The sequence below is a fragment of the Hoplias malabaricus genome, chromosome 2, assembly GCF_029633855.1.
Source record: "Hoplias malabaricus isolate fHopMal1 chromosome 2, fHopMal1.hap1, whole genome shotgun sequence".
NCBI classification, from domain to species: Eukaryota; Metazoa; Chordata; class Actinopteri; order Characiformes; family Erythrinidae; genus Hoplias; species Hoplias malabaricus.
The window spans coordinates 24,416,341-24,672,588 of NC_089801.1; the positions used below are offsets into that span (position 1 = coordinate 24,416,341).

Below are 256,248 nucleotides of genomic sequence, written 5' to 3' on the forward strand. Positions count from 1 at the left end.
CATTTTGGCATTCTGAAGCTGTAATAAACAGTTGGAACAGTTTAGTGCACGTTAGCTCGCTGTATGATCGAATGTGTTAAAGGGGATTTAAAGTGAGCTTGAGTCGTACCACCTTCGGTGAAGTCGCATGAAATAATGCACTGCACCTGATAGTAGAGCTGTTTAGTAAAGTGTTAGTAAAAGTTACAAAGTTACACAGAAGTCAAGCTCATGCCACACAACATACAAAGAACATACAAGTGCATAGTGAACATTAAGGGGACACCCACGTTATTATGAGCACACACAGAGTTGGAGTGAGCAAACTCGTCAACATTGTACACATTTATGCATGGGAATACCTGCTTTGTGTTTATATCATCAGTAACGTACACTGTGAAAGAGATGTTGAACTGACCTGGTTAGTGTAAGCAACACATCTACAAGAATAAAATAGATTACATCAATACAGTTATTGCCAAATGCAAGTCAACAGACAACAGTGTATTTTACACATGGAGATGGACACCTTTGAATTAAGTGAACTGAAGACATGACTTCGCTCACGGCATGTGGGACTTTATGAGCCTTAATGCAACAAAATAGAAATGGTCCCTCATTTGAAAATGATTTCAATTATACAAAAAAGTGACAATGCATTTAGCTTGTTTTCTTGCTTGTGTCTTTAACAAATCAGTGCAATCAAGGCATGTATCCCCAACCACTAATATTCAACATTCAAGAGAGAAAGAAAGAGAGAAAGAGAGAGAGATTCAGTTTAGAGCCACTAGGAAAATTCAACATCAGGAAGCCATTCATTCGTTCATTGTCTGTAACCATTTATCCAGTTGCAGTGGGTCCAGAGCCTACACGCAATCACTGGGCTTAAGGTGAGAACACACCCTGGAGGGGGCGCCAGTCCATCGCAGGATGACACACACTCACACCTATGGACACTCTTGAGTACACCTACCAATGTATGTTTTTGGAGTGTGGGAATAAACCCACTCAGACAGCTGAAAAATAGCCATTCCAAATATACACTCTCAGCTCTAAACCAGCAGTCAACCCAGACCTCGACTGAGTGTGTATATAATGAAATGGTGAAAGAGCAGGAGTTGTGAAACATCAACTTCAATTTTGTTGTCTCAGATATTGCCCTCTACCATTAATGGACTCGAAGTTTTCAAATCTGTAAAGTCAAAAATCAAAAATTAGTCTGACGAAAGCATTCATGCTGTTTAATTCAAATTAAAAACAATGTCTGAGACCCTTGATTCACAGAGATCGACATCTGCTTCCTATCACCAGCACTGTGAAGAATTCAGACTTGGTAAGTTTGTCTAGAACAAAACATTTCAGGTTAATAACTTTGCAATCCCTGGTTACGAAGCTCTGCATTAGAACATGTTCTACTTTACAGAAGGAAATGTCAAAGTGAGACTGTGTAGGCTGTATGTGACCACAGGGAGAGATAACGATTTCTATTAGAATGTTATACTTTCTCACACACACACACACACACAAAGGCCAATTTGATGTGTAAATTAGCAGCTATTGTGATCTGGCCCATCCCACTGATGTTCACTTCATCCAAAACAGCATGGCTGCTTCCGGAGCAGACGAAATCCGATTTAGACAAGTGCCGATTTGAGGCCCTCGAAATTACAGCCTGATTAGTCTGCGGTGGCCATTATAGTCCAGAAAACACTGGCGCTAAGGCCAGATAAGGGCTTGCCTGAAGGGAGGGGCCAGGGGGAAAGAGAGAGAAAGTGTGGAATCGGAGCGCTGTAATCCAGAACTTGCCAGACTGTATTGAATTTGAATGTCACAGTGTCTTGCGCTGATACTAATCACTGTATTCAGGCTGTCGGAGAGCAAGCGGAAACTATTCCTTCTGTTTCTGCACCAACACACGCTCATTCACTTGTGTGTTTGTGTATATGTGTGAGTAAGGGAGGGAGGGAGAGAGAGAAACAATGTCAGCACTGCTAGCTGACAAATTAGTCGCTCTGAATGTAGAGACTTTGTAAATAATGACAGATTTCTGCTGAGACAATAGCACACTGTGACACAAAACAGTATCTGTGCTTCCCGTTCACTCGGAACAGAGCATCTTTGACATTCACCATGAATGAGGAAAATCCTGGGTGGTAGTGGATTGTGTGTGTGTGTGGTGTGTGTACATATACACATACACATATATATATATATATATATATATATATATATATATATATATATATATATAAACGCACACGTCTGTGCGTTAAATTCCTTAAACAGCGGATTAGTTCAGTTACTAATTTAAAGACAGTAAACCATCCTTTAGAGCAACATCTGTAAAACTAATTTGGAAGCTGTTGTTAGTCATTAGAGTATAAAGCAGTTATTCCCTGAGCCACCAGGGAGCCGCTAATGTGTATTATGTATGCATGAGACCACACTTCATTTATTAAAATTCCATCAAAATGGCTCTGATGTACAGGGAGCATTAGGGAGAAAAAAAAAAAAAGAAAACATTTTTTTTCCATTCCGGAGCCATGCATTCAGTTTTTGTGGGAAATATACATGGATAGTTTTCCAGTTTTCAAACGTATGTTGCATTTTCTGCTTCTCATGATCCACGTAACACACTGACACTTATTCATCAAAGTTGTTTATGGTCAAATCATGAGCGCGCAAACGTTAACTCTTCTGATATTCATTAAATTCATCTTTGGTTCATTGCCACGTCTCATTCGATCGCATGTAAATTTGAGCACAACACTTTACAGGAACACTATGTAATATTTTGACTTTAAATTTGCAGCTTCAATGCTTCACTGATTTGTAAATGGAAATGTAATGCCTAAGTTGTTGGTAATTTGGGCTCAGCAGTGCTACAGAAACTAGACTATGTATCTATTGGAGGAGGGTAGGAAACCACGCCCTCCCTCCCTCCCCAATTATTTCAGTACATTCACATACACACTCCCACATATGGACACTTTTGAGCCACCAATCCACCTACCAATGTGTGTTTTTGGGTCGTGGGAGGACAGTCACCTGGATGCAAGGCTCAAACCCACAACCTGAGGACCCTGGAGCTGTGTGACTGTGACTCTACCTGCTGCACCACCGTAAACATGAATTAAACTAGGGCCAGCCCTGGGAGCTTCTCATTCTGTCAGACACATTGTGCTAAGCTGATTTATCAAATGTCTTCAAATTAAATAACTGGAGGGTGGTCTCTGGTCTCTGAATGAGTGTAATATTTCACCCTAATTAACAAGAATGAGGCATTCATTATTTTCCTATTGTTGTTGTTTATAAAGAATCGGTGCCCTCTGCTGTTGCTCTGCTGTTAGTGTTAATCTGAGGAGCCCTCAAACACTTTGCATGTTATTGTTAGTGTATAAGCCCTATTCCATAGCATTGTGTTTGTGTGAAGCACACAAATTAAGAGCCCTATTGTAAAGTATGTGTGTGTGTGTGTGTGTGTGTGTGTGTAAATGCAGATATGTTCTGTAAGTTACAACTTGTTTGAATGTACCATGTTCAGAATAAATATTACCAAATGCAGAGCATTTCAAAGCTGGATGTCAACATTATATTCCACACACGTACAAAAAGAAAAAAGGCTCTACTGTGCTGAACGGAGCCATTCTGTCCCTGCTTCTACCTGCAGAGGGTGCTAGAACGGTGTTCTGGTTCTAGATTTGAGAAGCTGAAGCAATGTTCAAAGAACTGTTTATAAAGCTTAGTCCATTTTCAAGCAAAGTCTCACTCCAAAAAGGTCCATTGTCTTCACGAAAGTTAAATCAGTCACGTGTCCTTGCAGCTTGAGCACAAACAATCGAAGAGCGTTTTTCCCGAAGATGTCAAATATACAGTACATGTTCCGTGAAATTCCAAGCTTCCGTCCAGCCGTTCCCCTGTTGGAAAAAAAGCCGGGGATGTGATCATGGAGAGAAAAGCTGATGGAAATGCAGATACAGGAGTCCAGAATAAAATAAAACAGGTCTCAGAACTCAGGTTGCTCAAAGGTCTCAAAGGGTTTCAAGTCGTGGAACTTCTGTTCAAACCAATGTGATTTTAAATAAGAAATAAATAACCAGAAAAGTTTCTTGTTAAACATGAAGCCACAGTTTCTTGATGCACACAATGCACTATGTAAAAAGCAGGAGGCAACTTGAGAGTTTTCCTGTGTTATCTGTTCAAATCTTTTTTTTTTCTTTGCACAACTAAGGATTTAAAAATGAAGAACCCGAGAATTAATTATTTTAAATTTCAGTCTTTACACGTCTGTCTATGAAGCAAGATTCATAGTTATTTTTCTTTTTCTAATATCTGAATATCCTTAAAAAAAAAACAAACAAACAAAAAAAAAAACACGAGGCTCCCGAGTGGCAGAGGTCTAGGCATTGGTGATATCATCACAAGTTACATCCTCTGTAGTGCCCTAGGCATCTGTGTTATGGCACTTTTCCACTGCCATGTACCTGCTCTGCTCGACTCTACTTGAATATATTCCCTTGGTCCCTGGTGGGTTTCCACTTTAAAGCCCCCCCAGCCCCGAACTGTAGCAGCAAGCGTGGGCTTTGGAAACCACAACAGCAGCAGCGGTTATGTAAAGCGTTTACTCATCATGTATTAGCATGTTGTTGTTGTTGTTTGGGACTGAACACAGCTCTGCACCCCAATTCAGACAGATCAGTAGAGTTTATCTATAGCTTGCTGCTCTGTCCGGCCCTGTCCTTACTGGAGTTATTCATCTGCCACCAATCCAAGGAGCATTTGAACATCTTTAAAACGACACGGAGCACTTTATGAGCTGCCGTTGTAAGACCGATAAAAATAAATGTGATCTCTGCTGTAGCTTGGAGATTTTACAAGCCTCTAGTTTGTGCTGGGGCTCTGCATTTCGACACGTAGACCAGTCTCTCTGGCCAATCAGCGTGCCGCAATGTTTACACGTCCAGTGTAATCCCTGCTCGGCTTGCTTGGAATCAGGGACGGACAGAGACTAATAAAGTACCCGTTTTGCAGATGCAGAGCCGAGCCAAGCTGGGTAGGTACAGTGCAGTGGAACACTACTGGCCTTGCTCTCTCTGTTCCCATTACTCTGTCCCATAACAACATGGACATTAATTGCTCTCCTCTAAGCGTGTTGAGCTGTGCAGTGACTGTTAAAGGAAATAACAGTTAGGAATGAATAGGTGACTGGCTACACATTGCTCAGAGGAGGCATGCATTAGCCTGCACTTCCTCAGCATGGTGCCACTGTGTGATCAGGGGATTCCTAGCTAATGGGTGTAATTGGCAATGATTAAGATTGGGTAAAATATTAAGGGGAAGAAAGGATATGGTTTTAATGAAGATATCCAGACTGCTTTGAAATAAAAAATATTGTTGGAGGATTCGGGGGGTAAAAGTGCAAGCAAAAACAGAACTTCAGTCCCGTTCTGAGGGTATTTATGAAGTCCAGTGTAGCAGTGAGGTCTGTACAGGAGGAGTTAATAAAGGGTAGGGCCTAAACGACCAGCACATACAGTTATCAGCTTAAGAAGTTAAGAGGGTGGCTCATCCTCGTGAAGGTCCTCCAGCTCCACCTCTCTGCCAGCTTCTCCACTGCTACCTTTTCTGTAAAGGAAAGAGACAGAGACAGGTATTATTGTGTTAAATACAACATTTTAAACACATATTTAACACTAGTGTCACCAAAAACCTGATTTACACAATGTGCCACTTTCCCTTCAGTGTAATGCATTAGCCAAGACATATTTAACTTCTAGTTTTGCACAGGAGCTTCAAGCCTAATATACAGTGTTCACAAGGTTTTTAAACATCTTTCAGTGAATTTACTAACAACTCCTTAGTAAAGCATTTCCATTGGAATGAGGTTCTAGAACAACTACAAATAAGCGTAAGAGCAAATAAACTACAAATAAGGGTAAGGGCCCCATGCTTTCTGGGATAAATTGGTTCCTGTGGTTGATTTGAATCAAATATTCTATTAATTCATTCATTTTCTATAACTGCTCCATTCTCTCAGGGTTGTGGTGGGTCACTGGGATCAAGGCAAGGATACAACAGGGCACCAGAACATCACACAGACACACACACTCTCAACTTTGGGCAATTTCACAGTGCCAAACCATCTACTAACATGAGTTTATCGACTGTGGGAAACCCGAAGCAACCGGAAGAAACCCACACAGACGGGGATTCAACCCCCAGGAGAGTAGAGGCTAACACATTTAACACTGTGATTAACACTGTGTTAAAAGAATTTCACGTAATTTTCCATTGTCTAATTTATCTATTGTTCGTGAGCAACATTAGACGTACAGCTGTACTTTTTTAATTAAAAAAAGTTACAATTAGATTCCAAACATGTCTTTGCTAATCAACTGTGGGAAGTGGGAAACTGAGTACATTTAATAAAGAAACTTTTTTGTAACACCTTTAAAGAAACTTTTAACAAGTAGGTGTTTACAAAATGTTTTTGGTGTTGGTAAAAATGACAGTAATGTTAATGATACTGATAATAATGAGGAGAATCACCATGTCAGGAACCATGTAAACAAGTCTATTTGAGATCATTTACGCATGCAGTTCGCACAATGCTAATCAGCTGCCTTTACTCATCAGCTAAATTAACATCCGTTCAGAATAAAATACTGAAGCTAAAGTCTAGAAACATTGTGATAGAGATAATGGTGGGTTAAACAGCATATCTAATGTAGAGTGAAACATAGTCAATGCAGAGGGAAAAAGTGAAGAAGCAAGCGTCAAACACCAAATATATTTGGATAAAAATGTTAATATTTCATTTTTAAAAAATCATTCTATTCCTATTTTAATGGGGATTATAAAAAAGAAATAACCAAGTCTCAGTCTTAGCCAGTGGTTGAATAGCTTACCGTGTCTAATGATAAGTGTGTTCTGACAAAGCTAACAAACAACAACTGATCTGAGGTCAGCAGACAGCAGGGGGATGGACACACAACACAGCAAACATGACCAAACCTTGGTTTGTCCATCCAACAGAGAGGAGTAGAGTGGTGACAGGGGGGTTATGGCTGTTACAAAAAGAAAGGACGGACAATGCCCTCACACTCAAGAATCACAAACTGTGGACACACACACACACACACACACACACACACACACATCACTGAGGAGGATGAGGGATTGGACAAAAGGTTTGACATGACGACCACACAGATCGTCACACAGCACACAGTTACCTTAAAGAAGGGTGGAGTTTTAGAGAGGGACGGAACGGCCACGAATCCCTGCACCGAAGAGACAGAGAGAGATTGAGCTAAAGAGGTTCAGGGGAGGGGTCAATATGTGTGTGTATGTGTTGGGGGGGGGGTACTCTTACAAATCAAATGTTGATGCTAAAAGATGTATTCAGTGACTGGGTTACTAATGTCTTTTCTATCCACTAAGATAAAAATAATCTTTTTTTTCCCCCAAAAAACTGTCCTTTCTGTCCTTCTACTTGAAAACATCAATTTCAGTGAATGTCTATTTTCATTAGGTTTGTTAACTATTCATTCATTTAGTCCGGAAATATAACAAATTATGGAAATGTGAAACAAATAATACTTTCTGCAACTTTGCTAAATTTTCCAACTTTAACATTTCAAACAACTGTGTTAAAATGTGTCATGTTTTTGACTTTTGGTCCAACTGTTTCTAGAAACTCTCCTTTTCAGTGACTGTGCTAAAAAAGTGTTCCAGTTCCTATTCCTTTGGTGTGGACCAAACAATTAAATGATACATTGTTACATGTTATTGGCTTAGTGTTCACACTGAAAATGTATGACTATGAGGCCCACAATAGGTCCCTACAAAAAGTCATCAGAACAATGAACCACACGTGATTAATTTTGGTAAATTTGAAAAAGGAAAATACACTGCTGTTTTCAATGCACTCTGTTCTGTCACAGCGTGTTTAGCGCCACATCTCGTGACTTCACATCGTGTGTTTGGTTCATATTGTAATCACACTTGAAACAAAATGTACCAGAAATTGTTTAGAACCTGGTGGAAACCCACCTTCTCCAGCGGTCTCAGTCCACTTGTTCGGTGCGCCAGAGGGTCAAACTGTTGACTGTTGTTTTTTGGTGAATGTGTTAATAGCTTTCCTTTTCAATAAACTAACTGCTAACTGTGCTTTGCTAACTCTAACACTGTAAACAGTGCTAGGAAGTGTTCTTTCAGCAACTATACCTCAAACTGTCCTTTTCAGTGTCTGTGTTAACAACTGTTTATAGGTATTTTTTGCCAGTACACCTAGCCCCAGAACAAACACCATTATAAACAGCTATTTAATGCTAGCAATGTGAAATATGATGGTCAGTCAATGGTCTTCCAGGACACATTCACTTTAAATGAAGCAGCCTCACTATTCTGTGTAATAAAACACAGGGGAGCTCCATGCTTTAGGTTTGAAAAGTTAATGAGAGAGACAGGGAGAACATAATTAAAGTTGCATTATTAATAAGATGCAAACGCAGTACACAGAGGGAGAGAGGTTTAATTTGAAAGCAATCAGCCAACAGTGTGAGTGATGTGTGAACAGAAATTTCTCACCACCAGGGGGAGCTGGGGCTTTTTCCTTTTTTATAAAGATACAGGAGCAAGGTCATTCTACCAGTGCAGCAGTAAAGAGATTAGGAATCTTGATACACTATGTCCCCAAGTTTACAGACACCTTATGATAAGTGAGTTAAACTTACACAAGTGTTTCATAATCTCCACAGAGGAGTATATAACGAAATGAGATGCTCCGGAGCTGAGACTAAGATCATTTTTCTCAACTGAGTTGTCAGCAGGATCAGCAGGATGGCTACAAAGCCCTCCCCCCGCACTGGGCTGTGGAACAGTGGAGCTGCACTCTCTGAAATGATGAAGCACTTTTCAATATTCGCTGAGATGAGCTGTTTCAGCGCTTATGATTTGGAACAAATCACTCATCATCAGTACCAGACATCGCTGATGCCCCCGCGGCTGAATGCCATCAAATACTTACAACTATGTTGCAAGTATTGGTTGTTAGTGGACTATCTACCTATGGATAATGTTGATTTTAATTGTTTAGATGTGTAATACGTGAGTGTGAAAAACTTTTAGGTTTTATAGTGTAGCCTAAGCCTTTGGACTTCTGGTTCAGTGAGAAACTGTCCCAAACACAGTCTGCAAAACAGAATTGGAAAGATGTGTCTCAAGGCAAAAAGAAATGCAACGCTGCTGCTTTGCTCTGGCAGGTGGAAGGTATAGTCTGAATCTTGTTAGGTACAACACTTTTTCTTTATGAGGGGTAAGAAAGTGCTTGTTACAGAAAGAGAGAGAGAGAGAGGCATCAAGGCCACTAAGAGAAAGAGAGAGACAGAGCAGCATCAAGGCTACGGGTAGAGAGAGAGAATGATGGAGTGGCATCAAGGCTACAGAGAGAAGTAGATAATGAGTTAGCGAGAGAAAGAGAAAAATCAGCATGAGAAAGGAGAGAGAAGGTAGAGAAAAGGAGTTGTGAGAGACTGAGAAAGTAAGGAATGAGAGGAATAGAGTGAGAGTAAAGAATGAGAGAGAGAGAGAGAGAGAGAGAGAGAGAGAGAGAGAAAAGTGTGAAAGGTGTTAATAATGAAGGAAGGTTATTGGGAAGTTTTGACTGACGCTGAGCTGAACTGAATTTGACCAGTCACCCTTCCCCAGTCCTGTTCCTCCAGGATGTACTGAATCATTAATAAAGTGGGAGTCTGAAGATTCTGCCTCATCATAGAGTCCAGGAGCACAGTCTCTACTCTCCTGTTTACACAGCACTCTGCATTTCCAGCACAGAGTCCAGGAGCACAGTCTCTACACTTCTGTTTACACAATACAGAAAAAGAACAGAGCACAGGGAAATGTCATTGACTCATGCTGCTATGGAAACACGATGCTGGCAGAGGAGAAGGTAATGGCTTCTTATTAGCGTGTCACTTTTGTTCACCTGTACAAACAGCATCACTCGCCACTCCAAATGGCATGCTCTGACCCTGCTCATGCGGTCATCTCATGACAGAGAAGAGGGACAGGATGTGAAAAGGAAAGGCCATTCGGCTGAAATGAATGACCCTGGGCCAGGGAAGGGAACATGTACTTGGTCGACTCTGGACGTAGTCAGTGGAGTCTGGTTAGTTCTTAAAAGCTGCAGTTATTATACTGGGTTTTTAAATACATTATTATGCAGCCACAATAATAATCTATATTCACATCACCGCCATTTTTCCAATAAACCGCAAACAAACACACTGAGACGTGACTGGAACCAGGTTCTATGCACAGATAAGACTGAAAAAGAGGGCAACACTCAAGGAGGTACTGCCATATACAAAAGAATGGTCACACAGAAGAGAATCACATCCCTCAAAGTTAAGAATGGTGGTGGATCTGCGATGTTTTGGTAACACAAACTCCTTAAAGGGGCAAGGATTTAAAAACGTACCAATGTACAAGAAACACACATATAAATCCAGACAACAACGGTGCAATGACCACAGAATCAAGACTCTGACATGGCTATCCCTGCCCCCTCACCTCAATCTCACTGAAAACCTGTGGATGAACGAAAGAGGGGAGTAACAAAGAGTAGATAGGAACCCATCGGTCAGGAAAGAATCTGGACTGAGGAGTGGTCTCATTTATTTTGATATGTATTTCTTAATCTCACACTCTTAAAAATGTTCCACAAAATGTTCTTTGTGTGATGCCATAGTAGAACCACATTTAGTTCCATCAAAAACAATTTTTGCTACTAGGTTTAAATGGGTAAAGAACCTTAAAGTTTACACTCTCACATTAAAAAAAAAACATGGTTCTTTATGGAAGCAAAAGTGGTTCTTCTATGGCATCGCTCCAAGAACCCTATCTAGCACCTTTATTTTTAAGACTGCATCACTCGTGATTGGACAAAGTTCTTGCTGTAATACTGGTAAATCTACTGAGAGGAAGTGCTGTCGTTTAGTTTTATTACACAAAATGTGGATTAAATTTTATATTTTCTGTGCGAGACTGAAACAGAGGCATTTTTATGACCTTTTTATACCCAGCTTTACCAGCAGTGTTAATAATAATGACTGTAAATCAGAAGCAAATTCATTCATAATTCACTACGCAGCTATGTAACTAATTAGGTGATTATATAATTGCATTTAACATTTATAAAACGCAGCAAAACAAAAACACTTACAATTACAGCTGTATCTTTTGCTGGTTAATGACATTTCTGTGGCTTGTCTGGCAGTTGGGTCAGCCAGTAGGAAAGCAGAGGCAAATAAGTTTGAATGTTTGGAGCACTCACATGAGCAGGCTTCCTGGGGCTGACATGGATCTCTCCTCTCTCCTGCTGGGACACTCAAAAGGGTTCCCAAAAGAGCGCTTCCGCAACATGGCCTTCACCAAGATCTACAATGGGGGGAAAAAGGGTGATTAATGTGATTTATTTACATTTATATTAAAATCACTGCTGTCATGAAAAACATATCTTGAAAACAAGTCTATTGCTTCATTCCTAATGGCTCTGTAAGACACAGTAAAGGGCTTGTTTATGAAAATGAGAAAAATGATCCCACACACAACCACTTACCACAGCAGAGAGGCTAGGGACAAATTTGATAGAGTTTTGAATCTCTTCTTCTGTGACCTCCACCACTGTGCAGTGCTCTTCTTCTAAAGGCAATGGGTCAGCCCCATCCTGAGTGACCCAGGGGTCCAGCTACACACACACACACACACACACACACATAAATGAGCAGCTGAAGATAATTAAATATAGGGAACGTAAAGGTCAAATCTAAGTTATGAAGAGGGAGCAGGAGGGGGTCAGTGATTCTTCCGAGAGTAAAAACTGGTGCAATGTCCATTTGGGACAAAATAATTCCTTGTATGAACTGTGTGGCTGAAGTCAAAAAAGCTTATATTTAGTTGAAAACTCATTGAGAGTGTTAACACATATTAACCCATTAGAGACCAGACTCAGTTCACCATAAAGCCAAATTATGACAAATATGTAACAGACCAAAGAAACAATAAGGAACACATTATTTTTTGTAATGTATTCAGTATTATTTTTGGGCTAAACTCTCAATTTAACATAAACATCATAACTTTTTTAAGTAATTAGTATTTTAAAATGTTCTTGAAATGTAATGTAACACATCATACATAACACAGGACAGGTCACTAAAACGGAACACGCATTTAGGAAACAAACGTGCTTATATAATAAGCATTTCTATTGTGTCTATGTACACACCAAGCACACCATCATTCTGTAAATGAGGTCACACCTACACAAACTCACACACTGGCATGTGACTGCATCCCGGATGTTCAGTAAATGTCACGTAGGGACATTATGGTTTAAAGTGAAGAGTGAGTGAGTGATTAAAAGATAAAAATAAAAAGGTTTGAAGGGGACATACAGGTTCCATACTAAAGCCCCTAACTCTTCTGGCAATCCAGTGGAGATCTCCTATGAACCGGTCAAATCCAAGTCCCTGAAAAGAACCAAACTCATAGTGGTTCATCTAAGATCTGTTTCTGTCAGAAGCTTTGCCATAGATAACAGAGTAACCTGATTTCAAATCACCACTCTACAGGACATGAAGTTTATTCATTCATTCATTCATTCATTATCTGTAACAGCTTATCCAATTCAGGGTCGCGGTGGGTCCAGAGCCTACCTGGAATCATTGGGCGCAAGGCGGGAATACACCCTGGAGGGGGCGCCAAACCTTCACAGGGCAACTCAGACACACACACACATTCACTCACACACTCACACCTACGGACACTTTTGAGTCGCCAATCCACCTATCAACGTGTGTTTTTGGACTGTGGGAGGAAACCGGAGCACCCGGAGGAAACCCACGCGGACACGAGAACACACCAACTCCTCACAGACAGTCACCCGGAGCAGGAATCGAACCCACAACCTCCAGGCCCCTGGAGCTGTGTGACTGCGACACTACCTGCTGCGCCACCGTGCCGCCCCACATGAAGTTTATTGTTTTTTAAAACTGGTCATGTGTTTTTATTTAAGACACTCCTCAGGCTAACCTCCAACTAAAGTTATAATGAAGTGTTTCTTGAAATATTGAAAGGTTGATTCAGACTGGACCTTTACTTGTTTTGGAGTTCACATAGGTTCCATTTTAAGGCTCCTCCCTTTTTCCTTGCATTCATGGAATTCTCACATGAAGTTGCCCCAACCTCTTTTTCTCTCGCATGAAGTCACTTAGTTCTCAAATCCTGCCACACACTGGACCCTTAAGCTCACCTTTATCTCAGGGATGGTGATCCTGGAGTCTGGGTTCTTGTCCAGCATTCTCAGGATAAGGCTCTTCAGGCCTTCACTAAAAGTCAGCCTGAAAGAAATACAATTTATTACATCATCGACTTCTTTATTTTATCAGCCCTGATTATCTAAATAAGACAGTGATACTTCTGATGTTCCCTCCGGATGAATCTATTTCTTCACCCAGTCAAAGAAACTATTCAAAATTCTCCACAAAAACCCATTTAAAGCCTTGAGCTGAAAATACAGCTGTGACTGTGACAACCAGTTGTTACAGGAAATCCCAAATGCAGTCACAAAAAAAAATCCACAAGCAGACAACAAGCTGGCAGAGCTATCATTACATCCGCTGTCAGACAATCATTTTGTAAAAGCTAAGAAGCAGACAGATGGAATTTAACGGAGAGTGGTAGAGAAGCTGGGTGGCAATCAAATCGAAGGCAGCACACATCCAAAGCTGAAAGAAACACTGACAGCAATGTGGGCTACCACTGCAGTGTATTGCATACCAACTGCACAACAGAACTGTTAGATTTCCAGAAATAACAAGCAAATTATTTGTACGAATACTACAGTTCTGACAGTTATCTGATTACTCAATAGATCATGTAGACAATATAAACTGCATGGCCACTGGGTTAGGAACAGCTGTACACTGGATTTTGAGACATTTCTGTAAGAACCTGACTGCATTCAGCCTCAAACACTAGTGAGATCAGATAGTGAGGTCAGATAATTGATTCTGGATCAGAGCACCAGCACTGGGCTGTGGAGCAGTGACACTGCATCCTCTGGAGTCACTCCATCAGTTTTTGTTTCCTTGTCTCCTCCCCACTCTGGTGCACATATACAGTGTTTATGAGCAGATCTTTAAAAACACTATAGTGTAATGTTTTGGAATACCAACTCAGAAGTTGTATGAGATCTTCAAACTGCGTGTGTGTGTGTGTGCGTGTGTGAGAGTGTGAGTGAGAGAGAGAGAGAGAGAGAGAGAGAGAGACCATGATCATGTGTGGGTTTGAGATGCTCTCAAGAAAACGCTTTCATTAGCTGATGACAACCTGTCCAACCACACACTCCAGCTGCCAATCTCCCCAACATACCTCACCACTCTCTTCTGAGGCAACACGTGTGCACGCACACACACGCACACACACACACACACACCTCTCAAGAGCTGAAAAGACTTTTACATTTTATTGACATTTTATCTCCATATTCAGAGAGCTGTGGAACTTCAAAGACAGCGATGATCTCTCTCTTTCTCTCTCTCTCTCTCAGCAGAGGTTCTATGCCTTTGCTGACACTTTTCCAAGGACAAATCCTTTCGTGATTTATTCATATCTTCTCAACCGTGCACCCTCAGGCTGTATTAACATTCCAGCTTTAAAGCAATAGTTCTTTGGGAAAAAAAAATCTATATTTTTTCCCCATTTATGTCAAACCGCTTAGTCCGTTTGGTTCTGCAGGTTAATGTAGTAATAGCAATGTAGTAATTCTGTAACGTTAATATAGACAACTAGACATAGAAGCTGTCCTGCCTTCAAGGAAAACTAGGTATTTTTACTAGTAACTAGTATTTTTACCTTCAAATTACAGCTTCAATATATTGAGATGCTTCACTGATCTGTAATAGTGAGAACAGAGCCTATGTTGGGCTCAGACCTGCAGAAACTGTGGGGGTAGCCAAGAAGCAAATATATCTCTCTATTTTACTGCAAAAAACTATGCAGTTCATTTTGAGGAACAACATAAACAAGTCTATTCCCATTGTGAACTAGGAGCACCTATAAACAAAGCTAACTGGTGAATATATGACTGTAATGCATTCAGTAAATCTGAGTCCAAGTGTGGAAAAAACCCAGTCATTTTTGGAAGGAAACCCAGCTAGAGGCTACATCTGAGTTTATGGAACCTTTGTACATTCTCAAGATCAGAACTGGAAAATGACTGGGGGAGTGTAAATATTCAGAAACCCCTGCTGTAGGTGACGACCATGACTTAATGTAATCCAAGCATTATTTACATAAATATTGATTTGTCAGAGAACACTCAAATTAATTTTGCAGTTAACAGCTTTGTAACACCTTTATGCTGTGAACTGATAGGGGGAGGGAAGGGTTGCCAGCTCAGTGTAAACGCAGTCTTAGAGTGCTGTGCATTTGCTGGTTGTACATCTCTGAGACTCTCTGATGGATCACACACAAATGGAGATAAAAAAGAGGAACTCACGTCTCAGGGAACTCCACGGGCTTGCTCCTGATCTTGTTATGCAGAGCTAGTATGTACTCATCAATAAAAGGGCACTGAGGGGGAGAGGGGGGGTGGTGGGAGAGAGAGAGAGAGAAGCAGAAATCTGTAATTGAGAGTTCTAAAGAAGTCTAACACAACAAGAAGTTTTAAATGTGGTGTTTGAGTGGAGCTCGTAATTCACACATCCTCCTTCCCCCCTTCCTCCTCATAACACTGATGTCTTCACAGCAATAAACACAAGCTGTGGATAACAAAGGGCTTTTTTCATTTCAGAGAGAGAGAGAAAAAGAGGGAATGGGGTCGAAGGTGTGGTGGTGGTGGTGGGGGGGGGTTGTTGGGGGTTCTATTAAAGTAAACATAACAGAGCTGTTCTACTGTACATTAAACACAAAACACATCCCCCAATTTCTGCTGATATCTCTTTGGGATTTGCAACATTATGTTAGAAGCAAACTAATAATGTTGTGTTTAGGAATGCACCGATCTCACTTTTTCAATTTCAACACCGATACCAATACGTACACTTTGCCCATTGGTAGATACCCAACACTGATCCGATACCATTGTTGAATTAATAAACTGCATACTTCACCATGTGGGAGAGACTTAAGGCATCAGGACAGATGTAAAACATTATTACTAACACTGTAACACTAAATATAACAATTTAACACAGATAACTAACTGTAACTGTACTAAATTGCTATTTATTTGTCGTTATTTATATTTGTCGTTATTTTTATTTGTCGTTATTTTTATATTTGTCAGAATAAAAAATTCACTTCAAAAATATATTAAAATCAATAAAATATATGAGCTGAAACTTTGTGAAACAAACAGTAATCAATATCATATATTTAGTATAAACAGAAATTTAAAACAAAATCTAACAGCTGAACCTGAGAATAAACAAGCATCTTGGTCACACTGGAAAAGCTTGTGTGTGTGTGTGTGTGTGTGTGTGTGTGTAGAAACACTGACAGTCGGTCCAGTAACTGTAGCGCTGTAGCCCCTGTAGTTGGGCATCCACTTCCTGTATCCATCTTTTCACATTCAAAAACACTGTTTTGATCTATAACTATCCAATACAAAATCCAGCTCCTTTTGTTAACATCGGGACAAATACCAGTTCCTAGCATGGAATCGGTGTAGTTCTAGTTGTAGTGGGTACGGGAATGGAACTGAAAGGCATATATATCCATAATAATCAAAAAAAAAAAAACTAGGAGTAATCAAACACACAAAATACCGCTCGTTTCTACTCATCCTCAGAAAGGCAGTAAACCAGCGTACTCCTATTATCTTACCTTTCCAAATACAAAGCAGTACAGCGTCACCCCCATTGCCCACACATCAAGAGCCTGGAACAAGAGAGACACTGTCATTAAACACAGGGTAATTAACTGGCAAGGCTGAATCACTAAAACACATATAAGCTGTGGACTGTGCATTGTGTTAACCTTCTCTTATCAGCAACAGGAGCTAGAGCTCCTCTACACTTGGGGGAAGAAAAAGCAGTGACCTATCAGTTACTTAAAAACAAAAGCACTCAATAAGGATCTGTATTATTCATGGCACACTCGAATGTTACAAGAGATTGCGACACATCAAAGGAAGTGTAGAGACGGATGTGGATTGAGTATACAGTTGATTAATCGTGTCGCACCATACAAGGAGAATCCATTTGTTTCACAGAGAAAAAAAATTGTGACAAGTGCTTGGGTCTGTGTTGGGTTCTGTTTTGGTTCCTGGTCATGTGAGTAGTAGAAAGTGGAGCACTCAGAGGAAACCCATGCAGAAAAGGGGAGAACACACCAAACTCCTCACAAACAGTCACCAGAAGCAGGGCTTGAACCCACAACTCTGTGTGACAGCGACAGTACGTGTTGTGCAACTGTGCGCCCTGATGTAATTACACTTGTCAGGTGTCCACTATTTGCTCAGTCTGTCTGTTCTTCTTGGCCTCACTTTCTGGTTTGTCTCTGATCTCTGTCTGCTTGTGTTAAGTCTCAGTGTTTATCCTCTGTGTTTAACCTCTTTGTTTCACCCAAGTGATCAGCCTGTGTTGAGCTCTTTCTGTCTCTAGTTCTCTGTAGCTCTGTTTCCAGTCATTATTGTATTGTTCAGCATTTAGTTACTGCTCTTTGTCAGTTTGGCCACTTGATTACCAATGTGCCTTTTTGTATTTTCCATTGTGTCCTGGCTCTTTTCCACGAGGCAAATATGGTACGTGGTCACTAGAAACGGGCATTTTTTTTAAAGTCCTTGCTCACACAAGATTCCAAATGAGCTGAGTAGGGACTAAACGTGACGTGTAAACTTTGCTGATCACTGATTTGCCTGAGACTTGCCTACACAGCGAAATACAGACCTCCAGCCAAACTAGCCTTTTGTAAAATCTTCAAATTCCAGTTCTGACCTCATTTGCTTTTATCCGACTCGCAATGGAAGCTCGTAAGATTGCGCAGTAGGTTTTTTGAGTATGTTCAAATGCTTCTTGGATTAGTGGCAAAGAGAAGAGAGACACCAGCGAGAGCTGGACAGAGCAACAAGGGACAACAACAACAACACACGGATACAAGATGATTAAACATGACTACTGTTATTGTTGTTTTCAAAGACTGCTGTTCCCATTAGAGACAGGGTCCTGCCACACCTCAGTTACATTTCAATGTGAGGGGGGCTTTATACTGGAAAACCAACCAGGGATCAAGCGAATATAGCCATGTAGGGTCGAGCATGTAGTGGAAAACAGTGTACTAAATTTTGACTAGGTTTTGCTTGATGCAAGCTGCAAAATAACTTCACCACCGTGGCTGATGCCACACATCTGTTGGGTTATGGTGCCTCTCATGATAACATTTCTCATTCTTTAGCCAGCAGCCAGAAAGACTGCCTGAATGGGCTGGCAGGATCTGGACACTGTTGACCTCAAAGTACACAGGCCTGTATGAATCAGTGACTGTCTGGCTGAGCCTCTGTGTTGACAGCAGGCCTAAATCAATCAGACCGGTCACACATGCCTGTGGAGTAACACCATTTAGTTAGTGTGTGTGTGTGTGTGTGTGTGTGAGTGTGTGTGTGAGAGTACAAATGCATTAAATGTGTGCTGTGACTGCGAGTCTCCTACTCATCCACTGGTCTATATGTTGTGATATAGGGGGCAGTGACACACACATATACATGCACAGCTACAACTCATCACCGTGTGGCTAAACACACTTCCATAAGCTGATAATCTGTGCAGAGCATGGGTCACAGAGCCTAACACTGTGGACAAGCTGTCATTTCTGACCCTGTCAGAGTTTTATATAAACACTGGCTGCTATTTAAGTCCTAGGAGTAGTTCATGCATTCATTGTTTTTTGTACCACCAGGTCTCCCTGGAATCATTCAGAGAAAGACAGGAACACAACCCAGGAAAGGGCACCACACACTCAACCAGTCACTCACACTTATGGAGACTTTTCAGAGTCAATCCACTTACCAATATGTTTTTGTACTGTGGGAGGTAACAGAGCACCGGGAGGTAATCAGGTTTGTTTGCTATTATTTATCTATTTATCATTTATTTTGATGTGTTTCTTCAAAAGGGAAATACTTGTTAATTTTATTTTAATATGTGTTTAAAACTTGTGTATGGGTTCTATGCGCTTTATTAGTGATTTATCAGGAACGGTGCTTTCTTGGTCCATGGAAATGTATGATATAGGGGATCCGGAGACAATGCATGTTTACAACCTTGTGAAATGACTCCAGGGTATGTTTGAATTTTTCCTTGAGTGCGAAGCTACCTGTTGCACAATTTGTCAATATCAATTTGTCAAATGGGTCATATCAGGGAAAACCCATGCAGTGTGTAAAGTTACTAATCTAATACATGCTCACACTGTCGAAAAACTGAAATTATGTCTGATTTGAGTGAACTGTTTTTGTGATGTCACAAAAAGCAATTAATTTTATATATACAGTGCCCGAGAAAAAATGCACAGATATGGCACACTTGTTTTAACAGTCATACTTCATACCCATAAAACAAATAAGAAATATCAAAACCCTTGTCCAAATATAACTTTTAAATTTTTTAACTACTAAAACTGTCTAAAACTAGATGAATGAAGTGGATATTTAGTACCTGAGGAAAATGATCAGACTGAATCAGATCAAAGCATCTCCAGCTGTTTTGATTTCATCATTGTTACATCACTCACATTTAAATACATATGGTTTTAAAAGCACAGTAACAAAAAAAATGTTTTATTACTATTATTATTATACTTTAAAAATGGTCATGTAAAAAACACAAAGAGAAAATGTCTAAGCTTCAGCACTTTTCTTAGACAGAAAACACCAACACAAACAGAGTGTTTACCTTTCCACTGAAGCTCTTGCGGTTGTCAGAAAGGGTCTCAGGAGCCATAAAAGCGGGAGTCCCAGCGGTGCTAGAGAGCAAAGCATCGTTCCCCTCGAACTGGTTACTGACGCCAAAATCAGCTATCTTCACATGGCCATCGTCTCCCAGCAACAGGTTTGACGGCTTTATGTCCCTGTGGACGATCTTCTGATAGTGCACTAAGAGGAGCACAAGAAAATCATAACAACATCCATTATGCAAAATCTTCATCATTTTTTTCACAACCTCATTATTATAGTTACATTGATTACATTACCATTGCTGAACGAAAACCAGTCAAATTGTAAACTCAGAACACAAACTGAAAGAACCCATTTATTTAAAGTATTCCTCCACCACACCATGTAGTCTGTTAACGGCGAGATTGTTGCTAAGCAACGAGGGCGATACATAGCCACTCCATTGAACTAAATATGTTCACATATATTCAGGGTTTTTAGATGTGTAGAAATACTTAAACTTCTGTCGTCTTTCTGAAGGGACTTTTACTCTAGGAGGAGAGGCTGCAAAGTATAGGGCTAGGCTTGGGCTGTTTTTTTAGCCTTTAGCTCAAGAAACTGCTCTGTAATTAATCAAGCACTGTATTTTCTCCTCATTTCACGCTGTTCATGGATAATTGAATAAAACCGTGACAAATCAGTAATTCACATATGAGAGTAGGATTCACCAATGTAAACTCTGGTAGCTACGCAGTCTAACATGAATAATTACACACTAAATGGAATACCCACTTAATAATTAGGACTGTTGTTTATATTAATCTGGAATTTTATTTATATTATATTAATCTGAACAATCTCTTCACGCGTATATCATTTTTTTACAATGGCTTCCAACGAGCCCTTGTGTGTGAATGATTATTAAAGTATTAAGAGGGACAAACACAACCTCACACAACCAATCAGTGCTGCAGGAGTTTTTAAACAACCTATTTAAATTTTCCATCCAAATAACTCTGTGGTGGTCCTGTGGTGGTACTGTATATGTCAGAATATGTCCTGAATGTATTCTGGATTTGTACATGTGTACCCACATTTCCGAACATTTATTATAAAATACTGCAATAACAACACACAATGACAATGAAATTCATTCCTGGAAAAAAGAAATACAAATCCTATGAAAGTATCAGTAGGGTTCTAGGTAAAAGAAAAAAACAAAACAAAACACAATGTACCATTGGAAAAATAATGAGTTTGGGATTTATTGCCCCCCTGGAGGTGTTTATTCTACCACCTTTAAACTTTAAACCTTTTTCGTTGAAAAGTGATCCCCCCTCTCTCACACGCACTCACACACACAGAGAGAGAGATGAAGATAGTAAATGTAAAAATAACAATGGTGAATCCCAGCATTGTCATTCCTCTGTGAAAATCACAGGTCATTCCTAACACACACACACACACACGCACGCACACAGATGAAGATAGTAAATGTAAAAATAACAATGGTGAATCCCAGCAATGTCATTCCTCTGTAAAAATCCCAGGTCATTCCTAACATACACACACACGCAAGCACGCACGCACACACACACATTTAATGACACTATTGATTTACTGAACGCTCCCCTTGTTCCCTGGGGCGTCTCATGCAGAGTTAATGAAAACTGAGAACACAGATCATCAGACACAAGCAAACACACAGAGATCAGACGTGGGAGGGATCAGGACCTGTAATAAATATTGATCTTTTTTTTAGTTTAATGTCTTATTAATGCTTCATTAATGCATTAATAATGAGTTACTGTACTCTCTTGGTGCATTTGTAACACATTAAGGTCATAAATTACTAACAGTGCTAACATTTCTTTCCCATTTTAAAGCTTCAGAGCATGTGAAATTCTACAATGATGACATTAGCTTTTTAGGCGTATGTACAGAATGCAACTGTTGTATATTTGTGGCCTTGGTCACCAGGGAGGCCAGAGTGGATTTACGGTTGTTGAGAGTGCAGACAGCTGGCATGGCACTGAACATGCACTAACGGTGCCAGTGGGGCTTGTTATGGCCTTAGTTACTAGGGACTTTTGGTGACTTTTGCTGTCACTGTGGTGGTACCCTGTTGTTCTTGTATTTTGTTGTGATTCTACTGGAACAGCATTTGTTGGGGTTTATTGTCTATATTTTTTGGGCTATGTTCTTGGGGAGAAGAGGCAGGGCAGATGTTTGTATTTTCTTTTCTGCAGGTTTAGTTAGTGAGTTGGTTTTGTTTTTTTGTAGAGAAATTATTGTGCTTTTGGCTTGCGGTCACTCTGAAGCCCTACCATCCTGTTTTCTAGCAAGCTTTTAAAGCTGGTATTACTGCGATACTGAGCTCTACCACAAATCAATTATTGCCTTAATTATTTGTGTTTTGGGTTACTTAATTATTTTAAGAGTACTGTTTTGGTCTCAGGCGTGTGTGGTCAGTCTGCAAAAAAATTATTATGTCTAACCACTAGAGGATGTACTAGAGAGAAATTAATAAATAAATTCTCATGAATTTTAATCATTTCATTCCACTCATATTCAGAGCTGTAAACTTTAACAATAAACAACAGTGCTCTGTACTGATGCATTGAATGGAATATTTCTGATCAAATATCCATCAAACAAGAGGGTATTCATATGGAATATCACCTCAGTCTTCTCTTCTGTAATGGCTTTACGCTAGTTGAACATTGCTGATTTACTATCGGATGGTGCTTCACAGCCCAATACTGGGAGGCTTTATATCTCTTTATCCAACACCTGCCATTGAGCATGGTCTCCTTAAGCTCATGTGCAGCTGCTCCAGAGCTTTCCATTTAAATTCATGCTTTTCTATGGAGATTTTATCAGCTGTATGTGTAAATGCCAAGTGTATCAACAAACAAGAAGTTTTTACTGGTCAACTATGACGACTAGACCATTTCAACCAACTGTCCACAGAACCAGCCTTAAATTGACAGATAGCAGACATGAGTAGCTGCTGTCAGAGCCTGAACACAGATCTAACAGAGGAAACCATCTGCCAAGGCTCAGTAATTGAGTCACGCAGATGGCCTGTGCTCGTCTGTCTGGTCGTCATGGTCCTGTTGTGCTGAGGAAAGCTCAGGCAGCTCATGTTAATGACCAAGGGGAGGCCCAGCACGCTGAATTCTGGAATGGAGTGATCCCTCTTTACCATCTACAGCACAGGCATTAGCTCTTCTGTCTTAGACACAGAAGCACTGCTTTAAGTTTTAGGGCTGGATGATATGGCCATCATTTATATCAGGATATATTTCTTAATGTCAGCTGATACTGATATGAGCAATAAATAACCACAGAAAAACTGCCAAGAAAAAAAGAAACATTGTCAAACATAAACCTCTCGGATTTGTCAATATTAATATTTTTAAACTGACAGAAAATTGAGTTCAAGGAACTGACAGCAGATGTGTAATGTATAGCGTCGCTTTGAGTCCTGCTCTGGGTGACCGCCTGTGAGTGTTCTCCCCGTGACATCCTCCGGGTGCTCCAGTTTCCTCCCACGCTCCAAAAACACACGCTGGTAGGTGGATTATCTACTCAAAAGTGTCCGTAGATTTAAGTGTGTGAGTGAATGTGTATGGTTGTGTCACCCTGAAAAGGACTAGCGCCACCTTCAGGGTGTGTTCCCGCCTTGCAATATTCACCTCTCCTTCTGAAGATGACAATGAAGGTAGATGAGATTGAAGGTATATTTACACTGCTTGTACATTAATGTACTTCTACTATACATTTTTTCTGAGAGTGTACCGCCACTGCTCGACTCAGCTCTACTCGTGTTTTTGGTTCCTGGTACGTTTTCCTCTAACACAGCTCTACCTTGAAATACAGCTGGTGATGTTTCAAAACACAGTCTCTAAAGGGAACAGCAAGCTTTAAGCACAACAAGCCGTAACATTAAGCCTTTTTTTTAACTCATTGTGTATTCGTGTGTTGTTGTTTTTGTTTGAGACAGAACACAGCTCCATGCACCAATTCAGAGTCTTTCATCAGCCACCAATCCAAGGAGTGTTTGAACCTCTTCAAAAGACCATGATGTAATTTTAGGAGCTGCAACTGTGAGTCAAAAAAAACTAATCTGATCCCTAACAGAAAAAAGGAATGATAGAAGTACATTATTGGTCACTAAAGGAACAAACAGTGTAAATGTACCTTTAAAATGTACAGCAGGGGTGTTAAAGTTAATGTAAATAAAGGTATATTACATTATCTTCTTCAGAAGGAGAGGTGAATATTTTTAATAATTACCGTGTTTCCCCGAAAGTAAGACAGTGTCTTACATTCTTTTTACCCCCGAAAGTCCCACTATGTCTTACTTTCGGGGTATGTCTTATATTGGTAAAAAATGTCGATTTTTGTTTTAACCATAAAATTAACATTTATTAACAACCTGAACAGTATGGTATTCACCATAAAACAGTTTTATAAAAGCAAGTGCCAAGAATGTCTTGTTACAACTGTATCATGACGGTATTTCCATGTATAACATGTAAAACAATGAAAAACGGTAAGAACGAACAGTTTGAATATGTTATACTGGAAGATAAAACAGATTTATTCCATGGCCATGCCAATCAGAGCGGCCACCAGCGGCTGCACGAGGGCACTGAGGCTGGGTGTTGGACCACGGAAAACATTACTGCTGCTCCCGCGGCCTCCACATCCCTCCGCTCATTCCGCTCCAGATCATTCCGCATCCCGCAGTTAATGCAGCAAAAGGTACCGGTACTATGGCTTATATTTTTCCAACGTACAGTTTACTATGTCTTACTTTCGGGGTACGTCTTACATTAGCCGACCCCCCTAAAACCCACACTGCGTCTTACTATCGGGGGTGTCTTACTATCGGGGAAACACGGTAGTTGTAGAACTCATTCATTCATTCATTGTCTGTAAGCACTTATCCAGTTCAGGGTCGTTGTGCATCCAGACCCTGGAGGGGGCAAAAGTCCTCACACATTCACTCACATACTCACATCTATAGACACATTTGAGTCACTAATCCACCTACCAGCATGTGTTTTTGGACCGTGGGAGGAAACCGGAGCACCCAGAGGAAACCCACGCGGACACAGGGAGAACACATTATCCTACAACACTACTGCTATAATGATACTGCTTTATGATACTAAACTGTGTAATGATCATTCAGGAAAGATAGCAGCCGCCTGGTGTTTAAAGCCCCTTTATCTCTGAAAGTGACTGAATGCTCACAGTACTCGATGCCCAGAACGATATCTCTCAAGTAGAGGCGCGCCTGCTCTTCACTTAAGGGGCTATCTGTAGGAACCTCCATCACAGGCCTGAGAGAGAGAGAGAGAGATTATCTGTAATTGAGGGTTCAGTAAAGGTCTAAAACTAGAACAGTCTCATTACAAACTAACATTTAAACTCAGCACTGAAACCAAAAGCTGTATGAACCTAGTGAAAGAGAGAGAGAGAGAGAGAGAGAGAGAGAGAGGAGAGTGAGTGAGAGAGGAGACAGAGAGAGAGGGGAGTGAGTTAGTGAGTGAGAGAGAGAGAGAGAGAGAGAGAAAAAGCAGGGATCTGTAACTGAGAGTTGAGTAGAAGTTTTAAGTGTGGTGTTAGTCTATTAAACACATCCTCCTTCCTCCTCAAAACACTGATCTCTTCACAGCAATAAACACAAGCTGTGGATAATAGAGTGTTTTTTCATTAGACACACTGATCATTTACACTATTATTATATAGATTATATAATAGTATATGGAGCATAAATATACACATTTATAAACAGGTATATATTATATATTTATACTCCATATATTAAATATATCTTTGACTATATTCACATATTCACTGCACTTTGTCACTTACTGAACTAATACTGCACAACTCTACTATTTACTCTTCTGGCAGGTGCTAACTGCATTTTGTTTTCCCTGTACTTGTGCTAAACAACAAAATAAAGTTGAATCTATCTAACGATAAAGGAACTATCTCAGAAATGCCACCAATCTTTACAGATGCAAAGAAACGATCAGGAAGCTTTACTTCACATTCCACAGCATTATCTCACAGGCAAAGTAAAATAGAATAGAAATCTTAGAATAGAAAGATTTCTTAAAATAGAAATCTACTAGAAATAATAGAAAACTGAGCTTGTAAACATGAAGATGTGTGTGTCTCTGATGGTGGAGTCAGTGAGTCAGTAGCTTGTTGTCATTGGTGGATTGTGAAGTTGCACAGTGTGTCTAATGGTGAGAATATGCAATATGTGGGTGGAGCTATAGCTAAAATATCTATAGAAGGAAGGTGAAATTGGGTCAGTGCTGCTGGGATGATATGGTTCTCAGTCTTTGATGAACACTGGTGGTTTTACTGTGATTTTATTCCCTTAGAAGTACAGTAAGCTTACTGTAAACTTTACAGGATGATTTTAGAGTAATCACACAGCGCAGATCCTCACTTCACCACAAAGCAGAGCCCATTCACAAAGCAGAGCCCATTGCTGAACATGGTCCACATTCAATTACAACAAAATGTCACATTTAAACAAGAACAGACTTGCGTGACAAAGTGGGATACTGCCTGACCTTTTAATAGAGGGGGGGGCACAGATGAAATAACAGAAGAAAACAAGGAAAGAGAAAAGAAACAGAGAGAGGGTTTAAAAGAACAGAGTGTGCATGCTCATTAGTCAGATGAGTTTAATCTGAAAGTTAATAATTAATATAAATTAATTGGTAACTACTATTAATTATTAATATGAACGTTATGTAATTAGGAGAGCAGCACTTGTGTGTGAATCCACATGCTGACTCCTAGGAGGTTGTTATCTGTTCTAATGGAGGTAGCTGTTAGTGTTCTCCATGCGGTTAAGAGTTGGGGGAAAAGTTGGGTTTAGAAAGAATGGGTTAATTTACTTTGGATGCACAGGTAAAAGGGAGAAAAATAAATATAATTAAAAGGTGCAGCTAAATGATGGAAAGCGAAGTACAGCCAGTGGAGAAAAAAAATAACGGTAATAACCATCAAGTGGAAACATAAGCACATAATTAGTCCCTCGAGAAGGAGGGAGCAGAAGGGGCAAACAGAGGCGGAAAGACAGAGCTAAGTGAAAAAAGAACTAAAGAGGGCAGGCATGAATGCAGGGATAGAAAGAAGCAGAGAGAGAGAGAGAGAGAGATAGAGAGAGAGAGAGAGAAAGATTTCAAATAAAGGCAAAGATTTGACACAAAATACCCACCCTTTCTGCATTAACTCAAACACTGCAGAGAGAGAGAGAGAGATTACAGTTAAATACAGTAACATTACAAAGACTTTTCTTCACTTAATACATCCACCATTAACCACTCAGTTCCTACCCTCCTCCAAAAGTTACATAGCGTGATTTCTGCAGTGCTGAGCCTAGAGTAGCATTGACAGAAACTCTATTCTCCCTATTACAGGTCAGTGGCACATCACATTCATTTTTAAGCTGTAATTTTAAGATAAAAATACTACATAGTTTTACTTTAAAACCTACTATTTACTACAAATTCTTATATTTTTGTAGGAGGGGAAAAAGCAAGAACATAGTATATATAAGAGCGGGGAGTTTACGGAACCACTCCCTGATTTCAGAACAGTGCAAATATAGGAAGAGCCTAGGATCTAAAACAGTAAATCTTACCTAGTGCTCCTTTAAAAGGAAATTACACAAAAGTCATCAAAAGCAATTGTTACGTCCACTGTTCACTTACAGTCCTCACTGAAATGACATGCATCTCTAAGAGTAGAACTTTAGGCTTCATCCACACTGATCTGTTTATTTTAAAAACTGAGATTTCCTCTCTATGTTTCTGAAAATATCCCCATCTGGATGATTATGAAAACGGCTGTATTCTCATGCCAGTCCAGTAGGGGGCCATAGTATCTCTTTAAGAGAGACATCAAAACACCACGACGCATGGGAGAAACACAGTGGTTTACTCCCAAATCACTCCATACTCCCCATGTAGTGCACTATGCAAGTAATGAAACGACTGAATCTAGATCTTAGTAGTGCATTATATATTTATTCATTTGTGAGAATCTGAACTGTAGTGATATCTGAATGTGTACATTTTAGTTTTATGACTGATGTAATTTACTCTACAGGGAGTGAGGAGCTCTGTTCAATTTCAGCCAGAGACAGACACACACTCTGATGCCAACTTCCATTTTCTTCGGTTACCACACGTTTTCAAAAAATTCCACCTTGGAGAGCGTTTTCAAAAATCTCCTTTTTCAGTGACTTAAACCACACTTTTTGTGCTGAAACTCAGACAAAATCCTCATTTTTAACAAATAAATGAATCCGTGTGGACAGGTTCAGATTTGTTGAAAAAAATATCTTTAAAAATCATAATCAATCTCCGGAAAATGAAACAAAAATAGCCCTTCAGATTAATCTCTCGAGTAACAGATATTACATTTAGCTGCTGAGGCTTCTATGTCATGTTTCTGCTTATTTCCTGACTTTGAAAAAGGAATAAAATGGTATTCAGTGGTGTCTTTGACTGAAAACTATATAACGAATGGTCTCTGCAATATTCTGAAAACGGATGTTGGCTGGGGATCTACACACACCTCAAAGGCATGGAGAGCTGTTCAGTATCACACTTAAAAATGATTGTAACAACCCTGACACTGTAACAGCAGAGGAACCTTTTCTGGTGCTGTACAGTAGCCTTTTCTGAAAGGTGATACAACTCTTTAATCATGCTAAGGGCCCATTAAGTGCTCAGGGTTCTATATAGAACCATTTTCTTTAATGAAGAACCCATGAAGAGGCCTCATTTTAGCTGAGGATTTGCCTTAGACGGCTGAGTCTTAATGTCAGTCTTGTCAGTGCTGTGTGTGTTTTGATGTATTTCCAAAAGGCCAGAGAAGGGAACAGTTTTGCTTGGAGCAAGAAATTCTTTTTCATTTGTTCCGCTTGTCTCCTGGAGCAGAAGGAGGAGATGAGTTTCGTCCACAATCTCCAGCTCCACTAGAGAGCACTTGTCTGCAAAATTTACTAAAAAGAGTTCCTTCCCTCTATCTGTGGGCACTGGGTTTTTTGGATGCTCGCTGATTGCAGAAGAAATAAGTTGTGTGAAAGGTGTTGTAGGCTGTGCTCATTATATGTTTGGGGTATGCATTGATTAACCATTACATTATGACCACCTCATTGTGTCCATTCTCTCAGCTCCACTGACCTCCCCAGAGCACTTTGCAATTCTACAGTTTACAGAATGTAATCCCTCTGTTGTTCACCCTTATACCCTATGCTTCAAGGGTCAGGAGCCCCACAGGACTACAAGAGAGCTGGTATTATTTGGAAGGTTGATCAGTCTCAGTGCTACAGTGACACTCAAAATGCGCTGGTACAAGCCGATCAGACACAGCAGTGCTCCTAGAGTTTTTATACCCTTCTGTATCGCTGCTAGGCTACAAATTGTCCACCAACAAAAAGAGTCCTGTGTGCAGCATCCTAGAGGAACATTAAAACAAACTGTACAGCAACAAATGAGCTACCGTCACTGATTTTACATCTACAAGGTGGACCAATGTGGAAAGCGTGTCTAACAGAGTGGACACAGTGTTTGAAACTCCAGGAGCACTGCTGTGTCTGATCCACTCATACCAAAACACCTCCACCACATATGTGTCACTGAACAGCAGAGAATGGTCCACCACTCATAGATACCTGCTACGTGGTGGTCCGGACAATTGAAGAACAGGGTGAAAGGGGCAAACAAAGTATGCAGAGCAACAGGTCTGCGCCTGTCTGGTCAATGGAATTGAGAGAATGGACAGTGATAATGTTGTGGCTGATCTGTGTAAATAGGGAGTTTCTTCAGGACCGGCTTCTACTCTCAGATGAAGGCTTTAGACTAGATGCTGGAACATTTCTGTGAGGATTTGATGGCATTTAGCCATGACACATTTGAGGACTGACAGCGGTAGGTTAGTTCTGGTTCAAAAAAGCCACTCCAGAGGCTCAATGTGTTCCATCAATCCAGAGAACAAAGCTCTGATGCGCTAGAGTCCAGTAACAGGAGACTTTATATTCATCTAGATCTTGGACAGGCGTCTGACCAATCTATCACTGTTTTTTGTGGAGATTATACAAGCTGTATGAGCACCACTGAACATCAGTCTCAGCAGTGGGTGCACTATAAAGCAACACTAAGGAGGATAAAGTATTTCTGCTCCTGGGAATAGTTTACAATCTGTTTTTTAATGGTTATTAATTGGGAAGTAAACACATTAATATTCATTAATGATAATTTATAACACCTAGCTAGAAAGGGTTACAGTGACCTGTTATTTGCCAAATAGTGAACCAGCATCCATTCATATTCTTGCAAAATACTGGCCTGTGTTCTATATCAGCCCACATCAAGCCTGTCAGCTTCATTACATATTTGTTAGTAAATTTAACCATTAACACCCAACTTTAATCAAGTAACCACGGACAGAATGTATTTTCACACATCACTGATAATGTGGTGTGTACCTTAACATATGACATGATTAATTTCACCTTCTCAAATCTTGACTTATACTCTACCTTGATATTTTCACTCAGTTCTCTGACTCTTTCAGTGTTAGACAGAAAAGAGGTCACTGTTTCATTTCTACCTCTGTGTTAAAAATGATTATTAATTACCTTTAAGGTGTTTACAATCTAATTATTATCCATGTATAAACAAAAACAGATGTTTATAAATACTTACACATGTAGCCTTATTTTAAATGGTAAACTGCACTGTCCAGAAATCAATAATGAATGGAAAGGAGGGGGGAGCAACTAGATTTGAACCAGGAGGATAAACAACAGAAGCTCTGTTCTCCCTATTACAAGTCAGTGAAATATCACAATGATTTTAAAGCAGACATTTTAAGGTAAAAATGCTAACTAGTGTTGCTCTAAGGCTGATTTATGCTTCTCCGCTGATTCACTACAGAGCCTACGCCATAGCCTGCGCAAGTGCCCTTCACCTTTAAGTGTTTATCCTCATGTGTTGGTGTATCTGCATCACTTCACAATTACACTTCCGAAACACTAGGGTTGAATCACAATTATCTTGTGATATGTAGTACACAATGAAGTGGTATAGTAGTATTAGCTTAGCACTATTTAGGGAGTAGGGCACTATTAAGAACACACGGTAGGGAGTGAAACAAATACAAAACCAGCGCTTATTCTCAGCCTGGGTCCATTCTCAGGCCGAAGTGTTTTGCCCCCCACCCCTTCATTTTCAGAATTTATTAAAGAAAATGAATGAATGAATACTATTCTGTATATGCAATGCCCTTACCCATATGAAGATTGTCCTCAGCTGGGTCATCCAGCACCTGAAACAGAAATATTATGTGGATCAAAAGCTCCCACAGGCTTTTTCTGTGCAGCAGTGGCATTCAGATCAGTGTGGAAAAGGAGTTGAGCATGACCCAGAATCCTGCAAAACTGGATTACGCAACATACAAGTCACTCTCCATAACACATGAAGAAACAGGGACAGCAGCTAAAACGAGAACAAAAAGAGAGAAGATGTCCCCTGTGGAGCATGTTTATTATCTCTCAGCTCTGCTCCTACTACGACTGGAGAAGCTTTTGAAGCTCCAGAGTCAGGGAGACGACTATTGAACTCCAGCTCTGAACACTACATGGCTTATTACACACAGATACGCCAGAAAACGTAGGGAATGTTTAAATAACTTTGTATAACCTGCAAAAATGAAGTCAGGTCGGGCAAATATTGGCAGGAACTGAATGACTAAAGGATTTAAAGCCTATAAAAGCTATTAGATTAACTACGCTACCTGCTGCTTAAGGGTTGCTATAGATTAGAGATGAGCTGAGCTTTTGGCTTATTATGACACAGAGGTCTATGTATATTTATGGATAAACAAACATGGTTGTTATAGCATAGTGGAAATCCCTGCTGATTCCTATAATGGGACTTCAGAGAGAATTCAATGCCCCACCTGGGTAGGCACATCATACTACACTAATTAAAGTCCTTAGGCAAGATTCCTAACACTGCACTTGCCTACATCTCATAATTTAAACTTATCGGTACGTCCATCAAAAGCTATAAATGTAAATGTAAAACAGCCTCCAATAAAAATGTTACAGACATTTTATTGTCTCCTCTCTACAAAATAGTGGTGTGGTGAACATACAAAGTGAATGTGAGTTGAGATGACCTCCTAATTCTCAAAAAAATTTACAGTGCTTTAGTTGTCTACATAAATTAGTGCTGGATGATATGACCAAACTTTGTATGATGATATACTGACAGCACAGGACACCTCCAAGAACATACACAATGAATGTTTGTACCAACAAACATCTGAAAATAATTTTGCCAAATCTTATAAAACTCTATAATATTACATAAACAAAGCCACCACTTTTCTAATGTCTTGGTTAAGTATTTCTTTTCAAAGAGAGAGAACATGGTGCAATGTATATTTCTTATTTGTCTTTATATTTTGTACACAAACACACACACACTCATCTCCATATTGGTTCAGCAGGTTCACACAAGAAGAGTGCTGTTACTATAGCAGCAGTGATTAAAATGAGTTTTCAGAGAAGAGTTTTGTTAGCTCTACATTTACTAAGACTCTTACTTGTGTATTTTGTAATCCACAGGAAAGTGTTGAATAATAATATAATCCACTTTTGTTACTGCAGCAGTCAGCACTTCCTCCATGTTGTCTCAGACAGGTCAGAGAGGGTACAGTGTTCACTAGAGGTCACAAAGACCAAGCAGCGGCGCTATTGGTTGGAGATTCAAATTTGTGGGTCAAAGTTCACCAAAGTTGAGATATTTATTCACCTGTATAAAAAAAATGAGCCTGAAAAAAGTACTAGGGGTAACACTTAACTAATGGCAGTGTGCTGTAATGAACATCACCCAGTTACAGAAATCGAAATATCAGAATTCGGTTTAAAAATCATATTAAAGTTATTGAACATTTGCTATTGCAATCTGTGGTGGATTTAGGCATAAGCCACATGTGCAATCACCCTGACATGGCAGCAGGTGTCGCGGCTGCGTTTTCACAAAAAGGAATGGTGACATTTGCACATCACATCAAAAAATGTACATAATTAACTATTGTGGCTCAATAGTGGCTACCTTGTTTTTGCTGCAGGTCCCCTTGTGGTCTGTTTTCCTGTCAGTTCCTTCATGTGCTTCTGTTTACATTTTGGTTGTGTTTGTGTGCGTGCGTGTGTGTGTCCCAAGGGTCTCACAAGCTAGAACTGCCACAGATGATAATATATACATATATTGAATTACTTCCCAGCCCCAGTGCAAGTGCTATTTATTTGTAACAGCCATTCATTTATTCTAACTTACTGAAACCCACCCCCTCTCTCTTTCGTTTTAAGCCATGCCCATCCCTTCTTCCCTTTCTTCCATTTTCTGACATCCTCTAAAAGAGTCTGTGACTGAATGGTACTCTACCAGAGTCCTGCTGGGAGCTCAGAAGTACCAGCTTTTGTCTTCTCCAATTTTCCACCCCAGCTTTTCCCTTGGTCTCTTCTCCAATCAATACTTCACTTTTTTGTCTCATCTTAAAAGGCACAGAAGATTCCTAGGTTCAATAACATGGGCTAATTTCTGAAAAAGGGGCCGTTAGCGTTGTCCCCTGCTGGACGAGCGGTTGTGTGACTCATTTTTTTTTTCCCTGAGTTGTGATTGCACTGAGTCACTTTCTTTTTAATCTTCAATGCAACTCTCAGGGTGCTTCTCTCCCTCTCTCTCTTTATAGAACCGCATCAGTCACTTAGGGCTGACTCATTTAAGCCTTGGGCACCGCTCGGAAAAGTACAGCTCAAACAAACTTTTCTTAAAAGCCCAAGAGCTGGGCTTCGATCTCAGCAGCAGCTCACATCAAAGGCTTCCCCGCCCTTACCTCCACCAGCTTGACGATGTTGAGGTGGTCCAGCTTTTTGAGGATGGCAATCTCTTGATACACCCTCTCCAGGGGTCCGAGCACTTTTGGCTGCTCGCCAAGCGCTGCCTTTGGTCCTCGCGGAGGAGGGCGGCCTGCACAGAGAGCGTAAGCAGCACTCAAAATAGGAATAGGAACAGGAATCAAGGTTTTACAGAGGAGTGGATATAAACCCTGGACCTGGAGAATCTCTAGTGTTTTCCCCTGTTCTAACACACCCACCTCAGCTCAAGAAGTATGAGGTGGGTTGGGATCAAGGGGTAAGTCCAAAACAGGGATCCTCAGCGCTCCTGCGAGGCTGTGTAAGTGCAGGCCCTTTCTTGGGGAGATTTACAAGTTTGATCGTTGGTGCCCCATGAACCTGGAGTCCATAAAAGCATAAATGACCTCGTTCTTTCTGGGTCAGGAAGTATACCCTCACCAATCGGTTACCTCAACAGTACAATTAACGGTCACTGATGACTAAATCAGGCATGGACACTAGATTCAAGGTCCTGATATGAAGCCATACGCTCTAAACCAGAGGTCTTTAAATCCAGACCTTGGATCCAGGTTCTAGGCCGGGATTTTAAAATGGCCTGTTATGACACTGTAGATGCAACTGCTTATGAGCCAGACTGGCCAGGTACAGTGTCATACTGTCTGGCCATTGTTAAATACCGGCCTGGAACATGGATTGAAACCTCTGCTCTAAACTGTGTGGAGCAGGGGGAAGTTTAAAAACTGGCCAAAGGGCACGCAGCCAAAGTGACGTTTGAACCATTTTTCTAAGGGATATGCTATAAAAAGCTTGACAAGAATTCATGACGTGCACTAAAAACAATCACAAATATATGATGATGACAGAAAATCCTTTCGGTTTTTTCCTTGACAATGTGAGCAGGGACATTATTATATAAACATATTTGTTATATGAGTGCATATTGATATGTTTTACAGTGTGTGTGTGATCTACAGTGTTTACACTGGGGCTTTTCTTTGCTTCTCATTTCTACTGCACAGGCAAGAGTAGCAGCAGCTCTACAGTGCCACCCCCAGCTCAGGAGTAGAAGTACACAGTCATCAGGAACAGTGATGCGAGAACTATGAACATGAAGCCATGTGGACAGAGTTATGTATGAACCAGTCTTAAGACAAGGGTTGAGAACCAATGCTAAAGAATAAATACATTTGAGGTTAAAGATAACACTAATTCCAGCACATCCATGTGGACAGCTTTGCGTGTTTATTTCAGTGGGGCAAGTGGCGAATCAGGTAGCATCACTGTCTCACAGCTCCAGAGTCCTTGGTTTGTGGGTTGGAGTCTCACATGGGGTCACTGTCTCACAGTCCAGAAACACGTTGGTAGGTGGACTGGCTGTGAAAAAGTGCCCAAATGTGTGAGTGTGTGGTGCCCTGTGATGGACTGGCATCCTATCCAGTGTGTGCTCCTGCTTTGTGCACAGGGATTCCAGGTGGGTTCTGGGACCACTGCGACTCTGTGCTAGATAATTGGTTACAGACAATGAGTCTTCTTGTCCTTCTTTTTTTGGCTGCTCCCTCCCATTAGAGGTCACCCACAGCGGATCAACCGCAATCCACACCATTGATTCAGCACAGTTTTTACACCTGACGCAACCCTCCCTATTTATCCAGGCTTTGGGAAGGGCACTACAACACAATGCATTTGGTTAAAAACAATGAGTGAATGGATTCGTTTACAGTGAAGAAGAGCTCTTCCACAATAAGTTTAGACAACATTGAATATTTAGTAAAAATGCTTAAATTAGTTAATAGTACTGAGTACCAAATGCATATTTTGGGTATCAAGCATTAGACACTTAAAATATATGTCTATGCATACTTCTGACATTTTTGTGTTTATGAATTTCAAGATGTTAGGACAAAGTATTGCCTTAACTTTTTGGTTCTTTTAACTTAGTCAGGTTGACAGTGTAAAGAGTAATTAGAAGAAACATACGTGGGAATCCATACTGCTTCATCAGCTTCTTCTTAGACACCACTTTCATTGCCTAGAAAGAGAGAGAGAGAGAGAGAGAGAGAGAGAGAGAGAGAGAGAGAGAGAGAGAGAGAGTGTTTAGACAATGACTCCTTGGGCAAATGGTAGAGTTCCTGATCAAACTTTATTTTTCACTCTCTTTCTGGGCAGAGGTGGTTGTCAGGCACTTTGCGAAGGTGCAGTAACTGACTGACTTTTTGCATTTCCATATTAATCAAACAAAGAGCTTTTATACTGTGGTGTGGTGGTGCCTTCTCTGTCCCCCCTGGCCTTTAATGGAGCACTCCAGCTTTACCTCCCAGCAGTGGCTCTGACTAAGTGATTGCAAAAGTGATTATGGAAATCCACAGGCGAATATGGAAATTTGCCAATGAATAATTGAGTGGCAGATACTCGAGAGTAATCAGCTCTGTGAGGGCCGCTCACCAGCCAGCAGGTTCAGGACGTGGGAAAGAAATGCATCAGGAAAAAAATAAATAAATTACTGAAAGGAAGAATAAACCTACAGGGTCATGACCAGGGGTTAAAATACCGAGACGTAGCACTTTGGGTTCATGTGAATGGAGTTACAGAACAAAGTTCCACAAACGTAATTTAAAACAAAAATTATTTAATACTCCGATCCAACCATAATCTGTTTCTGATAAAAGCACACTTTATTTCCACAATAAATGCATCAGAATCACTTTATTGGCCACCGTACTTGCACAGATTATTTTTCTCTGCATTTAACCCAATCCGTGCAGTGAAACACACATTTACACATACACTAGTTAACACTAGGGGGCAGTGAGCACACATGCCCGGAGCAGTGGGCAGCCCTAGCCACGGCACCCAGGGAGCAGTTGGATGTTAGGTGCCTTGCTCAAGGACACTTCAGTCATGACCTGCCGGCTCTGGGGGTAGAACCAGCAACCTTCAGGTTACAAGCCCAGTTCCCTGACCTTCAAGCCACAGTTGCCCTGGTGAGCATTTTGCCTTTTACCCTGCAGACAACCACAAATAATTTTCTACTTCTACTACTACTGTATGTGTACATACCCCATTTCCAAAAAAGTTGGGACATATAGCAAAATGCAACAAAAACAAGAACCTGAAACACATTCCAAAAACGTTGGGACTGAGGCATCACCTTTCCTTTTAATTACACTATTTAATTCTTTGAGAACTGAGGACACTAATGGTTAAACGTTTGCACGTACAAAATGAGGCCTGGCATTGTCTTGCTGAAATAACCATGGACTTCCCATCTGTTACCCATTCACCTGCTTAGTATAGAATCATTTAAAAGAACACTTGCTTCTGGGGCTCCTCCTTGTGTAAGACATTATTACAGCACTGTACTGAAATCAATGGGGAGGGGAAGGGAGATGAGGTGGTTTCCTACCCTTCTCAAAAAGTTACATAGTGCACTTTCTGCAGTGCTGAACCCAGAGTAGTAATGACTGAGGATCTATTCTGGCTGTTACAGGTCAGTGAAGCATCACAATGATTTTGAAGCTGTAATTTTAGGGTAAAAATATGACATAGTGTTCCTTTAATACATGGCTTCCTCTTCACATAATATATTTTCAGGTTTTATTTCTTGATGCAGCATGAATTGTGTTTAAGTGACAATGTTTTTTTCCAAAGTGCTCCTGAGGCCAGTGACTATGTCCATGATTGTTTCTCATAGAGTACACCCTTTGAGCTGGATGGTCACCCATATTCAGCAGCGGTTTTTACCCACTTTCTTTGGCTTTTACTCGTAGAGATTTCTCCTGATTTCCTGAATCGTATTGTGATATTATGAACTGTTGGCAGTAAAAGACCTAGGAACATTGTCTTTGAACTGACTATCAATCCTCTCAAGAAGTCTGGAACTAAATGATGAAGCACCACCCATCCTAGCTTGCAAAGACAGGGCCTTTGGTGGTTGCTCCTCTAATACTGAATCTGTTTTTATGTCCTGAACTGTTACCAGATAAGCGGCTAACTGTGGAACTTTCCAGAACAGTGATTCTATGAGTGTGTTGCAGACATCATATTCTACTTTTATTTTATATTTACAAAATACAGTTAGGTTTGTGCGTAAAATACTGAAAATGACTTTTAAAAAACATTTCCCAGTCAAATAAAGTGAAATTGATTAAACAAATGAAAGTTTTTAGCCCCCCCCCCCCTCCACTTTTAGAAAGGTGTCCCAACTTGTCTGGGAATGGGGTTTGTCTCTTGGACTGAACACAAGTTTCCATGACTAAGTGATTATGTATGTGAGCGAGTTATAATCAAGTTTTAAGGAAGTGCCTCTCATTTAAACACAATGTGAGTGAACCATTAGTGAATAATATCTTTCCACTTTGACAGCACTAACTATAAATGAGATCAGATTCTCCTAATTGCAAATACAGCTGTTGTTTGGGAACACCTGGACATTTAAATCACGGATTTATCAAAACTTAGGCATTGCAGTGGAAATGGTTACAATATTTTTTAGAGTCCCAGATCCAAGTAAAGCTGTACAACCTTGAGATGTGATGTTGTATCACTGTGTTGGATTTAATCAAACGCTAACAATTACAGCATCCTTCTACAAGGCATAGAACACCAGAACAAATGCACACAACTGCGCTTCCTCGTATTTCTACAATGACTGATTAGCATCACATCCCTGTGAAACAGATTGATTAAAAAAGATAAGTGCACCTGGGTCTATTCTGCACCGCTGAAAGCAGAGGGAGCAGTGTATTGTGGCAATGCTGCGAGTCATGTCTTATGTAACTGAAGAAGCGCTTTGAAACAGTTCTGTTTATTATAGGCAGATACCAGCCACCAATCCATCACACCTGCAGAAGAGAAATTCTGTAATTCTAGTAAAAGAGAGCAGTGCTTAGCAGCCAGGGCATGCAGGAACAACACTTTCCCTTCCTTCAGCATCTACAGTTGAAGTGCCTTTAAAGCCCAACTCTTCCCTGGGTGCTGGGATGTATGTGTGTGTGTGTGTGTGTGTATACACACGTCTGGGTGTGCTCACTGACCCTAGTGCATTTTTGTGTGTACGTTCATTGCCATCATTGTGAAGGCGCTATTTAGTTGTACATTGTGTAGTGGAAATACATGCAGGTTTTCCTTTTTTTTAACTTAGTATTATAATTTTAAACATTAGTCATGTTTAATTTAATTTAATTACTAAAATGTAATTACTATAAGAAAATTCAAAGTTTTATGAAATTTTCCTTGGTGTTAAATAAAGGCGTATTTCAAATTTGACGCCTCATACGAATTCTTAAAAAGATGCCACAGGTGTTTTTACCAGGCACCTTCCCCATGGTGTTACACCTCAGCGCTGAATTATTGTTTGAGTGAAAACTCTAAAATGGATCCAGTTTTGCAATCCTTTGTTTCCTCAAGGCCTCACACAACTGAGCAAAACTGAGCAGAAAATTATTTTCAAGTTTTCATAGTTTGCCAGTAGACCTTCACATAAAGAGATATTCCAAGATATCCTCAAAAACTTGTGACCAATTAATGCATTTCAACTCCCAGATTTATCACATGTAACACATGTATGTTTAACACATGTATGTGTGTGTGTGTGTGTGTGTATACACACGTCTGGGTGTGCTCACTGACCCTAGTGCATTTTTGTGTGTACGTTCATTGCCATCATTGTGAAGGCGCTATTTAGTTGTACATTGTGTAGTGGAAATACATGCAGGTTTTCCTTTTTTTTAACTTAGTATTATAATTTTAAACATTAGTCATGTTTAATTTAATTTAATTACTAAAATGTAATTACTATAAGAAAATTCAAAGTTTTATGAAATTTTCCTTGGTGTTAAATAAAGGCGTATTTCAAATTTGACGCCTCATACGAATTCTTAAAAAGATGCCACAGGTGTTTTTACCAGGCACCTTCCCCATGGTGTTACACCTCAGCGCTGAATTATTGTTTGAGTGAAAACTCTAAAATGGATCCAGTTTTGCAATCCTTTGTTTCCTCAAGGCCTCACACAACTGAGCAAAACTGAGCAGAAAATTATTTTCAAGTTTTCATAGTTTGCCAGTAGACCTTCACATAAAGAGATATTCCAAGATATCCTCAAAAACTTGTGACCAATTAATGCATTTCAACTCCCAGATTTATCACATGGATGATTTTCAAAAAAAAAAAAAAAAAAAAAATTATATATATATATATATATATATATATATATATATATATATATATATATATATATATTTCTGAGCTCCCTACTCTGACACACACACGAATTTGTTTTAAACTCTGTAATTGATAAAAAACTGAAATGTTTTAGAACAAAACAAAATAGAGACAAATCACCTTTACACTGAAATTATTACAAGGGACACATCTTATATTTGTATTTATTTGCCTTGCTGCCCCCTTAGGGAAACACTGCATAAATTAATAAGTTATAATTGGAAACAAATCTCCAGGACAGATGCGGGGCTGCATTTTCATTGAAAAAAAGAACCCAGTCAGAAATGCCTAAAGCTTGGTTTATGCTTGACGGATTGAACATGGCGTCAGGGTGCGCGTTCAAAAAGTGATGCAATCTGCGACTCTGCCTCTGCGCTGAGCTTCTAAGTACTCCATCCATTTCCACTGGTTATTTAGTGTACTGCCACCTGTCCTTTTGGAGAATACTGCACCAACGTTAGCGTCAAGTATAAATGCCCACACCGCTTGCTCAGGTTCGTGCTCCATCAGCGGAGTCCTGTGCGACTCTAAAGTGCGACTATAACTGAGCCTTAAGCACTGTACTGGAAGAGGACACGCTGTAGGAGAGCAGCATAACATGCACTGCTTGGGAATTTAAAGATTCAGCAGAGTGAAACATTCATACACATTCCATTCATTAAAGATGAGGCAGAAGTGTAACCACTCTGTTCCTTTTCAGCAAGAAACATCAGATTTACTGTAAATTTTCCCTTGTAGGCACTCAGCCAAGACACTTCCTATTAAGCTACTGTAGCTAAAACTAATGAAGCCTTACAACCCTTGAATTGGCTTACTAAAAACTCCAAGTCTAAATAATCACACGCTTGTTCCGAGCCACGTTGAGCTGTTAATTCATCCAGGACTTCCATTAGTACTGTTTGAATAGACCATTTCAGTCATTTTTCCTGAGCGTGTGCTTTAGATTCTGCTAAAGTAGTTCAAGGATTACTCAGAAGAGTGAAACTACTGGCAGATATTGGTAAGTTTTGTATACAGCTTACAGATGTGTTAAGAAAATGTCAGATAAAAAACTGAAAGAAGTCACTGAGGGCTGGATTGGTCAGGGTTTTGTCAGTGGGCTGTTCTCTAAGAACTGATCCACACTGAACAACCTGCACACAACCATTCCACTACCAGCGAATACAGCCCCTCCCATATCTGTTATTTACCCCACGATATCTTGTCCAGTGCGACTCCACCATAAATATCACAGATGTTCTTTTGTAGAATTACATTATCCCAGTTCCCCACATAAAATGAACCCCGTCCAAACAGGGCTATTGAAGTTGTTTGCACTTCAAGACACGTTTACCAACTTGCGGCCTTAGAGCTCTTTCACCTCGTCCACAGTGGCGCTCTGGGGCCAGTCAGTGCATTGTTGTCTATTTCCTTTTCTCAGTAACAGCTTCTTCACAGCTCTGCAGGCTTTCACACCCAACATGTTTAACTGTCTTCTCACAGTGGAAGGATGGACAGAAACACAATCAAAATGTTTCAGATCTAAAGAGTACAGACTGACATTCCCAGAGGAAAAATTTCAAAGAGGAAAACTAATGTTTTAAACTATTCTTTACTGGGGACAGTTTTAGTGGTGGAACAAGTCCTATTTCCTTTATAGCTTTTAAAAATCATGTTAAAATACATTTTATTTGCTTACTTTGCTAAAGTCAAAGATCCTTAACATTATATAAATAATGAATTAAGTTATACATTTGTATTTTGAATAATTTAAAAGCACTGTTATCATTTTATCTCGGAGAAAAGGGAAAACTAAAAAATAAGAAAAAATAAAACTGACAATTGTGTGTGTGAGGGAAGTTAGACTCACATTATTACACCAATGTCCCCAACAATGTCAAGAAAAAAAATCTATGCCCTTGGTTACAGATATTGCATAGCTACAGAAAGTGCATAGCTAATGCAAAGCTAATGTTCCATTAAGCTTTTTTTGTCATCCACATTGGCTAGTATTGTGCTCAGTGATGGGAGAGATGTATTACATTATTGTAAAACTATTTATTTATTGAATTTGTAAATTTTTATTTATTTGTCTTTAATAGAATTTGGCCAAGAATATGTGAATTAGACAATAATAATGGACAATAACAATTTTTTCAAGTCACACATCCATTGATTACGTTATGGAAGTTGTTATTTATTTAAATAAAAGTGTGCTACATTGTTCAAATAAGTCGAGCTATTTTTAATGTGAAACTATGGAAAGTTCTGTGAAGAAGTTTAGGTAATAACTTCTTATGCTACACCATTTAACATGGAACAGACAATTCTATAATGAACCTTACTACAACTTTGTTACAAAATGTAATCTACCCCCTTGGATATGGGCTACAGTATGTTTAATTGGAACTCCATTCCACCTTAAAATGTTTTTCACTTTATAATACACTTCAATGAATCATTTGAACAATGTAGTGCACTTTTGTCAATGAGTAAATTACAATAACTTCCATAACAGACGTCATCAATGAATGTATGACTCAGTCAACAAAATTGCTGCTTCTGAACATAAGGGCATAAATAGTGGGTTGAATGTCTAGTGGGGATTGTCCAGACCTCTGGTGCTGACCCTACCCCACTGACCATCTGGAGTGGTAACGACTGAGAAAGAAGTTCTGTCTTTTTTCACACAGCTCAACTGATGAAGGTGAAAGGAGGACAGTAAAGAGAAAGGAAGTGAGTTAGCTGTGAACAAATGTGTTCGCTATGGCAACTCAGCGTTTCGTAAGAAAATTATATAATGAATCCATAACCGAACACTGTATAACTGCTGCTGTGTCCAGGCTGAGGCCAGAAATACAGTGTTGTTCTGTTCAGTATCTTTCATTTCTCCATGTACACACTGTCAATAGTGTGATGTGGTTAAATCTTGAAGAATACAGCTGTTTTCTATCTGGAGAAAATGAATATTGATGTGCTCTGATGCTTGCAGCTGTTTTACCCGCACCTTGGCATCAGACCCATTCATTATCTGTGAACATGATGCATATGTGTAGACGTGTGGATATGCATGAATTCTGATCAATAGAGAAAGCAGTCACATCTGAATTAACAGCTTTGCACATTTAAAACATCCCACCCTCCTCCACTTCCTCCGTGTTCAGACCATTTTCTCTCCAATTCTCCACATACCCCTCCCCCACATTTTCAACCCTGCCTTATTTATTACAGATGCTCTCAAAGATAAAGTAACTGTAAATTAACAACGTATTTCAGCGTTATTTTTGCGTTCCACTTTAAATGATACAGAGTTAACGTTATAGGCCCTAAACATTGTTCTGAAAATGGGGCAGAAGGCCAAACCTTCTGTGTAAAGGCCAAAACCTACCTACAATCACACAAGGAAGGCACACAGCCTGGACAGGGTGCCAGTTCATCACATTCTAGGCCCTGAATTATTATTTTTTTTTTAAGTTCTGTTCCACATTAAACAGTACAATGGTAAAAATCTAGTTTCATGGCAATTTTCCACCTTAACAGTACAGCTATAGTATTCTAGTGTCTTAATATCTATAAACAATTTTCCAATCCACCTTAAAATGGTGCAGAAGTAACATTCTAGGGATTCTAGGAAATCCTTAAAAATAATTCTCTATTCCACCTTAAACAGTGCAGTCTGTAAATTCCTAGAAAAGTTTATATTCCACCTTAAAATGGCACAGAAGTAACATTCTAGGGCCTAAATGTCTAAAAAAATTTCCATTCCACCTTAAACAATGCAGCAGTAAGATTCTAGTACCTCATTGTCTAAAAAGAATGTTCCATTCCACCTTAAAATGTGGCAGATAGAACATGCTAGGGCCTTAATTTGATAGAATTTTCCGCTCAGCCGTAAATGTGGCAGCAGTTATATCTTATTGCCTAAAGGTCTTGTAAGAATTTTCAGTTCCACCATAAATGATGTGGCAGTTTTATTCTGGTGCGATTCTTATTTAAATGGATGGTATTAAAATGGACACAGAGCCAGATTTGAATTAAGAGCTCTTTTATTTTGTACATCTCCTAGCCTCCTTCAGCTCAAGTTTCAATCCATTTTCTCTCCATCCTCCTCATTCCTCTCTTCATAACCCTCTCTCTCCTTTCAGCTCAGCTTTATTACAGATGCACTCAGGTGGTATTTCTGGGCTTGATAACCAATAATCAACTTCTTATTTCTGCCAATACCATTATCATAAAGAAATAACTTACATTCTTCCACTTTTTCCACAAGTGAACACAATTCTGGGGTCAGAGGGAAAGTTTTGGGACATGCTTTTTCAAAATCCCACAGGGATCAAATATCACAGCAGCCCTCACCCTGGGTCTAAACAGCCCTGTTCTGAACAACCAATTTCAGGACTTGTTTCTTTAAATGAGAACAAGCCACAGCTCATTTCAGCGCGAGAACCCCAAAGCGAGGAGCAGAAGCTTTGGGTTTTAGCCATTTTCGCTTGAGTTTTAGCTAATTTCTCAGCATTTGTTGTGTTTGTTTTGCTCTGTTTAACCCTGTCTTTGCACTCTCACATAAACACGAGTCCAGCGCTGTGATTGGACAGAGTCAGATAAGGAGGTGGGTCAACTCTATGTAAGATGCAGCACAAAATCAGACTTGTTTTATCCCTTGTTCTCAGACAGATAAGACGACCACATAAAACTGACTAGGTGGTCTTTTTTTTTTTTTTTTTAGCAGTTTGCATGTGAGTATGAGCTCCAGATCCCCCAAATGAATGTGCACAGGCACTGAACAAGTTTTTCCCCCCTTTTATTTAAATGATTATTTTAATTTTCATGTTGTTCAGATATTTTACATTTTTTTAAATACCCTATTACATCTGTCAAATCACATTAGCCAATGTCCCTTATAAAATGGCCCTTTTTAGATCTATTTCTGGATGGTCCCTCATGGCTCAAACCCAGAGTTTTATAATATAGTCTTTTCTCTCTGTGCTCATCTTGCCAATGACCCCTGGCAGTTAGCTCTACTCATACCAGACTGACCCCCTCCTGTAAAGTTACTATTTTGGGAAATACATACTTTTAATTGGACAATGACTATATATAAATATGTATGTGGCTGAATGGAATTAAATCCACCAAAATGTTCCACCATCTAGTGTCTTTCCAAAAGAGTAGAAACTGATACTATAGCAAACACAGGACTGGATTTAATGCTGGGGATTTTTTTGGGGGCTAAGTCTATGTGCAGCTGGTGTAGAAGATCCCTGGAGTCCAGAAAAAGGAACTGAAGTCTGTCCCATTTTAAAAGCCATTTGTGCCCAGTGTAGATTACCCAGCAAAAACGCACAAGCCTTGTTTTACCTAGAGTGTGCCATTTAGCAGTAGCCACCTTTACACATGCCTCATATACGGTCATTACTCCACTCACAGTGTCTCTCTGACAACAGAAGATTTTAATGAACACTCCAGTTACTCCTGGACCAACAGGAGCTCTAATATAGAGCAGCTCCCATAAGATGTAGAATCAGACTGCAATCAGGTTGCAGCCAGACACCTCCATGCCACTAGGTATCCGTGTAACTAGAAGATGAGGAAACGACTGATTTTTCCTTTATAGGAATAATCAAATCTAATCAGAAATAACCAAAAACTCTTGCTCAGCCAAGACTTGCTTTCATCTTAGCTTTACACTGGAGCTACGAGCCTAATGTAGCCATCAAGTCAATTAATATAGAGCAAAACACATGCTTAAATCATCATATATTGCCTAGTTAAGAATTCACAAATAGACTTGCTTACGTGGGTTCTAATATCTTAGAGCAGCAGGGAACCCGCAGGGCCTTCCAAGGTCTAAGCATTGCTGGGATCTGAAAAAAAAAGTCTAATCTAAGACGCCTCAGAGACTGAGGAAGCATGTCTGTGCCCTTATAGGGGTCATATTCTGTGGGGAAAAAAACAAAACATTTCTGTGCATTAGTACTTTCACTAGGGAATCTGGGTTCCTCCAACTCACACTCCGATTATTATTTTAATCTACCGAAGTCTGAGAACATGGGATATAACGAGTCGTTCTGAATTTGTACTGTGTCTTACGCAGAGTTCAGCCACTTCCCAGTTGTCGCACCTCCTCAGTCACAGCACTGAGTTCAAAAAGGTTACAAAGAGCAATTGAATGGACAAGCACTGAAAGAGGCCGATGGGAAGAGCACAAAATTGAGGTTAAACTGGGGAAAATGCACAGAATTGATGTGGATAAATAAAAGTAATTATTAAAAATATAGAGGAAACATAAACAGGGAAGAAAGAGAACAGAGCACAAATGACTAAAATCACGTCTTTCTGCTCCTCACTCTCACTCCTGGGCAACTTGTGTTGTGTTGAAACCAGTTGTTTTGAATAAAGCTGTTTAATCGTAGTGGTGTTCTGATCAATGTGTGTCACAGATGTTTCATTAAGACCCCGGAACTGTGTTCACTTGTGACACATTAACTCATATGCTCACAAAGTTTGGAGACAGCTTTTATGTTTTTAAATGAAAAAATAAAATTATTCAGTAGAAACTCATGCTTACATTTAATATAATCATCATGTACAGTTGTACACTACAAAAAAAACAGGTAACACCCTTGTTCCATTGTTTTGATTGGAAACAAGCAACAACAGACAGAAGGTTGTGAGGTTGAGGATAAAAAATGTAGAAAACAACTCACATAATATTTGTCATCATCCTCGTTGTAGGCCAGTTTGACCACTCCATAAGAGCCCTAAAGCAACAAGCAGAAAAGCGGTGGTGTAAACACATTAATCCTTCCAGGTAGTGCCAAAAAAAACAGCTACTCCTGCCTTTCAGCCTCAGTGTCAACCTGAAGTGAACATGAACCTTTTTATACATCGTTATTTGGCTTGTGATGATGTCCAATTATTAGTGTTTACTGGACTGGTCATGTTTGATCGTAATAAATAATTGGCTTTAGATTTATTAAAACGTTAAAAGAATAGTTTATGCACTGCCATTTCAGGTGCATTTTCATTTAACAAAAAATATATTAGTGTCTGAGCTCAGCGGGGTAACACCATCAGGGTGTCTCCTTTAGATCTGTGACTTATATAAAATCCTTATTTAGATGTATGTTATAAAAAGTAAATTAGTCAGGATATCTCTGTTAGGTACATGTTGTAGCAGGTGAAATTTGTCCAAGTCAGAGCTCATGGAGAAATAAAGACAGCTTCTTTTATACAGCGATTGAAAACACAGCAGTAGCCAGAAGGCAGATTTTAATAAGCTCAAAGGGACATTATTAGAACCCAAATAAGACCAAGTGCTCACCTTTCCAATTTCACTCTTGAGTTTGTACTGGTTAAGTTGGATGCAGTCCTGAGAGAGAGAGAGAGAGAGAGAGAGAGAGAGAGACATTAAATTAAGTTGACACATTTCTCAGGCTAGTGGGCGATCATGTGATTGCTCAGTGAGGAAGAATGTTGTGTTTATTATGGAAGACAACAGTGGAACCTCACGTCCACTTCCATACAGGCCTTATTATAGCAACAATAATGGCAATAACAGACCCAGATATATCACTATGGCTCAAACCGATGATGCCTCAATACCATAGCAACATGTCTTTATAGAGAGAGAGAGAGAGAGAGAGAGAGAGAGAGAGAGAGAGAGAGAGAGAGAGAGAGAGAGAGAGAGAGAGAGAGAGAGAGAGAGAGAAACAGAGCAAGAGAACACACCTCTCTTATTTATTTAGCGAGTGTTAGTTCTATCCATTGCTAACATGGGCCTACAATCAAACACACAGCTTGTGTAATTTCCACAGACAAACATTAGCAGGAGAAAGGATCATTATTCACCACCTGACAGCCTTGAAGGACGACTCTGGCTTTGGTGGCTGCCAGATGAACACTACAGGCACAAATGGGTAATGCTGACTATAAAGTTTGGCTGAGGAGGATTAATGGTCTGGCAGCTTTTCATGACTTGGCCTGGGGCCATTAGTTACAGTGAAGAGAATTCTCAATGCCACATCATGAAGTGTCCTACTAGAGACCTGGGAGCTTTCAACTTCATGGCAGGAGCTAGGGAAGGCCTTGTCCCACCTCAGGCTGACAGAATCACTAAGTGTCTGTGTGGAAAAAAAAACAAAAAATATTTTTTTTGTCCTCTATTTTGATAAACAAGAGCCCGTCCACTTTTGAAAGCATCGACCCCAACCTGCGTCCTGATGAGGAACTGGAATGTCAATGGTGAGCCGGTCCTCACAACCTAAGGCAAACCCTATGGCCAAAGGTTTATGGACAAATGCTTATCCTACATTTCTCCCGTGATGAAGGGTTTTTTCTTCTTTCATATTTTCAGAGAAGGGTTTAGAGCTGATGTTGGAGCTTTTCAGTGATGTAAGAAAGGGCACTGAGGCTGGACCATCACTCACCAGCCCTGTACTATCAATTTCACTATGAATGTTATGCGTCCTTTTCACTGGTATGGAAACAATTGGTTACAGTTACAATTCAATACAGTCATTTGAAAATGTCTGTGTGTGCGTTAAATGAAAGGAGTGAATGAGAGAGAGAGAGAGAGAGAGAGAGAGAGAGAGAGAGAGAGAATAGCACTTTAATAATATATAATCCTGTGAGCTAGCAGGGCAGACATATAGTCAGGCTGCAAATGATCTGGAGCGCAGCAGAGGTATTTCACATTCACCCGCTGGTCATCTCTCTCTCTCTCTCTCTCTCACACACACACACACACACACACACACACACACACACACACACACACACACACACACAAAATGCAGCACTGCAGTACACAAACACTTGGCAATAAAGCAGAGGCTCCCTGTCACACTGATGGAGGAAAAGCTGGCAATTAATTTTTTCCTGTCTCCTATTTCGCTGATCAATGAAAACCTTATTTCAGAACCACTCGCTCCCTCCTGAGTCCATACAGTCCATATACAGAAACTAAGATTCAGAAACACCCTGTTATGAATGGAAAGACTTCGTGATATCTAAAATCTCACCCCCTCCACCTGCTCAGTTTACAGAGGCTTAGCCCCACCCATTCACACTGAAGTTATAAGGAGTGCTTCATTCAGAACTAACTACTAACTAAATACACACACACACACACACACACACACACACAAAAATGACACTGCTGACATACTAAAGATTCAGTCTTGGCTGATGGGGACAGGGACTTCTGACAGCTGAATTGTGCAGGAAATAATAATAATAATAAAAATAACTGTAAAAAGAATGATAATAAGAGGGGAGTGAACAGTAGAAATGGAACACAACCTCAACTCAACAAAGACAGAGAGAGAAAGTAAGCTATTGTGTGTCAGTCAGTGGAAAGAAAGCTGTATCCATATCCAGAGGAGAATAAGAGACACATAATCACATTAAAGGTCAATTACTTTGACCCCAACCTGCCACTCAACGTCAACATAAATGGAGAGTGTGACTGACAGGCTCCTGAGTCAAAATAAAGGATAGAAAGGGACACAGTGACAAGCAGCTGACATGTCTGGTCCTTAAATAAATAAAATAAAATACACTGTCAATAGGACAAACTCACTGCAAAGTCGAATGAATACAACAGAAATAGAAAAAGGAATTTCATTCAGAATAAATCTGATTAATTTGCAGTGTCTGCAATCAGAGGTTAATTTGACTGACACGCTAACATCACTAAAGTTCACAAAAGCAAAGAGAACTTCCTTAAAACAGACAGCATTCTCTTCACTAATCTGTGGCTTTATGAGCTTTGCATAATTTATGGAAAGTGGACGCGATAGCATCAGAAAATCCTGCTATTCGCCTCTAAAACTCCTAAAAGAGTTCACAATGAAACTCGCCGGGAAACGACTAACATCTGAGCTCAACTTCAAGTTTAACAGAACACTAAGTAGGCCAAAGTTTACATAATGAAACATTCTCCTTAATGATAAGACTGAAATACACAGTATTTTTGGTGTACTGGAGTTGTGGGTTTGAGCCTCACTCTTGGTAACTGACTATGGTGTGTTCTCCCTTTGTCTGCATGGGTTTCCACTGTGTAGGTGGATTGACTATTCAAAAGTGTCCATAGGTTTGAGTGTGTGTCTGGAATGTGTTCCCGCCTGGTGCCCAGTGAATCTTGGTAGGCACCGGATCCACCACGACCCACAAGCTACAGGTTGTGTTGATGACCTGGTGTTTAATACGTAGCAGGGACAATATTGCTGATAATATGCTAATAATTAAAAACAAACTTTATGATCCTGTGTTTACAACTGCTTATCCAGTTCAGGGTCGCTGTGGGTCCGGAATCACTGGGCACAAGACAGGAACACATCCTGGAGGGGGTGCCAGCCCTTCAAAGGGCAACACACACACACACACACACTCTCACACCTGGACACGAGTCGCCAATCCACCTACCAAAATATGTTTTTCGGCAGTGGGAGGAGACTGGAGCACCCGGTGGAAACCCACACGGACACAGGGAGAACACACCAAACACCTCATAGATAGTCACCTGGAGTGGGACTTGAACCCACAACCTCCAGGACCCTGGAGCTGTAACTGCAACACTACCTGCTGCGCCACTGTGCTGCTGTGTTCATAATATGACACCTCTAAATTCTGCTCTGGTGTCTTCATCTTTCAGCAGTGTAGACAATAGTTTGAGCAGGGGTCCATTTGCCCAATAAACACATCCTCACAGGAAGACGGCCAGCACAGTGGATCCCTGAAAGCACTTACTGTGCATTTCCTCCTCTCGTCTACTTCATCGTGGGAAACAAATGAATAGAAAAAGGAAAGCATTTGCTCTTGGGTTGCTGTTTAAAACCTGTCATAATGAACTGTAATGAAGAGGAAGAGATTGAGAGTATAGTAACCACAGCAACAAATAAACATTTCCCACTGTCCCTGACCAGAGGCATTCTGATTTTATCAGCTCCACTGACCAAACAGGAGCATTGTGTAGTTCTAGAATTACAGACTGTAGTTTCTGTTTGTTTCTCTGCATACTTCCTTATCACCATTTCACCCTGCCCTGGTCAGGTTCACAGCAGAGCAGGTATGATTTAGGTGGTGGAGCATTCTCGCTGCAGTGAAACTGACAGTGGCGGTGTGTTAGTGCGTGTTGTTCTCGTACGAGTGGATCAGACACAGAAGGGCTGTTAGAGCTTTTAGTGTTTCCACATCTACAAAGTGGACCAACGAGGTAGGCGTGTCTAACAGAGTGGACAGACACCTACCAGTCTGGACTGATTAAGCACCCAGAATCTTTTACCAAAGAGGTGTGCTGTTGTAAAAGAATGGGCATTGCTCTAGTCGTAATGAAATATGCAGGGCCTTCCCTCATCCTGATGTCCAAAAATGTATTAAAAAATCTGATTCGTCTGACCACGGGGCACATTTCCACTTTGCCTCTGTCCATCTTAAATGCCCAGAGGAGGCGACTGTTTCTGGATCCGATTTATATTTGGATTCTTCTTCATTTTCCAGCAACAAACTGTGATCACATGCAATGATTTTGGAATTGTTTCTGAGCCCATGCAGATTTCTACTACAGAAACATGTCGCTTTTGTTAATGTAATGCCACCTGAGGGACAGAAAATTTTAACCAATAGTGGTTCTGGATTTTGTCCTTTGCATTTTAGAATTTACTTTACTTGTGAAAGACCCTGAGATGTTCTAATCATGTCACTGAACTCTTTCCAATTATTCTTTTTTAATAGATATTACAGAAATTTGCCACACACTTTGACATTTTCTAACAGTTTTCAAAATTTACCTTTTGTCTTGCATTGTTTTGTATTGTTTTCTTCAAATATAGGGTTTAAATGATTTGCAATCTGTTTTTATTTGCATTTTGCTAAACTTTTCTTGAAATGGGTTTTATATGTGATACAATGTTACATGTGGTTTGATTACAGGAAGTGAGCTTTAACACCCACACAAACACACCGACGGTACTCTTCTCACTAATGTAGCTCATGGTAGAGGACTGTTTTCAAAATTAACTGCACAGCACAATGTATATGCTTTAAACAATAGAAATTGATCAAAGTGGAGTCAAGATTTACTTTTCAAACACATTTACTTTCTGTTTATTGCTGCGAGAGCTTTAGTGAGGTCAGCTACTGATGCTGGAGGAAGTTAGACATCTGTCTAATTTCATAAAAACCAATATCTGTAGATACCTATTCGATTCTAACAATATCCTGCATCCAGTGTGATTTTAAACATATCCTGAACTGTTCCAAAAAAGCCAATGGAAATCACATTTTAAAAATCTAGTCAGATTTTTTCCGTTTTCTGTATCTGCACATGGGTGGAAACAGAACCAGACAGACAAATCAAAATGGACATACTGTAAAGAATTCTAGTGCCTTAAAGATTTGCCCCAGTTTGTAGGTGGAAGATTTTAACCACTGCTCAGCTCCAATGGGGAAGATGCCACCAGAAAACCAGGGGTGAAATGGAATTCACTCTTTGACCAGCAAACGATGCTGTTGTGTTTGATCCTTGTGGTATTGTGATCAAAGCATCTCAAAGACCCAAGAACTGTGTTAACTTGTGGAACCGCTGCATACTTAATGCCATTTAATCAGACAGCCGAGCCTGACAGGAAATGATTGCTGTACTGTGGTAGATTTATTGGCAAGATGCCAAGCAAATCCTCACCTGCGCGTCGGAGGAGGAGATGGACACGCGTTTGGACTCGACAGTGGGCCGGCGGGCAGCCCGTGGGGAGATGTGGTGGAACTTCTCTCCGCCGCCCCCTGCAGACAGATATGTCCCCCTCTCCTGCAGAGACATCTTCCTGCCGGACAGGTGGGGCCGCTGGGGTGGGGCTTTCCTCAACCCCGCCCCGTTCCTCAGCCCGTTGCTAGAAGGGTCTGTGATGGTGATGGCGGACATCTTGTCGGCTAGCTCTGTTTGAGGAGAAAGGTCAGGGTCAGGCTCCGCCCCCATGCAGCCAGGGTCACTGCTCATTGCCATGACGACTGGGTTACAGGAGGTGGAGCTTGGAGGCAGAGAGGGGGTCTGTGGAGTGTTGTCATCAAATGCTCTCCCCTAGCCCACTCGGGTCTGCAGTCCGAGCAACCTCTGGGGGGAGAGAGAAAGTAAGACAGAGAGAGAGAGAGAGAGAGAGAGAGAGAGGAATATATACATTTTAATCAATTTAGCAATCTATATTTATTATAAAGTTTGGGAATATAAGTAATATTCTACATTTGTTTCTAGTACTTATATATTTTTCTCCAAAATTCCTCTTCTAATTATGTCTTCTATTTCTCTTATGTTTCTCTATTTGCCATTTTGAATAAAATAAACCAGGATTTTTCAATTAATATTCAGTGAAGTTGAGCTGCTAAAATTCTCTCCCTGCAAAGGTCCAAACCTCAAGATTTGTGATTCCTCTCACAGTAGCGCTTCACATCGCTGCTTGTGATTAATGGCAAGTTTTTGGAACATGTAAGACACACTGGTTTAGAACTGTCTTCAGGAAGAATGACAAACTGTTCTGTCCATTCATCTTTAAAAGTTCAGTTCTCACATCAACTTTCCTTATTGTTTCATTCATTCATTGTCTGTAACTGCTTATACAGTCCAGGGTCATGGTGGGTCCAGAGCATACCCAGCGCAGCAGGTTAGTGTCGCAGTCACAAAGCTCCAGGGGCCTGGAGGTTGTGGGTTCACGTCCCGCTCCGGGTGACTGTCTGTGAGGAGTTGGTGTGTTCTCCCCGTGTCTGCGTGGGTTTCCTCCGGGTGCTTCGGTTTCCTCCCATGGTCCAAAAACACACTTGTTGTAGGTGGACTGGCGACTCAAAAGTGTCCATATATGTGTGTGTGTGTGTTGTCCTGTGAAAGACTGGCGCCCCCTCCAGCCCTGTATTCCTGTCTTGCACCCAGTGATTCCGTGTAGGCTCCGGACCCACCGTGACCCTGAATTGGATAAGTGGTTACAGATAATGAATGAATGAATGAATGAATATTAATACTGACAAAGCAGAGAGGTTGTTGTTTGATGGTGATGTTGTGTTTCTTTCTGTTCTTGGCAGTCTGTAGCTTTTTTTATGTTCATACCAATATCAGAATAATATCGTATCGACAGCAATTAAGAAATGTATCATGATAGAAATTTTGCCCGTATCGTCCAGCTCTACCTACCTCCCAAAGACGGTGTTGAATTTCAGAGTGCAGTTTTGAATTAAGTAATTTCTTGGCCATCTTTGTGCATGGCCAATTTCCATGGTCAATGCACTGACAGGACACTGGGCTTGACCACAGAAGAACAATATCTCTGTCTCTGGGCGCAGAGTGTGGAGAGAATAAATAAATGGTAAATAAGTGTGGAGAGTCCTAAATAAATGCTATTATAATATTACATTACTTGTGGCTGGAAGATAAATGAAAGCTTGTTGTGTAAGCGAGAGATATTCTATGAGAGAAATTCTCAGTCATTACTGTCATTACGCAGACGATAAATCCCCTTCCACAGCCAGACACAGACGTCCACACTTGATGGGCTAATTGGAAAAAAAAGATGTGCCTGTGAGAACTTTGCCTGAAGAGGTGAGATAATTAAGATTAAGTGCTGCGATCAGACTGTGTGTAGGGCTGTGTGCGCTGTATTAATCTCCTCCAAAATTCATACATAATTACTCGCTCTACGGACTAAGTCAGATTATTTGAAGAAGCAGGAAAAAAATAGTATTCAAATAATTATTTATCTCTGTAAGTTTATACGTAAAGCATAACTCTGCTCCAACACAGGACAGGAAAGAGCCATCGTCTTTTGCTAGGTCACTGAAAAATATATCTTAAAGGGGATAATATTTTTCCTCCTTTCTACAAGTGAACAAATACCACAAGGATCAAACATCACAGCAGTGTCTAAACAGCCCTGTTCAGAATGGCTTGTTTCAGGAGGCGGGGGGAGGCAGTCCTAAAGTCTGCACCCTCTCTAAGATGCAGCACACAATTAGAAGTTGATAATGGGAAAACATTTCTAAATTGCAAACAATACGTTTTATTCTTGTACTATTTTGCCTCACAATGACCTGTATGTACACACACTAATGTAAAAATGTCCTCTGTGGTTTTAAGAGTCGTTAAACTCTTCAGATGTCTGGTTTCAACCACTACCACTGAACAACTCTAACTCTGACTCAGACTTGAATAGAGCCCTTTATATTAAACAACACTGAATGACCTGCTTTACATCTCAGCTATAAAGCATGCAAATATATGTATATATGTAAATAAGCTTTTGTGACATCATATATTGTTATGATTTGGGTGGTGGAACATCCCCAGCATTGCAGATTACAGAGACATTGATGTGGTAGAGGTGTGTTAGTGTGTGTTGTGCTGATATGAGACAGTGAGTATATAATATATATAATCTATCCGCACACACATGCGCATATATCCATGCGCACACACACTTATTTTCCAACTGCTACAGCATCTTGAAGGCAGCCTGTCTGCTTTCTGCTTTCACTCTACTCAACCTTTGACAGCAATGAGCAAACTTCAAGCACTTCGCCACAAACACTGAGCTCTGCTACTGAGCGACCAATTATCTCTGTGCTGACCATCTGCCATGTCCACCTTCCCCTTTCTCTCTCCCTCATTCTCGCATCTGTACTGATCACACACATCATTCAGTTCACTGCAGGAGAATCAAAGCCACTGCTCCACCACTGCTCCACAGATAAAACAGCACAACAATCTCTCTTCAAACAGTGAAAGACACAGAGGAACAGAGACAGACAAATAGAGAGCGAGACTGGATAAAAAGACAATTAAAGAGAGGGTGCAAACAGAAAGAGAATGAAAGTGAATTCCTAAAATATGATTGAGAAATAAAAAGATCAAACTACATTAATAAAGTTTGATTCTTGAGAAAGAGCAGATAGTGTGTGTGTGTGTGTGAGGGGGGGGGTGATTGAGAGGGAGATAGTGGGAAGAAGAGAAGAAAAAACCAAAGCAAAAAAGTCAAAGAGAAAGTTACAGCAAAAGAAACAAAGAGAAAGAGAGAGAGAGATAGAGAGAGAGAGAGAGAGAGAGAGATAAAGAAAGAAAGAGAGAGATGGTGGATTATGTAAACTCATTACCCCACGTTCGAGCCTCTTGAGCCACTTGTCATCAGGAATGATTACTAATCAGTTGGAACTGTGCTTTATTCTCAGATCCAAATTACAGCCATAGCAGAGGACACAAACTAGCCCCGACCACGCAGCAGTCTGCCCAACAAGGTGAACGCAATGACGCAAATAGAGAGAAAAGAAAAGGGAAAAGATCCGTCTATCACAGCAGACCTGCTCCCAGACGCCTACAGACGGGGCAAAGAAAAAGAGCAGATGGCCTGAGTGACTAAGCAGAGAGGGCAGTTTCAAAAACACAACGTTCAAACTTTCAACACAAGTAGCAGGGGACCTACTCTCAATTAGACACATCTAGGACACGGCAAGTATGTCCTCCGTCTCCTTTTCTATGTGTTCTCTCTGTGTGTTTCTCTCTCAAGGTTACCCAAAACACACAGGGCATTTACAGCGCCCCTCGTTTCCTTTCTTTCCCCACATTCCCCTGAGTGTTTCCGGTTCCCAGATGAGTCCACGGAACCTCAGATCTCGCAGTAGGTCAGCTGCCCTCCATATTTCATCATTCCGGTCACAGAAAACTGCTTTTCCATCTCCTCCTAATATCAGAGGTCATTTTGGGTGAGGCAATGCATTCTCACAACAAAAACATCCACACTGGACTTGTTGAATATGCTGATACAATATAAACCTCTATGCTATCGAACTGAAGCCAAGACTCCCTCCAGAGCTTTATACCCAAGGGTGGTACCATGCCTCCAAAAGTGGTGGGGCAAAATTTATGCTACTGAAATCTTGAACCATGTCCCTATGACATGAGTAGTTAGAATTCATGTTGAAATTGAAACACAGGACACAGTTGGTTTGGCTGTGTTTATGCTGAGGACATGATGACCCCAGGTTCCTATCACCACCACTGTAAAGAGATCTGAGCCTCTACGGTGAACCATTTTACACCAAACCACTCTGAATGACCCCAGCTGTTTACTCAGTGACTGAATTCTGTAGAAATCATTGGAAATGAACAAATCAGTGGAAATTCCCTTAAAATTGTATCAGCCATTCGGAGTTCAACCTGTGAACAGCAGCAGTGAGAAATGTTGCAGATCAAACATTTAGCAAAAATACCGTATCCTACATAAATCGTGACCATTACACCATAGTGCTTTATATTCAGATGATTACATTAGTGGGAGCAGCCCGCCATTGTAAAATTCTGGATTTTTAGACCTCTGTTTTAGGCCCGTCCACAAGGATCAGGTATTTTGTGTAAATGCCCTCCAAGGTGAAGGGAGAACTCTGTTGTAAGTGGTGTCACTTTAATAGGCAAAACTGAGCTTTTAAAGAGTGTAGACACCACAGAGCATGTTTAACCCTGGCTGAAATTCAAATAGCTCCTCACTCCCTATATAGAGAATTATCTAAGTCATAAACCTACAATAGCGCTAGATTCAGAAGACTTTATTAGCTGTATTAGATACATGTAATTCACTTTTAAGATCTAGATTCAGTAATTTCATGAATTGCGTATTGCTCTACAAAGCCAGTATGGAGTGATTTGGGATTAAGCCTCTGTGTTTCTCTTATGCCTTATGGTGTTTTGATGTCTCTCTTTCAGAGGTACTTTGCCCTCTACTGGACATGACTGAGAATACAACTGTTTCCCCTTAGGGAAATTGCTTCTCTGCATTTGACCCATCAGTGGTAATGAACACACAAACACGCACTAATGAGCAATTCTTCACATACATTAGGGGCAGTGAACACACACACACACACACACACACACACACCCGGTGCAGGGGCCTGCCAACCACCTTGGGGCATGGGGAGCACTTCGGGGGTTAGGTTCCTTGCTCAAGGGCACTTCTGTCATGAATACATTTTTTTTTTTTCGGGAATTGAACTGGCGACCCTCCGTCCTCAAGGCCACGGTTGCCCCCTATTCATCTGGCTGCAGATATTTTCAAAAACTGAGGGAGGAATATCTTTGTTTTTAAATATATTCTGATCCATTTGGATGGGGCCTAACAAATATATTTAATTTGTAAATATAGGGGTGGTTTCCCAAACAGGGATTAAGCCCAATCCTGGAATATATCCTCCTTCCGATGGAAAATTATAATTCAAAATGCTGTGTAGACCAGGACTAGGCCTAATCCTTGTCTGGGAAACCAAAACCCCATAGACAGGCATTTAAGAATCAATCACCCTCACTAGTAAGTAACTGACCATCTCCCCCAGACCTGATACATCACTCAGGTGACATTACTCTTCTCTAGAATAGGAAAATGGAAAAGTATATATTAATAATCATTTTCCATACTCTGTATGACGCAACGGCAGGTTGTATAACATGAACGTCTTTGGTGATGATGGCTCAGAGAGAATGCTGTGACCCTCCAACCGCACTTCATCCGCAGCAGGTGGCCGTTCCGTTGCCCCTGACAACCAGCTGAGCCGAGCCAAGCCAAGCCTGATGTACGCACAAATTACAGGCTGTGCTTTCACCTGAGCTCATTTCCTGCCTCATTCACATTCAAACCTATTAGACCCAACTCAAACAGTAATTAAAATGCAACAGAGGCAAGAAATATCCATAGGCCTTGGGTCTAAATGAAGGTGTGTGCCTTTTAAGGACTTGAGCTACAGTAAGGGAAGATCTTTCACAAGAAATATGCTTATGTATACCATGGTAGCCTCAGTAAGCCAATTAGCTAGCTACATACAGCTGCAAGAAAAAGTATGTGAATCTTTGGAATCACTATTAATGATCATTAATAAAATATGGCCAGACTGTTATCTAAGTCACAATTGCATGCAACAACTTTTATCAGCTAAATTACATTCACTTCAATTAAACAAAGCACTTCTATGAAGCTTTAAAAGCTCAGTGTGTACTAACAGCACCCCCTTGTGGAGTAACTTCACACTGCTAAATATGAGTGAGTTAATGAGATATTATATCATACAGTGAAGACATTGGGCATGAAGCATCATTACACTTGGTATAAGTAACTAAATAAAACTTTTGCTCTTGTGAAAACAAAAATAAAAAAAGATTTAAACTTTCAGTAAAGTAATGCCAATAGTCTTCTAAAAAGTTCTGCTGCTGAAGCATCTTACAGTAGGTTAGGGCTACTGCAAGTTAATGTGAATTTAAAATCTTAACACTTACTCAGTCAAATTATGTCAGGAAGGGACTCTGAGCAAGCTGAATAATGGTAGTGTTGATGGGGAAGTGAGACTATGCACATCAATAGTTCATTTTAATTTGGCCCTCCTGCTGTAGCAAAGTAATGTCTTTCTTTGTGCAATCATCTTTAACCGAAAGGCCTTCTTCTGTTGCTTCTTTTAGTTCAATCTTTTTCCCCTAGGTATTTCATTTACATTAGTTCCACTTTGCACTTCCAGTAGAACTAGGACTTATGACTTAAAAAAAAATAAATAAAAACGCCAGCTTCCCTTTACATTCTGTGAAAATACCATGAAGACTGGGCCAATAGAAATGAACATTTAAAATATTTAAATTAATTTTAATATTTATTGAGGACTCCAACTCTCTGAGGGAAGAGAACCCTATAATTCATTGTGTAGTGCTGGCATACACTATCACATACTGTGATTATTAAATCAAGTAATAATGAATTTAAAATCTAGTCAACTGAATATGTTTGGGATGTCAGGGGTAAAAGACCATTAATATTTCCACCGAGACCTGGGGGAACATGTGGAAACACAAATTACAACTACAAGTTTTAGAATGTGGCATGGATTTTGCTGGAAAAACCTAATTCGATGTTTTAATAACACCTAATGTCAAATCAGTATAATCCAGCCTGGCTGGAGTCATCGTGGCCATTAATATTGAACAGACTCCAATATTTTGGGATTGCACCAAAATCTCATATTATTGGGAACAGGTTGGGTCTTAGATTAGCAGTGTTCTGCAATATGACATTCCTAAATTACCTGTTTGGTTTTGTACTTGGGAAGCACCAGAAAATATAGCAGGTGGAGATAGATATTTATTACAGGAGTTGCTTACATCCAGTAAGAAGGTTGTTACACGTAAATGGCTCCAACCGCATCTCACTCCTAAAGAGTGAAAAAAGATCAGAGAGAAATGACTAATATATAACACTATGCAAGTTCAGAGATTAATATAGTTGTGTGCTATTAGGTCATTAACTCAAAGCCAGTTACATTAGTACTGTTATGTTTATATTTTATTTTATCCATTATTTTACTTTGGCAACCTTGGAGAAATATAAAAGTAAATTGTTTTGTTTTATAGAGATTGTATGACAATAAACACACACAGACACATACTATCGCCAAAAGGATTTGTGTGATATCCCATTCTTAATCCATAGGGTTTAATATGATGTTGCCCTACCCTTTACAGCAATATCAGCCTCAGCTCTTCTGGGAAGGCTTTCCAAAAGTGTGTTTATGGGAATTTGTGAGCAATTTTCCCAAAGTGCATTAGTGAGGTCAGAGGCTAATGTTAGAAGAGGGCCTGGCTCACAGTCTCCACTCTCATTCATCCCAAAGGTGTTCTATCGGGTTGGGCCACTCAGACTCCGGTTTCCACGGTACAAAAAAAAAGCTGGTGGGTGGATTGGTGACTCAATAGTGTGTGTGTGTGTGTGTCACCCTGTGTAGGACTGTGCTCCTTCCTTGCGCAGTGTTTCCGGGTTGGATCCGGACCCACCGTGAGCGGTTACAGACAATGAATGAATATAGAAGTCCACCCAACAGCAAGAAAAACGCCCTGAAGTCTTATATTATGTGAGATAATATGAAGTGTTCTTAATCCTCAGTTATTCAATGGCTTTCTCACAGATGAATTCAGAAAGAATACTTTACAGTCTGAGACATTAGATCAGAGAGGGGCGGGGGTGGGGGGCATGCAGAAAAAGCTGTTCACATAATGATGACTCATGAGGAAAAAGACACAGGCGCGTAAATTAAAATGCAGGCAAGTGCACACAGCCTGGAGCATGAGATCACTTTCAATAATTCATCTGTACTCGCTTTGACAAAGACTAATGCCACAGAAACGGCAGTCTTTCTTAGTGACCCATAGAATAAGTGTATTTTGTCTGTCTTTTACTAAAACATAACATAAGTATATGGCATCACACTCAACATCTTACAAATGCTGTCCCCATACTCACTTCTGTTCCAGTTATTCTCTGTACTTCTGTCAGAAAGCACTCAAAGATAGAAGATGGTGCCATATAAATGCTACTGAAGTCAGCTTCTAATGTTGAATGATTAGTTCTGGATCACAAAATCCACTCATCAAAATCATCACTGTGCTCCATCACTTCAGACAACGCAGTTCCACTGCTAACGCAGAGCTGAGGATATTAATTTGTGCTGGATATCTGCATTGCAGTGTATTGAGTGACAATTCTCTCTGGCCAATCAGAGCTCTGCAAGGTTTGGAACCATAAGTAAAGTGAGCACCAAACTTTACCAAACTTTACCAAAATGGAAAAGCAAAAATAAAAATCAAGTAGAGTTGAGTAGGTACCATGCAGTGGAAAAGCACCATATGTTATTTGCCTCATCACAGGGCAACATCAGAGTCATAATGACAATTTATGCAAATGCCCTTTCAATGTGGTATTTTGTCCATATCATTCACCCCTGATACAGCATTTCATACTGGATGACCTAGAAAGACTAGCCCCCTTGGGCAGCACACTTCCCAGCATCCTCTGCTTCCAGTCTCTCTTTCAAAGGCTCTAAATCCAATAACCTGGGCTTAGTGTCTCATAGTGCAGGATCACCTGCAGGGAACAGCAGCACATATACAAACACAACATCCATCACAAACTACTTCCAGTCACAGTGCCTTTACCCACTCTGTCTGCATTCTACATAGCAAGCAGAAAGTAGTGCTCTACAAACACAAGATTATAAAAAAGATACTTGGAACAAAGTCTTGTATTGCCAAAGCTGTAACATCACAGAAAAGTAGAAGTTATCTTTATTTTATTTAAAGGTTTTTTTTTGTTGGTCCACTTTATAGAAGAAACAAAAGCAAAAACGACATAAATATAAATGCATACATTGATGAACATTTTCATATATATATATATATATATATATATAATATAATACCACTGTCTGCCTGTGGACGTGCCTGGCTCTATCTCAGTGGTTGGCATGTGTCTTGTCTGTCTACCCCCAGGTCAGACCATCTTCTACGACCTGTGTCTGTGTTTAAGCCTCTGCGATTTGAAGTGCAAATAAATCTAGCAGATCCCATTGTGGAGATCCTAATTGCTAATTGTGGCTAATTGCTAGCACTACTTTGGAAACCACATAAAATTTGGAACAGAGTACAATTTTGGTACACACATGGTACGCAGGACAAGGCAACTACCAACAGTCAGGGTCTTACAGATTGTGCGTGTGCGTGCGTGTGAGAGAGAGAGAGAGAGAGAGAGAGAGAGTGAAGATCAGCACAGAGGATGCCCTTGTGCTCCCCAAGAAAGGCTTTGATATAAACTGAGAGAGGAACCTGCCAGCTCAGCGTGATCACGTATACTACAGCCAAACAACTCCGCTACAACACGGCAGGGGTGTAAACATATATCCTCACAACAGTTTCATTCAATTATGATTTCTCCAAAGCCGAAAACATCCAGTCAATCTAATAGTTTGGCCTGATTCAACTATAGTATTTTTTCAGAGCCTCTGACAGGATGTTGCAGTGTTCTTTTAAGATGTGGTGAGCCCCGGCTGATATTAGGTGGCACCAGATATTATTTAGTGTACTATATATTCCCAAGATTTTTCCAAATGTTATGTAATCAGTTTAGACTTCACATATGAATTTACATTTCTTTATAAAGTATTTTATCGTTTTTTTATGTTTTTTGTTTTCCTTGTGTTATATCTCATTTATATACTGTTACTTTTATTCATATCACAGTTTTGTTTATCCAGTACAGCATATTATATATAAATGGTTGGAGTGTAAACATTGGCCCTGTGACCAGAAGATCCCAGGGCTGAGTCCAGGTGATGCCTCAGCCATCCAAAGCTGGGTTTCCTAAAGAGTACAATAGGCCTCGCTACCTGGGTGGATGGGGCAGCCTACTCTCCCCAACACTGCTATGTAGCACTTTAAAATATGTATTAAATATCATAGCTCTCACTCTTACCCTTCATCCATCTCCATCCCCCTCCCTCTCCCTCTGTTTGGTCTCTTGTTTTGAGCTGGAAGTTGCACTGTAGCGTTCATATTCCATTAAAGCTTCGGTGTCCGAGGCTAAAGCGCTCCCTGAAAATTCTACTCAGCAAAGAGATTCTAGTTCAAAAATCATCAAAACCACACTGAAATATTAGAATAAAATAGAAAAGAACGGTTTCGTTAAGCCAGTTTGTTATACATATCACACTACCTTTATTTCCCTTCCAAAAATACACTGAAGTTGTAGCATTTTAAATTTATTTTTGAGATTGTATTTTTAATACAGTACATCAGTAGACACTACTAATATAAATAGAATTCTTTTTGTTGATCTTACATTGATTCTTTATTTTACACATAAATGCTTAGACTCAAAAAGGGTGAATTGTGATCTAACATCAGGTCTAATTATAAAATACATAACCAGAGTCTAATTACAGTTCTACGCCTGGAGCTCACGCTCCATGATAATACCCTGATGTGGTAATTCACACCAAAGGATCTAAACAAGACACTTTAAATCCTACACGGGCAATAACCCACAAAGCTACTTCCAGCAAAGTGTGCGCATACCTAGTGTCCAATTCAAAAGGCTCTTAAGAGCTGGACAGTGTTCTAGTGCACAGTGCTGCCCCTCCCTACAGACCCATGGCTCCTCCAAGAGTCTCTTAATTGGGTAGTGAGGGGGAGAGATGGAGCTTTGATGAGATAGACACTGACAAGTTTAGAACATGGCGAGTGGAAAGTGCTGGAGAAATTGGTCAGAGTGGATTCAAACAAATGCAAATGGGAGTTGCAGACAATGAGGGAATTAAGGAAATAAGTGCGGATCAAATTGAATACAGTTGAGCAAACAGTGCTGTTACGTGTCTGTGGACTTTACCCACATTTCTTTGTCACGTAGTCACTGGCATCACACACTGCTGCCAAGCTTGGAGGGTGAGAACACAGGAGGCCACTGCTGCTTCTTTTCAAATCACTGCTAACACCACGTCACTGGAGCTTAACCTGCCCTGAGGAGAACATGAACTGCCCAACTCTGTTATATCAGTTAACAGATGCCTGCCTTGGTTAGCATCACACTGAGTGGCTGGGGAGAGGGAGGGCCAACCACCCACCCAGAGAGAGCAAGGACAGTCATGCCCTCTTGGACCCACGGATGGTGAGGAATAACTGGGGACGCAACTTGTGTTTAGTTTGAGTTTGAAAATGCTATTTTTTGACTCTTGGCTATAAATATTCATGTTTTTCTCCAGGTACACAGAAATCTTTGATGAAACTGATTGAAAATCCAAGAAAATACATGATTCTTATGGTAATACATGAGAAAATGTAGTTTACTGCAAATGTCAGCCAACTGAAACTTTTCCCCATCTCTCCTGGAAGTTCCAGGAGTCTACCGTGTTTTAACTGGGGTTGAGTATCATCAAGATCCTGGCGATACGACACACATAAAAATACAGGGGTACGATTCAATACATTGCGATACATTGCAATAATGTAAGCAAGGCGAAATATAAGGCGATTATAAATAAACCACTTTAAGAATAAAATCTATGTGGATCTAAACTCCCAGCGGCACCTTTAATAAAATTACACTGTTCTGAACATTGTTTTCTCAGCGACAATAAAAAGCTATTCTATTCTATTCTAAAAGAGTACACTTTACTTTCTCAATCTCAAGTAGTTAATAATAAAAAATGCATAAATCCTATAACAGCCAACAAAACTCTACTTAATACTACTAAGAATTAACTTAAAATGTAATCAAACATTTTTATCTCAAAAATGAAAGCTATTACAAGATTCCTAAAAAAATCTACAAACCAAATAAACAAAAACCCCAAATACAAGTGTGTAGCTTGTATTGCTTTCCTTGTTGTGAACTAATTAAAAAAAATTAGCCCACACTTCAGCTCTGTACACTGTGGGAGCCATTCTAGGTCTTTCAGTTTCAGTCATACTTGGGCAATGCCATCGGAAAGGTGTTCTATTTCTAACGTTAGCAGTGCGTCCTAAAGTTTACAATGGGGTAGTCACAGATGCGCCACCCACAAGTTGATGGAGAGTCTGATACTTTCAGTGCGTTAAGCTTGCCTCATTGTCACTGATTGGCTGTCTGCCTCCTTCTACACGTCATGCCAAAAAAGAAGACTTAGGAGTGGTCCTTTTGTGCTTCAGTCAATAATCATGTGTCTAATAATGAGGTGGAAGAATCTAATCCATGGGTGTCAGACCACATCCACGGTCAAACACCTCCTTCCACCTGACTTTCCGGAGTGTGGGGCTTCTGCTTGGTTGGAAGGAAAACATTCACCCACTCTGGGCCTTTGTGACAAGGAAAATCCTGATTGGTCTTTCATGTGCTTATTAACCCCAACAACTATAACCTGTGTGGGCAGGGCCATCAGGGTCATGTGTTAAAACCCAAGAGTGGTTTTAACTTATTGCCTCTAAACATGGTGTTTTGCTTTATAATGTTATTCTTGAGTAAAGTATATAGGTGGTGTAGGTCTGTACTAAACAGATACATAGTAAAATTGTGCAGCCTGCTACAGATAATCCGACTGAACACCAAACACCACGCTACCCACACCATCCAAAATCAGATCAGCCATTCATCCCACACTGCACATATTCCTTTTTCTTTTGTGTGAACTATTATATCATACTGAAACCTACTGTTATATAACAACAAACTGTAGAAAACTGGAATGCTGGACATGTTTACATGTGAAACAGAGAATGACAGAGTGTCTGTGTAGTAATACAATGAGAAAGGAGAATATCTGAGGAGACTCACCTCAAACCAAAGGCATCTGGCTCTACCTCCACTGTCTGTAACAGACGAACACCTGCAATGAGAAAACACCACAGGCTACAGGCGCTGAACAGTGGAGCAAGCTGTTTAAAGCTTGACGGAGGACATGCAGCTGGGCCGTATTTAAAAAAAAAAAAAAAAGTCACTGCATATAGACATCCTGATTCCTGCTTTTTACTTCCCTCTGAAGTGTGAGTATTATTACGGTCAGAAACATGATCAGGAACATGCACTCACTCAGTCACAATTACTATTAGCTTCTACCTGCTCGCTTCTCACTGCAGTGCATTCAGGTTGGGGTGGACAGTGGCGCAGGATTATTTAAAGAAACAGGCGCTGAAACTGCTCAATCCAAACAGTGCTGTTAGGACTTGTTGAGAATGGGTCTATTGTGCTTAAACCTTGAGTTATTTTGAACATATAACAGAAAATTGAGATTTGGCAATAGCTGCTCAACCGCTAAAGAAACAATGAAAGGCTAGCAACTATAGACAGATGTCACTGAAGACAGGGCATGGCACTTCGAGTTATAAAATCGTAAGTAGCAGCCTCAACAACCTTCCATATTTGCAAAAAGTTTCCATAATCGGGTCTCAACACCAGAGCAACATTGTAAACAGTAGTTTACAGAAGCATCAGTGGCTTTAGTTTGTCACAAAGAGATGAATATCTCCTCTTAAATCCAGGCCTATCTCTGTCAGCTGACATGCTGCTAAATCAGAGACAGTGACATCAAAGATTTGACACAAGAGTCAGTCTGAAAAAAAGGATCTGGCAGACATCCCACAGCAAGAGTCTGTCTTCATACAGGCTCCTCCCAGTCTCAGTGGGAGTCGGAGTTCTCCTCTGAGATCACAGAAAGATCCTTTATGTCTCTCTTTTCGGTGTGGTGGCTAAAGCATGTCTCAGGAATCATTCAGTAGCATCTCTAAGAGTGTTCGCTTGACCCAAGGACAAGTCCAAGTCTTTGTTTATGGCTCTTTATTGTTGTGTATTATTTATTTGTAATAATGACATATTTATTTATAAGCTTAGTTACATGTCAAATTGCTTTTCAACGAGTAAGACATATTTATACATACTCACATGTTTTTAGCATCTCTGGGATTATTATGGTTATTATGTAACCTATAACTGTAATTCAAATTTCCAACTTCCTCCTACTCTATGGTGACTGTTGTGTAATTTTTATTTAAAAAATAAAACTAAAAATTTAAGTAGTTTGAAAAGGGTAAGGGAGAATTATTTATTCATCGCTGCAATCATTATGAATTCCATCAAGATAAAAGCACCCAAATGCATGTGCATCAATTTGTTCCTTTCTCGGGGATAATACTGTATTTAAAAGTATGAGAGGTTTGGTTTAGATGATTTAAAGATGCTGATTTTGAAGTTTGTGATTGTGGACATGGCTGCACTGTCCTACTTTTATAACAAGAGCTTAAGCCAAATTTTGTTGCTCCCTGGAAAATCTACTTCTACCAACGATATTCACTGCCATATTTAACTGTAATTACCCCAGTTAAACATTATCAAATCAGCATTAAATATACTCTATTCTACATAAAATACTAAGAGTACTATTAACTGAGAGTTTAGAATCTGTGTTTTGTTTGATTCCATGAGCTTTTTATCAAAATGACACAGTCTACCCCTTTTCCACAAGTGAACACAGTTCTGTGGTCTTCATGAAACATCTGTGACATACTTTGGTCAAAATCCCACAAGGATCAAACACCACAACTGCGTTCTCTCCCACTGTCTAAACAGCCCTATTCAGAATGAGCCAGAGCTCAGCTTTGAGCGAGAGCCCAGGAGTGAGGAGTGAGGGGCAGATGCTCAGTTCTCTTTCTTCTCCATATTTAATCATTACTCATTTGTCATTTTTTTTGCTCTGTTTAACCTTGTCTTTGACCTGGCTCTGACATAAACAGCACTGTAATTTGACAGGACATAGTTTAGAAGGATGTACAATTCTGGAGAGTGTGCACTCTACGCAAGAAGAAGAACAAAGTGAGAGCAGCTAATTTTACCCCTTGTTTTGTGACTAAAAAGCTTGTGTAATAGCTTGTGTCGTGATATGTCCTAATTCACTGAAAAAACAGGTGATTTTTTCCCCCCCAATATATTTCCCCTCTATCTCCAAGTTTTTCCCTGCTGTCCTAAACTAAACTCAGAAACTGACTAAATGTGATGTAGGCATTTTGTTTTGAAGTAAAGACGGCTGAAATCAAGGCCCATCCAACCGGGCTCGGTTCCAGGCTCCTGAACAGATGCCAAACTTTGGATTTCTTAATTTGTTGAATGTCATAGCACAAAGTGCTCTGGCTACTGCCTGCAGTCTTCAGACTTAAGCCTGGAAATGTCATCATTCAGTCTCTATTCAAAACAGTTTGGAAGAAGAAGAGACAGAAACGTAAAGAAGTGTCAGGCGGATTACTGCAAAGCCTCTCGCACAACGGCAATCCCCCAACCATTTTCTCTGAAGACCGTGGCAGGCCAGTCTGCTGGGGGTTTCGTTTTTTTCTTCTCGCTTAGTTCTTCTCAGGGAAGCAGATGGAAGCTGACAGTGAAGAAGTTCATTTGTGAATAGTAAATTGATGAAAGAGAGGAGGATGAAAGTGGCAGCTGCAGGTATTCCTCTCTCGTCCCTCAGCTGTTTAAAGGAGATGTAATGGAACTCTGTGTTGTGGCTTGTCCTGGAGATAAGCCAGCGCTGTGGACATGCTACATTTGGCCGTTTCTGTCTGTCACTTTCTATTCCAGCCAGAGAGAGGAAGTGACACAGCTGCTGGACAGGAGGGAACCACGGAGGGATGAAATTGAAAAGATATTTCCCACTTCCATGGAAAGAAGGCAGTGTAAAAAACAGGTCCCAATCCTATCTGAAAGAGTGGAATCACTGGAGCCAGTCTTAAAGATATTAATCTTTACATAGAGATACAGTACCTGGGCTTCACCCTTTCAAACTGGAGAAGACGCAGAATCACGGAACAGCTCGACACATGCTTGGAGGAGAAAATTAATTACAGCTAACAGATGACCTTATTCAGAAGGATCAAGACCAGTGTCCGATCTACTGTGATCCTGACAGTAAATGGCACATATCCAACCACAGGGCTAGTCAATGCTATTTGGAAGATCTAGAGTTAAATAACAGCAGCTGTGATAAATGACTAAAGCACATCATTAAAAAAAAAAAAAGGGGGGGGGGGGGTTGATCCTGGAGAAATGCCGTTTTGTCTCATTGTATACCCTGTATATAGTTTAAATTAGTGCTGGGCGACATGAGCACAAATCAATATTACGATTAATTGTACATTTTACCACAATTACGATTAATTAACGATTATTATGTTTTGTATTTTTGACCCTCATACTTCAGTGACGAGGCTTTTACTGTAAATATCCAGGATTAAAGCTGGGATATTTTTTCTAATGTTGCTGGGAGCTTGTTCCTCTCTTGTTTCTCAAGTCGCTTGGTTGGCCTCTGTGTTTAGGTTGCTTCCACATGGCAGATTGGGGCAGAATCACGTGACTACAGCTTGGTAGCGTGGTTTTAAAGGGACAGTAAATAAAAATAATCAATATTCTAGAAAAAGACAAGATTATGTCGATTAGAACTTCTGAATGTCGATTTCAATTAATTGCCCAGCCCTAGTTGAATGACAATAAAGCCTCATGAATCTTGAATATAAGAACAATTTGAAATAGAGATGACTATAATTAATGAATAAAATATAATGAGTACAGATTATTTCTGACAATCACTTCAAACATTGCTTTTCCACTGCACGGGTCGGCTCCACACGACTCGGCTCGGCTGGGCTTGGCACTTTTCCACTGCCACAGCTCCCCTGTGAAATGGAGTCAGAGATGTTGAAATACCCCCATCTCTAACAGGAATCGCTGACTTTGAAAACCACAATGGCGGCAGTAAAGTTAGGGCCTGTTTACTCATCGTGTATTCGCCTGTTGTTTTTGTTTTTTGGCCTGAACATGGCTCCGCATCCCCGTTCTAACAGATCAGTTTTACTTGCCGCATGTTCAGCTTTCAATGGTAATTTTCATCGCCCATCGGCCCAAGGAGCATATTAACCTCTTCAAAACAACTCAAAGTGAAGTTACGAGCTGCCATTGTGAGTCAGATCAAAATAAATGAGAAAGCTGCTGCAACTTCAGAGATTTTACAAGCGGCAAGTTGTGCTGGATTTGAATGAGCTCTGCATTTCGTGGTGATTGACATGGCTCTGACCAATCAGCGCTCTGCAGGGTTTACATGTCACCATTTAGTAGCTACTTTGCACGGTTAGATCCTGGAGCGAGCTGGGACTGAAAACTTACACAGAGTTGGCCTGTGGAAAAGCAAAAGAGCCGAGCCGAGCCGTGTAGGAAAAGCGCCAAAAGTGCAATACAAATATGATCTTAAACTTTTATAAACTTTTACAGAGAAACAAAATTACTGTAAATTAAATTCATTACTTTTATAAAGGTTATCAGCATCGAACCGATGCTTTGATTTTTCTGATATTTCAAACCAATAATTGCTGACATGACACATTTATTTTATGCCACTGGGTGACAAAAATAAACTGATGAACAGGTGGAAAAAAGATTCTCCCCCTCTGACTGTGTGGAGAAACACAATGGCAGTGCTGACGCTCTTATTTGTGTACATTATATATACTATGATTATATCAGTACACGTGAACATATCAGACCTATGTGATGTATAGGGTCCTTTTATATTTGTCAGTAATAGGGAGATTAACCAGAGGAGGATAGGTCCCCTGTGAGAGCCTTGGTTCCTCCCAAGGTTTCTTCCTCAGCTCTGAGGGAGTTTTCCTTGCTGCTGTCGCCCCTGGCCTCATTCACCTGGGGGATTTTCTTTTTCTTCTTTCATGTTAAAACTTTGTCTTTACTGGAATTCTGTGAAGCTGCTTTGTGACATCATCAGTTGTAAAAAGCTCTATACGAATAAATTTGATTTGATGATGATTTGATCTTTACTGTACTGTAGAATAGTTAAAAAACAACTAAAAATAAGTATTAATATGTCACTTTTTGGTTAGTTTTGGAAATGAAACGGGGCGTATTAAATCAACACAAAAATAAATACATTAATTAATACAGACGGTGCTACAATTATGTTCCCTATCCAAAAGTACTGAACATGTACCACCAGAGAGACAGAGAAAGATACCACAGTGACAGTATTTCTGAGAGTGTCCTTTTGTGTTTTGAATCAACAGGCTTTGGATTCTTTCAGACAGAGAGACATTACTGTCCAGACGCTACAGAGAGAGACGGGAAACGCTGTATTCTTTAGGGGAATCTTTAAAATGAAAGCTTCACACAATACACTGAACTCTGCAGAGAGGCTAGCTGGAAAACAGTGAGCAAAGAACAAAGCCATAGAAACTTAGAATAAAGAAAATGGAAATCAGAAAAAAAAAATATGAATGGTTCAGTGCAGTTGTCTAACAAGCAAAAACACACTGAAGCAATTAAATAATTAAGGATCCATTAAACCATCCATATCTATTAAAAGATGCACTGCTGTTTTATATCGAACACACACAGTCCAACTGTGCACACACGGCTTATATAACCTCCAACTAAGTGCACTGTCAATACGATGTGATGCTCTGGAGCAGGTTCAGGTGGTCATGTGCACAGCAGCTTAAACGTTATGTTACATTTAAAAAAGGTTAAATCTCCAAAATTATAGAATAAACATTATCACTTGTTTCTTCAAATACAGTTTGCATTTATTTAACATTAACCTTGTAATTTCAACTCTGCAAACCAAGACCGAGTCGACTCCAAAAGTTGCAACTCTATAAAACATTAGTTCACGGATAGGAGCAACTTCATATGATGCTCGAAGAATCGATTCTTTGAGAGTCGACTCCTCTTCACCGCTGTTGTTGCTTCGGCAAACAGACGATGTTTATAATGTCTGGCGATTTTGTGTTTTCGAATCTGAAATAACGAGTAATTTATCAGTTTTTCACATTTTCGTTTAGTCTTTATTCGTTAACGGGAAGTTCAAAGTTATCCGTTTATCCATATTTATCGTCTTAAAATTATTAGTGGTGTTTAGCTTGCGTCTAGTTTTCGTAGAGAAATATAGGTCGTCAACGAATATTTTTCATCACCGTAATTAACACTAAACTCAGTAATATCTGTGGCTGAATACAGTCAAATCCTCACAGGCAGCCATCTTCCAACATCTAGTCTAAAGCCTTCCTACAAGAGCAGAGGCAGTTACTGCAGACATTGTTATAATACAATGTCTCTCTCTCTCTCTCTCTCTCTCTCTCTCTCTCTCTCTCTCTCTCTCTCTCTCTCTCCCTCCCTCCCTCTCAGCATCTGCAATGAGGCAAGGCAAGCATAATAAGGTTATTTAGTGTGGACAGTAAGCAGTAAGACAGAATTCAGTAATAACACACACACACACACACACACACTGCAGTGGCTGGAGGCTCAGACAGTGTCGATGTCTGAAGCAGAGGAAACCCATGGAGAGTGGATTAGCACAGTTAATGACTACACCAGCGACAGAGTGTACATCAGGACACACACACACACTGTAACATTAAAGCATCATGAAGCACTGATCGCAAACTGCTGATGACATCAATTTTGGAAAAGGGGTTTGTTTGTGATTTAAGGTTTTACACACCTGCTCATCCCACATTAATTTTTAAAGGAACAAAAGGTAAGATGTGATATTTTTACACCTGGGATCCCCCTTCAGTTGCAGAGTGTATTTCATTGTTACATCACTGTTCTAAAATAAAAGGGGTGGTGGTTGTTCCATACCCTCCTCCAAAAGTTACATTGTGCAGTTTCTGCAGTGCTGAGTCTGCAGTAGCAACTACAGAGGCCCTACTCTCCCAGTTACATGTCGGAGAAGCATCTCAATGATTTTGAAGCTGTAATTTTAAGTTAAAAATATCACCTATTGTTGCTTTAAGGCTATGTTAATGGTGTGTGGTGTATAGATTAAAGTGCTTTTACCATCTTTTCCAACGAGACCCAGTGCTAGCACCCACTTTAACTAATGGTTAGCAGATTTACAGCAATTATGCTTTAATATGTGACAGAGGGGCATGAAATTATAGACCCATGAATGGCACAAATTGGACCAAAGGTCGTATTGGATTACTCTGTGAGGGCCAAGGGCATGGCTTCCTCGCTCTTGGTTCTGTTAGCATTAGGGGTTCAGAAAGAGGCTAATCAATCCAATCAGCACAGCTCCCTTCGCTAGCGGATGCAGTTAGAGTTAAAATTCTGCTCCATTTAAAATGATTACAGCGCTCTCTGCTAAACCCAGAGAAACCCTAGAGATAGCGCAGAGGATAATGAGGACGAAATGATCCATGCTAGAATTAAAAAAAAAAAAAAACCCTTACTTCCTCCTTATTTTAGCAACAGAAGCGCACATTTTCGGCTAGGTTCTAATAGCATGTGGGGAGGCATTATGAAGCCAGTCTTCCTCCCTCCTCTCTCTCTCTCTCTCTCTCTCTCTCTCTCTCTCTCTCCAGCAGTTAATCCTCAGGTCTCTTTAATTGATTCACTGAGATTATCTCTCCTTATCGGAAACAGGGCCAGCAGCCTGGGCAGCTAGATCCCAATCAATACTAGCCATTACAAGCGGTCAGAACCAAAACACAAATGCAGGAATAACATACCAGCAGAGCATACAAAATACATTTGAAAGCCAGTCCAGGACAGACCATGACTGAAATAGGCAAATGGGGGCGATCAAGGCCAAATCCCTGGCTAACCTTCCTGCAGCTCTCCCACCACGGGTCAGTGACCGAGGAATTAGTGGAGAGTCTCTCTCGCTCTCTCCCTCTCTCTCTCTACATGCATATTTTACTGAAATGTTTCAGTGCACCGAGAAATCCAACAAATCTCAAGTCCCAAAAAAGCTGTGCTATAGATGGTTCTATATAGCACTTTTAAATAAGGATTGTATATGGCACCAAAAAGCGTTCTCCTATTGTTACAATGTCAAGCTTGTTACAATAGAAGGCCTCTTTTATTAAAAGGTGCCATACCTCTCTCTCCTCTCTATTTTCCTCAACCTCTTCCATGCTCTGCCTTCCCCTTTTTCTATCTCTCCCTTTCTCCTGTTCTACTGCTTTTACTTTTTCCCCTCTCTCCATCTTATTCCTCATCATTTGCCTATTCCTAACTCTCCCACATGTCCTCCTGCTTCTTTACTGTCTGCTTTGCAGGGATTTGACATCATATATTTATAGGTTGGGCTATCCCTGAGTGACAGGGAGAGACACACACACACACACACACAACAGTGAGCTCTTGGGGGACACCCCTTTCCCTAACATTCTATTATAAACACACACAGCTTTAAATAGCCTGGGGTAATAATGATTCATAAATGAAGAATGGTGGAAAATCAGGGTGGTCCTGGGAAGGTCTGGACCTTGTTCAACAGCACTGAGCTAAAAATCCAGGAGTCCAGTCACTGCTGCGGTCAGTATCATTAAACCCCTCCTCTGCTTTCACATCCTCATCTTCAAAGCAGCTGCCTTAGATCCTGCAGTCCTTTTGATTACTGCAGTCTTTTACCCGAGTGCTCAGCACCAGTGCAGTGATGCAGGTATAAGCCGTTTATTCACTTCTCAGGAGACAGATTTACTATTTACTGCATGCCCACCGAAATCACAGAGCGATACATCTGATACATTTTGGGCCTGAATATTTGAGTCCATTATAAATGTTAAAACATCAACAGCTAGTGATAAGCCACCAATGGCAGAAGGCGCTGCAGCTGTGTTTATTCCAAAAATATAATTGAAGATATTGCTCAGCAGTTGTCTTGTGTAGTAAATAATACACATATTACAGTCGAAACATGATCTAAAAACAATCCCCTCAAAATTGTACTTCCCTATTCTAGGGAATTGCTGTCCTCTCTGGTTTGTTTTTGTTTAGATGCTCCATGCCTTTTTAGGGTGGAACTGTGTGTTTGAGGAAAAAAAACATTCTTGTGTGTATGTGGCTGAAGGTTAACTTGTTTCACTGTTTGAATTACCACAGAAGCTCATTTGTAACTGGTGTTGTTTAATTTTGTAGCACTTTCCGTCCGTGTTTACCTTACTGCAAATAATTATTGGAAGCGCATAGGTCACCAGGACTGGGCTTTGAGGAGATCCGTCCACTGTCCTGGGAACACCAATAGCTTCTTAAGTAACTGCCTATTCACTTCTGTCCTCTCGGGCTCCCAGGCAGAGATGGCCTCAGTGGGGACGGATATCCTGATCTCTCCATGTTGGGGATGATATCCGACTATCCAAAATATTGGCCTCAGGTACAGGCCTTTACTGTGGTCTCACTAGCGCAATGGTTACTGCAAATATCACACAAGTAAAACATGTACGGTGACAAACCTCTGACATGAAAGAACTGGTCAAAAAAGGTTCTGTAGAATACTCACAGTCAGCAACATTTTTAGCTTCACAATATTCTCAGATCCCAAATGGCCCAAAGCCTCTTTCCTACCATCCCATTAATCCAGTCCAATTTCCACCCAAACACTTTCTCCATGTATATACAGTGGCTGTAATTGGTTAATCCATCTCTGGCCAGTCTGCTTGGACATTTTTAAAGTCCCTCTGGTCTACACCCAAGCCTGGGCAGTACAGGTGCCGAATGGAAAGGAGATTTTAATGAGCTCAGCTGCCCTCTGCTCAGAGACAGGCCCAGGATCACAGAGGATTTAGGCGTCTGTCTAACTGCCTGACGGTGTGAACGAGGACCTGAGGGATCAAACCTGCCTTTGGATGAGGGAAAGTTCTTTTCAATTACGGGAAGGAACTGGTGAAATCCACTGATGGGAACTACAAAAGACGGCATCTTCTAACGAGGACCGGCCATCAAGCCTGAATCTGAATCTTCTCAAACTCTCAAGTCATTAGTTGCAATTTGCATAATGGCAAAGGATGATAGAAACATTCATTACTGTGCTTTGTTTGTCTCGTATATGAGGCATTAGGGCTGCATGATGATGACATGATGCTTCAAGCTGATTACATATTTATTGTAGCCTGGAAGAGCAGAATTCCCATTTTCCATAAGTTCTGCTCACAGTTGTGGTGTCTTAATGAAATGTCTAAGACATGATTTTGTTAAAATACCACAAGGATCAAACATCACATCAGCGTTCACCCCCTGTCTAAACAGCCCTGTTTAGAACAACAGATTTTAGCACCTGTTTATTTAAATGAGAATGAGCCACAGTTCAGTTCAGTGTGAGAGCCCAGGAGTGAAAAGCGAGGAGCAGAAACTCTGGATTTTAGTCGTTTTTGCGTTTTCTTTCTTCTTCATTTTTATATTCTACAAATTTAATCTGTACTCTGATTTCGGTTTGCTCATATTGGTTTTGGACTGTTTAACCTCATCTTTGTGTTCTCATTCAAACATGGGTCTAACACTGTGATTGGAGAGACTCAGACAAGGAGGTGGGACAAATGTAAAACTAACAGATAGGCAGCTGTTTTCAGGTGTGATATCTGCCTGCAGTACAAAGCAGGTTCAACCAATGCAGCTCAACAGTCATTTTTGTACAACAATGTCTGAAATCTATTACTAAGGTCTCAGGGTGTGAAAACACGCACATTATAACATACAGGTAGCTTCTTGTCCAGGCAAGATTTCGACTTGCTTCAAGAGCAGGTTCAACCAGCTTATTTGTAAATGTGAAATTAAATGTGGCATTAAACACAATGTTCACCATTTTAATCCAATAAATGTTTTATAAAATACAGAGAATGCTTCTCTATGAATTTGCTAACTCTCTAGTCTGTTTGTGTGCTGGAAAAAGGTCCAGCCCTGGCTCTGTAAATAGGAAACAAGCGAATGCCTCTTTTCCACTTCAATGGTTTTTAAGATTGCTCCATACCATTCCGTTGGTGACCCGTTGGCCATGTTACCATTTCTTTTTCCATTGCTAAATCAGGGAGTATATGATGTCTCATAATAAATGTAAATTAGCATGCTAAATATGTGGTAAATATGAGTATTTTGGATTGTTTTTTGTACTTCTTTTTTTTGTATGCAACCCAACACAGACTAAGGTTATATGTCCATGAATACCGAACAAAGGCAGTAAAAAAGGGGCATACCTGCAGTATTAATAGTACTAATAACATGTCATATTTAAAACACACATTTATATTAAAAATAAATAAATAAATAAATAAAAAATAAAAAATTATATATATGGAGAGGTTATAGTTTTTATTCAACTGTAGAAAGTTGTGCTGAAGAATGTCGTGTTTGAGTAGCAAATGTTGTAAAGGACCCATCAGTGGATCTCTATGTCTTTTAAGCCCTCTAACAGAATAGTTTTGTGGCCCCGAGTATAGTTATATGACCTTGATGATAAAACCGTGTTCAGCACACTTTGTAAGCATTCCATGATGAACTGTGTCCGTGTGAAAAAGCCACCAGAGTGGTTACCATCCATGCTCAGAACTGTTCAGCCTTGCAGTGGAAAAGTGGCCTAAGTGTCTCTGTCAGAACTGGCTCAGGAGCTCTCTCGCTGCATTGCCAGGGGTTTGGACTGTGGAGAGACCTCAAAACACTGAAAAGCATGAAAAGAGATGAGAATGTTGCTCTATTCCTTCTCCACAGGTGGTAATACTTGTGCATTGCTTAAGGTGGAACTGAACCCAAATCAGAGAAACCGCTAACTGCATGAAAGTAACCGCTGACCAAAAGTGCTACAAAATAAAACAGCTCAAGTTACAACTGAGGTTCTATTGCAATTTAAAAAGTGATTGAAATCTCATAGACAAAAACTTCACTGGTGTCACGGTGGTGCAGCTCCAGGGACCTGGAGGTTGTGGGTTCAAGTCCTGCTCCGGGTGACTGTCTCTGAGCAATTTGGTGTGTTCTCCCAGTGTCCGCGTGGGTTTCCTCTGGGTGCTCTGGTTTCCTCCCATGGTCAAAAAACACACGTTGGTAGGTGGAGTGGTGACTCAAAAGTGTCTGTAGGTCTGAGTGTGTGAGTGAATAAATATATGAGTGTGTGTTGCCCTGTGAAGGACTGGTGGCAGGGTGTGTTCCCTCCTTGAGCCCATTGATTCGGGTAGGCTCCGGACCCACTGCAAACCTGAACTGGATAAGCAGTTACAGACAATGAATGAATGAATGAATGAAGTTAAACTTCAACCTCAGACAAGCTATATTTCGCTTCTTTCTCAAACATACCATACCACCTTCAAAGATGTGGAGCCTCTGAATTGACAAATGCGAAGGGCCAGTTCATTGGTGCTGTGAGAACAGTAGATTTCTAAAATCACCCATGTTGCCTTTAAGGCAGGATATTACAACACTCACCACGTCTAAAATTTCAGTTATGTTAAACTGTGTGAACACAAGTGTCCTGATATGATTTACAATAAATACATAAGTAAATAGCAGTTAATAGTCTGTAAATGAGCTTTTACCATCACAGGGGCCTTTTAACACAGTAACTCAGTTAACAGCCAGCAGGGCTACTTGTAATTAAAAACTGCTTCAGTTCTCCACTAATGTTTAAATGTACTCAGGTCAGAGAGAGGGGGATTCCATCTGTGTAATGGGAAATGGATTATTTTCACAGAGGTAATGGCAACCCTGCTTTTATGGTTGGTGTAAACAAAGAAAGTGAGATTAAATTAATCAAGATAAAGGCATGAATGATGCTGGACAAACCCACAGTGTTGGTAAGCATACGTTTGTGCGTGTGTTTTGTTATTTTGCTGGGTGTCCAAATTCCCCATGGTCTGTGTAACTGCGTCACCCTCCATCCAGGCAAATCCAATTAAGAGAAAGGTGGCATGTAAAGAGCAGTGACGGGAAATCAAATCAGCCCCAAGCAGCAGCATGAAATTGTGTGTGTGTGTGAGAGAGAGAGTGTGTGTGCGTGTTAGTCTGTGTTTTGAATCTAAATAGACAGACTTAAAAACATAGCATTAGGATCTGGTTTCTATTGCTGAGTTAAAAAGGCTTGGACTGCAGTGGCAAAACCTACAGAATATTTAGTAACCAACTTTGATCCAGTCTCTCTTAAACCCACTGAAAAAATAAAGGAATAAAACATCTGAGGGATCCTAATTAAGTTAAGACTGTCTGCGCAGAATCTCACAAGGTAGGACCTCTGAGCTGCATCAAATGCTAATACACAAACTACTGAGTGAATCAGGACCCAGTTTCAGATTAAAATGTCACTAGAACAGGCTCATTAGTCTCTGTTAAGCACTGTTTAATGCAATACAGAACACCATTTAGTGACTGGCCCTGATAGCCACAGGGCTTCCTGGCACAAAGCCATGTGTCATGTCTACATGGCAACACGGCACACACACAATCCCATGGAAATCTGGAGTGGTTCAGGACTCGCCCGTAATTAGCTTCCATTTTCGTTCCAGTAAGTTGGGACTGAAGCTGGCTTTTCAAGAAGAACCTCCAGTGACTAACTTATTTATTTCTGTGACTGTAGTGACTTTAGAAAATAGAGCGTTGGCTTAATAACCAGTTTCTATAAGCCATTTAGATTATTTTTTGGGGGGAGATTAGGGGGCTAGTATTTCAATAAGTTGACCAGGGGAAGGACAGACAGACCCATGGCGAGACTACGATGACAGGTTTAATTTTGTTAACAAAAAATATGAGAAAAGTATTTTTTGACAACAACTGACAAATATTTTTTAACAATTTGACAAAAAATTCTGCTTTGAAAACAGAAGATCAAAAATAGAAACAGGAAAATGATCAGAATGTTTGCTGTTGTCATGGCAATGGCACAAAGGAATCAATCTTGCGCTCGGTCTTTGATCTATTCACTGTATAGTGCACATTTTTAAGATTCCACCATTTTGTTTTAGTGTCAGGAAATATTATGGACAATTTTCAGTGCACTCAAACAATCCCACAATGCACTGCAAAAGTAGCGCCCACTATTAGATGGCAGATTACCTATAACCCTTTGCTTTGTTTGGTAAAAACATACACAACCCTCCTTAATTCAGCTCCATATAACAGTACCCTAAATAGTGAATAATATACGCAATAGTGATTAGGGAGATTATTTCCATAAATTCTTCAATATATTCCATAAATTGAGGTTAACATTTTTAAATGTTGCCTAAGTTTTAAACTACTGTTTTTATTTAATGTAAAACTACACAAAAATGTTTTTAGGTTTTGTTGACTAAAATTAGACTAAAACTACCAATAATTAAATGACTGAAATGAGATTAAAATTAATACACATTTTAGTCAAAAGATTAAGACTAAAATAAAATCCAAATCAGCTGCCAGAATTGACATGAAATGGAAATGTTTTTTTTTTTTTTTGCTTCATGGAGTGTGATAGTGATTCTATCCCAGCACACCTGTAAAACGCTCCTGTTTTTTGATTTGTTGTCTTCCCACTATCACTGCAAAAACGTTATTGCATTTTTTCGTGTTTCAAAAAAGATATTACACTGCTTCTTACATAGAATTCAGAACTGTCCCACATCCTTGTCTGATTCTGTCCAATCACAGCGCTGTGAAAGTTTAAACAGAGAAAACCAGACACGACTAGCACAGGGAAATAAGAGCACTGTTTAAACATAGAGAAAACCAGAATGGAAAAGATAGAGCAGTACTGTGGTGTTTAATGCTTGGGGTACTTTGGCAAAAGCATTTCACAAATGTTTAATTAAAACTCCTTTTAAACAATAGTAATGAGAAGAAATTACATTTTCCAAAAAAGGAAAACACTGTGATGTGATAAAAATCACACAGTCTATATTTCAAAAGAAGACTAATATCTTTCTAAATCTTAGATGAGCAGCTTAGATTCTTTTCTGTTGTATTTCCAGTGAGTATTACATCCTCCTGTGAGCACTCATGTTTCTGTAGCACTGAGCACTGAACAGGAACACATTAACAAAATGAAACCTAAATAAACAACACACCTCCACAGAAATTAATGTGTTCTTCCAATCTCTTTCCTCTAGCATACTGAGATGAGAGAGTACTCTGAAACACAATGAGGGATAACTTAGCTCAAAACTTTTTAAGTGTGAGTTCCAACACTTTCCTCTGACAGCACTGATCTGTGAAATAAGTACTGTGGCAACAGCATGGTCAAAAAATGTTATAATTAGGGTTGAAGGCATATGAAAAATGTCTGATAATGATACCATTTACCTAAATTATTAGGATTTTTATGACTAGCATGGTCATATACTGGAAATATCAAAAAAAGATAATGAAGAATATTTAGATCTAATTTTGATGATAAGAGTTTGGCAGAAATACGCATTCAGCTGTTTATCAGAATTACAGATTTATTAAATAAAACTTAAACTTACACCACAAAGATCAGCACCAACCCCAACAAAACCATACTACTATCAACAAGAGTGTGATGTGGTGAACCAGTACCTCATCAAAAGCTTTAGACATTAAGTAAATTGTGATTGTTAAACTTGAGTATAAATATAACTTACCTGTATTCCTTAATAGGAACGTTTCCTTTTGGATAGTCCAGCAAATACAGATGCTCCTCTTATCGGTCAGGATCCACCAACGGTGAGGAGGGTTCACTCTGCACCCAAATCTGTAAAGGAAGAGAATAAAGAGAAATTAATGATCATGGGCATTTGAATATGTAAATACTTACTGGAAGATGTAAATGTTATGTTGCAACTGTGTATGATGCGGTACAGATGATGTTCGGGATGCACAGTATTGTTTAATGTTCCCTCCTGATGCGGGAATGGTATATTTGGGGGCAAGGCCTAAGGTACTAGAGCTCCGGTTCCATCAGTGGGCAGTTGTGTCTGTGTATGGAGTTTCAGCCTTGCGACTGATTCTCATTATGGAGGTAGTTTTCTTTTCTTTGTGTTGTTCAGTGTATTCTTTTGTTGCACTAATAAACATCGCCCTTCATCTGTGACAACCCACCCACTCTGACCTTGTCCACACTTTCCTCTGTACATGTTGCTCTGTCTAAATGACCCACGTAATGAAGGTACACCATGTTGTGCGTAACTGCATGATGACGTTACGTAAACAAGTCAGAATATCACTATTATCATGATATTGTTTCTTTTCATCATTTAAAAAATTATATCAATATTATTGCAAACAATACAGTATGGTAGAGCCCTAAGACCAAGACTACAAACATTAAACAGTAACACAAACATCACAGTAAATAAAAACAGCACCCAATTTTTAACCAAGAAGCTTATATCAAAGCACCACCACCAAACAACAACACCACCACCAAAGGCATTATTATCAGTGACTCTAATGGCACTTTTCCACTGCACAGTATCTACTTAACTTAGCTCAGCACGGTTGAACGCACTTTTCCCTGGTCGCTTTTTTCACTACCACACTAATTACTCATTGTTTTTGTTTTTTTGTTTTGCTGTAACACGGACATTTTACAGATGGCTAATTTGTGCTGGATGTCTGCATTTTTTTGTGATTGTCAAGTGTCTCTGGCCAATCAGGTTTAGTACCTACTCGGCTCACTTGTAACCAGAAGCGAACAGTGACTAAAGAATTACCTGGGTCCATGAATCATGTACCAGATTTGCCTAGAGGACAAGCAAAAAAGCCCCGCTGAGCTGAGTTGGAACTTTGGAACCAATAACAGCAGGAAAGCGGTCTAAGATCAATACAGCAACCAAGACCACCAACAACAAAAATAACACCACCACTAAAAACAACATGAAATCTGTTAAAGCTAATCTAGGAACAGTACAAAGTCTGGCTAAAATTTCACAGTTAACCTCCTTTTAACTTTTGTGGGCCTTTCAGAAAAGATCACGTTAAAGAGCAGGTGCATGCAGTAAACAGGCAGTAGAATACTATCTCTGCTCTGAGTCCTGTTTTGCCTGTGGCTAAAGGTCATTGTGCAACAGGATACTACAGCGTGCAGATAAAGACATAACAACATCGGCATATTACTCAGAGGAGTGAGAGTGGGCCTTCACCTCAGAGGAACTAGGCTGAAAATAAGGGTTTGAGGTAAGGATAAACATGGGATGAAACAAATGTGCAGGGCAGAGGGAGCTTGCTGGGGAGCGTCCATAAGGAAACTTTGAAATAGGATTTTAGTCTATTTCACAGGCCCAAATTCATTTATTTATTTATTTGTCATTGCACAGCAGTACAACAAAATTGGGCCTCTGTTTACCTCATGTGTGGCAGTGAAAAAACACACACACATGCACCAACAACAGTGGACTTTACACAGTGAGCACACACACTTGTTCAAGGGCACTTCAGCCATTAATGTTAAGGGAGGAGACAGCTCTGTTCCTTTACTGCTCCCACCCCTAATCTCCAGCAGGTCAGGTGTTGAAATTGGCTGTTCTGAACAGGGCTGTTTGGACAGGGGGAGAATGCTGCTGTGGTGTTTGATCCTTGTGGGATAATGACCAAATCATGTCACAGCTGTTTCATTAAGATACCAGAACTGTGTTCACTTGTGGAAAAGGAGGGGAAGCTTTAACCCCTTTGAATGTTACATTACATCAAATAATCTTTAAAGTGCTAAAATAAACATAGCATACGCTAGAGGAATACATCTGATGTTAAATTAAGCTTCATTGTAATCAAACTGAAAACATTATTTGCAATGAACACTAACACGTTGAAAATGATGAGGGAGCAGATGACTACAAATCTTCAAAGTGATCTTACATCAGTAAAGTCGATCTCAATAACACTGTAGAAATGTTTTAACTGAGCCCAGACACAGTCTATAAACAACTCCTGCAGTCCATCCTTAATTTAAAAAGGGACAAATTCAAAGGGACTCAAAAATAAATTGCTATTGATTTATGAGACCTCCAGCTTAGTCACAGGGCAATATTGTCAGTGAATTATCAAAACAACACACACACAAAACCGTATACTAGGGGCAGACATTACTACGCTCTAAAACTAAAGCTAGATAGCTGCAATATATTTGTATTTAAAATATTAAAGGCTTATTAGAGATGCACCAGTACAGGAAACTGTGCACTGTGTGTGATACCCAGTATTTTACACGTTCATTTCTAACTGTGAGATAAGGCTGAAATTTGTTGCTGCTAAACCCTCAGATTCAGGAAGACCACATCAGATTCTGTTGACTTTTTATTTCTTCTATTATCTTTTACATCTTTAATACTTTCCAATTTTTTTTGGTTTGTTTTGCTGCTTCAATGTTTCTGCAGTCTGCTGTTTCTGTAAAACGATTCAGATAGGATTTGTAAACACAGTTTCAATATTCCAATGCACAACTAATTAACAGCATCCGTCACCGGCTGACATTCCTTCCAGGGCGCTGCATCAGTTCATTGCACTCAATTTTAAAGTTAGTTTAAAATTAATATTGACAAAACCAAGAGCTTTGAATGTGATGTTGTGCTTCATTCAGTTTTTCTGTGACTTTTATATTGTTCATATCGCTACCGGAATTATATCATATCAACTGAAATTAAGTAATATATTGTGATATAAAGTTATCGTCCAGCCCCACTTACCTGCACTTGAAACTTTCCACTCTGAGAGACAAGAGAAAACCTAGTCCCACTCTAGGTTCTGATCTGAAAAATTCCACAGGAGTTTCTGACAACCTCTCCACTAAGAGAAGGATAAGGGTGAATCTTGATTCATATATTAACCCCTAGTCCTTGTTTTCAGGTGTCATTTTGATCTTTGGAATAGAATTAAAGTGTATTGTTTAAAACCTTCCCCTCTACAAAATGGGGCAACTATTCAAGAACCTGATACAGCATCAGAACACACACACACACACCCACACCCATACACACAGACAGAAAAGAGGGCTACATTACCAGAAGATAGCTAATACTGAACAAGTATGTTTTTTCCATTATGAATGTATCCATAATTAAAATGGCATTATTTTTTGCTGTCGAAATTAACGCATTAACCCACGTAAACACACATGGGAATTTAACACATTTTTTAATACAAATTAATCATTACCCAAATATGGCCACAGCTTCTGCATATAATTCACTCTTATTCCAGAGCTTTGTGAGTTATTAGAGGTTTTATATAGCAATGTAAACACAGCTTTCCTACTGTTTAGATCAGAAGGTAGATTACATTTCATTTATGCTGAAATGCTTCGCCCTGCATTCATTCTCTCTCTCTCTCTCTCTCTCTGACACAGAGCTCCTGTCTCATCTCCTTTTTTGAGCCAGGAGCAAACACTGTAGCATTAATTTCCTTCTTGCTAAAAACTTTTACTCAGCAAATTCAAAAATCATCAAAACTACACCAAGATATAAAAAGGATATTGTAAAAAAAGAATGTTTTCCTCTCTCCAGTTTGTCATCTTATCACACTACACAAAAAAGTGAGGGAATACTAGCATTTTAACTGCATTTTTGTAAATTACATTTTTAAATACATAACACTATACTATACTAATAAATATAAGTATAATCCCATTGTGTTGATCTTTTATTAATTCATTCTTTATTTCATATTTAAATATCCATAAATAAAAGCTTCAGTCTTAAGGGACAATGCCATTAATCACAAATAATCACAGCACATTTTGCCATTAACTTGTTGATTACCTTTTAACCCTTTGACAGCCAGACATTATTTCCATTTTGGTTTCTGTCCCACTATCACCATTGAGGATAGGTGTTGCTAAGATGCAAACATGCTGATCTCATCAGTAAGAACGACGAGTCAGCATACAGAGAGGAGGTGCAGCGGCTAACTGACTGGTGTGAAGTCAACAACCTGTCTCTGAACGTGGACAAAACCAAAGAGATGGTTGTAGACTTCAGAAAAACAAGGGCTGAGCACTCGCCGCTGAACATCGACAACTCTGCTGTGGAGATTGTCAGGAATACCAAATTCCTTGGTGTTCACCTAGCGGATGATCTCACCTGGTCCACTAACACCAGTAACATCAAAAAGAAAGCCCAGCAACGCCTCTACTTCCTGCGAAGGCTGAAGAAGGCTCATCTCCCCCCTCCAATTCTCACCACTTTCTACAGAGGAGTCATCGAGAGCATCATGACCAGCTGCATGTCTGTCTGGTTTGGAAACTGCACTGGGGCAGATCGCAAGTCCCTCCAGCGGATCGTGAGGACAGCTGAGAAGATTATCAGTGTGTCTCTTCCCTCCATCACAGACATCTACACCACTCGCTGCACCCGCAAAGCACTCAGCATTGTGGGAGATCACACACACCCTTCACACACACTCTTCAACCTACTGCCGTCTGGAAAAAGGTATCGAAGCATTCGAGCCCTCACATCCAGACTCCGTAACAGCTTCTTCCCACATGCTATCAGACTCCTGAACATCTAGAGACTGAGACTGGACTGAAGAAGCACACACACACACACACACACACACACACACACACACACACACACACACACTTCACACAAACACTGGTCTGTTGGACTGTAAATGAGTGTACTGTTTTCACATATCCGGTTTACATCCAGTTACCGTTTACAGCACAAATACACTTTAAATTGCAGTGTCTCTCTCCCTCACCCCCTCCGTACTTATGGTTTTTGCCTTGTCTTGTATTGTATTACATTGTATTGTATTGTACTGTAGGGACATTGTTTTGTATTTTTCTTAGCCATATCTTTTGCACTTTAATGTGTATGCACTGTTTTATGTTGCACTAGATTTGTACTAGTCGTACTTTAATGTTGTGTATTGTTTTGTGTTCTATGTCCTTTGCACTTTAATGCGTGTGCACTGTTTCATGTTGCACTAGGTTTACACTAGTTGCACTTTAATGTTGTGTATTGTCTTATGTAGCACCTTGGTCCTGGAGGAACGCTATTTCGTTTCACTGTGTACTGTAAACACTGTATATTGCTGAAATGACAATAAACTTCTTGAACTTGAACAAATGATCACAAATGCCTTACTGTAATTTCGCATAAGTTTTCACTCAAGGCTTTAGAGGCTCAGGCCTGCAAAACGTGACATTCCCAGACACCAGTTTGACTTTCCCTCAACAGCCATTTCACAGCTTAGCCAAGCTCTAAAAGCTGATCGGTCTGGCGTCTCTGTAGACACACTTCATGGCTCAGAGGTCTCTAAACATCCAAACATCGGCCAGTGACATGCAAGAAAAATCTGTTTATTATTTACCCACAGACTTCTTCTGCTCTCCTAAACAGTCGTTCTCCCTCCAAAGACAACTGCCAGCCTTCTGTCCACAAACCAAAAAAAAAAACAGAGTCTTCCAACCACAGAAAAACAACACCATCTGCGACCCTGAGTCCTCACAGTGGACAGCAGGCCTCCACATCTGCAGAGTTCAGTGCAGTGGGCAGCGGAAGTAATGTCTGTGAGCTTCCCTCAAGGAGAATGTTCAGTGTGTCCTGTTAAATGTGTTTGCGGGGGGGGGGGGGGGACGCCATCTGCTGAGAGGCAAATTACGATCCAGATTGAGGCCTTCAAGGTTGTTTATTTCCAAACCCCACACTCGCCTCAGATTGCCTTAATTATGAGTCAAAAAAAAAAAAAAACTGCCTGGCAGTCTTCAAAAATGTCCTCCTCTCTCTCTCTGCGTCTTGGGCAGATGAGGCCATTTTCAAAGGGGTCCATTACTATGAGTTCACAATCAACAGCTTAATATGAAAGTCAATGAATGTGAATTACCTCACAAATGAGAATACGCCTGTATAAAGCCTGCTAAACTAATACAGATTCATATTTGAATGCGTTGGATAAAGGGATCCCGTTGAGTTTCTAAATCAAAACATGAGAGACACACCACAGCGTGGTTCAGCACACCCCAGGTCATAGGACAAGAGAAAAGTAGTACACATTCTCTATAGGGAGCGATATTTATTATGGATGTTATATGCAGGGCAGCATGATGGTGTTGCAGGTTGTGCTTTTGAACCCAGCCTTGGGTCAACAGCTGGGTTTCCATCCAAAATGTTCACAAATATTTTGCCCAATAAAGAAATATCAATAGAAAAACGCAAAATTAGTTTCCATCCACTACACTTTTAAGAATGAACTTTAGATCATGTGGGCCCCTGTGATCAGGGACGGCATCGAAACCACGGAGATGAAGAGATCTGAGTGAGTAGTTTATATCAAAATCACACTTTATATCAAAAGCTTGAATTTACTTTTACTTGTTGGTGCATCTGTGTTGTTTCTGTTGTGTGGAGCTTGTTCTTAATATTTTGAAAGGAAAGTAAAATGCTGGGGGGGGGGGGGGGGTCTCTGTATATTTCTACAATACTCCACAAACACTAATGTAAGAAGCTTGGGTGATGGTGTGAAAACGCATGGTAAAGTGGAGAGGACAGAAGAGAAAGGAGAGTCAGGAAGAGTCCATTAAAAGACTGTGGTCATGGGATCAATCCGGGGCTCCGGGGCGCTGTGTGCAGTATGTAAACCAGCTGAAACTTCATTTTTTATTCCAAAAATATTTTTCCAAAGCTTTAGTGCATTTGCACTTTAGCGATATTCTAACTTTTCCACCTCCTCTCTTTTTGCGATATTTGGGTGTTTTTTTTTCACAATTTTGGAATAAGGATAAGAAACTGAAAAAGAATCTCCTGAGTCATCCATTTAATATCTAAGAGGAAGTGGAGGAAAAGCTGACAGCTTCTTCACCTCCAAAAATAGTGGAACTGGCTTTGCTCTCAGTCTCTGTCTAAGTAGCCAGGGCTTTGAGGCTGAGCGACCAAATTGGAAGGACACACTCACAAGAGTGAACTAGAAGCAAAAACTCAAGCTTGTCAAGCGGTCTCCATTTTGGCCGTGGCCCTCTTCTGCGACAGTTCTGCAGTCTGGGCAGACTGAGCTGAGCCTCATGCAAGTGCCATCTGCCACTTAGTTCTCCTCTAATGCTGCAGAACATAACAAAACAACAACAAACCCAAAACAACAGTGGCGGGTAAGCTCTAAATCGCAGTACATCTCCAAATAATTCCAAAGCACATAAGTCTGTTGGGGTACATGCCTTTCAAGGCATCAGTATCCAAAGTTTCCAATGTGATGAGGGATTGAACGCAGGCTAAATCAAGGGAAACCTTGCCAAAACATTTGCCTGTAATTCTGCAGCACTACAGTGAGATCAAGCATGATGACACACGGCAGGTTACAGGAAATCGAAGCCAGTTAGTATCGCTGCCAAAGTCATGTCAGTTGCCAGGCATCTAAGCCAACAAACTCCCCACCTTCATCATCCATCCATCCATTATCTGTAACCGCTTATGCAATTTAGGGTCGCGGGGGGTCCAGAGCCTACCTGGAATCATCGGGCGCAAGGCGGGAATACACCCTGGAGGGGACGCCAGTCCTTCACAGGGCAACACAGACACACACACATTCACTCACACCTACAGACACTTTCAAGTCGCCAATCCACCTGCAACGTGTGTTTTTGGACTGTGGGAGGAAACCGGAGCACCCGGAGGAAACCCACGCGGACACGGGGAGAACACACCAACTCCTCACAGACAGTCACCCGGAGCGGGAATCGAACCCACAACCTCCTGTGTGACTGCGACACTACCTGCTGCGCCACCGTGCCGCCCTCACCTTCATCATGTCATCCTCAAAAAGTCACAGTTCTACAGTTTGGAGTAATAAGTACTGTATCTTTAAGCCTCTCACAAATTTCACCATATCACCATTTTTTGTTGATACATTGTCCTAGAATTAACTGTGATAAACAATATAGCTGCAATTTTCAGACAATTTCATTGTCCCTTATATAATGACAATCTCCTAAACAAACAGACCAGGAAACACCACAGGCGATTTTGAGGTCTGAAAAAATTATTGAGGTAATGTTCACATATTGTATTTCAATAATGTAAATAAATAGTGTGATGGGACTAGGTATATTGCAAAGTAGACCCTAGACCAGAAAGACAGAAAATCTTAGAAAATGTTTATTTCTAAGAAAGCAGCATAGAAAGACTTCTGCAGCTGGCTGAAGTCTACCAAAGTCCCTGGGAACCTAAATCAGAGTTTTATTTCTGGTTAAGTAAATCTGGTCCTCAGTGTATATGTTCTTATGAATATCTTCTCAAAGTCTAATAAATGTCTGTGGCTTTTCACCAGTACTGCTCTCCTCTAAATGTAGAATGAGCGGTCCTAAAATGGGTCAGCTTTACCCAGACCAAATGCTACACTAACGTGGCTTGTAGTGCAATCTTGAGCTTGAACCCAGTTATTCTGAGCACACCAAGTAAACCCGGCGCTCTTTCAGAGCCTCACACCGAGTAAACCCAGCACTCGTTCAGAGCCTCACACACAGTTAATCTGGCACTCATTACGAGCCTCACACAAAGTAAACCCAGCACTCGTTCCGAGCCTCACACAAAGTAAACCCAGCACTCGTTCCGAGCCTCACACAAAGTAAACCCAGCACTCGTTCCGAGCCTCACACAAAGTAAACCCAGCACTCGTTGCGAGCCTCACACAAAGTAAACCCAGCACTCGTTCCGAGCCTCACACAAAGTAAACCCAGCACTCGTTCTGAGCCTCACACAAAGTAAACCCAGCACTCGTTCCGAGCCTCACACAAAGTAAACCCAGCACTCGTTCCGAGCCTCACACAAAGTAAACCCAGCACTCGTTCCGAGCCTCACACAAAGTAAACCCAGCACTCGTTCCCAGCCTCATACAAAGTAAACCCAGCACTCGTTCCGAGCCTCACACAAAGTAAACCCAGCACTCATACCCAGCCTCACACAAAGTAAACCCAGCACTCGTTCCGAGCCTCACACAAAGTAAACCCAGCACTCATACCCAGCCTCACACAAAGTAAACCCAGCACTCATACCCAGCCTCACACTGAGTAAATCTGCCAATTGTTCAGAAGTGGGACACAGTCGGTACACTTAATTTTATCCAGTGTTTTCTGAATTCAGACCACAAACAATTGATGTCGTTTAATAAAACTTAATATAAATTCATTTTATGTCCCCTTTCATATTTTTAATATTCTAGTTTTTTAACCAATTCTAATATCTGATTGAAGACACATGGCGCATCCTTCCTAATATATATTTCAAAATCAGCATGAAGCAGCAAACCTACCCACTTTTAGAGATAACAGTATTTCATACTGTGTCAGAAACAACAGAAACAAAATTTTGAGATTGTTTAACTCACTGCTGAGGCAAATATGATTAAGGCATGTAGCTAATAGATAAGCTTAAGATGCAACATCTTCAAACACCTAATATGCCTTAGTCCACACACTCAGTGTGGGCCTAAAGGAACCGTTTATAAATTCGATTTTTCACCAAAATGCTTTTTTAATCTTTTCCTCCAGAAGATGGGTTCGGTAGGGACTGCAGGAGAAATTGCTGCCCGATATGCTAAGCTGCCCTCAGGAAGCGTTTTCCTGCTGGCTGTGAAAACCTTTACAGCACCTCTTGAGTACATCACTTTTTGAAACCAAAGCCCTTCAGGGACCTTGGAATGTCCTTCTTGAGAGTGTTTGTGTTTCACCGCTCAGTGCCTAATGCACGAGACGGACGCCAAACGCCTCCTCTGTGTCTGGATTGGAAGGCTCCAGTGAATGCATTGAAACAGAATAAACAAATTACACTGTACAATTCAGTTCTATTCAGAAGCTATCAGGGTCTATATGTAATTACAACAGAAAAGCTGGAGATGGATCTGGAGCAGCTGCACATGAGCCTGAGCTCATCGTGCTAAACCTATATGGTGCTAAAGCCCACTGGCACTGAGCTGAGAAGCAGTGGAACAGCATTATCTATAGTAATGTAGTTGAGGTGGCATTTCTTATCCAGAACTAGTCACACACACACACAAAAAAATAATAATAATAAATTAATTAACAAAAAAAAAAAAAAAAAAAAAAAAAAAATCTGGCTGAATGCCATCAAATCCCCACAAGAACTGTTCCAACAGTTTACCCTCCTATAGTTTCCTAACTGGTTTTACATTCTGCTGAGGTTTCTGACACTACACAAATAAAATATAGTCTTCCCTCTAGGGTCCAATTTCAAGCCTTGACCTTGCTTTTCATTTTCAGAGCTATTTATTCCAGTACAGCCTGAACAGCCAATAAACCAATCCTCCCACATACTGTCACTTCTATAAGTGAATGAGAACAAGACATTCAATCTATGACAGATCCAACCCAAAGCTATGGGCCTTTACAGCATCTCTAGTCTGGCATTTCTGAGCTGACATGCCCACAGTAATCAGGTCTTAATTAATAAACGCCTCAACATTTTGATCTTAAAAAAAAGAAACATGTTCTGTTCTAGCTGAGAGTGAAACAGCAACAACATTTTGTAGGTGGTGTTGCAGTCAAAAGCTCCAGGGATCTGGAGGTCGTGGGTTCAAGTCCCGCTCCGAGTGACTGTCTGTAAGGAGTGTGATGTGTTCTCCCCGTGTCTGCGTGGGTTTCCTCCGGGTGCTCTGGTCTCCTCCCACGGTCCAAAAACTGTATCTGTAAGAGCTTATCCAGTTCAGGGTCGTGGTGGGTCCAGAGCCTACCTGGAATCATTGGGCGCAAGGCAAGGACACAGCCTGGAGGGGGTGCCAGTCCTTCACAAGGCAACACACACACACACACACACACACACACACACACACACACACACACACACACCTATGGACATGTTTGAGTCGTCAATCCACCTACCAATGTGTGTTTTTGGACCGTGGAGGAAACTGGAGCACCTGGAGTTAAACCCACGTGGACATGAGGAGAACACACCAAACTCCTCACAGACAGTCACCCGGAGCGGGACTTGAACCCACAACTTCCAGGTCCCTGGAGCTTTTGACTGCAACACAACCTACAAAATGTTATTGCTGTTTCACTCTCCGCTACCCCATAATAGGTTGTGACAGTGACCTGCACAAAGCCCACTAGGAGGTTGGCACAAAGGAAAGAACCTCACCACTGAGTAAAAAAAAGTTCACAGCACTCCACAATTCAAAAACAAGAATGCGTGAAGGTGGCTGGGGAGCGCATGAGGAGCAGAAATGATTCAGCCATTTTCTATCACTGATTATAATTACAACGTCTATTAGAGAACTCTATTAGTGAATTAACCTGCAGCAAAAAGGTTGTCTTATGCATAAGGATCTGGATTTAATCAAAATATGAAGCGTCGCGGCCATTAAAAAGAGCCAAGGACAGCGATTCCACAAGAGCAAAAGTTTGTGGACACATTTTTGGTGTTAGTGCACAAACTGTGGACACAGAGGTTCAATATTAGTAACTGCAGCTGTTTACCAACATAGCAAAGAATGTTTGGTCCAAATGTAGCATTTCTGCAGTTATCTTATGGCTCACATTTGGCCTGGAATGACAGAGAAGATGCCACAATTTGGCCCACAAAACCTGTACCCTAACCCAGGCCAAGCCCAGCTCATAATATTTGGCCCATTTCTGGCCACACAATACTCCCTGTGCTGTAACTGAGCCAGAAGCATCAAAAGTGACACGGATTTCTGAGAACCAAAAAACAGAATCCTTAACAAATAAATGACATTTTGTAATTGAGAGAACTCTCATTAATATTTAGAGTTATAAAAACAGGTTTGTAAACAGAATGTGTCTGTATATAATCATCTATTTTGAGTTTAATATTCTTGAAAAATCCGCTTTCATTTTCATTCCACATTTTCTTAGTCTTGCTTTCGCCTCCAGAAGTTTCTAGCTTTTGACTGTCGGGATCTAGACAGTCATTGGCTGCTAAAGTTAAGCCCCGCCCACCTAGCAGATTCTGCACACCCTAACCCTGATTGGAAAATGACTCTAGGCCTCTATGAGGAACTGTGCATTACTAAAAGACATAATCGTTAATAAATATTTCACATGGCTTACTTGTGTTTGCCGGTCTGTCTTTTTCCAATCAGGGTAAGTTTGCTGCGCTCTCACTGATGTAGCTGGGTGTGCAGAATCTGCTGAGTGGGCGGGGCTTAACTTAAGCAGCCAATGACTGTCTAAATCCCGACCCCCGTCAAAATTCAAAAGCGAAAAGAAAGAAATTTCTGGTGGCGAAAGCGAGACAGAAGCGTAACTGAGAATAGTAGTAGAATGAATACCAAGATGTATTCTTCAAGAATATTAAACTCAAAATAGATGATTATATACAGAAATATTCAGTTTACAAACATGTTTTTATAACTCTCAATATTAATGAGTTTTCTCAATTACAATATGACATTTATTGGTTATGGATTCTGTTTTTTTTTTTTGTTTTGTTTCTCAGAAATTTGGCCCAAAATGTAGCTGGTGGTAAACTGGGCAGTTTTGTAGCACTTTTGGTGTGTGTTTACTTCTTATGCAGGTAATGGTCTCTTGGTCGATTAAACTTTAACAGCAATTCTCATGCTTTTCAACATTCTGCAGGCTCTCTGCCATCCACACGCCTCCAGATTCAGTTGCTCATGGCTCAGCCAGTGATACACACAGAGCCACAAGCCATTTCAGAGCACAAGCCATTTGAGACCCTTTGTTTTTTCCCCCATTTACAGAGCCAGGGCTGCGTACAAACAATAGAAATTTTTCCAGAAGGCAAACAGAGTGCAGAGCTAACGCAAACACACGCCACGTTTGATAGCCTTGATTTCAGGTGATTTTCAGAAATGTTGCACCAGCAGATGTTCACAACCTTTCGGACGTATATTGCACACAGTATGTCTGATTACTATTCTACGTCTGTACAATTCCCTTTCCTTATCTGCCCTTATCCACAGCAGAATTCCCAATCCTCTTGTGTTTTTCCTCCCCACCTCTTTTCCTCTCTTTGTGCAGCCTTATTTTTCACAGCTCTCATGAATAATAATGCAGCACATGAAGGGGGTTCCTCATGCCCAAGGGCCAGTCGCACTACGTATTAATGATGTATACACTCCTGAGTGATTCCACTGACCTCTTCCAGATTCAGAACACACACTCAGAGCAGAACTGTGACCCGGGACCACAGCGGGAAGCTGATAATTCCACACACACACACACAAACACACAAACACACACACTGCTAACATTAAAAGGACAGGGCAAAGAGGCAAGCCGGTTTTGAATAGGCAAATTTAGAACAAGCTGAAAGTGAAGCGTATCGACTTAAACCATGGACCATGTGCAACTGAGAGAGAGAGAGAGAGAGAGAGAGAGAGAGAGAGAGAGAGAGAGAGACTAGAAAACATGAGCCCACAGAGCTTTAAAAAAAAAAAAAAAAGAGTGGTAGGCAGAAAGAGAATTCAGTTGTCAGAGGCATAGAATCAGAATCTGAGAGAGAGGGGAGTGAGAGAGAGAATATTATAAAGTTAGAGGATTCAACAGTCAGGGTGGCAGAGTTACAGAAAGAGGGGGAGAAGTGTTGACAGAAAAAGTGAGCCTAGAACGCAAAGAGAGAGCTATAAAGAGAAAGTGTCAGAAAATCAGATAGAGATAGAGAGACACAGAGAGAGAGAGAGAAAGACAGTGAGATTGAGAGAGAGACTGAGTGAGAGGGAATGATTCTGCTTTCTGACACAGAGAATTATTTATGGGCAGAGAGCAGTGGATGCCGGTAAGCAAGAGTCTCAGCGGGGGGAGGAGGAAGAGTGCTTTGGAACAGCGCAGCATTTTGAGAAGCCAGCACACGGCAGATGAGCCGAAATGCTGACCACTGACCTCCAGTCTAGCGCAGTCCATAGGGGAACATAGGGCCTGCAGAATATACCACACACTAATCATGAAGCCTGCAGCATAGTGAGAGAACCATACAAAAACTCCCAGTAAAGATTCTGGGGGTGTTCTGACCAGGCAAAGTGTCCACACGGTCAGACCAGCGTATATATTTAGGACTGTTAGTCTGATTTCTGTGTGCTCAGCACACATTATGACAGCCCAATAAAGAACAATAGCCGTCATTTCAGTGAGAAAGCTATCAAGTCACATGACCTGAGCAGTGGGCAGGTGTGTGACTCAAGTTCTGTTCTGAACTAGCCAAGAAACACCCGCGGTCCAGGTTTGTTGTTTATAAAAGCCACCTAGCAGCTTCATTCTTTCATTTTCTTTAGTGGCTTCATCCTGTTCAGGGTCATGGTGAGTCAAGTGTGGATAGAATCCACAACCCCAGGATCTTGGAGGTGTTGGGCAGAAACACTACCAGCCACAGGGCTGTTCATTTACCAAATACACAAGGTGCAAAATGGAGTTCTAATTAACCCTTTGAACTCTGTCGCTGCCCCGATGTGTGCGACCTGCCCGATTTTGCATGCTTCGCCTAGCCTCTCGATGTTGTACATAGACCTTTACACATGAAGTTATAGCAGCCTTCAAGAGTGAGTAACTTTAAACACACTACATGGGTTAGTTTTCCTCACTGTCCTTTACAGATTTAAACAACTGGAGCACCTACAAAGTGTGCTTATTTACAGCTGAAGATATCCATATAGATATGTAGAGGCATTCTTCTGTTTAAACAAAATTTGACGAATAATGACGTGAGACACACATTCTGTTCAACCAAAAGGAGCTCTGTCTATCTACAATTATTAATAAAGGAATTAAGCATGCTCTTCTTTGCATGTGCAGTCCAAATCCGGCTTCTGCCCAAATCTGGTAGCGACAGATCCTCTGAAAACTTCAAAATCAGTTTTAAGCGGCGGCCCCTGTTGTAGTGTTATGGTATCTGTTAATCCTACAGAGCCTGTTTCTTAAAGCGTAGAAGCACAGGTCGGTCACAGGATGGCACTGTAGCGAATTGGTCAGCTCTAAATGTTTCTCCTCTCCAAAAGGTGGGATGACACTGCTTTTAAAAATTCTGTTTTAGTGTGAAGACAAATGTGCCTCATGGCTCTTACGTGTGATGCTGAAATGTGTGGTGGCGTAGTTTGACGTTCATTCATTCATTGAATGTATCCAGTTCCCTGGATCCCGCGTGACAACACACACTCACACATTCACACACATTTATGGACACTTTACAGTAGCCAATTCACCTACCAACGTGCGTTTTTTGACCGTGGGAGGAAACAGAAGCACATGGAGGAAACCTATGCAGACACAGGGAGAACACACTAAATTCCACTGAGACAGACACCCGGAGCAGGGCTTGAACCCACAACCCATACAAGTAAAACAAAATGACCCCCCCCCCCCATTACAAGAGGGTATTTCACACACTCTCAAATACCTAGACGTCTGGACAACTGACCACACATATGAACATGATTACAGCAGGCAGACCAGGTTGAACAAGACTCCATGCGCCGATATCTCACGCAGATTCAAGTCCAATGTCTGCCAGAAGAAAAAACCCTGCTTCCATGGGGTTCATTGTGTTGCTGTGGCTACACCGCTGTCAGTCTCTGCGCAGTCTGAAACACCCACACAGATCTAATCAGCCGGAGACGTCAAGTTCTTCCAGCTTTTTTCAAGTAGTTCCAAACCTAATATTTTGTCCTGCGTACGGTTTTTCCACTGAGAGTCAATGGATTCACATCAGAAGGATGTTTAACAATTGAAATATGAATTGTGCTATAATCTTGCAGGTTTGTGTTGGATTAATTTGAACATGATGTTTGTTCTGTGCGCAGCAGGGTGTCAAATGGTTTTAGCTTCTGAACATTTGTCTTTACATCAGGGCTTGACGTTTTTAAAACTCCCATTCATTCCCATTTTCCCGTTCTAAAATCTAGCTTTGAATATGGACATAATGCCAAATATATAATATTCAAATTCTATTTTCAAAATCACCATTTTAAATCGTCTAAACCAAATCTCTGAGATACTTTTGTATACAATATCATACCCAAAAACAGCAAATTGATGCACATGCTTTTACAGCACCTTTTCCTTGATGTCATTTTTAATACCATGCAACTGTCATCATAAAACAACAGAAGAGCAGAAAAAAGAGCAGAAGAATATTTGAATTTTCAATTACAATTATATGTTACAAAAACAACAATACCTCTAATACATGTGACCATATTTAGGGAATGTTTTATTTATTTACTTATTTTATATATTGCCTAATGAAAAAAAAAAATAATCCAAACATTGTGCTGATATATACATTTATTTTCATTTATACATTTTAAGACACTACAAAACATGTAACTTCAACTACTTTAACGTGGACATCCACAATAATGTGCACATCTTCCAAGAAAAGAACTGGTTATAGAATTAGCTTCTCATGAGCCTTAGGTTGTCTCCCCCATGCCAAGCCTTAGCTAGAACTGCAGAACTGTGTTTTCTGGAGTCCTGGAGCTCAGCACAATAGTTTTTTCGGAGGGGTTGGTAAGTTGCAGTGAAGTTAAGAAAGAATCCAGAGCTAATCCTTCCACATACGTTCCTCACCTTATTAATACTGTTGTGAAAGAATGCAATCAAATCTTCACAGAAATATTCTAATGTCTTTTCTAAAGCCTGCCCAGTAGAGTGTATATTGTTGTACAGGAAAGAAGCGAGGGGTATGAGGTTGTGTGTAAGAGGCACATTAAACACATGATGTATTTCTGATTAAGCTGCCGGACTCAAAGGGGTAATCGAATGAAAAGAGGAAAGAACACACAGAGCACAGCTGACAAGACCAACAAGGTTGGCTGGATTAATTATCCACATTTGTGTGTGTAGAGGAAGAAAAGGCAAGAGAGAGAGAGAGAGAGAGAGAGAGAGAGAGAGAGAGAGAAGCAAACAGACGCACAGCTTCTGCATAAACAGAAAAGGTCTTTCCCAGAATCTCTGTAAATCCCAGGAACTGAGCTGAGTGTGTATGCAGAATTACACTTTCAGTGAAATCCACCTGAAAGAGGCCATTGACCACAAAAATAAAAGCCAACGCCAACTACTATTTTTCATATTCCATGTCACTGATGATGATGTATGCAGGGGACATTCCAGAATGAAAGAAAAATCAAGACTCAAGTGTAGGGATGAAAGCTTCAGCCACGTCAGTGACTGGGATTGAGGGGTCATATCGTTGCATTCACATCACCAGGCTGAAGTGATTGAAATCTCATGTGTGACCTACACTGTGCACTACACGAGGTGGATGGAGCCATTTGGGATTCAGCCAATCCCTGTGGTGAAGCAGTAAAAGCTGCACATTGCAGACAGACACAGGACTTACACTCATGAATGTGACCGGGATTCAGGATGTGAACTGAATTGATTAATGATATGTCTAAGTGTCCTTGGTCTCTCAGGGTGGGACTGATTGGCCTTCCTCTTACTGTTAGCTGCAGCCACAGCCTCTACTCTTCTAGGAGGGCTTTAGATTAGATGTTGGAACATTTCTGTGAGGACTGGCATTTTTATATGGGAACCGGCAAAGTCAAATACTGATGTTGGATGATTAGTTCAGGATCATGAAAGCTACTCCCAAAGCTACTCTGGAGAACACTTGGAGTTAGTGAATTCAGCTTCTGGGCATTAGGCTGTGAAGCAGTGGAAGGAGGTGGAAGGAGGTCATATCTGAGAACCAGAACATCAAATGTGTCCAGGGCTGATCTACTATGAATTGGGTACGTTATTTGAAAACCATCACATTAAACATGGACATCAGGCCAGTTTCCAATACTGCAGTCACAGTTTGTTTCACATTTTTACACAGAAATGTATCTAAAATCAACATGTTTAAGACTGTGGGGCTCTTCTTAGTAGCACCACACTAAGCAGTTACAATAGCAGTTTTTTATGTGGTCAATATTGTCCCAGAAATAATTGTGGTAAACTCTATTATAGTCATTTTAAGACCAGTTAATGCCACTGATATAATGAAAGAGCAATGAAATTAGAGCAAATAAATTGTTATAAGGATATTGAACTTTGGAATTGAAAACATAAAAATATAAAACATAAATATAATAAAACCGCAGTTTTCAAACAAGTCCACATAACGGCTCCAGACTTGAAAAATCCAGGGGAAAGAACAGCGCTACTGGCTTAAATATTAGGGACATTTATTCTTCTGTAAACAAATGAACCAGTTAACACAATGGCCAATACTGAGGTCAGAAATATTATTGAGGACATATCTATATATTGTACAATAAGTCGATAATGTGATTATGGTGACAGACGTAACAACTCAAGTCTGACATTATATCACGGAAAATTAGAGATGCAGCAGCAACTGAGAATAAGAAACAAAACACAATCAAAATAATGATGTATTGAGTCATGTTCAACAAACATTCAAAATAAAAAAACAAAAGCTTTTCTCCTTCATATTCCTTCAGTCCAACACCTACACACACACACACACACACACACACACACACACACACACACACACACACACACACACCACTTGCTTACAAAGACGTAGCGTGGCACTGATAATAATACGCTTGTTCCTGCTCGGCACCTATTCTACCCTGTAATTAGTGTAACACTTTACATAGTCTGATAAAGACACAGCGTGGATCTAAACATCAAAGCCTTGAATCAAATAACTGTGCATTCAGACTGTGGAGCGAGGAGGAGTTAATCTAGGAATGTTACTCACATACAGATCCTTTAAAGGTGCACCCATAGTGGACAGAGATGCCCCTTCAGTGAAGCATCACAATGTTTTTGAAGCTGCAATTGTAAGGTAAAATGCTACTTAGTACTAGTTTAAAGTCAGTTTCATATGACTAACCACCAGGGTCTAAATACTTCCATGCATTGTATACATTGGCATGGGTGTAAAGAAACACACACAGCCAGGCAGTGGCCGGCAGTCATCCCAGCACCCGGGGAGCAGCTGGGTGTTAGGAGCCTTCCTCAAGAGCATGTCAGTCATGGAGGTTGAGGGAGGAGACAGTGCTGTTCCTTCACTCCCCCTCCCCAAATTTTCCTGCCTTGACAGTCATATAAATGAACCAGGACATGATAAGAAGCGTCACCAAGACCACTTCATCAGATAGGGAGATTACTGTAGAACTGCAGTGAATAAACCTCCATTACAAATACCACTGGATAGCTGACTGTGCAGAAAATTATATATACACACACACATATGTTCACACATCCCCTGGAGCGTCTCCATGGTGGTGGGTATCCATATGCTCCTATGGATGGGTTGCTTATAAAACGCCTTTGACAATTTCCTTTGTAGCATGGGTGTTCTTGACAGTGCAAAGCAGCCTTTCTGTCTACCTCCAGTCGACTACCTCCTCCCCTCATTCTGTTCTCCTTCTTCTCTCATCCCTTGTTCATACATTCGTGTTGACATGGGAACCCCCACACTTCTTTCATCTGTGACTCCTTCTCTACACTACCACCCTCCAAACACACACATACACACACCTCTCTGTCTGACAGCAGTAGTGTGATTCTACTCCGACACAGGGAACGCTAAGGAGAGGATGGTAGTGCCACTCTCCAAAAGAGAAAAGTGCTAGGGAGACACACTGGTGTGTTTACGTGTAAATTGGAGGACTAATTACTAGAGAAGCCTCCAGCGAGCATACTTGCTGAGTCAGAGGGAAAGTGGAAGCAGAAGTGACGGTGCCAAAGCCATTGTGCTACACCAGAATGTTCCGGAACAAACTTGACGAGACCTCAAACACAAACCTGCAACAGGATATGTGGAAACAAGGAGCAGGATATCAAATTAAACATTACTGTCAATGTTGTGCTAGCAGCGGCTGACTGAGATGCATACAGGACTGCTGGTGAAACAGGGACCAGTGAAATCCAAGCCAAAGCAAAGGCAGATCACATTACACATGGATCAATATTAGGTCTGCAACAAGCTATTATTTCGAAATCAACTATTATTTGATTAATCCACAAAGTGAACCACATTGATTATTGCTGTTTCTGGGATCTGTATTTTTGTGGTTGATTTGGGCTGGACGATATGGCTAAAATTTATATCACGATATATTTTTTAAATTTCGGTCGATACCATATAATTCCGATATCAATATTAACAAATTAAATGCCACAGAGATGCCAAGATCATACGAGAAACATGATATCACCGTCAGACATAAACCATTTGACTCAATATTAATATTTTTGCAATGTGAAATGAACTGATAACAGTGCCTTGTAATGAATGTCAGTCAGTGATAGATGCTGTAAATAATGTACATTGTTATTGGAACATTTTGTATTGCTATATATATATTGATATTGAATTATTGCCCAGCCCTAGGTTCATCTATGGTTCCATAACTTGTGATAAACAGTATTATTTTATGCAAATGATATACTGGTATAATTGCATAATAATGCAATTACATCCCTTTTAAAGAGCACAGTGGCGCAGCAGGTAGTGTCGCAATCACACAGCTCCAGGGGCCTGGAGGTTGTGGGTTCGATTCCTGCTCCGGGTGACTGTCTGTGAGGAGTTGGTGTGTTCTCCCTTTGTCCGCGTGGGTTTCCTCTAGGTGCTCCGGTTTCCTCCCACAGTCCAAAAACACACGTTGGTAGGTGGATTGGCGACTCAAAAGTGTCCGTAGGTGTGAATGTGAGTGTGTGTGTTGCCCTGTGAAGGACTGGCGCCCCCTCCAGGGTGTATTCCCGCCTTGTGCCCAATGATTCCAGGTAGGCTCTGGACCCACCGCGACCCTGAACTGGATAAGCGCTTACAGATAATGTATGTAAATGTTTAAATATCTTAAATAAATAAAACATAAAATAAAACCACTGTTTACAAACAACGCCAGACTGCCATTGTAAATGAAAAGCTGTTCTTACTGACTTGCCTGCTTAAAAAAATGTAAATAATCAACTGTCTAAAAAATCTTCAGCGCATGAAAATTTTATTATTAAACCAGAAAGCATTTTTCAAAACACTGCTAACAGCAGCATTAAATATCTTCTTCAATTTAATTTTTGCAAATGGTCCTTTTAGGCAGTAAAACAACGAGCCTGAATCTTTGCTAAACCTGATTCCCATTTCAGGATGTTTTCTATGGGAATAGAGGCTATGACTCCAGAGGTGGAGGGTAAGGAGCGAGAGGCTGGAGCAAAAGGCTGTTGGTCTCACTAGAAGCACAGAGCACTGGTCATTTGACCTCAGTTCTAGAACATATAAGTTATAACTTATGATCCCTAAATTCTTGAAATCATTCATGAGATGAAACATTTCAATAACTTAAAATTTAAATTTTCATTCTGTTCTGCCAACAGGTGTGGTCTCATTCTAATCCTGTCAGACACACGACTGCGATATCAAGCACACATCACAACACACAGCACTTCAACAGCCGTAAATTGCGTGACTGAACGTGTTAATTGCTAGCCGTGATGTAAATCAATAGCAGCAGAAGAGAACTATAATATGTGTACAACATGATATGTTATGATAATGTCATACACTTATAATTTGATGCATCAATTCAGCATCAGTACACCCTTCAGCCAGAGGTTCTCACCCATGGAAACCTCATTCAGCAATCTATGTCACAGTGAAGGGGGCAGGAAGAGGGAGGGGAATAGCTTTACGTTGTTCATTCTATAAATCAAGGCATATATCAGGTATTTGGTACAGGCTGTAATTACCAAAGCTTATTTTGTTGGTGGCCACACCAATCTAGGCAAGTCCAAACTGTGCTGTAAATAATTAATGGCAACTTGAAAATGTGCATACCCCTAGCAAATGAGCCCATCTATCATAATGGCAGGCTGCATTATACACTATAATGTGGCTTCTGTGTTTTTCTACAGCAGTTGTCCGCCTTTTAAAATAGTTTAAAATGAACCCACTTTCTTGCATCGATTCTACCTGTGGTCTCAGAATAAGCCTCTTTCATATTCCCAGTCTCTTTTTCGCTCTCTCTCTCCCTCAATGACCGGCCAACAGCATGCAGCAGAATTCTGTTCTGACTAATAGAGTCTTTTCATTGACCAGCCGGAAAAGGCCACAGTGGCCACACACACACACACACACATACACATACACATACACACACACATACACACACACATACACACACACACACACAGGAAGCCTTCAGCACATTCATTCACACCCACCAGGAGTGGGCGAAGGCTGCCTGTGGTCTCGCCAAGAGCCTCTAATGCTGCTGAATTATGGTAGAGTGCAGAGTGGATTGAATGGAACCTACGCCTGCACAGCCAAGCAAAGCAAAGCATCCCCGCTGCAGTGAATAAGCAAAGTTTCAGCCGCTAGATTAGTTACACAAGGTGCAGTACTTTGGCATTTATGAAATAAAGTAAGTGAACCTAGAGGTGAGCAATGTGACAAAATGCCATCAGTAGTTGGTGCAACATATTTCTCTGAATTTATTGTTGGTAACATGAAAAGAGAGATTTTGCCCAATCATAGGTGGCCTATAGGATGTTTTGGTCACATGATTATGACAACGTGCAAAGTCCAGATGGAGGGCAGGAGGTGAAAACAAAAAAAAAGAAGAGATTGAGGTGAGGAGCTTGTATTGTGCTACTTTATAAGATATCACCAGAGAAAATCAGAACCTATGTTGGAAATGATATTAATGTAATGGAGAGTGATTTATAATTTAACTGTAAAATTAGCTGCTATCGAAGCAGAATAAGAACTGTCTCCATCTCCTGATGTCCTTTACCTCAAGGACACTAACGAAAGATTACAAAAGTATTCAGAAATACATCTTGTTTTTAGCTGTTGGGTTGACCTCAGAATAAAGGTACACAACAATGACTGATTTGTTCCCCTGTGGATTATCCGAGCAACAAAATCGTTCAGTGCTGCAGTGCCCCTTGACTTTAATGCTACAGTTGTTTGCTTACGGTAACGTTCAGTTTTAAGTCCATCACCAGTGGACACCCACATCACACACAGAATTCAGCAAAATACAATACTCGCTCCTCATAGACCACACAATCAAATCAGCTTTCACTTTCCACCTTAAATGGTGAAGAAGGTACATGGAATGGGACACTGGTGAATAAAAGGCTGACTTTTATTGTGTTTTGCACATTTCTGCGGATGCAGTGGCCATGCACTGGTGATAGATTTAAAACAACATTTACAAGAAACACGACTAGAACCAGAATCTTCGAAACATCTCATCCAATCTCATCCTGACCTCAGGAGGTGGCTGACAAGCTGTTTTCGCCAGCGCTGGACAGTAATGCCGTAAATGTAATTCATTACTGTACTTAAGTAGTTTCAAAGTCAAATATCTTACTTATTACTCCACTACATTATGAGAACTCTGTGATTAAGTTTGTCTCATGGGTACATTTAAAATAAATAAATAATTACACCAATCAGGGTACAGCTCGCACTTTGTTAAAAGTGGATTGGCCTAGACAGAGCAGCAGCCCTATCTGACGTTTAACCTGTAAAACATAATTAAATGTTTCTATTTGATGATGTATATCATTTATACCAAAACCTGCAGTGTGTTCCAAGGGAAGAAATGGTGACACACTGTACATTACACTGCAAACATCAAATGGTTCGTTGCCCACAACGTAATATATAACATTGGCAAAAGGTAAAAGCCAGGGAAGGAGAGAGATTTTGGTTTTGAAATAAATGTTTTCCTCTCAGTCATTTCTCCTCGTTTCCATTCTGCGTCTGTCCTGTCAGGCGGCATGATACAGAGGCATCCTTCAAGCCCTGCACAATCAATACACAGACGATAAATTCAGTGAGCCCAGCCAGTAATCAGAGTCGAGTATAGGTCACATACCCCAATATTGCTGTAACTAATCCCACCATAATACCAGAGACTGTAATAGCTTACATTTAACCCAAGACTGCAATCCTTTAATGCTGTGAACGACAGATTTTCAGAAGACTTGCCTCAAAGTCTCCCGTCATACAAAAGAGTGTCAGCAAATATTTAACGGCTAAGGGATTTGCCCCAGTACTGGACAGAAATGAGGTTTAGCCCAATAGAAGACACGAGGAGTTTCATCACTCATCTGAGGTTTTGGTACATTTCCCCAACATTAAACAGGAATACATTTATAATTAACTAATGAACCTGTAAAATAATGAAGTAAAAAAGATGAAAGAGAGTTTTTTTTCATAGAATACATTTCACATTCATATTTAAAGACACATTTACTGCTGAACAAGCATGACACTTGTAGAAAAAGAGAAACAGAGAAAGGGACAGAGGTGTTCACCGTTCTGGAAATATATCACTGACAGTTTTGTACAGAGTTTAGGGACAGGGGACTGGAAATGGCCAGTTAGGAAGTGTAGCATTAGGACAACAGGAAATTTACCTCACAGTATGTCATATAAAGTTAATGTATATCACTTTTAACAACAGGGGAAGTTTTTATATATTTCTCATTAGATTTACACTGGTGTGACAAGTGCTCCATCTTTATATTTGCCCCAGTCAAAGCCAAAACATCTCTCTTTGATATTTGCCCAAGTATAAGACAAAATGGGGTGTGAACGCATTGGGGTGAGTTCCATAGACTGAGAACATTCCATAGACTTCCATTCATTTGTGGAGACTTCCGACTGGCCCACCTTATTCCTAAATACACCTACCCTAAACTTTACACCCTAACCTTAACATGTCTTTACCTTAAAATGTAATAACTACATTGTGGGGACCAGCGTTTAGTCTCCATATGGAGGAAAAGTCCCCACAATGTGAGTGTGTAAACAGGTTTGGACCCACAATGTGAGGTATTACTGACACACACACACACACAGTATGTGATTATCAACGGTCTACACACCGCTCACAGGCCACCGCTCAGAGCAGAAATATTCCAAAACTGAAAGTTGTACTCACCGTTTTCTCGCTCGCGTTTATTCGAGTCTGCGGCGGGAAGCACGTTTGGCTTCGCTGAACCGACTCGGTCCTGTTTTTGGACACTCGGCTTTATCACACGGACGTAAACACAAATGAATCCGACTCGAGCTTCTGCTTTCATTTCGACGAGAACCGCCCCCTCGGCTCGGTTTTTGGTCGCTTCTTGTGCTCCGGTCTGAGGGCAGAGACAAGTCCCATCCCTCCCCTTCTCTCACTCTCTCTCTCTCTCTCTCGCTCTGCGTCTATGAGACTCGCTCAGTTTTCGGGGTTCCGTTGAGAAGCACCTCTCAGAGCCGCGGTGAACGGACCGTTGGTTATGAAACGTCCTGGTGAATGGTGGAGCTCGCGGATAACCGGGTCCGGTGAGGAACTTCCATGCTTCATTAAAACATTTTCCTCTCTCGCTCTTAAGGTTTGGTCCTAAAGCCCGCCCGTTTCTTCATTCCCGAGCCGAGGAGGAGGAGGGGGGCTCAGTAACAGCACAGGTTTAGTAGCCTGCACCATTTTATTAAAAACACAATAAGTCGAGCAGTTGAACACGAGGTGTAACATATTTGTGGTTCAAATTGGTAATGTGGGAAAACTGAACCGCTGCTGCCCTGTGATAAACAAGCCAGCCTCTGAATGATGGTGTTATTAAAGGGGCACTTTTGTGATAAATCTACTTTACATTGATTAATTCATAGTCTGTAGCCGCTTGTCCAGTTCAGGGTTGTGGTGGGTCCATAGCGCAAGGTGAGAAAACACCCTTGGACCCAAGACAGGGCGTCATCACACACTCACAGCTAAGGACACCTTTGAGTCGCCAATCCACCTACCAATGTGTGTTATTGGATGTAGCACCTGGAGGAAACCCATATGGACACAGGGAGAACACACCCAACTCCACACAGACAGTCACCCGGAGTGAGTTAGTCAGCCAAGCCCCCTGACAGGCACTAGTGATGTGTCATTCTTGAAAGATCCAGTTCCAAGCCAAATTTCAAATCCATATTCTTTATGGTTGTGCCCAAATTTGACTGTCTCTCACCAGAAAAAGATCCCAGCAAACATACAACACTGTCAAAAGGTGGAACAGTTACAGAAAGTCATTATTAAACAACACTGCCGTATTGTGACTGTGTCTACTTACTGGCAACTTTCCACAGAGTTCTATGCTAAACATAATCATTTTCTTCAGGCAGAGGTCACTTTGTGTTGGGAAAAGGGGCTTTAGATGCTTTTACACGCTGTAACATTAGAAATGATTCATTTCAACTGAGGTAAATAAGCTTGACCCCACACTGAAGTTTGAGCCTGTGTACTATCTGTACTCCAGTGTCTCTCTGACTGTTTGGATCCCACTTTGTGAATGGGGCATAATGATGTGACTATGTGATGCAAACACTCAGGTATTGTATTCACTCATCCCCCTGGATGGGAGAGTTTTATTACTGAAGAGATGGGTAAAATGGGCTTTCCCAAATAAATGAATCCACTGTGAACAGGACTAAAGTGTAAATGAGAGGAGCTGATAAAACATAAATAAAGCCACTGGTTTCAGACCTAACAGCCCAGAATAGAGAGACCAGAGGAGAAAGGAACAGAGTAAAAGGCTAAAATATTAATGTACTATTAGATAATGTAATCACTGTTACAGGACCAGTTAGGGAAGAAAAAAGCAAACATGGTAAAGAAAAGTGTGAGCACAACTGTTTCACAAACACATTTGACAGGTCTAAATGGCTAAAACACTGACTTAATTATTGAATACGGAATTACATAAATTAAATGAATATTAATGTTTAATGTAAAAATACTATAATTAATAATGAGGAATTGTGAAGCTGGTTCTCTCGGAGTTGGCCTGTGTGCTCTGTGAGGCCAGAGAAAGCTCATCAGTGACATGAAGAAGCCCATTGTAGTTCAAATAGTGCAACTGTGAGAAAGGACCAGCTCAAGGTCCTGAAGCCTGAGATTGTTATTTGGTAAAACTTGGCCGGAAAATAATGAAACCATTGTTAATGATCTGACAAATAATGACCATTCAGCAAATGAAAAAACAATCACATCATTTGGAAATAATAATTAAGGGGTGGGATGTATTTGGGAGAAGCCAGGTGTTAGTCAAGAGATTGTTAAAGAGTGTGACGATGTGAAAAACAGAAACATAATTAATGAGAAGTAAAAGGAGTGTGGGGCCTTGAGTAGAGATAAGAAACTTTTCTAAAAAGCACACAAACTTTTTTTTTAACCTAATAGCGTCCAGTAAACAATGTCTGGAGTGCTAACTGGAAGTGTAAGTGCTTTTTTGTAAGTCTTCCTAGATCTACCCAGGTTTATGTGTCTATACCTGAGATCTGTGTCTGAAATCTTTTAAAGGCGTTTTATTGTTTTATTGTTTTTTTTTAAATTAGACAGACAACTAAGTCACACAGCTCCAGGGATCTGGGTGACTGTCTGTGAGGAGTTTTGTCTGTTCTCCCAGTGTCCACGTGGGTTTCCTCCGGGTGACTGTCTGTGAGGAGTTTTGTCTGTTCTCCCAGTGTCCGCATGGGTTTCCTCCGAGTGACTGTCTGTGAGGAGTTTTGTGTGTTCTCCCAGTGTCCGCATGGGTTTCCTCCGAGTGACTGTCTGCGAGGAGTTTTGTGTGTTCTCCCAGTGTCCACGTGGGTTTCCTCCGGGTGACTCTCTGTGAGGAGTGTGGTGTGTTCTCCCAGTGTCCACGTGGGTTTCCTCCGAGTGACTGTCTGCGAGGCGTTTTGTGTGTTCTCCCAGTGTCCGCGTGGGTTTCCTCCGGGTGACTCTCTGTGAGGAGTTTTGTCTGTTCTCCCAGTGTCTGCATGGGTTTTCTCCGAGTGACTGTCTGAGGAGTTTTGTGTGTTCTCCCAGTGTCCGCATGGGTTTCCTCCGGGTGACTGTCTGTGAGGAGTTTTGTGTGTTCTCCCAGTATCCGCGTGGGTTTCCTCCGAGTGACTGTCTGTGAGGAGTTTTGTGTGTTCTCCCAGTGTCCGCGTGGGTTTCCTCCGAGTGACTGTGAGGAGTTGGTGTGTTCTCCCCGTGTCCGTGTGGGTTTCCTCCGGGTGCTCCGTTTTCCTCCCACAGTCCAAAAACACACGTTGGTAGGTGGCTTGGCGACTCAAAAAGTGTCCGTAGGTGTGAGTGAATGTGTGAGTGTGTGTGTTGCCCTGTGAAGGACTGGCGCCCCCTCCAGGGTGTGTTCCCGCCTTGCGCCCAATGATTCCAGGTAGGCTCTGGACCCACCGCGACCCTGAACTGGATAAGGGTTACAGATAATGAATGAATGAAAAGATAAGTCGTTTAAGGCAGACCCAACTCATTCTATCCAGATGTTTGTAGACATCCCTTTCTAACACCGCTTTTATAATCTTAATATAAGTGCATTGGACACACCGGGAATTAAAGTCACGTTATTTAATGCCAAGTGTCAGCTAGAGGAGTATAAGGCCCCATTGGGCTGTGGAGTGAAGGAACTGTGCCCTCTTTTGATGTAGCTCAATTTAGTATCTTTGGAATGAGTTGTATTGGTATTTGAGATCCAAAAGTAATAATCCTGATGTTTCTAATAAACGTGTGTGGCCGAATGCCATCAAAACCTCATAACAAAGCCTTCCCAGAAGAGTAGTGGCTGGTACAGCAGGGGCAGGAGAACTTTATAAGGGCTTAAGCACTGTAGTAAAGGACAAAGGGAGATGCTGATGTTCTTACAGATCATCATCAGCTTCAAAGTGCCATATCCTCTGGGACAGAGGTTTAATCCAGGATCATCTACTGTAGTTGCTTGGCCCCTGTCCACCCTGTACTCATTCGTTCACAGAGCACATTTGTTGCTTTCTTCCCCTCTGTGTCCTTGCAGGCTTCTTTCACGCTGTCTCTCCAGGTTTACTTTGGCATGACTCATGCGAATAATTTACACCACGGCTTTTAATACGCAGTCCACATAACCGTAGTTATAGCAGAGACGGCGGGAGAGGGAGAGCCTCTGAAAAAGCTGTCAGAACTATCAAAAGTTGATGCCCAGCCCTGTGCTTTTTTTCTTTCTCTTTGAGGGAAAGCAAAGACTCAGAGGCTTGCCGCTACGGTGAGGTTATTATTATGCTTCATATCAGGGCAGACTGACCGCAAAAAGCCAAGGCAAGAATTCATAAAATGCTGCCTCCCAACAGTCATCTGCAATGCAGAGAGTGGGCCAGAGGAAGACTATTAGCATACTGAAAATGAGTTATGTTTACTGGCGGCCTATTGCAGCCTCTTCAGAATGAACAGCCTTAGCATACCTCCCAGGGATCATCTACTGTACTGTATTCCAAACATATAAGCTCTGCCTGACAATGTATGAAGCGAGATTTGGATTACGGATGAGAGGGGTCAAGCACAAGGTCAAGCTTAGGAAAAGGACTTTAGGAAAGCAGATGGATTTAGTATGTGGAATGGAAGGCCGGGACAAGGTCAGTTGTAGGCTTTGTTTCTGAGTTGGGGGCAGCAAAGACTGATAAAAAAAAAAACAGCAGGGAGAGCTGTCTGTGTATTATAGTACGCAACATCAACGATGGATAATGTTACGATAAAAGGATTACCAGAGCACAGTGCTTCTACAATAACCCACACCGTACTGTAAGGTGGCCAACTGTTGTAGACAACTGCTCCATCCAAAATTAGTTTTTGAGTCTGAAATGAAGGGTATTAAAGTAGCACTAGGTAGGATTTTAACCTTCAAATTGCAGCTTCAAAATCATTGTGATGCTTCACTGACATGTAATAACAAGAATAAAGCATGTGTTGTTGCTACTTCGGGCTCAGCACCACAGAAACTAACTTATGGAGGTAGGAAAAGAAAAGGTTGATAATTCCTCATCATTAGGCCTAATTCTGGATCACAGATGCCACTCCAGCATATTCCTCTAGTGCAGAATGATTCTCTTATACTCCATACGCAAGGAGGAGATTTCTACCCTACTAGCCAACACTTGATCTTGGGTATGGGAGTCTTACCATCAGGCCACCTTTTTTTTAATGTAAATACAGAGGTGAGATAGGTGAAGGGTTATGTAGATAGATGGCTGGAAAAATGAATAGATCAGGAGAAAGAGAGAGAGAGCAAAAGAAGAGGTGAGGAGAGAAAAAGCCCCAGGGCACCAGTGCCGAGTCTCAAGCGTTCCACCTCTGATTGGATCTCCTGAGGACAGTAAGACAGGTTTAGCCTCTGTGTAGTCCCGGAGTGAGAGGAAAAGCACAGAGAGCGGAACTAATGACTCCCCGCCGGCTCTAACTAAGAACCTGCCTTCCGCTCTCTTCCCCACAGGACCGCGCCCCAGCAGGCCCAGGAGCCCAGGAGCCCACAGCACTGCAGGGGCCCAGAACACATGAGCACGACAGGAAGACCCGTGATGCTACTGATTCTGCATTCAGTATTGTGTCCAGACAGACGTAGACACACTTATTATTAATTAAATACATCTCAGTGCATTCATTGTGGATACAAGCTTACACTTGCGCACATACGTGACCTGGGACGCTCTGGGCACCTTGCTTGATGGAAAGGTCAACTAGAAGGGTGGGATATCAGTGGGATATCCAGCCCCCCAAACTGGAAGGTGTGTGTGAAACTATAGCTGAACCTATAGTGACGAACTCAGTGCTCAATATGTATACACCAATCAGCCACAACCTTTAACAACACCTCCTTGTTTCTACCTACACTGACCACTCTATCAGCTCCACTGATCGTGCAGGAGCACTCTGTAGTTCTACAATTATAGCCTGTTGTCAATCTGTTGCTCTGCATAATTTCTTTGCCCTTTTCACCCTGTTCTTTAGTGGTCAGGACCTCCCACCCCCAGTGGGTCATTCTTAGCACTGCAGTGACACTCACAAGTTCTGGTATAAGTGGATCAGACACAGCAGTGCTCCTGGAGTTTTTTATCTCCTCTGTCGATGCCAGACAGAATTGTCCAGCAACAAAAGGCAGTGTCCTAGATGACGATCATCCCAAACTGTGCAGCAATACATGAGCTTCTCTCGTTGACGTTATATCTACAAGTTGGACCAAAGAGGTAGGTGTGTCTAACAGAATGGACAGTGAGTGGACATCTGACCAGCATACACTGACACACCACCACCAAGTCAGTGTCACTGCAGCACTGAGAATGATTCACCACCCAAATCGTACCTGCTCTGTGGGGGTCCAGACCTTTGAAGAACCGAGTAAAAAGGGGGAAAACAAAGTATACACAGCAACAGGTGGGCTATAGTCAGTAATTGTTGAAGAAGTGAATGGACAGTGAGTGTAGGAACAGGGAGGTGGTGTTCATGTTATGGCTGATTGGTGTATGCTCTGCTGCAGGGTAATGCTAGTCAATATTTTAAATGCCTTGAAGTCCCAGATTTCCATCTCATATTTACCTGAGAGTTACTTTGCCCCAAATGCACTCACTGTTTGCAAAAGTCTACTGCTAATTCTAACATAACAGGACTGAGGGAGTGGTTTCCTACCCTCCTCCAAAAGTTACAGAGTGCAGCTTGTGAAGTGCTGAGCCCGATTAGCAATGGCAGAGACTCTAATCTCTTTTTCACAGGTCAGTAAAAAATCACAATGACATTGAAGCTGTAATCTGAAGGTAAAAGTACTACTGAGTGTTCCTTTAAGAACAGACTTTTAGGCCTTATTTTTGGCCTGTGTGTCCAACATAGATATATTTCTAATGAGCATATGAGAGTCAGATTCAAGTCTTGAGACTAGTGGATAATTTTAGCTTAGTTTCATTATTTTCTGAAGGCAGTGCACAGTAAGGAAAAACCCCCACCTAAAACCTGTCATCTCCCGCAGCAAAAGGTTCTACATGACTTCAAATAATGAGTCTTTCCGGACATAAACACCTGAAAATAGTCTGAAGGCCAGAGCTGGAGTGCTCCATAAAGTAAATGTAGCATTTAAAATAAATTGTCAACTTGAAGTAGACTGTAATTTGAATATTATGCTAGTTAGTTAGCAAAGCAGCTACCGTTGTTGCAGTTGTATTGATTTTAAAATAAATGAGATATTCTCTATAAAAGGGGACATATTATGAAAACTTCAGTTGTTCAGATCTGGAGCTCCCACCAGATCACAACCTGTGAACCAAGACCACTTAGTCTCCACCAGATTCTTATCAGTGGTATCGGTTATATTTGCTAATGCTAGAGTTGCTCTGGTAACCTGACAGTCCCTCCCCATTTAGATTATAAACAACTGCCCAGTGGTGGCCACAGTGTGAGACTTTTATTATAAGGACTAAGGATGCATTAATGATGGTGTATTTATTTTGCAGCATTAGTAAATGTTCATAAACTGAGGTTTCTGTGCAGCTGTATATAGTTTTATGTCCTCTAAGTGTGTGCTTGGTTCAGAGGCGCAGGCCGCACTATTGCAAACTTTCCGACAGCTATTTCTGAAATCTTGTGCTTGGCTGTCCAGTATTATTCAGGTTCTGCCAGGAAGATAAATCATGGGTTGCCATGGGAAGAAAATATCTCACTCAGACATCAAACTGTAATTAATTGGCAGTGAGATTTCCAGCACACATTCGCCTGGAATGAAAAAGATGAGTGGATAAATATATTAATATACAAAATATGGAAATTGGGCAGGGTTTCAAACAAAAGCATAGCCCCAGAGGAGGCTCTATATTAGGGGATAGTGATTCAATGTTCAGCAAACACCCACTTTCACCTCCGCACAGCCTTAATGGAGGGATGAGGGTGCCGAGTCAGGCCTGGAAGGTAGGTCAAGCGAAGCCAATTAGCCACATTTCCCCTCATCATCAGCCAAAATGCTCCTTTCAGCTTGTTCAAGCAGTAGCTAAGGTACCGCCTGCGATGACAGATACTTAGTGATGAGGTGTCACTAGCCTCCGGGAAGAAATGTGCAGTGTGGTGGGGATAATACGCTACATTTGAGCTCATAAAGAAGCGAGCAGAGTTTTAAAAAGTGTGGCCTACATTTAGGTTGCCTAGAACGTAATTTCTTTAAACGTATAACGGCAGGTTGTGATAAATCAGGCTTCTCTAAGTCTTCCTTCATCAGACACGGTTCTGTCATCTCTGATGTTATTAGCTGTTACTTTATTCACATTAACTCACTCGTTCCATTGTTCTGTACAAGTTAAACAATAAGAGACCCTCATTGTTTAACAAGCATGTTCGATGGATTGGGTGGATTTACACGCATTTAACAGTCTCTTCTTAATTTGATTTCTGCAGTTATCTGATTATTCATGTAGTCTTGTAAACAGTATAATCACATCTCTGAGAGTGGTGTAAGGTCTAGAAATTAAGTGAGCTGTGCATGTGTACCCATCTCCTGATTTCTTAGTTTGCGCATGCAGTAACCGAACAGAGTGTAGGGCCGTGTCCGACACACACTCTGAAGCTCGCTCATAATTCTTTATTTAAGAATGTCACATTCATTCCCACCAATCCTTACCGTGAACACACAACCAGCAGCTTGGGTCTCTGTCTGTAACAGAGGGACATATTCATTCATTCATGCATTCATTGTCTGTAACCGCCCGTTCAGGGTCGCAGTGGGTCCACATGCTGCGCCACCGGGCCGCACCAGAGGGACACGTGCTACATTTAAAAGAGGTTCATTTAAAAAAGCTTGTCGCCAACTCAGCAGCAGTGTACAGAAAGCTGTGAAAAGGGCAGGACTGTGTAATAACACAAATCATAAAAAAGAAGATATATATTTGCAGGTAAAATAGGTCCATGTTTTAAAAGTCTCTGTAGGAAATTTGTTCAGGTAACTGCTTATTAACTGCATGTAAATACACTTATTGTTTGAAAGATTACTGCTAATTCTAACATAACAGGAGTGAGGGGGTGGTTTCCTATGCTCTTCCAAAATGACATAGTGCAGTTTCTGCAGTGCTGAGCCTGGAGTAGAAAAGGAGTGGCTCTATTCTTGATATTACAGGTCAATTGATGCAACACAATGATTTGGAAGCTGACATTTTAAGGTAAAACTACTGCATAGTTTTGCTTTTATACCTTCTGAGCACAGTTATATATAGTATAACTGGAGTATAACTGGTTTTCCAGTTGTGTAATAGCTTCATGGAATCATGTGATTATGAGCTGTACATTAACGCTGCAGGTTCAGTTTGATTTAAAACAAATGCAGTCTCCTGCTTGAATCTCAGCCTTATGTTTAGTATCTATTTAGTTTACTATCTCTCAGTGATCCATTGTACTATAGGAACATCTGTATGCATTTCATTTTCGAGCCTCTCCATCTACCACCCAAATGACTGCAGTCTGTACTAAGTCGTGTCAGCTGAGATCAATGAAAGCTGAGACATTATTTTCTGCTTGCGAGTACGTGTGGGGCTGTAATGAAGCTTTAGAAGTCCAATTGCACCATCTGCTGGTCTATACTCCCCATTAAAACTGGAATAAGACCTGCATAGTTGCTGCAAGTTCAAGTTCACATCAGTCTTCACTGTCGTCATACTCTGGCTGACCATCACTGGACAGAACACAGAAACATTAAATAAATAACAAGATAAATAATCTTTATTTCCATGTCTTTTTCATATATATAAAATTATGTATCCACAATTAATATTACCAAGGCAATGCAGATATTCCATTCTCAGTAGCGGATACAAGGCTCCAGATGCCTTTTGATAGAAACTGTGCAAAAGGTTTGCCAGGTCCATAAAATACAAAACTGTTCTGGATGAGTTCTTTCCCTGATTCCCAGGTGATGTCAACAGAAGGACCCTGTCACTGCCTAGAGCAAACAAATCTGATAAATTAATAATCAGCATCAACTGACTGAATGGCTAAAATATTAATAAATAGATTAAGACAATAAACACACACACTGATGCACAATAACAATCGTGTGCCTCTGGAGCCACTGTACTCACCCCAAGACCTTCAAAAAATGTACACACATGAAAAAAAAACAAAAAAAAAAAAACTTCATTTCCCAGCATTCATCACTGGACCTTGCTCTGTGTAAACCACAATCCAATCCCGAATCAGCCCCTACTCCCTTCCCCCTGCCACTTCTGGCTTGAAAAACAAAATGTACTGAGCAACATTTAGTATCACACCTTATTTAAGGGTTAGATGTGGTTCTTTCGTTAAAATCAGGTATGAGGCATTAGCTTATGTTTTTGAGATATTGTACCATATTAAAACAAAATGTCTGTATTATTAACGTTCCTGTGATATACAGTTCAGGGGAAGTGAATAGGGGCTAAAATCATCTGGGGGAGAGAAAAAAACAAAAACAAAAAAAACACCCTAAATCCTCATATAGATCATCATCTTAAACCAAATTACAATTACTGCTGTTAAAAAAAAATCCTCATGTATTATTAGCAAGATTTTTACCTTTATTTTACAAAGTGTCAACCCCAAAACTTAAAACACACAAAATAAACTCCAACAACTTTTTAAAAACAAACAGCAACAATTGATAAGAACCCTCTGCTATTTCCACAAACCGAACAAAATCCTCAAATGCTATGTCCTTGGGCAGAAAAAAAAATAAATAAAAAATTGGACTCATTTGTTTAGCTGTTGGTAAATAAGTTTCATTTTAAGTGAGTTATTGTTTGTTTTCTTAAAAAAAACTAAATATTATATACTGTATAGGTTATTACTTACAGTAACAAGGTTCCATGCAATCTTATTTTGTTTCCTGTACAGATTCTCAAGAAGATCAGTAGTAATTAGCAAGGCTGTACAAGCCCACGTTTTCTGTTGCTTGGAGTGCCAGTGGTTTCTGTAGCCGTTGTGAAGGAAGGAGGCCTTATTGCCTTATGTCAGTATGTTGGACTTAGAGTTATATGGTCATTTCATTAGTAAAAACTGATGTCATCATCGCACAATTCAAATGAACAACTCTGTGGATGAGGCTTGATGATCGTCGTAAAGTCCTGCTTCATCCTGAAGAGTATTTATGAGCACTCAAATCAAGCCAGAGCACACTGTTCATTGACCAATGGTAGTGCACACAGTAAGCTGAAATCACTGACCGCAATTGACATAAAAATGGCCGCCAACACACCGTAGGTTACACATCTCACATCTCAAAAAAAAATAAAAATAATAATAAACATCTGCCACAAAGATGCTTCAGAACTGGACAGAGACTGAACAGATATTAGACAACATCTCCCAATGTTAGCAAGAGGTCAACAGTGGCACAAAGGCATTGGAATTAGCGTGTATGCTAGTTTTCCACATGCACTGGCCCATATCAACAGACAGTGAGGGTGTACCATACCCTTCTTGACAGCAAAACGGACAACCTAAACCACCTGGGTTAGTTCAGTCAAATACATTATTATTACTACTATCACTTTTTTTCTTTTTTTTTTTCTTTTTTTATTTGGTAAAAATAAACAATGAGTAGCCAAGTTCATCAAGATTGCCAAAGCACTGGTGGTGACACAAGCTCCTTAACATTTAAAGTGGGGTCATAGGAAGGCCCGCCTAAATGTTTTGCTGCTTTTTCAAGTCCTAGAGAACACGTTCAGCAACTATGAAATGATAGCTGAGTGAAATCTGAGATTGAAATAATAGTGAATGAAAAAAGAAAGAGTATATAATTTTATATGGTTAAAAAATATAAACAAACAAACAAACAAACAAAAAAGGTTTGGCTTGAGCAGTCTAGCTATGGGCTTGAGTGTGCGAAGAGGAGCAACATTCACAAAGAGTTAAAGCCAGAGAAGAACGTGAAGATACATTCATGTGAGACTCCTTGCTGGGAGATTACAATGTGTGTGAAAAAGGTATGTGCTTGTGCAGCATATCCTAGCACAGAAGGCTGCAGGTAACATTTACATCAAGACTCTTATAATGGTAGCTTCCTAAGTACACCTTATGTAGAGCTGGTTCACTTGGGGCTCTAATTCCTTCACAGACTTTTTCCTCTTCCTTTCACTTATTCAGCCATTAGTCATCTGTAAAACTGCTCCTTTAATATTTAAGTAAATTAATTCTAAAACTGCTGTGTTGGAAATACTATCAGCTAGCAGCTCCTGTTGACTAGTGTTCCTGTGAAATCAACACAAATGTGAGGGGGAGCGAGAGAGAAAGAATGAGAGAAAGCGTGAGTGAGGAATTGTGTTAGAAGTCTATTGGACTGTACATTTTCAGAGAATTGTTTCAGAGTAAATTCAGAAGCAGTCAAGCACGGCAGAGCAATTCACATTTGTCTCCTATAGGACAATGCTAGTGCTAGTAAATGCGCATACTAAATTAGCTAAAACATGTTTACCCATTATATTAAAACAACAGTGGGTGAAAATGTTTCTAACAAGGACTGAAAACCAGCCACAATTTAACGTCACGCAGATGTATGCTAACTGGTAGTTACTGGTTTCAATTCCGTAGTCATGTTAGCATATTTGGTTAGGCCACTCATGAGCCAACTTTGGATTAACAGGAATGAAATGGAAAGAAAAAAAAGTCCCCCCTGAATTAACTTTATCAGCCTACATTAGCCGAACTTGCATATTTAAATTGAACTAAACAATCTAAAGTGGTGTCGCGGGTTGTTGCCGACCCCCCCCCCCCTCTATAGTATTAAACCTAATTTGGGCATCAAGATCCAAGTGGCTTACAGAGAACTGACTCATCCAAGCTCATTATTTGTAGCAACTTTACAAAGGTAAGTGAACACTGATTCAATAATTCCTTTAACCGAATGAGAATTTGTCAAACAAATGCCAATCAATCAACACTTAAAAGTGAATTTTAATGTATAATTATATTCATTTTTACAGCTGTAGATTAAACTGTATAGGGTGTAGATTTTGTTATTTAATCAAGGTTTTTAAGGATAAACAACTGACAGATTGTCTAAGCAGAATATTAATAAGTTTCCGTTTTAATTTTTTTTGGCTAACTAAGTTCACATTCTAGACGATAGCACCAGCTAGTGTAAAATGGCCACAATTATTAAAGTGCGGTGAACATTTTCTTCACTGTACTTGACTATACTAATATAGAACAAATGAACAGTGTGATTTATTGCCTTGGGTTAAATCGATATAGTCAATCTACATTGCCACAGTGTTGGGAGTAAGACAATTAGAGACAGACATAGAAACAAATATGATCGAAAAACTTGCAAAAGTTTCAGATTTTCACCAACTGTTAGATATTTCACAGATTCTCATTAACTGAAGAGGATTTTTTAATAATGTTATGTAATTCTTTCCCAATCTCACAACCATTGCTACAAATTAACAGCTTGGACAGGTCAGTTCTGTGGATGAAGGAATCTGAGATCACACGGGAAGAAGGAGCAAGAGAGAGTGAGTGGGAGAAAGTAAAGAACGAACAAGTGAGACCACAAGTGCCTCCCAAGTCAGACTGGCCTTTGTCGTCTATGCTCACACTCACAGAGACAAATAGACAAACACATTCACACGCCACACCGGGAGTTGCCCAGATGGTGTCTCCATCCTCTTCCTCCATTTCCCATGGCTCTTCAGGAACAGAATAGAATGAACTGTCCATCTGTGGCCTGAATATCCTCCAAGTCCTGGATTCCCAACATCATGACCTGTAACCTTTGACTATGGCCTATCATCTTTGCTCCCAAGCTCCAGTTATTGCACTAGTATCTACAGCACGAGTGGAAGCCAAGAAGCTGTATAAAAAAGAAGCAACCAGAATCTCTAAATAACTTTAAGCTGCTTGTCACGCATAGTTGCATGACAGGGTCCGTGCTTGTGCTGACAAACACCCTCACACACACACATATACACACGCACATCCATACACGCCAACAAGCCCTGCTTGCTTCTAGTGGTAGCTGGACATGCAGGTAAGTCATTCTGGAGAAGCAAAGAGAAGTTTGCATGGTTCCTGAAAAGCTCAAAGTAAAAGAGACGGAGGGGAGGAGCTTGTGTGAGAGTATGTGTGTTTTAATGTGTGGATCCGTGGGTGTACATGCATGTGCTGAAGCAGGAATTGTCCTAGAATTTCAGCTGCCGACTCTTCATATACCTCTCCTCCTCTTCGCCTACAAAAAAAAAGAAAATAAATAAATTAATTAAATGAAGAAAAATAGACAAGGTATTTGAAGATCAATGTTTACAAAAATACACAGTGAGAGAGGAACAGAGAAATAGAGAGAGAGGTGTGTGAGCAAAGCAAGAAAGTACCTTTTCACAGAGACGAGAGGAGAGTGTTAGGCTGCAGCAGAGTAAAAAAAAGGAAAAAAAGTAAACGGAAAAACAGCTGAGTGGATAAAAGAAGCAGCAAATAAGTTATTACAAGGGCTGCAAACATTAGTCAACAAAGTCCACTGACCTCTCTATGCTTTGCCCACAACAGTATTTTTCTATAGTAAAGCTACTGTAGTAAAGGTTTCAAAAATTAAGCCTAATATATTGGAATAGTGAAAATTACATGATCTTTAAGCCTTTACAGAATCCCATTTAGATTCACAGCTACATTTTACGTTTACTTTGCTACACAACTCTAACTGAAAACAGAGAAGCTTACCAACTACGAGTACTAGCTTGATGACATGTCAAAGAAAACTCACAAAAAGCCTGTGCAACATCCTTTGCATCACTGCTGCCTTTCATGTACATAAAAATAAATATCATTTGAATTAATTAAGTACTTAAGAAAAAATGAAGCTAAGGATATGCTGCTAATGCTACAAAACACCTCCCCTACTAACTGGCAGCTAACAGCATACAAACTGCACCCTTTTCTGCTTATTAATTTTAATTCTTTGGATATTTAAAAGGTTCAGTCACACTACACAAATCCCATTGCAGACAAAAACACAGGCAGTTTCTCACAGCATCGCTAAAGGTCTATTGTGACTATGTAAGAGTAAATAACTGTAGCTTGGTACTTCAATTTGTTCAGTAATTAAATGTGTTATAACAGCATCACTTCCTCAAAAGGAGTCCTTGGTAAGTGCTCCCCCAAATTTAAACTTTTTTTTTGTGCTACATTTTGTCATTAAAGGGGTTCTTTATTCAATATAATGTTTTTCTGACCTCACTAAAACAGAAGTGACTGAGCCAAGCATGGAAAAGTCGAAGTAAATAATTGCAGATAATGGAGAGTTGGATGCAGTGGCAAGGGAGAGGTTATTCTTTGCATGGGCTGTACCTTCTAAATGATGCCGAGAGATGTATTTGAGTGCTTCATCCAAGAGGATGACTGGAATGGAGATTTTGAGGACAACTATCCACTGGGACCAGCGCAGAGGGGTCACTTGAAAGATTAACTGGAAAAAAAAATAGGACAAAACCAACATGAGGGAGAGTGCAGGGATAAGGGAAAAAAGAAGGGGGAAAATGAGCAAATAATCACCAGAATACACCTTAACCACTATCACATGGTCAGTTGTTTGTGCTTTTAAAATGTTGCTAGTGAGAGGTATGTCCTCATTCTCGAATTACTGGTGTTCTGAAGCTAATACTTTCTAGGAGATTTTGGAGCTTAAATTCTAACCTGTATCTTAGAAATTAAGTTATTTTATACTTTAGGTACATGATTGTCATTACAAATAATAAGTCAAAAAAGTTTCTCTGTTATCTGTTTATATTTTTATTATGTCTTAAGATACAATTTCAAACCAGTAAAGTTTATGTGGGTTGCACTGGTTGTGATACAAATAGGCCCTGCAGACCTAATAATTATGTTAAGCAATTCTATACAGAATGTGTAGGATACAGTCATACCAAGAATATATGTGTAACAGAGAAGGAGAATAAATGTGTGTGTTTTTCTTTGTGGATTGGTACTTACTGGTAGGGGCTCCACATAAAGTATGAGGAAGTGTAGAGACAGTGAAAGAATAATGGCCCCCAAAAGCCAAATATTAACCCAGGGAGGCATCCTCAACAGAGACTGGTTCTCTGAGAGACTAAGAGAAAACAGGACAGTAATTAACAGGTGAGCATACACACATACACGGGTGTTTTGGTCCTGATACTAACTCTTGCACGCCAATGACTGCATTAAAATATATATATATATATTTCTGTATTATTGCAGAACCACTCTTGTATGAGGACTGAACAGGAGCTCTGTCTGTGTGTGTGAGTGAGAGAGTGCAAGAGAGAGAAGCCAGTGAGTCATTGAATAGATATTTCAGCATAAACAAAAAAAAATTAATTTACATGGTGTAAGAAACTTGCCACTTCACATATTTTCCTGTGATAAAATCGCAGTAAAACACACCATCCCAAGGCTTAACATTAATAAAAAATAAATAAAAACTAATTCAAACTGTTCATCCACTGAGTCAGCACAGTCTCCACAGAAACACTGCCCACCTGTTAAGTGCATTGAACATCTCTATGGTGACGAGCACAGAGAGGGCCATGGTGGTGGGGTAACGTGACTCAAACACCTCACAGTCAATGCCCTGGAACATGGGGTTATCCTCTGTACACTGCATGAAGTGCCTCTGCACAGAAACAAAGACCAATGATTTGTGAGACCAGCTTACATCTGCTATACACAGCACTCTGTGTCCACCACAATTTGGGAAATGTCCTGCTTAAGTACAACTTATTCAACTAATGTTGTACTTGCCAGGTTTGAGTAGAAGAATGGACACTTACCCTTACTGCATTACACTAAAGAACATGACCTCAAAATTATGTATAGTTGTGTGACAGAGTTTGCATGTTTTGTGGATTTTGTAAGAAAAGCAATGATTCTACATCCTCTACAGGGAGAGCGATAGAAATCAATGATATAATATGTAGTAAAATCAATCCTTTTATTATGGTAGGTCTAAATACAGCCTAAGCAAAAATAACCTAATAAGTGATGATGTACTTTTGACTCACCAGCTGGTAGAAAGACACCTGGGGACCCTGGTCATCAAACAGGTACCACCAGGTGGCAGCACCCACAGTGCCTAATCCCACATAACCTGAGGAATATGGAGAAAACAGCAACCGTGAGAATTTTGGGCCAGTAAATGTCCTTTCACTTATCAGACATGGCATGTGGCGTTATAATAAGTATCTTTCATATTAATATGACATGTATGGTGGTGAAATTAATTGCTGTAACAGTAAATATTGTTTGATTCCATTAGTAGCATTATCATATACTCAATAAAACCTCAAATTCATTTTTGACCAATATCTAAATGTATGCTCTTTGTACCCAATGTGTGAATGTGAAACATATTCAGTTCCATTAGATAGATACCACATTTACATTTTACATCATGCAACATGCATGCAGCTAGTTAAAGGACTTGTATGTGGACATCTGTTCCAACATTTCTTCTCACATTCATGGTCTTAATAGCTAGATAGCATTACTTTTTCTCTGAATGTGAACACCTATGTTAGCGATGGATGTTAAATATATAAATCCTCTACAAAGATAAGATAAAGTCTATAAATATCTGGACAAATAATGAACAACAGGACATGATTCACACATGTCAGGCCTTGCTCACCTCCGATGGCGAGGTATCTGAAGAAGAGCCAGCCAGAGATGAGAGGCTCTTTGGGGTTGCGGGGGGGCTTGTCCATGATGTCCAGGTCTGGAGGGTTGAATCCCAGTGCAGTGGCAGGGAGACCATCTGTCACCAGATTTACCCACAGCAGCTGAACTGGGATCAGAGCTTCAGGAAGCCCCAGAATCGCAGTCAGGAAGATGCTGCAAGGGGCAAAAAGCAAACAGAGACATATGTTACTAGAACTGAGGCACATTAACAGATAATAAAAAAATATAATAAATAAATAAAAAATAATAAACAGCACTTAATGCATTTATAAATTACATATATTTACATCTTTCTACTTAATACTTTACACATGAAAGTGCATAGGAAGATTGATTTAAATATAAATAACATATTTGGCACAAATAACTCAGCACTTGTTCATTACAATTAAAAAAAAAGTGTGTTCCCAGTACAAGGTGTGTTAACTTATATTTCATTTAGGAAATTGGTAAGATTTTGTAATTATATTTTGACTAGGTGTATTATAATATTTACATAACACTGTATATAACCGTTTCCATACCACTTTTGAACATTAATGTAGGCAACAATAGATTTGTTAGATGTAATAAATGGAAACCAATCGGAGTTTGGTCTGAATTTTGATTGAATTAAACTTTCAATTACGTTCAAGCTCAACACAAATCATGTTAAACTGGACTCTGGGTGCCCCTGGATGGTCAGATGTGGGTCTGTGTGACGCACCAGACAACTTCTCCCACGTTGGAAGAGATGAGGTAGCGGATGAACTGCTTCATGTTGTTGTAGATGGCTCTGCCCTCCTCCACCGCAGCCACGATGGTGGAAAAGTTATCATCTGACAGCACCATCTCTGACGCAGACTTAGCCACAGCCGTCCCAGAGCCCATTGCAATTCCAATCTCAGCTTTCTTAAGAGCAGGAGCATCATTCACACCATCACCAGTCTGAGAGAGAGAGAGAGAGAGGTATAAGGTATAACTATTTAACAGACAGCACAGAAATGCAACACTCCAGAGAAAACTTGTTTAAAGCAGAGGGGCCACTTGTCTCTTTTGAGGAACAGAGCAAACTGGCTTTTCACACTTTTGTAAACACAGCATTTAGATTAAATCCCTGTTCAAATACAAGACAGGACAAAGAGAAGTAGATGGCTGAGAGAAATAAAGCCTATTATTATAGCACAGAAATAAACACACTTTTGTGATCAAAATGATCCAACCCCCGTTGCAAATTAGGTGTATTAGCAAAATTTGCAAACTTTTAGTTGTTAGCATTAAAACAGTCAAACAAGAACATTTAAATAGCTCAACACAGCTAATATAACAAGTGGTTTCTCCAAATTTTTTCTCCAAAAAACACAAAATGCAGTTGAGCTCTTTAAATGCTTCTGCTTTGACTGCAGCAAACAGGTGAAAGTTTGTCATAAACATAATTTGCCATAGAGAAATGATATTAAATATTATTGATTGAAACTGTATACTTATGGACACATAAACAGGATTGGAAACTGCTTAAAATCACACATTCAGTGACAATGGCATTTGTGGGTTAGTGAAGTACGTAGATAAAACACCACAGTAACTGTTACTCATGTGACTGACCGTGAATACAGTGATCGGCTGTGGTCGATAACAAATCAAGAAGGATATTATAGTATGGTCAAAGTGTATTAACCCCACAATATAAAGACACATGGAGCTTTGAGAATGGGTTAAAAAAACAGATATATGTAAAATATGATAGAGTGGTCTCTTCCAAAAGGGCACAGAATGGTCTGATAAGTATGACATAAACACTTCTCCTCATATCCTCTTGTGATATTAGTATTCTCATGTTCTTCTAAAATTAAGAATCCACTAAGCGTGTTAGACAGAAAATCCTGCCAAACACAGTCTGGTGCAGGGGTACACACACACACACAACAATGACATGGTCTGATAGCTGTTGTAAGTGAACAGCAGCACTGAAGGCACTACTGACTGTCTATGTGAAAGCAAAGCCTGCTGGGAACTGTAGAAACAGAGCCATGCTGGGAAGAGAATTCAATGGGCCATGCTGTGATTTTAGCCTCAGAGACCTGCTAGAGCTGCTGTTCCAATACATCTTATAAAAACCAAAGACAGCAGTGTTCAGTAAGAACAAACTCCAGTTTTCCAGCTAATTATGAACCTTTATTACTTTAAAATTTCCAGGGCTATAACTGTTTCAGACTGAACAGACATTTGTGAAGGTGAACGTGTGAGGAAGAAAGTGTGTTATAAAAACACACACAATTATATATTAAAGTGGGTTTTTAGCATATCACCAATTTTTGTACTTAGATTTTCACAAATTCTTGTCGTATGATCGAAGCTTCATGAATGCAGCTATCACTGCTCTCCACCAAAGATACTAAGCCTTATACCTCCAGTGCTAAACTAAAATAGTCAACATGTCTTATACGATCGGCTGCACTTAGGTTTTATTTGCTCTTTTTATTTGCCAAACTGTAGTTCTGTGTGAATTTCTCTCACCATGGCTGTGATCTCATCAAAAGACTGCAGGTAGCCCACGATCTTGGACTTGTGGGCGGGTTCAACACGGGCGAAACACCGTGCCCGTTTCACAGCCTCCCTCTGGGCCTCAGAGGACAAGTCATCAAACTCTCGGCCTGTGTAGGCCTTCCCATCCACATCCTCGTCCTCGCCGAAGATGCCAATGCGTCTGCAGATGGCCACAGCTGTACCTTTGTTGTCACCAGTGATCATGATGACCCGTATGCCTGCCTCACTGCAGAGCTTCACAGAGCCTATCACCTCCTTCCTCGGTGGGTCCAACATGCCCACGCAGCCCACAAACGTCAGGTCAGACTACACACACACACACACACACACACAAATATACACAATTATACACAATTCATTGTAATAATTGCAATTTTTTCTAGTGTTATATAGTGCTCTTACTGGTAAAAACACATTTACTGCCATAAACTGTCATGCCAAAACATGAAGATTATTCATTCATTCATTCATTTTCTGTAACCCTTATCCAGTTCAGGGTCGCGGTGGGTACAGAGCCTACCTGGAATGACTGGGCGCAAGGCAGGAACACTCCCTGGAGGAGGCGCCAGTCCTTTACAGGGCGACACACACTCACACACTCACAGCTACAGACACTTTTCTCATCTTACTTATTCTGTAAAATCAGATCTGTCTTTTTTTTGTAATCAAGATTTACATATTTAACTGAAATATTATTTTCTACATATTTATCCAATCTCTAATTATCCACTCATTCACCTCATATTCAGAGAACTTGGTAGCGTTCTCCAGGTCCATGTCCTGTTTCTGAGGGGGTACGTCTCTCGTGGCCAGTGCCAGGCAGCGCAGTGTGTCTTTCCCTGTGCCCCAATCTCTGATCGTCCCCATCAGCTCTTCCTTCACAGCTCTGCTCAGTTCCACCTTATCTGAGCCCACCCGCACATGTGAGCAACGTTCAATCACACTCTCTGGAGCCCCCTGTCAGAGAGAGAGAGAGAGTGAGAGAGAGAGAATGAAGATCAGTACAGACAAAAGAGTGGAATATAATAAGATATTCTGATAGCCTGAATATAAACTTCAGAACATCATACGTCATTATTCATAAGGTTAGATGACCCGTATATTACACTACAACACCTAAAGCATTTAATGACAGCTGTCATAGACCCACATTAATATTTATAAATTCATATTCTATCTGAATTACCCTGTATATTTCATACTGTGCATATGTAACATTTTAAATAATCACTTTTGAACTTTCTGGCATCTCTGTCCAACTCTTTTCTATACATAATTAAACACACAGACACACAAGCACACACACACACACACACACACATATACATACATACATATACACATATATATATATATATATATATATACATATATATATATATATATATATATATATATATATATATATATATATATATATATATATATATATATATATATATATATATATATATATATTACCTCCAAAGCCCGCTCTCCACTGCACAAATTGTAAGATGCAGTATTACCATGACAGATATTTGAAAATAATACTGTATTCTAGATCTGGTTAGAGGCTAACTGCATTTCACTAGCTTCTACTAATGAAATTTCACTAGTTCAATACAATCAAAATGTATGTGAGCTGTTATGAAAGGCTTATGTAGACGCAATGTGGCTTTTCAAACACACCAAATGCCAAATGCTGGTATAAAACAAAGCAATGTTCTGTGCAGTTGTGTAACTGCATTCTCCGGAGTGGTGGAGCAGCATGTAATACCTGGAGGGACATTTCTGATTCAGAACTAATCACCCACCATCAGCACCTGACGTCACTAATGCTCTTGTTACTGAAAACATGCAACATCTGAATAAAGAAGTTCAATCTCCTTATTAATGCTCTTGATTTAAGAACAAATGCTGGATGAGGAAGTGTCTTTTATGAACATATAATGACAACATTTTCACATAGTAAACATTATACATGTATAATAATGCTAAATGGGTAAAACTGAAAGGGCTTGCTTTAACCATCAGTGGAGGATAGAGGATTGTACCTTGACAAACATCTTGCTCTTGGCGCCTGTTTTAGTGGGTGTGCAGTACACAGACATAGATTTTCGGTCTCGAGAAAACTCCAGAGTGAACTCCTTCTTCATCAGCTGCCTGATAACCTAAGAAAAGGAGAGGGAGAACGAGACATAGAGAGGACAGAACAGAGAGTTGAAAGAATATTGTGCCAGTGGGTTGTGTGTGTCACTCTCAGCTGTCCTCTAAGGTGAGCTGCAGACAGACTTGTTTGTATCCCACTTGTCAAGCTCAGGTGGTGAGCTCTTGGCACAAACACAAACACAAGCACACACCCAAAGTCCATGGTTTAAGGGGACATTACATTGATTTCCATTGATTTTGCTGCCACATACCCTTACCTTAACTATAACTTCTACCCTAACCCTAACCTTAACACATCCTCTCTTTAAAATGGAATGATTTACGCTCATGGGGAATTGATTTATGTCCCCATAAGAACAAAGTCCCCACACTGTGAATGAGTAAACAGATCTTGGTCCCCACAACATAATAAATATTTACACAACACACACACACACACACAGATGAATAAGCTGGCACTGACAGACTGTATTCCATGCTGCAGCAGTTCCCTCAACCCTGTTTGGCTTTAATACGCCACCAGACTCTGTCAAGACCAGAAGTCATGGAAATATTGCAGTTAAATATACTGGAAATCCCGGGTGCATTTTCTTAATTTAGCCTAGATGCTCAAGCAGGACCTTTTATTTTGCTTAAAGGAACACTTCAGCATTTTCCTAACCTACTTTCTATCTGCTGCTTCTCTGGCATATGCCTGATCAACGTCGGTTTCCCGTTTGTGCTACTTGCAACATTTCTAGTACCACTGAATACAGGCGAATAAAAATGTATTTACGGCCCTGTTTCTAGCACCTGTTAGAAAAGCTGAAAGTAGGACAATGTTTATTTACATCCCTTTTTAAACATTACAAACACAGAAAGTTGCAACAAACACAAATAAAATATTGTAGCAACATTGTTGAGAGAAATGTTAATCATAATTCATATTAAAACCTTAAGCAGAAAACTAGCACATATTTTTCTGTGAGCAATGGGATGTCTATGAATCACCACTGTTTCTTTTCGAACTGCTGCTAACTCAACACCACTGCATGGGCTAAACACGCTTGTAGAAGAACACCAACTTCCCAGTACTCTTCTGTCAGCTAAAGGACATGGATTGGCAAGCATCATGGTCATGGTAAGTTACAGTGGGAGAGACAGAGGACCTTACCCTCCCAGAGAGAGTGAGGCCAGTTATCCTGTATATGTATGTTTGTTAACAAAACCTGTCATTTTACTCAGCGGTACCAAAATTTTACTTATAATTTAAATAAGGGAATATACAATATGCAAATCATGGTTGTTTTTTAGTACTTAAAACACTTTGAAAAGTTTGGAAGTTGCTTCAGCATCTAAATAAGTAAGTCTAAACCTAGATAAGTAAAAGTGACTGAGCTGTGGTTTCAGCGTTCTCTTTCCCTGCCACTAGGTGGCAGGATAACTAAGACTTCAGCACTGATCATATTGACCAACTTCTGATGAAAGCACATCACACTCTTGCTCAGAAAAAGCACTTGACTGATTTCCAGATAATAGTCCTAATGCAAATAAAAACAAAAGGATCTTTTTTCCCTAAACACCACCGGAGCACTATAAAGCTGTCTGTGTCCAAACTAATTTTGGCTTGCCTTTGACGTCAGCACGCGTTACATGTGTGTTTATACTGTCCTGCTCTGTCTATACAGTGAGAAAGATCCTCATCAAATCAGCGCAAAAAGGAGAGAGCACTTCTATCCTTTTCTGTCTCCTTGCTGGAGAGCTGAGTGCAGAGTTTAGCTGAGTTCAGCTAACCTCTTCATAAACTCGCTCGCTTGTCTAAATATTATGCTTTGCCTCAGGGAGTTTGTGTCACTGAAGGTTTTTTCCTGCCATTCGTTGTTCCTTTTTTTTGAGAGGAAAGGGATTTGCATGCCCTTCATTTGGAGGGGTCAGTGGAAAAACGACAGAGCCGCTGGTCATTCACTCTTTCTCAGGAACATGCTCCCTCGCATCCTCAGGGAAATGTATGAAGAGTGGAATGGAGGGGAGTCCACAAGGGGACCAGTGTCCCAGAAAAAATCTATGTTTCTCGCCATCTCTGTAGTTAGAGTAAGCTAGGCCCCATGTATAAAAAAAATTAGGGCTCACATGATAATATAAATAGAAATTGAAACCTCCTGGTCTGCTGTGGTCTTTGATCTTTGTGATATATTGACAAATGCATGTCACAAGCATTTTATTGAGACTCGTGGAAAGATTCGTGGAAATGGGGAAGAATATGACACTTTTAGCATTAACTTCAGAACAGACACTAAGTGAAAATTAATCATATCATTTAAGGTATTACAGCTACAGATTTAACAACGTAAACTGATTTTTATGATAACAACTTCACAAAACGTCTGCATATGCTTTAAAAGGTACTGTAGTTCTTCACAAACACCAATGTAATATCATTTCCTCTGGTTTGTGCCCTGATCTCCTTCCAATCCTTCTGTTTTAGTAGCTGTACTCCCTGTCCATCTTCTATCACTGCAGGGGCCTTTCATCCCTCCCCTGCTTTTGTCAATTTGCAGTTCATCAGTCGGTGTCTAGAAATTATACCTTCTACTCTTCAGGTTTATCACTCTATAAATTTCCTCTACTCATGCGATCCATCTTTATGGCTATCTACTGATCTAGCCCACTCTTTCTCTTCTTACCGAGTTGCATGCTCCTGCCCTCTCCACTTTGCTGAGGCCAGACAGGTCAGTCTTAAAGACGTTCATCTTCTCCACTAGAGTGGTCAGCGCTGTTTCTGTGGCCTCCCCCACCTTCTCATAAACACCTTTAGCCTGAGGACAACACAAGGGACATGGTTATATATGAGTGAGTTACACACACACACACACACACACACACACACACACACACACACACACGGATGCCAAGCCAAGTTTCCATAATGAAAAAGAAGCTGTATTCTTTGAGATGAGAGGGCTGATATCACTCATCCTGCATGGAAACAGAGGAAAATCAAGATAATAGTAGTGGAAGATGTTATGGAAGATGTCTTGGAGTCCAAGGTAGAGATTTTCCTTTTCTAAGTATTTGTCTGAATAAAGAATCAATCTGAGAAGCCACATGTTATTCTTAAAAAATTCATTCGATTGAAGGTCTTTACAAACCATTAACAAGCTATTCAATCTTTCAAATTATAAAAAATGGTTAATATTAAAGTGATATTTTGAACAACACAGCAAAGTTAGTAAAGTGCCATATATAATATTCATAATTTTAACATATTTTTGTCCAAACATTACAAGTTTTAATGAAAATTAGACCCCACAATGTCACTTTGGTCCTTAGTAATCTTCTACCTTTTGTCACTGAAGAAGGACTCAGTGTTAACTCTGAGATTCACAGAAGAGAATTAGTATTCCCATCAAAATACAGGATGGTGAACTGCAAATATTGTACATAATTACAATCGAAATTGGGGCCGCCATGACTAGACTGTGAGATTATTAAAAGACTTATTAAACACACTACACAAACCATGATGATCTTGTAAGGTTTGTTTAAGATAAGCCTGAAACTGTGGTATATTTTGCTATTGTAAGGAATGAGAAATCAGCATCACATTATTGTAGCAGTGTGGGAGAGTCAACACAATTAATTTGATGTCAAAACTTGGTACTTACAAAATGTACAAAGGCATGTGGGTTCAGTGAGAGAATCCCAAAATTCCAAATAGAATCGCCTTAGAAAACACTGAACATAGAATTATATGCACTGGAGCAGCTGCAAATGAGCTTTACATTACCATGCTCAATGCATAGCAGCAGCTAGAGGCATTCAGACCTCTGTGTTCTGGCAGTGCATCCTCTAGAGTGGGAGTTCTCTGGAGGAGAGGTGGAGTGGCAATTTGGATCCAGAAGTAAACCAACCAGATCAGTGCCTAACCACACCTACAGTAAACCCTCCTCGGAAAAAAGCAGAAGCTGCTACTGCAATTGGGTTTAAATCCTTTCAGTATTTGTAAATAAAAAGAGATCCACAAAAATGTACTAATCATAAGTAGATCATATATTTTAAAATTAAAACAAGATGCACAAAATACACATATATTTGCAATTGACACCATGGTCTTTTAAAACTCACAAACATAATTCTTCAGCTAGTCTTTTGTGAAGCGCTTCTAACCTGCCTTCATTTGTGGATTTCAGGAACACTCCATATGCCAAATAGTTTTTTTTAATTTGCTTCTTTGGGTGTGTGTGTGTGTGTATTGCAAAATTGTGTGCATCTCTTTATTCATATATGTGGATCTTACTTTGTAAACCATGTCATGTCTACAGTGTCATCATATATTTGTGGATAATGTGTTATTTACAAATAAAAAGAAAAATAACCTTATAATTTAAATTGCAATTTGTCTAAGAGAAAAACTATGTATTAATATATTGCATATGTGTGTATATGTTACAGCTCCAACAAAACCCAAGTGACCAACAACTCTAGCTGCTGTAGCATCACCTGATACGCAGTAAATATGCAGTACTTTTATGTCAATATGAAAAATGTGACTTGTTGGCTTAATTTGGCTACACAAACACTAAAGCAGGATGTAACAATCTTCAAGGCCTGTTTTAACCCGCACTGTCCAAGGCTGCACCTGCACACATGGAACAAACATACACACCTACAAACCCACCCACCCAACACACACACACACACACTGTTGTGTAACGTAGCTGTACTGATGCCATGGTGACGACAGTGAGGTGAGAAATGCAAGCCAAACTGGCAAAACAAGTTGGGGGCTAAGAGCAAGTGGAGAGGTGCATAGTGGGTGTGTGTGGGTGCGTGAAGTCCATAAGTGTTAACACCTTCACTATGTGGGATGGGATCACTTTGTTTTTTTTGTGTGAAGTGTATTAGAGTGCATTTAACGATGTTCACTTTTGGTAGGTTGTATATGAATTACAAAGTTTCAAATAGCAGCTAACACAATGTGTATGCATGTAGTGTGCATACTTGTTCTTTAACATTACATGTTAGCACTGTTACATTCTTACACAGCCAGCAGCTACAAAACCATCCCTTAAAAAACACTGGGCCCAAAGTATTATTACACACTTCTATAACCTAGGAATAGACCCATCAGTTTTCTTAGTATGTAATAAGCCTGGTATATAACTAGGAGTTTGATTTAGTTAAGCTGATGCTGTTTAAGAAATACTAAATTAGAACAGCAACAATCTGTCAGCTGCTCTTAAAGACAGATTTGTAAACTATTCTTCATTCAAATAAAGTACAAAAGTACATCAAGGTTTCTGTAAAATTATTTGCAGTTTCCCTCTTATTGTAGCGCACATATGTAAAAAAAAAAAAAAAAAACAAAAAAAAAAACTGGTAATCATTCATTCATTATCTGTAACCGCTCATCCAATCCAGGGTCGTGGTGGGTCCAGAGCCTACCTGGAATCACTGGGTGCAAGACAGGAACACACCCTTGAGGGGGCGCTAGTCCTTCACAGGGCAATACACACTCACACATTCACTCACACCTATGGACACTTTTGAGTCGCCAATCCACCTACCAACGTGTGTTTTTGGACTGTGGGAGGAAACCAGAGCACCCGGAGGAAACCCACGCGGACACAGGGAGAACACACCAACTCCTCACAGACAGTCACCCGGAGCGGGACTCGAACCCACAACCTCCAGGCCCCTGGAGCTGTGTGACTGCGAAACTACCTGCTGTACCACGGTGCCTCCCAAAACTAGTAATAATTATCATTAACATTAAACCTTAACTGAATACAAATAAATAATAATCCTGTAGGAGTTAACAATTTTTATTTAAACCATTGCGGTCACTGAATACAATCTGTTCTAAACATTGACATTCAAATAGCATTTGTAAATGGGTATTTTTTTAACACACATTTACTGACCTCATTATAGTCCAGGGAGGAGTCATTACACATAGAGCAGATAGTAGCCAGTTCAAGAAGTCCATCGTAGTCTCCACACTGTACTGGCTTATTGCCTTTCAGCCTGGGAGGACAGAAGCAGAAACACAATGTCAGAGCCCAAGCAAAAGCCCAGACAGGCCAATTAGCCTTAATAGGGGAAAATGACAAAAAAATGCAGGAAAAAAAAAACAACTAGCCAGCTTTTCTTACATGCTGGCGTTTAGTAAAGGATCAAGAGGTAGCTCTCTCTCTCTCTCTGTGTGCGAGTGTGTGTATGTGTGCTTACACTTGTCCTTCTGGAGCGTAGGTTGAGCCAGTGATGGTGAACTCATGGAGTGAAGAGCTGGTGCTGTCCACCCTAGCCACCACAAACATCTGGTATGACAGAGAGTAACAGAGAACAATACTTTAGGATAAACAATGACAACGTCTTTCTAAGGTACATTGTTTTTTAGCTATGAATATCCCAAAGAAGTTAAAGATAAAATGCCATGCTATGTTTGCAACCACAACATTTTAACTATATTCCATTCTATTGTGTCTCATTTTAACAAACACCAAATATAAAATATTTTATATACCTTTTATAAATAAACAATGGCTCACAGTTGCACTGAAGCCATTATTTCTTCTATGACCACTGTCAAGAATTAAACCTGCAGTTTATCTATGTTTTCAATGAGGGATTTACACTCAAAACATGAGAACACCAGACAGAATATTAGCTGAAAGGCTAACGTGAGTTCAGATATCTATATTTTGTCATTGTCTCAAAATCTCAATTTATGCTGATTTTTAGTTTTCTACATCATTTGAACACAGCTGTCCTTCACACGTAGTGAAAATTCCATAATGAGGGGACCAATGTAAACGCTCCAAAATTACTTGGAACTTAACCTCCACTGAAAGTTAAGAAGGTTTGTTCTTTCTTCTGTAAGTTACTATTCTGGAAATACATGTTTATCTTTGTACAGAAATTATATTCACACGAACTCCGCCTTAGGTCCTCCAAAATAGTTTCAGATGTGTGGGGAATACTAAAATAACATATTTATTTCCAAAATAAACAGTGAAAGGTGAAAAAGGAACATGTTTATTTGGTACAATCACAAAACATGAGGAAGTTGTAAATCCTGAATAAAGAAAAAATAACAAGTAAATAAATGAGGAAGTGACAAAGCCTGGAAAAAACAAAACATTAAAAAAAAAAAAAAAAGAAAAAAAAAGTGAGTGTTGGGTTCATCCAATCCAAACAGGGATTTCCCTCCTCTAACAACCAATCAGAAGTAGAGGAGTGATGTCATCGTTTTTTCCAGGAACTGAGAGATTTCCTGAGTTCACTAGCCTGGCATGAGCCCCAGCCTGTCTGCGCTCGCACAAGCACACACACACGCACACGCACACAGATTCATACACATATATACATAAACGCTCTTATAATTATCAATTTGGGTTAAGTGTGTATCATAACATTTATGAAAGGAGAAGCAGATGGAAACTTGTGGAGTTGTATGGCTCCATTGTTTTGGACTTGTCCGTGTTTTTACTTATAAGCCGCTAACACACACACACACACACACACACACAACAGCTTTGTCGACAAATGCCAAGACAACAAGGCCCATAACTTTTAACCCCATACACCCTGGATATTAACTTGGAAATCTGCTGCTTTGACAGTCTCAAACAGTGATCTCCCAGCAGAGCAGATCTAAGAATAACCACTGTGAATAAAAGAATGGATCGAACATACTGATGAAACCTTGGGAACCCATGCGTATTTAAGTTGCTTATGTAATTCTCTACACTTTCTGAAACCTCTGAAAACACTTAGACTAGCCATCAGAACATTTCTGCTAGGATTTAAAGGCATATAACCATGAGAACATTAGGGAGGTCATATACTGATTTGGATCACCAAAAGCCACTCCCATTCATCTCAGACCTACTGGAATCCTATAGAGAATACACTGCTAGGGGTTGTATACCCTTCTAACCTGCACTTGGCACTGTTCATGTTCATGCTTGTATGCAGCTACTCCAGACTGTTCCACTGCATTTTATTCTTGTTGTAGAGATTAAACAAACTGTGTGTGCGCAACTGTACACCTGTGTCCACAATGCATTGACTTAAAGTGGCTGAATTCTCCGGTCTCTGTAGAGTGTACACACTCGTGGACACAAAATGTTAAAAAGTAAACCAACTCTGGGGCAAATTCCTTTTAAGGACGCTGAGTTGTAAAATGCAGAAGGTGATTTGAAAGCCATTTTGCGCACACACACACACGCGCGCAAAGGCAATAACATTCCCCCTTGGTCCTTCTTCACTCAGTCCAAGGCTCAATTAAAATTGCCTGATTAAAGAATTAACGAAGCAGTCGAGCAGTAAAACTTTTGAGTCCCTCAGTGCCTGAATGTCCTGCTTTAACACACACACATACACACACACACCTTTCCTACAGCTAAGCTTACACTGCAATTTGTAAGACTGAAAATATCCCACTGCCTGTAAACTAAAAACATTGGCACTGTTAAAGAAACACAAAATGTGTTCTCCATTCAGAGATGTCTCATAAACTTACACTAACTGCTTTAGAAACAATAAAATTCATTGCTTAATTAATTCCTAAATGCAAATGATGAAAAAAAAAAATACAGTATATTTCTGACATAGATATACACATAAAACTCCAACATCAAACACACTATCTGTTTCTGTATTGATTTGTCCACTCTACTTTGGCACAATCCTGGTTCTTTTATTCATCCATCTTCTAATCTAAAAAACGACCAGTTACATCTTTCCAATGGTGTTAATGACAATGTTTCCTTCAAAGACACAGTAACTTTCATACATACAACTTCCAAACACACCTTTGCCCATTATGAGATATTCACAGTGTAAAGAGCAGATGGTGTGTACATATTCTAAACACAGGAGAAAAACAAAAGACCTTTCCTAACGTTTAATGTAATGCTGTCTGTTAGGGTAAAACTTCTTGACAGTGTAGATGAGAAGAGATTCAAATTATGTTAAAGAGGCAAATAAAACCTGTTTTGTGGGGGTCCTGACCTTTGGAGAACAGGGAGATTGAAGCACCATATAGTGCTCCTGTATGATCAGTGGAGCTGATGAACTGGACAATGAGTGTAGATACACTGAATGTGTGTGTGTGTGTGTGTGTGTGTGTGTGTGTGTGTGTGTGTAAGTAAAATAATCATGTCCACCCCAAAATGATAATTTGTCTCTGAGGTCTTGGTTTAGCCATGTTGCTGTGGGTCGTTATAGCAACAGATGCCCGGGTGCCGGCTAGCGTAGAGTGATATGTAATGATTAGCTGACAGATACGGGTTTGATGAGGCACATGGCAAATAACTGTGCGTGTGTGTGTTTGTACAAGCGTGTACAGAGAATGAGAACAAGCGAAGGACAGAGAAGGTAGGAATTAGAGACAGCAAGAGAGAGAGAGAGAGAGAGAGAGAGAGAGAAAGAGACACTGTGGGCTAGGTCTCACACTCGAGCTGAACTCCCTATGGAGTGGTAATGATGAAAGTTAATGGAGAAAAAGAGAGAAGGCTGTGCAATGGAGCAGAGCCAGTCTCTGGCTATGGGAATACAGCCTGGAGATCTGGAGCAGTGATGGAAATGAATAGCCACTCAAGCACTCACACTGCCATTTACAGCATATTCAACACTATTAAAGGGTAAAGTCTCTCCCTGAGGGCAAGCAAACTTTTTTCGCTGCAAAAGCTCTTTCATTTCAACTCCATTTTAGCATATTGTCTGTTCTCTGCAATTAAGCAATTGAAAACAGATTGTAGAGTCGCTGACTACATGTTTATCTTTTTGCAATAATGTTTATAAGATAAATCACAGACATAATATAAAAAAAAAGCTTATTTTAAGAATGTTTGTACAATTTCATAATAATTAATGAATGTCCCGCAGAAGCTGCACATAAGCCATGCATCAGTTCGAGAGGTATAAAAAGCAGGAGAGCTTTGTGGCTGAATGCCATCAAATCCTCATAGTAATGTTCTAGCATGTAACATAAAGCCTAAACCTAAAGGAGCAGAGATACTGGCACATTATAACTTTTGAGCATAACTTTTGGTGCAAATAACTATAACCATTGTGCGATTACACACACAATCAGTGTCTTGAAGCATCCGTTACAGCCTCTGGCTTCCCTGATGTCAGCAGTTTATCAATGGGGATTTGCAAGAGTGTAAATCAAATACAAAAAGGAAAGCAAGATAAAAACAGGAAGAGAGAGAAGTACGCAGGCATCCCACTGAAGCTGGGCAAAGGAAGAGAGGGAGTGAGGGAGAGGAGGCAATAGAGCCATGAATAGAACACACACACACACACACACACACACACTTGGGATGTGTATTCTAGGCCATGATTTGCCTCAGTTTCAACTATTGCCCAACAATAAGCACAGGGCACATACATGAAATTGTTATTATGTGGGTCATCATATAAAGTATGTCTAATGTATGTACACTAAGATAACCGTGCTCCACCATGCCACTACGCCTGTGGTTCTAAAATGTTTTGTCTGTAGAACCCCAAACCACCCTCAACCACCCCACTAATTTGACAACACACCTACACGACTAATCTCCCTCATGTGTTCAAGATAAATGAATAAATACATAAATGAATGAGTGCAATCTGTGTGTGGGTCAGATATTCAGAGCGTACATGGGCCACGAGCATGCGCACATATACACACACACACACACACACACACACACTTTTTATACACTATCACGTGCAAAATATCAGTCTACGCACATTCCATATACAATAGTCATGCTCAGTGTATTGTAAATATTCTTCAGACATTTTTATAATTATTATATTTTTAAATTGCATTATTTATGTTAATGGTAAGTACTATGTTTTTCTTTGTTATCTCTTGTTATTACTGAGTAATTTACTGTCCCTTTGCTGCTGTAACACTGAATTTCCCCACTGTGGGACTAATAAAATATTATCTCATCTTATTTTATTCTTTCTGATTGTGCAGAGACTCTCCCTTCATTCTCATAGGTTTTATGCACAGCCACCTATAGACACTCAGGTAGAAACAGACCCACTTGTAGATAATGTCTTGAACTTTTAACTTCCGTTTTCTGAAGCCACTTTTCCATTTTATTGCCACCTCAAGCATTCAGCTCAGTTTATTATTTTATCTTTAATAAAGTGTGACAGATCTGAGTTTGGGTCTACATAGCTTTCCATTTCTTTATTTTGGAGGAAATATATAAGGAAACACCCAGTTGTTCATCTCTAGCCGGCTGAAATAGTTTAATAGCAATAGATTTAAAAGTTGATTTAAAGAATATTGTTAAAATAAAGGTCATTTTTTAAAATTTTAACAGAAAAGACAGAAAATCATCTGATAACTCCACCCCCTTTTTTTTGGGTGAGCCACCAAAAGGTCATGCTCCAGAGTTTAAGGACTTCGCTGCTCTATGCGAAGTCTGGGCACAGATGTCTTCCAACATCTAGAATATATTCTTCCCCAACACAGCAGAGGCTGTTGCTGCTGTAAAGGGTGGGGACCAGATTTGGGGTAGAGGTAATACAAGTATGCATATGGCATGTTTTTTCACACAGTGAAATTAGCTTGAGCAAGAATTCACACACACCCACACCTTCACACACACACACACACACACAAAACAGTGCTAGGTTTAGAAAGACAGTAGGTGTGTGAAATGCAGCAGGAGTGCTGGTCTTGGGGCTGGTCAGTGTGTGAGATCAGGGCTAGTCTTGTATCACAGCAAGGCCGAGGTGAGTAAATATTTACACCTACGCTGCGGGATTTTTCCGGAAGGTTCTCGGCACTCGCTGGAGATTAAGCAGCTTTTTCACACAGGGAACTCCCTGCTGTTAAACACAGAAAGGCATGTGAGCACACACACACACACAAACCTCAGAGTGTCGTGACAGGTAGGCAACATTCGCTCCCAAATGAATAAGCATAATGCATGAAAAGTCCACACACACACACACACCTTGTTTTTGTACACTGTGGGGACTGAACATACTTCCTTTTAGTATTATATATAATAAAAAACCAGAGATATGTATCATATAATAGCATGTCTGAAGTCATGTCATTAGTTGTTTTTTTAAACTGTGATATGCTAACTAAACTGTACCGGTGCAGGCTGAGGCCCTGCTGCTCTAGCACCAATGACTAGACAAATGAAGCCTTCTCAATCAGATCCAGCTTTATGTGTCTAGTTCCAAAGATGGCTCCCTTGGTGAAGGTTATTTCTAGACACTGGCAATTTGCTACATTCATTTAAATGTGAAATAGAGCTCTGATGCCTTCAATATCTGTAATATCAGTCACATAAGCACTGGGTGACGCCTCCAGTACACAACACGAGACAGTACTTATGGACAGATTTACGGACAAATCAATGTGCAGCAAATGAACTGCAGCTAATGAAATATTAGCAATATCTAAGTTTCCTGAGAGCCCTCCCTGAAACAAGAAACTATGAGCTGTATTAACATGAACAGAAGGCAACCACTGATATTTTATATTATATAATAATATACACACACATTGGTTGGTATATGCAGCCACAGATATTCTCACTGGATATCTGTCTGATTAAAAAACTGCAAACAACTATCACCTCATGTTCAGGTTCAAGCTAAAATAATGTAATGAATAAGTAATTGTGTCCCCTCATGAAGATATTAATTGATGCATGGTTTAAAAATAAAACAACCTCTATCAATTTCAGGTATATGTGTTTATACACACACAAACCCACGTATGCAATAATCGTTTTCCAAGTCTAACCCTAACTCAACCTAAAGGCTCAAACTGAAATTGTTTGCTTCAGTTGCTTAAAGGAAAAAAAAAAAAAAAAAAAATCTGTGTGTGGGTGCATTATAGCCAAGTACCTTCGATTGGACACAATAAAAACATTAATTTTATTGCTTTTATTATACTCTAAAATAAAAGTATAGTGATCCCTCGTTTTTCGCAGGGGATGCGTTCCAAGAAAAACGAATTTCGAAAAACGAATTTCGGCAAAGTAGAGGAAAGATATATTTTTTTTATGTATTTAACGAGTATTTGGACTTTTAAAACCCTCCCTTTACTATTTACAACCCACACTTTGCATTAAACAGTCATTCTATAATGTTTGTCAGCTGGAACTACATGTGATATCCTACCAGTTTCTTTAATAGAGTAACTCCTAAGCTGTGATTTAGTGTCAGTAAATTTCACGCGGATGTGGACATGAACAATACATGTACTGTACGTAAGAAATACTTGTAAATTATATATTTTGTCACCTACAGGCCTAGCCAAATACATGTAAATAATAAAAAAGCCCCCTTGAAAAAACCCACAAAGTAGCGAATCCACGAAAGATGAACCGCAAAGTAGCGAGGGATTACTGTATTTGGTATTATAACATAGGTAAGGCTAGGAGTGGTGTTGAATATAACCAATGAATTGAAGGCTACAGTAGAAAAACTGCAGCAGAACTGAAAGGCCACTGCAGTGAGACAGTCGTCTTTTTTTTTTTTTGCAAGCATTGGACAGGTTTGTTATTTCATCTGACCTCTTGTCTCCTGCTTCCTGCCTGGTGGGTTTATTTGCCCTTCTACATGCAGGACGGAGATAGCCAGCACTGAACGCTGTTAGTGTTGCATCATCCAGGTGTACACAGTGTTGCTGCCACAGGCAACCCATCAAAGTCCATGCAGCAAACATGGCAGCTCTGTAGGGAGTTTCCCAGCCTGTGAAACCCACCTGTCGGTGCTCCAAAAATAACAAAGCTGCTGAAAGAAACCACTCTGCCAGCAGTGGGGGGTGGAGGTTGTGGGAGACGGACTCTCAAAGCAATTGGAAACAAACACAGGAGCTCAAATGTTATGTGGGCTAGAGTATATGAAGATGAGCACATAAGTACTGCCATGAACACCTGAAAAGGGCAAGACTAAGATAAAATACAAAAGTTTAAGATAAAAAAAAAAACCACACAGCTGAAATCTGTATATACAGATTAATGACAAAAAAAATGACACACACACACACACATTACACATATATTCACCTACTGAAAGTCATTATGTCAAAAAAAAAAAGACAGGAATGATAAGCTACAGATTACTAACTTTATATAAGATGCATTTTAAGCAATCCATTGTACATAATCATGTAATCCTAAACTAATTACAAAGAGACAATTAAGAATTCGATTCAAAACTGCATGATTTCACTTTCCTTGCAGAATAAAGGAAGAGAAAAAAATATATAATAAAAAGGGGCCATAAATAAAATCCCTTCAGAACACTTCAGAAGCCAAAGGCAACAAAATATAATAAAATTCAGTGTATTAAATGGACTTGTTTGTCACGATAATAAAATTATGACTTTCGATACCTGCCTACATATCTCAATACCAATACTGAAACGATACCATCGCAAAAACCTAAAACATCAGGAAAGTAATGTATGTTCTCTACAAGCTGAGGGCAGTTGGCAAAATTGCTGGTATCTGTTTGTAATCTAGAGTAGATGAGCCACTTCGAGGGAGCTGTGTCTTCTGGAGCTCCGTCTCCGGGAGCAGAGAAGTGGCAGAGACAGCTGTCTCTCTCACTCACGGTCAGTCCCGGTGTTCTAACAAGTCGTGCTACCGGCGAATCTCTTCTATAAAAAGTAAAGTTTGTGCAGAAAGTCGCTGGTGCTACTCAGTCGCTAGAAGATCTGAAAAGTTGCTAAAAGCAGCGGCAAAATCATTAAGACAGGGAGAAGAGGCAAAGTGCTGCAGCTGCACACTGCCCTATGACACTCGTTGGAAACGTATTGTATCGTTTTTAATGACAAAGTATTGAGAAACTTTTCTAGTATCGGTATACCGTGCAACAGTAAACAGGACATTCACTGCTAAAGGAATTACAGAATGTTGAAGTGGTAACAGAGCAGCTTGTTTATGCATATATTTAGATACTCCATATGGCTCTATAACTTTGTAGACACCTGCTCATCCAACATTTCTTCTAAAATACTACTAAGGTGTCAATAGATTTTGTCCCACTTTGCTGCTTCCACTGTTTTAGGAAATCTGTGCACTAAATACTGGAACATTTCTGTGAGGATCTGGTGTCATTTAGTCATGTAAGGTACTGATATTGAATGGTAAGTTTGGGATCACAGATGCTGCAGCAGCTAAGCTCTGAATATTGAATTGTGCTCCAATAGAATCCAGTTGCACTTATCCATAGCCCATATTAGGGTTTTATAACCCTCTAGAGCATGCTTCAGCAGCATGTCCCTTTCTATTGGTCAATGCACTTAAAGAAGACTGTACAAACTGTGGGTGCAACTGAACATCTGTGCCAGCAATGAGTGAATATTAAAAGTAGATGAATTTGTTCATTAGAGGGACTGCCTTCTGCCAGTTTGGACCTTCTCAGGATTGCCCTTTTATTGATTGCTTTATTTCACTGCCAGAAAAGTGTGCTTCCTTTGAAGACTAATTTACTCCATTTAACATATTTCAAGAAATGAAACTCAAATCCAAATGTTCTGCCAAAAAAAATAAGACACTTTCTATAGACTGTAGAGTTCCTGCCCGATTTCTTCTGGGCCATGTTTCCATGTGCACATGTTTGTATCTATGTGGCTTTATTTTGTTTTGGTAAGTTACTCCTACCTTGTTTCCACCATGGTTCTTACTATCACATGGGAGCTGTTGTTCACTATGGTGACCGATTGCTCTCAGGTGCTCTGTGGTCCAGGCTCCTTGCTTAAAAGCCCACTGTTTCAGCCCATCAGTCCAACACTGGCTGTTGTACTGTGTACTGAGGGAGCCTTCTGAGGTAGGAAAGCACAGAGTCATGGCTAAATCTAATGTTTGTAGGCTGCCTGCTGAGAAACCACCGTTTGGCCGATTCTGGAAATCTGCCTTACGTTTCCCATCATCCTGTGGTTCAGCATGATTAACAGCACTTGTAGGACGAAAATGGCAGAAGTAGCAATGATGTGGTTGACCCAGATAAAATCATGCACAAGTGGTTTATCTATTATTTTGAATGTATCTATTATTATTTATTATTCACTTATTAGGACTAAAACAGCTAGAGTATTCACAGATATTTCACTCTGCTGTTACCAGAAGTTGTAATTATTCTGACTAGAGAACACAAGTGTATCATCCTGGCAACATTGTGATGTATTATTGCCTCTGAAGGATGTACAGTATTTGCTAACTCTGTATGATTCCATATTTGCCCATGATTTTTGCAAATTTGTGTTCTGGACATAAATGGTCGAGAATACAAAAACTCTTTGGTAAAAACTAAGAAATACAAGCATGTGTGAATATGTTAACATACAGAGTTAGCAAACACTGTGGCCAAAACAAAAGGTAGCAACCTTTGTGCCTTGGTATCCATCATGTCTCATGGGTCAGTGCTTTAGAAGGCAGTGTTTTTACATGAATGTTCCTGTACATGAATTTTATTTGATATAAAATTATTAGAGGCTGCAAATAATGTTGCAACCTCCGTGCCGTGCTCCCCATAGTGTTAATTATATTCCATGATGCTGTAGTGTTCTATCATTTATGTGTGATTTTTTTATTTTGGGACTATGTAAATAAAACCCCTCGCTCTTGGATCCTGCTTCCTCGCCTGCTCTGTGATAAGCTCTATTCTGACTGGATTATTCTTACCCATGGAAATGCGTTAATGGAATTACTATAGGAGTATCTCATTGATTTTAGCCCCATCCAAGTAAACCGTTTCAGTCATTTTACCAGAATGCACGCTCCTGTTTCATGAAAGATTCCAGCGTACAACTAACCCCAGCTTATATTAACTCATTGTAAACTGACATGTGGGTTAATATTCTGTCATATCCTGTGGTAAAGGAGATTTCTACAGGTCTTCACAGGAATGAAGGTGCTGGAGAAGGCATTTAGTGATGTACCTTATGGAGCATATAAGATGAGTCACTCAAGTACATGGCTAACCTCATTTTAAAAAACATACCACACTAAAGTCCACAAGACGATATAAAAGATTACTCAGAGGTGTGAAACCCGGCTATAGGCGTGTTATGTGTACAGAATGTGTGTCCAACTGATAAATGTACTACTATTAAATGGTTAATAAATGCAGTTACAATAATAGTGTGAAGGATTAGAAATGAGAGAGTATGAGAAAGCATACTAATTATTTTTCTTTTATTTATTTATTTAGAACTGTAGAGACAGTCTAAACTCTAGTAAGCACTGCTGAGTCTGATCCACACTGTGAAATACATGCACATTCCACTACCGTGTGTACACTGAGCAGCCACAATTTGACCCCAAGATTTCATGTCCGGTGTGAATCCATCATAAACATTACTGAAATTTTGCATTTAAATAACATCACATAAAACAAATTCCATCCAAAAAGGGATTCACACAGATAAAATAACCTGTGAAATTCATTTATGAATAAATACATTCGTCTTAGAAACTCTGCGATGGACTGATGCTGTGTCTATGTCCCAACACTAACTAAGGTGAAAAAGTTAAGAGTAGATGAATGAAAGAACATGAATGATAAAGTGTTTTGCTGTGTGCAACAATTTTGTATGTATGTATCTTTACACTTTTATAGCACCTTTCTAGACACCCAAGGACGCTTTACAATCCACACTGCTCAGAACGCTCAGAAAACTCAATCCACACACACACTGGTGAGAAGCGGCAGCCAAACGCGCACAGCGTACTCTCGACCAGGAACGACCGTCCACCTGGAGGACTGCATCGGGCAGGATAGATCACCAATCCATATCTGGGCTCACACATACAGACACTCATTCACACACCAGGACAGTTATTACAGAAGCCAATTCACCTATCCTCCATGTTTTTGGACTGTTTTTGGATTTTCTCCACTTACCCTACACACAGACATTTGGTTGGTGGTCAGTGTGCCCGTCTTGTCAGAGCAGATGACCGAGGTGCAGCCCAGGGTCTCCACAGAGGGCAGAGAGCGGACGATGGCGTTTTTCTTGGCCATTCGTCGAGTGCCCAGGGCCAGACATGTGGTGATGACGGCAGGAAGCCCCTCAGGGATGGCAGCCACTGCTAATGCAACTGCGATCTTGAAGTAGTAGATAGCTCCGCGAACCCATGAACCCCCATGGACGGGGTCAGCAAAATGACCGATGTTGATGACCCAGACAGCCACGCAGATGAGGGAGATGACCTTGGAGAGCTGTTGGCCAAACTCATCCAGCTTCTGCTGCAGTGGTGTCTTTTCTTGCTCTGTGGCGGCCATCTGGTTACGGATCTTGCCGATCTCTGTGGAAACGGCAGTGCAGACAACCACGCCGATGGCACGACCTGCGGCTATGTTGGTGCCCTAAAGCAGATGGATTAAAACATACACGTATGCTGTGAGAACATATTGATTGTTAGGAAAAAGCAGGAAAAACTTTCTACTCTTCTGGGAAGACTTTACACAAGGTCTAGAACATTTCTGTAAAGATCTGATTGTATTCAGCAAGAAGATCATTAGTGAAGGCAAATTCACAAACTCATCATAAATGTAAGGGAATTTGCACTTCTCCAAAGCCGAGTTCAGGGGGACTTTATACCCCTCTAGTACATGCTTAGCATTAGACATGGGCAACCGCTGCACAACTGAAAATATGTCCACATGGGTGCACCTTTAAGCAGCTAAATCCACTAAAAATTTTACCTTTTGGACACTGAGTGTATATCCGACAAACCTTATCTTACACAGAGCAGAGGTGAAAATGACCAATCAGACAAGAAGCGATGTTTTATTCAAAAAGGAATTTAACATGCTGTGTTATGTGGTATACCTCTAATGATCTATTTCTAGACCTCATGCCCTACAGCTTCCATGGTCATTTAAGAATTATCTATAGTTCCATTTATTATTGTGGACTCATCTAAAGTCTCTTAATTATGAAGCTGCACAGGACTAACATGTTCAACCCTTTTTTCCCCTTCCCCATTAATCTGCAATATAAACTTTAATCTTGACGTCAGCGCTTAGCACAGAAGACGAAAAGAAAAGCAGAGCCAAGATCATTTTTGCAGGCCTTATTTACAGTCTTTCCACAAAACTTTGCAGGCTTGCATGGAAACAACAGCAGCATCAGAAATTCCTCAGCTCCATATGCTAATTTTACATAATGTGACTTGGAAACTTCATTTGCTTGGGCATAGAGTAATTCGGTTGGCCATAATGTCATTAGACAGCCTTTTTCCAGGGGAGTCTATCGTTAAAAGGATGATGTGTTGGAAAATGCATATTGGCAGGCTATAAAAAGCACATCACATGAGCACAATTCAGTTTAAGGGACTAAACTTCTAAACCGAGACACACACTATTCGATATGATTGCATGAGCTGACCTGATTAAACTGCTCCAAGGTGTTCCCTAAGCCATAAATAAATAACCTTAATACAATCTAAGTGGCCTGAGGATGGAAAAATGTATTCTCAGCTCAGGAGTTTCAGGGCAAGCAGAAGATCAGTGATCTGACCGGTGTATTTAGACTGAGAGCTAGAACGGACACTTAAGCCATGTGTTTATCTTACATCCTAATACTTTGTGCAAACAATGAGAGAGAGGGAGCGAGTGAGAGAGAGAGAGAGGAAGGGAGAGAAAGAGATAAAAAGACAGATACAGAGAAAGAGAGAGTGAGAGAGAATAAACCTCCTATATTTTAATGCAGCTGTATTATGCAAGACACATGATTCAGTTTTATTTGATCATTGGAGGAAGAGGCTTAAAAAACCTGCTCAACAAGTTTCAGAATTAAGTTTCTCAAAAGAGAAAGTGTTTCATGCAAGATGCATAAACAATGCACAGTAAAATGCTCTAGTAAAAATATGTCAAGTAAAAATAAAGCATGCTTTCCAGTGTCCAACAACTATCAAGATTTTGTCAGGTGCATTCTGACTGGCTATCCACATACCCATGAATAAGCACTTCTGCTTTTTTTTTTTTTATCTTTTGGAGACTAAACACATTTGTTTTCCAGCTAAATTCTTGTAAACAGTGAACATCTACTGGAAATGGACACTATCATTAATAAGGAATCATTCAGTGCAAAGTCCTTCCACTACATGCAGCGTAAAAGCAGTTTGACGGGTCATTTCACTTGTCAGTCAAACAGCCTCTTCAAAAGTAGAGCAGGGTAAGTATAGTATGTTAATATGCTAAAATATTATGACTTGAGAACTGGTTTTATGACTTGAGAACTGGAGGCCGATCACAGCATTATGTTACTGATCTGTGTTGGCTTGATTGAGCTCTATCTTAAGTCCGATCCACCATTTCCTCTAGGCCGCAAGCTCACACCCCCTCTTCCTCCTCCTGTAGCACGCTTTGTAAATGATGTTGTGATTTTAATAACTATAAAGAATTTTAAGTGTGCACTGTATAAGAGTACTCTCTAGGAAGATCTAAGTATCGGATCGGGATCGGGGCAGAATGCCTTGATTGGGACATCCCTCACAGTGATATAATAATAAATGATCTAAATGAATAAATGTATTTCTTGCTTTGTTTTATCTCATTTGAACTCATTAAGCTTAAAATACAATATAAGGCTGACTCTGAGTTCAGAAACAGCCTACATCTGTGCATTTACTCAGGAAAAATAAATTTGCTTTTTAGTAAAAAAGCCCCCACTTTGGACAGCATATATACACACATACACACTATTATTATTATTATTATTTTTCATTTTCTTTAAGTTTTGCAGTTTATGTTTAAGTGGAATAACCTTATTATTTTTAGAAGACTCTACCTACGTTTACACGTTCACATGCAACATTTACACATGCACACACTGAGCTTCTGCTCAAAACAGGAAGGAAATGCTTACAGAAAACAGCATATTCTTCTTATCTTGATTAACAGCTCGAGGGTCCGGCACAGGGTCTGTGTGTTTGATAACTGATACAGATTCGCCTGGGTGAAGAAAAGAAAAGAAACAAAAACAAAATGTATATAATTTAATATCTCAAGAGACATAATGTGCTCAGCTATATGAATACTGCATATTTTTCAGTATGATCTCTCTGGTGCATCTACAAAGTAAAGTTTGTTTTCGTAGAGCTGAGTGCCCTGTGACAATATTTTCAGAATATATCAGCATCTATTCACATCTATTTTCACTTTATTATGAAAGATCCAATTAATATCAATGAACCAATGCTTCCTGAGTACTGCTACAGAATCATTTGTTAAATATATTCTTAAAATATGCATTTCTGCATGCAGCAAATGTACCACCACTACAGTAAACAGATAAAGAACCTAGTCACCACAGAAGATATTGAGCAAGATGTACTTACTGTTTATTGTAATATAACCTTACTTCACAGATGTAATACAGTGTGACTTACCGAGCACAGTACTGTCAGTCTAAAGAAGGACATGTTACCTGTGAGTATGGACTGGTCGACTCGAAGGGTAGTGGATTTAATGGAGACAATTCTAATGTCAGCAGGAACTTTATCACCAACTGAAAAGGAAAAGTTACATAAGCATGAATACAGTGCTCAAAATCAAAGAGAGAAGATTTATTGGCATTAGTTCCTTCAAACAATGAGATCTAGTGTAAGTGATCCAAAGGAAATCCAGGGACAGTCCTAAATTACCTTTGTCAAATAAATTACCACCTCCAAGCACTTCTATATATAATTAATATTTTAATTTGCTGCCTTTTAGAAGGTTCATATTTGTAAACTATCATTGCAACTAAAACAATAAGCTGCCACTTTGCTTTTGTAAAAAAAACTGACATAGAACATTGACTTTGTGGACTACTCTTACTGCTTTAAGACAAGCACAGCTAAGCATTGTCAATTTAATACCTGATCACAGGTGTCAAAGCTTGGCATGCCTCATAAAGCCACTCCAGGCTTTTTATAAGATACACTTATATTAATATTACATTTACTAATTATTAATAAATGCTCATAATTTTAATTCAATACACTTTTTATAAAATCCGGTGGATATTTCCTCATCTTCTGCTAGCACTCCAGTCTGATTGGGTAGTGGAAAAAATGTCTGGTTATTATATGCAGTCCTGGCTCAGTAAAAGGGGAAACAATGTAAGGGTTTCCGTCTGAAACAGCTCAGATGTTCTCTTCTCAGCCACGGCAGAGAAACGACATCTGTACAGTGGAGAGCCCTTTTTAAAAAGCATAAATATAGATGAGGATATTGCTCTATTTCTGTTCCAGAGGTAAGTAATACTGAGCTATTTATACTCTTACTGTTACTTTACTTACATAAGGTGAAACAGACTCAAAATTTGGGAGTCCACTAACTGCATGAAGTTAAACACATACAGAAAATGATACAAAACTAAACAGCGCACGTTACACATGGGTTTATGTGGTCATTCAAACAGTAAGTAAAATTCTACAGGCAACCCCAATTCTACACAGAACCTCTGAGAGATGATTATTACTTCACTGCACTTTTAACTTTGGTATTGTTAGCAATATGACAATTTTTCACAAATGAAAGTGAACAAAAGGGCTTAGAAACCATGAACATAATGTTGACATTGGTGTTAACATATTGACATAGAATACTATAATAATTCATTATCAAAGCAATTTACAATGTAAAAGCTTTAAACCAATCCCAAAGTCAAAATATTTTATTTTCATGTTAAACCAAGCCTCCTGACTTACTTACAGGGCTTGCTTCTTAAATTATTGCGTTTTTTCCCCACTGCTACAATATGGCAGCTGTGAAATTATTAGCCCAATGAATAGGCATTTTTTCATGTAGAAATGCAAAAACTGATAAGAAGAAGGAGTTATACTAGCATTTCACAACATCATGTGTTCAAAGATATTATGAGGTGGACGGTGGAGCTCTGTGAATTTATGTTGTTATGGCTCCATATATATAAGAAGACAATCTCCCAGAAGACTCAAGGAAGTCAGATGAGATATTACAGGGTTCATTTAGCATCAACTGAAATGCAACCAGGGACTGAGTGCTCTCACCTCAAAAGGCTGTTGTTTAGTTTCAAATAACAAACAGGAAATACAACAAGAAGTAACTGAACCAACAGTAACCATCCAAAACCTTTGCACTTACAGCTGCATTTTCCAGATAAACACTCGATTACAGCAGATCGAAGTGGTGGCCAGTGCAAAAACACAAGCCTGTAGGCAAAGACACTCCATACCAGAGACACCTAACCTGCCTCCAAATACAAACAGCATGCACACAGCCTTGACTGGTCAATTCCAAGCTGATGAAGAGACAGTCACTCTGGAGGATCAATACTATTCTCGAGTGCTACATCAAGACATGAAAAAACATTGTTCCAAATTTAGAGAGGCAGAAAAACACAAGGTTGAGACAATCATGATCGGTGTCTGGGAAACAAATCTACTCAATAATCTGTGTTATTTTTACCCTTTTGTTGATGTTCTTGTTCAGTGTTTATTGAGAAGAGCAGGATTTATTCTATATAAATATCATCTAAAAACATGTTTTCATGTATTTTATTTTATAAATATAGATCAAATGTCCAAGTGTCAATGCAAAGCATGTGTTAAAGAGTATAAAGCTGTAGTATTGGGCTACAGAGCTTCATCATTCACTTGTAGACTCTTTTTGTAAACATTTAACCATATATTTATTATCCTGTACATCAAAAGTGTCCTCTACCCTTTAAGACTCTTATTTCTCTCTTATGTTACATCTGCACTTTTACTGTAACAAGTTTGATCCCTCTGCCTGAAAAAGGTCTCACTGACTCCATACGCACTTTTCTATGTTTAAGCAGAAAAAGGAGACTATTCTTACAAACTGTTTTATCTGTGAAAACTTTGGACAGACCGGGATGGAATCTTCAGACTAGCCAGTCTAACAGTTTGCGCAGTTTCCTTCCTGATAGAGGCAAAATATGATATATTTGGAAACATATTAAATGATCCATAGCCTGGGGACCAGGCGTGTCAAATGCATGTTCATTAGGAGTGTTCCATCTCCTACTGATCCCAGGTCAGGCCTAATGATGTTTCAGTGCTTTACAGACAAGCTTGTTACAATTAGATTATTTGACAAGGCAATTACGCAGCTGCTTCAGCACCTAAAAAAAGAGTAAAGCCACGGTCCAGGCAGGGGTTGTGGGTAAACATCTGTTCTACCTTCTCAGGTGAACTATGCAAATAAACAAACAAACAACACTGAAAATGTACTAAGGAATGTGGGGTTGTGCGGCTGGGTCCTGGTAGTTATGTCCCAATACCTTTCATAATGCAGGTTCTATGATACTTGTCGTAAAATGATACCTAAACGTATTAAAGGTGTAGTTCATGATTGTAATAAAAAAACACTTTACAAAATTCAGATGTTTCCTTCTCATTTTTCAGCACTCCAGTCTGTTTTCGTGCTCGAATTTGGTGTAATGTGTTTATGAAGCTCCAGTATCTGTAAAGTTTCAAGTAAAAAAACTGTCTCAGTCTGGTACGCCAGTCTTTTTCTCTTTCTGCTCATGGCAGAGGCATCTGGAGTTCTGTTGAAAAGCACAAACCGAAATGATTGCTCTATTCCTGTTCCATAGGTGGGTAATATTGACTTAATTGTGCTGCTTCGGGTCACTTAAGGTGGAAATGTCTCAAAATTTGGGAGACCGCCAACTGCATTACTACAAAACGAAACAACTTGAGTTACATATGAGTTTCTGTGATAATGCAAACATTGATTTAAAACTTACAGACAATTTAAACTTCAGCTATGTACAAACAGTACACAAAGGATTATATTTAATGTATAGTTAATTATTAAAAGTGCATATTTGTGATTGTAAAAATTTAAGCCACCCATTTGACCAGAGGAGAATGGGCTACTCTGGAATTTTGCTTCCTCAAGAGCCACTTGAACACATGCACGTTAACCCAGAAATACTCCTGGAGTTCCTCAGGATAAGCTGTATGTGGCAACGCAAACACCCACAACATTCGTCCCGGATATTACACAGCAAACTACAACTAGCCCACAGGTCAAGACTCTGGGTAAAGTCTGAATCAGCACGTGTGAACCCAGTTGCTAATGTTCAGGAGTATCACCTGCATTGGTGCCACATTATTATTATGTGTATCACAATACACCGGTCTCAGTACAGGTAGAAGATAATAACGTCAAGATACAAGTGTCACAACATAATACAAATATTTGTACCTGTCTCACAATTAGATACCTATCGCAGTCAGTATAAGACACAAACAGCTCAACACAATTTAATGACGGCACATTAAATATACAATAAAATTGACATTTATAATTTATAATATAATATATTATATATGATATAATTTATAATGAAGCATTAGAACCCAAAAGGGAAATCTATCACATGCCTGAAACTGAGATTTTAATTTGCAGTAACACAAACTCAGTTGCTCCAAACTACATTTATACAACAGCTGTGAAAATAACATGAAACCAAAGAAGTCCCATACATGGTTTTAAATGTGATTTAATATTATCATTGTTATCAGGTAACAGCATTTAATGAGGGATGAAAATAAGCCCGAATAAGATGGTAGAAAATAATATATTCAGCATAATTTTTAGTTGCTCCACTAACAGCTGTTTGTATGTAATGTCTTTTTTTTTTTTTAAACGAATATGAGTTATTGTGAAAAACTTTTGTTATTGCAAATATTAAATAAAAATGCTCTTCAGCGAATCAGTTTGTGTTCAGGACAAACTCACCATAACTGACATTAACATAAGCAAAAAAGTTGAGAGTGAACAAGAACATTTTCACAAAAACAACATCTGCTAACCCAGCATAAACAGGAAAGGATGCAGCTTTCTGTTGATTTCTTCTTGCAACATTGATCATGAGATTGTACTTTCACAAGTATCTGCCTTGCTACTTTTTGAAGGTCTCATCAACTGTCCTAAGAAAGCATGAGACAGCATACACTATCAGCCAAACTGAAATACCTTTTAATTTGAATACACTTCACTCTCTCTTAAACCTCATGCTGTTTAAAATTCCTACATGAGAGCACGATACGTATTTATTTTTATTTATTTTATTTTATTAAAAATTCTTGTATTTAAAATGTTTTGTGCTTCTCTATTTTTGGAAGAGATGTGAACCTAAATGAGACACAGAAAAATGGTGGTCCATACATTCACCCAGAATTAACTAATTATGAATAGTGATAAATAATGTGGCCAGTCACACACACCTACAGCACCGTGGCTAACGGGCAATTAGAGGTGGCATTCTATTCACATTGGACATAAACTGCATGAAAATATAATACCATGAGTACAGTTGTCAAAATTATCATGTTTACTAGTATTATCACAGCATTTGTATCTAATTAATGATAGCACAATTTAAGGTGTAACAGGGCACAACACTGTTTAAAGTGGAACAGGCAGAGGGTTTGTAATTCTGGTTGAATGTGTTCTTTTCTGCATGAGATGTCTTGTTTCTTGCTAAAAATTACATGCATTGACTAAACCATTATCTTTCTACAGCTAAATGATTTTACAAGAGAATCATCATGAGTTAGAGCACTAGCAACTGCCTTTCTGTCTTAAAGAGCTCTGGTGTGGTGCTGGGTCTTGGGAAGTGAGATTGGGCACCACACCTTAGCTTTGTCATGGCACCATGTCTCCGCTGGCACAAAAATATGCTGCCATTACATGGGCCACGGCGCTGCAGCCCCTGAGTGATTGTTCATAACTTTGTTTGATGCTGCAACTAGCATGCGTTTTTCAGACTGCTGAAATCTCAATAATTTACATAAAAACAGTAACACTAACCACTAACCATCAGTGGTGTACCATGAAACGTGTAACTACTTCATGTATAATTCACATAATGTGAGCCATTGTCAGCCAGGTTACAAATTACCTAAAAAGTACATAAGCAAATGTACTAGGAAACTTTGTATTTGATCAACGTGAAAATGCAAGAATGAGAAAAAGAACAGCTATTAGCAGACACTAGCTCTTTCACTGATTGTCAGTCAAGCAATGTTAAAGAGGTTTTGGTTTTTAACATCAGGTGGGACAGTCAAAAGAAGAAGAAGAAAAATTATCTTTAAGAGAGGTTATAGTGAGATACAGACAGACAACACAAACAGGCAAAACTTAATTTTCATGGAGATGCTACTGGACTCAACTCCTTTTCCACTCTATATGTCCCCCTCCCTCCCACCCCTCCCCTCTCACTTGCTATGCTCTCCATCACATTCTTTCATAATGCCATTATACAAAAACAAATCTTTCTCAAATGGTGTTTCTCACTCTTTCTTATTTTCTTGGTTCAATTTTATTGTTCTCCCTATTGCTTTCTCTTCCACCCACACAGTCAGTTATATTACCCCTTCTTAGGCATGCCTCCAGTTCATTCACTATGTTCAAAATCACCCCATTAGAGGCTCTTCTGGATGGGAGTAGAGGGCAGAAGGGGACAAAGTTGCCCCCAAGTTCATTCCTCTCCCTATCTCTTTCTCTCCATCATCCTACTCTCTGTAAATGCGTTCTTTCACTCACACACACAGACTCTCCCATGTCTCAGTTCTTCGGCCTCCTGACTGCCCCCAGCCTTCCTCCCACCAGCCTGCCAGTCGGCATGAATGGCTTCAGAGCCTATCTAAATGCAAATGTGGCCTGCTCCAGTTATGGGACTTCTGTACCCAGCAAGAACAATACAAAATGAGATAAATATACACAACCATTATGCATTTGTGTGTATGTGTGAGGAAGGGGGACACTGAAATGGGGGTGTTATTATTATTATTCAGAGGTGGGGACTCGTGTCTGAGACTTTAAACGACTTGACTCGACTTGGACTTGAGATAAGGGACTCATGAATAATCTTTGTGTAATGTAATCATTACTATTATTACTACTAGTATTATTATTCAGAACTACATACTATTGAATGACATGGAATTTCTCTGTAGTTTTGAAGTAATTCAGTACTTCTTTAGTATTTTAACTGAATTACTTTAAAACTAACTTTATTTACCTCAGAGAACCAATAAGCAATGCTTGTTTTAAAATCTCTATGAGTATGAGCCTGAACAGTCACACAACCAGTGGAAGGTCAAAAGCTGTTAAAGGCGATTTTAAAAAACATTAAGTATGTTGAGGGTGCTGTTCTATTTGTGCTCCATATATGGGTAATATTGACTTATTTTTGCCCTGTCAGATTGCTTATGGTGGAACTTGCTCCAAATTTGTGAGACAGCTAACTGCACGAAAGTAAACACATACAGAAGGTGCTAAACATCAAAACAGCCTAAATTACAAACGAGTTTCTGTTGTAATTGAAAGAGTGAATAAAAACTTAGACAATTTAAATTTCAGCCACATGCAAACAACAGTCGTGTTCTTCCTCCTGAAACATACAGCTCCACTTTAAAAGATGCAGAGCTTCTGAATGAAAACAAGCAAGAGAGGGAGTAGTTCCACAGAAATGATGTTGCCTTTAAGCGTAAACACTTGCACCTACACAGTGACCACAATATTCACCAATCAGTGATGATTCTGTTATAGTGCTACTCATCAGTGTATCATTAAGCACATACTCTACCACATGGAAAGGAACTATGAATGGCTTTTCCAAAACAACAAGGAGAAGGACCTCAAAAGACTGCAAAAGAGGGAGATTGAAAGAGAGAAAACACTTCTTCACAGCTTTTCCATGTTCTCAGAGCTTGCAGAAAATTCCCTTCAGGCTCCTCAGGATCCGTTGAGATGTTTTCCACATCAGAAAAAAAACAGCTGGGGGAAAGTTCCACTGTGGACAGCAGGATGGACAGTGGGTTAAGCAGAACAGTGGGGTAACCCTGGCCCAGCACTGCTGGAAACCAAACGTGTAAATAGATTTACACGAACACTTACCCGGCGGTTTCCAACACCCTCTAATGCTTTGCTAAAGGTGTGCCAAAAGTTCCACTGGAAGGGGTAAATGTGGCTCCGGGACGGTGCAGAGTCTAAGCCACCAGAGAAAATCAGGAGAGGGTTCTATACATGTGTGTGGCTTCTTTTTCATTGTTCCACTGTTGCCATTTGTTTTGAGTCCCAGTCCCTGTTTTAGTTACAGATTTAACTGCATCCTTTTAGAATCCCCATAGCTCCTCTTCACTTTCCTTTCCACAGCTATTTTTCACTCTTCCTCCCAGTTTTTCAATCTCTGGGTTTGAAATGTGGTATATACACACACATACATATATTTTTGAAGATGCTTAGCAACAGGATTATGTAGGTAGCAGCAGGGTTTAATACAGAGAGAGAGCCACTTTAAAAAATGGCACTGACAACACCTTCACCCAGCCAGCTCTCTGTCTCTATTCACACATTCGATCATCCTGTCACTTTTTTCCCTCTCCAAAAGGAAAAACTGTGCCAAGGCAAAAGGGGGCAGTAGTTTCCAGAAGATAAAATCACTATTGTATCCAATAATATTAAATTACACTATTAAAAAACATGAACATGCACAATGCCATGGTCCTCTATTTTGTAGATAAGCTTGTGCTCTTGGCCTCAGGATGTGGAGGTCTCAGGATGATTGGATCAGACACAGCTGTGCTGCTGGAGTTTTTAAACCCCTCAACGTCACTGGTGGACTCAGAATAGTCCACCGACCACAATGTGCCAATGTCCAGGGTCCATGACTAGATTACAACCAACACTAACTGTGAAGCAATAGAGGAGCTACGGTTTCTGACTTTACATCGACAAAGTGGACTGATGTGGTATGTGTCTAACAGAGTGGACAGTGAGTGCATACAGTGTTTAAAAATTCCAGCAGCAACTGCTTTGTCCAATCCACTCATTCCAGAACAACCCACACTAACACAATTTTGAACACAACTCTCATGATTTTTAAGGATTTGGAAGAGATATTGAATGGATGTTTCAATATTTGGTGAGGGTTACTGTTGTCATTCATTAAAAAAGCTTCCAAAGCCTGCTTTAAAACCTTGAGATCTCCTAATCTCAAGGCTGATTTCTTGCAGAGTGCTGCGTCCCACAGCGCGGCTTCACTTACTATCTTCTGCATACAACGTGCCACTAAGAGCAGAGTGTATGCATGAGTTAACCACAGCTTCGTGAATGTGGTCTAATTTGAGGTACAAAGCTGACAACATGAGCTGTTGCGTCTCCACAGTTCATCATAAGTAGGCTGTTTCAGCCTGTTAGGCAGTTTTAGGCTTCATTTGTACTAGCATTTTTATGTTGATGAGCTAGAATATGGGTGGAACGGGGGTTTCCAAGAGCTGAGCATTGCTTTTTAACACTGCTGAGTCTGAATACAGGCGGAGTGGAGTGTTGCATTTATCAAGAACATACATTTATCCAAAAAATGAATATCTGAATCTCAGAAAAATAATACCTACTTAACGGACAAATATATGAATGACTGAATATTTAGGTCCAGCCCCACACTCTCAGAAAAAAAAAAAGCTACAGTAGAGTTACATTATTGTCACTAAATGTACAAACAGTTTAAACGTTCCTTTAAATGTACCACAGTGTTTTTTAAAGCCCGGTCCTGTTTCCTAAAGGTATATTACATACATTACTCTTCTCCAGAAAGGGAGGTGAATATTTGTAAAATTTCATTACAGCACTGTGTAAAAATAAAAGAAAACTATACAAGTTCTGGAGATGAAATTGGGCATATGAAATAAATTTTAAAATCTGACAGTGTACATATCACAGCCTAAATCTCATTATTTATCAATGTACATGCCAGTCAATTGTATTTTTCTTGTAAAAGAACGTCGTCCTGTTCTAGGTTTAGTGATCAATACAAAGCACCGTGCTGACATCATTAGACTGAAATGTGTACATCATTTCCACATGAATGAAACAACCTCATTGTCAGGGTTGTTGTGGCATATTTTCTACAGGTGGAAACATTGAACATTACACTCATATAAATTGAGTGCTTCACCTTGAGTGTACGGCATGGGCACTTACTCAAGGTCGAGAAGTGGAAATGACTGTGCTATAAGCATCTGTGTCAGAAGCAGTGATGTAATATGGCTGGACCAGACGTCTGTCAGACCTGACCTTGACAGGTAAGGGAGTCTTTGACTGGTTGCCATGACGACAGGTTTTTGGGGCACCCGCGACGAAGTGTGTGTGTGTGTGTGTGTGTGTGACTGTGAGGAAACACAGCCTTTGCAGGAATGCAGGCTTGTCTCAGCAGGGACTCAAAGACTGCCCCAGAACAAAGAGAGACTTGTTCCTGCCAAACAAAACAGGTAACATAACCCACATTCATTCTCTCTCTCTCTCTCTCTCTCTCGCCCTTATACCACCATTACTTTTGCTCATTTTCCTGTCTCTCTAGAGCGCCCCCACCTCAACCTCTCTCCTGTCCTAGTCTGCACACTCTCTCTATCTCCTGGATTCCCTTCTGCTTTAATCTCAATCAGTCTCCTTTATTTAATTCATTGCATTCATAACATTTTCATGTTTCATTTAAACAGTGCAAAAAGTCATTGTATTTCTGTGTGTGTGTGTGTGTGTGTGTGTGTGTGTGTGTTTGTAAATCTGCAATATGATAAATGAGGACCAGAAATGAAGAAATAAATAAATTAGCATCATTCTCTCCCCAAGTCCTGAATTTCTCTTTCCCCCTTTTCATATTCTGAGCTCATTTCTTCTCTACCATTCACAGTCAGCAGAAGCTCTGTCTCTGTGATTCTTTAGGAAACACATCATGCTCCTGCTGAAAAATGGGAGGCAGAGGTTTCATTATATATATAGATATGTATTATTTATTTATTTAGATTTTTAAACTGAATAAAACCTCTCTTTTACCACCATCTCCTTTGTTTTGCTGGCGGAGAACACTAAGAGCATCGCTGTGTAATAAAACGATCCACTGCACCATGTCCATTCACTGAAAAACACACCGCTCTTTCTCTCCCCCTTTTAATCCTCCAGCTCCATTCAGCAGGAGACTGCCGTGTATATGAATGAAAACCTGCAAAACGCACAGCACCTCCGCCCCTCCCTCTCTCATTCTTCCTCTCTAGCATCTTTTTCTCTCTCTCTGCTCTTCCTGTGCATACTGGATTCCACACACAGCAGCACTTATTCCTTCCGAGTACAAATGCAAGAGGTCTCTCTCCCTGCATATATTTTTTTCTGTGTACAAACCCAAGAGATCTTTCCCTTTCTCAGCTCCGTCCTTTCTTCTCATATTTATCTTTCTTCTTTTTCTTATTCATTTCTTATACCCCTATATCTCTTTGTTTCTCTTTTTCACCAACCATTTCCTCCACCCTTATCTCCCTCTCCCTGTTATTCTTCATATCTCTCTCCCTACCACCACCATCTCTTGTTCTTTCTGTAACTGATGTCCCTCTCCCTCTCCCAGTCCCCTTCTCGATGTCAGATTCCCCTTGTCTCATTCTCTTTCTGCATTTGTTTTGCATCTCGCAGATGTAGACTGCAGATCATTAGCTAGTCGCGGATTATAGAACAAACTCTAATTGCTTCAATGATGAGTGATTTTCTGAAATGTCTGTGTGCATTGTGTTTATATACAATCTACCACAACAAAATCAACAACAGGCTACAGGACATAACACATGAGTTCACATGAGTAAAAAACACACAGAGACAGAGAGAGCAAGAGAGAGAGAGAGAGAGAGAGAGAGTGTTAGTTAATTTTTCTGGTGACAAACACCGCAAGGAATCTGTGTAGCAGGAGTGACCATATGGAAAAGCACAGAAAGGGAGCGAGAGGGGGAAAGGGAGAGAGGGAGACAAAACAATGAAAAGAGTGAGAAGACAGTAAGAGAAAAAAATGATGAGAGGGATACTGAGAGAGAGAGAGAGAGAGAATTAAGAAACACAGAAGAGAGAGAGGGAAAGAGAAAACAGAGGGCAACTCTCATTTTAGTACACAGAACACACACGTATATACACACACACGTACACACACGTATACACACACACACACAGCTCTGCCTGGCATCCTACTGCATGCACAGGAAGGGCACTTACGTAAGGCAGTCTGGGATATTCCTGCTCGGTTTCCAACTCTGTTGCTGGCTTAGAGCCCCGCATCAAACACACACACACACACACACACACACACACACACACACACACACACACACACACACACACACACAGGGAAACCAAAAAGTAACAGCCTGTGTTTGTGCATTTTGGGAACTTAAAAAGCAGTGAATCTGTCTGTCAACCCTGATTCCTGCCTCTCAGAAAGTCCGGTAGGTTAGACAGACCTGCAGAACAGCTAATTACATACAGTTACATTTGAGTGAAATGTTTGGGCAGACGGACTTTCCAACTCTGGCCCTGTTCTGATTACAGCACTCTTTCCATCAATTGGTTGCAAGTTTTACACCAAGAGAGATGCACATGTTTTATTCCTTCATATTCTGTAACTACTTCTGCCTGTTTAGAGTCACACTGGGTCCAGATCCTACCTGGAATAATAGGAGCATGCCCTGGACTCACTCACAGCTATGGACACATTTTGTGTAGCATGTCACCTGCAAATGTTTTTGTAGATGGTTGGAGGAATGCAGAGCATTCCACCAGACTCCTCACAGACAGTGACCTGTGATCGGAATTGAAGCCACAACCACAGGACCTTGGAGATGCGAGACACAGATTCCACCTGCGGTACCAATGTGCCTGCCATGATAAATCTGACGAGCTTACAAAGGGAATTCTGACATTTTAAGGGAACTCCCAAAACATAAGAAACTGTGTAGAGGTCCTTACACAAGGAGTTGACAAGATGTTTAGCCATCAATCACTGTGTATTCAGGAGGATTAGATGCTGAAGGTGGAGGGTTTTCTGTGAGCAGCAAATTGTTCTTTGTTTAAATTCTCTTAAAATAATGCTTTATTAAGTTTGCGGAAAACAAACAATAACGTGGAATGTGAATGTCCAGAAAGGTTGCCAAATCAGCCGGAAAACACACGCAATGTCTTTTATGTGTTGAGGCTGCAAGGCGCTCCAAATAAAGGGGTCTAGCCAACAGAAGCCCACATCACATGATTTGTAGGGCAAACGAGGGCACTCTTTAGGGACCCTGTGGAATGGAATTTAACACAAGCCTTTTTTTTCTCATGAAAAAGGCTATATATAACATGCAGATGTTTTACTGAACGTCAGAGTAGTATAAACATCTGTTAACACTGACAAATGATCAAATAACAATTTTGGAGACAGCAACTTTTGTGCACAGCCATTAATTGTGACCATCGTAAGTCTAGACACCGTGACTGGCCTATGGTTCTTGCTAAATATAGCCCATATGCTGTTTGAAAGTTGTGTTCTGCCATGGTTTAGATGGGAAAAAAATATTAGCATGTCGTTTGCTGCACATGTAGTCCATGAACTAAGCAATCCACTAAAAAATATTAATTCTGTGGGCTGAGCAGTATTGTTGAGACTGAAAAGCACTTATTTAGGGGTTGTGATGAACAGCCTGCACTTTCATGTAAATCATGAAAACACTGTACGCAAAAAAGACATGGAATACAGAGCATCCCTTCGCTTATACACTCCTTCACTCTAAATTTCAGTGCATGTCCACAGCCATCTTTTTCTGATTACCTCTATGCAGCATAAAGAGAAAGAGTGGTTTCTTAAAGAGGCAAGGCTAGCAAAGTGGCATAACTACAAAAATGACAATAAGGATAAGAAAGTTGTTCTGCTTACTGGCCACTTCCACAATGTCTCCAGGAACAATGTCCCTTGCTTTGATCCTCTGCACTGCTTTGCGGTTCATGCGGTACACTTTTCCCATCTCTGGTTCATACTCCTTCAGAGCCTCGATGGCGTTTTCTGCATTGCGTTCCTGAAAACACACAACATTACACACATTTACTCTGTATGAGTGAATGCCGTTTTTTTTAAGTTTTACCCTTAAACATTTCGAGTGTTATCTTGCCCCTAGGAAGTGGTTAAAATCAACCCCTGCAAAATGGGACAACCGTTCAAGAGCCTGATACATATGTAATCAAAACACATACAAAAAAGGGCAGAGCTTTAGCGGTGCTCTGCTGTCAGTCTGCAGGAATATCAGAGAAGTGCTGCTGGGCTTTAATGCAGTTACATTTAGAGACACCCTACCACTGGCAAAACAGAGGGGTAGGGCTAATGAATGATATGAGATTCACCCTATGATTTCAACTTCCAATTGAACTAAGTATGGCACTTTTCCACTGCATGGTATCTACTCAGCTCAGATCTGCACCTGGTACATGCATTTTTTTTTTTTATATCCGACTCAGCAGCTTGTAAAATTACGCTGTGGTCTTTTGAAGAAGTTCAAACACCAGGATTGGTGGCAGACGGAAAAACTCCAGCGGACCTGCAACAAAAAAAATCTGCTGATCTGTGACAACTTGGGCGCAGAGCCTTATTCATTCCAAAAATAAAAAACAACACACGAATACACAACAAGCAAACATTACCGCCACCACTGTTGTGGTTTTCAAAGCCCAGGGTTTTTGCAAAATCACCACCTACGTTTCTCGGGGGGAGCAGTGGTAGTAGAAATGTGACCACTGAAAAGCGTGTCGAGCTGTGCCGAGCCCAGTTAAATAGATACCATGCAGTGAAAAAGTGCTTTTAGTGAAAGACCACATTGTGGACTAAGATTTTTGCATTTGTGTTGTTAATTTGCTTATATTTACAAGTTAATTATAGTAATTAAGCAAATGCTTCTGCAGACTGAAGATGAATGCATGCAACAGGAGAGAAATACACTGAGAAATTCGCTGAAATCTGAATCTGAAGGGTTTGATGCGAAACTTCTTTTATTCAACAATCTAATTGGAAAACCTTAGTCAGGTCCAGCTACCCAAATTACAAACCAAGCACCATCAAAGGATGAGTTGTAATTCCAAATGCATTTTAAAAATGCAAATGTGTGAACACAGTCAAGCTCATCTAGAGAGCGAACTATGACCAGCCCTCATTAGATTATATTTTACATTTTATCTGATTAGGCTCAAGAATTAACATTCAGTGTGGCACTTTCATCAGTGGGGAACACATACAGGCGATGGGAGAACAGAATGTCTAACTGTTCTTAGGTCATCTTCAACAGTTTGAAGCCATAAAGATACTGCCAGTCTCCATAAGCAAATAGCTGACAGATAGGAAGTGTAGAGATAGGAAGCAAATTTCATTGCTATCAAAGGCTTTGCACATCTTTGTGAAATGAAAACAAGAGAATGGCTCTGTTTTATGTCCTACTGGCATAATGATACAAAATGGCCTCCAGGAGTATAGGGTTTTAGTAGAGATGACAGGCTTTTCCGTCTGCTTCCAGTGATGTGTAGTGTTTTACAAACTCTCAAATAACCAACCTGCCACACTCCAATGACTGCATTGGCAATCAGAATGAGCAGAATGACTATGGGCTCCACAAAGGCTGTGGTGGACTCCTCCCCTTCCTCAAAGAGTGCCAGCACCTGAAAGAGACAAACAAAAAGAAAACAACACGTCAGTTACTTATATTTCTCTATGCTTCAATCCAGACATAATACAACAGCGTCAGTATAGAGAACCCAGAAATAAGTGGAAACATCTGCATACTTACATCTGTAGGGGTGTAAAAATGACACAGAGCTCAAAATCACCCCTAAATACAATAATATATTATTTACATTTTTCAAGTATTTCCCAATTGATTTTTTAACTGAATGTCTGTGAAAATGAAAGTTACTGCAGTTTAGAATGGTGGTTAAATACATACACAGATCACTAGATTAAGAACACCAATTTTGTATCTCGTTGTCTATTTTATCAGCTCCACTGACCACACAGGAGCACTTTGTAGTTCTACAATTACAGACTGTAGTCCACCTGTTACTCTGCATATTTTATTCCCATTTCAGTCTGCTCTTCAATGGTCAAGAAGAGGAGCGTTTAAAGACCACAGCAGAATACTCCACCTACCAAAAATACACGGCCAACAGTGTCCTGTGTCCACTAATGAAGGACTGGAGACCGACAAACAAACTGTGCAGCAACAGATGAACTACTGTCTCTGACTTTACATCTACAAGGTGACCCAATGAAGTAGAGTGGACAGTGAAAGAGCACGGTGCTTAAAAGCTCAAGCAGCACTGCTGCGTCTGATCCACTCATACTAGCGCAACACACACTATCATACCTGCTTTGCTGTTGTCCTGACTTGAAGAATCATTATCAAGTTTGAGCTTGAGCATTACAAGAAACAAGGAGGTATTTTAATGTCTAAGCGATTATATCCGACTATTGTTTAAGTGGGTTTTGGTGCAATAAACCAATAAATAAACAGAAACGAATTAAAGTTTAATTTGACTGAAGAGAGTCAGTGGAAGGCACAAATACATTCTCTCTGCCATTACGTGGATGGCCTTTAAAAGACCGTAATACTGAGAAATGTTCTGAATGGACAGCTAGTGTGAATGCATAGCACACAAACCCATATTCTAGATAAGCACCAGAATCATTATGTCTACATACTTGCCTTTACTGCTTCTGAGCCAAAACGAGTGTGTCTGTGGAAACTGTAGAGAACTGCAGTGGTGTACTCAGGTGCAGTTAGAAGCACAAAAGCCTGTTCATTTCATACCTCCACAAATACAACAAACCTACCGGCGCAGGAAATGGGAGAGAGGTCATTTAAGAAATCGAGCTACATCTCTGAACGCCTCGTCGAGGCTAAAAGTAGCAGTGAGGATATGCTCTAATAGGGGAAATATGTGGAGGTTTGAATCACTACTTTGTTGGCCTAGGATTGGTTTTGCTAGAGACATAACGTGGCAAGCAATGAACAGCAAGGGAAATTTGACAACTGTGCTGTTAGTTCGTTTTGAGGCATCGGTTTACCAAATCAAGTTTTATGGGGTCGACTATAAGGGTTGGCTTTTTATGGGCAGTAGCCTACGCTATGCTGGTTTCCTTTCACCAGCTTCCAGCAGGCCAAGCTACTAAAGGTGTAAACCTGAGAACTTCAGTCAACCTGTCAACAGGGAGTAATCTGGAGTGCAAAGATTGTGCTGGGTGTCACACGTCTTTGTAATCCTCCCACAGACTGCCTTAAGAAGAGAATTCTAGCAGGGTACACTTCCAAACAGAAGCCAAGAAAGCCTTCCATTCACTGTACAAGCTCCTAAATAACTAAAATCAAAAGAAGACATTCATTCTAACAGGCTGGAACGATATGAGAATACTTTTTGCTTTAAAATATTATAGAAACCAATGGGCATTTGACCCACTGGAAAACCTGTCAACTTGAAAAATCCACACTACAAAACACTACAACTAAATTGGAAGTATAAACTGGTCTGTGTCCACATTTGCAGTGGGAAACTACTACTTTAAGAGTGAGAGAAAAGAAGCAGAGAAAAATAACTACAGGAAAAGGGAGGATTTGTGATGTTAAAAAGCAGATATGGTGTAATGATTATAAATATCGCACATAAATACACTAATCTTGAAAGCTGATCTGCTGAGATCATAAACTTCAGAAGTAATAGTCTTGGTGCGTCCTGAAAAGACCTCTGGCATTATGAGCACATATTGCTTTTGCTCTCACCCTCTCTATTTCTCTGGGTCTCTCAGCTACCCTGTCTAAGCAGGTTAGGCCCAGCGTCGCTACAGTGCAGGCTTTCATTTTAATTTAATTGCAGGCTGATAGATATTGAGGCATTGTGCTTATCGAAGGGTGCAAAGGAGCCAGTAAACGTCAAAAGAAATCAAAAGGGGATGGAAACAAACAGAGCACAGAGGAGAGAAGGAAAGTTATGTGTAAGACAGAAGTTGAGACAAAAAGAGATTAGAAAACTGACTCGATGCTTAAGCAAAACCCAGTTTAGTCTGGGCTGGGAGTTGGGCTTTGCTGCAGTTGCTTACATGAGCTTATAGAGGCTCAGCGCTGTCTGCCGCTTCATCATTATATGCTCCATCTCTGAGTGTCGAGGTTTACACATAGGCTTCCATACAGAACACTGACCTTGACTGGGTCTTGCAAATGGACTAAACCAGGCCACCATTTTCTCACACATTATATGCCCTACATGCTTTATTTCCCACTACAGTGAAATACACTGCTTTTATATTAGGACTGAAAAAGAAAAATCGCCTTAGAGGTGAAAAGGAATACAAAAATATTTTAGTATTGTACTGGAAAAATTAACAACTGCACTCTAAGGTTGTGGTGGTACAAAATTATATCCAATAGCACCATGAAAACCAGAGTGGACATTTTAAGGTAAAGAAAAAAATAATAATAAAGGCAAATTTTAGAGCCAGACTGTCAGGATCACACAACTTGGATTTTAAAATGTCCTTGTTCTAAAACATCTCTCCCAAACAGTGTCTGAATAACATGATCCATGTAAGATCAACACAGTGGAATATATTTATATTAGAAGTGTCTATTGATTAAAAATGAATCACAAAAAAAGTAGAAAAGCTAGAACTTCCTTGTATATTTTGGAGGGAAATAAGTCTTTATTGTGATGCGCATGACAAACTGCCTCGAGGAAGCTGTCTTTTTTTTTTTTACTTTATGATAACATCTGAGTGTAGTTTTGATGATTTTTGATTTAGAATCTCTTAACTGACTAAAAGTTTCAGGGAGAGCTCTGGCATTGGACACAGAAGCTTTAATATAGACAATTAACGATACGGCGCAGCTCCTGGCTCAAAAAGGAGATGAAACAGAAGCACTTTCTGTGTGTGTGTGTGTGTGTGTGTGTGTGTGTATCATCACTACATAAAACAGCGTATACGTGACTAGGCTCTGTAAGTCGTTTTTTCAATGGCTTTGCAATGGTCTTATCAGTTTATTGTTTACATACACCACGTCAAAAGCTGCATCGTCACTTTCAGAACAAAATATGCACTTGAACTGCACATATACACTTCCGGAATGGCCTGTACACTCCCCCTAGGAAACAGAGTACAGCTAAAGCCCTTTTCTCAATCAAATGGAAAAAAGCACCACCCTGTCTGAGCCTCCTCTTTGCCTTTTAAATGCAGGAAGTTCAACTATTGTTCAGGTGACCTTTCACTGGAAGAACCTGTAATATAGACATGGATATGGAAATATCTGAAAAAACTCTCGCTGACAGGTAACCAGAATTTTAGGTTACTGACAAAGAAGGGTTATGGTGAAGTATTTTTCTTAAGAAATTTTGCTAAGAAAGTGCAGACATCCTGAAATAATCCTGCTCATGCTCAAGTGTTTTTTTTTTTGTTTTGTTTTTACTGTGTGAGAAATGTTTACTCTGCTTTTCCTATGTTCTATGTGATTCTCAATTTTAGGCTTGTTATTTTTATTTATCATAATACCATCAGTCCACACATTAAACAGCTACTTTTATCACATCACATGATACATTAGAAAGAGTATAAAAAATATTTGCTCTAGTTTTAGGGTAACTTTGTGGAAGGGCCAAATCAAACATCGAGAACCACATCTTAGGTCGCCTTGCTATAAACTGACAATGAAATGGAACAACTAAAATATTTATTATTGAGGATTTAACCACATGGAAAAAACGTACATACAAAGCACTATTGCTCTAGTAAGGGAAGATAGTGTCTACTACAAGATACTACAAGCCATATTTGCTCAATCTGGAGAATCTGTTCCAAAGCTTTTTCAGAGTTGTCCTTTCACATTAATGGTGCTTTTCCACTGCATAGAACCTACACGACTCGACTCAGCTCTTTTGCTTTTCCACAGGCCAAATCTGGTATCTGGTCCCTGGAAGCGTGTACGTTTTCAGTTTTTCAAATCCAGCACAAACTCACCGCTTGTAAAATCTCTTAATTTACAGCAGCTTTCACATTTATTTTTATCTGACTCACAACGGCAGCTCGTAACTTTACCTCAAGGTGTTTTGAAGAGGCAGACAAAAACTTCTAATGAAAGCCAAACATGCAACAAGCAAAAACGGACGCGGAGCCATGTTCAGGCCAAGAAACACAAACAACATGCGAATACACGATGAGTAAACAGCGCCTAACTTTACCACCGCCGCTGTTGTGGTTTCCTGTTAGAGACATGGGTTTTCGACATCACCGACTCCATTTCGTGGGGGAGCCCTTCCAGTGGAAAAACGTCAAGCTTTAACCAAGCCGAGCTGCGTCGAATCAAGTCGTGTAGAGTTGGCCCCATTAAAGTCTGGAAATTTTTGGGTTGCTGTGCATGGGTGAAAGGGACTTCAGACACAGGCTGAACTTTTGGACAAATGCAATTATGCCTGCAGACTACAGATAAACCAATCAGGGGTAAATCCGATGAATCAATAAAACCAACAAATAATAATAATAAAAAAATGTACCCCATAATAATAGAGTTGTTCGCTAAGAGCACAAATATCTTGAACTGTAACCAGAAATGGCAGGCACATTTTTAGGTTCAAAACCTAGAAGAGAACATGCTTTAGAACTATTTTAAACACTTGTTCTCAGCAAACACTGTGCTATGTTGGCTCTTCATATCATATCCAAAACAAAGAATATCATTGAAAATAAATAAAGAATATCGGTTGACTGTGGGTCACCCCTAACACCCCACACACCCCAACCCGGTGTCACTTAGTTACCAGTGGCTTTTGTTCTTGTAACATGCAAAATCGTGAGGCGAGCAGAATGCTAAACATTTTAATATATTCAAAAAGGCACACAAATTAGTTCAGAGAGTGGGCGGGAGTCCTCTGAGACTTTCCATCACGTGCATGCTTTTGTAGAACACACACTGAGCAAACACGCCTTTGCACAGACAAAAATATGCAAATGCAATGTATCTGGACACACAGACACGCTTTTATGGAATGCTCTCCCACATCCCTACAGGAGGCTTACAGCCGACCGCTTATGACACTCTTATTAGGCTATAACTTAGTCTACAGGCATCCCGTGGTCAGTAATGCTGACAAATGCTTCAAAAGCTTGACACCTCTTAAAGCAATAATTTGGCAAAATTTCTAAATTAAAATAATTACAAAAAACTATTTTATCTTAGTGCAAATATGGTATCATCCAAGACATTTTATGTTTGAAGAAATAAACACATTGCTATTGACTACAATAATAAGAGAATCTATTAAATTACCTTATACACACACACACACACACACACACACACTCAGAGTGACGTAATGCGAGAGGCAGGAATGCAGTGTAAGGAGTGTCTAATGTTCAGGTAGTGGCAGGGCTCAAATCTCAATGTAAATTCCACACCTGTGTGCAGGGCAAATGATTTAATCCCTCTGTTATACAGCCTCCTTCAATGCACAACTCAAAATGATCCACCATTAATTTTCATTAAAATACTTTAATGGGGATGACTATTATCCATATCACAGCTGTGTGAAAATATGAAGTAGTAATGGCTACTGTCACAGCAAACCTGAATCAACAAAGTTTTTTTTAAAAGGTATAGTTGGACCAAATAAATAACTCCAGAATCCCTTTCATGATTATTTAGTTTAGGACTGAAGCTGCAGAGTCTTTAAGTCTTTTCTTTAAATACACAACAAAAACATTTCTTTACCATTTCAAACCACATCCAAACACTCTTTTGACTCTTATTGTAAATTAAGTCAAGATCTTAAAATTTAGATCTAATCTTGTAGCAGGATGTGGGCAACAATTTCAAACAGCGGGTGTTATATCTAGGAATCATTAGAAAAACAAATAAACTACAGGCATCAAACATGTTTCGGCTCAAGGACTACATTTTCCAAAAGAGAAATTTATCTCAATTATCTCAATCTCAATTTTTATTAGATCTCTAATTTATACCCTTATTTTGCAGGTTTGTCTTCGATATTATATTATTAGAGACTATATTATTGTCTCTGTATATTTATTTATCTTCAGCTTTTTTTGTTTTGTACCCTTATATATCTTTTATTCTCTTTATCTCATAGACTTTTATATAGATTTCTTTTTCATGGAAGGAGTAGCCGTCAAAGCATTTCACTGCTAGTTGTACCATATATGGCTAGGTATTTGTCAAATAAACTTTGATGTGATTAGATAAACTTCTAAACTCACATTTAAGCCTTATTCAGATAATATTAGTTTAACACAGGGAGCTGGGGTAATGTAATCTTTCCACAAGACATCAGTAATGTTTATGGTGGATTCGCACTGGAAGAAACCGCGGTGAATATAACAGAGATGGGAGGGGCTTCTCGATTCACACACTGACGTCACACAGTGTGGATCACACACAGCAGAGCTACTGGAGTTTTTAGACTGTCATAACTGTTCTGAGATTAGCCCTCCACCAAAATCATACAGCCCAAAGCGACTTTATCTTCTAGTCCTTCATAACAGATAACGGGCGAGAAGGTGGCAAAAAACTTTACCAATCCTTCACACAGATATTATAACCGATATTATAAACCGTTTAATGTTAACGACGTTCATATTAAGCACGTTCATATCACGTATGGAGGCTACTAGTGTGGACAAAACTTACCTACAGCTTTTTTTGTAGGTATGAGCATGGAGCTTTTAGTTAAACTGTATGTTTAATCACTAAACGCTTCCTTCAGCTGCTCCGATCTTGAGAAAACTCAACTTAGATGGGATCATAACCTGGGATCATTTACTGTTTGTTTTACAGTAGGTAAAAGACTCAAAACCTGAAATGGAGCATGTACTCAGGAAAAATGACTGAAATGGTCTATTCGGAGGGGATTAAAACTAGAGATACTCAGGTCATAATGACTTTACCCCCATGTCCACAGGTAAAAAGTAATCCCGTCTGAATATGGCTTTAGACCACAGCATTAAATCCTCTCTTTACTAATTTTACTAGAGTGTGATCCTGACATGGTCATGCCTCACGCGGCGAGTGTGAGCGTGTGCCTGTGTGTGTGTTTGTGTATCTTTGTTCTTGTAATGCTTCTACGGAATGCCAGGGGCATTACAACACAAGCCTTTCTTCTTTCTTTTTTTTTTTTTCTATTCGAAGTCAGACGGAAAGTTCATAAAAAGGTAAATTCATAAAAGTGAATAAGAAAAACAGACCCCACTACTGGTTTTAACGAGTCTGGCCTTCGGAAAAGTCTGCAGGCTTGTTCTGAGAGGCCAGGAGTGAACACACCCCAAACCACCTCGCATTATTAACACAACATGTAAAACTCACCACACAGCGAAGCCCAATTAGCCCTGAACTACTGAAGGAGAGAGAAATCCAACACTACGCCTTCAGCATGTGCCTGGAGTACAAGAAGCTCAGTTTCAGCTGCGTAATTAGTCAAAATATTGCTGTGCATGGACTGTACTGTATGTTTTTAAGCCCTTTTAACGTAAAGCCCAAAACCAGAGAGCTAAATTCAGCTGTACTCTGGGGACAAGGAGGATGGAAATGTTATGGAGCAAAAGAAGGGATTCCCTCCCTCTATCTTTCCATCCCTCTTTCCTATGCTTTCTTTTCACCTGTGTCATATGTGCTTGGATTCACTGGAAAAATGTTTGAAGTGTGGAAGGGCAGGAACCCAAACCCAAGTCCAAGGCTACACTCAAAATTAATTTAAATGGAATGCCTCATACTTCATAATAAGAATATCTCATTTTCTTCCGTTTTTGATATTATTTAGCAAAGAGTTTTCTCCTGAGGCACTGGTATCTTCCCACAATCCAGAAGCACATGAGGGTATGTGGATTTGAGGATTAATGTGTGAGTGATTCTATGAGCGTTGGGTACCCTACAGTACACTAGAGCCCTGTCCAGGGTGTGTTCCTGACTTGGGCTCAGTGATTCCACATGGGCTCCGGACCCACACCGACTCTTAACAGGATGAAGTGGTTACAGATAATGAATGAATAAATGAATGGATAGATATTAATACATAATTATATCATGTATATGCCATTTTATTAAAAACATCTTACCTTTAGTTTGACTGTTGTAAGTAAAACTTTAATTATTTTTGTTAGCCATAATCAAGACCATCAATGTCTGACCACAGAACTGCTCTTATTTATCATGTTCTGTTCCATAGTTTAGTAATGGACAACACTCAAACTAGGAATGATACAGGTTTTACAACAATAGATGTAATATAAGGTAAAAAAGTTATTAAATGGTGGCCAGTTAAAGGAAATTCAGTATAATTTTATTATAATAAATATAATTGCTTATATATAATTATAACAAATAACTGCTTTATTTTAATATTACAAATTAAGGTACAAATGTGTATTTAGGCTGAAAAAACAATTACAGTCAGAGAAACAGGGGAGCAGTGTATAAGAAAGAAATTAAAAGGGACTTACAAATGATACGCAGGCAGCTAGCAGCAGAATTCTGACCAACAGATCTTCAAACTGCTCCAACACCAACTCCCACAGAGATTTCCCTGAGAGAGAGAGAGAGAAGCAGAAAGCATTAGTCATGTCTATGACATTGCAGGACATTTAAAATAAATAAAAACATATGTTTCCCACATTTATTATTTATCTCATTTATTGACATTATCATATTAAATCATTATCTTTTATTAAACTAATACATTACAACGTTATGTGGATCTGAGAGAGGAGTTTAAAAGTGTGCTCATGCTGGTGTTAAACAGCAAAATATTATGTAATATACTTTCACTGATATTACACAATCCGGATAATTATGGCTCTTCCTTGTAAAAAGGCGCACAGTTGTTCATTGTAAAATGTGAAGCAACTTGTCAGTGTCTGAGGTCTGCCTACGTTACATTTCACAAAGTATTCAAACACTTTACTGAATTCAGCTACATTGTTCTGCACTCATTTCTCATCCAACAGCAAACCTACACACTCTCCTGAGTTTAATGACTGGTTAATATACTGGCAAATCTGCACACACTGAGCCACACTCATTACACACCGACGAGAACACTGAGGATGGTCCATTGAAACACATTAGACAGGAGAGAGAGAGAGAGAAAGAGAGAGAGAGAGAAAAGAGATGCGGACAGATGTATAAAGCAAGGGAGAAGAAAGAAAGAAATGAAGACTGAAAAAAGATGGTGGAAGACATGAGAAGAATACAGTGTGTGTGTAAGTGAGAGAGACAGAGAGAGAGAGAGAGAGAGAGAGAGAGAGAGAGAGAGAGAGAGAGAGAGAACGTACGCATGGATGACACAAAAGGGAAGTCTTAAAGAGAGGGGAAAAAGAGGAGGAAAATAAAAAGAGAGGAAAGGAGTCATAAAAGAAAAGTAAAACAACGAGAAATAAGAAAGGAGACAGACAGCAGCAGGTGTAAAGGTGTACTGCTCCACAGAATGTAGAGATAACTGTCTGTGGGCAGTAATAACAAACTGCACTGTATTAGTCACTGTTTGAGGCTTTTGTGTGGAGGTTCTGAACTTTCTGTTCTGTGTTTTACATCAAGCCTGTTACACATTAAGCTGATTATTTAATACAGTGAATCCTAGAGGACACAATAAATCAAATTCATTTACTTTAGCCTACACCTGTATTATTGAATTTGACTAAACATATCTAAACATATTCTTGGAAACTGAGAAATCTTCTCCAAAGCGCTTTCACCATATTTGGAAATTGCTGCGACTTTGTGGGTAATATTTCACACATTGTGCTGACAATGTGGTTTATGCAGATTGTGCCCCGGCTTTTAGTAATTCATTTCGTACAGATAAAGCTGAGGGGGCAGGCGAATGTGTGAGTGTTTGAGTTTGTGAATGTCTATGCATGCTTTCAGACAGTGTGCATCTCTTTCTAGTAAAACAGATAGCCTTGGCCCATTCAAAGAGCCAGTCTCATAAAGAGAGAGCAGTAACACCATGATGGAAAGATCAATATTTACCTTCCTCTGCCGGCAGCTCTGTCCATCCAACCACACCGAGGTGATCCGTGGAGGAATGAGAGAGGGAATGAGAGAGAGAGAGTTAGCTGCAGTTGTTCTGAAACACTATATAATAATGACATGGAATTAAACTATGTACATATATGTATAACTAAATGCATAGAGAAACTCTGTTAGCTGGGAAACTAAAATAGGTAATGTAAGAATTTAAAAACAAAATACAGAAAACACCTTCATTAAATTTAATCAGCTAATCAAATTAAGGTTTAAGTTAATTACAAATTTAAGACATTAAGACATTAACTGCCAGATGCAGTGGCTAAAGTCACAGTTAATTCAAGCATCCATAGCTAATATTATTAGCATGTTTGCTAGTGCCATCAACAGTTATACACTGCACTGACACGCATCGCTCTTCAATGGAACACTGTTCAGGTTCAGTTGTCTAGAGGTGCACTAGTGTATCCAGTTGATCTAGCCAGAGTGCACTATTTGAGGCTGGAAGAATTATAGAGCACCAATAGCCTTGCTTCTCTGAGCATCTGTTAGCTGGCATAGCAGTTTTGGAGAGTCCAATGATGTTGTTTAGCAGCAGTTTCAGGCAGTGCTTAAAACAGTATTAAGTACTAAGACCCTTTAAGCATTAAAAAACCTCAAGGGAAAATTAACCATCAAGTAATAATAGAAACAAGAACTAGCATTATTTTAGGAGTTTATACAATTTATTGAGACATTACCAAACAATCTTGTAAGGCTTAATACTGTCTTAATTGGAAGAACAGGGCATCCTTGCCATTAAAAGGGAATGTCTATGCTTGTAATCAAAAAAGTATTTTAAAAATATTCAGAAAAAGCTTTCTTCACCATTTGCTAGCTCTCCAGTCTGTTTGTGTGTTGGAATTCAGTCTGTGTTTACAAAACCCTAGTGTTAGAAAAAAAAAAAAAAAGTGGCTCTTTCAGAGATGCTAGGCTTCATCTGCTCATGGCAGGAAAACGACAAAGGGACCTCCAAACACTGAAAATCATGAAAAGAGATGAGGATATTGCTTTACTCCTGCTCCATAGGTGGGAAATAGTGATATCATAATATTTAGGTAGACGTCAGCCACATACCAACATTTTTTTCTCCTCAAACATCCCATTCCACCATAAAAGACGCAGAGCTTTTGAAAGTTAATTACACAAAAGACACAACACAATTATCTGCCCAAAAAAACCCAAAAACATTATGGCTGGAGAGTTTTGTCTCTGGCTGCTGCAAAATGTCTCTGGCTGCTGCAAAATTGATGCAGATGATGAGATGCTCTTTCCCTGTTTGGCCCAGTTAGCCAGAATTTACTGACCACATAAAATCTGTTTCAAAAGAATACTTTGTAGGGCATGATCATTTCCTCACACAGAGGAGATTAAGGGATTTATAGAGGTAATAAAAAAAGCGAGCCAGCACAATCTTATCGTCCTATGAGACACTGTCAGATGTGGTTGAAAAAGCATCAGGATGCATTGATCTAAGTGTAGTTTTGATACTGGAAAGTTTGGAAAGAATCAGTAACAATTCATTTTTAAAATGTCCATTTATTTATACTTCCGAGTTTCCACTATATTCATTTGCAGATTCGAGTTGCTAATGTTAAGTTTGACACACAGGGGACATGACTCAGAGCTCTGTTCAATTCCTTAGTGCGCCACAATGCACATTTTCTGTACTACAATGAGTGAGAAACGATGCTGAACATTTCATTTAATTATTGCAAGAATTTTTGTGGTTCTTCTTGCCTTTCACCTGCGGAGGTGGGTGGGGCTTTAGCAGCTGCTGAAAAATTTTGCAACAGGAAATACTGCATTTTTTGAAGTCTGAAAACGGTTTGGTGTGGTTTAACTGAATCTAGGTATTTTCAATTTTGTAACCGATTCTGATTCCAATTTTAAGTGGCTAAAACTCCTATACCAGGAAATATTCACAATTGTAACTTTATATTTATGAATTACGCTTAAAGTCTTTACAACAACTTTAGTTTGTAAGTGATTTTCTGACAGATATCATTCCAGTCTTCATGTCACACTCATGACACATGACATTTATAAGTTTTAATTAAACTTTCATACATATTCATATCAACATATATCGGTAAATGTGTTTTGTGTACAGATTTACCAGTTATGCATTTCAGAGCTAAACAGGAGAAACTCAAACTGAGACTAGAGTCTGCCTCAGCCATCTAAGGTTTCCCCAACACTCATCAATTATTGACAAGTTATATGTGATATTTTGCATTCAGTGTAATTTTAAAGACTGAATATTACAACAATAATGAAATTCAAGTCAGAGCTGTTTACAGCAATGCTGACATGAACAAAATATATAAGGCTTTTAATGAGTCACAGAAAATGATTGTAATATTTACTGCTTTTGATTACACTGCCTGTTAATAAAGATATTGCTTTATTAATTGAACAAAAATTTTAATTATATTTAATTTTTATTAATTTGCAATTACTTGTCATTGTGCAGTGTACAACTAAATGCGTCTCCCATTTCAATTAAAGACGAGTTTCAAAGCCTCTTCTTTCTGAAATGAAATGGATACCAGATTGGCTGGAAAAAGTACAGAGACGCTGAATATTCGCATCCTGCTCTCACTCCATGGTTATGAGAATTATGAATATGATTTGAAACACCCAGATAATCGGAAGGCGACAGGTTAGCAGTGCCTTCAAGAATGAACTCAGCTGATCATGGCTCCGTGACTGAAGGAAAACACAGCAATTGCTGGCAACATGGACCATTGTAGCATTTGCCTGTTTAGAACGCATTGTTCTGTTGGAGCACATCAACGTGTTGGTTGCTGTGTAAGAGGCCTACACACTGCTGTTGAGTCATTTCTAGAAGGTTCTCACTCGGGAGTGTGTGTGGGAGCTGGAGAGCATGTGGAGAGTGGGAAGGGGCCATGAGGAGTTACAGTGTGATGGAGATTTCTCTCTCTATTTCCAGGGGGACAAGCGCACATACATGAATACACTCATTACAAAAACATTACACTCAGGGTGGCATTTGCTAGCATGAGTTCCATAATGGTGGGAGGCTATGGAGAAATCAAACTTCAGATCTTTAAACTGTTATCTGACTCTGTACCCATGTAACACTATCCACTATCCATTTCCATCACACAGTTGCGTTGCAGTGTTAGCTTGTGCAAAAATAATGAATGCCTCATTAACTGCATACCAAAGACTGAATTTATGATTTTGAATGCATGCTATTTGCAGCCTTTGGCTTCATTAAAAGGAGAGTTAGAACATATTTGACCGACCCAGCTGTCAGTTTATAGGCTGCACCTACTTTGAATCTAAATTCAGTCCATCTTATAGAAACACAAGACACACTTAAACACTGTGGGTTTTAGTTACACACTTCAGCCATTTTTTGCTCTGTGTTTCCAAACATATTGTGGATTTTAGCCTAATTTCCCATTAATATTTGCCTTATATTATGTACTCCATTTACTACATCATGTACTGTACCTAAATATGCTGTATTTCTATGCTATGTCATTTCATAATAGCATAAGGCATTGTTTGATTTAAACAGCCAGGCAGCAATCTTCCATATACAGAATACATTATATTAACATTCACAATATTTTTAAAGGATAAATTATATTTGGGTAATAGGCAACTTAATTTTCTATGTTAGGTATTTATAGGTTTAATTATTTTATTATTTATAGAGTAACAGTAGCCTTCTAACTAAGATTTGGCCGTATTGTTAATTCTGCAAGGAGCAATTTATAGGCTTTCAAGCTTTATTTATTAAACCAACAAAATAAAATCTGCCAAAGTAAATCAAAAACCATGTTCAATGACAAGGGTCCAGAAGCACAATCATGCTTATTTGATGCTATTTAATAAGGCACTTCTGTGGATATCGATTAAGTAAAGGTACAAAGAAAGTAGATTTATGTATTCACAAATAGAGAGCTCTGAAATGAAGAAATGATCATTTGCTGAGGCGCAGGCAGATCCAGGCAACCCTACCACCTGGCGATGAAATACTGAACGTGGTGAAACCCTTCTGACAATTCAAAGAAGCATCAGTCATTAGCTTGCACACGGCTGCTATGTGAGCCTGAGTGTGAAGTTACGTTCATTCATTCTGTATTTTCTCTATTACAGCTGCAATTACAGCTAGCTCTAGGAGCATTCGGCAGTATCCTGACAAATGGGGGCTTTAATTACCAAACAGAGGCTCATAAATCCAGCTGCAGTCATGCTGCTTTTTCCTTGCTTTCGAAGGAAGCTGCACATGAATTGGTCGTGATAAGGTCTAAGTGGAAAATCCTTGAAGTGAACCCAAAAGATACGGAGAGATGTGTGCGTGCGTGTGGCCGCATGAGTATACTCTCTTGTCAAGTTTAGCCATACATTAAAACGATAACATCATAATTGTTCTGCTCCTATCAAAATGGAAAACCTCCGTATCCAACTGATAAGAGTTAAGGCATCTTTCTTCATTCTTTTCTCATATTCCCTTTTATTTTGTTCTCCCTTTTTACCTCCTACCAATCATATATTTACAAAATAAACTGTGGAAAAACATTCCATGGTGTCTTGGAGCCAGGATTATTCTACACACAGAGACACACACAGGCCAACAGATGGGTGACTGTCTGAGGGGCACATGCAGTGGAAACCAAAACAGAAAATCAGTTCATGACAAGAAAATCTCTAACAGTGGAAAACAGAGGCTGAACATCACAAGCCACCGAGCAAGCTCCATGAAGTCTTTTCAAAGGACTGCCCTTTTGAAACACACACTTTCCACCAGAAACATGGAAAAACATGAATGGGATGGGTGTGTGTGAGGAGGGGCAGCTGCCTAATGAGGTTTAAATGTGTTTATTCCTCTTCGATTTGATTTGGTTTGGTCCTGTGAAATTGTCTTTTATTGACGTGGAGAGGGAATGTGTTCTGCATGCAGATGGAAAAGAGAGAAGAGTCTCACAGCATGAAAGAGCGAGTGCTCAGCTTTGAAGAACAGAGGCGAGACTTCCTTTCATCTGCGCACGGCCTGGGAGACACTGGGAAAATCTGAATGGAAGTCTGTGAAAATGTTGGAAGGCTGGAGATACTGGAGGGTTACAAAAATACTGAGACAAATGTAGGGTCACTGTGTAAAGGTGTGATGTTTTGACAGGGAAGTAAATAACTTCTGTGCTGGTCTCTGACTTTTGTTCTGTGCTGTTTATGTCTACAATAAATTACACATGCACTAAAATAAAAATCTCAGGAGGTGGCGGGCCTAAAATGTGAATAGGAAACCAGAGGAAGAAGAATTTGTGGTCAGCATGAACCGCAAAAAACCTCACTGTTTATTCGAAAAAACATTTTCCAGTGTATTTTTCGCATTTTGGAACTTTGCACAAACCTTTTTTGATACTGGGGGTTATTCAGATTATTCACATAAAACCTTGGTGGATAGAAAACACATTAAAGTCACACTTGTTTTTGCATCTGAGCGTGTTTCAGGCATCACATTCAAATTGTGTTAAGTTACGCAACCCAAGCAGGATGTTCAGAAAAAACTTTAACTTGTCAGTTAAATAAAGTCTAAAAGTCTTTTCCCAAAATAAAATTTGCACATTAAGTGAAGATCTGTAACAAACCAATTGTAATTTAACATACATTACTTTATTCATAATATTACAACACACATCAATACATTATGCCACCTAATATAAATTATAGCCCACTCTGTAATATAGTTTGCCATGCAAGTCTCCTGTATAATGAATTAAAGTAGCCTTAACATTTGTCAACAATATTTTTTTTTCTTGCTGAAACCTATAGCCACATTTGTCAAGATTAAAAGCAGTGATTTTGCCTTCGCTTCACTTCCAGCACAGAATTATGTAAGAGTCAAATTAGGCTCTGCTGTGGAAAGAAATCATCTACTACAGAAGCAGCATGTCCTCAGAGTTGAGTGGAAAATGTTGGTAGCAGTGAGAATACGAGAAACGGCTTTGGCTGTCCCGGTCTTCAGGTGTATGTATGTGTGTGTGTGTGTGTTTCTATATATATATATAGTCTAACTCTGTAACTACTGTTACTGTAACTCTCTCCTCCTTCTCCACCAGTCAGAAAAGTTGCAGGTAGGCTTGAGCTGTATACAGTGAATCACACAAATTCTCTGCAATTTACATTGGGCTAATTTGCCAAAAAAGACAATGGGTTGCTAATGCAGGCCACAGAGAGATGCAAAAAGCGTGGATATGTTGGAAGGGAGATAAAATAAATGTGGTAGGCTTGACATTTTTTTTTTCTGTTTCAGGAAGAGAGCTAACATCAAACAGAACAAAACTCAGACACAAGCTTTGATTGAGAATATTGCAGCGCACAACTCACAGCTGAGACAATAAAACATCTCCATATTCCAGCTTCAGCAACTTTATAAAAGATAAATGTGTGGATTAAGCTCGGCACAAAAACAAAATACATCAGACAAAGTGGCATGAGGGAACACATTTTTATATCTTTCATCTGGTAAAAGTGGGTCAAGGGAAAAACGCCTCAAATGGTGAAGCTCGCATGACACTCGCGATTTTCTTACTACACTACTACAGTTTAATGGTTAAATTAATGACCATTAACTGCAACCACGACTTTTACATAATTGCACTAGTATTATGTTCTTTACGCTTTAATGAACACATCATCAGTGTGTTTGCTCCCACATCTGCTTCAGTTGGGGTGGGGGATTGGGTTAAGTAAAGGAAATAAAACTTGACCATTTATAGTGGTTGTTTTCCACAATGCTACTCCGATTACAGTGTAATAAATCAAGAAGTGGTGACAGGCCTTGTCTTGTGTAAGGTTTTTAATGGGAAGCAGGCTGGTTACAGCAACAGGCCTGAAGACAAAGAGAGTCTTGGTGAAAGGCACACACACACACACAGAGAGAGAGAGAGAGAGAGAGAGAGAGAGAGAGAGAGAGAGAGAGAGAGAAGCAGAGAGAGAAGCAGAGAGAGAGAGAGAGAGAGAGAGAAAGAAAGAAGCAGAGAGAGAGAGAGAGAGAGAGAGAGAGAGAGAGAGAGAGAGAGAGAGAAAGAAAGAAAGAAGCAGAGAGTGAGAGAATGAAGCAGAGAGAGAGAGGGGTTGAAGGGTCTGAGTGGGGTTTCCCAGCCCGTATGTGCCAAGGATTCCCTACGAGTCATCTGGGCTGTGTCTGCCTCGATCTGCCCCAGCACATTCCAACATTCTGACTTCAGACCGCCCCCTCCCTCCCTCCCTCTCTCTTACACACACACACACACACACACACACACACACACACACACACACACACACACACACACACACGTTCTCTCTCTCTCTCTCTCTCTGTCTCTCCCTCTCTAAAAACAAGCACCAGCCTGTTTACACACGACCAGGCAGAGACAGACAGGGAAACACTTCCTGGAAACTGTTGCCAACAACACAGCTCCTAAGGTGTGTGTACCCAGGGAGGCAAAAGGAAATCAGCAGGGCTTGGGAGCATGCGAACAGCTAAGGTACATTATCAAGACACTTGCTCTCGTAACTGAACTGAACTTCTACAGTTTCAAATTCCTTCTACACTGCGTAGTGCAGTGTTTGTCATAAACACAATATATTTCTACATTTTTGCCGATCCGATATAATAAAAATAAATAAAAAAAAAAAAAAAAAAAAAAAAAACACACACACACACACTTTACATCACTTTCAAACAGATCTCTTGGCTTTAAAATTTAAAATGAACTGTTGGCAGTGCTCTGCAACAAACAGGTGTCGTTATTGAAACACTTTATACTGAAAAATATACTGATATTGAATTCTTTTCCAGCCCTAAATACTACATACTCAAACACTAGTTACAACCAGAAACAAGTGCGCAACTTGTTTTGCAGCTTCAGATCATCATTCCCAGTTCCAAGCATCGGCCAAATGGGTTTAATGCCCCAGCACTGACCAGAAATATAATGGCAACTACTGAACTGTGTGACTGCTTTAGCATTGATTTTATGATAAAGAGTTTTCTTGACCAGTAGCTCTACTCAAGAAAGTAGAGTGGCCTTACTCTCTTTGGGTGGGTTAGATGACCCCACCTTCACTCAGTACAATGATGGCGAGCATGGGCAGCTGTTAGCTAACATAAGAGAACTGGAAGGTAATGTTCAATGGTTCAGTTGCATGATTTAATTGTTAGTAAAAAATAAAATGAATATTAATATGTAATTTGTTACAAGACACTTATTTACTTATTCCTCAGATCCCAACATAACATTCTAACAGCTCTGTGTTCATGAAGTCGACCACACTTAGGAATACAAGAGCTGTTCCCAGATACTGATGTAATAACAGCACAGCTGAGAGGGAAACTCCACTGCAGAAGCGAACTCTTCTTGAACATAAATATGGGAAGTTTTCTATGTGGTTGCCATGCCAACCTGACTTGTGGACACGGCTCCCTGGCTGCTGCTGGCCACCACTTGTGGAGGGAGTGTTATCATTCGCCCAAAATAAGCCTTGAACAAAGACAGGGAGCCTACACACAAAATTCACACCTGCCTGAAACAGCAGCACTGTGCAAACTCACTCCATCTAGTCTCTATCCGATAACTGCAGCCGATGACACACAGCTCAGCATGCTGAGTCCCAAGCCAGAATAAGTGCTCAAAACTGAGCTTCATGAGCCAGAATGCCTCCCTAGGCTCCTCAAAATAGCACTGAAAGCACTGGAAGTGGTAGCAGAAGTCGTTGACTTTGTTTTGGCAATCAGAGTGGAAACAGGCTGGGGAAAACAAGACTTAAAGAACACCAGTATGGATCTGCAAGTCAATTTTAGTAGAAGTGCTCATCTGAAAACTGAAACCAAAGTGTGAAAACATTCAGCGGGTGGGTATCTCGCGAAAAATGTCTGAAGCAGAAGGCCGAGTGTGTTTTTGAGGGTGTGGACACACACCAGCCAAGTCACAAGACTTCATCTCAAACAGTCTGATGTGAATATTGGAGGAGGATGCAGTGAGTGAAACCATCCAGGAGCTGAGTCCTAGCCACCTGCTCAGCTTCGTGAGAAGCATATCTGAAAACACTCCCAGTCCCTGACGCGCAGGACCTTTTGGACACTTTAAAAATACTGATAAACATCTCCTTAAAGAGAATGTAAAAGCAAATGATATATTAAGCAGAGAGCTTATCTAAATCTTAAGATCTTAACTGTCACTTGCGTGGCATTCAAAGGAATATCCTTTGTGTCGCATTGTGTAGTTTATTCAGCTGCAATTGTTAATAGACTGTTAAGTTTCAATCATTTCAGGCACCCTGTGTTGACTAGAGACATTGTGTGTTTTTATATAAAAAACTGTTATATTACAAAAACCTACAAATATTAATTTCCCTTCTGGAAAAGAAGTCTGTACTTCATAATAGTCATATTTAACAATCACAAACCACTGTCTAGAACTGATGTAGGAAGAACCCTTTTTAAAATAAGTGTGCCAACAAACGCTCTTTACAGTAATGACATAGAAAACCCACATTTGTTTCCCAACAGAATTTTCCAATTAAGTGGTTGCAATAGTCTTTTATGAGCAACAATCCTAACTAGCTCTTTAACAACATCATGCCATCATTTTGCCACTGTTGATTTTAAGAGTATTATTAAAAGAACATGCACGGTAAGTACAAATGGAACACGTTGCAGGATACAATAGTCACTTGGGCAAGAAAGAGTGAGACAAAGAAGGGGAAAAAAGAGCTGCCCAGAGACCCTCTGGTTAATTAGCAAAGTTTCTGTGCTGTAATGTGAGAATGTCAATTAAAATGTCTGAAGGGAGATGGAAAAAAATGTTAAGTTCATGCTGTGTTCACAAATGAGAAGAACCCACAAAGTATTCTTTGGAAAACAGTACATCGCACAAGTAGGTGTGAGCATATCATATCAGTGATATCAGTGGTATCAGTCATATCCGAATATTGAGGTTTCACAGCATTAATCAATAAATGAATATCTGAAATGAAATGATGTGAAACAATGCACATTTTCTTATATCAAAACAGGACCTTTGGTTTGTTAGTCCATGTCTACTTTGTCATCTTCACTGTTTTGTGGAGCCGAAAAGTGCGCTTACAAAAAGTAGTGTCTTCTGAAATACTGTCACATGAATGGCTGGCTATGGAAGCTAAACCAGCTTAGATTGCTACCCCCAGCAGGCTGCTTGGGTTGACGTGTGTTACAGCATGTGCTGTGTCCTTGGCTTACCTGGAATCACTGGGCGCTAGACAGGACTATTAGGCATAGCCAATCAACATAACATTTTGGACCGTGGTAGGAAACCGGAACACACCAAACCCTGAACCTAGGACCCTGAAGCTGTGTGGTAGTGACTCCACTTGTAGCACCATGCTGCCCAGAGTGAACTCAGCTAAAAATGCTCACCAGGATTTGGACAAGACGCACCGGGACGGGACAGCATTACCACCTTTCTCAGAATAAGCAACGGAAAATCTTCAAATAAACATGATACGATATGATATGATAATACTGAAAATGTTGTGTATTCATGAAACTCCTATGCCTTTAAAATTCCTTTAAATATCACACACGTATTACGCCCCATATCTTAACCCCTCTCATTAACTACATTACAAGTCTGAGCCAAATTTGGGTTCAACTAAATGTAAAGGATTAGGGTTCAAGAAATCATATGATATTAAAACATTGATCTATGTATGTGCACATTCATTTGGAGATCTGGAGTTCCTACCAGCCCACTGCAAAATAAAACAAGTCAGTTTCTGATTGCTGCCTAAGTCTTGAAACAAGGGATGACCCAAGCTATGATTCTGTGCTGATTCTTACATAGAACACAGAGATTTAGAATCCTCCCTTCTCCTTTTAAAGTGTTGCCGTTGGTCTCCAAACAGAGCGTTTGACCCACATTTATGAAAGAGAGCAAAGATGAGGTTAAATGGAGATATGGATAAAACAAGAACAGAAGATAAAAAGAGAGCAGTCCAAAAATGACTAAAACCAGAGCTTCTGTTCCTCACTCATTGCTCCTGGACCATTGCACTGAAATGAGTTTGGCTCATTCTCATTTAATGGACCAGGGCCAAAATCGCACATTCTGAACAGGGCTGTTCATACGGAAAAAAACACTGCTGTGGCGTCTGATCCTTGACAAAAGAATGACACAGACAATTCAATAAGACCCCAGAACTGTGTTCATTTGTGGAAAAGGAGTACACTGTGACAAACAGAGACCCACCCATACTGTAATATACACGACTGGGGTTTAAAAATCCTCAACAGTAGCCTGTGAAAGTGTAGAAATGTATTTTCTGGAGTTATGCAACAAAAGCTAATACTACTGAGATGAGGTGGAGTGCAGTTTGTATTCAGAATATAACTGTTACATTACATTCAGCATTAGTAACTGTCCTCACTAAAGGTCTCATGGTTGAATTCATTGAAACCCTCACAGAAATGCTCCAACATCTAGTTTGGAGACTTTCCAAATAATTAAAATTTTATAAAATATGATTGCATTGAATGATGCATATGGGCGGCACAGTGGCGCAGTAGGTAGTGTCGCAGTCACACAGCTCCAGGGGCCTGGAGGTTGTGGGTTCGATTCCCGCTCCGGGTGACTGTCTGTGAGGAGTTGGTGTGTTCTCCCCGTGTCCACGTGGGTTTCCTCCGGTTTCCTCCCACAGTCCAAAAACACACATGTTGGTAGGTGGATTGGCGACTTAAAAGTCCGTAGGTGCGGGTGTGTGAGTTAATGTGTGTCTGTGTTGCCCTGTGAAGGACTGGCGCCCCCTCCAGGGTGTATTCCCGCCTTGCGCCCAATGATTCCAGGTAGGCTCTGGACCCACCGCGACCCTGAACTGGATAAGGGTTACAGATAATGAATGAATGAATGAATGAATGATGCATCAGAATAAATGTTGGATAAGCAAGTGCACAGGAACAGTATGCCAAGTAGTGCGGGAATGGATATAGATCAGGAATTACTGCTTTTTTTTAATCTGTCAACCCGACTGTATTATTATAATGAAAGACAATCACAGGTGTTGTGTTATTGTGGTATTCTGTAGAAGCTGGTTGGTGTGTGTCAGGGTTTACGCAGCAGTCACCTAAGCTTAAACATGCCTTTACCTGGAATAGTCTTCAAGGAAAAACAGCTTAAAAGGCAAGAATGTACCTGCATGCATACACAAGCAAGTGCACATAGATCTACCTATCGTGGATAAGCTTATCATCGTTATTACATTACCTCACCACAATATCTTAAGTGAACACTTTATTTATTTATTTCTGGAGCTGACTTCAAGTTTTTGTGATTTGTTAGTTTTAAACTTTTATTATTCAGGACACAACATAGTAGTGTTGGTATCACACAGCTCAAGGTCCGGGGGGTTGTGGGTCTGTGGGGAGTTTGGTGTGGTCTCCCTATACAAGCATAGGTTTCCTCATAGGCCTTCAGGTGCTCTGGTTTCCTCCCACAGTCCAAATACACACGCTGGTAGGTGGTTGGACTATTCTGTAGTGAGAGTGTTTGATTCCCTGTGATTGACTAGCACCCTGTCCAAGGTGTTTTTCTACCTTGCACCCAGTGATTCTAGCAGACTGTTTAAGCAACATTTGCCTACATCTGTAACATTAGTAACGAAGTCTCCTTTGATATAAGTGTCTGCTAAATGCAGTGTGATTTTCAATGCATTTTAAAACTGGACTGAAACTTCAAAACTGATCAATTTACTTGGCTGTTATGTGCCAGGGTGTTTGTTCTTCACCGCAAAAACATTTTATGTGTGAAAAACATCTACTAAACTAAATGTCAGTAAACATGTGCTCTGTACTGCTGGTTGTTGGCAAGTTTGAAATTTTGAGACTGCTACTAAACATTCTGACATTCTAAACATTCTGACGCGTGGTGTACAGGCACAAACATACACATTCTTAAGTGTTTGCAATTGCTGTCATTTAGCCAAGCGAATACAGTGAGCTAATTAGTATCAAAAGCAAAAGCTTCAGTAACAAAAGTGTGCAATTAGAGGTGTTAAATCAAGCAAGTACCAGCTTTATTTGAGGCTGAAAATGTCACTGCTCTGCCCTTCACAATGTTTTTTTATGAAACAAGGGTGGAGAACATGAAAAGAAAAAAAGAAAAGAGAAGAGCGTGTTCAGTGGTGAGTAGGAGTACAAACCTTGATGGTGCTAAGAGAGTGAGATACACATCTCTCTCTCTCTCTCTATGCGTGTGTGTGAGTGAGAGTGAGAGTACAGAGCTTACAAGGAGGTGATGATGACTGTAGGGGAGGAGGCAGAGAGGAGTGACAAGTTAGCACTAGGGCCGTGTTCAAAATATCAACACGGCAATATATTGTGAAGAAGCCTATGGAGATACGCATTCCCATACAGTGACTATCAGCAGTTATAAATTTCCTTTCACACGTCCTGTATATTTAAGTCTGACCATGTCACATTAATGCCATGTGGCATATATGCTCTAATTAAACTGCACCTGAAAACAATAAAAACAAACACAGTAAACATACACAGCAAACTAATCGATGAATGCAATGAATGGAGTCTTGTCTAAAAACCCGAGAGACAGCTTGTCTCAAAGCTGAAGTAAGTTGTAACCACCAAGACAGCATGATGCACCAAAAAGTCTGCAAAACTTCCGTCTTGTATCAGCCAGAGCTTCTTATCACTGAGCTGCAGCTATGCTGCTGTGGATGTTAGCTCCACTATAGAAAAAAGGCAAGCGGAATTTGGCATCCACTGTCTGCAGTGGTTACTGGCAGAGAATCTAATAGCAACAATAAAGGTAATATCTGCTTTGGCAGAGTAAATGTGAGGCACTTGTAGCTAATGCCTTTGTGTTTTGTTCATTACTGGGAAATACATTAACAGCAAAATGTATAAAAGAGCAGAAAACAGTATCACTTCTAGGACACCTCCATTAAGCATTACACACACACACACATGCACATAACACACACATCTTTAACCCTGGGAGTGGTGCACTGTAATATTTACGCCACAAAAAGTTTGAACGGCAAAAACATCCTCTACATGAAGTCTTGAGAACGCGGCTGCCATAGAAAAAAACTTCTGTTTCCTCCAAAACAGACACACACACACACACACACACACTTTGCACACTTCACACACTGTGAGCCTCAGTACTATAAGAATAGAGGTGTAAAACTCCCAAGCAATGCCCTACTTACACACCAGATATAGCTACTTGAGGTAAAAGGAGCAGAGAATTATAGAAAGCAGCACAGGACACAACAGAAGATAGAACAGAGTCACTGCACCGTCTGTCCTTTCTTCACTAAAAAAAACAGAAATATATAATTGAACCAGCATTGCTTTCATATATTTAACAACTGCTTTATACTTGGTTCTGCATATCTTGCTTCTTCTTGTGCGGGTGTCATACGCACACATTCACATATGTCAGCCAGCATACTTGAATGTAATGTGAACATGTGCACCAGGGGGTAGTATCTAAACAGAATGTATAAACAAGCAATGAAGAGAAATTTTCACAGTCTGTTGAACTGAAGTAAAATACTAGAAAAAATATTTTTTACTTTAATATGAATTGTCCTCTGGCAGTTTTACTGAAATCCTAGTTAAAATCCTCTTTTATTTCAAGTTAGAGTCAAACTCTTCGACCTTGTGATCAGCCACCAACAAGAACAGAATCCCAATGCGTGTGTGAAAAGCATTGTGAACAGATGTGTGCGTGTGTATAAACACAAAAATTTGGATTTGGGTGATTGTATAAATGGACTGTGGATTTGTGTGGGTTATAAGCTCATTGTGATCATATCGATGTGAGTGCACGTAAACTCTGTCTGGATTAGTGTGTGTGTGTTTGTGCAAACGCATTGTGATCAGCACTGTGTGTGTGTAAGATTTCACTGTCATTGGATCTGAGTGTGTGTACAAGACATTGGCCACAGAGGCAGCCATGACCTAATGGTTAGAACAGTGAGCATGGGACAAGAACGTCACTGGTTTGATTCCCACGACGGGCTGGAAAATTGGGGTCTGTGGGTGTGTACTCTCCTCCTCCCTCAATCCTTGGCTGAGGCCCCCTAGATCAAGGTACCTTACCTCCAACTGCTCACCAGGTGCCAGGGATGGTTGCCCGCTGCTTCAGGTGTGTGTTCACTGCCCCTAGTGTGTGTGTGTGTGTGTGTGTGTGTGTGTGTGTAGAATGTCATGAGTGGGTTTAATGCCGAAGACTTATTTTGTTGTACAATGACAAATATTTGCATTTGCATTTTTATTTTTGTTTATTTATTGGTGTGGTACAAGACTGATTATTATTCATATACTGACATGGAGCCAAGCAGTGAATGCTGAGCACAAGAATAAAGAAATCAAACCAAAGCAGAGGCGCTGCACAGAAATAACCAACAGGCTATTCAGAACATCCCAAAGAGCATTACTGACACTTAGGCCTTTAAGCATGCAGTAGTTGTCTACGCAAGGGTGATCTCAGTGAATGGTGAAGTTTCCAGTACGGCTGGAATATAAAAAATATAGTTAATGGGTTTGTTGTTTGTAAAGGGAAAAAATGCACTGCATAAAACACAGGTTAATATAATCATGAAAGCTTCATAAACTAGGCTCCGAGTCCTGCATTACTGCAAACGTCAGTGGCTATTGAGTAACAGAGGCTCTGTTCTTCTTCAGTAAAGCATCACAATCATTTTTTAGCTGTAATTTTAAGGTAAAAATACTATTTAGTGTCCCTGAGTGCAGCTGAATGGACAGCCTCATCAGAGAACCAGTGTATAGAGTCTGAAGCCAGATCTACTGAAGATAAGACTAACGATTAAGAGGAGAACCTCTGGACTGATGCCCTTATATTGTGCCTTAGAGGGGTATAAAATACTGTATAAAAATTTTCATGAGGAACGGACCAATAGAAACACCTTCTTAACTTTTAATGGAAGTCAACGTAAAAACATTTGACTTCCACTGAAAGTTATAACGTTTATTACTTTTCCTATAAAGTTACTATTTTGGAGATGAATGTTTTTCTTTGGACAGCGGCGATACGCATCATGATTCATTGATCTGACGGTGGCTATAGCACTGCATCTATTTTTAGGGTTAGGCTTGGTCATTATCAATTACTATACTGCAGGACCCTAAACTAAGCACGACACAGGGCTGACTGCAATGTGTTTAGGTTGCAACAAACAGAATTGGAATGGGTGCATTTCATCATTTGGCTTGAGGCAAACGTTTGCAAATTAAGGAAAGCAGAACCACACAAGGATCTTGCAAAAAACAACACGAGTTCAAACACTGACATAATGCTACTCTTAGAAGGCATACTTCTTAACGGAGCTTGAGCTGTTTGTCATCAGTTGGAAGGTACTATGCACTGATAAATAAGAAGTAAATCAGCTAATCTTCATATTTAGCCATTTGAAGATTGTACTTAAAAGTACATTTAAATTGTTCATTGCAAATACATATATGGCAGTGACAAAACATTCTCTGAATTTTACATAAAAAAAAGTGTACTGGAATAAATCATGAACATCGCCTTTAATAGTACTACTGTGGTAAACATACATTTAATCTCTTCGTTCCTGAATTCAGTAATACTTTTTAAGAACAACTTTAGTTTGTAGAAATACACTTGTCAAGAAATATTTGAAGATGCCTTGATTCCTAAGGAATCATATTTATTTCCTGAAGGACTGTAATAAACTGCTGTAGCAGAGTGTTCAGATATTCATTGTACCCCAAGGAATTTTGTGACCTTCCACAAAGGGTTGTAAAAGGAATATTGAAAGTTTACATGTGGATTCGGATTCATCAATCTGGGGTGGGGAGGGGGGACCCATGTACAAATTAAAGCTCTGAACTGTTCTGTTTACAGATTAAAAGATAACATATGTGGGCGCTAAAATGTAATAATGATTAATGATATAATGGTAAACAAAACAGGCCTGCCTGCATTAACGACGTGTCAGCGTGTCAAAGAATAATCACTAAAGGGTTTGGAACAGAACTGCTTTCTAACCGCCCACACCCCCCCCCCCCCCCCCCCTCACACACACACTTTCTACCTCCTCATCTCTCTCTGTCTCACCAGCCTTGAACAGGAACACTCTGGAACTAAAACCACATGCATATAAACAAGTCCCCTCCACAGCAAACAAAACCCTTAAAAACTCATTGCAGTTTGAGGCAAATGCAAATGGTCTAATTACTGAAACAAAGCAGCCATCAGAAAGCCATGCCCACGCGGCACTCTTCACTTTCTAACCTCCATACCTGATGAACACTCTGGTAATCAAGCCATGCATTGACACAAACCAATTTAAATTCAGGCCTGTGTTTTAGGGGGAGTTTTAGAGTGGAGTGGTGAATGGGCTCAGAGAAGGAAAGGGTATTCCCTGTGGCATTCATCTGCAGAGCACTAAGCAGGAAGTTGACAGTCAAAGCGAAAGAGACGCTATGTATAACAAGATGTTGTTTTTTTCCATGAAGCCACCAGAGGCCTATGTACGCCCCAAGCTTACGCAGCCACAGGCTGATTCAGATCACCTTTACACACATTCTCACACACACAAAAAGTTTCATGTCATGTGGGGCTTATATGCACAAAGCTAGTACTACTACAGCTATGTGATGAAGTTATGCATATTTACAGTAAATTGTATGCCAAACATTGTAAGATATTTCATAGGCACTTCATCTTAAACAGACATTTAATGTATTAGTAATGTTCTGCAGGATTCTGGAATACAATCCTTCAGCTTTGCTGGGTTGTCAGAATTCATAATCGTGCACCCTTTTCATATTCCCTTTTATCAGTGTTTTCACTACAGTATCATTCATTACCCAGCATTCAAACTGGAAAATCTCACTCTTGGAACTGCAGTAGGAGAGGAGCAGACATTTTACAAAAGATGGCTGGAGTGTGCCTTTAAATATAAGCATTTTCAAAACGCCCACACAACAAATTTAAAGGTTTACTGATATTTCTTTATTAATTATATGTTATGGTTCAGGACAAAGAGCCTGCACTTTCAATTCCATCATATTGCAACATCCTAAGTGACTTACAACTGGACTTATGAGGAGGCTATGAAGAGTGGCTGAGAGACACGACATTCACATCATCTGCCCCTCACTGTGCGTAATAAGGGGATGTGTGTGTTCGGCTACTGATTTGTGTGCAATCCGAACGAAGAATTTTTAAAACCTGAGTTTTAGATTTAGGGCAAATAAATTGTTCAGAATATTTTGATCATAAACGTTGATCAAGAACAAATTGCACATGAAAGTGATTTGAAAAAAAAAATACTTAGAAAATGCACAAAGGCACGATCGAGCAGCTAAAAGCTAAAAGGAAAAATGCACATTTTATGCACATGCAAGTGTTGCAAGACAAATAACACGTCAGGGTGAAGGTGCAGAGCGTACAGAGAAGGATCGCAGGTCAGGGTAATACTGTGTTAACTGAAGATGAAATGAAGGCTGCTGAGTGTGTATGTAATGAGTTAATGAGTGTGTAGTGTGTTAACGAACATTTTGGAAAGTTATGTTACAGTGGAGGGAGAAGTGCTGTGATCATCTACAAGGGTCACGTATGTATCATTTAATACGTTTGAGGATCCTATCAATAACAAGGTCCAGAAAAATAATATTCAGAAAACAACAGATCCTCGGTTTTCTTTGTACGTGAAAAAAATTCTGTATCTACAAACACTTTGACACACTCCCTCGCAAACGCTCACTCACACGTACAAGTACTCAGACACCCTCTCTCTCTCTCTCTCTAAACACACACACACACACACTGTTCAAGCTCTGACACCATTTGTCACCATCCACACACACAGAGCCATCCGCTGCTTTGTGTGGTTCACTACTGTATAGAATAAAGATAAACATTATATGCTGACCAGCTGTGCAGTGGCTCAAGGCACTCAGTGTAATTTTGCAATGAGGCAAGTATGGACCAAAAAAAAAAAACAAAAAAACAAAACAAAACACGAGAGGGAGAGGGAGAGGGAGAGAGAGAGAGAGAGAGAGAGAGAGAGACTCACTGGTAAGTCTCTCCATACACATAATACACTCCACTTTATTCCCCAAACCAAATAACAGTCACTGCACAAGTGCATCCGAAAGCCTGCAGATTTTAAGGGCCATATGCTACATTTTTCATGTTTTTGTTATTCCACTAAGGTTCACTAATGATGTTTGAAGTCAAAGCTGAATGACTGAAATTAAACTGATAGATCATTTTTGACATGGGTCTGAAAGAAGTAGTGGCTCACATAAGAAGTCATTACAGAGAAAAGGAAAGAGAAAAAAAAAATCTGTAAAAACGTCAATGACACTCTTAGCAAAAACTGACCATTCCAAGGTTCAGATCTCACCATCATTGACTTTATTTGGGACTTCTTGCATCATGTGAAGCAGACAATGCAGCTTCTAAGACTGAACTTTGGAGGTGTGAAAACATATCCCTGCAGTATCTTTGAAGGAAATGAATTGGAGACTCCTGAATAGAACAGCAGCTTCGGTGGACCCACTAAACACTCAAAAACCCAAATGACCTCATTTACATTTTAGATGTTAAGCTTCAGTGTATTTTTTTATTCCATGTCTTTGCCTTTTTTAACTAATGTTTAATAATTGTACTGCAGTGAAACCTCTCAGCACCAACAATTTTATGAGGATTTATTTTTTTTTTTATTGATAGGGGCCCTTTAAGAAATCCTCATCCAGAGTCATATTTGCTTTGAACAGCTTCTTTAAGCAGAAATAACACACTTGACTTAACAGCTGCTTTTCAAAAACAAGGGTTGGCCTCGACTCTGACATAATTTGAGCGAGACACAGTAAAAGGCAATCAACAAGGACACATTCAGACTTGTCATCTGCAAGTAAAGGCTAAAACACTACTAGGGCCACATACATAACCTGTAACGCAGTGTCTCTCTGAAAGTCAGTTTAATGTCTCTCTTGAGGAAGTGGAAAACGGGTTGCTCAAGTTTTGCGCCTGCAGCGGCGGCCACAGGTGCATCATCCAGTTCTTTATCTCTTGAAAAAAAAACACTTCCCTTTCAAACAGATTTCTCAGCCGCTGGACTGACATCCAAAATGCATCAGCCAAGCTTTTCACTGTGACTCACTTCTTTTCATGTCTGAGGTCAGTGTGAGAGTCAGTTGGAGTCAAAGAGAAGGGCCCAAATAATCGCAGAGCATTTAGACTGCCATCTCAGGACTAAAAAAAAAAAGTCAGCTACTGCTGAGGCACCAACACATCGCAGTGGGTCAGTTTTCCACTAAACCAGCTCCTGTCCATGTGAAAAAGCCAGGCATCTATCATCACACTCAAAGACGATCATTAAAATGTGAAAATGGAAAACGCATCGTCGCTATTTGCTTTAATGTCTCAAGCATAAAATAAAGAAGAGTATAGAGCTTCCTCCTTCTTGATGGACACTGTCTAGAACACTAAAAATAAATTGAAAGCACTAGCGTCAATCATCACGGATGTGAAGGAATTCCCTCTCTGAGTGAGTTAAATATATTCCCTCAGGGTTCTCGTTCATGGGAGTTACATATAGAATGAGATAACGGCTAACAATTAATAACATTTTAAAATCCTGCATTTCAAATGTGTGTAGATACAGTTTGCAGCTAACATCCTCAACTAAATAAGAAAAGCAGCTGCAGATTTGACAAAATTGCAGCCTACCTCCAACATTTTAAATATTATTTTACAACGTGCCACAGATATGAGCTTGTCTTCACCCATGTGTGACTTGAACATGATGCTGAGGCATACCACATATACATACTCATTAAATTACATAGGTCACCCCCATGCCAGACCTCACATAAGACACTAGCCACAAATCCCACCCTGAGGAGACCCTCACCTCTTTATTACATTAAATGAAAACCCTTTTTAGGATTGAACTCAGGCGTGTTACCATTTTGTCCAATAAAATTGGGGGAAAAATTCACTAACTATTGGTTATTACTTTTGAACCAGTTTTCAAATTAGTCTCTCACTGACCTGAGAAAGTGTTCTCTAAACTGAACACTGGAGAACGAGAGCCATACGAGGACAATATAATAAATGAGATATGTTTTCATGTATTGTAGCTATCAGGAACTAAAGGTTTCATTAAACAGAGAGCACAATGAGGCTGATGTCATTGTAAAAAGCTCAATAAGAAGTAATAAAGGAGTCCTTAAATGGCGGTTTAAAATGTGCCACTGCAAAAAAAGAAAAAAAATTGTCAAAATATCGTCGTGTAAACGACTTTAATATCGCGATATGATAGTTTTGCCACCTCACTCAGCTCAGCCAGGAGCACAGACTGTAGGGCTTCTACTTCTTCCTCCTCGAAAAGAAAGCACAACTTCTCCCTCTCAAAGTCCACACGCACCGAGTGACAGAAAAGCGACCCACACCAAGAGTCCTGTACTCACCGTTGGGTCCATATTTCTCCAAACTCGCTTTCACTTGCTCGAGCGTCAGTCCAGTGTTTTCGTTCACGTTGAAGTGTCTCAAAACTTCTGATGCAGATTTAGTGTGAGCGTTTTCCATTGCTGTTCTAAAGAGGGCGTGGGGGTTTATTTTTCACAATGAAAACCTGACCGGCATGTAGTTGGGAGTAATTTCAGCCTCCGGGGCGAAACGAACGGATTCTGAGGTGAATTTTCCACTGTGAGGTCGGGGTGTCAAAGCTGCCACCTGCTCCGTCACTCTTCTTCTCCTCTTCTCGCTTTTCTGCCCTCCTCCCTTGTCTTCTCTCTCACTCTCTCTCTCCTATCTCACCGCTCTCTTTATTCTCTTTATCTCTCCTCTCCCTTCTTCTGGCAGAGCTGTCTCTGCTGCTGCTCGAGCGGTAGAAACGCGCGCTCTCCACTCTCCGGTGTGCTCGGCGTCAGGGCCCCGCCCTCCTTGGAACGTTGAGGCACCGCCTTGAGCTCCTATTGGTTATCTAACTGCAGGTTTATGAATATTTATTAACACGAACTCAGACGGGGCAGTAAAGTGGACCAGTCTCTCACACAGCTGAGAAGAGTAGGAATTGTGACAAATCAACTGTTTTTCATAGAACGTTCCTTTATTTCATATAAATATGTTTAATTAATTAATTCATTCATCAAAAGTAAAACCTGCATTCTGATCAGTGCCGCAATGGAACCAGAATGATAATCTAGAATAATTTTGCCCAAGGCAGGAATACACACCACACACTCAGCCTCTCACAAGCTTGGACAATTTCGCACAGCCAGTCCACACTTATCAACATGTTTTGTTGGACTGGGAGGAAACCAGAGCACCCGGAGGAAACCAATGCTGACACAGGGAGAACACACCAAACTCCTCACAATGACATGAAACCTGAGGCAAGGATCGAACCCAGGACGCAAGAGCTACATAGCAGCAACACTGCCCACAGTGCCCCTGTGCCTCTCATAAAAAATGTTACCTTTTTGTTCATCATGAGTGCCATTATATCTGACACTGTATAGAGAAAATTTAGAGCTGGTGATATGTATAGTCATCACATATTTGTTTGTACAAGTCTTATAAGATGTTTACCATTTGCAATTTTCTATTTAGCTGTGGCAAATTCCACCACTAGCTAGGTGTGCTACTATAAAACAATGAGAAAATCCTGTGCTGTTGCTAACAGGGTCATATTACCAGGAGGCCACCTGGTGGTCCTTATTGAATGCTTGAACACAGTTGAAACAATACCTAAAGGATGTGGGACAGAACTTTCAAAACAACCTTTTGTCTAGAAAGTGATGCTTTGAAATGTTTGTGAGTGTAAATCATTACTGTGCACACGTTTTTTTCTCTGCTAACAGACCCCTGCGTTGGCTAGCAAGCTGCCCACCCAAAGACAGCAAAGTTATGAATAATTTCTACAATGCCTAGGGTTAAACATAGGTTCTCTTGGGGGATTGCAAGGCATTCAGCAAATTTGGGATGAGCCGGTGTAACACTGGGACCCAGAAGTTATTATTAAACAATAAACCTGACCTCCCTAAAGCTCTCAAGGCTCAACATCATTAAAACCATTCAGAAATGTTCCATCTCCTAGCTTTAAGATACACAGTGTGAAACTTCTCAAGCAAGTGTTTTCCGTATTTAACCCATCTGTGGCAGTGATAACACACACACACACAGTAGGGCAGTAGGGGCTGGGAACACACACCCAGAGCGGCAGGCAGCAATCCTTGGCGCCCGGGGAGTGTTTGCGGGTTCAGTGCCTTGCTGCTGGTCCTGGGGATTTAACTGGCAACCTACTGGTACCAAGCCCGTTCTCTAACCATTAGGCCAAGGCTGCCCCCAGGGTGCTACACATATTAATTTGTTTTTAGTGTACTTATTGATTAGTACTTAGATTTACTGTGTTTGTAAAGGTCAAAATCTTCTCTAAAATTGTTTCTTAACAGTATGCATGATACAATGGAAAAATTAATACTACACCTGAAGGCAGGGAGCCAACGTAATACATCTTTCAACATGCAAAACCTCTTGTAATAAACCTCTATTTATTATAAATTGTTTGGCAGCATAACTAATATAGTTAAGCTAATAAGCTAATATAATTGTTATTTTTACATGTTTATACACCATTTTATATACTGAAACCTTGTTTACGTTTGGTTTGTTATTGAAGTATGATACTGTGTAGCAGAACTGGAAATCATTCCACAGAAAAGCCAAATAACTCTTAGTCAATGTAAGCTTTACGTACAGAGATGAAAAACGTCCAGTGAGTAGTGTTATGAACATGCATCTGCATATAGTTTCAACATAGCATCCACCTTTCTCTCAGGCCTAGACTATCAGAGAAGGAAGAAGGAATTTCTAAGAGCTATAAATTATATGTCTATATTTGATTTATTAAATAAGAACTTTTGTATTGAAGTGTGAACTGTATGTACTGAAGTAATATTAAGATTTCAACTTTGTTTGGAAACAAAAGGGTTGCAATCTTGAACAACTCAGCAGAAAATTATCCAATCAGAAATGTGTTCTGCTTTGTATCTACATGGATACAGCCAAGCGAGCTCTCCCATTGGTTACGCTAGAGGTCACCAGTCTTATCCACAAAGGGTGGTTGCAGGATTTTAATCCAGTCACGCACAAGCACTCCTGATTCCACTTAATCAGTTGGCATCAGTCCATGAGTACTAAGTAGTTATATGAGATGTGCTCCTGCTTAGTCGGAATAAAAACCTGTAGTTACAACAGCCCTTTAAAGTTATTATTTCTGACATCTTTGTGTGTAAAATTGGTAATTCCTGGCTTTCAGCTACTGGACAGATAAGATCCTATGCGTTAGATTAACCACCAACATAATTAGGAACTGAGAGTGAAATCAGTCTGTCAGGTTTTCCTTTCCAAACGATGGGACCATGGTCATGAAAAAGTATCACTCTAGGCATTCTGGAAGTTGTAGGTAGATTTTCAGACTGTTGGCAAAAAAGGACAACGGTGGTGGCAATATTCACACCTGCAAGTCACTAAAGTTTACAATCCTTCTAGTTATTTTCTATTTAAACAAGTAAATTTAGATTTTTGAAGTGGATTTATGGTCAAAATATAATAAAATGCAAATAAATAAAAATAACAATAATAATGTTTATAAGTCAGTAATGCTGCAAACATTATGTTGATTTGACGTTCAAATTAATATTTACTTATTAAGAATTTATTAGTATTTTGTTAAACATTTCACAACCACTGAAAAACTCAATGTTGTTTCAAGATTATTTCAGTGTTTTGGGACTCTGAGATTAGCATGTTAGCATTAAGACTGCCCCATTTTCAGGTCAGGATGGCTTTACTGTTCTAACCACTCTTAGCTCTGAGAAAGCAGTGTTCTTCGGTTGTGCAGGACTGTTGCTATAATGTGTCTGGTCACGTTTCAAAGGACACATGGTTGGAGAGGATTAAAGCTAGAATCCTGTTACATCTGCAGTGAGTTAGCCAGGTAGTAGGGCATTGCCTAGCTGGGCACTGCAGAGAGGAGAAAGTAGTTTGAGAACAAGGTGTTCTAGTTCTTTCTGCCTCAACATTTGTCCTACCTACAAAGCCTAAATATAGGCAAAATACTCCAGATATGGATAATCAGTAGTGGGCACAATAGATAAACACATATTAAGAAAGTATTGTTACTTTTAATGAAATATTGATTAAAAAAAGAAAAAAAAAAACACCAACAACTAGCAACTAACTGGACGCTATTACTTAATATGGACAGCTGTGGCCTAATTGTTAGAGAAGAAGGCTTAGGACTAGAATATCACTGATTTGATTCCCATGACCGGCAGGAAAATTGGGGGTGGTGGGAGAGAAGGAACAGCACTGTCCTCCTCCCTCAGTGCATTGCCCTTGAATCATGTGAAACACTCCTCTGGGTGTGTTCACTGCCACAGATGGATTAAATAAAGAAAACACATTTTACTGTATGTTGTACAATGACCAATGTGTGTGTTGTTTTAAATAGTAAATAAGTAACATTAACACTTTTTTTCTGGTCACCTCATGTAGCAATAGCCCCAGTAACCACCAGGATAATAAACTATCCTCCTGAATTCAGTTCCCTATAATAGCTATAATAGTGCACTTTACATTGAGTAATATGGGGCAAGTTGGAACACAGCTCAGGTTAGGTATGATGAAAGCACATTGGGGCTAGCCCTCCTGGAACTTTTAGTGATTGCACTCCAACCTCTACAATTTGAAAAAAAAAGCCTAAATAGGAGAATCTGTCAGAGCAACCTGAGCAATTTTTAACCATACTGAATTCATTCCACAGGTACTTTGTTGAACTAAAGCGTAATGCTGATTTGATTACGATATTCAGAGGCAGGATAAATAAAAACTCAGGGTGTAGCAAACTAACATTTAAAATGAATAATATAGAAATAAAAGAAAATTGTATTCAGTACAAACCCTGCTGCTGTGTACCAGTATCAGTACGTAAAGCATTGCAGTATCAACTTGCCTGATGGTGTCCTTGCTTTCTGTGATGTGATGTCCCCAAAGTATGCGTACCCTAGTTTCCTTCTTCTTCGCCCATTGTGCTTTCTCACACTTGCACTATATTTATCCTGGAAAGTCACAGAAAAGTGAACAGGTTCTTCTGCTTCTATCCAGGTCAGTACCAACTCACACACACTGTCGAGTGCTGGCTGTAGCACCTGCCCTTCTCTGAATAGGAATTGCAAGCTGAAACCAGCTTTCTAAAATGTCTGGGGGAAAACATATTACTTTATTTTACACCAAATTTAACAAATACATCAAGATATGATTACTGTTTTTCTTGGAACCACAGCAAATTCCTTATCATTTCAACAGCAATGAAATGAACCGGAACAATTTGGAGCAACTGCTAAAGTTCGTAATGCTCAATGTCAAGTGTCAGCTGAATTCTCTGGAGCAGTGTAGATCTATAAATAATTTGGACCTTTAATCAGGGGTTGTGTTTGTTATGCAGAACTATTCTTCACACAATACCATGTGACCTTATTAAAGTTCATTCATTATCTGTAACAGCTTATCCAATTCAGGGTCGCGGTGGGTCCAGAGCCTACCTGGAATTATTGGGCGCAAGGCGGGAATACACCCTGGAGGGGGCGCCAGTGACAGACACACACACACACACACACACACACACACATTTTTGAGTCACCAATTCACCTACCAACGTGTGTTTTTGGACTGTGGGAGGAAACCGGAGCACCCACAGGAAACCCACGTGGATACACCAACTCCTCACAGACAGTCACCCTGATCAGGAATCGAACCCACAACCTCCAGGCCCCTGGAGCTGTGTGACTGCGACACTACCTGCTGCGCCACCGTGCCGCCCTTACTAAAGTTCTCCTCATGAATACAATCAAAGTCTCACAGCTATGTTTAAAAAATCTAGCCTGTAGCCAGAAAAAGTAAAGGCATTTACTGCAGTAAAGTGGAGACAATCTCCAGTTAATACACTTAATCTCAGGGTAAAAGATGGGATGCTGTGCAAAATGTAAAAAAAAACAATGAAATAATGGGTAAATTATTTAAGATTTAAACTGACAATTTTTTATTATATTATACTGAATTTTTCATAGTTGTCAGTTATAATCATCAGAATAAAAGAAATAAACACTTGAAATATATCTGTCTGTGTGTAATGAATGAGTGTAATATACAAGTTTTACTTTTTGAATGTAATTACTGAAATAAATCGACTTTTTCTTGATATTCTAATTTTATGACAGGAACCTGTATATAGTTCAGCATTAACAGTGCCTTTACAGATAGGCAAGTCACCCATGCCATGTACACTATTGCACCTCCCTATCATCAGGGACGCTGTGTGAGCAGCCATGGCACTAATGTTTATTTTGTTGCCCTGTCCCAAACTTTTTGAAATGTTTTGCTGGCATCAAATTTAAGATGTAAGGGTTTAAATGAACTGCACATCATTGCATTTTCTTTTTAATTTACATTTTGCATAGCATTGGATCTTTTTGGAAAATGGGGTTTGCATTATCCACAGACATTTTTGCCATAGAGTGGAGCTTAAGGCATGCAGTTTGCACCATGATAAATACTTGTGAGATAAATTAGCATAGTAGCTCCAGTACAAAACAAAAGAGGCAGGTTTCAAACACCAAATATGTTTTGGCTGATCAGGTACATTTGAGATAAGGAGTAATTTGTGTAAATTTGATTTTTTGCCAAGATTTTTATCTCACCAAATGCAAGCTAATTCATGTAGTAAGTCTAAGTCTCACATTAGTTCAGTTCTATTTTTGTTAGCCTTCATTTAGAGGGAAGTGTTGTGTCAGGATACATATGACCAGATGGAGTCAGCCTTCTCCGTGGGAAGAGTTTTTTTTTTCTTTTGTTGTTGTTTTTTTTTTTAAACAAAGCCAAATCAGCCAAATCAGTTCCATGGAAAACCAAATGAATATGTCATAGATCTATCCAAGGTCTTCTCTGGTGTCTATTTTCCTAGAACAAAGCCAACTCCTTTTACTCGTCCAGGCAGTTTTGTCAACTGGAAATTGGGAAAATGAAAATGTGGACTGCTAGAGTTGCTGGAACAAGAAGCTAAATACATGTTTCACTGTGTTTATGTGTGTGTATTTATTTATTTTTTTTAATCACTGCTAAATCCCACAGACAGAAATAGCGTGTATTTTTGAAAAAATAGCTTATATGTTTCAGTAGCCACCAATTTGTCACATAATACTATTTTATAACAGGAAAACTATTTGGTATCATAAATATACAAACAGAAACTTTATACTAATGTGCAGTATAGTTCATGTTAAATAATAGCACATTATTTCTTAAAGATGTGAAAATATAAGCTTGGTTTTTAAATATATGCAAGTAATCATCATTACAGGGTTATGTAACACACCCACTGAAGCAAAATGTGAATCTGACATGTTCCTATATAAAAATAAACCTCACACATTGTATAATGTGATAACATCAGACTTGGAATAATTAGTGCAAATATCTCACATCTACTTCATGTGTGGAAATATGATTTTTACATGTGGAATATTATTTTTTTATACTACCATGCACTGCACCTTTCAGTTCTGTTCCTACTTTAACACACCACTTCCAACTAATTGGCTTAGTTCCAAGCACTTTTATAGTCAGTTCAGCGCACAGCTGTATCAACTTGAATGAAGCAAAATTTCAACATCCTTTGTTTACTATAGAGCACAAGTAGATGTCCTATTCATTTCTTAATTTCATAAAGAAATCCAGCCTAGACTCTAATTCTTATATATGGACTTTGCTAACGACAAAAATACAACATGGCCGAAGCAGTCTACAGAGGAGGTAGTGCATTAGAGTAGAGACAACAGTGAAATGTGTAGGGGGTGGGGGTTTCTAAGACCAAAATAACCTACATTATATGGGCCACCTGCTAATCCAACATTTCTTCTGAAATTAAAGGCACTGGTAGTTAGCTTTGTCCACCATTTGGCGCAGGAACAACTTCTGGGAAAGCTTTATGAAGCTATATGATGAAGCATTGAATTGTATTCTCTCGCATAAACATTACAGAGTTCAAGCACTGTTGTTGGACTGAACTCCATCACTGCAGTTCCACTTGTGCACAGCATAATGTTGTGGGACTTTATAGCCCTTTTGCCCACTCGTTTTCATTACAGCATGGAAAACTTAAATGAACCCTAATTTGTATTTTTTCTTTAAAATTGCAGCTTAAAATCATTGTGATGTTTCACTGACCAGTATTATGGAGAAAAAGGTCTCAGTTGTGGCTACTTTGGGGTCAACACTGCAGAAACGACACTATGTAACTTTTGGAGGAGAGCAGGAAACCTCCTCATCATCCACCCCGCAGCTTTAGTTTCTGGACAGTCCTGCAAACATGAATTATACTCTGCAACTGTAGGGGGAGACCAGGAGCAAAAATGCAATATCTTAACTAGGGAGAATCCTATTTTATCCCTTAGCCCTACAAATTAGCACTTACACTAGGTGTGTCTCAATACTTGGGAAAGAGGGGTAGGGCTATATACAACTTGTAAGTGAGATTGTTTAGGGGCAAAAATCACATGAAATGCTAAGATGGCAGCGCAAGCGAACAAAAAAAGCCATGAATGCCAGCATTTTGTCCTTTAAAACTATGAAAATCATTTTAATTTCTTAGTTTAATAAAGTTTCAACACATTATGTCCCTTCTTAACAAACAAAAAATTTTGCTAGTTCATTGTCAATCTCCAATTCCACCTTAAATGCTGAACAAGTATATTTTTGCACCTGTGGCTACCACAGCATTTAAGGTAGACTTGGAATAAGTCCACCAAATAAGTAGGTGAATTCAGGTTCGGAGTGTTGGGAGTGGCTGATATTATATGACTGTGGAATGCTTTTGATGCCCTAAAATTAACTGTTAAAATGCAGAAACACTTCTCTATCGCTGCAGAACACCACTTAAGCACTATTCTATTTTGTTTGTTTTCTAATGACATATCAGACCCTTGAAGCACTGTCCCATTTCATAGGGGATGCTTTTAACCACTACACTTTGTAACTCAGTTCCAAAGAGTAAGATAACACTCAAAAACAAGAGATAGGGGAAAAATTAGGAAATGGGATTCACCCGTAGTGTTCCTTTAAGCTCTATGCAGGTGCTCCGCATGTGCTCTGTGGAGACTGTACTGCACAGTAGGAGCTCCTTAAAGAGGTGAATTGACTGATTATAAGGGATATCTACAAACTCTTGGACATAGTGTATATTCCATGTCATCCCTTTAGGGATATGAACAAACGATCAGTTTCTTCTTGAAATAATATCTCTGCAGGACCAAACCAAGAATGTCTAAAATGTAGTGCAGTGTCTATTAATATTCTGAGCATACTCCACTTTTAATCAATTCATTTTGAGCTATTGACCCTCTTCCACAGTAAGTCCAGAAAAACCTGGTTAGAGGTCAGCCCAGGACAAGGCCAGTGACTCGTGGCTGTGCAATAATGCAAACTGATGGATACCTTAGCGCTCCTGGATAAGAATCTTAATGGGATATGGGTGGAAAAGCAGCCAATTTCCTATTATTTAAACATGATGCGCACTCAGATGGAAAGTGGATATTTCTCTTGGATAATTCTCTGTTGACTTCTGATCCAAAAATATTGGAAAACAATACTGATAATATAGAAAGTCTTTTGTCATTGTCAAACAAATATAGGTGAATGAATATGTGAATGGAAGTGCGTTTTCACAAAAAACCGGGACATAGGCATGCCGAGAAGCATGATTAATTTTCCGGGACAGACAGTAAGAAAAGAGAACAATCCCGGGAAAAACAGGACTTGAGATAACACTAAAGACTGCATAAACAGATCAGCTGAAACATTAAAACAACCTATTTGTTTCTACACACACTGTCGGGTGGTGGATCATCTTCAGCTCTGCAGTGACACTGACAGTGGTGATGTGTATGTGTGTGTTGCACGAGTGGATCAGACACAGCAGTTTCTCCTGGAGTTTTTCAGCACCTCAGTATCACTACTGGACTGATCATATTCCACCAATCATAAATATCAAGTCAACAGTGTCCAGTGTGCACTGATGAAGGACTACCAACACAAACTTTGCAGCAACAGATGAGCTACTGCCTCTGACTTTACATCTACAAGGTGCACCAATGAGGTAGGAGTGTCTAACAGAGTGGACTGTATGTGGACACAACACAGTGTTTAAAAACCCTAGCCGCACTGCTGTGTCTGATCCACTCGTACCAGATCAACACAGACCAACACACCACCACCACCACAACATCGGTGTCACTGAAGCGCTGAGAATGATCCACCACCCAAATCATACCTGTTCTGTGGTGGTCCTGACCATTGAAGAGCAGGGTGAAAGTGAGCAAAGTACGCAAAACAAAAGGTTAGGGTTGGACTACAGTCTGTAAATGGGGAACTACAAAGTGCTCCTCTATAGACAGAGGAGCTATGAAAATGGATAGTGAGTGTAGAAACAAAGCTGTGGTTATAATGTTATGGCAGATCAGTGTATGAGGGGTTCTCCTGCTCGGATGAATGCAGGCAGAGTGTTGACCCCTGATGTACACAGCGTCTCAGTTTGGAACCATTTAGTGTTTGACCCAAAGCAGCAGTATGAACCAAAGGGAAATCCTCAAATGGCCAACCTTTTACAGAAAGGAAGTCCTCCCCTTCTTTGTTGATGATTATGTGTGTGTGTGTGTGTGTTTCATTGCACTGGCACACAATGGCTGTCTGTCCAACTCAAGGCACGCCAGACTTTCCATTCTGTCTCCAGAGCCTCCTGGCTGCATTTGCCTTCACCTCAGGCCTCTCTCTCTCATTCATTTTGCATTATGGAAATCAGGCCAGGTTCTCCAGAAGCATAATATCGCTTTTCTTGTGCTTATGTATTCTGCCATTTGCCATTTGGATTTTCTGCAAATGGGACTCTCTCTCTCTTTCTCTCTCGTTTTCATATATAATCACCAAACAAAAGGCTGCTTGTCTCACTCTGTCCGTTGGCCCTGGCACTCTGGTGCGGTCTAATAACGCTCAGCGTTTTCTGTGGAAAATGATGTGTGATAATTATAGTGCTTATTGCAGGGACTACTTTAGGCTCAGCCCCTGTGGTTTGAGAGCTTCTGAATCCATCTGCTGTGACACTGATTTAACTGATCTACACCGAGCTGCCCCTCGGTCCTCTGCCATTGACTTTGACTCAAGGAGAAGGAGGGAGAGAGAGAGATAGATAGAGAGAGAGAGAGAGAGAGAGAGAGAGAGAGAGAGAGATGGAAATCCTTTTTTGTGAGAGAAGAGGCAAAGGTGGAGTATGTGATTGCCAAAAAATGCATTGTTTCCGTCTTTTCTCATACTGTTTCTATATCTTCCTTTGTCACATTCGCTCTCTCCTTCTTCTCTATCTATAAATGGAACACCCTCTCTTTCTTGTTTCTTTCAGTCTCTCTCTATCTGTCTCTATCTCTTAATATCATTAACTCTCCCTATACATTGTTTATTTTTTTGTGTCTCATTCTCTTTTCATTTGCAAATAAATGGGACACATTTTCTCTACTTTTCTCTCACACTCACCTATTTTATATCCATCCCTCTCACTCTCATGTACGCAGTCTCTCTTTCTCACTCAGTCTCTCACTCTCCCCTGGATTCCAGGCGAACTGCATTTGTGACGCAGCAGACATTTCACAGGACAATACCCAGGGATACCAGTCTGCTGTCTACCTGATAGGAATAAAGAATGAGAGAGAGAGAGAGAGGGAGAGAGAGAGAGAGAGGGAGAGAGAGAGAGAGAGAGAGAGAGAGAGAGAGAGAGAGAGAGAGAGAGGACGGGGAGGGAGGGGGGAGAAAATATTTAGAGCCTGTTTATCTGAACAGCATAACACCATACCCAGGCTAGGGAGCAGGATCCAATCATCTCTGAGCTCATGAGCCAATAAGCTCCCAGAAAGCAGACTCCATCTGACTGAATGGAAACAGCATCTTCTTTATTCAAAAAAATAAAAATAAAAATAAAAAAATGGAGAGGGTGAAAGAGAGAGAAAGAGAGAGAGAGAGAGAGAGAGAGAGAGAGAGAGAGGGGTGGGACAAGCCACATTATCACTCACTTTACAAGACCTGTACCATTCTCTTATATACTGTTAGTATTCCAATATTCTCTAACAACTACAGCCCACACATACATTGATCAGCCATAACATCATGACTCTGTCCATTCTCTCAGCTCCACTGACCATACATGAGCCTGCTGTATTTCTACAGTTACAGACTGTAGCACATCTGTTACTCTGCATAGTTAATTTGCCCAGTTTCACAGGTTCTTCAGTGGTCAGGGTCCCCACTGAGCAGGGATGATTTGGATGATCTGGATCATTGTCAGTGCTGCAGTGACACTGAAGTGGTGGTGTTGTGCTGGTAAGAGCGGATCAGACACAGCAGTGTTGCTGGGGTTTTTAAAGCCCTCAGTGTCACTGTTGGACTGAAAATAGCCCACTAACTAAAAATCTCTGGCCAACAGCATCATGTGTGCACTGAAGAAGGACCAGAGGATGACAAACACACAGCAGCAGATGAGCGACTGTCTGTCTTTACATCTACAAGGACCAACGAGGTAGGTGTGTCAAACAAAGTGGACAGTGAGTGGACCCTGTGTTTAAAAACTCCGGCAGCACTGCTGTGTCTGATCATCAGATGACCGGTCATTTCCATGACAGATATGTTCAAACCATCTTTGGTGGAGTGGAGTGGAGGGCACAGAATAACAGCAGCCCCTTTTAGATTGTACAGAATTGAAATAAGGACATAAGATTTAAAACAAACACACACACACTCACACAAACAAAAAAACACCTGCAAGCCTGCTATCTGACAATAAATTACATTCATTAAGATGAGTCACATTTTTTCTTTGCCAGTTTTTGTCTGCTGCTAATTGGCTAATGGAATCAAACGGGCCATAACAGGCCAATTAGAATACGCCAAACAAACCTGCTTCCTTTTGAAAAGTTGCCAGTCACATTGACCAATCCAGTCACAGCTGTGGTGTTCTGTTATCAGAATTTAACACGTCATCTACAGCTTTCAACACTCATCCCCTGTGGCAATGAACATTTTTCTGAAACGAAGGGTATATTTATATATATATATATATAAATTATAACATCTTAGTACATTGTTACATTGTAACAGTTTTGAGCATGTGTTTGTTATCTTGTTTTCTTTTTCTCTCTTTCCCTTATTCGCATAGGTAGACTGGACTATCACTCTTCATTGACCTGGCAACCCTTCCAGCTCCAGCCAATCCCAACCAGCCACAACAGCTTACTGCTCCTAAAAGGGTGGACCAGGAAGTTAGAAAGGCAGCCATCTTTGGGCTCACTTCTTTGGTTGGCCATTGTTTTGATTCTGTCTGGTTGTATGGTCTTGTGTGTTTTATGGTATTCAACTTGAAGTCTGTAAAGTCTAAGTCTAGTTTAATGATGTCTACCTTATGTTAGTTTTGTTTTGCCTGGGGGTATTGATATTGTTGTGTTTGAACCCGTGTCCTAGTCCTGTCAGGTTGTCCGTTTGTTTCTGTCTCCCTAGGAGGGTGAGAACAAGCTAGATGTGTTACCCCAGATACACCAGGGTAGAGGGCAGATACCACCCCTTGTATTTTCTTTATAGAATACAGTTATAGAGTATATTGACATAACTTAGGTGTTAGTCTTGTTTTGTTATCTTCATTTCTTTGGTACTGTCCATGTTCCTCCCTCCTAAGGTTTGTCTACCTGTCATGTGTTATTGTGGTATGATTTTTTTTTTTGTATTAAAGTAATGTTTGTAGTCCCTGAACATCTTGGTCTCTAACTTTTGGCTGGCTTCTATTTTCCACTTGCACATTTTGTTACGTTTCCCTTACTACTACCACCCTAGACCCAGAAGCCCAAAAGTTGGGGCGTAACAGCATCAAGTGGTTATAATACAAAGCCCCTGCACTGCTGCAGACCTATGAATCTCAGAGGAGCAGTAGGGTGTGCTCAGGACAACCCTAACCCTAACCCTAACCCTAACCCTAGCTCAGGAGATCATCCAGGTACACACCCAACAATCACATGTTCCACAGTCTCAGAGATGCTGTGTCCAAAATGGCTTCCTATTCACTATTCCCTATAGGGAACTGAAATCAAGACAGTACAGGAAAATAAATGGAAAAAGGAAAGAAAGACACTGAAAATGTCTATTTCTTTCTGAAATGAAGGTCATAGTTCGTTGTTCCCTTCCTTTACACAGTAGCAGCTTATACTCTACTCAGAAGGCTTTAGACTTCATGTTGGATCAATGATGTTAGGATTTCATTGAATTTAGGTACAAGAACAAACGTGAGGGCAGATACTGAAGCTGGATGATTAGTATCGGACCACAAAGTCTCTGCAAAAATAATCTACAGCCCAATGATGGTGATTTTTACACCACCCTGACCAATGCTTGGCAATGAACATGGTGCTCCAGAGTGTCCCATTCATGCCCATGCTGTTCTATGAAGATTATACAAGCAGTTTGTGCTTGATTGAACATCTGTGTCCACAATGGGTGCAGCTTAAAGTAGCTAAATTCACTAGTTATAAGGGGATGTGTAGAAACTTTTGGGCGTACAGCGTGTTATGCAATCTTGCTGAGTTTTTGGCAATGGGGAACTAATTAGTAGCAATATCGGTGAGAAATTGTCCCTCAGGAGGACACCTGCAGCACAGTAATGATTCCTTTCTCATCGATTCTTTCTCACTCTTCTTCACCTGATAATGAGACTGATCGACCAAAATTGATTAACTAAGATTGTGCACTCTGGTACGAGTGAGATACATCATGAGCGTGTTCAGTGTACAGTGGATTCCAAGCTTTATCCAAAATAAAGTGTACAAAAGAGATGTCTCCTTTCACGTTTGTGTGGTCTAGATATTCGTTACATTATGAGGGAACCAAAATCTGTTTACTCACATTGTGGGGACTTATATTTAACTGGTGAGGGTAAAAGTAGTTATGTTTAAGGTCATCAAGTTTCATGCTGTTAACTTTTTTCAGGTCACTTTTTTTTATTCAGGACACCAATCAAACATAACAATAAAATGACATCAACCTGTTCTTTAATGGCCAGGATCCCCACAGGGGATGTGGTGGCGGCGGTGTGTTAGTGTGTGTTGTGCTTGTACGAGTGGATCAGACACAGCAGTGCTGCTGGAGTTTTTTTTTTTGACAGAAAATTACTAATTTGGGATTCCATAAGTTTCAAAAAACTTGAAAGCAAGCTGTTATGACTAAAGATTAAATAAAAGGTGGTCTCTGACTATTGATCCAATAAAGAAAAACAAGAAAAAAAACAAACACTTTTTTTGTTTGTAATGTAAACACCTGGATTCATTGCTTCATTGGTATAGACACATCTGTCAGTCTCTGTTCACCTGTTTGACACTCTGTGGTAAAAAGCTGCTCTGGATCAATGTGGCTTGGATGCAAGAGCTGCTGCGACTGAATCTGTTCATTGATTCAAACTGCAGCTTTGCTTTTAAACACAGCCAGGTCTTTCCTGAAAAACAAGATGAAGCAAACAGACCATGCAACAACACTGTTACTGATCTGAGAGAGGGAGAGTTTTTTTTGGAGGGGGGTGTAAAGGAGAGAGAGAGGGAGAGTAAGAAAGAGCATGAACAAGAATGTGAAAAAAGGGATGCATATAACATCAATGTAAGGTCAAGAGTAAATAAAAAAAGAAAAAAGGCCCAAAAATTAAAACTGAGGATAAGACACTAAAAGAAAGAAAAGAAAGAAAGAAAGAAAAAATACATTACCAGTTTATGTAATCATGTATGCATTAAAAACAAGTCTAAAAAGTCAAGGGATAGAAGTGAGAGAGTGAGGGAGAGAGAGAGAGAGAGAGAGAGAGAGAGAGAGAGAGAGAGAGAGAGAGAGAGAGAGAGAGAGAGAGCTTAACAGACCTAAAGACAGAAGTGGAGAAAGGGAGAATCAAATACAAAAATAAGCAAAAGATGTAATGAGAAAAAGAACATAATTCAAGGCAGTGGAAGACAAAAGCAGCAGACAAATGACCAAGGCAAGGACATGGTGTGAGTGTGTGTGTGTGTGTGTGAGAGAGAGAGAGAGAGAGAGAGAGAGAGAGAGAGAGAGAGAGAGAGTCTGAATGAGAAAAAGAGCGAGGGATTGAATGGGAGCAGGTGTCATTGATAGCTGGGCTCTCTGACAGGAGGCTGTGTGGTAGAGAAAGAGGCCAGGGTGGAGATCGATTTCTGAAAGCCGTCCAGCCTTGATTTACAAGCTCAGGCCAGTTAGGCTGGACACAGATTTTCTCCTCTATCACCAGCAGCAGCAGGGGAGCAGCCTTTCACAAACCCTCCACAGAAAGACTGCAGAGAGGCCAGCGCCATCCTCGTCCTGAAGAAGTACACCATACCTCCTTCTGTCTTTTCTGAAAGATACTCTTTTGGCACACAATCTTCACCTCCACGACTGAAGCTAGGGTTGGAAACAGCCCATATAAGTGCTTACATGGTGTGGTCATGTTGAGTCTATAGATACAAACCAACACACTTTATATACAAAAGACTAGCTGTTTCCAATATAGTGGCCTATGTATTTATACATTACATTTTAATGAGGCAGGAAACACTTCCGGTCATCTGTCATAAGACAACCTACATAAGACTTTCATGCCAACTGACAGTGAATGGAAGTAGAAGGTGGGTCTATTTCTGACAGAAAGAGAAATTAGGTAAAGAGAGAGAGAGAGAGTGACATAGATCTTGAAATTGATCACTCAGTTTGTAATGAATCTATATATATAATAATCTATATAAAAGAGTTCCACTTTTTGATATTCAATTTTTTTGTGATGCACCTGTATAACCAATTATAAGACATTTTTATTGGACATGTAAATTAAATATGGAAATGTAATGAGAATGAGACTGTCTTTTAGACCTCTAACATCGCTAAGATACTTTCACTTCAGGTCTCATTGTAATTAAATAAAAAATAATACAAAAAAAAAAAAACATAGACAGACTGTGCTTTGCCCCTGTTCAGAAATCTTTCTAGCACTGGGCTGTGGAGCAGTGGAACTGTGTTCTCTGGACTGGACTCCATTCAATACCTTTGGGAGAAGCAGGATGGCTCATATGTGGCCTCTCTAATGATGCTGTATCTGAATGCACTGACATCCTCACAGCAATGTTCCAATAGCTTGAAGGCTGCAACAGTGGGAAACAAACACCTTATGCTTGATTACAGATAAAGAAATGTTGGATGAGATTTTTTCACATAAAGTTACACTCCAACATGAGCTGGAGAGCAGAAGACAACTCAGTGTGGACAGGGAAATGTGGGTGGTGTAGCAGGTGGGGCCGGAGGCATAAGGGCAGCAGAGTTTGACCACTGTGACTAGCCTCCCTGGACTTCAGCAGCTGCTGACCAGTCCCCTGTCCACACCAATTACACCAGAGCATGACAGCTGGCCAACCTGATCTCTGGCAACACAACAGCCTGTTAGAGAGTGAGCGAGAAAGAAAGAGAAAAGAGAGACAGAAAGAAAGAAAGAAAACCCAAATCCAGAAATATTTGAAATCTGATCATTCAACTGAAACTTTATTTAACAGACACTAATAATAATAACAATAATAATAAATAATAATAATAATAAAAAAATCAATTAATTAATCGACTGATTGCTTGATTGTGTTTAATATAAACAAATGTATATATAGATGCCTGTAACACATTCAAAAAACACTGGACAGGTGCATATTTAACACTGGGTCATATCTCCTTTTCTTTCTATTGTTATCTTGCTGTGTACAAGACTTGAGCTGCTCAACAGTCTGTGGTCAACATTGTCTGATTCTCTTCTCCATGATGCACTGTACATTTTCAATAGGAGACAAATCTGGACTCCAGTCATACCAGTCGAGCACACAGATTCTGTGTCTACGAAGCCACACTGTTGTAGCTTGTAAAGAATGAAGCATGGCATAGTTATGTTTGCAGAAACAACCATGGACTTCCCAGAAATAGAAATTGCCTTAATGGCAGCATATGTCCTCCATATTCCAAAATAGAGTTCATGTGGCTATATTCATAGGTCACACTGATTTAAAAATTGCTGTCCAAGGAAATTAGACATTTCCTAAATTTTCCTATTTCCAATTTTCATGATATTAAGAAGTGTAAATTCCATTCATTCATTGTCTGTAACCGCTTATCCAGTTCAGGGTCGCGGTGGGTCCAGAGCCTACCTGGAATCATTGGGCACAAGGCAGGAATACACCCTGGAGGGGGCGCCAATCCTTCACAGGGCAACACACAAACTCACACATGCGGACACTTTTAAGTCGCCAATCCACCTACCAACGTGTGTTTTTGGGCCGTGGGAGGAAACCCTCACCCGGAGGAAACCCACGCAGACACAGAGAGAACACACCAAACTCACAGACAGTCACCCGGAACGGGACTCGAACCCACAACCTCCAGGATCCTGGAGCTGTGTGACAGCGACACTACCTGCTGCACCACCGCCACGGACTGTAAATTGTGAAATGCAAAAATTATTTACAATCTTAAATAGAAAAATGTTTTGTTTTACAATTCTCTCATAACGTTTGGCATAAAGTGATGAGCACTGACTTATGTTTTTTTTCAAGACTAAGCCTTTGATGAATAACACTTTTAAACATTTTATACACACTGCATATATGCTTTAAAACATTGTAATATGAATATTCTACACAAAACTATGTATATATATATATATATATATATATATATATATATATATATATATATATAGAGAGAGAGAGAGAGAGAGAGAGAGAGAGAGAGAGAGAGAGAGATAGATCGATCAGTGCTGATAGTATACAGGCACATAACTGAAGATGACAATGTGTCACTCATCTCCTAGAAGACACTGCAGCAATTAGCCCAAGGCCAGATTATTAAAGCAGCCTTTAAAATGTCACAACAAACCTAATTAATCCAGACAATACCACACAATCAATCTGTGACCTATTTTCCCAAACCATAATATGTGTTACAATACAGTGCAAAACTCACCCCTCATTTACTTCATTTCAGTCTAAATAAATAAACAATTGTAGGTAATAGTAAATATGCATATTTGTTGCCATTGCATAGCAGTAAAATGACACCATTCCTCTGGATTTAACGCACACCTAGCAGTTAACACACACACAGTTCCCTCACTTCCACACACACACACAGTGTGATCCCTCTCTCCCACCACCCTCCTGAGGAGATAGCAAATTGTGCGATTAATTAGTTATCAAGTAATCAAGACATTATTTGAAGTGTACAGGAGGATGAGCAAAACTGTACCAATTTATTTAAGAGAATGGCACATCCTTGGGTTTTGGGACCCATGGAGGAGATCTCTTTTGAAAACTCCTTGATTGCCCTGTCTGAAGATACAAGAAGCCTTGGTGTGATTTTGGATGGCCAGTTATCATTTGCAACCCATATTGTGAACCTGACTCCATCATGCAGATTTCTACTGTGCAACATCCAGTGGATTCAACCCTTTCTTTCTCAAGAGGCTGCCCAGGTGCTAGTCCAGTCTCTAGTCATTTCTAGGCTTGACTACTGCAACTCACTCCTGGCTGGTCTTCCTCTGCGGGCAATCAGGCCCCTCCAGCTGATCCAGAATGCAGCTGCACAGCTCATCTTCAATCTTCCTAAGTTTACCCACGTCACTCCACTGCTGAGTTCTCTTCACTGGCTTCCTGTAGATGCCTACATCGAGTTTAAATCTCCCATGCTTGCCTACAAAGCCAAGAACAGACCAGCCCCTCCCTACCTTATGGCAATGGTCAAGAGTCGGGCTGCACCTCGAGCCCATCAAGCTTCAAGTACAGCTCGACTTGACCCGCCATCTGCCAAGACACATGGAAGACTAGCGTCAAGACTATTCTCAGTACTGCCGCCAAAACTTCCACTGGCTGTGTGAACAGCGGACTCTCTCGCGGTCTTCACACGTGGACTGAAGACCCAGCTCTGTATGACCCACTTAAGTGAGCATTAATCTAAGTGCGCACCATAACAGACTGTACTGCTCTTATACTGAACTTAACTTCTTTCTAGGTATAGCACCGACTAGATGCTGTGGATTGCACTTACTATGTTTAGTTCTTTCTTGGTATCAGCACTGGCCCTTGTTCTGGCAGTATTTGAGCTCGAGGGGAGTTTGGACTCTAACCTGTTTGTACTAGATAGGATACATATTCTGTCTGAACACTAAGCACTTTTGTGAGTCGCTCTGCTAAATGTTGCAAATTTAAATGTAAATGTAAATATTGGAAGGATGAAATTTCTTGTTTTGGACAAAGCAGATGCAACCAACTTCTAAGACTGAACTTTGGGAATGTAGAAGAAAACTGAAAGCTCATCTCGCCAAAAGAATGTATGAAGTAATCATGGCAAAGGGTGGACACTTCTGTTACATTTTTGGAACATTAGAGAGTAACAACAAAATCTACCAATGTGCACCCACCTGGATGATGCAAATGGTTGCCAATCTATACTCACCACAAGTCCGCTATTTGGTAGAGAGATTACAGCCACGGAAACACACCCTGGAGAAGGTGCCAATTCATTGCAAGACCTAACACACTCACCCACAGACTCATATCAGGGAGAACACAGCAAACTCCTCACACAGATACAAGACATTAAACCAACCAGAAATATCCAGCCAAAGCCACCTGGGACGACTAATAGAGCACTAGTGGAAACTAACACAAACTGCGAAGCAACATCTACAGGGTGGTTGTGTCTAGGTGTGGGCAGTGTATGTGCAGTGTTTAAAAACTTTAGCATCACTCACACCAACTCAACACACACTAAAACATCAACACCATGTTAGTGTCACCACAGCTCTGAAAATGATCCACCACACAAATTATATCTGCTCTGTGGTGGTCTAGTGGTGGCCCTGATGATTGAAGAACAGAATGAAAGACAGCAAACAAAGTCTGCAGACCAACAGGTGGACTACAGTCTATAATCACAGAACTAACTTGTGTATCTGTATGGTCAGTGGAGCTGATAAAATGGACAATAGGTGTAGAAACAAGAAGGTGGCTTTAATGTTCCGGTTCACTGGGGTAAGCCACAGTCTATTTTCTGTAGACACACTCTTATGGAAATACCTTTGGTGGTCTCGTAGTCTTCATCTTTATTCCCTATAGGCTGCAGTGTGCAGAGACAGGGATTTATCAGATAGCAGCAGAGTCTCTAATTACCTTCCCCCTGCTTTTGATTATGTGCTCTATGAGGAGAGCATTCTCTCTGACTGACTGGACTCTGGTCACCCTGCTGCTGATGAAGTGCCCTATGAAGTGAACATGCCTGGTAAATTAGTGCCCCAGAGGGTATGGCAACACAGCCCTCTTCTGTACTGCCATCCAATTACTGCTGTTATTATTTTATATAATTTTGGGCAATATGATACCTATATAGATATAGATATATTAGTGCTGTCAAAAATTAATGCATTGGCTCATGTTAACCCACGTGGGAATTTCATGTTTTTAATTCTAATTAATCATTTTACCAAGCTTGGCCACAACTTCCTCCCATAGTTCACTTTTTTTAGAGCCTAGTGATGTAGTAGCGGTTTAATTTAAACGATGTAAACAATGTAAGCATCACTAGATTCAACAGTATTTATGTTGAAACACACACAGAGCTCCTGTTTTGTCTCCTACGTCACTTAATCCATTGATGTTTAAGCCACAAACGTCACTGTACTGTTAATTATCTCCATTAGAACTACTTTGATCAATGCGACCCTGTCCCTTACAAACAATGAATGAATGAATAAAAGTGTTGGTCTTAAGAAAGGACAATGTGATTAATTGTCATTAATCACAGCAAATTGTGCAATTAATTATTCTGTTGCAATATATCAAACCTCTTGCTTCTTTTTGTTCTGCTGCTAACACAATGCCACTGGACAGCTCAACACACTTGAAGGAGAGCCCCAATGTCTATTTGGTTGTTCTCGCTAACAGAGAGGCACAGTGATTAACATCGTGCTGAGTGAGGTGAGCGAGGACAGGGAGGACCATCCTTCCCATCCAGAAAGAGGTCAGTTGTGCGGTCCTAGACTCCTGGCCACTGACGTCACTCTGTAGTATTTATCCATGTATTAAATCAGTAGTGATCACAGTAGTTATGCGATGGTGGGAGACCGAAGGCTAGCATGTGCTTCTTTTGAGACATGTGAAGCTACAGAGCGATTTTGTATTTTTGCCTACATATTATAACTATGCTCTCATTTTTTTATTCTTTTTTACTATAAAATAGTCTAATCAGTATTTAATCTTCACTGATATTTAATTATCTCAGGTTTGTAGAATGCTTATGCTTATGTTGATCATAATGAACACTGTAGGAGTTCATTCGGCTTGGTTGATTTCTACAGCAAACCACTGCATCTCTGCAGCGCCGTACCTCATAATAAGGGCCAGATGGCTCTTCTCTCGCCATCAGAGGTTTGCAACTCTCTCATCCCTCTCTGTCGGCATAGTAACTGCAGAAAGCAATGGCTCTTTAATGACCCGGGCAAACTGACTGCAGATCAGTGATGAGCCCAGCTGTAGCCTATAGCCTCACAGGAAGCATTAGCACTAACGGCTATGGACTGGTTTTCCAGTCATATATTAAGTCATGTTGTGGATTGAATAACAGTGTCAGGTGAGGTTAACCATAGATTTTAGTTTACAATATTACACAATATTAGTTTATAATGTCAAATGTATTTGCCGTTACTACAGCCACAGTTCTTATCAGGAGTTTTTAGACTTTCCAAATATTTTGCCTCAAAGCCTTAAAGGCAGTGTGGATGATTCTGGAGAACTACCTCCTCCTCTGGTTTGTGTTCATTCAGAAGCTCTGCATCTGTTAGGGTAGAATGTTACATTTGAGTAAGAAGACAACTGTAGCTTGTTTAGGGCTTAAGTTTAACTTGTTTGTAAGATTTGATTCACTGTTTCAATTACCACAGAAACTTATTTGTAACACAGGTTATCTGTGTTTACTCCCATGCAGTTAGCGGTCTCCCAGATATGGAGTCTGCAACTGTAACAGCAAAAATAAGTCAATGGTATGGGGCAGGAATAGAGCAACATCCACATCTTTTTTAAGGCTTTTCAAAGTTCTGAGGTCTCTCTACTGGGTGATTTGAGTGATCTGATGCACATTTTTTTCTATTTCCTTTTCTCAGAAGCAGCCTCTTGACATATACATCGTTTTAGACCAGCACCGAGTCATCTACTGACAGTGTTGGACAAAATGACTTGGGGATTTTTGTCAGATCAAAATCTTAAAATACAATGTTTTTTGGCCTCCAGGAGTTGCATGGTTGTTAAGAGTGCTATTTTTTCCATATCAAATCATTGCAGTTTTGGAAGCTTACTTATTTGGCCTTGACTTCCTCTTTCTTTATACAAGTAAATTACCTTATATCTAACGTCCTTACAACATATAATGAAAAAATATATAATGTTTACTTGATGGGAAATTTAATAAATGAATAATAAATGTATGTTATATAAGCACAGACATATATATATATCCATCAGTTATGGTCACAACTTAAGAAATATGAGAAAATGTATTTATTCATTTCAGAATTATCTCCTCAGCTCTGTTCATGGTTCTGAACCCATCTAAATGTTCAGGGTGATATTGGATGATTCAGAGATAGTGAATCTACAGAGTTGGACGCAGTGCGGTAAGTCTTATGACTGAACAAACTGACAGTGAATTTTGAAATGTTCAACAGATCATGGAGAGTCCACACACATCACCAGTAATTGGTTCTGGTTTCATCAGACACAATGACAGTGATGCTGACGTTCTGACAAGAGCAATATCCTCTCAGGAATCATAGCATCTGACAGTGAAAAAAGAAGTGAATCAACAATGGAGAGTTGAATCTTTTCACTAGACAAATTTATTTCAGCATGGTTGGCATATTTGCTCACGTGTGAAACATAAATCTTTAAGCTTTTGAGCTTTAAAAAAGTGGCTCAGGCAGAAAAATGGCAGTGAGAGACCTCCAAACATTGGAAATTATGAAAAAAGATGAGGATATTGCTTTATTCCTGTTCTATAGGTGGGTTATATTGGTTTATTTTTACTGTTTCACATTATTTAGGTAGGGACCCACTTTAAATTCAGGAGACCGCCACCTGCATGAAAGTAAACACAGAGCAAAAGTGCTACAAAACTAAACAACTCGTGTCACAAATGAGATTCTGTGGTAATTGGAATTGTGGGTAAAACTTACAGATGAGTTCAACTTCAGCCACGTACAAATAACAGTCCTTTTTCTCCTCAAACATACCGTTCAGCCAGAACTTTTAAACAAACCAGAGCAGTTCCTCACAATCCAAGATGTTGCCTATAGGTGAGCTTCATATAAACTTTACAGGGACAAAAATACTGAACTGTAAATTGTAATGGGGAATTTTATACCTAAATATAGGTTTTGATAACATCGTTGTCAATACAAAACCATGTGTGTCCATTTAGTTTGCCATTTTAATTTTTAAAAGATTAATTTGAAAATTACAGCTGCCCATTACAAAAATCAATGACAAGTGATCACTAACAATTGTCAAAACTGACCTTTTGTTTACATAACATTTCTGCATTAAAAATTACCAATATTTTTCCTTCTTCTGCAAATGTATATCTTTGGAGTCACAAGGCGATCAGATGTATTTACAAGTGCAGGAGCAACAGAATTATGATATGCATTCACAATGCGTCTGAAGCATTTGATTTACTAAGACTGACAAGCCTACTATCTCCACACTCTTGAGGTGTAGGGCTTGAAAGGCAAAAGGTCAACAAGTTTGACACAAAAAGCACTATAAATGTCAATAATAAAGTGATAGTGGTGTTATTGTCAATTTAAACTAGTTTTATTATCACTAAACATTGCACAAGTGTATAGACGTACTTCAGACAAGAGAAAATAATTGTTAAAACAATAACACAGGTTCACGACATATTATACACTACAAATAATACATTCAAGACTCAATATTTTAACTCTTTGGGGCATATTAAAAATAATTGTAATTTAATTTAATAAAGTCATGCTTATGAATGTCTATTAATGGTGTTATTTTGAGGGTAGATATATTTTTGTACCAACTATTTTATGGCTGCTATTATTGTGATGGAAAGTTTCATTAACATTCAGACACACTTTTATAGCAGGTAGTGTCGCAGTCACACAGCTCCAGGGACCTGGAGGATGTGGGTTCAATTCCTGCTCCGGGTGACTGTCTGTGAGGAATTGATGTGTTCTCCCAGTGTCCGGGTGGGTTTCCTCCGGGTGACTGTCTGTGAGGAGTTTGGTGTGTTCTCCCTGTGTCCGTGTGGGTTTCCTCCCACGGTCCAAAAACACACGTTAACACATGTTGGTAGGTGGATTGGCGACTCAAAAGTGTCCGTAGGTGTGAGTGAATGTGTGAGTGTGTGTGTTGCCCGGTGAAGGACTGGCGCCCCCTCCAGGGTGTACTCCTGCCTTGCACCCAATGATTCTGGGTAGGCTCTGGACCCACAGCGACCCTGAACTGGATAAGCGCTTATAGATAATGAATGAATGAAGAAACCTGGTAAGTTAGATGCTTTCTTAAATGGAATGTAAGGTTATCCGCATGTTTAATTATCTCTTTTCATTTTGCACAGTAAAAAAATAAAAGCCTATAGCAAGAGAGCTGCATGTTCCATGATTTATAAAGAGCACTTTAAATCACGCACAGCAGATTTGTACCTAACACACTAACAGAATGTCAGATTTGCTTCTAAACACTGCCACAAAAGATTAGTACACAGGCCCAGAATCTGTGCCTGGAGACTCCTTTTCTCTCTCTTTCTGAAATTAAATACAACCCTATTTGTCTTCATACTAGCAACAATCCCTCAGACAGTGACAGACTAAGTCTACTAGGCCACAGCAATTCTAAAATCCTAGTGAATTATTCAAGGCACGTGTTTATGTATGCAGTTAATCTCCAATCCATTATCTCCAATTCATAAGGCACAAAAACAAGTCATAATCAAGTCTCGCACTGGAGCTCAAGGTGATAAGAATGTTCTTAGAATGCTTGCGCAGTCAGTACATATTTGTATCACATCCGTTGGGGCTAGTGATGATTTTGTTAAGCATGAAAAAAAAAAAAAAAAACTGTCTTAAGCCCTATTCAGAATGGATTAGTTTTACACGGGGAGCCATGTTACCAACGGACGTCAGAAAGGCTGCTTGGTTTATGCATTGCCTTCATGCACAGTGTGCATTATACAGAGCAGATCTACTGAGTATTTAGACTGTCACCACTGTTCTGAGAATAGCCCTTTCATCAAAAATATCTAGCTCACAACTCCTTATCTTGTAGTCTTTCAAAACAGATAACGGGTGAGAAGCCGGCAAAACATTTACTAATCCTTCACACAGTTTTTATAAATGATATTAAAACCCATTTTACTGCAACTTATTGAGTAAGACATGTGTTCATAACATGAATGAAGGCTGCTACTCTGCGCAAAACCTATCTACAGCTACCAGAAATTTCTCTCCACTGAGTGATCCTTTAGGTTGTTTTGCGAATGTTAATGTCATGTGTTATTCTCATATTTTAACCGTATATTTAATCGGTAAATGCCACCAACTCCCTTTAAAACTAACACAAATCTAATTTATCCCGGGATATGACAGAATATTCACCCACCATTCACAGAGGATTATTACAACTTGGGGTTATTTTACTGCTCATTTTACAGTACATAAAAGGCTGGGAAATCTTTCCTGATATGGGACCACGCACTACGGAAGAATGACTGAAAAAGTCTATTCGGACAAGATTAAAAGTACTGGGATACACCGGTAATAATTATATTACTATCTGAATAGGAATTTATTTAAAACATTCAAAATGGTTTGATGTGAAATACCTCATTGTTACACAGACTTAAGCTGGAATGGTAAATGCAAAGGCTTACACGTTTCCAATGACATAAATGAAGACACTACCACATGGAGGACTATGCTAAGTGCCCACGTCATGCTGAGTGCTGTGAAACTGGGAGGGCTATCCAAGAGAGAACACTATCCTTGTTTGTTACCACCACTATGGACTATTCTCAACTTCTAGAACTGAGTAACTTTGTTCAGATCTCTCTAGGTTTCCCTACTCTCATATCTATCGATAATAGGATCAATGCCTAGCGTTTGTGCAATTCAGCAGCTGAATATAGCCAGTAGATTTTCTCTCCAACATCACCCCTTATCATGTCATCTGAGTTTTAATGCTGATAATAGTAAAATTGTGGTAAATTCTTCACTCATTGTCCATTTGATCCTATAATTGATTCAGACTGTGGTTGATACGTTGCTACGCAAACTTTGTTTACCCCACTTTGACCATGTTCTTCAGTGGTCAGTACCCACGACATGAATTGTCTGGTTAATTATTCTTAGTGCTACAGTGACATTGATATGGTGGAGGTATGTACATGTGTGTTGAACTGGTATGAGTGGATCAGACACAGCAGTGCTGCTGGAGTTTTTTAAACCGCTCAGTGTCACTGCTGGACTGAGAATAGTCCCCCGACTGAAAATGTCCAGTGTCTACTGATGCAGGACTATAGACTAATTTAAATGTATTTGCAGCATCAGATGAGCTATTGTTTCTAACGTTACATCTATAAAGAGTGTACAGTGAATGGGCACAGGTTTTATAAACTCTAGCAGAACTGCTGTGTCTGATCCACTCATACCAGCGCAATACACACTACCACACCACCACCACAGTCAGTGTCACTGCAGCACTGAGAATAATTTGCCACTCAAATAATACCTGCCTTTTAGTGGTCATGACCCGTGAAGAACAGGGTGAAAGGGGGCTAACCAAGGGTGCAGAGGAACAGATAGACAACATTCTGAAATTGTTGAAGCAATAAGGGCACCTATATGGTCAGTTGAGCTCATTAAATAGACAATGAGTGTAGAAACAGGGTCATTTTACAGTCATGGTTGGCTCAAATATAGTGGTTCATTCAAAATGTGATCCATTATATGCTTCAGAAGTTTGTTTCCTATTACTATCATTTTGAAAACATCTTGGAGTTTATTTCCATTATAAATTGCTCTGTTCACATAAGAGAAAGTTAATGTTGAATGTAGAAATTTTGAAAAAAAGAGGCTTCTCCAGAAGTTCATAATTGTTGTCAGTGTTAAGTAAACTAGACTCTGCTAAACTCTAAACTAAACTCTAAACTAAAGTTTTTTAAGGATTCTTTTCTGAAAAGTAGAATGTCTGAGCATTTATTTTTTAAATAATGGACATTGTAACTGTTGCTGATGTGTTGCTATGTCTAATAGTGACATTCTCTGAGTGTTTATTAAGGCTAAAATAATAATTTCAAAATGAATCCATAAGAGCTTTTTTTTCAGTTCCCCTGTTCCACATCTTTTAAGCAGCACTTTGTCTTTAATTAATCTCTTCTCAGAGAGAGAGAGAGAGAGAGAGAGAGAGAGAGAGAGAGAGTAAGAGAGAAAGAGAGAGAGAGAGAACGAGAGAGAGGGAGAAAGAGAGAGAGAGAGAGAGAGAGAAAGAGAGAGAGAGAGAGAGAGAGAGAGCTCTGACTGAGATCTAATCCTTTACTGTACACATCCACCAATCTGTGCTAGTCATCACATCCATAGGTTTTCTAACAGGGTTGTACAATATATCGTTTTTTATTTGTTATTGCAATATCAGCTTATGATATGATATCACAGAAATGTGCAATTTCTCAAATTAGCTACATCCCTCACACCATGCTACCACGCTGGGAGAAATAATTCTGAACATGTTCCCTTAGAAACATGTGAATTTAGCCAAGACATTTTGTTGCACTGCCACTAACACAACATGGTTATATAGTTCCACATGCTTGGAGGAGAACACTAACTTCTTTAACTAGTAACTCAGATTTCAGAGCTAGGAAAAATGTCACAACAAAGCTGACCACGCTCCAATAAACATTTAGAAATCCCTGTACACCATGTATTTATTGTTTGTTAACAATGCATTTTGCAATATTTTACCCATTCAAACACTACTGAAACCCATCCACATTCTGCAGTTGGACTGTACTGTGTCTACGACTCATTTAATGAGACACAAATAGATAGAAGTGCTAATAAACTGTACAATACTACTGCTATTGCACATGATTGATGTGCGGGCAGCCATCTTGGATTCTGAACTCTGGGTTGGTGAAGCTCCCCTGACTTTCAGAGTAGGAAATCCACTTGTGGGGGGGCATTCCAGTTGAGGTTTCATAGTTGGTACTCAGAACTTCCAACATCCAAATTCAAATGAAATCAGCATACATTGGTCCTTTTTCTGTAATACATAAAATCCTTGTGTTGCTCTAGATCAGTGCATCTGCTAAATGTCAGAAACGGAAATAACGAGATACCCAGAAAAATATCTTCATCAAAATCATTCTCCTTATCAAATCAGTGGACTGACTCACAGAGGAAGGCAATAATGAGGTCGGCTGAGGGTGAGTTACGGTAGACAGAGTCGGAAGCCAAAGATCCCAAACCTTTCCATTCATCAGCGTTCTGGCAGAGAGTGTGTGTGTATGCTGCAGAGGGGAAATGTGAAATAAACAGCACTCTACACACACCTCTCCCCGCTGTCAAACAGGAAGCAGAGAGAACATGGCTATAACTGCAGCATAACGGGGGGACATTTGCTTCATTGCCGGTTCTGCATGTCGCCCAGAGAGCATTTTAATCTCCTCGCTCATCAGAGCGGAATATGAGACACCAGGAAAAGAGCCACATGGGAACACCCGTCCAGACGTATACGATTAGTCTGAAGATGTATCACAGACTAATGCAGTACTTTCAAACCTGGGAGACCAAGGGACATAAGACACAACAGGTCACAAACATATAGGAATGAATATCATCATATATAATCCATATAGAATGGCGTAAATGGTCCTACGCACACACACACACACACACACACACACTGTAAAGCTATGCTTTGACCATTAAGAATAAGCTGAGAACTTTCCACACTGTCATACACTGATCATCCATAAAATTATGACCACTTCCTTGTTTCTACACTCACTGTCCATTCTCTCATCTCCATTGATGCTCACTTTGTGTTTCTACAATTTCAGGCAGGGCATATATATAAGAGGGCGGCACGGTGGCACAGTCACACAGCTCCAGGGACCTGGAGGTTGTGGGTTCGAGTCCCGCTCCGGGTGACTGTCTGTGAGGAGTGTGGTGTGTTCTCCCTGTGTCTGTGTGGGTTTCCTCCGGGTGCTCCAGTTTCCTCCCACGGTCCAAAAACATATGTTGGTAGGTGTATTGGCGACTCGAAAGTGTGCATAGGTGTAAATGTGTGTCGCCCTGCAAAGGCAGGTGTGTTTCTGCTGATCCAGCGATTCTGGACCCACTGTGACCCTGAATTTGATAAGCAGTTACAGACAATGAATGAATATTATAAGTTAATGTATATATCTTATAAAGTTAAGATTTGCATAATACACATTGTGTTATGTGTTCTTGCTTTGTCACCAAAGTAATTATCTTTACTAAATAAACTCTTTCACATCAAAGGATTTACCTCAAATATTTACATCTCAGTAAATAAATTATTTAAAAAATGTAAAAAAAAAACCCTGGTGGAGTTTCCCTTTAAGTCTGCACCTTTTGACCCGTGCTACATTTGTCAAACCTTGTCTAAATATCCAACAGGTATTTTAATATGTCCTCCTAACAGTCGTCCTTCTTTATAGGTATGCACACACACAAACACACACACACACACACACACACACACACACACACACACAAACACACACACACATTTGTAATCTTTCCCAGGCTAGTGGCTCCTCCCTGGGGTTACCCGGAGGAGGATGTCTTCTTCTACAAACAGGATTCCTGATGGAAAATTAAACAAAGCAGGCTTTATCACGATAGTCAATACAGAGCCTAAAATCTCCATATTCAAGCAGTGAGTAAATGCAGCAGAGGCTAGGCCTATATGCTGTAAGAACTGTTTGCCACATGGCATAGAATATCAGCAGTGTAACAGGCTCTCTTTTCTTTACTGAGGAATATAAAAAAATAATTAAAGTGAAATTCCACTATATTTTCAAAGTGCCTGAAAAAACATTCAGACGTTTGATGTGAAATGGTTCATAATGGTGATACTACTGTGTGTGAGTGAAAGAAAGAGAGAGTGAAAGAAAGAAAGAGAGAGAGAAAGGTGGATAATTTAACTTATATTTCAGCATAAATAAAATGTATTCTACCTTCTGAATTCAACATTGTTAGATAAAACTTTTCACTATGTAAAAAAAGTGAATTATGGGAGAAACTTTTGGCCAAATTTTGTAAAATGATTAATTAGTGTTAAAAAAAGACTAACATGTTAAATTCCAGGCGGCACGGTGGCGCGGCAGGTAGTGTCGCAGTTACACAGCTCCAGGGACCTGGAGGTTGTGGGTTCGATTCCCACTCCGGGTGACTGTCTGTGAGGAGTTGGTGTGTTCTCCTCGTGACCGCGTGGGTTTCCTCCGGGTGCTCCGGTTTCCTCCCACAATCCAAAAACACACGTTGCAGGTGGATTGGCGACTCGAAAGTGTCCGTAGGTGTGAGTGAATGTGTGTGTGTCTGTGTTGCCCTGTGAAGGACTGGCGTCCCCTCCAGGGTGTATTCCCGCCTTGGGCCCAAAGATTCCAGGTAGGCTCTGGACCCCCCGCGACCCTAGAATTGGATAAGCGGCTACAGATAATGGATGGATGTTAAATTCCAGCATGTGTTAACACTAATTTTGACAACACTATTGAAAATATAATAAGAAATACTATTAAAAACAACAACAACAAAAAACAGACACAGTTCTAAAATGAAAACTTCTGGAGAAGAGAATATAATGTATCTTTAGGGAACACAACTGGGCTTTTAAACACTGTTCAACCTTTAAAGGTATGTTTACATTGTTTGTACCTTTAGTGACCAATAATGTACCAACTACTGTACCTTTTTTTCTGAAAGTGTTGGTTATAACCTGATATAATTTAATGCAACAATGCTGTTATCGCCAAGTGTACAGAATGCTTTAGTATATGGGGTAGTTGTCCCTTCCCTGGCCCTTAATACACACTTTGTCTACTATATATTATATAGTAGCTGCAGTTGGGGCTTCCTAAGTGTCAACATCTCCTCAGATATCCCTAGTACTACCAATAGTCAAACAGGTAGAAACACTCTGAAAAATGTCATCCCAAAACCCCTTTAGTTTAGAACCGAGGATAAAGTTATTCAGAAGTATAGCCTCTTCACTTAGGCATTTGTTGCTAGTAGGAAAACCCTCTGGAAATATACTATGCAGACTGGCTTTTGCATAATGTCATTTATGCAAAATCTTAAACTGAATTAGACAATCTCTTGTATTTGCAGAGCATGCGTGAAAGCCTTCCAACAGCTCTTTCAACAGAGAATTCCTAATATGCAGCCTCATGTTCCCAATGATACAATTCTGATTTAGCCAAATTTCCATAGAAAAACAGTTTTTCCATCAAACTCAAAACATTGTTTACATTGTAACCATTAGATTATGCAGAAAACAGTGAAAAACCATTTACTCCAGCAATGGCTTCACTTTACATCTCTCTAACTAAAGAAATGGTATATATTTAAAGTAAGGCATTATGATGAAACAGAAAAACACTGCAGCAAAAGCTTGTCTCAAAAGATCCTTAGAAACATGGGTTTAGAAAGATGCCAATGTTTCTACAATACTTTAACACTAGTCACAACAGCATGTATGTGTATGAAGAAGGAACTGGAAGTGCTGATTATTCTGCAGAGGTAGGTGTAGTGCCCTATTTAAAAAAATGTAACAACTTGAGTATGAAGTAGTATACTTAGTGAACTACACAGAAGTGACATGCTATTTGCCAAGAAGCGAACTCACATCCATCTACACTGTCAAACCTCAGATCAGATACTCAAATTACTTTGTCTTCTCAGCTTAAGCACATATTTGTTAATGTTTAACCATTTAACCACAGATTGTAATCAATGAACGATGAACAGAATGGCCTTTTTTCACATTATTGATGTGGTGTGCACATGATTAAATTCACATTCTCAGGTCTTGGTTTATTCTTTATCTTGATACGTTTCTATGACACATTTAGTATTAGACAGAAAAGAGGTCACTGTTGCTTTTCCTTTCTCTGTGTTAATAATGATTATTAATGACCTTTAAAGCATTTTCAACCTAATTAATAACTAATCACACTGTGCACTGAAGTAAAAAGTAGGAGCTGTACATACACCATGAATATGGCTAAAAGTACAGTGGACAACCCATGCTACAGGTGTATAATCTCAAGCACAAGGCAATGGCATTTCCATAGACCAATGTTAGCAGTAGGAGAGTAGTGATCTGTGAAAGCTCTATGTTCAGATGTAGCACTCTGAAATACTCCCACTTACTCCACCACTGTACATATATCTATCCAAATATTATTTAAAGGTCATGTATATGATTCTGGAGAATGAATTGATATTTGAATTAAACTGCAAAACAAAAACATCCCTCCCGTCAGTGCTCCTTCAGAAGCTCCACAGCCCAAATGCATGCGCACACATTGCTAAAGTAACAATGCTGGGTTTGCAGACCAAAATAATGCCCTCTGTTGTTGATTGGCTATTATAGTGTTGTGTTTCTCTGGCTGAGCTACTTTGTTTTTTTCCCATTTGTAGAGCCAGGGCTGAGTATCAACACTAGACTATTTCCAGCATGAAAGAAGGCCAGAGAGCTAGCGAGCCATGTGAAATTGTTTGGTATATTTTACAAATTGTATTGGGTTGAAACATATAGGGGCGGCACCGTGGCGCAGCAGGTAGTGTCGCAGTCACACAGCTCCAGGGACCTGGAGGTTCGATTCCCACTCCGGGTGACTGTCTGTGAGGAGTTGGTGTGTTCTCCCTGTGTCCGCGTGGGTTTCCTCCCACAGTCCAAAAAAAAACACACGTTGGTAGGTGGATTGGTGACTCAAAAGTGTTCGTAGGTGTGAATGTGTGTGTTTGTCTGTGTTGCCCTGTGAAGGACTGGCGCCCCCTCCAGGGTGTATTCCTGCCTTGCGCCCAATGATTCCAGGCAGGCTCTGGTTACAGATAATGAATGAAACATATAGCATGTTTAAATACTACCCACACTGATGGGCTGGTAAGGAGAGGAGTTATTTCTGCTCTTTCAAACAGGAAGCCCTGGAGGAAGCCATTTTGAGGCTGATTATTTGGCTCTGTTGACTGTCTGATATCAAGGCTTGTGTTAGTTAAGTCTGGCAAATGCTGGAAGACAGAGAAGTGCTGCAAGGTGCCTATTTCTGTATCTAGAATATTCAGAATTCTATCGTATCTAATTTCACTCTAGATATAACAAGTTGCATTTACTCTGTTCCATGTACTTAATGGACACAGTAGTGAATATGTACTTTAGAATATTTACCAATAGAGTTTCTAGAAATGTTGGGAAATGGTGTAAAATGCAATGAAAAGAGAATCTACGATGTGTTACTAAAAGGCTTTTTTAACTGAAAAAGCACAAAATAACTTTTCTAGTGTTTTCACTGAACATTCAGTTTTATATTGTAAACAAAAGTAAACACTGATGCCTGTAACACACTCCAAAAAGTTGGAACTGAGGCACAATAAGAGTAAACATCTGTATATTAGTAAAATAATATTAAAGATACACTTGATCCACGTGTTGTGGATCAAGATTTGAGCCAACATTTGTGAGAGTATTGTTTCAGTGCAGAAGTCCAGTATGCGTCATTGTTAACTGTATATAATATTGTAAAAAGATTGAGGTGACTGAATGAGTCTGTGTGTAACACAAAACTAGTGGAGTTGTTGTAAATTGCTTTTCCTTTAGTTGAATTATTCCACTTCTCTTTTCATTTAAACCAGTTTGGAGGGTCACACGGTCCCTAACCAGACCTCATCTGTTAAACAAACATTGTCAGTTTTATGACAGTGTACAGGACCTCAAATGAAGTTTATGGCTTATGATCCTTATGGCTAGAGCATGCCTATGTTTTACAACAATATCCCAAGATGTGTTACGACAGCTTGGTCTGTTTCAGATCCTGTTTCTGTCCTAGGAGAAAATGATCAACCCCTGTGTAAGGTTATAAAATGGGGTATAAAGGTGTGTGCCTCTCAGTTCTAAATTTCAGACCTCATTCTGGAACTATTCAGACTTCACTCTGAAACCCAAGCACCCAATAAACTTCAATTACATCCTTTACATGACTGGTCTCCTCGTTTCATTTTGACGACGCCAGAAGATGAAATTACGACAAAGTGCATGACCTTTCAGCCCTCAGATTGCATGGCATGAGAAACTGTCATGCTACAATGCTAAACAAAGCCAAATGGACTTGGGAGCACTTTGCTACATAATACAGTCACAATACATCAATTCTGTACTGAATCACTAATGAATCCCAAGCTCTTCTCAGATGGTCCAAAGATAGTACAAACCTACGTACTAAGTAATCCACCTTTTAGATGTGTACCTCTTTTTCTAGTATGGACCTCAACCATAGAGGCTGAAACAGGGAGGTGAACTCAGAAGTCTTTAGGGAGGAGTTGAGGGTGGCTTATGAATGCATATGAAGCCGGACCCCCCTTTAGATAAATGAATATGAGAAAAGGGTGGAGACGGGGTGGAGGTGGGAGCAAGTTTTTTAAAACAGGAGGCTCATGGGTTTGATAATGGCCGAACACGGCTCCGAATATGGGGATCAGCAGGAATGACCCAGTGCGGAGGGGCGAGCTGACGTAGTGAAGCAGTCGAGTCGAGATCCGTCTCCTGAAGCAAGTTTGTCTGACGCAGAAATGACGTGAATTTGCGGGGTATACATAGGGCTGAGAGGAGGAGTATGGGCGTGGTCCTTTTACATAACTTCAATTGCGAATTTACACTTGCTCACAGCAACAACAAAAAAAGCCACTAACTCTACATAAACACAACTATCATCACACACGTTTATCCTGAGTGACACTTGAAGCACCTCCACTTCTTTTCAAACAGGCACTAATATTACTAATATTATTAATTAATATAAGGTTGCTCAAAACAAACCAAACTCTTCATTCTGTTACATCACTGATTAATGGGTGGAGACACTCTCTAATGTTATTTTTACTTCCTCTTAGACTGGTTTAGCAAGCTGCTATAGAATCATTTTAATGAAGAAACAATACGTCTACTTGCCTATGGATTTAACTACTCATCCCAGCTCTCCATTACTCTTAAAGCAGTGACCCACTTCTAATAATTATGTGTGTTTCTAACTGAATGGTCATTGTCACACACAAAAGAGCTGCTGGATTGCATGGAGACAGCAAATAAAGCATCAGGATATAATGGTGGAAAATGATGGGAACACTGGAGTGAAGAAACATTGCTTTTTCCTCCCTCATCATTCACAGCTGAGGTGATCATAAACAAGGTTGCTAACCTGCAACTGCTCCCTGGCTGCTGGAATGGTTTTCTGTCTTCCTGTAGTGTTTGCTGTCTTCCTGTAGTGACTAGTTTGTGTGTTCAGATGTGTACAGATTGGTTAAACGCAGAGAAATTAAATTTCATTTTACTGCTGTGCAATGACAGTAAAAGCATGTTTTATGTCAGACTTTTTTTTTCATGTACGAGACCTGCTGTGACGTTCAGTGTGTTGAAAAGTGTGCACACACATACGAAAACACTCCAAACTGGACTGATTTAGGTTAATTCATGACCTCTGAACACAGTAGTCCAGCCACCGCTCCAAGGTCCAGCTGCAAGGTCATTTCACTCCTACGTCGTAAATGGGCAATTACATCCAATTCCACTGAAGGTGAACTTTCAAATGGGATTTCAGCCAAGAATAAAAACTCCTTAAACAGCTTACAGATGATTTATAAAAGGAGCCAGGGCTCTTTCCAGCTTTTGATTGTAGTTATATTATTGCAGCTGTGATGTCAGACGTAGTTATTGCCTGGTTTGACTGGGACGATTTGTGGATGTTCTTTTGCACCTCAATGAATATTAGCTTATATATTCCTGGAAATAAAGATGCCAATGTGACTTTGAAGAGAAGGCCCCACCACGCCACCACCTCAGGCCATACACATACCAACCTTGAAATGGTAACCCTGCTTAATAGGGGTGGGCAATATGGCTCTAAAATGATATCACGATATTTCAGGGTATTTTTGGTCAAAATCAATCATTTTGATTCTAATTTTGTATAAAATAAACAATGCTTATAAATCTACCACACAATCAAAGTGCAGAAAATTTAGTGATATTTTTTTTTTAAAGTAACCTTAAAGCTTCACAGTACACAACAATTTTTTAAATTTTCAACAGCATTTTTAATTTTCCTCGTCCTAAACAAGATGCTTCTGCTTGAGCTATTTTTCCACCTTCTATTGTTACAAGCTACTTTAATGTCTTACACGTAAGCGGGGTTTATAGTACATCTGATATTTTGTAACCAAACCACCTCCGCAAGACTGAGTCCATTTCCTGTTTTTGGAGCAAACTCCTCCACCTCAGAGCCACTTTCTACCGTATTTCACTGTGCTTAAAAGACTCATGTAATGAAAGAATGCCATATTATGGATAATTGCATGACGTCATTATGTCGAAAGTCAGACAATCCCTATTATCAAAATATTTATTTTTTTATCCTAAAAAAATTATATCAATATCTTTGTGAACGATACAATACGGCACAGCCCTACTGCCTAATTCTTTGAGAAAAATTTAATTTTGAAAACAGCAGCTTAAACACTTACCACAGACTTTTCTACTTGGCTGATAATGGGTTGATTATTTTAAACAAACCCTGCAATTATTTCATTATTTCAAAACGACAAGTTTCAACTCAGTGCTGCCCACCACCACCTTCTGCAGGGAGTAGGACTGAGGAGGCAGAGTTGAAGAGCCTGAAGCTACATGTGTCTGCCCTGGCACAGGGACCACTCATTTAGCCTGAGTAGCTGCTAAAAGCAGCCTGCATCCAATAAATATTGGCTAAAACTTGAATAGAATGTAAACATAAAAAATGGTTAAAAATATTTTTTAAAAAATGTCATCACACCATTTCATGATAAACTAAAATAACTGGTTCCACCATTCACAGACTACACCATTTCTTCATGAAAATATTACTGATATACTGTTACCTTTTACTTTCTCTCTCTTGTTTTTTTCCCCTACATTTCTGGTAACCAGCTTTTTTCTTTTATAAGCAGCAAGATGCTTCATTCCCAAGTTGCAGTGCTCTCAAGTACAGTCACCCACTGTTTTGAGGGTGGACTGAACCATTTCATGTAAACCGAATGGATCTGGATATTTAATTTTTTTATGATGTTAAAAATATTCTATAAATAATGAAAGCTTAATGACTTAATATTGGGAAAAAGTTAATTTTCTAATATTTAACACCCCTGTATGTCACAGGCCCTTAAAATCATCCTCAGAATATGGTGCCCCTGCAACCAAGTTTCCACCTTCCACATAGTGTCAATATATATTTTTAATGGCCAATCCAAAAACCATTTAGGAATCTAATTTTTTTGAGGCACTTTGGGAAGCTACCACTAAACGAAATAGCTATTTAGTGATGTTAAAACATATTTCTCTTTGACACTTATTGAGCCTTTTATATTTCGACTTTGTCCTCCCACAAGACGCAGGGAATTCAGGAGTGCATCAGGAATGAATGGCTCACCTTAAATGAACAGCCATCATTTTGGTTCACATGCTGGCTTTCTAGGAACAGATGTGATTCACTTCTCAATATGTCTGCCATACAAGTTTCAAGGAGGCGAACTGTAGTACGTGTGATACGTACTGACTCGCCCTGAATCAAATCTCACATCATAGACTCCAGGCAGATTCCAGGGTCTGGTTATGAAAGTGTCTAAAAATAATATGATCCGACAGTGCAAAGATGAAATGAGCCCAGAAGAACGAGTGAAGGCCCCAGGCGGTGACGGCTAGTAGAGCATTTGTTCAGAAAGTGGAAACACGAAAGAGAAGGGAAGGCAGATAGGGGGTTTCTTTCAGGTTCTTTTTTTTTCTTCATACATTCTGATTGATGATGAAATACAGTTTGTGGCCAATTGCTCAAACCATATTTCTAAATAAAAGGCAGTGCAAACATCAAACTATCAAAACATTTCTGTGAAGATTTAATTGCATTCAGAAAAAAGCTCCAAAGCTCCAGAGAACATAGGTCCACTGCTCCACAACCCAGTGCTAGAGGCTCTGTACCATTTATGTTAACAGGTTTATTGTTAGACAAGTATGCCTTCTCTGCTAACTGTCTTTATTGCACTCCTTATATTCGTACTTTAAAGGTTGTGTGCAAAATCAGTACTCAACATGGTTCTGGAGGCAGTGCTGCCTTCAAGGCAGAAAGAACATAATTGAATACCAGTGAACATGTGGGGAAGAATGTGACTGTGATCTTCTATGGAAGAAATCATTGTGCAGTGTATATATATATATATATATAAAAGTCCTGCAATTCAGATTCCGATAAAGTAAAATTTGCACGCTTGATGACTGATCATCTGCAGAATGCCACAGAATAATGCTCTGCTTTCCTTTCACTGGAGCCAAGGGGCTGAGCACAACTCCTGAAAAACACCAACTTCTACACTTGGAACAATTCTGTCAGACAAGTACCATTCTCCTGGCAACATCCAAATCCAGACTTATCCATCGGATTGCCAGGGGAAGGAGTGTGAATTGTCAGAGAACACGTCTCCACTGCTCTAGAGTCCAGTGGCAGTGTGCTCTGCACCACTGCAGCTGACACTTTGCATTGCACTTGGTGATGTAAGGCTTGAATATAGCTGCTCTGCCATGGAAACCCATTCCATGAATCTCTATGCACGTTTTTTCAGTTAATCTAAAGGCCATATGAAGTTTGGATGTCTGTAGCAATTAACTTTGCAGAAAGAGTCTCCACTCTGTGATTTTAGGTGGCCTGCCACTTTGTGGCTGAGTTGCTGTTGTTACCAATCGCTTCCCCTTTGTTCTAATAACACTGACAGTTGAATTTGGAATATTTAGAAGCAAGGATAGTTCATGACAGGTGGCATTCTATCACGGTACAATGCTCGCATTCACTGAGCTCCTTTGAGCAACCCATTCTTTCACAAAACTTTGTAGAAGCATGCCTAGGTGCTGGGTTTTATGGAAGTGATTGGAACACCTGAATTCAATGATTTGGATGGGTGAGTGAATACTTTTGGCAATATAGTTTATATGTCTGCAAGAGTACCTAAGCAGATGGGTATCCCCTAATAAAAACCTGTGTAGGCTCATCCATAGGCTACAGCAGACCTTGAATGTGAACATAGTTATACGTCTGTATCAACAAAGAAAAACACCCATACATGCGCTTATCCACCCATGCACAGTTCTGCTGAGAGGTGATTAAGTGGCATCCTCGCATTTGTTGTAGAATCGCTGCTGAAGCCTGCGTCATTCCCTGTGTTTCATTCAGCCAGTGGCACAGTCCTAACACCCCCAGCCTCCACAGTTACGTCATCTCTCCTTCTCGCTCTCCTTTTTTATTCCTCCATTGATGCGTTTTCCCTGGCATTTCCCCACAGTGGTTATAGCTGATGCTGAGACAGTGGGTGGGCTTTCCCCACGTTTTTTCTCTCCCCTCAGGACCGGTGAGTCATTTCCTCAAACACACACACACCCTTGTTTTTAACACAATCTCAGTACATGAGGACAAATGTGTCCTCTATATGCAGCATCTGATAATAATAAAACATTACTGGCCCAAAGAAAGGGCTTTTAATTTACTGCATTTCCAGGTAAAACTGACATTTATTTCAATTTATTCATTTTCAGTAAAGCAGAATACATATCATTTAGCTCTATTATCAATCAGTCATTGATCCATGGTCATGCACCCTTGATTTAAAATAGCAGCAGTACCACCAACCCTTAAAAAAATTCCCTTTTCCATTTACACACATAGCAAAACTCAGCATTTTTCTTTCAGTATAGTGCTGAAAATCTCATTGACACATTCATCTCAAATCGTCTCAATTACTGTAACTCTCTCTGGCATTAATTCTTCTCCCCTCTGTAAACTCCAGGTGGATCAGAAATCACCTCCCACCTCCTTATCTATACCCAGTCACATCACCACATTACACCAGTCCTTCACAACCCTGACTGGCACCCTGTAACATACTGCATGCAGTTTCAAATCCTTTTTCTCATATCCTTAAATAAACTTGCCCCTTCCTAGCTGCTAGAACTTCCTGCACCCTTAGGTCTTCTTCTGCTGCCTGGCTATCCATTCCCTCTTCTAACCTTATAGCTTAGGTGACTGTGCTTTTTCCAGAGCTCTCTGTCCCTGGAAATCCCTTCTCCCCCCAAATCCGGCAGTCAAACTCTGTTCTCTTTCAAATCTTGGCTCGAAACACTCTCAGCTCTACCTTTCCCTCCCTCGCATTCAGACTCACAGTACCATTAATGTTTGTTTTTGTTTTCTTTATGTTGTCTGCTTGCTGTTGTATTGTCCATACTAACTGTAACCTTGAACAAAGCTGTCCTTTATTTGTGTGAAAAATTCATGATGATTGGACCAAATAAAAGCTCCAAAATTACTTAGATTTTTTTTTTTACATTGATGTTCATTAAAAGTTAAGGTATTTTCCTTCTTGTGTAAAGTTACTATTTTAGAGATACATGGTTTCTTTTTGGACAGCAATAAAATTAATTAATTTTCTTATTTACAGGGAATTACACCTCAAAATATAATATCAATTTTCAGTGTTTAATGTCAATAATGTCCCTTTATTACAGCTTCCAGACTTCCACTGGGAGACCTACTTTCAGTTGTTCAAAGAATTTTCTAGAAGGATTCATCCAGGCTTTTTATTAACTATGTCTTAATCTTGGTTTTTTATTATTTTGTTGGATGTATGAGTAAAAGCATGTTTAATTCTCTGTGTAACAAGTTATTCATCGTTTTACGTTAATAGTAAATGATATACATTTAGACACATACTTGTAATATGTTTATGCATACAAGGGCATATATATATATATATATATATATATATATATATATATATATAATAGAGGATGTGAACAGAAATGGACACAACCAGAAAAAAGAGGTGGGTAAATAAACAGAAAAACATGTTACATTTATATACATTATTACATTATAGATACATTAAGAAATGTTCATGTTTAATATACATACATATTTATGAGGTATATATATATATACCTCATAAATATGTTTGTATATTAAACATGAACATTTCTTAATGTATCTATAATGTAATAATGTATATAAATGTAACATGTTTTTCTGTTTATTTACCCACCTCTTTTTTCTGGTTGTGTCCATTTCTGTTCACATCCTCTATTTCAATGTCCCTCCCTCTATTTCTGTCACACACACACACACACACACACACACACACACACACACACACACACTATGTGCTATATGCAAACATAAGTGGCCACTGCAAAGCTCCTTCCTCACATACACAAATACATGCAAACTCTATCAGGCCCAAACATACATACACACACACACACGCACACACACACAGCAGAAAGCCCAGTGAAAAGCCCTTCAGTTCTACCCATCCTAAACTGCAGTAATGAGGGCTGCAGCTGGGAATAAAGGGCTATTAAGGGCACGCATTTGCGTCCACGGCCATAATCATTTCTCAGCTCCCACGAGTCCAAATGACACTTAGTCAAGCTGCTGACGAGCTGACAGCTTGTCACCACGTCAACTTTGCCTCAGACCGCCTCCACACACACTCAGCAAAACAAATACTCATGCTAACACCCATACACACATCCTGAGTCTGATGTTAAATTGTGTTGTGCCAGTGAACGGGACACATCATGCCAAGCTCATGGTAACAAAACAATGCAAACTGCATAGATCAGTTAGCTGAACTGATATTCGTGATGTATTATAACCTGTGCCATGCTCTCCACATGTTGGTTGAGAGGAAAGGGATGTAGCTATATGGGTGCCTACAGAGGTATGATATGGATATTATTTAACACAGCTCCAGGGACCTGGAGGTTGTGGGTTTGATTCCTGCTCCGGGTGACTATCTGTGAGGAGTTTGGTGAGCTCTCCCTGTATCCGTGTGGGTTTCCTCCCATGGCCCAAAAACACACGTTGGTAGGTTTATTGGCAACTCAAAAGTGTCCGTAGGTGTGAGTGTCTGAGTGAGTTTATCATTAGCATAAATATCTATAAAGGCTTATGAAATCTTTTTCAGCATAGAAAGTGTTGAAAGCTAATACTTGTTGGAATAAGCTTTTATAGATGTTAATGTAGGTTGGTGCCAGGTCATAAAAGGCTTATACAGGGGTGATAGAGCCCTATTGGTGTTTCTATAAAGATATATTATAGGCTATGGAAGGCTTTCAAAAGCTTATGTAGATAAACATATAGCCTTAAATGTGTTACAGGTTTCATTAATCCAGTTTATAATATCTGCTTTGAACATAACTAAAGAAAAACGTTCATGAGTGCTTCATAAATCAGATCCCAGATCTCCAACCACTTTATTCTATTGTGGTTCTCTGCCTAACAACATCACAATACTTCAAATAGTTCAAAAGTTTGTTGCTACTTCACAGAGTTTTAAGAAAAGATGCTTAGCTTGTGAAAAGAGTGTCTTGTTTGCTCTGCCACTCTCTCTCTCACCTCTATGTGGGCTAGGCTTTGCAGCAGGGCCTCTTGAGGAACACCGCACCAGTTTGAGCCTTTAAATAAAACGCTGGCCTGATTATGTTAGAGAGAAAAGGGGCAGAGAGAGAGAGAGAGAGAGAGAGAGAGAGAGAGAAAGAGAGAGAAACTAAGCACTGCAAAACTATATTCCAGTAAGTGAAATCATATTAAATCTCCTCAATATATCCAATATTTCTCTTCCTGAAACTGTAGTAAGAATTCCATTGGCATATCATTTGGTTTGTTTCAAGATTCATTTCTAAACCAAGCAAAATGGCCTGCCAAAGGAATAAGACACTTCTACCAGATCAAATCACTTAAAAATAAGTGAAAATATTGGAAAATAAGTTGAATGCCCTAACAGTATTATCACATCAAACTCAAACTTACCGTAGAATGGCTAAAACAATTCTGACTAATCTAACAGGACTTCACCTTCTAAGATATCATTAGAAAGAGACAGAGAGAGTTAGTAGAGAAAGAGAAGTCACAGTTTTTAGGTGATGACACAGAACACAAGGGAGTGACTTAAAGAGGGAAAAAAAGAAAGAACAGATAACTTTAGCATTCAGACACTAGGAGGGTGAAGCTGAAAATGTCAACTGTAGATGCCACAGACCTGTGGATGAGAAGCTAAATGGAAAGTGGAAAGCTGAAGGTGCAAAGTGAGGCCTGATGTTCCAATTTGCAAAGCAAATGATCTGAGGCCAGGGCAGCCATGCAAATGATCTGACCTGATAGTAGAGAAAGAAAGGTGAGAGAATGATCATTTGGAAAAACGACAAAAGCAAATGAAGCCACTGAGAGGATGATGGGAAATGTAGTTGTAAAATATAAGTTATTTTTGCCACGAAGTTCCACATTCTGAAATGTTAGAAAACCTCCCGTTGACAATATAAACCAGTCCAATATGGCACCCTACAGTCGTACGTTCCTCCTCCAAATCCACACGTCGGTGATGCCGACAACAAGCGGCAACAGAGTGAGAGCTATGTTATTCATATAGTGGCTAGAGTATGATGACAAGCAGAATGCAGTTTATTGCACTGAATCATCTCACAGAGTGCAAAGACAAGATTAAACAGAGCAAAACAAACAAATCAAGTGTGGAGAAATGAGTACTGATAACAAGAATGGTGAAGAAAGAGAATGAAGTGGAAACGGCTAAAAGAAAAGCAGAGGTTCTTCTCCTCGCTCCTCCCTCCTGGGCTATGGCAATTGGAGTAAACTGAGGCTCGTTCTCATTTAAAAGACCAGGGACTGAAACCAGTTGTTCTGAACCGAGCTCTTAAGAAAGTAAGAGTATGCTGCTGTGGTGTCTGGTCCTTGTGGTATTTTGACCACAGCATGTCACACACATTTTATTAAGATCCCAGAACTGTGTAAACTTGTGGAAAATGTGTATATATTTGTCAATGTCCTCAATCTCTAAAACAGTAACTTTACAAGAGAAGTAAAAAAAACAAAACATTTTCATTTCAAATAAAATCAATGTTAAAAGATTTTATTCCAAGTAATTTTGAATCATTTCTATTGGTCCATTCATCGTGAAATTTTCACACGGTGCGAAGGACAGCTGCCATGTTCAAATGATGTAGTAAACTAAACAATGACAAAAACTGAGATGCGTGTTTTTGACTGGACAGTGATGATACGTCCCTTTTAAAGGCCAGTACACACTGTTCACATCATTGCACTCCTATCTGAATAGCGCATGCTGCTTGGATCAGCAATGTGAGAAATGGGACACTCTACAGCCTTGCAGTCTTCGCAGGCACAAAAAGTTGTAAACTCTAAGACTATGAGAGCCACTTGAGACTTAGTAACAGAGACAAAAGAGGTTGATGACAGGCATCAAACCATAGCAGTCTTCACACGATCTACACCCTCCTGTACACTGTGGAAAGATTGGGCTATGTCAGCATGTAAAGTGACAAACCTCCAGATAGATTCAAGTGTGCACCATGTTCTCATGTATGTACTTTGTACTAATAGAATCTGGTGCTGTCTTAGTAGTACCTTGAACTCACTTGACAGTATCTGCTGTTTAGTTGGTAGTATCTGGTATTTACCTAACAGTATCTTTAACTTACTCAATGATATGCTGTTATTATGTGTGTGCTCACCTATATTATATTTTTATCTTTTATTTTTGGAGGCTCTGATGTCTTACCCCTCACCCTATCAGTACGTTGAGTTGAGTTCAGCAAACTATAATTTTATATTTAAAAAAATAGCATGAACATTTTTTTCTCTGTAGAGAAATACGTAACAAATCATGTAATTAAATCCGGGTACTTAAAATTTTGCACTGAGCCATACTCTGGGGGAAAAGGAAGTTATATATCAGCTCTGCACAGTGGTACTGAAAAGTGCATAAGTTTACCGCACCCCCTCATGATGTCACATTGTGGAAACTTGGGCTGGTGCTGGTGACTGTAATTACAACTTGGGCTGACATTTGAATTACTGCTCCTCAGCTGGGAGCCAGTAAATGAACAGCTGTTAGTAATAGTCCTTTGTAATTGTGGTTAATTCTAAAATGTGGAGTAAAGTTTAATTAGTGCCAAGTGATTATCAAATGAATGGCAATCATCCAAACAGAACAGCAAATAAAAGTCAAAGGATGTGATGATATAATGAAGATGAAGAAGCTTTTAAAAAACTAAAAAGGTGCTTTGGGGTGTAATGCATGCTGGGTAATGTAGTGAAAACACTGGTTAGATAAAACAGGAACATTCTGTAAAATTAATTTAAAATTAATACAGAGGGATGCCTGTATTAATGGCCTGTATTTATCATTCATTCATTATGTGTAACCGTGGTGCAGCAGGTAGTGTCGCAGTCACACAACTCCAGGGGCCTGGAGGTTGTGGGTTCGATTCCCGCTCCGGGTGACTGTCTGTGAGGAGTTGGTGTGTTCTCCCTGTGTCCGCATGGGTTTCCTCCCACAGTCCAAAAACACACGTTGCAGGTGGATTGGCGACTCAAAAGTGTCCGTAGTTGTGAATGTGTGTGTTGCCCTGTGAAGGACTGGTGCCCCCTCCAGGGTGTATTCCCGCCTTGCGCCCAATGATTCCGGGTAGGCTCTGGACCCACCGCGACCCTGAATTGGATAAGCTGTTACAGATAATGAATGAATGAATTATAAATAATCATAAATACTACTTACTACTTTTGGTGACTGTTCCATTAGTGCCAACAACGTGTACAAAACCTCCAGAAAATTAACATTTTGTAAAATGAAATATAAACAAATGTAGTAATTATTCACTTTAACCTGATAATTCAAAATAAAAGATTTCAGAAGTTTTCATTGACCATCTTGATTGGTTTTGTTCTTTGTGAATTTGATGCCTGCAACATACTACAAAAAAAATGGACCAGGGCCAAAATAATGGTGAATATATCAGGCAAAGGAGCATTCACCAAAGGCTCAGGCTTTGCAACAAAAAAGTGTTTATTAGACAATTTTCTAATAGTTCCAACATTTTTTCAAGACAACGAATGTTAACAATTTAGTTATTTTATCTTCTACAATTCTTAATATTGTGAAATGATTAGGAAAATCTGGAGAAAATGGACATTGTGTTTTCTGTGCAAATGAGGACCATCCAATCCAGCAAAAGTGAGGTTCAGAGAGGACAGTAACAGCAGGGTTAGGCCACTTCTGATACACTAAACCATTCCATCCTACTTTTGGGACTGTGCAAGCCAGGAAATCCAAAAAGCAGTATGTTACTCTCACTGGGTTCTTGAAATTCACTTTATAAATGTAATGTAATATTATTATTATCATTATTATCATTAGTATTTTAAATGTAGCTAAATTGTTTCCGATATTAACAATTTCATTCAGTATTCAGCTCCATGCAACTGCTCCTGCAGATGGTTTGTTGGTGAACAGGTCAATTCTACAGATAATTGCATCAATTTTGTAATTAGCACTAAGTCGAAACACTGCACTTAACAAAGTGCTGCAGTGGATGGAGATTAGAACCCTCTGGCTAACTCTAGCCCAGAACGCTTGAGGACACTTTTGTTGGTGTGGATTGTGTGCACATAGCTGGGGAACAGCAGAATTTTGTCAGTGTCCTTCTATCCTCCTGGGGATCTAACCTACTGCCCACCCCATACGCTAATGAACACTAATGCAGCTGATATGTTTTTAAACATTGTGTTCCTGCACTCAACACTCTGCCAGTGTCACTGCAGTGCTGAAAATGATCCACAACCCAAATTATACTTGCTCTGTGGAGGTCTAGAACATTGAACAGCAAGGTAAAATGGGGATAAGGAAGTATGCAGAGAAACAGGTGGACTACAGTCTGTAATTGTAGAACTACAAAGTGCTCCTTTTTGGTCAAGGTGGATGTTCCTAACCCTAACTCTTTTTCAGAGGGCGTATGTGATTAACTAACAGCTCTGAAGCATTGTGTGATCTCCAATACCAAGAATGGTGACCAACCTTTTTTTAATGTTATCAAAGTGAAATGTAAACATTATTCTACTCAAATTATCGGTGTCAGTATTGCAGATATTCACCATACTGCTAGACTTCACTAATGTACTACTCCACATAGAACAGTACAGTCAGGCACTACACTACAATACACTATATTGTAGAGCAGTGTTATACGCTACTGTAATGTATAAGAGTACACAAGTGTAGTGTACATCAGTGTAGTGCACTACACCACATTTTAGAGCAGTGTAGTAGATTACAGCACAGTACACCACACGGTAGAGAAGTGTAGTTCACTAAATTATTGCACTTATACACTATACAGGTGATCAGTACACTGCTGTACCACGCTACCGTACATTACACTACACTGTGGAGAAGGTTGATAGATTGCTGTAAAGCACTACTCTATGCTAAAACACACTACAGCAGTGTAGCACATTTATGTACCACACTATTGTATGCTAAAGTTCACTTTACAGCAGAATAGTACACTCATGTACTACACCAGTGTACACTAAACTGCAGAGCATTGTAGCACAATATTACAGCCTTTCTGTTTAAATCAGCAGGATATATGATGCCATGCAATTGTTCCTATTCACCTTGAAGCACACAGATATGAAAAAGCTGAAAGCTGACCCTCTCTCAATGTACGTCCAGTTGTCACAGTTCAGTGCTGCCGTCTCCCTTTTATTGTGGCTCAGCGTAAAGAACGGTGGGGAAGGAAAGGTCCTGAATGTTTAATGGAGTCTTGCTTTTCAGAGGAACTGGTGTATAAAGGTGGAACAGAGAGTTATGGACAGAAGCACTTGGTGTCCAGTCAGGATTTTTCCCCAATTAGTCTAGCATGGAAACTGAGACATGAGATTAGTGTTTATGAACAAGCTTTGCCTTCCTGCTCTCTGTATTGCTGTCTATCATGAACAGCTGCCTCTGTTACATTTGAGGACCTGACAGACACATCTGCATGGAAAATATACACACACACACACACACACATTTACCTGTAGCTATCACTATACCCTATCCAAGCCTAATGAATTGACATTAATGCACCAAAAAGCAACAGAATACAGCCACAAGTTTCAAAGTAATACGAGTTTAATCACCCTTTGTTGTTGTTCTATTACAGAAGCTATACACCTTGAAGTCGCTGAATTCATTGACTATTGTGTTCAGTATATAACTGGGATGGCTAGGAGTGGCCTTAAGAGATTAAAATGTGTTCATTGCTGAATGCAATCAAATGCTCGCATATATGTTTCAACATCTAGTGTCTAGAGGAAGCCGTTACTGCAGCAAAGCGAGGCCTTAATTTCAAAGCAAATGCTGGAGGTGTTGAAAAACTGGCCATATCGAATTTGTTTGGCGGCTGAGAAGAGCCAATGCACTTCAAAGAGTAAATACACTGCAAATACCATAATATGCTTCAAACAGAAAAAGTTATGTCAAATAAGAAAATGTCTTTCTCATAGACAAACTCACTTCAAATTGGAAAGTGTGCTGCAAATAGAAAAATGCACTGCAAATAAGAAGAGGAATGCCAAAATAAAAAAATGCACAATTAAGGCTGTCGCTGTGAAAGAATTTCCCGTTTTGTGATTACCAGGGCTCAACACTGCGATATGTGATATTCATTCATTAATTCATTCATTGTCTGTAACCGCTTTTCCAGTTCAGGTTTGCTGTGGGTCCGGAGCCTATCTGGAATCATTGGGCACAAGGCAGGAACCCATACTGGAGGGGGCGCCAGTCCTTCACAGGGCGACACAAACTCACTCACACATTCACACCTACGGACACTTTTAAGTCGCCAATCCACCTACCAACGTGTGTTTTTGGACTGTGGGAGGAAACCCACGTGGACACAGGGAGAACACACCAAACTCCTCACAGACAGTCACCCGGAGCAAGACTTAAACCCACAACCTCCAGGTCCCTGGAGCTGTACCACCATGTCGCCGGATATGCGATATTACCACACCAAATTACGTAATTTATACTGATTCTGGTGCTGTACTCCTAATTGTTGGCTTAAACCAGCCTCGAATGTTAGTTTTGACAATGCTCCCAAACTGGCAAAGTTGGGTTTGGGTTTGTGGCTAGGTTTGCTGCCATTGTTTCCATTTTATAAATGAAAGACTCAGTTCAGATGCAAATTTGGAAAATTTACACTCAAATTTATTAAAATGTTTTCTTAAACAAAACATTCATGAATGAATACATTTCCTTAACATTCATTACACATGCACTGTAAGTGTAAAACAAGACAGACCTTGCAAAAATTGAGGTGGTGACAGTTGCTTGCCATTCCCTGCGTGGGGTATTACAGTATTGCGGGTTTATTGCGACAGCCCTACCTCAAATAGCAAAACATACTTCATACAGGAAAAAGCACTGCAAATAGGAAAACATGTTTCTAACAGGAAAACCTGCTTCAAAAAGAAAAAGACAATTTAAAAGGACATATGCTTCACATAGTAAAATGTATGTCAAATAGAAAAATGTGCATCAAATTAGAAATCATACTTCAATAGTTGAAAGTTGTTAACTCTACTTGGCTAGACATGCATTTTTCTGTTTGCATGATGTTTCTGTGTTCAGTGCATTTTCCTATTTTCAGCTTTTTGTCTGATTAGAAACAAAGCACCCTTTTGTAATTAAAGCAAGTTGTACTATTTAAAATACATGTTCCTATTTGCAGCTTATTTTCTTACTTCACATTTTCCTGTTTTCTATTTGCAATGCATTTTCCCAATTATCGTGCTTTTACAGTTTGCATAGTTTTCTTATTTGCAGTGTATTTTCCTGTTTGAAGTATCTGATGTATGTTTTTGTATCTGAAGCACATTTTCCTATTCAAACCATGTTTTCATATTTAATGTGTGTTGAGACTTCCCGGGCACTGTATATTCGGCATGAAATCCTGGTAAAGTAAAAGTGGCTTGCTCAATTACATGATGGGCAAATCAGCGTAATGCATGTCTTTATATCCATTTAGACCAATGTAGGCAGCTCCCGTTACGAAAATGGATCCGTTTAACAGGAGGTAAGTGCCTTAATTGGCTGAATTAAGCTATGGATCAAATTAAGTCATTTTGTAAATTACAGTGAGCCACAAGCCTGGCTCTTCACAACCAGCTTCACTAGCTTGGTCTTTATAAGCATGCGTCCAAAACTGTGTACCAGTGCACTTAAAAAGAAAGAAAATTCAGTAAAATATCCTAAATGTTTAACGTCCATTTGCTGAAATACTACACTATGTAGCCACTAGATGTAGAAAGTCACTAGCCCACTGTTTGTTCTGTAATCAGTGTTAATGATCTGGGATTTGTTTCCTGCTACTCTTCTAGCAAAACTTTACACTAAATGTGGGAATATTGCTGCAAGCATCTGATTACAGAAAGCCACAAATTTATTAGTGTCTCATCCCAAATTTAGCGTTAGAGCTCCCTCGCTCCAGAAAATGCAGTTACTCGACTCAACAGATGACTGCTGAGAAGCTTTATAGACATCTTATTAATGCTTGGCATTGAGCATTGTGACATTAAGCTCATGCACAGCTACTGCTGCACATAATATGTATAAACAAATCATGTGTGTTCACAATGGGATGTTTCAGTGATTCAGTGATTATGAGGTGTCCACAAACATACTGAACATTTATTGTGTTGTTTATAAATTTTAATTGTGTGAATCTGGATGCAGCCCAAGTGTCAAAACTTAATCAAAAACTATGCAATTGCCAGAAAATAAATTATTCTTGTGTGAAGATGATAGCAGTGAATACTAGGTAGTGTGTGTGTGTGTGTGTGTGTATACATTGAAGGATATGGCTGCCACCCAGAACCAATTACTGCAACTAGAATCACAACTTGCACTAAGTATCTTACACTACTTTTACATTTATCTTCCTTTCATCTCCAACCTCTTCTTTTTCACCCTCTAAAGCTGAATTCACTTCTGCATTCATTCCCAAATTTGTAATTGTCTGTGAAACGGTTTGTTGCCAAACAATTTACTGACCTAGCTTCCTCTGCAAAGGTAATATTTACAACATGTTTTATTTTACTACACAATATGTGAACCTGCACATTTAAATTATACCCTTAACTTGTATGTAGCACATCACAAATTTGGGAGCAATTTTAGAACAGGAATTTCATTAAAATACTCCACAAGTGTAATAACCATGAGCTGGGGAAATCTTTGGCAAACTTTTGTCAATAAACACTGTTGATCATCTATAAATACAGCCCTGTGTGAGTCAGCCTTTCAGTTTGTGTATGGAAATAATGGATGTTGCACTTTCAGAGCACAAGGAAGAAAAAAGGTGCCCAGCATCCGTCTCCAACAATACAAGTCAATTCTGAACCAACGTAATACAATGCATCGCACAAACAGACAACTAACAATGGTTCCCCAAAAATAACTGCACTTCATTCAGACCACAGTAATGTACCACAGTAGTTTTAGACATGCAAGTTTAAACCTCAGTTGTGAAGAAATAAAGTATACAGACCTATCCTTGTAAAAATTAAATGTCTGGATTGATTTTCTACTTTAATTACCAAGAAAACCAACTATGGTGCTAATGAGAGGCTCAGTGGTGTAGTTTTTTGTTGTGAATGTTCATTCCAAACATGGTTCTCTGGAACGCTCCCTCACCTAACCATGGAACTTTGGATGAATCTTAACAACATAGTAATGCAATTTAACTTTTGGGAAGCGATTTCAAGCCAAAATCGGCCACAGCATGAGCATATTTTACTGCTCATGAGTAGAGTACATAATGGTTTTGCCAAATAACCATTCCCTTGGGAAACAATAGAACACTGGCATATATTTGCATCTATATTTATTTAGTTCTTGTATCTTTTGTAATAAATAGCCAAATATTTCAGCCAAGTGTTTCCTGCTTTTTTATTTCCCACTAAGAAACATGTTTAAATGATGGTCTTAGGTAATCAAACATACATTACAGAAGGACACATTATAGGGATTAGATTAATTTGGACAATACTGAAGGATTCTTGGTAACCCTTTTCTGTATGTGTTAATGTGTTGTATGTGTCTGTATGTGCTAAACTGACACTTACGTAATTCTTTAAATAACAACAGACATAAAACTACATCAACATCTATAAAGGTTTAATTTCAGGGAGTGTATTTGTATTGTACTGTATTCTCATGAATGGACTCCTACATAAATTATTAACATATTCCTTTAATGTATGGTCTCTGTGAGTCTACATCAATTTCTCTGCTTCTCCCACAGTTCTTCTGCTTTAAATTTCTTTCTGCCTGCTTTTCTCTCCTCATGTAGCATCTATATCATGCTCCCCCCTGCTGTTCATTTTGATCTTTACTTTTGGCCATGAAGCCAGAAACTGCCGCAGTGCTTTAGTGGCGAACATAACTGACCTTGCAGGGGTTTCACAGCTGCTATGGACGGCCACTGCAACACTCTCACACACATACACACTGCCAATATGCTTTTCAACAATTCCTGCATTCTGCTTAGGTATTGATGCATTAAGATGCATTAAGGCTGCATTGGTTCTGCCTACCGTCTTTACTTTGTCCTCTGCAGCCTAAAAGAAAATCAAATAGATTCTCTGTTTGAAGGCTACCTAAATAGGTGGTTAGTAAGTACGTAAATAAGTAAAGTGTTATTAATATAGCAACTTTTCAATCAAAGCTACTAGCAGCTTCACAAAAAAGTGGTAAATTAAAATATGCAAATACACACACACACACAAATAAATAATTAAAAAAAGAAATCACCCATTATGACATAAAACGGATTGTCTATAACCCGGTCTCAAAACCAAAGGCATACAAAGGAGCTTTGTGTCTTTTCTTAAACAAGTCCTTTGATGCACTGAGACTAATGTCCCATGGGTGAACTGTTTCAAAGTGTAGGAACACAAACTGCAAAAGCACAATCCCCTTTCGCTTTTGCTTAGTCCTTGGGACTACCAAGATCCCTTAGAGTCCTAGCATTACTCACCATGAAGTGCCTGATATGTCAAGAAGCTTGTACAGGGGGAATATAATTCCTTCTTTCTTAAGGTGGCTGCCTTCCTGTCTTTGCATTTCTATCTGTTGGGACTAAATAGGGGTGTGTGTTGCTGTCGCCTGCCTGCTGCTGCTGATGTCTACCATCAGTGTATGTCTTCTTTGTCGCTGCCTAACAGTAGAAGCCTGCTAACATTGCTGCCTAGCAGCTGGTAATGTGATCTAAGGGACTCTGTCTCCAGTTAGCAGCATGCTAACACTGTCGGTAGCAGCTGCTAATATCAACTGAGGGAACTCGCCTTCATTGCTGTGAGACTGTTACAGTGACTGTAAATTTAGCAAGAAATTTTTAACACAGCTGTTTGGTACTGCTCACTGACTGGGCACTCTGCTATCCTTGCTGTTTCGGACTATCAATATTGCTGATTTTTGCTTGTTTATCTTGAAAAAAAAAAAAAAAAATATATATATATATATATATATATATATATATATATATATATATATATATATATATATATATACTATGCATTATTATGTATTACTATTATTATTATTTCTTCTTCTTCTTATTATTATTATTATTGATATCTAGAGGGCTATAAATCCCCTCAGTATTTGACTGGTAAGCAGTGAAATTGTGTTCACTGAAGTGATGGTGTTCATCCAATTCATCCAATATAGGAGTAGTCATCCAACACCAGTATCTAACCTCATTAACGGTTATGTGGCGGAATACCCTCATATCCTACATTAATTACATTAATTTATAGTGTACACATCTTTTTAAAGTCTGCACAACCTACATCTATATAACATGCATTGCTATGGGAAATGCACTTATTCCTTATGTAGTATATGGTACCATTCTTATAATGTGTAACTCACGGTTAAGTATTTTTCCAGTTCCTGCTAAATTTGCATCTAGATCAATAAATTATGTATCTATCACACATTCTGATATAATGTAAACCTTTCTGGAAGAGTACTGTCTGTTACAGTAGCAGTGGTGGACAGTAACAAAGTAAATGTTATTTGTTACTGTACTTAAGTTTTTTTTTTTTTGTTTTTTTTTGTATCTGTACTGTACTGAAGTTTCATTCGTAGGTTTCATTCGATGTTTGCCCTAGCGTGTAGGTCCAAAGCAAAATCATGAATTCGGCTTAATACTCAGGAGACCACGACCTCTGTTGATTTGGAGGGGAAACACCGATGGTGTATGTAACAGTTGATATAACATTCATTGTAATTCATCTATGGCAGTATCTGTTGTGCTCTTCAGTGTCAGACTGGGGAACCAAGAGTGACCCTACAGACTTTTCACCTATAATGCATTGATTAAGCTTGAGTCTTACAAAAATTACAATAGGACATTAGAGCCGTAATATGTCATGGTACCTTTACATTTAAAGGTAAATACTTTTGTACTTTTACTCAAGTGGAGATCTAAATCGAAGACTTCTACTTTTACTGGAGTAATATTTTACATTGTATATATGTGCTTTAACTCAAGTATATCCTTTGTGTACTTTGTCCACCGCTGTACAGTAGTGAAGGATGTGGGTGAATGAAACTGAATCAGAATCAGCACACATAGGAAGTTTCTACTGAAAGCCATATGGTTACAGTGATGGCTGCCATTTGTACTGATTACCCCTGGCACAGGGAAGGTGAGGACAAACATATGAGCGTTTAATGGAGCAATAACACTCAGATGATGAATGGCTTTAATAAGGCTGTGAGGACTTCACTTTATTCTACTTTTGGTGCTCCGCAGAAGCTAATCTGCTTCATTAAACAGAACTAGCACAATTTTTGGTCGCTGCTGAACAATCTGCTCTGGGCAAAATCAGCACAGCTGCCCATGTCTTTTATTTTTTGTTTTGTTTGGTCAGTCTGGCGAAACTGCCTTTGCAAAGTACTGTGGTTAAAAGGTATGTCATCACTTTTAATTCCCTGATGTATTCTGGAGCAGCCAGAAATGGCTTACAGGAAAATAACATATATGTCCATAAGTTTGTAGACACCTCTTATAATTACAGAATTCAGCTACTGGCCAGATGTACATAGCAAAGCAAATACATTGGGACACTGTGGTCACTATGCTCAACGAGGGCAGTATAAATTATAAAGCTTCCCAACATTGGGCTGTGGAACTATGGAACTGTAGTCTCTGGAGGGATGATACTCAAGTCAGTGTATGTGAGATGAGTTGTAATAATTAAATATTCCATGTTGGAGCCTTTGTATGCTATCAAATACCCACAGAAATGTTCCAATCTTGTAAGGCCTTCTTATAAGAGCAGATACAGTTGCTACAGCAAATGGGGGAAAAGCCCCCATTTAACATCACAACATGATATTAATGTCCACAAGTTGGGCTAACCCAAACTGTGCAAACAAATAAGCTACAATCTCCAACTGTACATCGTTATGATACAGCTACAAGGGAGGGGTTTCTAATGAAGTGACCAGTAAAATGTAAAGTGAAGTAAGGTCTTCAAACATCTACTGAATTGAACAAACAGAAAGTTAATGCATGAAGACGAAAGGGTGGGAGGGAACGGCGAGGTTCAGTGAACGAATGAAGTACTCTCCCCATTGTTTTTACCTGCAGCTCACAGGACTTTTGTAGGTGGCTGGGTCTCAAAAGTTGAGAAGTGAAAGATTTCTTTCCCTATCCTTTTTTTTCCTGCATAAAACCTTTTACCTTTTCTCAGTTTTCTTCTCACGGACTTTCAATCATACGCCTGAGGAACCTCTCTCTCTCTCTTTCTCTCTCTCCACTCCTGCAATCCTCCTACAGATCTTCTCCTCCTTTTGGAAAGACAGTTAGCACAAGAAAAGAAGTGAGGAAGGGTTAGAAAGTGTAGGCGAGATTCCGATACCCTTAAGATTACACAAGATCATGTTGAGCCAAGTCTCATACATGAGGAGTATGAAAACACGTTCCAAGAACAGTTTTTTAGAGCAAGGTGCAAAGCATATTTATTTATTGTACACATAAACACAAAATACAGTATATTATTTTCCTGTATTTAACTGTTGGTGGATGTAATCGTACATATATAGTGTGTGGACACCTGCTTGCCCAACATTTCTTCTGAAATTGAGGATAATTTTAGATGTCTCTGAAAAAATAGATTCCTAAATGGATTTTGACTTGGACATTCACTCTGTGACTTGTGGACACCTGCTTATCCAACATCCATCCATTATCTGTAACCACTTATCCAATTTAGGGTCGCGGGGGGTCCAGAGCCTACCTGGAATCATCGGGCGCAAGGCGGGAATACACCCTGGAGGGGACGCCAGTCCTTCACAGGGCAACACAGACACACACACATTCACACCTACGGACACTTTCGAGTCGCCAATCCACCTGCAACGTGTGTTTTTGGACTGTGGGAGGAAACCGGAGCACCCGGAGGAAACCCACGTGGTCACGGGGAGAACACACCAACTCCTCACAGACAGTCACCCGGAGCGGGAATCGAACCCACAACCTCCAGGCCCCTTGAGCTGTGTGACTGCGACACTACCTGCTGCGCCACCGTGCCGCCCTGCTTATCCAACATTTCTTATGAAATCAAATGTATTACACCGGCTGTTGGAACAAGCAGTGGGGATTTGATAGCATTTAATCACAAGAACATGAGCGATTTAGTTCTGGCTCACAAAACCTACTAAAACTAATCTCAGAGGATGCATGACTCCAGAGAATGTAGTTCCACTGCTCCACAGTCCAATGCCGCAGAGTTGTATGTCCTTCTAGTTGATGCATGCCTTTGAACAGAATGGTTATTTGGAATAATATATAATATATGGAAGCAATATATTTTCCTGTATTCATGTTATCTTTTTATTAACTAAGAGGGTATTAGCTGTGGGGTGGCACAGTGGCGCAGCAGGTAGTGTCGCAGTCACAGAGCTCCAGGGACCTGGAGGTTGTGGGTTCAAGTCCCGCTCCGGGTGACTGTCTGTGAGGAGTTTGGTGTGTTCTCCCTGTGCCTATGTGGGTTTCCTCCAGATGCCTTGATTTCAGTCCAAAAACACATGTTGGTAGGTGGATCGGCGACTCAAAAGTGTCCATAGGTGTGAGTGTGTGCCACCTCCAGGGTGTATTCCTGCCTTGTGCTCAATGATTAGAGCTGCACATTATGTCGCTGCAATCATTCTTTGCTGATCAAAATAAAATCCAGCTTAATAGGAGTGCAGCTCACAGCGATGAAAGAGCTTAAATTGCCAAAAAAAAAAAAAAAAGAAAAAAAGAATTAGATATCATTGTAGAACACTGTAGTGCCTATATAAAGTATAACTAGCTATAGCTAAATATAACACCAAGAAAGTAAGGCTGTTTGAACAGGAGAGAGCCAATATGTTACAAAAACATTTCAACAACTCAGTATGTCCAATTCTGACGATAAGTGTAAATGTGTGTGTATTTTTCTTGCCGAACATTGCTTGACTTAGAATTATATATTTAAATTTTATTACATTTTATATAATTAATCTATATTTTTGAAGAAGATGAAAAGGTGAATATCACTGCTGATGGATGTCCTTCACAGTAATAAATTGCTCTAAAAAAGATTCAAATATACAGTAATTTATTCAGCTAGCAAAGAAAACAAAAAAAACAAAAAATCATCAACCGTGTC

The 256,248-nt window shown here is 39.8% G+C and overlaps 2 protein-coding genes across 5 annotated transcripts; both read right to left on the reverse strand.

Annotated features, from left to right (window-relative positions):
• Nucleotides 1–2,248: 2,248 nt before the first annotated feature.
• On the reverse strand, nucleotides 2,249–107,431 carry camkk1a (calcium/calmodulin-dependent protein kinase kinase 1, alpha a). 2 transcript variants are annotated; one of them, XM_066661675.1, is made up of 20 exons: nucleotides 106,986–107,431; nucleotides 81,782–81,891; nucleotides 66,237–66,288; nucleotides 52,790–53,215; nucleotides 47,429–47,476; nucleotides 46,812–46,865; nucleotides 35,883–35,934; nucleotides 33,884–34,017; nucleotides 31,270–31,306; nucleotides 27,186–27,207; nucleotides 25,190–25,278; nucleotides 19,941–20,140; nucleotides 16,876–16,929; nucleotides 15,548–15,621; nucleotides 13,298–13,385; nucleotides 11,603–11,731; nucleotides 11,318–11,421; nucleotides 7,215–7,262; nucleotides 5,514–5,604; nucleotides 2,249–3,896 (listed from the first exon to the last, which is right to left on the reverse strand). In XM_066661675.1, the coding sequence occupies exons 4-19, from the start codon at nucleotides 53,105–53,107 to the stop codon at nucleotides 5,532–5,534; spliced, it is 1,524 nt and encodes a 507-aa protein (XP_066517772.1). In that variant the 5' UTR covers nucleotides 53,108–53,215; nucleotides 66,237–66,288; nucleotides 81,782–81,891; nucleotides 106,986–107,431; the 3' UTR covers nucleotides 2,249–3,896; nucleotides 5,514–5,531. The 2 variants fall into 2 exon arrangements, with proteins under 2 accessions (XP_066517772.1, XP_066517773.1); XM_066661676.1 differs by lacking the exon at nucleotides 7,215–7,262.
• Nucleotides 107,432–115,924: 8,493 nt separating this feature from the next.
• atp2a3 (ATPase sarcoplasmic/endoplasmic reticulum Ca2+ transporting 3) lies at nucleotides 115,925–197,965 on the reverse strand. 3 transcript variants are annotated; one of them, XR_010796517.1, is made up of 22 exons: nucleotides 197,565–197,965; nucleotides 176,030–176,047; nucleotides 174,502–174,584; nucleotides 165,570–165,674; nucleotides 163,912–164,050; nucleotides 150,610–150,690; nucleotides 150,049–150,134; nucleotides 147,078–147,542; nucleotides 135,411–135,499; nucleotides 135,104–135,206; nucleotides 131,864–131,995; nucleotides 129,086–129,202; nucleotides 127,788–128,006; nucleotides 127,020–127,355; nucleotides 125,230–125,450; nucleotides 124,474–124,676; nucleotides 123,848–123,933; nucleotides 123,326–123,459; nucleotides 122,796–122,913; nucleotides 122,154–122,271; nucleotides 116,614–121,041; nucleotides 115,925–116,511 (listed from the first exon to the last, which is right to left on the reverse strand). XR_010796517.1 is itself a non-coding variant. In XM_066657296.1 (22 exons), the coding sequence occupies exons 1-21, from the start codon at nucleotides 197,680–197,682 to the stop codon at nucleotides 121,210–121,212; spliced, it is 2,976 nt and encodes a 991-aa protein (XP_066513393.1). In that variant the 5' UTR covers nucleotides 197,683–197,965; the 3' UTR covers nucleotides 116,570–121,041; nucleotides 121,184–121,209. The 3 variants fall into 3 exon arrangements, 2 of the variants coding, with proteins under 2 accessions (XP_066513393.1, XP_066513380.1); XM_066657296.1 differs by lacking the exon at nucleotides 115,925–116,511 and adding an exon at nucleotides 121,184–121,214 and having other exon boundaries at nucleotides 116,570–121,041; XM_066657283.1 differs by lacking the exon at nucleotides 115,925–116,511 and having other exon boundaries at nucleotides 116,570–121,041.
• Between the last annotated feature and the right edge of the window lie 58,283 nt (nucleotides 197,966–256,248).

Bases quoted from the DNA above. Each gene is read 5' to 3' on its own strand.
- camkk1a (XM_066661675.1), bottom strand. From the start codon at position 53,107: ATGGCAATGAGCAGTGACCCTGGCTGCATGGGGGCGGAGCCTGACCCT. The intron at 46,866-47,428 runs GTGAGCACTTGG...TTGTTGCTTTAG, and splicing joins TCAAGAGTGAAATTGGAAAG to GGCTCTTATGGAGTGGTCAA. The intron at 11,732-13,297 runs GTGAGCTTAAGG...GTGTGTGTGTAG, and splicing joins TCACCATCCCTGAGATAAAG to CTGGACCCCTGGGTCACTCA.
- atp2a3 (XM_066657283.1), bottom strand. From the start codon at position 197,682: ATGGAAAACGCTCACACTAAATCTGCATCAGAAGTTTTGAGACACTTC. The intron at 135,500-147,077 runs GTAAGTGGAGAA...CTGTCATACCAG, and splicing joins ACCAAATGTCTGTGTGTAGG to ATGTTTGTGGTGGCTAGGGT. The intron at 129,203-131,863 runs GTAAGAAGAGAA...TCCTTTTCTTAG, and splicing joins GGGCAGGAGCATGCAACTCG to GTTATCAGGCAGCTGATGAA.